The sequence below is a fragment of the Ovis aries genome, chromosome 2 (assembly GCF_016772045.2).
Source record: "Ovis aries strain OAR_USU_Benz2616 breed Rambouillet chromosome 2, ARS-UI_Ramb_v3.0, whole genome shotgun sequence".
Taxonomy (NCBI): Eukaryota; Metazoa; Chordata; class Mammalia; order Artiodactyla; family Bovidae; genus Ovis; species Ovis aries.
Window position 1 is genome coordinate 218,688,029 of NC_056055.1, and position 288,358 is coordinate 218,976,386.

Sequence of the window (288,358 nt, forward strand, 5' to 3'; positions counted from 1 at the left end):
TTGAAGCAATATTTTAACAAAAGGCATTTTTTTTTCAAGTTCAGAAAAAAAACAAAACCCACAGCATATTGGAGGTGGTGGAGAGGGAGTTGATCATATAAGATGCACACTTTCGGACTGGAGATTGAGTACCTGAGGATTTGCATCTAGAGAAGAAATAGGAGCTCAGAGTCACCGTTTAGTCGAGGGGGGAGGGGTGGGGTGAAGAAGGTGGGGGTAGGGACGAGGAGAAGGAGCGAAAACCCGGAGAGGCTCGGCTAGACCGACTCCTGGGGTAGCAGGATCGGCTGGGGCTCCGATTCCGAAGTGCAGGGACCCTCCCCGCCCTCCTCTCGGCCAGCACCCCGGCTCTAAGCCACTTGCTGGGCAGAGCGCTCGGGGCCAGCCTGTCCCGTGCCCCCCCACAACCACCCCCCCCGCCCCCGCCCGTGCGCCGTGTAGCTCTCTGGCACACGGAGCGCGCTCACCGATCTTGGCTTGCTCGCGGTAGCTCTTTTCGTTCAGGCAAACCCCGCGGCCGTGCAGCAGGGCGTGCAGCGGCTTCTCCTCGTCCTGCCGGGGGAGGCAACGCAGCCCCTGGGCGCAGCGCTCAGTGTAGACGCCGCACGACTGCCCCTCGGCCAGGGCGCAGGTCATGCAGCAGCCGCAGCCCGGCTCCTTGACCAGCTCGCAGCCCAGGGGGCTGGGGGGGCACATGGAGAGGGCTTTCTCGTCGCAGGGCTCGCAGTGCACGAAGGAGCCCAGACCCTGGGCCGGCCCCGCACAGGCGGCCAGAAGCAGGAGGAGCGCGGTGAGCACCATCTTTTCCGAGTCTCCCCCTTTACCTGGGGCGGGGCAGGAGCGCGAGAGTGCAGGGAGAGAGGGGCCAGGAGGGAGCGCGGAGCAATGTTCTTTTTTGAAAAAAATTTCTGGCAGGTAGAGCAGGTGCCCTCCCCCGGACAATTGCAAAATGTAGGGAGCGATGGAGGGCTGGAGTGCCTGCAAGCAAGTCTCAATTGCAAAGATTACAGACTTGCAACAGGTAGGGGGAAAGGGAGCAGCGCCAGGTGCATGCAGAGGAATCGGAGGCTGGAGAAACAAATCCCCTTCCCCACGAGTCTGACCTGGTCAGAATTGCGGCGGGGGAGCCAAAAATGGTTCACCCCCCAACAACCACCGGAAAAAAAGAGCTCGGAGGCTGTGAGAGAGGCAGTGGGGGGGGGGGCGGGAGAAAAATAGATTTCTTCTTCAAAATTTTTGTTTAAAATCTCAAAGTACACCCTGCTCCTTTCTAACCCTCAGCTGCCAGCGGCGCGCGGCTGCTGCGGAACAGGTAAGAGGCGGCGGCTGCAGCCGCGAAGGCGGAGGAAAAATGTGGAAATCAAGAAATTAAAAAAAAAAAAAAAGAAAAAACACACCAAACCCCCAACACCTCTTTTCTCCCACTCTGCTAGCACCTTTTCGAAATTCGCAGGTTCTGCGTGAAGCCCGAAGAAAGGTGCAAACGGAGGAGAGGGTAGTAAAGAAGAGGAGGGGAAAAGGAAAAAAAAGGAAAAAACCCACACCGCTTTGCAGCTCTTTCCTAGCTCTTTTTCCCCCGGCAGAAGTTTCCAAAGAGACTACGGGCTCCGGTTGAGCCGGCGCTTTTAAATAGACGGCCCCTGGCTGCCAGCCAGTTTGTAGCTGCAATTTGAGCTCCCCAACACCCAACCCAGGCAAGGATGCCAAGGAGTACAAACTCACACGGGATGGGGGTGGGGAGAGGCCTTCTAGACACACGGGGGCTCCCCTTCGCTGCCTGAACAGCTCCCTCCTCTCCCTAGAATGGAAGAAAGTGATGAGGGGACGGGGGAGGGGGGCTCGGGGAACAGGGCTGGAGCTGCCCAGAGAGGGAGAGGAGGTGGGGGTCGAGGGGGAGAATTCTTGCAGCGCGGTGGATACAATAAGGAGCAACTCATCTCCCGTCCCTCCCACCCCTTAGCTAGCCAAGGCGCAGGCTGGAGGGAGAAGAATTTTCTTATTAGCCAACTGGATATATAGAGTGCCCAAGAAATGCTACCTTAGCTTTGGGAAATGGCTGTCTGCTGGTGTCTGAGTGACCAAGTAAGGGTGTGTGTGTGTGTGTGTTGGAATGGGTGTTAGTGTAAGATGGCCAGCGATGGGTGGTGAGGGGAAATAGAAAAGAGACACTAAATTCCCCCCTAAAAATCTGGGGAAGGGGATTTAATCTAGTGTTTCTGTTGCTGGTGAAGTGACTGTCTTTGGTTGTAGGGGGAAGGGGCCGTTTTTCTTTAGCTACACTGTTGGCCCAGGGAAGCTCTGTGTGTGTGTGTGTGTGTGTTGTGTGTGCATACTGTGTGTACTTGCACCAAGGGACATTCATAGCAGCAGCATCATAGGCAGCACTGAGCTACAGAGACTGGCACTTGGGAGGAAATGCTGGTTCTGAAAATCGTGCCCGGAGGCCCCCTGTGTCCTGCCCTGCTGTGGGGTTGTCAGAGGCAAGGAAGGCAGAGTGGAGTGATCCTCCCCCTCCAGGTTCTTTGAAAGGAGTATTTCTATGGGGCCACAGCCCTGGAGGGCATAGGTAACAAACCAGAGGGACCCCAGGTTATGAGGGACCCACCTGGGAGCAGGCATAGCCCAGGAATTGGAGCTGCTGGCGTACCACAAGACCAGCAGATCCCGACGGGAAACACCGTGATCCCTTTTCAAACCTCAGAGGATCTCTGGGAATCCTAGGAACCCTTCTTTCCTTAGTGAAAGGAAAGAAAGTGAATGCCTTCAAAGAAGGAAGGTGGGGGTTTTAGTGTTTCCCTGCACTTGGCATGGGGGTGTGGCCTTCGGAGCCCCATCTGAGGGCTGAGCAGCTGTGGCTGTCCTGTTTGGGGGAACTTGGGTCAGCACTGTCAGCCCTTTTACATTTCTCGTTGCTCTGGAAGGGCTCTAACTTCCCTTTGGAGAAGGGGTTGCATTTCATGAAGTTTGCCACTAGACTGCACCCTCCTCTACGATAAGAATTGCTTCTGCTGGTAGAAAATAATTGTCTTCCCGGTTGGGTTCAGAAGCATCTCACTCTATGCTGTTAACACCCTCAGATCCTGATCTCTCTTCCTACTTACCTACTTGCTGAAAGGCACATTTTAAAATCAAGGCAAAAATTTTAAGTTTTCTTTTGTTTATATTGCCAGAGGGGCTTTAAGTGTTGGCTGGGAGAGGGAGGAGGAGCTGTGTGTAATGATTAAAAAAAAAAGCAAAAGCAAGCAAGGCTCGTTAGTATTGCTTCTCCTCTGTGTCTAGGGGCTCGGTAAGGTAGGAGGAAAAGTAATATTCCCAACTCTGGTTGGAATATTTGAGGAGTGAGGGAGATCACGTATTATTTTCCCCTTTGTGTCAGGTTCGGACAGGGTGTTGTGTGTGTCCCGGCCCCTGCTCCTATTTCTGCACCGACTCCGCGGCAAAGCCGGCTCTGGGCACACTGGTAGCATTTCAGATGAATGGGGAGATTGTGGTGCTGCTTCCAGAGAAACATGAGTTGCCTAGTTCCAGCCACCCTCTATTCTGAGAGAGACGGCCTCAGTGACACGTCTTTTTGTCTAGCCGACTTCCAGTGGCTGGAAAGTAAAATGTGTGAAGACAGGTAAAAGGGAGAGGGGATGATTCACAGAGAAGACGAAAAGGGTAGAGAGAAAGGAAGCCAGAGCTGGTCTGTGGGGCAGGGCGGCACGGGGCCAGGGAGAGTGAGAGGGGTACTGTCTCTCCATGGAGAAACAGGCTTATGTCTTGAGAGGTTGACAGTTTGCTGATGGGACAGAATCTGCCATCCAAGGGACCCTCAGGTAGGCAGGCTCCCTGGGAGGGCTTAAGAGAGAACTTTCTCGGTAGCCTGGGCTAGTCTATGGTAATTTGGCTCAAAGATGGGCTCCTGGCCGGATGGCTGTGCCCCTAAGAGCTGGTGATTAACATCTGACAGTGGACTGGAAGGTCTGTTCCAGGATATTGGATTATGGGAGATGCCTTGGAGCCTTTCTTGATTCCATTTTCCCCTCCCCTGAGTTCTGAAGCCTTAGACCTGTCACAAGCACCTTTAGAGGATTGCTTTTGGGGAAAAAAAAGTTTGCATCAATGAATTTAGTTTTGTGGTGGGGAGGAGGGGTGGCACATTTATGCCTGCCAGATTCAAATATTAAAAAGCTGGGGTCCCTTTCCTCCTTCTCTGTCAAGAGCTTCCCAATACTGCTTTCCAGGCAGTATTGATGCCTTTCAACTACATCTTTCTTGGAAAAGTAAGAAGTTAAATATCATTCACTTGTGTCCAGTTCCCCAGAGATCACCTTTTCCCATCCCTTTAAATGATTAACCAAATATCTTAAGAAATGCAACCCAGTAAAAGATTTGTGCTTCTGTATGGACAACTTTTTCAAGGGTACATAGCATTTGTGTTCTATAAAGTTTGAGTCCTTTCCTGTGGTCATTTTTTATGAGTTTCTAGGTGATTTTTGAGTCCAGGGTGATGTGTGATGACTTGGGGAAGCAAGGCTTTTAATGGGACATGAAACATCATGGATTCTTCTGATTGGAGAAGAAAAATGTTAGCTAAGGATTTTGTCTTTATTCACTCCTAGTCATTGCTCTCCCCTCTGTCCTCGACAGATTTGCCTAAACTGTGAGTTATTATTCCTTTTTAAAGGTCCTATGGGATTGACTGGTCCCTTTCCCAAAGGAAAATGCCTTTTCACAGTGGGCGTTTCAATGCTGCTGCTTCATCCTGGTCCAAATCTAAGGTACAGTGACCCTTAAGAAATAAAGTCTCCCCAGTCACCCAGGTCCTGTGCGTTCCCACTCCCCAAGATTAGGGAAATTCAGCAAGATTGAGATCTGTGCAGAAGAGCTACTTAAGGCAGCTTTGTTGTAGTGATGGGGCTGAAGGCTAGGTGGCAGAATGGATACATCATTTAAAACACGCCTCCTTAGGAGAAGGAAAAGAAGCTGACCCTGGTGGAAGTCTGACAATAGGAATGGGGGCAGGGGAAGCAACAGCACGGATGGACAGTCGTATCAAGGACCCTGGGGTGCACTGTCCACCACCCCAGCCTTGGCACCGCACTTTGCTGTGATAGCACCAGTCCACCTGGAGCGAGGAGATCTTCCAAGTTCCCCCGGCAGCTGTATTCACAATCACTTTCCCTCTGAGCCGAGGACGGGCCAGGTCAGAACTTGATTACTTGGGGTTCATCAAAGGATGCCCTAAAGCTTCTCTGGTGAATAATTAGAAAATAGTCTTCAGCCAAAGTGCAGAGAAATGTCCTTTTGTTTCACATTTTTAAATGTTAATTATGGTGTATTTCCAGGTTTCAAAAAGCAGGGGATAATACAGTAGAGTAGATATCCCCTAGTCACTACGCACATTTACCACCTTAAGATTTTGCCGCCATCTTGTTAAAGGTTATTTATTTATTGTTTTATTTTTAAAGAAATACAATGTTACAGAGAACAGCTCACCCCTGGCAGCAGCCCATGCCACTTTTCCCTCTGCAGAGATAGCCCTCCTCCTGAAATAGTTCCATATCCTTTCTGCACAGTGTTTTTCTAGGTTTTATGAAGTTCTTTAGAACGATTTTGAGGGCAAACCCACGGACTTCTTTTGAGCTCATTTTGTATCCGGGCTTGCTGTGGCGGCCATTGAGCTAGAGGCTAAACAGACTTCAGGCTGTCTTTTGAAGAAGTTGGAGCCAACTTCAGCTCAGAATGATTTATATTTCTATGCAAGCAATATATAAGTTAATCGTCTGAAGAATTTATGTTGGGAATTCCCTGGTGGTCCAGTGGTTAGGGCTCTGCGCTTCCACTGCAGGGGCCACAGGCCCTCGGGAAGCTGAGTGGGCAGCCCCCTCCCCCCGACCCAGATAATAATGCATATGGAACCAGAAAGATACGCAGAATAGAGAGGGTTTCACGTTTCTGGTTGGAGGGCTCTTGTCTTCTTGGCTCATGAGACCTGGTATGTCCTGACAACATGCAGGCCCAGGGCTGTGTGTGAGTTTTGGGAAAAGGAGATTAACCAGGAAGAGTGAGAGAGTTGGAACATAAAGAAGGTTGAGCACGGAAGAATTGATGCTTTCGAGCTGTGGTGCTGGAGAAGACTCTTAAGAGTTCCTTGGACAGCAAGAAAATCAAACCAGTCAATCCTAAAGGAAATCAAACCTGAATATTCATTGGAAGGACTGATGCTGAAGCTGAAGCTCCAATACTTTGGCCACCTGATGCAAAGAGCCAACTGATTGGGAAAGATTCTGATTCTGGGGAAGATTGAAGGCAGGAGGAGAAGGGGACAACAGAGGATGAGATGGTTGGATGGCAACATCGACTCAATGGACATTAGCTTGAGCAAGCTCTGGGAGATGGTGAAGTACAGGGTAGCCTGGTGTACTGTAGTCCATGGGGTCTCGGACAGGACTTAGTGACTGAACAGGAAACGTGATCCTTTGAGTCAGAAGACAGTGTAGATAGACCCGCATCTCAGAGGGATACAGATGGACTGATTAGGGAAGATGGAATGATATGGGATAGGAGGAAAGTGAAAGTGTTACCTGCTTGAAGCAGGTTTGATGTAATGCTTTTGCATCGTGAAAAGGTCAAATAAAGTAACAGTGTGTGATTGGAATAGGTTTCATCACAGTGCAAGAAGGAGAATCGGTAAGAGCTAGTTTACCACCAAGTAGCCCATAGGGCACATTTGTGTGAATTAGGAAAAGATGCCCTTCCCCAAGATGTTAGTACCTTACTTCTGTTTGTCAGAAAAGTGTTATAACATACCGATTTTGTTAGGGAAAATCGACTCTCCTTCCCTTTCCAGTAAAGTGTCATAATGAATGTATGTATCTACGCTGTCTGCTGTGTGATACATGCCTCTTAGGTGGGGCTCTTATTGTGCAGTGCATAGTCTGTGTAGCTGTATGTGATGGTCCTATTTGGAAGAGTTGAGCCTGGTTTCCAAACCATCAGGAAGCACTGCTCTTCTACTAGTGTGGGAGGGATGGGTCCAGTGACATGACTTGGCTTGATCCCTTCCTAGGGTTGAGGGATGGGCGAGAACCCCTTCAAGGCAGCTGATTCAGCTGGGCCACTCTACACCTTTGTGCCATTTCTCAGAGAAACCATGTGTCTCTGTGCCCCCATGGCTTTGCACAACTGTCCCTTCTGACAAGAATGCCTTTCCCTCTCTGTGCTGCCTGGTGAGATACTAATCATCATGAAAGACTCATATGAAACCATGTCTACGTTGGAAGGTTTCTCTGACTCCCGTGTGTGATTTTCCAAGAGCACCTAGCTGAGTAGCAGTGTTTATCCCATGTGGTACTCTGTGTCCTCATCAATAAAATTTGGGGAATAATATTGCCTACCCCTTAGGGTTGTTGTGAGCCTTGAATGAGGCCATCTACATGAACCAAGTGGAGCTAGTGGGAAAGAACTTGCCTTCCATTGCATGAGACAAAAGAGACTCTAGTTTGATCCGTGAGTTGGGAAGATCCCCTGGAGGAGGGCATGGAAACCTACTGCAGTATTCTTGCCTGGAGAATCCCATGGACAGGGGAGCCTGGTGGACTATAGTCCATAGGGTTGCAAAGAGTCGGACACGACTGTAGTGACTTAGCATGCATATGAACCTCATTAGCACTTAAGATTACCTGTTGTACCCTTATCTTCCCGTTAGACTAAATGTTTTGAAGGACCCAAGGTCTTACTCATCCTGATATCATATTTCCACTTCTTCTTTCCCTGCCTCTTGGCTGTGAGTTCCTAGTACAGTTCCTGGAGCAGAGAGCACTTCATAAATTATTTTTGAATGAAAAACATTTACCACCCCCTAATTATCCCAACATCTTCCTAAATGAGCTTTATCTCTTTATCATTCTGGCTGTTTTAAAATTCATGTTGATGTATTTCTACTTTGTAACTTTATATACTGATTTGGTCAACCTTTGTGTTTCAAATGTGAGTAATTTATGAACTCTTTAAAAATTATAATAAATTCCAATATACTCCTATTGTTGGACTTAAAATATGTTAATTGTAGTGTAACCTGAACATGTTGAAACATATTAAGGTATGGGCTCCATACTCTTATCTCATTGTAAACTCCAACAAATATGTAAATAAACTCAATCAAAACTATAAACCCAACAAAACCCAAAATGACAACATTAGTTTAGTGTGTTGGTTGATGTTTGGTTGATGTTTTGCTGGAAATAAATCACTGTTCATGTTGTGATTATGGTTTAACTGTTATGGTGCAGAGTTTTTGAGCTTGGCATACACATGTTTGATGTCCTGTCTGATAATTTAAGTCTCCCACTATTTTTTTTTTTTTTTAAGCCATAGTGGAGTCATGGCTTAGATAGTGGTTAAAGTCTGCTTGACATACAAAAACTGAGTATAAGCAAAATTTCCCAGGAAAACCCCTTAAATCATTTGAAAAACAAAACAATACTGCAAACCTTTACTTTTATAACAGTCTCAGCATACCCAGCCTTTGCTCAGCTCCTACGGGTTGTCTCAGGATCAAATCCATACCTACTCTTTGGCCCATTAGCACATGAGATCACAATGAAGTTAAATGACTTCTACACCTTTGAAAAATGAAAGATGTCTTCTATTGCTGGACACAAGGCTGAGGTAAGGAACTTGCACACAACTGGGTGGTGAATTGGAGAAAAAGCTCCAAGTAAATAACATGAATAGCCTGTACTGTTATGGCTGGGGTGTGTGTGTGTGTGTGTGTGTGTGTGTGTGTGTGTGTGCGTGTGTGTTTGGGGGGGATATTGGAGGTTGCACACAGAGAGGTCATGAAGCCAGGGTGGTTGGCCACTTGTTTGTTGGTGAGTGAGTGCCACATTCAGCATGCCCTCATGACTCACTAGGCCATCCTGCTTGTACAGACTTAGAACAGGTAGAGGCACCAATCTGACTACCAAATAGGAAGTAGGAGCATCTTAACCATAAACCAACAGAAGAGACAATGTGTGTTTGGAGCAAAGCTCCAAAGACTGAGTGGAGAGAGAGGTGGGGTTTATTGAATTAGAGTCGACTGAGTGTGGAGGGCAGCGTTCCCTGAGCCCCAAGCTTTGAATACTTCCGTCATTTTAAGTTAAAGCAGCTCAACCTTGGACAAATTACTTAACCTTCGTCTGGTTCAATTTATTCTATAAAATGGGTTATGGTCCTTGTCAGTGGTTGTTGTGAGGGTCACATGAGATAATTGTGTAACTTGTTTAGCACAGCACCCATTGCATTGTGGATTAATTTGCTAGGGCTGCTGTAACAAAGGACCACAAATTGAGAGGCTTAAACAACAGAAATTTTATGTCTCATGGTTTATGTCTCAGTCCAGAAGTCTGAGATCAAGGTGCTGGCAAGGCCACACTATCTTGGAAAGCTCTAGGGAAGGATCTGTTCCAGGCCTGTCTCTTAGCTTCTGGTAGCTCCTCGGTTTATGGCAGCATAACTCCAATCTTCACACGCTGTTTCCCTGAGTGTGTGTCTGTGTCCGAACTCCCCCTTTTATAAGGACACTGGCCATTGTGGATTGGTGGCCCGTCCCACTCCAGTGTGACCGCATCTTAACCAGTTACGTCTGCCAAGACCCTATTTCCAAATGAGGGCACGTTCTGGGAGTGAGGATTTCAATATATGAATTTCGCGGGGACACAATTCTGTCTACAACATGCAGTTAACACCCCTGTGATAGTTATTCACAATGCGTTCTTCAGTCCCGTTCCCATGGGGTAGTTTTATAGTTGGAATTTTCAGATCTTCTTTATTCTCATTGTCTTTCCTGGCCTATTTATGTCTAGAAAGTGCCCCGAGAGCAGGCGATTGGACAGCTGTGTTCACCATCGTGTTGTTAGATGCTTAGAACAGCGGTGGGCACACCGCAGACACTCTGAAGTTTTGTGGATAAGTGAACAAAGTCTGTTTCTTTCCTCTTTCTTCCTTCCCATTCCTGCCAACCCCCCCACCCCCACCCCCTTTGGATTGATTTCTCAGTTAGCCAGCCTCTTTCTCTAGTTATCTTTTCTTGACTGCCAAGTATTAAAGGGGAAAGAAATGAAATCAAACAAATTTTAATTTCCTCTGTTGATAGTTATTAAATCCTCCTCAATCACTTACTCTCTGCAGCCAGTTAGAAACCTGGCCAGATGGCAATGGGCAGTGGGGGTGTTGGTGGGGGAAGGGGGCTGTGTTAGAGCCAGCTGGAGCCTACTTGGAGCACTTCCTGGGACTTGATGTTGGCCAGGATGAGGACTTGGGAATGAAGGGCACCCAACTCTACCCTGGGAGTCTGGGAAGAAACCCACAAGGTCAATATTGGCTCTAGAAGTTGAGAGTCAAAATCTACATCAGGAGCCACAGGCTGGAAATGTGTGTGTTTGTGTGGGTTAGTCGCTCAGTTGTGTCCAGCTTTTTTCAACCCCACAGATTGTAGCTCGCCAGGCTCCTCAGTCTATGGAATTCTCCAAAGAAGACTCAAAAACCACATCAGGAGCCACAGGCTGGAAAGGTACAGGGTTTTTATTTAGTTTTCAGAAAGATGCATACCCACTTTGTCTGGTGCAATGACTGCTCCACAAACCACCAGTTCAGTTCCCGAAGATGTGACCACCTGTGTCTTATGGTGCCCTGGTCTGAAAACCAGGAATTCCATATAAATCTTGGACTTATGCAGGAACTGGCATGTCAGTTGTGATAGTTTGAGAAGACAATGCTCTGTATTTTAGAGACCCAGAGGTGAGTTGTCATGGTCTAAAAACAAGTGACTGAAAACTGAAAACACACTAATAATTTACTGATTGTCACCACCTATGTGTATATATAGCTATCCATCTACGTAGCTGTTTTCTCACAGCTGTAGAACAGATGTCACAAATGCTCATAGCCCCTGGCAAGTCACAGGATGCAGGCTGGTTGGGGGCTGGGGAGAAACTTGGGTTCGAGAGGTGCTGTTACAATTCACTTTCAGACTATCATTATCCTTTGAGATTATGAAAGCAGCATTGCCCCACCCTACTCTGACTTTCTTTTTTTTTTAAAATTTACTGGGTGGCAGGGTGGTTTGGGGGAGAATGGATACATGTATACATATGGCTGAGACCCTCAGCTGTCCACCTGAAACCACCACAACATTGTTAATCAGCTCTACCCTAATGCAAAATGTTTTTGTGTTAAAAAAAGATTTAATTGGGTATTTAATTTTATTGGGCTTCCCTGTTGGCTCAGAGGTTAAAGCATCTGTCTCCAACGTGGGAGACCTGGGTTTGATCCCTGGGTCGGGAAGATCCCCCGGAGAGGGAAATGGTAACCCACTCCAGTATTCTTGCCTGGAGAATCCCATGGACAGAGAAGCCTGATAGGCTACAGTCCATGGGGTCGCAAAGAGTCGGATACGACTGAACGATAAGGTGAGGTTTTTTTAAATTTTATTACAAAACACATCTTATTTTTATCGTGGAGACTGTCAAGTATACATAAAAGAATAGAGAGAATAGTATAATAAATCCCCATGAGTCCATTCTTCAGCTGGAAACAACCATTATTGCATAGCTCCACCACTGCACTTAGTTGCTCAGTTGTGTCCAGCTCTTTGCGACCCTGTATTATGCAGCCTGTACTGGAGTGGGCTGCCATTTCCTTCTCTAGGGGATCTTCATGATCCAGGGGATGAATGTGTCTCCTGCATTGCAGGTGGAATCTTTATCGCTGAGCCACTAAGGGAAGCCCATTCCTTGGCTGTCCTGACCCATATACACAGCTCTCTTCACTTCTTCCATTCCCTTTGACTGAACTTTTAAAACAAAATGAAAACATAATGCTTTAGCTTCAGGTACACGGTTATATTTATGGAGCTTATTTCTTCTTGCATGCTGAAAATCCACCCAAACATTTCTACATAATAAATAGGGAGATGCTTTCCTTCTGTGTTATGGAGGAGGAAATTGGTGATCAATAAAAGAATATTTGAGGAAAGTGGGTTAGTGGAGGATAAGTGACTTTGAGGTTTCCGAGTTTGGACATCTGAGAGGATGGAGTGGGAGACAGATGATCCAGACAGAGGAAACACTGAAAAAAGATGGAGAGAAGGTGGCAAATGGTACATCCGCTGAAGTTGCCCTGAGCATAGAGATGACAGCAGGGATGGTGGGAGAGATCTAAGGACTGTCCACAGAATCGTAGCAGTGTGAGCAGGAATGCCCAGACGGAGAGCACTATGCAGAGAAGAGCACCCCATTCTGAGCTTAGGAGGAGAATTCAAGTTATTGCCTGGAACCTGGTTATTGCTCAGTTTCCCAGAAAGGCAGCAAGGTGGAACTGGGAGGAAGAAGTGATGGAGGACCCTTGTTTGATTTGAACTTGGTGAAAGAAGTCAAGATCTGGTCATCATGTTAAGGTAGGAAGAGATTGGGGCATGTGGAGAGAAATGAACCTTTGAAACAGCTGGGATGGACTGGGCAGGAGAGAGGAGTCCCAGGAAACTCAGCTCAGAGGCAGAAGTGACTCCCTGACTCCACAGATGGCAAACCTCTGTACCCACATCAAAAATTATCTGTTCTAGGAGAGAGAGAAGGAGAAGAAAAGAAGGAGGAGAAGGATAACCTCTGCTGGTTTGACTTTCTAACTTCAAGGAACATTTAGAGCCCCTTTTAATAGTTCACCTCATTAGGGTATATCTATAATCTCAGATATGCAGATGACACTACCCTTGTGACAGAAAGTGAAGAGGAACTGAAGAGCTGCCTGATGAAAGCGAAAGAGGAGGGTGGAAAAGCTGGCTTAAAACTGAACATTCAAAAAACTAAGATCATGGCATCTGGTTCCATCACTTCATGGCAAGTAGATGGGGAAACAAAGGAAACAACGACAGACTTTATTTTCTTGGGCTCCAAAATCGCTGCAGATGGTGACTGCAGCCATGAAATTAAAAGACATTTACTCCTTGGGAGAAAAGCTATGATCAACCCAAACAGCATATTAAAAAGCAGAGACATCACTTTGCTGACAAAGGTCCATCTAATCAAAGCTATGGTTTTTCCAGTAGTCATATATGGATGTGAGAGTTGGACCATAAAGAAGGCTGGGTGCTGAGGAAGTGATGCTTTTGAATGTGGTGCTGGAGAAGACTTCTGAGAGTCCCTTGGACAGCAAGGAGATTAAACCAGTCAATCTTAAAGGAAATCAACCCTGAATATTCATTCTGCTGAAGCAGAAACTCCAATACCTGATGCAAAGAACTGACTTATTGGAAAAGAGCCTGATCCTGGGAAAGATTGAAGGCAGGAGGGGAAGGGGACAACAGAGGATAAGATGGGTGGATGGTACCACCGATTTGATGGAAATGAGTTTGAGTAAACTCTGGGAGTTGGTGATGGACAGGAAGGCCTGGCAAGCTGTAGTCCATGGGGTCGCAGAGTTGGACACAACTGAGTGACTGAACTGAACTGATTAGGGCAGGCCCACCCAGGATAATCTACCTTTTGATTCACTCAAAGTCAACTGCAAATTAATTGAATCTGCAAAGTCTCTTTACCTTTGCCATATAAGGTGACATAATTACAGGAGTTGACATTCTATTGCCATATTCTAGTGGTTAGAAGCAAGTTACATGTCCCACCAACACTCAAGGGGAGGGGATTAGAGAAGAGTATATGGGTCATTGGGGGTCATTTTGGAATACTGCCTACCCCAGTGTTTGACAGGTCAATGCCATTTTTGTCCTCAGATTCCCCAGCGGTATAATAATAGGACTTTGAGTCCTTGGGACAGTACTAAATCTCATGCATAGATCTAACTGTCAACAGAGAAAAGACTTAAGAGAGGAAGAAATATTAAGTTATTTTTAGGTTTCGCAAGTTCTGTGGTGTTTCAAAAAAGTCAGAGGAAGATACCAGCAAATGAAGTTAGCAGATGTTGAATGAGAGCACTTTACCCCAGGCACTGTCTTTCACTTTGTGTTACCAGAGACACGAAGATGAGCGTGTTTGAGTGCATAGGTCTTTACAGTTTTCTATAAGTTTGGACATATGTAGTTAGTACACAGTAGTCTAAAGGAAATACCTTAAGAGACATGGGCAGCCTGGGGGCCATAAGACCCACACTCGGGAGTATCCCGATAATACACATGCTTTAGTTGATGTCCTATGGCTTCTGGTCATTTGCGTGCATGCATGCTAAGTTGCTTCAGTTGTATCTGACTCTTTGCGACCCTGTGGAGCTTGCCCATCAGGCTCCTCTGTCCGTGGCATTCTCCAGGCAAGAATACTGGAATGTGTTGCTATGCCCTCCTCTAGGAGATCTTCCTGACCCAGGGATCAAACCGCATTTCTCACATCTCCTGCATGGGCAGCCAGGTTCTTTGCCACTAGTGCCACCTGGGAAGCCCTCTGGTCACTTAAGTACCTCCTTTTGTTTCTGATTGCCATGGAGATCATAACCAACTCCAAGGATGAACAGACTCTATTATTGCCAGGCTGTTCTTTGGCATTGGCTGACATCTGGTCAACCCCACAACACTAAAGCCACACAGGCTGGCAGTGCAAAAGAGAATGACAATAAAGCCCTGGTGAAAAATCAGGTTTTCCACTTCTAACTTCCAGGGGTCATTCAAAGTATCAAGGATATGAGAGGAAGGGAAGACATTCAAGAAAATTGACGAGAAGTGTTTGGTCTGGGAGGGGAATCTACTCCCTTCCTAGGAGGCTGGTCCAGCCCACTCCATCTCACCCCCAAGCCTTTGAAGTGTATTACCTGGACAGTGAGCTAAGCCATGTTTGGCAGGAGGGGCAGAGAGGCTGTGTGGTCTGGCAAAGAGCAGGGCAGGGGGCAGAGGGATGGACTTGGATCTGCGACTGACTCACACCACCTCTCATGCCAGGCATTTCACCGTTCAGTCCAGCTGGAAAATGAGGACCAAGTCGAGATCACACCGAGAAATCCAGATGCCTTTCACAAGAATAAACAAGGCAGCTTTCCCGCCTCTCTGGTCTCTGTCTCTCTGTGTGTATTTATGTCTATTTCTAGGTCTTTAGGGGCGTGTGTGTGTGTGTGTTTTAGCTGTGCTCCCTTCTCTCTGTTCCCTGCCCTCTTACTTTCTCTGTGGAGTAGCTCCAGGATTTGTTTTTGGTCTCTACTGCTGTCACTGTCTTTAGGTTATAATTGGGCGGAGCCCATGGTGCCCCCCATGGACAGAGGAGACCGATGGGCTACAGCCCATGGGGCTGCAAAGACTCAGACATGGCTGAGTGACTAATACTTTTTTCATGGTGCTCCTCACCCCTCCTGCCTCTCTTTAGCTTCCCTTCTAATTCAAGCGAGGTCTGAATTTCTGTCACATCTTCTGACTGGTGTGTCTCAGCAAACCTCTGCCCCTCATCTTGACAATGGAAATATTGGGGGTGGGGGAAGTAGAGAAAGCTCTTGACCTGGCAAAGGCCTTGCAGAGTCCTGGCTCTAGTACTTGGGAATTAAACTTTTCATATGAGCTATACTTACAGCCTTTTCTTAGTCCAAACCAGAACTGTTGTGGAGGGGAAAATTAGAATAAGTGTGCTAATAATCTTTTGGGATACCACAGATCTTTGGCACTTGGTGAGTTTGCACACTGCAACACCTCAAACTTTGAGCCCCTGACTGCCTTCCTAAGTGAGATCAGGAGTAAGGCAAATGGGTGAAGGGCCTGAAAATAGCCTGCTTCTCCCTGTATCCTCAGCCCTGGTAATTTTCGGATGAAAATCGAGAAAATTCACAATGGATCAAAGTTCATGTTCAAGGTAGAGTGTCTATGTGGGGCTAGGTGAGAGTACTTTTGTGGGGGACCTAGAGGTAGATCCCTTAGGGTTAGGGGTGCCAGATAGGGTTTAGAATGGTGAGTTCAATTGGAATTTCAAATAAACAATGAGTAGATTTAATATAAGTATATTCCATGCTCTTCTAGGGCTTCAAAATCAGTGCAGTTAGTGACTGGAGCCATGAAATTAAAAGATGATTGATCCTTGGAAGAAAAGCTAGACAAACCTAGACAGCATATTAAAAAGCAGATACATCACTTTGTCAACAAAGGTGCATAGAGTCAAAGCTATGGTTTTTCCAGTAGTCACGTAGAGATGTGGGAGTTAGATCATAAAGAAGGCTGAGTACCAAAGAATTGATGCTTTCAAATTGTAATGCTTTAGAAGACTCTCGAGAGTCCTTTGGACAGCAAGGAGATTAAGCCAGTCAATCCTAAAGGAGATCAACCCTGAATATTCATTGGAAGTACTAATGCTGAAGCTGAAGCTCTAATACTTTGGCCACCTGATGTGAAGAGCCAATTCATTGGAAAAGGCCCTGATAGTGGGAAAGATTAGGGCGGGAGAAGAAAGGGGCAACAGAGGATGGCATAATTGGATGGCATCACTGACACAATGGACATGAGTTTGAGCAAACTCAGGGAGATAGTGATGGGCAGGGAAGCCTGGTATGGTGCAGCTCATGGGATTGCAAATAGTTGGACATGACTTAATGGCTGAACAACAACAATGCAATATTTGAGACATATTTAAATTGTATCCGTTGTTTATCTGAAATTCAAATTTGACTGCTGTATTTTTATATTTATATATTTTTGTATATTTTGGACAACTCTGCCTGGGTTGTGCACAGTCCCTGGTAACTCTGAGTTTGTGTGAAGGTGAAATATGCATAGATTTGCATGTGGGAGACATGGGTACCAAAGAGTTTCTGTGTAAAAGTGTGTCTGTATCTTAGGAGGAATCAATATCTGGGTCTGAAATATTTTTTTGTGTGTATTTTGAATGATTCCAAAATTTATTAATTTTTCTTTCCAAACATTTCCCAAGAACTTGGAGATCCTTGGGGAATTTCAAGGGCCCTCCTAAAATTTGAGTGATTGATCTTTCTAAATTCAATAGCCCCATTAGGCCATTTGGAAGAATGAGCTAGCTAAAATTCTAAGAGTAGCATGTAGATCTTTCCCCCTTCTCTCTCTCTCTCTCTCTTTTTTTTTAAAATCATTATTGAGAATTGTTCTCATCACCCTCCTCCTTCGTCTCTTTGATGAGCCCCTGAGGAGATAAAATATGAAGACAGAAGCTATAGGAGCTTAGGCGTGGTAGAGGAAAAAGAAATAGACTCTTAGAGGTTCCTGTGCAAGAGAGGGGCTTGCAGCAGGGCTTTGTGGGCGCGGTGAGAACAGGCTCTGGGCTGGGACTCAGGGAAATCTGGCAGTGGATGAATCAGTCCCAGGCAGGTCTAAGAATGGAGGACTCCGCACAGCTGGCTCCGGGCGGTGCAAAGGGAGTGGCAAGTGAGGGCTTTTAGCCTCAGGCTAAATCCTGGAGGAGCATGGGAGGGACAGGCAGCTTTACAGGTTACAACAGAAATCCAAAGCATTGCCTTGAGCTCTTCGGTTGTCCTGGAATGGAGGTGTAAGCTCAACTGCCAGTCTGGGGTGTCTGGATCTTTCTGTTCAAGGTAGATTTGTTACTGCATGATGCTAGTTTTCAGAAGACTTGACCAGGATTAAGCAGTGTTAAGTGCAGGGCAGGGGTGGGAGGTGGGCTGGTCCTAGATTTTCACCTCTGGCAAGCTTACCCTGCTTGCGTGGGTAGGACGCACACTCTTGAACCAAGTGTTCCTGTGACATTCGGGTGAACATCTCTCCTTCTTGGTTACCTTCTCTGGGGATGCATTGGCCCCAGCTCTGATACCTGGGAGCACACGCCCTGTCTCAGCAAGCGGCCACCAGCCAGTAGGAGGGTGTTCAACCTCACTAGTGTCTCATTTTCCAAACCCAGACAATATGCCTGGCTGCAGATCCTATAAAACTTGGGTTTGATCAAGTTGGAAGCTCAACCTGTTTGTGCAAGTGGGAAGTCAGGGTTCCTGCTGGCTTCCCTGTTCCCTGGCCAATGCACGCTCCAGCCCGTTCTCTGCAGACACTGCCAAAGCATTTCCCTTCTCTGCTACATTTTGACTCCCATTTAGCTGAGGGACACAGACAAATTGATCTCTCCCCTTGGCCTCAGTTTCCTTATCTGTAAGGTGGGTGGCACTTTATCCATCCCTTAGCCTCAAAGAGATATCCTTGAAGTTTATGATGCTAAAGATTAGATATGGAGTTACAGTTTCTCTCTTTTAAAACTATTGTTAGATCTTTATTTTAAATACATTTTTTCTCTTTCCATTAAAAAAAATTGCAGTATAGTTGATGCACAACACTATATGTTACGAGTGTGCAATCTAGTGATTCACAATTTTAAAGGTTATAATCCATTTACAGTTATAAAGTATTGTTTGTGTTGTTGTGGAATATATCCTTGTAGTTTATTTTATACATAATGGTTTGCAACTCTTAATTCCCTACTCCTCTCTTGCTCCTTCTCCATCCCTCTCCCACTGGTAACCGTTAGTTTGTTCTCTATGTCTGTGAGCCTGCTCCTTTTCTGTTATGTTCATTAGTTTGCTGTGTTTCTAGATTCCATATATAAGTGGTATTTGTTTTTCTCTAATTTCAATAAGCATAATAGCCTCCAAGTCCATCCATGTTGTTGCAAAATTTCATTCTCTCTTGTGACCGAGCATATGAATATTCCACTATATCTATAAAATAAATATATATTTATATATGTAAATATATATAAAAAACATAACTTTTGGACTTCCCTGATGGTTCAGTGGTGAAGAATCCATCTGCTAAGGCAGGAGATGCAGGCGCAATCCCTGGGTCACAAAGATCCCCTGGAGAAGAGAATGGCAACCCACTCCAGTATTCTTGTCTGGAAAATCCCAAGGACAGAGGAGCCTGGAGGGCTACAGTCCTTGGGGTCACAAATGGGTCTGACATGACTTAGTGACTAAACAATAGCATAATATAATACTATTCAGCCATAAAAAATAAGATGGGATATATACAGATAAAAGATGTGATAATATATGATGTATATATAAAATGTGATATATATATATATATATATAATGGAATATGTCATATCTTCTTTATCTTTTTGTATGATACTAGATGCTTAGGTTGCTTCCATGGAGTTAGAATCTCTTTGTAAAGCTTTTTGAGGTTGGTTGCCCCTAATATTTCCTTTTTCTTTAAGGCAAATATTGTATCTATATATTATATTTACCTATATTGGAAGATATATTCCTGATTTATTATCTCCATATTCAAATTTCAAAGTAAGCCATGTCATCCTCGGTCGTCCCCTCTCCTCCTGCCCCCAATCCCTCCCAGCATCAGAGTCTTTTCCAATGAGTCAACTCTTCGCATGAGGTGGCCAAAGTACTGGAGCTTCAGCTTCAGCATCAGTCCTTCCAAAGAAATCCCAGGGTCAATCTCCTTCAGAATGGACTGGTTGGATCTCCTTGCAGTCCAAGGGACTCTCAAGAGTCTTCTCCAACACCACAGTTCAAAAGCAGCAATTCTGCGGCGCTCAGCCTTCTTCACAGTCCAACTCTCACATCCATACATGACCTCTGGAAAACCATAGCCTTGACTAGACGGATCTTAGTTGGCAAAGCAATGTCTCTGCTTTTGAATATACTATTTAGGTTGATCATAACTTTCTTTCCAAGGAGTAAGCGTCTTTTAATTTCATGGCTGCAGTCACCATCTGCAGTGATTTTGGAGCCCAAAAAGATAAAGTCTGACACTGCTTCTACTGTTTCCCCATCTATTTCCCATGAAGTGACGGGACCGGATGCCATGATCTTCGTTTTCTGAATGTTGAGCTTTAAGCCAACTTTTTCAGAATTTAAAGGCAGGGCCCAGACGGACCCTTAATTGGACCCAGGAGATCCCAGGATGCCAGGAACTACAAGCCCTTGATTACTGAGGTGGCCCAGCCAATAGGCCCAGATCCCGGAAAGGTACGGTCAGGTTGTTTATACAAGAATGGCCTAGGGACGGCCCCATACAACGACACTGGATTGGGGCCTACAGACTCCACATTGCTCAGGCCACAAATCAAAGCCCTCAACACTGTGGTCAAACAACACAAAGTGGATGCCCTTCTTGATGTTAGTCAATGTATGCATGATCCAAAAGGAGAAACTCTCTGTCTGCCCCTGGATGGGAAAACGTCTATGAAAGAAGTACTGCAGGATGGCTTTGTTGGCATCGAGAAGTCTGATGACTGGCTGATACGTGTGGTCACTGTTGTTCTGTCCAGCAGTGAGAGGCAGAAATCCAGTCTTTCCTCTCCAGAATTTCCAGCCACAGACCCTTCTTCTCCAAGTCTAAAAGTTATCCCTTGTATCTGAACCCATAGGCAGGACAGTAGCTCGCCTCCCAAGAAGTCTCCAGCCTGACCTCCACGTTTTCCTCTACTTCCTCCGAGTTATCGCTACAGCTCAGCGTCTTACAGTTTTCAGATATCTTCACCCATGGGGTTCACACTGGGCTTAGGTCCCATGGGTCTGTGCTCGTAGAAGCAGCCCAGGATGCAGGGCCTGGGGCCCTCAGCAGGGGGCAGGCCAGTGCGGGTGACGGGCCACAGCTTGGCATGGTTATAGGGCAGGATGCTCTGCCACAGGTCCTGGCCATCTCGCCAGCACACCTGGAGGCAGGGCCTGAGAAGCATGCTGGGGGCAAGTAGCTCAGCACCTCCCTGTATCTCAGCCAGTGCTCCTCTCCAGTAGGCTTTCACTTTGCCGCCTCCTTTTTCTTAAATTTGGAGATTCATGAAGATCTTGAAATGCAGTTCTTGGGAATGTCAAGAGTTAACTGTACAACAAAATATTGATAGTGTGTTATCTCTGGTGATTGGAGGAATGATCTTAAGTGTCTTCTTAGTAGCTTTTTCATGAATATGCATTACTTATACAAGGAGAAATTAACATTGCCTTTAAATGCTGTCTTGAGGGGAAGGTTAGGCTTTTTGCTAACCTTTTTCTGGAGGATGCTGATGGGTGAGCAGTGTGTAGAGGTGGGGATCCAATTCGAGTCTGTGCTAAGTGGGCCCAGCCAGCTCCTACCTACCTGCAACAGTGTTGCCAGGAATCAGATAATGGGGAAGGGAAATGGAGGAGGAGAGAGGAGAGTAAAAGAGAAAACCGCACTGTCACGAAAAGCTCAGAACTCCCCTTTCAACCTTTCCCTTGTAATTAGTTGGTACAGCTAGCGGGGAAGAGCTCTTGTTAAGTTAGGACTTGTCGGGCCCCAGTCCTCAGGATGTTTAAGACTTGCTCAAGTGTTTGGGGAAAGCTTAGTTTTCAGATAGCTCCTCCTCCTTCCCTGTCTTTTTATTTTAATTTCCTGCCTGGAGGGGGTTTGCAAAGAGTTGGAAACTCTAGTTCGCTGACCAAGGAGCCTTCTCTCCAGGGCTGGTCTGGGGATGCTGGGATGAATTTGGTTGAAGCAGGTTTCTCTCTGCAGTGATTTGTGAGCTGACTCTGCAAAGCTCTTGAGGGGAGCAGTGGAGGAGGAAGAGGGGTGGCCAGGGTCCCGGAGGGTCAAATGCATCTGCCTCTTATAAGGACTCTGTGATTGTATCATTAGGTCCACTCAGATAATCCAGGACAATGTCCCCATGTCAGTATTATTGGCTTCCATCTGTAAAATCCTTTTTGCCATAGTTGTGTCTGACTCTTTGCAACTCCGTGGACTGTATCCTGCCAGGCTCCTCCGTCTATGGAATTTTCCAGGCAAGAAAACTGGATTGGGTTGTTGTTTCCTCCTCCAGGGGATCTTCCCGATCTAGGGACTGAACCCGTGTCTGTTACATCTCCTGAGTTGACAGGCTTATTCTGTACCACTAGCACCACCTGAGGATGCTCCTTTTGTCGTATAAGGTAGCCTATTCACAGAATAGAGATTAAGACATGGACATCCTTGGGGGGCATTATTCAGTCTACCACAGATGTTTTGCTGAAAGTTTTGTTTTAGGTTTGCAGGATTTGTTTACAACCCCAAAACAATTTCAATTTTTTATAAAAGATTATTTAACTTAACTTCAATACACAGTTCTTGGAAGAAAAGAAAGAGAAACAGTAGAGAGGAGTAGCAGCATATATATCACCCAGCTGGGCTGAAACCTATGTCCAGACTTGAACAGTGCTGGGAAATCCCGAATGACAGTTATATGAAGTCCCAGTTGGGAAAGCGTCCCCGGCGGTGTGTCCGATCCATGGGTGAGACTTCAAATTGCAGTTTTGTGGGTTTGTCATCAGTTTGCATGCAAAATCCCAGCTCTGGCTTTTCTTTAACTTTTACAATGCTGTCTGTTTCACCTTGTGAGTCACAAGATTTTCCAGACCCCGGGGCGGGGGGGGGGCTGACCAGGTCCCCAGGGGATCCAGAAATTCCAAGACCCACTCCCTCTCTTATCTAAAGTGCCTCTTGATTTGCTGGTGACAATTGTACTTCCCGGCAGGCACGTTGTCCAGGCAGAGTCAGAAGTCAGTCAGAGGCTTGCTCGCCTGCTTTTGAATCCTGAGCAAGACTAATTTCATTTTAATTTCCCTAACAACAGGGATGGCTTTTGCTTCTAGAACAGTTGTTTCTACCTGCCTGTGTTGTAATCCCAGTAAACAAACTCTCATTTACCAAACACAGCCTCTGGGCTTGACCTGGACCAAAAGTTCTATGAGGAACACCTTGTAACTTCCTGTACTCTTTCTGATGCTGGAGCTATTATTTTTATCCTCATTCTGTGCTGTGCTTAGTTGCTCAGTCTTGTCCGACTCTTTGCGAATGCATGGACTGTAGCCTGCCAGGATCCTTTGTCCGTGAGAATTCTTCAGGCAAGAATACTGGAGTGCGTTGCCATGCCCTCCTCCAGGGGATCTTCCCAATCTGGGGGTCAAACACAGGTCTCCTGCATTGCAGGTGAATTCTTTACCATCTGAGTCACCAGGGAAGCCCCCTCATTCTACAGAGAAGAAATTAAAGCCTGAGATTGAAGTGACTTGCTGAGATCACACAGGGAGTAAGTCCAGGACCTGAGATTTGAACCCAGGTCTGTTTGGTCCCAAGACCGTTCTCTTCCGCATCTCACTCTTCTGACCATGGCGGCAATCCCCTTGAGAAAACTCCCATCGGTCCTCGCTCATTCCCTGATGTAGACCCCTCCCACGTCGTACCGGGCTTAGTCAGAGACCAGTACAATACCATGAAAGTGAAGGCGGGTGTCTTCTGCAGTTAGGGCATCAAACGCATTGTAACCATGCTGTCTCTTGGACACTCACTCTGGGGAGCTAGAGGCCATCCCACAAGCCTCTCAAGCAACTCTGTGAAGAGGTCCACACGGTGAGTGATTGAGGTTCCTTGCTGCAGCCCTAGCTGGCATCTTGAAACATCTAGAGCCTCGACCTTCCAGCTGGGACACTCTCAGGAAACTGTATGACAAGAAAGTTTTTTGTTTTGTGCTTTTTAGCCGCTACTTCTTGAAGTAATCTGTTACACAGCCATTTACGACTAATACAAGGCCCAGGTTCTGGAAATGTGGGCAAGTTTGCTCTGAGCGCTAGCTATGCAAAAGAAGTGCTAGTCAGACCTTGATCCTCTGAAGCCTGTGTTCTGTTCCAACCACTTAGCACCTAGCCCTGGAGTGAAGAACCCAACGGTTATAGAATGTTTCCCATTCTTGAGCCGCTTTCCCCAAAGAGCGGAAATACTGTTCATCTATTATCCTACTGCTTCGCAACCATCCGTGGCTCCATAATGCCCATAAATCATTCTCTCAAGCCCAAACTCCTTTGGCTGGCATTTCCCCTTCCCATCTCCCTCATGTCACAGCCCTTCTGGTCTCATTTTTCACTGATCCTCAGGCTGACCCTTCGGGCCTGGTTGGACAAAGGCGTTCACCGCTACACTCTCTTCTTGGTTGTTGATTTGTACTGCTCTTCCCCCATTAGTTGCAAAGGAATGCACAAATCCAAGCTGGAAATCTGTTAGGTACTAGGAGCCAATGAAGGATACTCTTTATGTGCAGCGTCTCTATCTGCCACTTTTACAGAGAAGGAAATGGAGGTGAAATGACCTGCCCAAAGTCCTAGGGCAAGTAGGTGATGGAGTCGATACTGACAGTCAAGCCTGCTCAGCTCTGTGGCTGTAAGCTCAGGGTTTTTCCACTACACAGTCTTGCACTGACTCACATTTCTATGGAATCTTACAATTTTAAAGCCCCTGCCTGTGATCATCTTTATTGAGCTTCACAGCAACCCAGGGTGATAGAGCCCCATTTCACAGATGATAAACTCCACGGGGAAGAGTATTTGTCCCCATGGGGACAAGTGTCAGAGCTGTGATTCCAAGTTAATACCTGCCTCCGGACCCACCGCTCTTTCCTCTGTCTTCTATTTGAACCTCTCCCTAAACTTACCAGAGAGTTCTGTGTATCACTGATACTCAGTGCATATTTGTTGGCTGATTGATTTTTTAATGTATTCTTTAGTAAATGGAATTACCATTATTACTATTATTCCCTGATAGCTCAGTTGGTAAAGAATCTGCCTGCAATGCGGGAGACCTGGGTTTGATCCCTGGGTTGGGAAGATCCCCTGGAGAAGGGAAAGGCTACCCACTCCACTATCCTTGCCTGGAGAATTCCATAGACTCTATAGTCCATGGGGTCCCAAGAGTTGGACACTACCCAGCGACTTTCACTTTCACTTTTACTGTAAATGGTACAGACAGAGTCTGATGGCTGGAGAATTATCTGTGATGACTGAGACTGACTTAAAAAAAAAGCAAACTTAAAAAGGTGTAGCAGAAAGCTATGAGGACAAGCTCTAGGAGGAGCGTTATGATTGAAAGGCTAAGAATAGTAACACAGTGTTGAACAAAAGAAATATGGGACTAACTCTGCTAGGGAATCTTTAAGAATGACCCATCCTTGCCTGGATTTACAAAAGTCCTGTTTGTTTTTAGGGGCAGGGGATGGACAAAATGAGGGTCCAGCATCCATGACTCTGGTATGGATGTCATTGTTATCTGAGTCATTGAGCTGGAGCAAAGAAGAGGAAGAACATGTCACGTTCTTTGCAGGGGATTCCCCAGTGCTCAGGAATTCAGCTGATGAAGTTCTAGAGAGAGATTCTTGGGGACAAGTAATACAGGATTGGGTTCCTTGGGCCTGTGAAGCTTCACAGGTTGTTCCAACCATGCATAGTCCTTACATATCATGAAACACTCCAGAGGGTGCTCAATGAGTATCTGCTGAATGATTGATTGAATGTCACATAAATGGATAAATGGATAGCTGTGGCTTTCTCCTGTTTCTCTAGGGTTCTCACAGTGTTTCACCCTGTCCTAGACACCCATTCCAGTTCCAACTGTTCTTTGTTGTTAGGGCTTCCTTCTACCTTAACCGCTTGCAAATCAAATCCAGTGGACTTTTGTCCTGCCTTCTGTGCGCATAGTCCAGGACTGGTCACCCCCAGCCTGTGATCATCTTCCCTGTTTTTTTTTTTTTTTTTTTTTTAAAGCACCTTTTCATTTGGATTCAGAACAGGCTTGGAGTAAGAGATGTGAAGAGACTCAGGTGTAGCCAGAAAGCAACCTTGAACACCAGGCTGTCTGGGGCTAAGTTTCCCTTTCTGAATCCACTCTGGGGGGTTTGAGTGAGGGGGCCATTCCCCAGATTCCACTGGCCTCCATCTGGGGGCCAGGAGACATGGCTGACACAGGATCTATCACACACGACTCTGCATGTATGATCTTGAACAAGTTCTTCCTGACCTGCCCCCTGGCTTCTTCACTGTGAATGAGGTGGTCAGATTCCTTCATTCTGCCGTCCACTCAACAGTTGTTTTCGGAGCATCTGTGATGTGCCAGGCTTTGGTGACATGTTGGTAAACACAATAGAGTTTCTGCAATCAGGGACAGTATGTACAAGGAGAGGCAGAGAAAAACCAATGCAAGCAATGAACAAGTGGGGAGAAGATGTTATGTCGGGTGAGTGTGGGGAAGGTAAGTACAGCAGGGCAAGTAGGGGGTGGGGGTCTGCTTTAGGTAAGGTGATCATGGCAGGCATTTCCCACGAGGTGACATTTGAGCAGAGACCTGAAGAAAGGAGGGAGCAGGCCAGGCATGTCTCTGAAAGAGTGGATCTTCAGAAAAGGGATGGCAAGTTCAGAGGGCTTTGAAAGGAACCTATTTAGTGTATTTAAGAAGCTGCAAGGGACTTCACTGATGGTCTAGTAGGCTTCCCTGGTGACTCAGATGGTAAAGAATCTGCCTGCAATGCAGGCGATCCGGGTTCAATCCCTGGGTTGAGAAGATCCCTTGGAGAAGGGAATGGCAACCCACTCCTCTATTCTTGCCTGGAGAATTCCATGGACAGAAGAGCCTGGCAGGCTACAGTCCATGGGGTCGCAAAGAGTTGGACACAACTGAGTGACCGACAATTTCAGTGATTAAGAATCTGCCTGCCAATGCAGGAGACACAGGTTTGATCCTGTTCTGGAAACTGAGACCCCACATGCTGCAGGGGCCCTAAGCCTGTGGGCCACAACTAGAGAGTAGCCCTCACTCACCACAACTAGAGGAGGTCTGTGCACAGTAATATAGACCCAGCACAGCCGTTAAACTGTCCGACTCTTTGCCCCCATGGACTGTGGCCCACCAGGCTCCTCTGTCCATGGGGTTCTCCAGAGGAGAATACTAGAGTGGGTTGCTATTCTCTTTTCCGGGGGATCTTCCTGACCCAGGGATAGAACCTGGGGTTCCTGCATTGCAGGGAGATTCTTTACCATCTGAGCCACTAGGGAAGCCTTAACTAAATACTTAAAAAAATAAAAACAAAACCAAAACAATAGCAGCAGTAAGGAAGCCAGGTAGGGACAAAGTGCAGAGAAGCCACCAGGGGACAGATCACGTGGTAAGGACCTTGGATCACCTCTTGAGTGACTGGGGCAGTCATGGGTCACTGAGAGCAAGGGGCTGGCAAGGTCTGACAAGTGTGTTAAAAGGGGAAATTGATCCCGAGTGATCCGACTTGGGCTGCTTCCAGTCCCAGGCTAAGGAGATCAGGCTTGGTATGGGAGGGGGCAGGGTAGACCCAAAGCGAGGTCCTGCCCAAGAGGCAGACTTTGTGAGCTATGCCAGGACAGACAGAGGGAACCTGCCTGCCCATGCCTCATCCTGTTCCTGCTCCAGGGCGGCAACCCAGACCTCGGTGAGCAGTAACACAGAGCTAACTGACAGATGAACCCACACCCCCAAACCATAGGCTGTGGTGGCCTCGGGGTTGGGGTGTGAGATACTAACTTAGGGGTTAGGTATTTGGGGTCTCGGCCACTCCCAAATGATATGTTCTTCCCTCTTTAGAAAAATCCTTCCTCTACCCTGCCCTCTTCTCTCTAGTTTCCCTTAGTGCCATCTTTATTCTTCCAGTCAATTCCCTTTTCTTCCTTATCTATATCCAGCCTCCAAGGACTGCATAGCATCTCCTAAAAGTCGAGGGCTTATTAAATAAAATCTAGTAAGATGAGCTCCCTGGCCTATCGAAAAGCTAAGACAATTGCCTTTGTTTTGGAAACTAGAAAGTTGTAGCATCTGATGTTAGGGATTGTGATTCTGGAGTCCTCTAAAACCTCCTAGTAGGGAAAGGGGAAGTCGCTCAGACGTGCCCAACTCTTAGTGACCCCATGGACTGCAGCCTACCAGGCTTGTTCGTCCATGGGATTTTCCAGGCAAGAGTACTGGAGTGGGGTGCCATTGCTTTCTCCGAAAACCTCCTAGCAGGTCCCAGGGAATTACATATTGTGATAAGACTGAGGATGTGGGTCCACCCAAGGCATTCTGGGAAGACAGAGAAGGGAGCTCTGATCCAGCAGAGTAGGGTGGGTCATCAGGGGAGTCTGCACAGAGAAGGGGCTGTTTGCAATAGGGTTTGAAAGGTGGGTCGGATTTTGCCAGAGAGAGAAAAGTTGTATGCGAGAGAATGTTAGGAAAGGCCAAGAGCAAGGAGACTGGTGTGTTTGGGGAGTGACCAGTCAGTTATCTAAATTAAACACCAAAAAGTCTTACCTTAGTGGAAAAATCAGATGTGCTGGTTGTTTGATCCCCTCCGGTAGTTTTTGTTTTGTTTTCAAGTAACTATCACTAAATAAACACAGATGATCTTCAGGTAATAAATGAGATTAAATATTTATATTATGTTCGGGTCAAAGGGAAAATATAATGAGGAGAGAAGGGAGGAGAAGGTTGGGGTCAGGGATAGGAGATTTCCTGTTTAGACAGAATGGTGTCTGGTCAGTTGGCAACATTTGATCCTGAAAGGAAAAAAAAAAAGAAGAAAGTTTGGGAAACCTGGTTGAAAGGTTCCAAAACACTCCACTCGATTGGAAAACCACTTCTCAAATCTCCCACTCCCTTTTCCTGGAAATGGTTCATTTTGTTAAGAGTATTAAGAGAAGAAGGGATTTAAAGAGGAGACATTCTGATTCAGAATAAGAATACCTAGTGTTCCTGCCACACCTTTCTCCCAAGGAGCTCAGGTTGCTGGAGAGAAATTATATCATTAATTCCTCACCTCATTCCCGCCTCCTTTTCCCCCAAATTATCCCCCTCACCCCAGTTTCCCTGGTAGCTCAGACAGTAAAGAATCAGCCTGCAATGCAGGAGACCTAGGTTCGATCGCTTGACCCCTGGTTCGGGATGATCCCCTGAAGGAAATGGCAACACACTCCAAAGCACTGGTAGAGCGAGGAAGTTCTTCTTGATACCTAACTCAAATCTCCTTAGCTGTAGTGGAACCTCATTTTTGGGGTGTTGTTTCCAATTGGCACAAAGAATGAATGTCTTGCCCCCATTGTGTCAAGAAGCTTCAGAAACTTCCCTTAACTGGCCAATTTTTAAAGGTAATTTGTTAGAGCCTTCATTTTGCAAATGAGAAAGCTAGACTTTCCCAAAGCTGACGGGAGGGAAATCCTTGCATCCCACCTGCTGATGGAGGTGGACCACTGACTCAAGGATTCTTTGGTGAGTACTGAGCTCAGAACCCTGTCCTGTGCACCAGAAGACAGCAGTCAGTTCTGATGGTTCCCTGTCCTGAAGGAGCATTCTGGAAAGGATGAAGCATGTATGTGTGTGTGCTGAGTCATTCAGTCATGCCCGACTCTTTGTGACCCCAGGGACTGTAGCCCCCCAGGCTCCTCTTTCCATGTGGATTCTCCAGGCAAGAATACTGGAGTGGGTTGCCAGTCCCTTCTCCAGGAGATCTTCCAGACCCAAGGATCAAACCTGCGTCTCCTGCAATGCAGGTGGATTCTTTCCCATCTAAGCCACCAGGGAAACATGTATCCACAAAAAGCTAAACATCAACTTAAGCGTTAAATGTCAATGCAAGATAACCATGGACGATATCATGAAGAAGAGTATTATTATAATACTTTAAATAATAATAGCTAATGTTTATTGAGCACTTGTCATGTGCCAGGCCTGTCCTGAGTGTTCTGGAAAAGGTCAGTTTTCATTCAAATCCCAAAGAAAGGCAATGCCAAAGAATGCTCAAACTACTGCACAATTGCACTCATCTCACACGTGAGTAAAGTCATGCTCAAAATTCTCCAAGCCAGGCTTCAGCAATACGTGAACTGTGAACTTCCAGATGTTCAAGCTGGTTTTAGAAAAGGCAGAGGAACCAGAGATCAAATTGCCAACATCTGCTGGATCATGGAAAAAGCAAGAGAGTTCCAGAAAAACATCTATTTCCACTTTATCGATTATGCCAAAGCCTTTGACTGTGTGGATCACAATAAACTGTGGAAAATTCTGAGAGAGATGGGAATATCAGACCACCTGACCTGCCTCTTGAGAAACCTATATGCAGGTCAGGAAGCAACCGTTAGAACTGGACATGTAACAACAGACTGGTTCCAAATAGGAAAAGGAGTACATCAAGGCTGTGTATTGTTACCCTGCTTATTTAACTTATATGCAGAGTACATCATGAGAAACGCTGGGCTGGAGGAAGCACAAGCTGGAATCAAGGTTGCCGGGAGAAATATCAATAACCTCAGATATGCAGATGACGCCACCCTTATGGCAGAAAGGGAAGAAGAACTAAAGAGCCTCTTGATGAGAGTGAAAGAGGAGAGTGAAAAAGTTGGCTTAAAGCTCAACATTCAGAACACTAAGATCATGGCATCCAGTCCCATCACTTCATGGCAGATAGATGGGGAAACAGTGGAAACAGTGTCAGACTTTATTTCTGGGGGCTCCAAAATGTCTGCAGATGGTGATTACAACCATGAAATTAAATGATGTTTGCTCTTGGAAGGAAAGTTATGACCAACCTAGACAGCATATTAAAAAGCAGAGGCATTACTTTGTCAACAAGGGTCCGACTAGTCAAGGCTATGGTTTTTCCAGTAGTCATGTATGGATGTGAGAGTTGGACTATAAAGAAAGCTGAGCACCAAAGAATTGATGCTTTTGAACTGTGGTGTTGGAGAAGATGGGACTTCCCTGGTGGCTCAGACGGTAAAGCGTCTGTCTACAATGCGGGAGACCCAGGTTTGAGCCCTGGGTTGGGAAGATCCCCTGGAGAAGGAAATGGCAATCCACTCCAGTACTATTGCCTGGAAAATCCTTGGACAGAGGAGCCTGGCAGGCTGCAGTCTATGGGGTCGCAAAGAGTCGGATATGACTGAGCAGAAGACTCTTGAGAGTCCCTTGGACTGCAAGGAGATCCAACCAGTCCATCCTAAGGGAGATCAATCCTGGGTTTTCATTGGAACGACTGATGTTGAAGCTGAAACTCCAATACTCTGGCCACCTGATGCGAAGAGCTGACTTATTTGAAAAGATCCTGATGTTAGGAAACATTGAGGGCAGGAGGAGAAGGGCACACCAGAGGATGAGATGGTTGGATGGCATCACTGACTCAGTGGATGTGGGTTTTGGTGAACTCCGGGAGTTGGTGATGGACAGGGAGGCCTGGAGTGCTGCAGTTCATGGGGTCACAGAGTCGGACTCAACTGACTGACGAACTGATACTGATCTTTACTACTCCCTTCTGAGGTAAGAACGGTTATCTTGTTTTAGAAAGGCGAAAACTGAGTCATAGAAATATTTAAAACCTCGCCTAAGATCACAAAGTTAGTAAATGGAAGAATCCATGATGTGACTCCAGATTACTTAATACCAGAGTATGAATGATTAGATTCCAATAGGGAGAAAAAGCAATTTAAAAATATTTATTTACTTATTTTTGACTGCGCTGGGTCTTTGTGGCTACGTGGGCTTCATTTCTAGCTGGGGTGCACAGGCTTGTTACTGCACTGGATCCTTCTGTTGCAGAGCACAATTTCTAGGGTGCTTGGGCTTCAGTAATTGTGACTCCTGGGCTCTAGAGCACAGGCTCAATAGTTGTGGCGCACAGGCTTAACTGCTTCACGGCATGTGGGATCTTCCTGGCTCAGGCATCAAACCCATGTCTCCCACATTGGCAGGTGGATTCCTTACCACTGAGCCAGCAGGGAGGCCCCTGAAGCAATTTTTATCATGATGGGACATTGATCAGATTCTGCTATTTGTACATGTCTGAGGGAGTGAATGTTTTGGAGAAGGTGCAAAGGGTTTTGAACATCAAACTCTGTGACTGGCAGGGCTACTGTGACTTCTCCAACTTTAGTAAGACCAAAAATTCAATTGTCGACATATTATAGAGATACCTGGATGGTTCCCAAGGCAGAGTAGGTAGAGAGAGTGGGGGTTGGGGGAAGGGGTCAGTCTGACCTCTTATGTGTCCCTTTCCCTGTGAACTTTGTCCTTACCTGGAGAATGTAGTGGTACTGGATTCAGACTCTTAGGTCCTGCCGAGCTCTAAATGCTAGTTCCGGTGCCCCTTATATAAACAGATAGTATTTGGTATATAAATGGTTCAGCCCAGCCCAGACCTGGGCACATGTTATGCCAGGTGTTCAAGAAATAGGTATCAATTCAATTGAGTATATTCAGGAGTATTGAGGAGGGTGCCCCTGGGGGCTGGAGTGAACAGGCAAGACATGTCATGGAGAAGGTGGGACTGGAGTGCAGAATATGTGGGGGAGGTAGCTGAGGGCACCCTTTCCTGCCCTAGAGATGTGGCTTTAAGAGTCTAACTTATTGCATTAGGCAATTGTCTTTAGTCATTATATCAGGTAGGATGTGCTCAGTTGTAAGTAACAGAGAATTTCCTTGCAGTCGGCTTAAACAAAAATGGGGATGTTTTAGCTTGCATAATCAACAAGTCCAGTTGAGTGGCGGACTTCAGGCATGACCCAGCCAGGGCGCCAGCTCTCTGTGAGTCTCTCAGTTCTGCCCTCTAAATGTTGGCTTTGTCTTCAGATTGCTTTTCTTATGTTTGCAAGATGGCAGCATACAGCAGCCATGGCTACTTACTCCTTTTTCTTGTCCACCCTCAACCAACAGACTAAAGTCCTGTGAGTGGTGGGATCCAGAGTGAAGGAAAATGTGGGCATCTTGTTCAAAACTTATTGAGAATTTCCCAAAGGAGAGGTGTCCTTTTCATTATAGGGGACTGGAAGGCAAAAGTAGGAAGTCAAGAAACACTGGGAGTAACAGGCACATTTGGCTTTGGAATGCGGAACGAAGCGGGGCAAAGGCTAATAGAGTTCTGACAAGAGAACACACTGGTCATGGCAAACACTTTCTTCCAACAACACAAGAGAAGACTCTACACATGGACATCACCAGATGGTCAACACTGAAATCAACTGGATTATATTCTTTGCAGCCAAAGATAAAGAAGCTCTATACAATCAGCAAAAACAATACCAGGAGCTGAACGTGGCTCAGATCATGAACTCCTTATTGCCAAATTCAGATTGAAATTGAAGAAAGTGGAGAAAACTACTAGACCATTCATTCATTCAGTCAGTTCAGTCGCTCAGTCGTGTCCGACTCTTTGTGACCTCATGAACCGCAGCACTCCAGGCCTCCCTGTCCATCACCAATTCCCGGAGTTCACCCAAACCCATGTCCATTGAGTCGGTGATGCCATCCAATCATCTCATCCTCTGGTGTCCCCTGCTCCTCCTGCCCTCAATCTTTCCCAGCATCAGGATCTTTTCAAATGAGTCAGCTCTCTGTATCAAGTGGCCAAAGTGTTGGAGTTTCAGCTTCAACATCAGTCCTTCCGATGAACACCTGAGACTGATCTCCTTTAGGATGGACTGGTTCGATCTCCTTGCAGTCCAAGGGACTCTCAAGAGTCTGTTCCAACACCATAGTTCAAAAGCATCAATTCTTCGGTGCTCAGTTTTCTTTATTGTCCAACTCTCATTCAGGTATAACCTAAATCAAATCCCTTATGACTGTACAGTGGAAGTGAGAAATAGGTTTAAGGGACTAGATCTGACAGACAGAGTGCCTGATGAACTATGGACGGAGGTTTGTGACATTGTACAGGAGATGGGGATCAAGACCATCCCCAAGGAAAAGAAATATGAAAAAGCAAAATGGCTGTCTGAGGAAGCCTTACAAATAGCTGTGAAAAGAAGGGAAATGAAAAGCAAAGGAGAAAAGGAAAGATATATCCATTTGAATGCAGAGTTCCAAAGAATAGCAAGGAGAGATAAGAAAGCCTTCCTCAGTGATCAGTGCAAAGAAATAGAGGAAAAGAATGGAATGGGAAAGACTACAGATCTCTTCAAGAAAATTAGAGATACCACAGGAACATTTCATGCAGCTCAATAAAGGACAAAAATGGTATGGACCTAACAGAAGCAGACGATATTAAGAAGAGGTGGCAAGAATACACAGAAGAACTGTACAAAAAAGGTCTTCACCACCCAGATAATCACGATGGTGTGATCACTCACCTAGAGCCAGACATCCTAGAATGCGAAGTCAAGTGGGCCTGAGGAAGCATCACTACGAACAAGCTAGTACAGGTGATGGAATTTCAGTTGAGCTATTTCAAATCCTAAGAGATGATGCTGTGAAAGTGCTGCACTCAATATGCCAGCAAATTTGGAAAACTCAGCAGTGGCCAGAGGACTGGAAAAGGTCAGTTTTCCTTCAAATCCCAAAGGAAGGCAATGCCAAAGAATGCTCAAACTACTGCACAATTGCACTCATCTCACACACGAGTAAAGTCGTGCTCAAATTCTGTAAGCTAGGCTTCAGCAATATGTGAACTGTGAACTTCCAGATGTTCAAGCTGGTTTTAGAAAAGGCAGAGGAATGAAAGATCAAATTGCCAACATCCACTGGATCATGGAAAAAGCAAGAGAGTTCCAGAAAAACATCTATTTCCACTTTATCGATTATGCCAAAACCTTTGACTGTGTGGATCACAATAAACTGTGGAAAATTCTGAGAGAGATGGAAATACCAGACCACCTGACCTGCCTCTTGAGAAACCTGTATGCAGGTCAGGAAGCAACCGTTAGAACTGGACATGTAACAACAGACTGGTTCCAAATAGGAAAAGGAGTACGTCAAGTCTGTATATTGTCACTCTGCTTATTTAACTTATATGCAGAGTACATCATGAGAAACGCTGGGCTGGAGGAAGCACAAGCTGGAATCAAGATTGCCAGGAGAAATATCAATAACCTTAGATATGCAGATGACACCACCGTTATGGCAGAAAGGGAAGAAGAACTAAAGAGCCTCTTGATGAAAGTGAAAGAGGAGAGTGAAAAAGTTGGCTTAAAGTTCAACATTCAGAACACTAAGATCATGGCATCCAGTCCCATCACTTCATGGGAAATAGATGGGGAAACAGTGGAAACAGTGTCAGACTTTATTTCTGGGGGCTCCAAAATGTCTGCAGATGGTGATTGCAGCCATGAAATTAAAAGACTCTTACTCCTTGGAAGGAAAGTTATGACCAACCTAGACAGCATATTAAAAAACAGAGACATTACTTTGTCAACCAAAGGTCTTAGTCAAGGCTATGGTTTTCCCAGTAGGCATGTATGGATGTGAGAGTTGGACTGTGAAGAAAGCTGAGCACCAAAGAATTGATGCTTTTGAACTGTGGTGTTGGAGAAGACTCTTGAGAGTCCCTTGGACTGCAAGGAGATCCAACCAGTCCATTCTAAAGGAGATCAGTCCTGGGTTTTCATTGAAAGGACAGATGTTGAAGCTGAAACTCCAATACTTTGGCCACCTGATGCAAAGAGCTGACTCATTTGAAAAGACCCTGATGCTGGGAAGGATTGAGAGTAGGTGGAGAAGGAGACGCCAGAGGATGAGATTGTTGGATGACATCACCGACTCAATGGACATGGGTTTTGGTGAACTCCGGGAATTGGTGATGGACAGGGAGGCCTGGAGTGCTGTGGTTCATGGGGTTGCAAAGAGTTGGACATGACTGAGTGACTGAACTGAACTCACAGAGGAAACACCAGAATATTAAACCAATTATGGAGTCCTAGTAAGTGAACAGCCCTGGGTGAGTGTATCGGTCATATGCCCATGAGGTTCATTATGGTCTTATGCTTATTTTTCTTGGGCTAACTTGAACTAATTATTGTGATTCCCAGAAGTGTACCATGAACTGATTGGCTTATTTGAATTATTGTTCTTTCTTGGACCAATTCTTTTTTTAAAAAAAAAAATTTAATTTTTGTTTTATATTGGAGTAGAGTTGATTTACAATATCGTGTTAATTTCAGGTGTACAGCACAGTGATTCGGTTATACATACACATATATCTGCTCTTTTCCAGATTCTTTTCCCGTATAGGTTATTATATAATATTGAGTGGAGTTCTCTGTGCTTACAGTAGGTCCTTGTTGATTTTCTATTTTATTTATAGTAGTGTATATATGTTAATCCCAAACTCCTAATTTATCACCTGCATCCCTCGGTTCCCCTTTGGCAACCATAAGTTTGTTTTCAAAGTCTATGAGCCTGTTTATGTTTTGTAAATAAATGCATTTATATAATTTTTTAAGATTACATATAAGATATATATATATATATCTACATATAAGAGATAGCGTATGATATTTGCTTTTCTGGTCTGATTTACTTCACTTAGTACAATAATCTCTAGGTCCATCCGTATTGCTACAAATGACATTATTTCACTCTTTTTTATGGGTGGGTAATATTCCATTGTTTATATATAGCACATCCTCTTTATCCATTCCCCTGTCAGTGGATATTTAGGTTGCTTCCACGTCTTGGCTATTGTAAATAGTGCTGCAATGAACAGTGGGGTGCAAGTATCTTTTTGAATTATTGTTTTCTCTGGATATATACCCAGGAGTGGGATTGCTGGATCATATGGTAGCTCTATTTTTAGTTTTTTAAAGATCTTCCCTACTGCGCTTCATAGTGGCTGTACCAATTTACGTTCTCACCAACAGCGTAGGAGGTTTTTCTTCAGACCCTCTCCAGCATGTTTTGTTTGTAGACTTTTTGATAATGGCCATTCTGAGTGGTGTGAAGTGATACTTCGCTGTAGTTTTGATTTGCATTTCTCCAATAGTTAATGATACTCAGCATTTTTTCATGTGCTTTTTGGTCACCTGTATGTCTTCTTTGGAGAAATGTCTATTTAGATCTTCTGCCCATTTTTGATTGGGTTGTTTGTCTCATTGATATTGAGCTGTATGAGCTCTCTGTATCCATATATTTTGGAGATTAATCACTGTCAGTCCCTTCATTTACAAATATTTCCCCTCATTCTGTAGGTTGTCTTTTTGTTTTGTTTATGGTTTCCTTTGCTGGACCCATTCCTATGATAAGTTGGATGGAATTATCTAATTAGCTGAGACCAATCAGGACTCAGCTTTGAAGTTCAGTTTGGGTCATGCTCTGCCCAAATTACACGTGCTGCAAAACAGAGATGGCAGAGTGATGCGTTGTTGGCTCTGTGCATGGCCTCATAGTGCAGGCATTAGACAGGACCTCCCAGCCAGACGAGCATCCGGAGTCGGCTCCCATTTCAAGAAGTAGCCTTGCTGTGTTCTCATTCCTCTTGTTCAGAGCAAATCATGCTTCCCTCTGGTGAGCAGAGGAGATCATAGATGTCAGGCAGTGTGGAATTAGGGAAAGAACTCTTGAATTTGTACTTCTAGGTATCTGTTCAAAGGAATGAAATCAGGATCTTGAAGAGTTATCTGCATGCCCATTCTCACTGCAGCATTGTTCACAATAGCCAAGCTATGGAGACAACCATGCAGTGTCTGTCAAGAGATGAATGGATCAAGAAAATGAATATATTTACAATGGCCCCCTGATGCGAAGCACTGGCTCATTAGAAAAGACCCTGATGCTGGGCAAGATTGAAGGCAGGAGAAGGGGGCAACAGAGGATGAGATGGTTGGATGGCATGATTCGATGGGCATGAGTTGGTGATGGACAGGGAAGCCTGGTGTGCTGCACTCCTTAGGGTCACAAAGAGTTGGACATGACTGAGTGACTGAACTGAACTGATTATTCAGCTTTAAAAAAGAAGGAACACCTGCCATTTGCAATAATGTGGACAAGCTACTTCTCTAGTTCTACATTTTTAGAGTTCACATATATGTGATACTATGCACTCTTTGTCTTTCTGTGTCTGGATTATCTCACTAAGTATAACGGACAGAGGAGCCTGGCAGGCTGCAAAGAGTTGGACACGACTGAGTGGCTAACCACACAGAGAAATAGAGAGCAAGATGGTGGTTTTCAGGGGCTGGGAGGTGGAGTGGGGAAAATGGGGTGATGTTGATTTAAGGGCATAAATTTCAGTCATAAGACGAGTAAATTTTGGGAAGCTAATGTAAAGCATAGTGACTATGAAAAAAAAGAGTTAGTCACTCAGTTGTGTCTGACTCTTTGCCACCCCATGAACTGTAGTCTGCCAGGCTCCTCTGTCCATTGGATTCTCCAGGCAAGAACACTGGAGTGGATTGCCATCCCCTTCTCCAGGGGATCTTCCTGACCCAGGGATCGAACTCAGGTCTCCTGCATTGCAGGCAGATTCTTTACCATGTGAGTCACCAGGGAAGCCCTCTAATATTGTACTGTATACTTATAATTTGCTAAAAGAATAATAGGTCTTAAGTGTTGTCACCACACACACTACACACATGCAAGGATGGTAACATGTGAAGGGATGGATATGTTTAATAGCTTAATTGTGGTAATCATTAGACATCTACTTCTATCAAAACACTATACTGTACACCTTAAATATATACCTTTTTTTTTTTTTTGTCAATCATACCTCAGTAAAGTTGGGGGAGAAAGATGATTCTGTGTGAGCTACTTGCAAGCAGATTTAAGATCAGTGCTGTTGCAGTAAATGAATGTAACCACCACACTGTAAAACTTATGAATAGTGTTTAAACATATGTGTATGAGAGAGATTTTTAATTCTAAAAAAAAACCACATTGAGGTTAACCTCTCTGCTTGATTCCTCACCAGGTACATTATCTTGAACATATAACCTTATTTCACTATTACTGTTTCCTAACTTTGGAGAAAAATAAGGCCAGCCTTACCCTTTTCACAGTCTGAGGTGACAATCAGATGAGATTGTCTAAGCGAAAATGCTTTTCAATCTGGTCAGGACAATAAGCATGAAAAAGATAGCTGCTATGTAAAGTCTGTGCGCTTTAACATCTTGAAGGCTTAACATGCAAATCTTTCCCAGATTTTAAATAGAAAATAGGGGAATGGGAAGGGGAAAGAAAGATCAGTTGGGCAGGGTAATTCAGGAAGGTCATGAAAAAAGGCTCTTGAGCTTTAAAAATGAGGAGAAAGGTGATGGGTATTAAAGCTAGAATACAGAATAGAATTTCTTGTCCAAAGCAGTAATTCCAAAGGCAAATCGTTCTAGTTTCTTACTGACATAAAATCACCTCTTGGTCTCCCCCTCTGGGCCCCCTACCAACTCCTCTCTGATCTCCTTCCCCTCTCCTTTACCTAACTCCCACTGCCCACAAATAATTCCTAAGCTTCTCCTACTATCTTTCCATCACTTTTCTGTTGCCTGACTCCATGTCCTCTAGGCAACTTGGAAAGGATCACCAGTCATAGGTCCTTAATAGTTGAGGGGAAAAAAGAATAGAATTATGTTCCAACAGGTTCCCAGGGCTCAGGCCTCTGGTTCATGCCTCTCTCCAACCTGAGATTCCAGCATCCATCATTCTTGACAGTTGCTTGCATGGGGAGGCCTCTTCCAAGTCTGTAAATCCCAGGTGCTGCTCCAACAGGGAGGGCAACTTGCCTGCAGCCTATCAACACATCTAGATGGCTATCTTGACGTAAACACCTGCAACATTGAAGGCGCATCTACGCGTAAATTAGATGTTACCCAGCCAGCCTAAAGGTGGTTATCATAACAGTTCATCGTGTCCCCTTCTGCCTCACCACCATACCAAAAATGCCACAGCCTGATTTTGTACTATGGCACATAAAATGATATACTAAAGGACAACGTCAACCTTTCCAGGCCCCCTTGGTTGTCCTGAAACTGACTCTTACAGATGTGGAAACAACTAAAGATGTTACCTTGCTCATTCTTCTATTTCTAGGCAAATCTATCCATTCAGATCGTCTCAGGAAGGGGTTTGTATAGGCCTTTCCCTAGAAATTATCATAGACAGAGTTGTTGTAGTGTCCTTGGGTCGCCTGTTCTAGCGCTTTTCAACCTGACATTTTGGTGAAACTTCATGATTATGAGAACACGTGTATCAGCTGCTCAAGATCCATTTTCTCTTTTTTTTCTGAAAACACCACCCTGATTTCACAGGGTGGAATTACCTGTGGGTGCAGTGTGTGTGCCTTCACTCAGTCGTATCTGACTCTTTGTGACCCATGGACTGTGACCAGCCAGGCTTCTCTGTCCACGGAATTTCCCAGGCAAAAATACTGGAATGGGTTGCCATTTCCTCCTCCAGGGGATCTTCCTGACCCAGGGATTGAACCTGTATCTCTTGCATCTCCTGCATGGACAGGTGGATTCTTTATCAACTGCGCCACCTAGGAAGTGGGTGCAGACTTGGTCTCAGTAAAGTCCTGCCCTGGTCTAACCAAGAGGTGGGTCCATGCCCCAGGCTAGTGGACTTTCTCTCCTGAGACTTAGTGGAGATTAGTGAGCCAGATGAGCCATGCTGGTAGAGCCCATTCCAGAGGGTCTCCTGGCACACTGGGCTTCTTCGCTGCCCCACACTTGCCCTGACCCACTCTGGACCCAGCCTCCTTGAACCTGGCCTCCAGTTTTTCCTCTGATCTTGGGAGCCACTTATATCAGCCCCCAAAGTAATCCCCAATCCCCAGGTGAGTTATCTTTGTGCGGTTCAGGTGCAGCTGGACGGGAGCTGGGTACCCTCTCCTTGAGCCTGATAGCTGTACCGTCCCCTCAGGTGGCTTGAGCCCCTGACCTTGCTCCGTGTTCTTGGAGCCTTGGGCAGCCATCCGGCTCTCAGGTGTGAATGCACACACTTCTCAGATTTTCAGCCTTTGCTCGTTGCCAAGGCCATTTCTACCTAGAGTTCGGGGTGACACCCACATAAACCCTGAGTCCCTTCTCTCCTGCCACCTGCCACTTTACCAGCAGGAGTCATCACAGGATGTTAGTGTTAGCCTTGGATCAGATTTTAGCGAGAGATTGTCTGACCTGGTTTTCTTATTTTCCAGATGAGGGAATGGAGGCCTAAGAAAGATCAGGGAGTTTGTCAAGATTAGTAGTGATTCGTCTTTTTCAGAAAACTGAAGAAATGAATCAGGAATCCTGGAGAACACTGGCAGGTGGGTTTGAGTTATTTTGATGAAAGGCTGTAACCCCAGCGGCCACGAGAGACAGCAGAATGGATTCTCAGGATATTAAGGCTTGGCTATCAACCAGGCTGTACGTACTATGATAATTCAGGACATCTGCCCAGCATGGGATGGACATTTTCTGAGATGCTTGTGTAATGTCTTTCCAAGTGTCTGTTAATAGAACAGGTTCTTTGGGAAACCAGGGAGGTGTGGTCAGATGGGGGTTGGAGGGTTGCCAGATGGTGAGACAGTGGGAGGGATTTACTTGTGGATGGGGGAGGGAGATGAGAAAATCCCTGAAGTCCCCACAAACCTCCAGATTCTACAAATCTCGCTAAGCTGGGACTCAGCCCAGGCCAGGAGTTGTTTTGTTATTTGCTTATTTGATTTTCAGCTGGGGCATGCTGCCTCTGCCCAGGCCATTAGGGCCATCAAAGGTCACCATGGCCATCCTTCCACCTCTTCACTCCTGCAAAGCTGACCAAAGTCCTGTCATGATGGGAAATACCCCAGGGAGGCAAATTCATTCTCTCTGGACCCCATGCTTTGGTGGTTTCACATGCTTTAGATTAGGAAGTTCCTCCTGGTGTTATCCCTGGGTGTGGATTTCATTCTTCCCTTCTTTGCTGGTCATTTGTGAAAATGAAACTCATATTAACTAATTCGTGAAACATTCACTGAGCCCTATGGTATAACACTGTGCTAAACTAAAGTGATTCGAGATGGACGAGTCAGAGCTCATACGTTCTTCAGCTCCGACTGCCCACATGCTGCCTGACCAGGATGCCAGGTTTCAGATTCAGGTCACTGGCCTACCCCCCGCCGCCCCCCCAATACAGGATTCAGTTACAGCCATGGCCCCTGCAGGGTTTGCTTACATTTGGGGATTACCGTTCCCCCAATTCCCTTTTTTTCTGGGAGCTGTTCTTTGGAGCACAGTTAGTCCAGGTGTTGGTGGGCAGTGAGATGCCTTCGGAGTCTGAGATATTTTCCCCTCGTTTCTCACAACTGCTGATGAGAGATCACACTCCTTCCATTTATGAATTTGCTGCTCATTGAAATGTAAATCTTTCTAAAGAGAGGATCCAGATATGCTCTGATCAGTTGCAACTGATGTCTATATAATTGGTGATGAAATAAGATGTTTTCTTATTTTCATATAATTAAAAAGTTACCCCTGATCACTAGAGAAAAACTGGAATATAGAGAAAATGCATAAATAAAGAAACAAAAGTCACCCATGTTCTTAAAACCCAGAGACAACTGTGGCTGAAGTTTTATTCTAGTTTCTAGCAGGCATATTGCTTAGCTTACTGAGAGGATAAAAGCAAAATCTCTCAGCAAGATGTTAGGCCAGTTACTAGCTTTGTGTTCTACAAATGACTAAAATTTTTTTTTGCTTCAGTTACCTCATCTGTAAAATGGGGACAATTGTGGTGGCCATGCTATAAAGCTGTGATGAAGATTTAGTGAGTTGATACATGTAAAGTACTTAGAGTACTGCCTGGTATAGAGACAGTGTTCAAAAAATGATAATTGTTAGTAGTAGTATTATTATGGCTGTTGGGCTTCCCAGGAGGTGCTAGTGGTAGAGAACCCACAGGGGTTTGATCCCTGGGTCAGGAAAATCCCCTGGAGGAGGGCACAGCAACCCACTCCATTATTCTTGCCTGGAGAAACCCATGGACAGAGGAGCCTGGTGGGCTATGGTCCATAGGGTCACAGAGAGTCGGACACGGCTGAAGCGACAGCGTGCATTATGGATGTTCTGGTTTTGTAACTCATGCATAGCTAAGCCTCCCTGGGTTGCCTTTATGGTTGCTGTTCTGTGCTCTCTGGAGGGGTTCTTGTGGTCCCCAGTCCTAGCCAATGCCAGCTCCTAAATCATTGCTGAGCGAAGTAGATTGTTCCAGAATATCTACGGAAATGATGGAGGTGTTTACATCACACTCTGCAGCAAACTCTGCCCCTTTCTGTAGACTTTAAACATCTGTGAGCTTTCTCCAAAGTTTAATCCTGGTGGAAATTGTCCCATTTTCTCATCTCTCTCTTTCCCAAGAAACTCATCTTCAGCCTCTCCAGCCACCTGGCACTTAATCCTCCCACCACCCCCTCAAAGTCTCACCAGCTTACAAAGCTAGCAGCTGCAGTCAATAGAACCGAAGAGCCAAATCCTGACCAAGCACACCCCCGGGGCCTCATTTCATCCAACCCTGTGTGGGTCAACTTACGCACATGGATACACTTAAAGCGAAGTGTCTAGGTGGACCCCCAAACAGGAGTCTTCCTTACACTGTTTGGTGTCTTGTTTTTTTGTTTTTTTTTTTTTTCTTTTCACTTGCTAATGTATTGTGAGCACTTCCTATTATATCATGGTACATCCATGGGGCAAAAGATTAGATGGTCATTAAAAATATTCTTAGAAGTTCTTTTATGCAGGTTGCTTGTTTCTTTTTCTTTTTCTTTTTCTTTTTTAAATAGGGAGGAGGCTGGAGGCTGCAGGCACTGGAGGTAAGAGGCTAGCCAATAAGGCTGCCAGCAAGTGAGGTTCTGTGCCCACCTTCACAGACTTCTTGCTTGCTTGCTCACTCTCTTAGTCACTTCAGTCATGTCTAACTCTTTGCGACCCTATGGACTGTAGCCCACCAGGCTCCTCTGTCCATGGGGATTCTCCAGGCAAGAATACTGGAGTGGGTTGCCATGCCCTCCTCCAGGGGATCTTCCTGACCCAAGGATTGAACCCACGTCTCTTTACGTCTCCTGCACTGGCAGGCAGGTTCTTTACCACTAGTGCCGCTGGGGAAGCCCTGTAATCTGGCTTAATCACACCTCTTCGTCATCAGTAATCCCTTCCTGAATGCACTCAAGACCGTGGATTGGAACATGTTTTGGTAGCTTTCTGGCAGCTTCTCTTCCTTATCCTCTGCCTGTCTTTCCTCTTCTACCCACCCTTAAAAATGGCAGTCCTCAGGATTCTCCCTGGGCTGTCTTTCATCTCCTGCCTGTGCGGTCCCCCAGGGCACCTTCCCTATTACAGAGCTTTCAGTCATCATTCACTTGCCTAGGATCTTTTCCCTCAGCCCCTCAAATCCCTGCATTGGGTCCTGACCTCTCTACTTGGCGTTCTCCCAGACCCCAGTCAATGTATTCAAAGTGGAATTCATCATTTCTGCCGCAAACTTGCCCCTGTCTGGCTCTCTGTTTCAGTCCACGCCACTCTGTTCGCCTGCTCCTCAAGCTAGAGACCATCTGTGTCTTCTCTTTCCGCTTTCCTCCCATGTCCAATCATTGTAGTCAATGTTTCATACATTTTTCTGTAATCAATCCAAACTACTACTCTGTACTCCAAATTGTGTTCATATTCTGTCTTTAATATTAAACGCTTAGAAAAAAAATGAAGCATGGTAGATGGCAGCGGTTTTTGTCTGTTGGTATGTTCTCAGTATCAGTGATGGAGTTGCTGTTGATTGCTACTGAAACCCAGACTCTTTCCTTTTTTCTAACAGAATTCAGTTTTGTTCAGATTTTCACTTCATCTCCTCCTTCAGAGGGCAATTCCAAATAGTCTAAGGCACCAATTCTCCAAGTCCCTGAGACCCTTCCAGGGGGTCTGGGAGGTCAAACCTATTTTTATTCTAAGCCATTATTTGCCTTTTCACTCTCATTCTTTTATGAGTATACACTAGACTTTTCCAGAGGCTGTCATGTGATACTGCAATAGATTGAATGCAGAAACAGATATGAGAACTCAGCTGTCTTCTATTAACTAGAAATTAAAAAGATTTGCAAAAATGTGGAACACTGCCACACTTCTCACTAAGCTTTAACAAGAAGTTTTTTTAAATAACAAATATGTTATGTTCACATGTAATGAGTTTATTATTGTTGTTTTAAAATAAGCTGACAAATGTTTTAAAAACTTTCCAGTGTTAATTTATAATACAATACACATCAATACCTTTAATCCACCGAAACACAAGCTCTCTGGTGACCAGTTTTAGAATATTAAAGGGGTCCCAAGTGGAAAAAAATTTGAGAACCACTGTTCTAACTTGATGACAGCTATTGGTTATGTAAGTGACCAAATTAGCCCAATCAGATTAGATCATGGAAAGATTTATATTCCATGTCTGGGGCAGAGATTTCTCTGCTTCCTCTTGTTGGGTGTGAAAATTTTTAGTCTCCATTGCCACTGGTAGGGTGTTGCAAGGCTGCTGATATGACCTTGTCTGAAGCCACGTTCTGCTCTTCCTGTGATATAAGAAACTAAATCTCCATACTGCTGGATCCAGTTTGAGATGGATTCTCCATTATTTGCCTCTGAAAGCCTGTTCACTGATACAGCACTTACCAATGATCCCAATCCTACATCCCGTTCTGGCGTGTGTGTGTGTGTGTGTGTGTGTGTGTGTATGTGTTTCAATTAACCAAATTCTGATACTACCTGGAGAGATTAATAGCATCACATCCCACAGGTTAAGGATTCAATTGCACGAAACTGTCCTCCTCGGAGCACTCCCCACCCCTACTTCAGATGCCAGTGTACCTGTGATTCTGAGTGATGGGCTATGGTTGAAGGTTCCAGCGGCTCCTCCCTCAGTTCCAGTAATTTGCTAGGGTGACTCTCAGAACTCAGAGAAACATTTTACTTACTAGATCACTGGTTTCTTACAGAAAAATACCAGGAGCAGCCAGGTGGAGAATGCGCACAGGGCAAGGTGTGCGGAAGTGACTTGGAGCTTCCATGTCCTTTCCTTGTGGTCCTCTCCCTGTAGCAACGCATGTTCTCCATCCTCGAAGCTCTCTGAACACTGTTCTTCTGAGTTTCTATGGCGGCTTCATTAAGTAGGCCTGATTGATTACATCACTGGCCATTGGTGAGTGATTCAACTTCCAGCCTCTCTCAATTCCCCTGAGGCCAAGGAGGTGGGACTAAAAGTTTCAACCTTCTAATCACACTTGGCTCTCTAGGCAACCTGCCCCCAAGCTTGAGTGCTGTCCAGAAATCACTGAAGACACCTTTATGGCTTTTATCTCTTGGGAAATGTCAAGGGTTTAGGGGGTCTGTGCCAGAAACATGGACAAAGACCAAATATATATTTATTACCAGAAATCACAATGTCATAGTTAGAAATTGGGGAGTTGGCACCCCCTCCTCCCTCTCCGCCATTGGTCTTAAACTTTGGAAGACATTTTACTGTCCTATATAATCTATAAAGAGTTTCCCAGGTGGTGCTAGTGGTAAAGAACCCATCTGTCAATGCAGGAGACGTAAGAGACACGGGTTCCTGGGTCGGGAAGATCCCTGGAGGAGGGCATGGCAACTCACTCCAATATTCTTGCCCGGAGAATCCCCATGGACAGAGGAGCCTGGTGGGAGATAGTCCACGGGGGTTACAAAGAGTCGGACATGACTGAAGCCACTTAGCATGCACATACAACCTGTAAACTGCCGTATTAGATAAACATAGAGGTTTCTCCAGATGTGAGCAACCACCCAGAAGGAAGAAGGTGCTGAGAAGGATGGGATAGCAGAGAATCGAAGCTGTACCATGTAGGAGGTTCACTGCAGGCAGATGTCCCAGTGCACAGGGAGAAACAGGTCAGAAGTAGGGATGCCAGAGAAATCGCAGACTTGGTGTGTGCTTTGAGAGCCAGGCTCCTCAAAGCTGCATCCCTCTCCCTTCCCCACTCCTAGTCCCTACACCTCCCTCCCCTAGCTCTCTTCTTTGTAAACCGCACTGGCAACATCTGTTTGGCTGAACTGACTAGAGGTGACAGCTGTGAAAGTTTACTCCATCGCTTGGCGAGGGGTGGACAACCTCACAGCCCTGGGACAGAGGAGCATTTTCTAGCCCTGACATCCACACCACAAACTGAGAACAAAGAGGGGTGGATGGGGCTAGAGTCACCTGTGGCAGCTTGGTGACTGTCCCCGGTACCTTTTCCTTCTATTGGCAGTTGTGCTAGTCTCTATGTTGTCACTTTGTTCAGGACTTTCAAAGGCTCTTGCAGATAAGTTTGGGTGCAATGGCTGGGGTGCAAACTTGGTAGAGACATCGCTTCCATACCTTTGGAAAGAGCATTCTTGCCTGCTTGAAATTAGCTTGGTGTCATGGGGCAATAACTGATACCTTTCTTTCTTTTTTTCTTCTGGTTTACAGCTTTTTTGAACTTTTTATTTTATATTGGACTATAGCCAGTTAGCAATGTTGTGACAGTCTCAGGTGGACAGCAAAAGGACTCAGCCATACATATAAATGTATCCATCCATTCTCCCCCAAACTCCCCTCCGATCTATAGTGCCACGTAACACTGAGCAGAGTTCCCTGTGCTATACAGTAGGACTTTGTTGGTTATACATATTTTAAATATGGCAGTGTGTGCATGTCCATCCCAAACTTCCTAACTGTCCCTTCTCCCCATTCTTCCCCTCTGACAGCTGGAAGTACCTGTGTTAGTCTCTCAATCATGCAACTCTTTGCCACCCCATGGACAGTAGCCCGCCAAGCTCCTCTGTCCATGGAATTCTCCAGACGAGAATGCTGGAGTGGGTAGCCATTCTCCTTCTCCAAGGGATCTTCCCAATCCAGGGATCAAACCCGGGTCTCTGCATTGCAGGCAGATTCTTAACTGTCTGAGCTACCAGGGAAGCCCATAAATTCATTCTCTAAGCCTGTAAGTCTGTTTCTGTTTTGTAAATAAAATTCATTTGTATCATGTTTTTTTAGATTCCTTTCTAAACAGGACACTTTTTAGCCACAGCAGAAATTTCCTGGCAGTGTGGGAGTGACTATCTGCAGATTTACAGGTATTTCTTGGGTTGGAAATCTCAAAGTGAAGTTGTAGAGAAGCTGAAAAACATTTGTTTGACTTACATCTTCTTTTTGGTGGGCAGCAGAGTGGGAAAGGAAGCCTAAAAAGAGCTTGGGGGCCTAAAAGGACAAACTGGACTTTTCTCAAATAAATTGCAAGTAGGATACTAAAAGTCTTTCTTGTTACAAAGAGATTAAAGCTGGATAGAAGCCCCTTGAACTTTTTTTTGGTTGCAAAATAAAAAACTGCTAGGAAGACACAAAGCACACTAGGGTTGGGATAAGCCCTGGGGAGACTTTATGTCCAAGTTAGGATAATCAAAAAGAGTTTAATTTACTCAATTCTGGAGTAAAACCAAGGCTGCATTCAGCAATATTTGAAGCCAGTTAAAGGTCAGCGAATGAGATGCCCAGTTGTGTTTAAATGTTTGCTTCTATTTATTCACGTCTTACTTTGTATTCTAAATCATATACTTTCTTTTTTAACTAAAAAAAAAAAGAAAAAGATAACCATCATGCCTAATTGTTTGATCGTAGCTTTTAATTTTTAAAAAGCACAAGGAATGAAAAAAGCATTTCCTAATCTTCACTATTTACGTTTTTACTCTCAGGGGTCCTCAAAGCCAAAGAGAGTGTCTGCTAGTGAATTAGAATAAAACCACAGGATAATTACTTTCTGGGCTACCAACGCAACATGAGTTGCTTTCCGTTGTGAGACTGCTGAAAAGTTGCCACAAAATTAAACCAATTAGGATAATAAGGGGAGAAGGAGAAGATTAAATTTATTTCCATCTGATTTAACTAATTAATTTCTCAAGGGAGAAAGATTCCCTGCCGTTGACCTTTAGGGTTTAACCCATGAACCCCTTTTGTTCTCAAGATGTACTTGGGATTTAATTCATACCCCAAAGCCTGGGCCCTTTCAGTTGACTCAAATGGCTCTGTTTTGTTTTGTTATTTTTCCTTTTTGGTTGTGCCCCACAGCATATAGGGACTTTATTCCCCAACCAGGGATTGAACCTGTGTCCTCTGCAGTGGGAGCACAGAGTCTTAACTACTGGACCACTAGGCAATTGCCCCTCTGATCTTTAGGAAGTAGGTTTGAGGGATGAAGAGTCAGTGAACAAATCGGTCAGTCAACAGATTTGTTTTGGAGCTCCTACTGTGTGCCGAGCATGTTTTACAGTCTGGATACTCAGCGTGAACAAGTCAGAACTCCTGACCTCCATAGTCTTACAGTCTAATGGGGGAAAACACATAATCAACACACAAATAAAGCAATAAAGTAACTGATGAGAGCTACAAAAAGATAGAATAGGGAAATATGATAGCAAGTCACTTCCAGAAGCTAGGACAGCAAGTGCAAAGGTCGTGGGTCGTGGGTACACTTGATGTGTTTGAGAGAAAGAAGTCCTGCATGACCGAGAGCTCAGGCGAGAAAGAATACAGTGTTATAGCCATCTCTTCCTTTGCTACTTCCTTGTGTAAATTTACTACTTCATTGTGCCCTGTGCAGCTAAAACCTTCCAAACTGTTCTCTGTCTGGAGCAGGGAAGCTTACTGTAAAGACAAACGCCCGGGAGGGATTTGTTGAATCTCATGCCAGCTCCTACTGTTGGTGCTGGCCAAAGGCTAGAGAAACTGGTGTCTTCAATCTTTGTTCCTTGGGGACAGCGGTCCCCAACCTTTTTGGCACCAAGGGCCGGTTTTGTGGAAGACAGTTTTTCCAGGGGTGTGGCGAGTGTGGGTTAGGGGATGGGTTAGGGTTAGGGTTAGGGTTAGGGTTAGGGTTAGGGTTCAGGCAGTAATGCGAGCAATGGGGAACGATGAAGCGGAGCAGCAGATGAAACTTCATTTGCTTGCCCGCTGCTCACCTCCTGTGTGCAGACCAGCATGGGTCCTTGGCTCGGGGTCTGGGGACCGCTTCCTTAGGGAATACAGTTTTCTCATTAGGTTTAGGCTTTGGTTCAACCATAATTACATTGTTAGGGATGGTCAGTTCTAAACAGGCTCTCCCATTTCTAGTCGCCAAAAGTGAAAACCATTCCAACTAGTACAGGTTGAAACGGATTTTTTAAGAAATAAAGAGATTAGGGCTTCCCTGGCGGTTCAGTGGTAAAGCATCCGGCTTCAATGCAGGAGACACAGAAGAGACAGGTTTGATCTCTGGGTAGGGAAGCTGCCTTGGAGGAGAAATGGCAACCCACTCCAGTATTCTTGCTTGGGCAGTCCCATGGACAGAGGAGCCTGGCAGGCTATAGTCCATGGGGTCTCAAAGAGTTGGACACAACTGAGAATGCACACGTGCAGGGCATGCATAGATACATCACGGACCAAGCAGAATGCTGAGGAAAAAGATTCTAGGCTGAGCTTTCAGGAATGACGCCTAAACCACACTGCAGAATTGCACCCCCATGGGACCTGCTGCCTCTTCTGTGGTCAGAAAGTTAGCATCGCCACAGCTGGCTGCTCTCACCCCGCCCCTGCCTTTGCTCCAGTCTGCTGCAGTTGAATATACATCCCACACGGATCCTCTCCTCCCTCATAATTTGATTTCAAATCAAAGTCTTAAACGAGTGTATATGGTTAATAGGTCCCAAGCTGCATCCCCAACCTTAGCTGCTTGGACATCTGAGAAATGTGATTTCTGGGGTTTTAGCCTCTACAGTGGAGGAAGGTCAGCTAGAAGCTGGCATGGTTACTAGGAAGGTAATCTACTGAAACTGCCACCCAGCTCAGCTTGGGTTGATGCCATCTGCATTCCAGAATTTGGGGCTCATTCCGGTGACTCCAGCAATTTTCTGTCCTGCACACAAGCTTGGGTCAGCTGTAAAACCACAAGCAATTTTCCTTTTCAGATCCTGTATTCAGGGCTGTGTGCCCCTAGGCAAGATATGATCCGGGGCTGGGCTAGTTTAGCCTGACATGGATTTGGAGGTGCTTGGGGGTAAAGCTCATCCAAAGAGTGACATTTAGACTTTGAGCCTGAAGAGTGGGTAAGTCATGGTTATTTTTGCCCATTTTTACAGCTGCAATATCAGCATAGAAGTTGACATGTAGTAGGCACCCAATTAATATTTATTGAGTAAATAAATGAAAGAAAATAGAGTGAGGAATGGTTAGGCATTAAATGCTAAGCAAATTCATTTGAGTCTCTGTGTGTTTAACAAATGCTAGTAATGCTTGATATGTGCCAGGCACTGTTCTAAGTGCTTCACAAATATTAACTTCTTTAATTCTCATAACTACTCTATGAGATATGCACTATTCTTAATCCCATTCTAAAGCTTAGATACAGAGAAGTTCTGTTACTTGCCCAAGGTTGTACAGATAAGAAGCGGTGGGGCCAGGGACTGGTTGCCCCAAATATCTTCTGTTGTTGTAAGACTTATCTGTTATTGATTTGGCCCCTATATATGGTTCTACATGCCTGCATGTGATAATATGGAAGTAAACACTTGCGATAAGTACATACAGACAAGGGTTTGTTGCTGTTAAACATTGAAATCCACCTGTCTTTATTCTCTCTTTTTTATTGCCTCCCAGGCCCTTTCATTCTCCTCTGGGCTGGGCCTACTCAGGTCTCCCTCCCTTTGTCCCTCCTCCATTCCTGTACTGAACTGCGTTTTGGTGTTATTTCAGCTCCCATTGAGTCAGGTGGGCCCTTGGGTCCCCTGCTGAGCTATATAGGAGGCTATTTCTGCTTGAATGAACCCCATCACGGTGGTAGGTCCTAGAGTGGAACCCACTGTCCCCTTGGTTCAGTCCAGAGTCAGAGACTTCTGGCCGACTTGACTACTGGGACATCCTTGAGCTCTGTGGCCTCTTCTGGAAACGCTGGGGAGGCCATAGCCCCAGTACACAGCATCCTGCCTCCGCACCGGCCATGGGGTCCATCTGCCAACCTCCTCCTTGCCTGGTTTATTTTAGGTTAATGGATGTCTTGGAAAGACCGAGCTGCAGTGTTGTCAAATCTCTCCTGGCCCAGGAGAGCAGGGTATTTGCAAATGCTTTGGAGAGCTGGCTCTTCTTACTGGGGCAGCGCGGATTGTTTGCAAAACACCCAGATACTCTGCTAGCATTCTTCCTGAGGGCATGGGGGTGTGGTGGAGAGCTTCTCTTCATCAGTACAAACAACCGGGTCAGGGGTATGGGCGTAGGGAGGAAGGGTGTGCTGTTCAGAATTTATCCCATCCATCCCCTGCTTCTGAGCAGCCGGCTCTTCCCAAGCTTAGATAGAGCTCTTGAGGCACCTTGTTTCCACGAAGACACCTGGCCATGGGGAAGTCCTCCTGATGTCTACCTATAGGCCCTCCTGCTTCAGGACTACCCTCTGTTTTCCATGGAAAGTCTAACCCCATGTGCTTCAGATATCCATGGAAAGCCACCCATTTTCACTGCTCCTGACAAAGATTTTCCCCCACTGTGTGTGGGGGGATCAAGGCTCCCTGTGCCCAAGTAGCAAGAGCATCTCTGTGGCTTTACTGCAGGCCTGGCGGGTTCTGAGCCCTTTAGCTCTCGACCTTCCACACTCTGAGTCACAGGACCCTGCTTCATCTTGTTGGAGCATATTTTTTCCCTTGAGTTTTTTTTTTTTTCCCTCCCTTTAGTGTTTACATGAACTGGCTGAACCCATCACGTGGTGAATCTGTGTTTATATTTGCAGAAGCGCTGCCTAGGGAAGTTCTGTTTGTATAGAGGTCACCCTATCCCTGGGGCTTGGCTGCAGCCCTGCACTGGGTTTCAGCAATAGTAACTGAGCTCACAGCAGGGACCACCCTCCTCCCTTTTCACTTCTCTCTTTACCCCAGATTCCAGGATCCTGGTCCTGGTGGCTCCATGTCTTCCAGTAGAGGAAGAGGAGGCAGATGCAGGGGAGAATGGGGCCACCTCCCTCCCTTCTTATTCTCAACTCGACCCAGAGTTTCCCCAGACTTGTCTGTCTCCTTCCTTAGAACTTAACTGTCCTCCATGATTTTAGAGGTAGACTTGAGCTGATGGAGTAGATGGTAGAGTCTAAAGACGGGTTGTTCTCTTGCCAACCTTCCTTCTACTGGGCTAGCGATGCAGTCAGCATTCGAGGATGGCTGAGACCATGGACTTTGGAGTCAGACAGAAGTTGGCTGGAATCGCGCCTTTGCCAGGTGCTAGTTGTGTGGCCTTGGACAATACCTCTAAAGCTATTTCATCATCTTAAATGACTATAATAGTCCTTCTTCCTGAAGATTGTCAGGAGGATTAATTTAGGGCATGCATACAAAATGTTTTTAATTATGATGATGATAACTATCATAGCAGTTAGAACTGGCAACTTTCCTTCATGCCCTTTTTTCTCCTCTATTACAGCAATATTTCCCAAGTTTTCTCATTATTACTCCGCTATGTGGCCTTTTTGGGCTTCTCAGGCGGCGCTGGTGGTAAAGAACCTACCTGCCAATGCAGGAGATGTAAGAAATGCATGTTCGATACCAGGGTTGGGAAGATGCCCTGGAGGAGGACATGGCAACCCTCTCCAGTGTTCTTGCCTGGAGAATCCCATAGACTGAAGAGCTTGACGGACTACAGTCCAAAGGGTTGCAAAGAGTCAGACATGACTGAAACAACTTAGCATGCATGGATGCAAGTAGTCTTTTTAAGCATCGGTTTTTTCATCACTACTTTTCCTTTGCTGTATACTCTGCGTATTTTTATATGCTTTAACCTTTTGAAGGCCCAAATCATTGTAATATCTAAGATATTTTTAATCCCCCTAAGAACTAATGTTCACAGTGATATATCCCCGGTTGAGAATGCATGTATTAGAGAGAGATTCTACTATCTGGGGAGTCATGTAGGTTATTATTAAAGTTTTTTCACTTGACGAAGAAACACATATGTCCCAGTGTAGCCGTTTTGTGGGCATGGCTGTCCATGGGAGAGAGCCCCTAAGAAACCAAATGCTTGTTGCACAGCTGTGGGTGCCCATTGACCATAAGGGTAGAGCTAGAGATCTTATCCATTGTGGTTTGTATAGGACCCTTTTTCCTCCTCTCCTGTACTTAATGTTTACCTTTAGGACAGCTCTGCCTAGTAGGAGAACCGGAGGATCCATATTCACCGCTTGCGGGACTGGACCCCATTTTTCTACAGTATTTGAGACTCAGTGATGACCAACCATTGATGTTGACCACATAGCCTCATCTATAGCTGTAGATGCGTGTGTGTGCTCAGTTGCTATAGCTGTGTCTGAGTCTTTGTGACACAGTGGACTGTAGTCCGCCAGGCGCTTCTGTCCATGGGGTTCTCCAGGCAAGAGTACTGGAGTGGGTTGCCATGCCCTCCTGTAGGGGATCTTCCTGACCCAGGGACTGAACCTGAGTCTTCTGCATTGCAGGCGGATTCTTAACCACTGAGCTACCAGGGAAGCCCCCATAGCTGTACATGAGACTGTAAACCATAGGAATGATTTAGCGAGCTGGCATCTCTTTGTATGCACAGGAGAGAAAGGTTCCTGAAGAGGAATAGCATTTAGGACACAGAGACTTGAAGAAGTGGTATTTAAAGGCCATGTGAATAACCTGCGTGCAGAGGGGCCCACGTAGGGGTGAGGCGAAGCTGCTTTTCTATTTGTGTGGACCAGGCCCTGGACAAGGAGGCACTACACTGTTACATGAATGGTGCTCCCTGTGCAATATATGGCAGACCTGCACAGAGGAGCTCTTTCTTGTGGAAGCCTAACTGTTAGATGCTGTCCCTTGGGAGCTGAAAGAGAGACTCCACGTTCATAGTTCACTCAAAAGTTGACCAGTCTAAATGACCATTTCCTTTTGAGTTTTCCCTAATTCTTCAACAAAGCCATGTGCATATAATTGCAGTGTGGAGTGCTATTGAGGTGGCCAAGAAAGAGGAGAGAGATATGTTGACCCATCTTGATTCGCCCTGGGTTCCAGTAGAAGACGGATAATGATGTTCTGGACGGGATGTGGTTCCAGATCCGTAGGGTGACCAGAGGTAAAGCTGGTGGCAGAATATCCTGAAAGGAAATATGCACAAAATAATGTTTGATCTTTCAAATACCTACCTAGGTCAAGCTCTCCTGAGAAGGGAGGCAGAGTTGGGGTAAGCCCTGAGTTATGGTCCTCTGCTGAGGGCTTGCTGTATGCTGGACAGGCTGGGAAGTGCTTAGATTTATATCCTTGGTCCAGAGCATGGGTGATGTTGATACCTAGTATTTAGCTTCTAGATTAAAAACGTTACCCACCCCCCATTCTAGCTTGGCAGTGTGAGTCTTGATCCCTTCTAGCTCTGACATCTTAGAGAATCTGCCTGAGAGAATATTCAGTCAATTCTGCTTTAAGTGGATGCCTTCGTTAACATCTTTCCTGAAAAACAAATGTTGCTTATGAGGAAGAGGAGCTTGATGTCTGAGAGGGACAAGGGCGGAGAAAAGGAAACTTGGGAGCACAGAAGACAAATGCTTACATCTTTGGCTCTGCCTGGAGCAGAAGCATTCTTAAGCTTTTCCTCCAACATCACCACCCTAAGCTTTTAACCTTCCTGGTTCCAACTGTTTGGATGTCATTGCTCTTTCTTTATTTCTTGGCCAGTTGTCCCTTTGCTGAGAATTACCCTAGAGACTTGATGTTCTGCTCTGCAGCACGCTTTCCCACCTGCTGCAGGGGAAATAATCCTTACTCTGAAGCAAGATGCATCTGGCATTGTTTACAGGAGAGGATGGAGGGCTTTCACGCTGGTGGTGTGAAGATAAACATGGAGTAACAAAGATAAACCGAGGGCTCGATTCAAAACACTGTGGCTGCAATCCTGGCTCCTCCTTGAACTTTGGAGAAACCATTTAGGCTGATTAAACCTGGATGCCTTCATCTCAGAAGGAGGAATTTTTGAGATGAGCTTTGAGGTTCTTTTTTCCAATTACTGGTATGTTATGACTTAGAAATTTTGTTGAAAGAATCACCAGCTCCTTCTCCCTGCACTGTTGAGCCTCCCCAGCCCCTTAGGGCTTGCAACGACATCTTTCCAAATGGGGCTGTTCGTGGCTCTGCAAGCTGGAGGATGATGTTGGCTTTTGTCTTCAGCTTTGCTGGGGCTGTTTATGAGACTATGCTATCCGCTTCACCCCTCATCTCCCACTCCCTGCTTCATCCTTAGTCAGGAGGGCACCTCCCCTGAGCAGCTGGATGAAGGGCTTGAGAACAGACACTGAAGCCAGAAGCCAACCTGGGAATAGGCCTTCCAAAGGAAGGAGGTGGCGGGGACCGCTTATTAATGGTATCAGTCAGTTTCCCAAATTGCCAATGAGAACTGCGTAGCCGTGAAATATTCTCCTTTCTCCTCTCATCCTAGGCCTTTAGGCAACTAATCTTGCAAGAAGAACCTCTTTTCTTCCAAACTGTGATCACTCCCATCTTTATTTTATTTTTATTTTCTAAATTTATTTTTTGGCTGCACCATGCCACTTGTGGGATCTTAGTTCTCCGACCAGGGATTGAACCCAGAACCATAGCAATGAAAGTACTGAGTCTTAACTGCTGGACCACCAGGGAACTGCCACCATCTTTATTCTTCCTTGAACTCTGTGGGTCATGGCAAAACTGTGCCAGGGCAACTGGTAGCTTGCGCCATGAGGACCCCATTGAGGAGCTGAGGTCCTTTGTACTTGGACCCAGCTGGTGACAGCTGACACCTCTCTGGAGACTGGAAAGTGGGGAGGGTCTGGCTGTTGGTGTTCCATCCCCGCTCTATGGATCAACCAGGGAGTTGAGTGGCAGGATGTTCAACTCTATGAGCTAAGGTTGGAAGCTTCTCTGTTCCTTTTCCCACATGGACCGTCACCTCTCCAACAGTTATTCCCCGACAAAGCAGTAACTACTTCTTAACCTAAGGAACACCTCTTTTTGTTAAATCAACACCCTTCTGCTTCAGACATCTCATCAAGCTCCTTTCCGGCATTTCTGTCTAAAGAATAAGAGGGTAGAAACTAAGGACTTGTGAAACAGGATACCCTCAGCCTGGCTAAAAGTTATGTTTGCCAAGAAGTCTTCAATTCCTGAGGAAAAGCTTAAAAATATTTTTAAGACTCCCTCTATGCCACCTCCTTGGAACATGCCCAGTCTGTAAAAAGAGGAGAAAGAGAGGGCATGGATGTTTAGGAGGTGGGAAGGTATGTTCTAGGAAATGAGAATGTATATGAATTTAATTTACAGTGGAAAATAAGAACTGAAGAAAGGGTCCATTAAAAACCTTCAAATACTGAATCCTCTTGGTAAGAGGAGCCACATTTTGTGCATCTCTTGGAACCCAGAAAGGAGTGACCACAATCCATCCTGGACAGAAAGATCCAGGGAACTTTAATCCACTTTAGAGTATAATCATCTTAATAGTCAGCGTGAGTTCCTTCACAGCTTCAGCGTTCATTGCTTTCCTCTTATTTTATTCAGACTGTAAAGCAATGGAGAAGACAGCGCCTTCCCTGTTTTGTTTGGAAGTAGCCTTTCAAGAGCTTAAACACACAAACCAAAGCTCTCCTTTGGTTTTCTGCCCCTTTTTAAAATCACCCTGAACCCCTTCAACAACCAGTCCTCAAATTGGGCTCCATTCCATAAGAAGCCAGGATGGGAAGAATATATCACATGGAAAACTGCTTGTGATAAAATGATAGGAACAAGAAGATATCACAGAACTGAGAAAGAATTGGTTGTGAATTTGTTGACTCTTGTTGTCCAGTTACTCAGTCATGTCCAACCTTTGTGACCCCATGGACTGTAGCCCGCCAGGCTCCTCTGTCCATGGGATTTCTCAGGCAAAAATACTGGAGTGGGTTGCCATCTCATCCTCCAGGGAATCTTCCTGACCCAGAGATCAACCTGGGTCTCGTGCATTCCAGGCAGATTCTTCACCATCTGAGCCACCAGTGAAGACTGAATTGGATGATAGTTATAAGTATTGTGGAAAAAAACTGAAAGAAATATACCTCAAGTACTACCCATGATGAAATTATGAAAAAATCTTCTCTCTGTTTTCCAAAGGTTTCAAAATGTATCTTTTGCAGAGTATGTATCAGTTGGAGGGGGCCTTGGGTTGTATCAGTCGTTCAGCCTGGCTGTCTTCTGGATTTAAGAAAACTGGGTGGAATTCAGGCATCTTTCCAAACAGAGGATCTATGGAAGGTTTTCTTCCGAGATTCGGTACTTAGGTCCCTCATCTCTGATTTTTCCTAGAGCAACCTGAACACACACACACACGCACACACACACTCGCTTCTACCGCAAGCTGTATGCACAGAAGGCATTGGAGTGTTTCTGGGAGAGGCATCTGTACAGACGCTGTTTCAGCCCAGCCAGCTGGCCCCCACCTTCTCTCCAGCCACTTGAGATGGTGAGAACTCAGCGGTTGCTGAGTCGGACGTGGGAGAATTGCAGAATCCACTGGTGAATTGCTCCTTTGTTCTCCTCCTAATCGTCTAATCCTGGGGAATAGGGGAAGGGGTTTTCCTGGGACTTGGGACTCAGCTCTCCAAATCTGTCTGTCTCTGACCCCACCCTGAGGCTTGGGATGGGGAAGGGCAAGTGGGAAGACACCAAGGAGAGGGTGGTGTCAAGGTTGTGAGACTTTGATCAATGCTCCCTCCAATTACCTTTCTCAAGGGTCTGGAGTTACACTGACCTCATGTCAGGACCCTTGCCTTTTCTGGGTCTGCACCTGAGCACTATCTCAGAAAGTTGTCTCTGACCCCCTTCCTGCCTCATGTGCTCTCCAACCCATAGCCGGGAGGTGGCCGAAATCCAGGGATCCAGAGCAGACCTTTCATCTGAATGTTAAGATCTGAAATTCTTACTTCCTGGCCAATCACTCTTCTAATAATCAATTTATCCCATGGTCTATACACATGATAAGTGCTCATTTTCTTGTACTTACCTGGTTAGAGCCCTGGGCAAGAAGGTCAGATTCATGGTCTAGTTTCTTGTAAAAACTGTTTAGCTTTGCTCAGGTCTGTGGCCTCAGTTGCGGCTCCGTGAAGCTTGGCAATGACTTTTGTTAATATGTGCGGCCAGCTGCAATGATAACAATAGCTAAATGTTTATTGAGTGCTTGACACTGTGTGGAGAGCGTTACATGTGTTAACTCATTCAGTTCTCATCTCAGCTCCACGAGTGGGTTCTGTTATCAGCTCCGTTTAGCGGATGAGGAAGCTGGGGCATAGAGGTAAGGAACTTGCCCAGGATCCCTCAGCTCAAAAGCAGCAGAACCTCCTGCTGAACATGAACCCTGTGTCTTCAGAGTCCACGCTTACCTCTGGGCTGTTAGGCTTGCTACCGCCCTGACAAGGGAGCGTGGATGACTCAGGGGGACCCACCCTGACACCCAGAAAGCAGTCATCCCCTACCGGCGAGGCTGACATGCGCGGGCACCACCTGGCAGAGGTCACATCTTTCATTTGTGCGTCCCCAGTTAACCACCGTGGTGTCAGACAACTCAGTGAGCAAGTTAGGTTGAATCAAATGAATGGATTGCCCAGCTATTTAATATCTGCCTGAGGGACTTCCCTGGTGGTCCAGTGGTTAAGTTAACCACCAATGCAGCTAAGCTAATGCAGGGAATATGGATTTGGTCCCTGGTCTGAGGAGATTCCACATCTTATGCACCACAAACCCACGTGCCACAGCTACTGAAACCTAGAACCCGAGCTCCACTGCGAAAGAAACCACTGCAGCGAGAAGCCTGTGCGCTGCAGTGAAGGGTAGCCCCCGCTCACTGTACCTAGAGAAAGCCGGTGTGCAGCAATGAGGACCCAGCACAGCCAAAAATAAATAAATAAATACAAAAAATTAAAAAAAGAAATCTGAGTCAGGGACGGTGCACTTTCCATTCCCATAGGGGCAGATGCATCTGATACACACTGCACAAAAGAAGCCTTTTTGGATGAAGCAGAACATGAGGTTTTGTTCTGTTTGCTCTTTTTCTTATTCTTCTCTAATATCTACCCCTTCCCTCTCACTTTCCACACACATACGCGTCATCCTCTCTTCTGATTGTTCTCTGGATGTTGTCCTGGTGCTTGTTCCCACCTGCTGCCTGCCTCTCCTTCCTCACTGACCCTGAGGAAGCAGGTTTTCCCCTGGCTGCCCTCTGGGACTATGAACAGATACCTCTGGAGCAGCAGCTTTGGGGGGTACTCTGAGACCCTGGGACCGAGGCTGGGGGCTCATCAGGCCCAGGTGCATTTTTTGCAAGTTTCTTGGCCTCTCTGAACCCAAAGAGGAAGCTGTTGCACTGTGAAATGAAGGGAAAGGGGTAGAAAAATATCCTGAATCTGGATTCTGAAAACTTCTCTTGAAACCCAAAATTAAGAGAGGCCACACTCTTGACGGCTGGGCTGAGCTAGAATGTGGAAGGTCTGGGCTGGTGGATGAACTTGGTGAGCAGCATGTGGACCTTGAAAGCTGGTCCCATGGCTTTAAAGATCGTTTCTTGTTGCATCTGGTTTTCTTTTTGCCCCATGCCAATCTGAGCCAAGGGGACCAAGGGTGCAGGCAAACCAACTCATTCCCAATTTCAATTACATGAAAGTAAACACATCGCCCTTTGAGGGACGCCTAACTCTGCCAACTTCAGTCTCCAGACCCTGGCAAGGACCATCTAATGTGTCTAATGGCTTTGGCATGGACCAGCAGGGCATTCTGGGTATGGACGTGCAAATAAATGGGGCAGAATGTGTGTGGGTAGGCAGAGGGATGGTATGCTTGCAGGTTTTGGGTGTCTTTCACTCCAGGGGCTGTCAATCTCTTCCCAATGCAGTGACTTAAGAGCAGGTGAGTGGTGGCAGATAGAGGAGGGTTCAGAGAAAGAAAATCGAGAAAAAGACTGGGCGATGGGAAGCCAGCTGCTGGGACACAGTGCCAGCTCGTGTTTCAGAGACTGCTAGAGAAAGAGCCAGGCCAGGTCTCCCATGAGGCCTCTGTGCTGGCCAGACTGCCTGTCCCGCCCACCACACGGACTTTCTCTCCCCGCCTGGCTGGTTCAGCCTCATCGGGAGCCATAACTCCTTCCCTCTTTGTAGCTACTCCTGTTGGTCCCTCTACACACAAGTAGCCCTGCTCTGAGAACATGAAGGCAGGTCTCCTATGTCTTCCTGTTCCCAGGAACGTGGCTCAGCAATCTCCAGCCTTCCCTTCATCTTTCAAGCAGCTGGTTCACCCAGAGTAGTCAGCACCCTGCCCTCCAGGTGCGTGGTCAAGGGATGAATGGACGTTGGGACTCCTCTAAGCATCCCTGGGGGCCCTCCCCCTCCCCCTGCTGACATAACACAGCTCCTACCACTCACTGTCTGCTTCAAATATCACATTAAGATCAGCCATCTATTGGGTCCCGTTTGGTCAAGATGAGGTGAACTGCTTCAGCAGTCTTACACTCAGATCTCAATGGCTTTGCCGAGGACACTGACTTCTTGCTCACATCTTCAGGGCAGGAGGGGTAGACTTGCCTGGAGTGGTCATGGGAGGACTCTGCTCTATGAAGTCACTCATCTATCCAGAGGCTCTTTTTATCTATAATTCTGAGTCCTCTGTGGACACTCGATTCTCGGTGGCAGGGATGGGGAGGGAAAGACCTTGGAGGAACCTGTGGGAAGTTTTATGGTCTGGGTCTGTGGGTGTTCGCCACCACTGCCCTCCCCACCCCCTCAGCATGTGTTAGGCACCTGGTCAACCTAACATTCGGGAAGCTGGGGATGTGTGGCCCTGGAGGTAAAGGCCAATGGTTCAGTGAACAGACAGACAGTCTTTGCTGGAAACGCCTTGTGTTTAAGAGCATAATCTTTGGCATTAGAAAGACTTAAGATGAATACTGAGAACCACCACTGAGTAGTGTGTGCTGAGAACTTTGAAGAAGTAATAGACCAGTGGAGTTAAGTGGAGAGGTAGGTGTCTCAATTGAGTTCATTCTGACACCAGAGCTGTGTGTTTTGGGGCTGGTTGCTTGCTCTCTCTGGGCCTCCAATTTTTCATCTGTAAAGTGAAGCCAAAAATACTCATCAGAAGGTTGTATGGATGAGAAGATGATGTGCTTGAACCCTTAGCACAAGGTCCAATCCATAAAGCCCTGATAAATGTGACCGTTACTATTTCTACTACCCAGCGTCATTATGGTTATTAAGAAAAATAAAGATAATAATCACTCGGTCATGTCTGACTCTTTGCAACCTCATGGACTATGGCCCACCAGGCTCCTCTGTCCGTGGGTTTCTCCAGGCAAGAATACTAGAGAGGGTAGCTATTCCCTTCTCCAGGGGATCTTCCTGACCCAGGGATCAAACCTGGGTCTCCTGCATTGAAGGTGGATTCTTTACCATCTGAGCCACCAGGGAAGCCCACCCACTGTCATTATGATAGTTATTTCCTGTTAAATCCAGTGATGGGGGCTGCGGGCAAAAAGTTAAGCTAAGTAGAAACTATACCCAGCCCTTGATGGTCTCAGTCTTTTAGGGGAGACAACTCATCTCCCCTAAATTTTAGTGTGTGACATTTCTTTGTGAAAGGATGACTGTGGCACAGAGAGGGGTGGACCTCATTTTAGGGTTCAAAGGAATGAAGACCTCTGAGATGCAGATTGAAGAGAGGAGACACTTTGAGAGATGGAGACATGGAAAGTGGACACTTGGGGCTGGGGATCAGGAGGTGGGTGAGACAGGAACCAAGGATTCAGGGTGGGAAGGGCTGAGCAGCCCATGGGAGATGATGGGCTGAGCAGCCCATGGGAGATGATGGGCTGAGCAGCCCATGGGAGATGATGGGCTGGAGCAGAGCCACCCACTGGAGAGGTACCAGGTCACAGTTCAGGATAAAGGGTAGGTTAGATGGAGCCGGATCAAGAAAACAAAACTTGACCTGAAATGAAACTTGACTTTGGCCTGTAGACAGCACCTGGGCTTCCTTGGCAAACTCTGGCCTTGTCTTGTGCTTGCCCCGAGACTAGCCTCAGCATGTTGTCACTTAAACCCACAAATCACGTTCCTAAAGTGGGAGAGATGCCCCCAAAAGGTATATTCCTTCCCATATGACAAAGCTTTATAACCTTTAACCATCTGTGCTCTCCATCTGGTGGCTAAGGCATTCTTTTCCTCTCTATTAATATAAATTCTCCCCTTTAGTTTCTATTTTCCCACCCCAAAGAGGGTCCAGGCCTCCTCCACTCACACAGGATTCCTGTCCTTCCCCTGGGGTCATCTTTCTCTTATGCAGAAGAAGCAAGGGCTCATTTGCTGTTTCCTTATGCATACCTCCACTTCCCCTCCTTTCTGTAAGACAAGGGTCTCCTTACCCTTCCCCTAGGGGATGGCCGAATGGGTTTTTTTCTACCCGTCAAACAGATTAATTGACCTCCAACTCCATGGGAGACACTGTGTGTAGTCATCGTCAGGGCTGTTTACAGGTATGGGGTAGAGTCACCCTTCCCTGCCCATTTGAATCTAGATGTGGCCAGTGACTGGCTTTGGCCAGTTGAGGGTGTGTAGAAGTGATAAGTCTCACTTTCTGTTAGAGGTTTGCAAAGCTACTGTGGATTGATGTTCACCACACTCCTTCCTCTTTGCCTTTTGTCATTGACACTGATGATGCTTGAGATGGTGCAACCTGGGTCATCTCAGACTGGCTCGTGGAGGGAGGAGAGGCAGGTCCTGCATCAGAGCTGCAATCCAGTTCAGTTCACTTGCTCAGTCGTGTCCGACTCTTTGCGACGGCATGGACTGCAGCACGCCAGGCTTCCCTGTCCATCACCAACTCCCAGAGCTCACTCAGATTCATGTCTGTGGAGTCGGTGATGCCATCCAACCTTCTCATCCTCTGTCATCCCCTTCTCCTCCTGCTTTTAATCTTTCACAGCATCAGGGTCTCTTCTAAGGAGTCAGTTTTTCTTATCAGGTGGCCAATGTATTGGAGCTTCAGCTTCTGCATCAGTCCTTCCAATATATATTCAGCACTGATTTCCTTTAGGATTGACTGGTTTGATCTCCTTGCAGTCCAAGGGACTCTCAAGTGTCTTCTCCAGCACCATAGTTCAAAAGCATCAATTTTTCAGCACTCAGCTTTCTTTATGGTCCAAATCTCACATACATACCTGATTACTGGATAAACCATAGTTTTGAATAGACGAATCTTTGTCAGCAAATTAATGTCTCTGCTTTTTAATATACTATCTAGGTTAATCATAGCTTTTCTTCCAAGAGGCAAGTGTCTTTTAATTTCATGGCTGCAGTCACCATCTGCAGTCGATTTTGGAGCCCAAGAAAATAAAGTCTCTCACTGTTTCCATTGTTTCCCCATCTATTTGCCCTGAAGTGATGGGACCAGATGCCATGATTTTTGTTTATTTAATGTTGAGTTTTAAGCCAGCTTTCTCACCCTCCTCTTTCACCTTCCTCTTTGCTTTCTGGTGTTGTCATCTGCATATCTGAGGTTATTGATATTTCTCCTGGCAATCTTGATTCCAGCTTGTACTTCATCCAGCTCGGCATTTCACATGATGTGGTTTGTATATAAGTTAAATAAACAGGGTGATAGTATACAGCCTTGATGTACTCCTTTCCCAATTTGGAACCAGTCCATTGTTCCATGTCCAGTTCTAAGCTTTCCTTCTTGACCTACATACAGATTTCTCAGGAGGCAGGTAGGGTGGTCTGGTATTCCCATCTCTTGCAGAATTTTCCACAGTTTGTGGTGATCCAAGCAGTCAAAGGCTTTGGTGTAGTCAATAAAGTAGAAGGTTTTCTGGAACTCTCTTGCTTTTTCTATGATCCTGTGGATGTTGGCAATTTGATCTCTGGTTCCTCTACCTTTCTAAATCCAGCTTGAACATCTGGGTTCACGTACTGCTGAAGCCTGGCTTGGAGAATTTTGAGCATTGCTTTACTAGCATGTGAGATGACTGCAATTGTGTGGTAGTTGGAGCATTCTTTGGCATTGCCTTTCTTTGGGATTTGAAGGAAAACTGACACTTTCCAGTCCTGAGACCACTGCTGAGTTTTCCAAATTTGCTGGCATATTGAGTGCGGCACTTTCACAGCATCATCTTTTAAGATTTGAAATAGCTCAACTGGAATTCCATCACCTCCACTAGCTTTGTTCGTAGTGACGCTTCCCAAGGCTCACTTGACTTCACATTCCAGGATGTCTGGCTCTAGATGAGTGATCACAGCATCGTGGTTATCTGAGTCATGAAGATCTTTTTTGTACAGTTCTTCTGTGTATTCTTGCCACCTCTTCTTAATATCTTCTGCTTCTGTTATGTCCCTACCATTTCTGTCCTTTATTGTGCCCATCTTTGCATGAAATGTTCCCTTGGTATCTCTAATTTTCTTGAAGAGATCTCTAGTCTTTCCTATTCCATTGTTTTCCTCTATTTCTTTGCACTGATCACTGAGGAAGGCTTTCTTATCTCTCCCTGCTATTGTTTAAAATTCTGCATTCAGATGGGTATGTCTTTCCTTTTCTGCTTTGCCTTTTGCTTTTCTTCTTTTCTCAGCTATTTGTAAGTCCTCAGAACAGCCATTTCGCCTTTTTTGTATTTCTTTTTCTTGGGGATCACTGCCTCCTGTACAATGTCACGAACCTCTGTCCATAGTTCTTCAGGCACTTTGTCTATCAGATCTAATCCCTTGAATCTATTTGTCACTTCCACTGTATAGTCATAAGGGATTTGATTTAGGTCTTACCTAAATGGTCTAGTGGTTTCCCCTACTTTCTTCAGTTTGAGTCTGAATTTGGCAATAAAGAGTTCATGATCTGAGCCACAGTGAGCTCCTGGTCTTGTTTTTGCTGACTGTATAGAGCTTCTCCATCTTTGGCTGCAAAGAATATAATCAATATTGTTTCAATATTGACCATCTGATGATGTCCATGTGTACAGTCTTCTCTTGTGTTGTTGGAAGAGGGTGTTTGCTATGACCAGTGGATTCTCTTGGCAAAACTCTATTAGCCTTTGCCCTGCTTCATTTTGTACTCCAAGGCCAAACTTGCCTGCTACTCCAGATATCTGTTGACTGCATAGTTTTGCATTCCAGTCCCCTATGATGGAAAGGACATATGTTTTGGTGTTAGTTCTAGAAGTTCTTGTAGGTCATCATCGAACCATTCAACTTCAGCTTCTTCGGCATTAGTGATTGAGGCATAGACTTGGATTACTGTGATAATGAATGGTTTGCCTTGGAAATGAACAGAGGTCATTCTGTTATTTTTGAGATTGCACCTAAGTACTGCATTTCAGACTCTATGTGTTTGTTGAGGGGAGTGTGGAGAGGATGAAATGAGGAACAGTGAAAAAAGGAAACAGAAAGAAACCAATGGACCAAGAGAAATGTCTTTTGGGGACAAGTGGTTACATGAGGATGGTACATGATGGGGCTGGTGGTGTGGGAGCATGATTAACTCAAACTTCAGTGCCGAGAGCTCCCCAAGAGTTAGTAAATTATATCCAGTTTGAATCATCCTCAGTGCTTGAATCATGCATTCATTCACTTAAACTAATTACCTATTATGAGTTGTAGGCACCACGCATTTGAAGATAATCAAGACATAGTTTCAGACCTCCAGTTACGCCAAAGCAAATTTGTGATTAAAACATGGTATGCTTACTCAGGACTACTGGTGTCCACAAGGGAGTGGGCGTAACAGTTAAACAGTGAAGTTCCCAAATCACTACAGGTCCTGAGGGATGAACACCAAATCCATTTGTAACCTAGTCTCCAAATAGGACCTTCTCTTTCCCTCCAAAAAGAATTTGAAATAATCCTCCAAGCCTGGCAGTAGAGAACACTGAGAGTCTGAGATCTTAATGCCTGGATTAGCCCAAGAGCTGCCACAGGCTCAAACTTTTGCACTGTTTTATTACTAGGGCAAGGTTTGATTTTTTTTTGTTGTTTGTTTAATTAAACAGACTGAGTAATTTGAGCTTTAGTAAGTGAGGCTGGGAGATGACGAGTAAGCCATGGGATGCACAGGTAAGGAGAGAGGAGCTGTGAGTGCAGCTTGGAGGACAGGCCAGGTCTGTTCTCTAAAAGTTGAGGCTTTTTATGCTTCAGTGGGAGGAAAAACTGGCAGATGATGAGACCCTCCCCCCCCCACCGAGACGTGTGTTTGCTTTGGGTAGATAAAGTTAATGGCTTAGTAAAATGTCAGGAGTTGGGGAGTTGGGGCTCTGCCTACTTCATCAAACCATCTGGGCCTCTTCAGACAGCTCTGAGTTAAAATGCTGCGGGTTCAGGTTATTGCTTCCAGGCTGTGAGAACCTGGTTTGACAATCAGACAAGATTCTGGCCTCCAGAGTCACAAAACCACACAAGATGCCCTTTCTTGGGGCTCTGTCTTTGCCCAGCTTTTTAATCTTCTGGGAGGGCTATGGTTGACACAGGAGCTAGTCAGCAGAGTCAGTGTTGGGTCCAAGGAGAGAGCAATGTTCTCTTCGGGTGCTGGAGACTCCATCTCCTCCTAGAGCAGGTCAGGGAAGGTCCCCAAAAAGGCAAGTCTAAAAAGAAAAAGTTGCATTTTCTGGACGATTACAGGTGTTTCAAGCAGAAAACTGTTTTTGAAAAGGCACAGAAGGATGAAACAGCCTGATGAAGTCAGGGAGCTGTGAGTGAAGTTAACTAAAGAATAGCGTGCTGTCTAAAGAGTTATGTTCTTACCACTGGTGTTGGTTTTAGGGTGAAACTGCCTTTCTCTCTGCCACTTCATCACTCCTTCCAACCCAAATTCTATTCCTGTTCAGCGTCTCTTTAGCAGGGCTTTCTTCCTTGGGCATTTGGTCTTTTGAACTACCTGAATATTGGTCACAATTGGTACCTTGGCAATTTTTTTTTTCTTCCTAAGTGGGACCTTAACTATTAATAAATGGCACATCTTACAATGAATGCACTTTAGGTTTGATGAATTATCATTTAGTTGGTTGATGTACTTATACTTACTTCTCCAAATTCATTGAAGACCACCTTCAGTCTTTTATATAGGTTTCTTTCAGTTTCCCTTGGTTTTTCTCCTTGTTCCCATCATAGTTATCATCTTACATGGATGTCAGTTAGATATTTGTTAGTAATCATGAAAGGAGCATGCCAAAGACTCGCTTTATCTTTGACAACCTTTTCCTCTGTAATGAACTATAGATTAGGATCAATATGTAACACCTTTCCAGAGGATAGCTTGAAGTAGTGAAAAATTAGAAGTGGACTAAACTGCCAACGTGGAGAAAGAAATGGCAACCCACTCCAGCATTCTTGCCTGGAGAATTCCATGGACAGAGGAGCCTTGTGGGTTACAGTCCATGGGGTTGCAAAGAGTTGGACACGATTGAATGACTAAGCATAGCACAAATTGTCAATGATAAAGGGTAGCTTTAATAAATCATGATACACTCGCAGGATAGCATGCCATCTCCAATTAAAAATCATGTTGGCAAAGATCTACATAATTGACAGGAGAAATATTCCAAAAAAGCAGAAGATACACCAAAAAAAGCAGAAGAGATATGGTATGATCCTGATTATGCTGAAATATTTATGTAGATAGATACACATATTCTGATTGTTTTCTTCTGTCCCTTTTCTTTATTTTACAGATTTCTACATGAACGTGTGCTGCTTTTATAATCAAAAAAATCTGTTAAAATTGTTACACATATTTGAGAGGTGGGAAATTCTTCACCGTGACTTTTTAGGGTCAGGCAGGACTTCTTTAATTTTGGTTGGAATTTTGCAGCCCTAAAAACAGAAACTAAGAGTTTTGCAGACTGTTTCCTGAAGACAGTGCCATTAGGTGTGGCAGAAGGAAGCCAATGCCATGCTGAGCTTCAAGAAGGATATTTAAACCAGAAGTCACTGCCCTGCCCTCCTCATCCAAACTTGATGCCAAAACATGCTACCTGCTGGGTCTCAAATAAAAATAACAGAGAAGTTCACAGCATAACCCAGCTTATGGAAGACATTCTGTCTGCTTTACAGAGGATTCTCCATGCTGAAAATGTGGAGACTGGAATTACATATGGTGCATATTTGGTGCATATGGTACATATGAAGCTTCCAGAGTTGGAAGGTGACAAAACATGGATATGATCTTCAACATCTTCCCTATGAGAAGAAGGGAACATCCTTAGAAGCATGAAATGGGTAATTTAAATTTTTTTTTTTTGTTAATGGCACCACACGGCATGTGGGATCTTAGTACCCCCACCAGGGATTGAGCCCATGCTCCTTGTATTGGAAGTGTGGAGTCTTAACTACAGTACTGCCGGGGAAGTCCTGCTGATTCATTTGTTAAATGAATGAATGAGGTGTTCTTGGTGTTTCAGAAGACCATTTTGTCAGTAGGATATTTTCTTTGCTCTCCCTATGGAAATCTCTGGGGTTCTGACAATTCATTTATTCTTTTTTTTTTTTTCATTTATTCTTTACATCTACCTGTATCGCCCAACTCTATGTGTAAAATGAGAAACAGGCTAGGGTGAGGGACGCCACATTCAGGTGAGAGAGGACTTACTTCGGGGGAGACCACTGATTACAGGCGTCTTCCTGCTTAGCCCAGCTTCTTAATCTTGGCTTCATGCCAAAGCCTAACTAGTTGGTAAAATAGTAGATCAAATATTTGTGTATTCGGGGTGGTTTGCATATTGGTTAAGTTGTATCCTGATGCCCTCACAGATTAAGCTTTCAAGGCCAGGTCCTTACAGAATTATAATTCTGATGGGGTAGAGAATGTTTCTGTTGCATGTGTTTGCCAGCTGGCTAGGGTGGACTGTGTGTGTAGGTTGAAAACAATTTTCCAGCTGATTCTTTTTTAAAAAATAATAACTTTATTTCTTTATTTACGGCTGGCCTGGGTCTTCGCTGCTGTGTGGGCTTTCTCAAGTTGCAGTGTGTGGGGTTCTCATTGCGATGGCTTCTCTTGTTGTGGAGCACAGATTCTAGAGCTTCCCGGCTTCAGTAGGCGTGGCACACAGGCTCAGTAGGAGGCTCCCAGATTCTAGAGCACGGGGTCAATATTTGTGGCTCATGGGCTTAGTAGCTCCGAGGGATGTGGGATCTTCCTGGACCAGGGATCGAACGCCCTGTCTCCTGCATTGGTAAGCAGATTATTTCCCACAGAGTCACCAGGAAAGCAAACCCCTCCCCTCAAGGTGATTCTGATTCACTTTTCACTTAAGAACTGCTCATTAGGTAATTGTCGCTTCACTTTTACATCTTCATGAAGGGGTTCTTTTGATGTTGTTTCTCTGGAGCTCCTTCATCTACAGTCTAGGCTGTTCTCTTTCTAGAGTGAAGAAAAGCCTAGCTCATTAATAAGTGGATGCAATTCCAAATGCCTGATTTTGCAGAGCAGTGTCTAGGTGTAAGAGGGGCAGCACCCATGTGTTTCTATTAATTAACTGCTAGATCTCAGTGAATGGACAAGTTCAAAATCCCAAAATTTCTTTGTCTTTTTCATGAGTCAGGCTGGGCTGAAGTTCGAGTTTGCCAAATGGAGACTTTTTGAGTCTTTGATACTATCTGGGGAGGGATAGGATAAGGCCCAGAGAGGCTGAGGGTGTGTGTCCCTTGGAATGGAACAGCAGGCAACAGGTCTGGTGTGGGAAGGGAGAAAGTTTGTGGATAAACAAGGAAATATCGGGGATCTGGAGCTGAGCATAAGAGAAGTCCTATGTTCTCTCTTCTTCCCCTCTCATAAGACAAGCTCTGCTCAGTAGCAGGCACTCTGTTCCTCCTTCAGTCAGTCAGTCAGTTCAGTCGCTCAGTCGTGTCCGACTCTTTGCGACCCCATGAATCGCAGCACGGCAGTCCTCCCTGTCCATCGCCAACTCCCGGAGTTTACTCAAACTCATGTCCATCGAGTTGGTGATGCCATCTAGCCATCTCATCCTCTGTTGTCCCCTTCTCCTCCTGCCCCCAATCCCTCCCAGCCATCAGAGTCTTTTCCAATGAGTCAAGTCTTCTCATGAGGTGGCCAAAGTACTGGAGTTTCAGCTTTAGCATCATTCCTTCCAAAGAATACTCAGGACTGATCTCCTTTAGAATGGACTGGTTGGATCTCCTTGCAGTCCAAGGGACTCTCAAGAGTCTTCTCCAACACCACAGTTTAAAAGCATCAATTCTTCGGTGCTCAGCTTTCCTCACAGTCCAACTCTCACATCCATACGTGACCACTGGAAAAATCATAGCCTTGACTAGACGGACCTTTGTTGGCAAAGTAACGTCTCTGCTTTTGAATATGCTTTCTAGGTTGGTCATAACTTTCTTTCCAAGGAGTAAGCGTCTTTTAATTTCATGGCTGCAATCACCATCTGCAGTGATTTTGGAGCCCCTCAAAATAAAGTCTGACACTGTTTCCACTGTTTCCCATCTATTTCCCATGAAGTGATGGGACCAGATGCCATGATCTTCGTTTTCTGAATGTTGAGCTTTAAGCCAACTTTTTCACTCTCCTCTTTCACTTTCATCAAGAGGCTTTTTAGTTCTTCTTCCCTTTCTGCCATAAGGGTGGTGTCATCTGCATATCTGAGGTTATTGATATTTCTCCTGGCAGTCTTGATTCCAGCGTGTGCTTCTTCCAGCCCAGTGTTTCTCATGATATACTCTGCATATAAGTTAAATAAGCTTAGGCAGGTTTATTCCTAGGTATTTTATTCTTTTCAATGTAAAGGTATATAACATTCTTGAAATAATAGAATTTTAGAAATGGAGAGCAGATTGGTGGTTGCCACCAGTTGAGGAGAGGGTAGAATGGGAAGAGGGGGTGTGGCTCTAGAAGGCCAACAGGGGACCCTTGAGGTGATGGCAACCTTTTGCATCTTGTCTGTATAAACAGCAGCATGCTAGCTGTGATATTGCACTACAGGTCTACAAGATGTCACCCTGGGGGACTTGAGTAAAACGGTACAAGGAATCTCTCTGTATTATTTCTTACAACTGCAGATGAGCCTCCAGTTTTCTCAAAACTGTAGATTCACATGAAGCTGTCACAAACTTTAATTAAAAAAACAAAAAGGCTTTTGACTTCCAGTGCCAGGAACAGGGCTTGGAGAGGTTGCCAGTCTTCCAAGGAGGCACAAGGGAGTTCTAGAAGGCTGCATGTGTGCCCTGAGGGCACTTAAGTGGGTTCAGGCCTTGTCTCTAACACAATTTATGCCACTTTAGAAACATTTCCTCAATTTTGAATATGGGCAACTAAACCATTTCCTGCAATGCCAAGACCCTAGTTTTCCACACAGCACCAAGTGTATGGGGCCACGGAGGGTTCCAGATGACAGGAGGTCTGGTTCCTTGGTGAAGGTCTGTCTGTCTGCCTTTGTTCTCTCTCACACCCTCCCTCTCATTCCCTCCTTCCACAGGCTTCATGAATCCCGCTGGGCCTGGTGCTTGGGTGCTGGGTCCTGGGGATACAAGGGTAAGCGGAGGGGTGGGGCTCTCTTTCTTGGGGACCTTGGCTCCCCCCTCCCTTTCTCTCCCCTCCCAGGTTGCCGGGGGCCCAGCCACGTGCAGGCTGTGGCGGGGGAGCCACGGGGGAGAGCGCTGGGTCAGCAGCACCAGGCGGCTCCTGGCTGGCTCCCCGGGTTGGCTTTGCTCAAGGCGAGAGCTGTCAACTCTGCCCTTTTGAAAATGAGCAACAAAGGGGAAAAGAAAGAAAAGAGAAAGGGAAGTGGGGGAGCCCAGGGTGGGAGTCGGGGGGGGGGGGGGGGGGGGGGCCAGGGCTGGGAGAACAGGTGGGGACTATTTAAACAGAAGGCCTGACTCAGCCGTTTTCTTTCACTGAGTTTCCAAAAGACTGTTTGTTTTAACTCCTCCAGGCGGGTGACAGGAGCAAGGCTGGGATGGGGGGTGGGGTGGGGCCCATGGCCTTCGATGGGGAGGAAGGAGCCTGGGCTTTGGGGGAGGGGGAGAGTGGGGGTGGGGTGGGGCAAAGCAGGCAACCTCTGGGCTCACAGCAGCCTATTCTTCTCCAGGGGCCGAGGTTAGGGGTTTCCCTTTGCTTGCTTTCTGGTTTCTGAGCTCCAGGGTTAACATTTTTGTCAAAGGGAAAACTAAGAGAACTTTGGGCCATACAGAGCCTGGGGAACAGGGCCGAGAAGCTTGGGGAAGAGCTATGAACACACCCTGCGCTGAATGAGAAGAGAAAATAAATGCCATATGTTAGAGATTCTAAAAATTGATCTCAAAGCCTGTGATGGAAAGAATGACAAGGGGTGAAGAAATCAGACTTCTCAGAATCTCCCCAGTTTAATTATTGTAAGACACCAGAAAGTCACTTCTCTCTTCCCAGAAGAAGGCCTACACTTTCTGAGTACTTAGTTCCATAATTACATTCACAAACAGGGTAGAGCCTGGGGCTTGTAATTAGTTCGTTCCTAACAAAGCACACTGCCTACAGGAAGGCCTCCAGGTCATCACCTTAAAAGGACTTTCATTTATATTTGGTCTCCTCAAACTCTCTTTCTCTCAATGAATATATGGAGTATAACCCCAGAGATGAGTGATGGGGTCTGTAGCTGAGAAGAAGCATGGTTTGTAAATTTAGGGAGGTGTTTTTTTTTTTTTTAATGTTTGTAAGCAACCATTTTGAAAGATGATTGCTTTCAGAACGTTCCGCCTAATTGGAGCACTGTTAATGTGGTGAAAAAATGAAGTATTTTTGGATTTCATCAATTTCTCCCTGGGGAGTCAGATTCAACCTGAATTCCAGCTTGAAATACATTCTGAGGAACACAAAGTTGTACTGAGTCCAACAAATAATTAGTGTTAAAAGAAAAGTGTGGAGAAAAAAAAAGTGTGAATAGGACGCTAGGTCGTGCATTTGTTAACTCACCCCCACCCCCACACAGCCTGCAAGACTGCAGCCTAGGTTGATCTTATCAGGTACTGTCCACATTCTCAGGCTCCACTCTGGTTGGGATTCCTGACCCCTCCTTTGTTTCCCCTTCTTCATCCATCCCCCAGTCCTCCCTGGGGCTGCCTGGAAGTAGCTCAGCAAGGCTTTGCCTGAGCTTGTCCACTCCCGCAGGTCAGGGACTCTTGTATTGCCCCTGCACAGAACCCAGCGCGGTGTCAGGCATACGTGCTTATTAATAAATGCCTGTTGACTTTGATGATGGTGAGTAAGGGAAGGAGGTGGGTCTTGGGCAGACCTGCAGTATTTCACCTGGTTGTTTCACTTGACATTGAATCACATTCAAAAGACAAAAGAAGGAAAAGAAAAGAAAAGAAAACTCCCCGAATTTCTACATTTGACCAAATTCCTAATCCATCCAAGGGAATGTTCTCAAATCCTGAAGATACAGGAAAGTTCATTCCTACTCAAATGCTTCTACCTTAGCAGGGAATCAGGTGAGGGGGTAGGGTCTGTGCCTTAAGAGTCTTCTGGAGACTGGACTGAAAAATTAAGAGGTTGGATTAAATGAGAAGTTCTCTTCTTTTTTCAATCACTGAGGATGCCATAATTTCCTTCATTGTCACCTGAGCTCCACATTATGGAATATTCATGGTTAGGAACTTTAAGTGAGTGTTCCATGTTCCAAGTACTTAAAATCAAAACCTTAAGTGCTAATTAATGCATAACTGATATTTACCGTATGGAGTCCACTTAGTTTTAGGAAAAACAACAACAACAACAACAAAAAACCCAACCCTGCAGTTATTCTAAGTATTGTTGTGCTTCCCAGGTAGCTCCGTAGTAAAGAATATGCCTGCCAGTACCGGAGATATGCATTCAATTCCTGGGTCAGGAAGATCCCTTGGAGAAGGAAATGGCAACCCGCTCCAGTATTTTTGCATGGGGAATCCCATGGACAGAGGAGCCTGGCCAGGTACAGTCCTTGGGGTTGCAAAGAGTTGGACATGACTTAGTGACTAAACAACAAAGAACAACAAGAACAAAATAGTTGTGCTGGGTCCGTACTAAGCTCTATATGCTTGATCTCTTTTATCTTCATCAAAACCCTTTTAGGCAGATATTATGTAACCTTTTCATCCGTTATACCCACTTTATTATTTATCCCTTTTATAAGAAAGGTTAGAGAAATTATGTAACTTGCCTAAAGTCATACAACCGATAGAACGTGGTGTAGCTGTGATTTGAACCCACATCTATTTTAATCTAAGACTCTAACTCTTCTCTACCATTAATACTCCCTACTTTCTTGTGGACTTCCCTGGTGACTCAGATGGTAGAGAATCCACCTGCAATGCAAGAGGCATGGGTTTGATCCCTGTGTAGGGAAGATCCCAGGGAGAAGGAGTGGCTGCCCACTCCAGTATTCTTGCCTGGAGAATTCCATGGACAGAGAAGCCTGGTGGGCTGCAGTCCATGAGCTTGCAAAGAGTCGAACATGACTGAGCAATTAACAGGCACGCGCGTGTGCGCACACACACACACACACACACTTTCCCCAACACAGAATATTACTATCATATCATTTCCCTTGTTCCTTTCCTTCAGGACTAGTTTCTATTCTGCCTTTTAACATCCAGAACACAGCCTGTGAACCCTCATCATAAGTCTAGATGGAACTACTTCAGTTCAGTTCAGTAGCTCGGTAGTGTCCGACTCTTTGCAACCCCATGGACGGTAACAAGCCTGGCTTCCCCGTTCATCACCAACTCCCAGAGCTTGCTCAGACTCATGTCCATGGAGTCAGTGATGCCATCCAACCATCTCATCCACTGTCGTCCCCTTCTCCTCCTGCCTTCAGAACTGCTAGATCAACCTGAAACACGGAGACAAGATTTCAGGAGTAGAATACAGTTAAATATTAAAGAGTTAAGTAAAACAGGTAAATTGACTTCATCAAAGTTATAAACTTTTGTGCTTCAAAGGATATCAATAAGAAAGTAAAGAGATAACCTATAGAATTGCAGGAAATATTTCCCAAATTATATATCTGAAAAGGGACTTATATTTAGAATGTATAAAGAAATCACAGCTTAACAATAAAAAGAAAATCTAATTAAAAATTGGGAAAGGATACGAATACGCAATTCTCATATGTGTGTATATATATATATATATGTATATATATATATATATATATATAGCTGTTGTTGTTTGGTTGCTCAGTCGTGTCCGACTCTTTGCGACCCCATGGACCATAGCACGCCAGGCTTCCCTGTCCTTCACCATCTCCCAGAGCTTGCTCAAACTCATGTCCATCAAGTCAGTGATGCCATCCAACCATCTCTTCTTCTGTCGTCCCCTTCTCCTTTTGCCTTCAATTTTCCCAGCATCAGGGTCTTTTCTAATGTCACCTCTTCGCATCAGGTAGCCAAAGTATTGGAGCTTCAGCTTCAGCATCAGTCCTTCCAATGAATATGCATGATTGACTTCCTTTAGGATTGACTGGTTTGATATCCTTGCAGTCCAAGGGACTCACAAGAGTCTTCTCCAACTCCAGAATTTGAAAACATCAATTCTTTGGCACTCAGCCTTCTCTGTGATCCAACTCTCACATCCATACATGACTACTGGAAAAACCATAGCTTGGAGTGAGTTGCCATGCCCTCCTCCAGGGATCTTCCTGACCCAGGGATCAAACCTGTGTCTCTTACGTTTCCTGCATTGGCAGGCAGTTTCTTTACCATTAGGACCACCTAGGAAGCCCCTATAGGTATGTATGTGTGTGTATATATATATATATTTATACTCATATGTATTTGAAAATATTTTCAACCTTGTTAGCCATCAGAGAAATGCAAATTAAAACCACAGTTAAATAGCTCTCCACCTTCATGACTATAATTAAAATGTCAGATAATAATAGTAACAAGTGTTAGTGTGGATGTGGGAAATGAGACCTATAATACATTGGTTTCCTCAGTGGCTCAGTGGGTAAAGAATCCGCCTGCAGTGCAGGAGACACTGGAGATGTGGGTTCGATCCCTGGGTTGGGAAGATCCCTTGGAGGAGGAAATGGCAACCCACTCCAGTATTCTTGCCTGGAAAATCCCATGGACCGAGGAGCCTAGTGGGCTACAGGCCAGGGGAACACAACTGAGCTCACGGCATACATTGCTGGCAGGTGTGTGAAGTAGTACAGTCTCCATGCAGAATAGCCTGGGGGTTCCTCAAAAAGTTAAACACAGAGTGAACATGCTGCTGCTACGTCGCTTCAGTCGTGTCCGACTCTGTGCGACCCCATAGACGGCAGCCCACCAGGCTCCCTCATCCCTGGGATTCTCCAGGCAAGAACACTGGAGTGGGGTGTCATTGCCTTCTCCAATGCATGAAGGTGAAAAGTGAAAGTGAAGTTGCTCAGTCGTGTCCGACTCAACGATCCCATGGACTGCAGCCCACCAGGCTCCCTCGTCCCTGGGATTCTCCAGGCAAGAGTACTGGAGTGGGGTGCCATTGCCTTCTGCATAGAGTTAACATAAGACCCAGCAATTCCACTCCTAGTATAGACTCAAGATAACTGAAAACATGTCACACAAAGGCTTGTACATGGATATTCATAGTAGCATTGTTCATAATAGCTAAAAAGTGAGGACAACTTAAATGTCTATCCTTTTATGAATGGATAAATCAAATGTGGTCTGTCCATGCCATGGAATATTATTTGGCAATAAAAAGGGCTGAAGTACTGATACATACTGCCGCATGGCTGAACTTGAAGACATGAGAAGTTAAATCAGTTAAACAGAAAAGACCCTGTACTGTAGGATTCCATTTATACGAAATGTCCAGAATAGGCAGCACTTTAGAGGCAGAAAGAAGTTTAAAAGTAAATTAGTGGCTGCCTAGGGCTGGAGGGTTGGGAAGGAATGGGGAAGGAGGAGGTAATTGCTCAAGGGTTTGGGGTGTCTTTTTGGGGTGATGAAAACGTTTCAAAATCGATGTGATGTTGGTTACATTTTGTGACTAATGAGTGACTCTGAATATACTAAAAACCACTGAACTGCACATTTTATTTTATTTTATTTTTAAAGACATGGACCTTTTTTTTTAAAGTCTGTGTTGAATTTGTTACAATATTGCTTTACTTCATGTTTTGATTTTCTGGCTAAGAGGATGTGGGATCTTAGCTCCCAGACCAGGGATTGAACTCTCACCCTCTGCATTGGAAGGCAAAGTCTTAACCACTGGACCACCAGGGAAGTCCCTGAATTGCACATGTTAAATAAATGATCATGTGGTATGTAAATTAAATTAAAAAAAAAAAAGGAGTTAAGTACTAAACTCTCTGCAGTGTTGGTGAGGGAAGAGCATTGAAACAATCAAGCATAGCTGCCCAGAGGAGGTGGGATTCCAGCTGAGTCAGGAAGAAAAGTAGGATTGACTGTGGAGAAGCAGCTTGAGGTCTTCCCAGACTTGGAGGGACAGAATCAGCAATGGCCTGGAGGCAGGGGTCGCCTTGGCGTGTGTAGGGGGTGATGAGATGGTTTACCTGGCTAGTGAAGAGCATGCCTTGAAGAACTTCCATAGGAGAATAGTGATCAGGTACTGTAGGACCAACCTAAAGTCCCAGAAATCCAAGGTAGGGCACTTAACTCTACAAGCAGGGAGACACTGAAGTTCCTTGAGTAATTTGGTGAAAGCAGTATTTTAGGGAACTTAAAAACTTCATTTGGCAGAGATGCACAGATGGAGTTAGAGTAGGGAGAGGTCAGTGCTCCTGCTCAGTTGCTAAGTCATGTCCAGCTCTTTGCAATCCCATGGACTGCAAGGTTCCTCTGTCCACGGGATTTCCCAGGCAAGAATACTGGGGTGGGTTGCCATTTCCTTCTCCAGGGGATCTTCCTGATCCAGGGATCGAACTTGCATCTCTTGCGTCTCCTGCATTGGCAGGTGGATTCTTTACCACTGCCATCCTCTGAATGTGCCAACCACGGAGCCTTCCAGTTCCTAATGTTCATGCTGCTTTGCACCTTGATTCCCCTTTGCAGACCTTCCTCTACCTGCAAAGCCATGTCTCTTCTCCACTTAGTAAACTTGTAGTTGGCCAGCTTGAATGGGCTCATGTTCCTCTGGCAGGGGGTGAGAGTCAGGATGGAGGGTCCCCAGAGCACAGAGAGCTCTACAGGGGATCAGAGATGGTATTCTGAGCAGTTCTGCCAAGATGGACAGCTCAGCAGTGGTCTGGAGAAGCCAAAGCCTTGCCTTACATCCAAGACAGAGGACAAGGCAAACACGGGGCTTGAGACATCGTGAGGAACCTGTGACTAGGGCTGCAGAGACTGGTGGGGAAAGTTCAGGATCAGGCATACTTATCTCAGCCCACAAATGGCTTTGCAGTGGATGTATCCTGGCAGCAGATGCTGTGAAGGAGCCAAGCTGGGCTGAAAAATGTTACTTCCCTGGACTCTTCTTTCAGGAGACAGCGTGGCTCCCTCTTCTCTGCACTTATATTTGTTACACTACACATTTAAATGTGTGGGGTGTTAGTGCTTGCTCATCTCCCTGCTTGTGTTGGACAGTAGACTCCTGGGAGCTGGTGATCTTGTGTTTTCTTCCACAGTGGTTCTGCAGGACCCGTCCCAGGAACCGTCCTGACACATGGTTTGTGCCTTAGTAAAGGATTCATTTGTCCTTTCAATCAATGCTGACCCCTCCAATTCTCCTTGAGGACTTCAGAAGGAGAATTCATGGCTTTGAGATGACTCTGGCTAATATGCTAAAGTTCTTAAAACTCACATGGTCAGTGTCCACTTATCTGATGTCGCCTAGTTTGTGACATGCAGATGATATCTCACCAGCTGTCTTCTGCCCTGGTTATCATGATCTTATTTCAGTTCACCTCCAACAGTGGACTCTCAGGTGGATCACAGATACTAACTCCTCCTTTTTTTCTGTAACTACATTTTCTACGACAGTAGAGGTGGGGGTGGTTCTGGGTCATCTACCCCTTTATCTGTTAGATGTTCCTATTTGGTCACTCGGGGTTCCCCTGGTGGCTCAGACGGTAAACAGTCTGCATGCAATGCAGAAGACCTGGGTTTCATACCTGGGTCAGGAAGATCCTCTGGAGAAGGAGATGGCAACCCACTCCAGTATCCTTGTCTGGAAAATCCCATGGATAGAGGAGCCTGGCAGGCTACAGTCCATGAGATTGCAAAAAGTCCAACAAAACTGAGTGACTTCATTTTCACTGTTGGTCACTGAGCAATGAGCAGCCATTGAAATGTCATTGAATTAAATAATATGAGTTCAAATGTATGAAACTGAAAGACAGCAAGCAAGAAAGAGTAGGCTGATTGCATGTAGTGAAGTGAGCTTGAGATGGGTGGGTTGATCTGCCATTACCTTTTAGCCTCGGTCCCCTAGCATCACCCAGCATGAGGGGCTCGCTAGGTGAAGGGTGGCTCTAGGTCTACACCACGGCCCCTAAACACTGCTTGGAGACTTCACTTGCTGCACAGGATCTCTTTCCGTGTGTGGGCTAAGTCCCTTTACTCATGTCTGACTCTTTGTGACCCCGTTTACTGTAGCCTGCCAGGCTCCTCTGTCCATGGATTTCTCCAGATAAGAATACTGGAGTTGGGTGGTCCTGCCCTCCTCCAGAGGCTCTTCCTGACCCAAGGACAGATCTTGTGTCTCCTATGTCTTCTGCATGGGCAGGCGGGTTCTTTACCACTAGTGCCATCTGGGAAGCCCTGATCTCTTTCTACCCTGGAATTAAAATGGAGTTTGCTCGACCTACTGAGAGCTAATGCGGTCTCTGTAGTGGACAGAATTGAAAGCTTGTGCTGACCTCATGATAGCGTTGCCTTAGATGCTGACTTTGTATCCAAATCCTCATGTGAGATGCTTCATGGAGCCACTTCTCATACCTTCAGCACCTGTTGCAATGATGATATGAACTAGGTTCATCCCCGAGGGAGTTCTCACAGATGTGTTCTATCCCTGTAACACCCCCAGGAGGGACTTCTTGTGTCTCTGCAGATGACCAGATGACCCTGTCCTTTCTCTTTGTAAGTGATCTGACATGGGAGAGTGAGGAGGGGGTTGATCTGATCCAGTAAATAATTTCTAACAGATCCAAATATCAGCTTTTGATTTCTCCTATTCTTTTTATTCATTAAGAGGTAAAGGATACCTGACTATTTCTGGCATTGAGAATGAGGTTTAGTCAGCCTCTCATGATATGATGGCTGGCACACCAAACCTAACCACAACGGTGGGTTTAAACAACTGCCTTAGGTTGTTCCTTGTTTATCACCCATCCATCTACCTGTCTACTTATTTTAAATAAAAAATGTCCTATACACCTTGGCAAACTTTTGCATATTATAGAAAGAGTGATAGTGACAAGCAAACTCTCTTTTCCTGCTCGTCCTATTTCCCTACTTTCTCTTCCCAATTTTTAAGGTATATTTCCACAAATATTTCTTGCAAAAAAACCTTGTGTTCATTGGGGAGGGATAAATTAGGAGGTTGAGATTAATGGATATATACTGCTGTACATAAAATAGATAACCAACAAGGACCTATTGCATAGCACAGGAACTATATTCAAAGTCTTGTAATAACATATAATGGAAAAGGATCTGGAAAAGAATATATATATATATATATATATGAGAATCACTTTGCTGTATGCCTGAAGCTACATGACAGTGTAATTAACTATACTTCAATTAAAAAAAAACATTTAAAAAGCATTATATTTAAATCCTTATATTTTATTTATTTTTTCTTTTCTTGCTTTATTGATTTCAATATTTACTACATTCTCAGATGAGAGGCTCCTTCTTCTGGGCTGGGAACTGCCTTTCATCCCTACTGCTGCGGCTGCTGCTAAGTCGCTTCAGTCGTGTCCGACTCTGTGCGACCCCAGAGACGGCAGCCCACCGGGCTCCCCCATCCCTGGGATTCTCCAGACAGGAACACTGGAGTGGGTTGCCATTTCCTTCTCCTATGCATGAAAGTGAAAAGTGGAAGTGACGTCTCTCAGTCGTGTCCGACTCTTAGCGACACCATGGACTGCAGCCCACCAGGCTCCTTTGCCCATGGGATTTTCCAGGCAAGGGCACTGGAGTGGGGTGCCATTGCCTTCTCCTCATCCCTACTAGGAGTGATCAAATTCAAACAGGATCTGGGATGATAAAACTGGGAGTTGTGAAGCAATACACACTCCTGCGTGGAACGCAAACATTTACATGTATTCTCACCTTCCAGGGGGTGCATCTATGGGGTCGCACAGAGTTGGACACGACTGAAGCGACTTGGCAGCAGCAGCAGCAGCATCAGGGATTACCTGATTGGAGAAAAATTGGGCCATAGCAAGTTCCCAAAGATTATTTCTCTGCTCTGGTTGACGTGTCTTTGGGAAATCTATGCAACATTCCCTCTAATTTCTCCCAGAGAGGTTTTGGAAACCTAAAGAATGTCTCATGAGTGCTGCACAAATCAGTCCCCTTGAGCATCTCCCCTGGAAGCTGCCTGTCCTGGCTCCCGGCCAGGGTGCCTCTGATTGTGCAAAGGCTGCAAGAGGCAGTTATGTCCCAGATGGCTGGCAAAGGGGCTGCCCCGCTGGTGCCTGCCTGCCCTGCAGTGAGAGGAGATAAGTGCCCTCCAAGAGCTCTGAACAAAGTGCTTGGAGAGGAGGCCCCGAGGTTGGGGAGAGCCTTTGGATCTAGGGCTTGGGGAGTACTCGCCAGGGGGTGCCTTTGATCTGGAGACCGTGTTAGTGGATGCGGGCAGATGCTATTCTGGGCAAGGAGGACATCACAGACGAGACACACAAATCTGTCATCTGGGACGATGTGAGCGGTGTTCTGTGCTGAGCCCTGAACTCAGCTGGAGCTGTCCCTAGTTTCCCAGTGATTCAGATCTTACTTGACTACACAGGCCCGGGTAAAGTTCTGCCTTCTCCCACTCCAGCCCACCTTGGACTTCAGCAGCATTTATTACCCAGAAGAAATGGACACGTATTTATTGACAGCCAGCTGTTTGTCTAGCAGCACTGCTTCCATTTGGTGCATATCTTCACTGGAGTTGGGTTGGGTGGGGTGAGACAGGACCCTCCTCTCCTCCTACGTCACCTCTGCCCCTCTGCTCATGGTAGATTGTGAAGGTTTTCTCACGATTCGGCACTCATTGAGTGGTTGGCAGCCATGACCAGAGCATGGCCTGGAGTTGGGTTTCCTAGAGCTCAGTTTAGATTAGGTGCTTATAGTTGATGAGATGGGCTTCCCTGGTGGATCAGATGGTAAAGAACCCACCTGCAATGCGGGAGACCTGGGTTAGATCCCTGGGTTGAGACGATCCCCTGGAGGAGGGCATGGCAACCCACTCCAGTGTTCTTGCTTGGAGAATCCCCATGGACAGAGAAACCTGGCAGGCTATAGTCCATGGGATCACAAAGAGATGGACACAACTGAGTGACCTAATCACACAACACAGCTGATGAGACAGAGCATGAAGGGAAGGAGAAGATGGGTGGCTGAGTCCATCAGCATCGGAATTGCCTCCATCGCAAGGTCCTGAGATGCAGTCTCCTCCTTAACATTTGTAAGTTACTGGTCAAGTTCTTTGACCACAGGTTGCCTTTCGGGGTTAAAAAAAAAAAAGCAAAGAAGAGAGAATATTTTCAGACAGTTCAGAGCCGTTGATTTCTCCAAAAAGGCAGGCAATGTGAAGGTGGGACTAGACGGAGACCCTGACACCCTGGGTCCCAGACTCAAGTTCTCATCCATATGTGCTGCTGCTAATCAGAGCCTGGGATTTCTTCATGCTGCTTGCATGGAATTTTCCGAAAAGATCTGGGTCTCTCCATACACCAGAGAGGAAAGCGGCTCCCAGGATCTTAGGCTGTGTGACTCGAAACTAGGTTAACAATAAAGGAAACCACAACACAGCCGCATAAAGAGGGGCCAGGCTGTGGAGGTGGGTGGGATCGCCTGCCTTGAGAAAAGATGCTCCGAGTTCCTTGAAATTTGAGAACAAGAGTCAGTCCTTATTTTTTGAAAAGAATTGGGATAGGAATGAAAAGGAGTCAGTCCCCGCAAAGTAGGAGTTGAGTCTGTGGAAGGATATTTAATGTAAATATCCCCCATAAGCTTTTGAAAATGATGAGAAGAGGTGTAGCACTCTGGAGAAGTAGGGGGAGATCTGGGTTGCTCTGGAAGGCCAGAGAAGCTGAGTGGGAGAGGGAGGAAAGCGGTGTCTAAAAATACTTGGTGGAGGAAGGGCCCATGAGGTCATCTCCCCAGGATACTCTGTCCACCCTGGCCAGACTCTGGCTCCCGCCCCTTGTCCAGTTCCGAGTACAGTCATCTGAACAGAGCTGGGGCTCAGTAATGAGTGTTGACTGACGGGCAGCCTGAGAGGGACACGAGGAACCTGGAGACGGTTCAGAGGTGATGAAATGGCTGGAAACTGGAGCTCAGTGGCAAGGTCAAGGGAATGGGACTGGCTCCAACTGGACAGGGACAGGGTGAGTGTGAGGACTGGAGAAAGAACCATTTCTAGCCATCGAGGGGTCAGGTCTTGGCTCTGCTCTGGCCAGTCCAGGATGGCATCAGAGTCAGATGTGACTTTGCTCTTGGAGGTGGACCGTGAGTTCCAAGTGCATTTGAAACCCCGAGGCAAGGCAGAGATGCGTTTTCAGGTTATCTTCACAATTACTCCCTTCTGTAAATGACAGTGGCCAAGACTCTCAGCCATTGCAACCAACAGATCCTAAAGCCCTCCCGGCCTTTGAGAATGACTCGTGAGTGGTGTGTTTCAGACAGCTGACATGGGGGTGGTGGAGAGAGTCTTGAACAGGTGGAGACCTTGTCTAGTGCCCATCAGTCACACTCTGCATGAGATCACCCACTTCTACACTGGACCCTGGAAGGACGAACTGCAGTGAGGCCAAAGTGGGTGGGTAAGGACTCTTCTTCTGGGGGAGGGGAACAAATTCACACTTATGGAATCCCTACTATTGCCAAGAACTTTATGAAATGGGCTTCCCATTTAATTTTTCAGTAATTGTATGAGGAAGAGAGGGGAGGGATTACTCTCCCATTTTATAGATTAGAAGATGAAGGCAGGAAGAGATCAAACAATATATCCAAACCTGCATAGTTAATGGAGCTTCTCTGATAGCTCAGCTGGTAAAGAATCTGCCTGTAAAGCAGAAGACCCAAGTTCGATTCCTGGGTCAGGAAGATTTGCTGGAGAAGGGATAAGCTATCCACTCCAGTATTCTTGGGCTTCCCTGGTGGCTCAGATGGTAAAGAATCTGCCTGCAATGTTGTACAGTTGGAGTTTGTATCAGGACAGATCTAATTCTAGAGCCCATCTGCAGCTGGTAAGGGGAATGTGGAGAATGCAGTCAGATTTCCATTTGGCAACGTGATCTTCACTGGTACCCAGGGAGCATCCTTAGGTCAAGCTCACTTCTGACTCTCAGGGTCCATGTTTAAATTAAGAGGCTAGTTGAAAGTTTCTTCAGCATCCCTCCCCATCTTTTAGGTCTGGATCTGCTCTAACTAGAGGGTCCAACTTGGAGACTCTCTGAAGCCCCTTCCAGGTTGAGACGGAAGCTGCCTGGGGAGGAGGAGGGTTGCAGTTTATGTCTGGAAGCTGCGAAAGAGATACAATTCCCAAGCTTGCATTTACAGTGGGTATCTTGTTGCCTCAGCCTGGAATCTGAACCAAACCATTTTCCATGCATGAATTAGCTAAACAATCCAGCCCACAAAGGGAGCAGCTCTGCTCTGTCAGTTAACAAGCTCTGAGGAGTGGGGGTAGGGGTGCACCGAGCTTGGAGGGGAGGGAGGAGACTGCTGGCGAGAAATTGACCTCCTCTTGTCTTGCTGCCCTGAGTCCAGCCTCTCTGCTTGGGAACCTGGGCAGGAGGCTGGTCTGATTTCCCTGTGGTCTGAACGGTGGGAATATTTTTTAGTGGCAGATTATACTTTCCCCGAGGTGGTTTGAATTACACCTGCCCCATTTCATTTAATTAGGGCTGGTGCTGCTGTCTATTGTGTCCAGTGGGCCTTCCTGCATGAATAAATAGCAACATGTTTGTTTTCTTTTGGGTGGGGTATTTTTTTTTTTTTTAATGATGGGGTTGGCAGAAAATGGGAGACCATAAGAAACTGCGATGAAATCATCAGGAAAGAAGATGTTAGAGGGCAAATTCTCATCCCATTAAGCCTGCAGGGGTGACTCCCCCTCTGCTTCTTCTTGAACCCACTTTCACACAATGTATTCAGAACCTCCTCTGTTTTCACTTCTATTCTCCAGCCAGGCTTTCTTTCTCTTTGCAATATACCTGGGAATCAGGCATTTCCTCCTTTAGTACTGATTTTCTTCCCTGCCCCTTCTCATTTTACTGTAGTTTTCCATCCAAACTCTCTTTCTCTCTCTCTTCCTCTCTCAATAGCTTCTGTCTACTATGAAATCATTAATAGGGAACTTGTTGAATAAGTCACGATATGGTCTTGCCATGGGATGTTATGAAGCCAGGAAAAAGAAAATAAAGAACTCTATATATGTTGACTTGGAACACTTGCCAAGAGACATTGCAAAGAAAAAATGCAAATATTTAACTCTCTTTGTATAATAAAGGGCTGCTTGTATGCACACATATATTTCTGGAAATATACAAAAGAACAGGCAGCAGGGGTTGCTTTTAGGAAAAGGGGATAGAGCCTGAATTTGAAGAGACATATACTCTTATATTGCGTATCTTTCTGAGCTATTTGATATATATATATTTTTATCATCTGCTTCCCTGCTGGCTCAGACAGTAAAGAATCTGCCTGCAATGCAAGAGACCCAGGTTCTACCATTGGTTGGGAAGATTTTCTGGAGAAGGGAATGGCAATCCACTCCAGTATTCTTGCCTGGAGAATTCCATGGACAGAGGAGCCTGGTGGGCTACAGTCCAGGGTTGCAAAGAGTCTGACATGACTGAGAGACTAACACTTTCAGCTTTCACTTTCTTTATCATCTGCATGTATTGGGCTTCCCAGGTATCTTAGTGGTAAAGAATCCACCTGCCGAAGCAGGAGACATGAGTTCAATCCCTGAGTTGGGAAGATCCCCTGGAGAAGGAAATGGCAACTTACTCCTGTCTTCTTGCCTTAGAAATCCCATGGACAAAGGAGCCTGATGAGCTGCAGTCCATGGGGTTGCAAAGAGTCAGACACAATTTAGTTCTAAACAACAACACAGTCAAAGGCTTTGAATGTGTGGATCACAATAAATTGTGGAAAATTCTGAAAGAGATGGGAATACCAGACTACCTGACCTGCCTCTTGAGAAACCTATATGCAGGTCAGGAAGCAACAGTTAGAACTGGACATGGAACAACAGACTGGTTCCAAATAGGAAAAGGAGTACGTCAAGGCTGTATATTGTCACCCTGTTTATTTAACTTATACGCAGAGTACATCATGAGAAACACTGGGCTGGAAGAAGCACAAGCTGGAAGGAATCAAGGTTGCAGGGGGAAATATCAATAACCTCAGATATGCAGATGACACCACCCTTATGGCAGAAAATGAAGAGGAACTAAAAAGCCTCTTGATGAAAGTGAAAGAGGAGAGTGAAAAAGTTGGCTTAAAGCTCAACATTCAGAAAATGAAGATCATGGCATCTGGTCCCATCACTTCATGGGAAATAGATGGGGAAACAGTGGAATCAGTGTCAGACTTTATTTGGGTGGGCTCCAAAATCACTGCAGATGGTGACTGCAGCCATGAAATTAAAAGACGCTTACTCCTTGGAAGGAAAGTTATGACCAACCTAGAAAGCATATTCAAAAGCAGAGATATTACTTTGCCAACAAAGGTCCGTCTAGTCAAGGCCATGGTTTTTCCAGTAGTCATGTATGGATGTGAGAGTTGGACTGTGAAGAAAGCTGAGCACCGAAGAACTGATGCTTTTGAACTGTGGTGTTGGAGAAGACTCTTGAGAGTCCCTTGGACTGCAAGGAGATCCAACCAGTCCATTCTAAAGGAGATCAGTCCTGAGTGTTCTTTGGAAGGACTGATGCTAAAGCTGAAACTCCAGTACTTTGGCCACCTCATGCGAAGAGTTGACTCATTTGAAAAGACCCTGATGCTGGGAGGGATTGGGGACAGGAGGAGAAGGGGACGACAGAGGATGAGATGGTTGGATGGCCTCACCGACTCGATGGATGTGAGTTTGAGTGAATTCCGGGAGTTGGTGATGGACAGGGAGGCCTGGCGTGCTGTGATTCATGGGATCACAAAGAGTCGGACACGACTGAGCTACTGAAGTGAACTGAACTGAAACAACAACTGCATGTATTACTTTTTCAATGAAGAATTGATTTATAAAAGGAAAACATGAAATACGAAAACATAATGTAAGACAATACATATTTTATTACCAACTGAAGTAGTGATTAAGATCTGGCTTAGAAGATCCAGGTTTGAATCCCAGTCACACCAAATATTAGGTGTATGACTATAGGTAATTTATTCAACTTTTCCAATTCTCAATTCCCTCATCTATAAAATGGGGATAATAAAGAAGGCTGAACCCAAGGAATTGATGCTTTCAAATTGTGGTGCTGGAGAAGAGTCTTGAGAGTCCCTTGGACAGCTAGGAGATCAAACCAGTCAGTCCTAAAGGGAATCAACTCTAACTATTCCCTGGAAGGACTGATGCTGAAGATGAAGCTCCAATACTTTAGCCACCTGATGTGAAGAGCCCACTTACTGGAAAAGACCCTTATACTGGAAAAGATTGAGGGCAGGAGGAGAAGGGGATGACAGAGGATGAGATGGTTGGATGGCATCACCGACTCAATGAACATGAATTTGAGCAAACTCTGGGAGATGGCAAAGGACAGGGAAGCCTGGCATGCTGCAGTTTATGGGGTCACAAAGAGCTGGCACAACTTAGTGACTAAAGATGAGGTTTTCAATCTTACAGTTTTCAGGGAAGGATATTTGTTAAATACATGAATAAATGGATTTATGTTTTAAATTCTTTATATAGTTTTCCATGTAAGTAAATGCACGGATCATTAAAAAAATCGTTAAGACCATGGATCTTGATTTTCTGTTTAGAAAATGATGGAGCTGGATAAAGAAAACTCTCAGTTCATAAGGGAGTAAGTGCCTTGTTTACCTGGCATGTTCCTAGAGGCTGTGGGGAGGAATTGTCAACAGCTGAACCTTGAGGGGTGAAGACAATTTTGTTGGGCTGCTTGGTGAGGCCATTCTAGTCAGGCAACAGTGAGGTCCAAGGGACCAAAGAAAGAACAGAGGATGTTGGTGAGGTGGTGAGTAAACCAATTTGTTAGGAGCCGAGGTTTCTTCCAGAGGGCAATAAATGGAGGCTAGGAGGTTGGAAGCAGCTTGTTGAGGGTCTTGAAGGCCAAACCTAGGGTTTCACAGTGTATCCTAGAGGCAATGGGAGGCACTGCAATTGGGATAAGGGAGTGGTTTAGCTGTCTATCACAGTAGAATTAATTATGTCCAAACACAGTGGATAAAACAACCATTTGTTATGTTCTCAGAGTCAGATGTGTCAAAGATTTGGACTGGTCGTAGCAGGAATCATCTGTCTTTGCTTCCTAATGACTGGGGCTTTACTAGACTGAAAATTGGTGGTGACTTGATGACTGGGGCTGGGATCATCTGATGGCTCGTTTACTAGTATGTCTGCAATTGATGCTGACTGTCGGCTGTGTCCCTGGTGATGTCTGTCTGCCAGGACATGTACTCATGGCTGCTCCTGGAGGCTGGGCTTTCTTTTAACATGGGTTCCAAGGATTACCATCCCAAGAGAGGCAGAAAGCTGTAATGCCTTTTCTAATGCAGCTTCAAAAGTTAGGCAGGGTCTCTCTACAGATTCTGTTCATCAAGACAGTGGCAAACTCTTGACAAATTACTAGGGAAGGGAAAGTAGGGTCTATATCTTGATGGAGGAGCAGTATATGGGACCAAATATATACTCATGTTGGGCTCATTTTTGCAAAATACAATCTGCTCTAAAGAGTGACATGGGAAAAGCCATTCATTCAGAACAAATATTTGTAGAGTGTCTGTTATGTCTTAGGTATCATACTAGAGACTAGGGATAGAATGACAAGTAAAAATTGACATCATTCCAACCTCCTAGAACTGACAGTCTTGTGGTGCAGACAGACATTAATCAAACCATCATACCAAAAATTTAAAATTTTGACAATGTAATCCTGGAGGGAAACAGGGGGTTATGAGCTCGTATAGCAGAGTGTGGATTTTATACAGTCAGAGAGGGCAAGAAATTTTCCCTTAAGGAAGCGATGTTAGGGCTCACAAGTGAAGGATTATAGAAGAAGAGCAAGCGGAGTCGTAAGGAAGTGGGTTCTCTGTGTGAAGGTCCCATGACAGATGGGAGAAGGTGTATGTGATGACTATTCGTATAGCCCTGATGAGAGAGGACAGTGGCAAAGAGAATAAATAGCCGTCTGTTCTGTTGAGAGAGAAGTTTTATTTAACTTTTTAAAATCTTATTTATTTATGTGTTTCTTTATTCTTATTTTTGGTTGCCCTGGGTCTTCGGGGCTGTGGGCGGGCTTTCTCCAGTTGCGGTGAGTGGGCACTACCCTTGAGTTGTGGCCCATGGGCCTCTCTTCTCAGTGGCTTCTCTTGTTGTGGAGCGTGGCTCTTGAGTACGGGTGTCAGAAGTTGCGGTGCAAGGATTGAGTTGTTCCATGGCAAGTGGAATCTTCCCAGAGCAGGGACGGAACCCACGTCCCCTGTATTGGCAGGCAGATTCTTAACCACTGGACCACCAGGGAAGTCCAAGAGAGAAATTTTTAAAGAAAGAATCAGCCAGCTGTACATGGGGAACTTAGGAGAAGTGAAGGGTCAAATGTTTCTATATAGTTTCAGGTCAGGATGAGAGCAAGGATGATGCTAACACGAATGAGCATTAAGAAGTCAGAACAGGGAATAATTTCAGTTCAGTTCAGTTCAGTTCAGTCACTCAGTCGTGTCCGACTCTTTGCGACCCCGTGAATCACAGCACGCCAGGCCTCCCTGTCCATCACCAACTCCCGGAGTTCACTCAGATTTACGTCCATTGAGTCAGTGATGCCATCCAGCTATCTGATCCTCTGTTGTCCCCTTCTCCTCCTGTCCCCAATCCCTCCCAGCATCAGGGTCTTTTCAAATGAGTCAACTTTCACATAAGGTGGCCAAAGTACTGGAGTTTCAGCTTTAGCATCAGTCCTTCCAAAGAACACTCAGGACTGATCTCCTTTAGAATGGACTGGTTGGATCTCCTTGCAGTCCAAGGGACTCTCAAGAGTCTTCTCCAACACCACAGTTCAAAAGCATCTGTTCTTCGGTGCTCAGCTTTCTTCACAGTCCAACTCTCACATCCATACATGACTACTGGAAAAACCAAAGCCTTGACTAGATGGACCTTAGTTGGAAAAGTAATGTCTCTGCTTTTGAATATGTTGTCTAGGTTGGTCATAACTTTTCCTTCCAAGGAGTAAGCGTCTTTTAATTTCATGGCTGCAATCACCATCTGCAGTGATTTTGGAGCCCCCCAAAATAAAGTCTGACACTGTTTCCACTGTTTCTCCATCTATTTCCCATGAAGTGATGGGACCAGATGCCATGATCTTCGTTTTCTGGATGTTGAGCTTTAAGCCAACTTTTCCACTCTTCTCTTTCACTTTGATCAAGAGGTTTTTTTAGTTCCTCTTCATTTTCTGCCATAAGGATGGTGTCATCTGCATATCTGAGGAATAATTTAGAGGGTAAGAAATTGTATTCAGGTTGAGAGGTGTTGAATCTGAGGCAGTAGTAATATGAAATAACAGAGATATGGGTAGGTAGTTGATTTGTCTGAACAGGTAAGGAATGGAGCTATAGATTTTGAAGCTATTGATAAAAAACTGAGAGATGAAACCATAAGCATGGGTTAAATTTTCAAAGAAAGAGGAGGAAGGAAGCCAAAGAAGTAGACAATGAGAATGGTCTGAGACAGAACAGGGGTAGGGAGTCATCTGGAAAGTCAAAAGGGAAAAACATCTCAGGAGGAAGGGGTGGTCCGTGATGCCACATACAGCAGCCAGAGCAAGAAGATCCAGCACTGGACAAAAGCCCACAGGGTAAAGAATCCTCCTGCCCTATGGGCTTCCCAATTCCTAGGTTGGGAAGATCCCTAGGAGAAGGGAATGCGAATACCCACTCCAGTATTCTTACCTGGGGAATTCTATGGACAGAGGAGCCTGGTGGTCCACAGTCCATGGGATTGAAAAGAGTCAGACACGACGAAAGGACTAACACTTTCACTTTTTGTACCAAGCTAAATGGTTTGGTGTAGAGTTTTCCCAGGGACTGGAGACAGAAGGAAGTAGCAGGGTGAGTAAGAGTAGAGAGGGTGGTGAGGAACAGAAGGCAGATGATGGGAGTGGCTTGAAAACTTCGTCAGTAAAAGGAGGGACCACGCTTTGGGGAGAAAGCACAGACAGTCAGGTCAAGGAGGCTGGATAAGTTTGAGGAGACCTACTTTCATGAGAGAACAAGAGGAAGGAGCTGGAAAATGCTGGAGAAGGAGCTAGAATGTGGTGGAAGGCAATGCCTTTGGGACTTTAGCTATCACTCTTTGTCTAAGGATTCTCTACTTATATTTTAGGATGGCAGCCCCACAGGGTCATGGTTAGAGAAGACCTTGCCAGCTAGAGAGGCATAAACCTAGTAGAGATTAATTAGTGTTTTATTTTATTTTTAAGACCATGGAATCTCAGCTTATTATTTTCTGCTCTGGTCTGAATAAATAGAGGGACTGTACCCACCCACTCCAAACTCTTCCTTCCTGTCCACTCCCAGTGTTTCCTTTTTATTTTTAATTTTATTGAAGTATAGTTGATTTACAATGTTATATTATTTTCAGGTGAATGAATGTTTTAAATCCATTCCTGCCAAGTAACTAATGTCAAATTATAGCTGGAAACCTCTCATCCATATAAAGTTTTGCCTTAAGTTTCCCTAATAATTAAAAAAAATTTAATGTTAAAAATCCCTCCAAAGATGTCTCCTATACTCTCATCATGGCATTTACAATACTATTTCGAAATGTTTTACCTCAAATGTTTACATACTCCCCTCTTCTAACTGGCACCCATCTCTCCAGGCCAGGGGTTGTGTCTTATTTGTTTTAGACTCACTCATGATATTCACAAGATAATTGCAGATTTATTAAACAAAATTATTCTTAGTGAATAATCTTCATTCAGTTCTTTTAGTCAGTCTCCATGACTTTGCATAGTCTCATTGAGAGATGAGATCAACATCTATATTTGAGGCTCTTAAGCCTGCGAAAGAAAAGTGAAGTCACTCAGCCATGTCCGACTCTTTGTGACCCTGTGGACTGTAGCCCGCCAGGTTCCTCTATCCATGGGATTCTCCAGGCAAGAATACTGGAGTGGGTTGCCGTTTCCTTCTCCAGGGGATCTTCCCAACCCAGGGATCGAACCTGGGTCTCCTGCATTGTAGGCAGATGCTTTATCCTCTGAGCCACCAGGGAATCCTGTGAAGCAAAGGCCTGCGAGGCAAAGGCCAAATGACCCTCTTGCCACGATAGCTTCCCCAGTTACCCCTAATCCTGCCTGGCCCGCTGCTGGGCACTGTGGCATACAAAGAACAATACATGCGTTGTTTCCTCAGCTTGGAACACACTGTTCGTGGACATCTCTTTCACATCATCCTTCACCTCTTTATTCAAAACACTTTGGAGTGGCCTTCCTGCCACCCCCAAGTTCCTTCTCAGCTTTATTTTTCTCCATCACACTTATTATTACTCAATATTTTACACACAATGCTCATTTGCTTTATTGTCTGTTCTCTTCTAGAATGTGAGCCCCATGAAGGCATGAATGAAGGCATGCGGCTTATAGTTGGTATAACAAAAAAAAGACCACAAATTCGGTGGCTTACACAGAAAAACTGTGTTATCCCCCAGAACTAGAGGCTAGAATTTTGAAATCAAGGTATTTGCAGGTTGGGTTTCTTCTGTGAGCTGTGACAGAGAATCTGTTCAAGCCTCTCTCCTAGCTTCTGGTAGCCTCAGGAGTTGCTTGGCTTGTAGATGGCATCCTTCCTGCTTTGACATTGCCTTTTCTTTGTATGTGTCTGTGTCCAAATTTCCCCTTTTTATAAGGACACCAGTCATACTGGGTTAGGATTAGGGCCCATCTTAATGACCTCATTTTAACTTGGTCATCAACAAAGACCCTTCTCCAAATAAGGTCACATTCATAGGTACTGGAAGTTGGGACTTTAACATCTTTGGGGGGGGTGTGTGTTACAATTCAACCCATAATAAATATTTATTGAATAATTAAATGAGGTCACTTCTTTTATTTAGGAAGAAGATGGACCATGTGAAGGTAGAACTGATGCTGGCATTCCTTGGTGGATATGTGACAAGCATCTGTTGAAGACCTGGTAGGGCAGGAGGGTGATGAGGAGGGAGGCTGGGATTACTGAGCCATGAAAAGCAGGGTCTATCTGCAGCCAGATTAAGGCAAGGGTGCCCTTCACGCTCAGCAAAGCAGAGACCAGGCAAGGCTCCGAGAGGCCATCAAGGCAGTGCAGAGTGCTCTGCAAGGAGATGTGAAGCCGGAGGGGATGGCTCGTTCTGAAAGCGTCCAAGAATCGCACCAAGCTTGGCAGTGGAGAGCTTGACTTTCTCGTGATCTAGAAGGATGAGCAACTTGGTTTAGTGTCTTCCCTGGGTCACAGGTGAGCCTGGAAACTAGGAGCTGAGTGCTCTGTGTGTTGTCTTATGTCATGTGATGGTAGAATTCTGGGCCATGTGATCTGCCTGCGTCTGTGCTTTGGTATGTTACTTTCTTTTCCTTTAACTTCCTTCTCTCTTGGTGAAAGTTACTTTTGTCCTTTCTAACTTTTCCTTGGCTGATCTAAGGGGAAAGGGAATTGCTGGCAGTGAGACCAGTTGGGGAGGTTGAAAGCTCCATGTGGCTGGGGAGCAGCCAGCCCAGTTTGAGAGGACAAGGAGATGGGAGCAGATAGACTCGGGAGGGGCTAGACCCAATGAGTTGACCGCTGAGCCTTTCCCATTTGAGGTTTTAATTCACAAGATATAGAACCAGAAAAAAATGTAAAAGGCTCGTCTGTGGCCTCCTGTTGATGTAATATCACTGGATGGAGAAGGCAGTTACACACATAGTCACCGTGGCACAGACTCAGCATCCAGGACATAAGAACCTTAATTCAGTTCAAGGAGCAACTGTCAATCATCAGCCAGCAAAGCCTAGACCTGGGATTCAGAGATAAGCTAACAACCTCGAAGAGGAGACATGCATGTAAGTGAAAGTTCAGCACCACAGGGAGAGTGTCACATGAGGTACAGAGGTTGCCTCTATTTATTTCTTAGGGCCAAGAACCAGAAACTGGGTGGAACAATAGGGAAGTATTGTCTCACCACCTGGAGGCCAGAGGTCTGAAAGCAAGGTACTGGCAGGCTCATGCCCTCTCTGATGGCTCTAGAAGAGAATCAGTCCTTGTCTCGTCTAGATTTTGGTGTTTGCCAGCAATCTTGGTGTCCCTTGACTTACAGATGGATCAGTTCAGTTCAGTTCAGTTCAGTCGCTCAGTCATGTCCAACTCTTTGCGACCCCATGAACCGCAGCACACCAGGCCTCCCTGTCCATCACCAACTCCTGGAGTCCACCCAAACCCATGTTCATCGAGTCGGTGATGCCATCCAACCATCTCATCCTCTGTTGTCCCCTTCTCCTCCTGCCCTCAATCCTTCCCAGCATCAGGGTCTTTTCAAATGAGTCAGCTCTTTGCATCAGGTGGCCAAAGTATTCGAGTTTCAGCTTCAACATCAGGCCCTCCAATGAACACCTAAAACTGATCTCCTTTAGGATGGACTTCTTGGCTCTCCTTGCAGTCCAAGGGACTCTCAAGAGTCTTCTCCAACACCACAGTTCAAAAGCATCAATTCTTCAGTGCTCAGCTTTATTCACAGTCCAACTCTCACATCCATGCATGACCACTGGAAAAACCATAGCTTTGACTAGATGGACCTTTGTTGACAATGTAGTGTCTCTGCTTTTGAATATGCTATCTAGGTTGGTCATAACTTTCCTTCCAAGGAGCAAGCGTCTTTTAATTTCATGGCTGCAATCACCATCTTCAGACATTTTGGAGCCCAGAAAAATAAAGTCTGACACTATTTCCACTGTTTCCCCGTCTATTTCCCATGAAGTGATGGGACCGGATGCCATGAGCTTAGTGTTCTGAATGTTGATCTTTAAGCCAACTTTTTCACTCTCCTCTTTCACTTTAATCAAGAGGCTCTTTAGCTCTTCGCTTTCTGCTGTATGGGTGGTGTCATCTGCATATCTGAGGTTACTGATATTTCTGCTGGCAATCTTGATTCCAGCTTGTGCTTCTTCCAGCCCAGCATTTCTCATGATGTATTCTGCATATAAGTTAAATAAGCGGGGTGACAATATACAGCCTTGACGTACTCCTTTCCCTATTTGGAACCAGTCTTTGTTCCACATCCAGTTCTAACTGTTGCTTCCTGACTTGCGTATAGGTTTCTCAAGAGGCAGGTCTGGTGGTCTGGTATTCTATCTCTTTCAGAATTTTCTATAGTTTATTGTGATCCACACGGTCAAAGGCTTTGGCACAGTCAATAAAGCAGAAATAGATGTTTTTCTGGAACTCTCTTGCTTTTTCCATGATCCAGAGGATGTTGGCAATTTGATCTCTGGTTCCTCTGCCTTTTCTAAAACCAGCTTGAACATCTGGAAGTTCATGGTTCCCGTATTGCTGAAGCCTGGCTTGGAGAATTTTGAGCATGACTTTACTAGCATGTGCGATGAGTGCAACTGTATGGTAGGTTGAGCATTTTTTGGTATTACCTTTCTTTGGGATTGGAATGAATAACTCACTCCAAAAGCATGGCTGCCTTCTCCCTTGACCTCACAGCATCTTCCCTCCATACATGTCTGTCTCTGTGTCCTGATTTCCCCTTCTGATAGAGAACACCAGTCATTCTGGATCGGGGCCCACCCTAACGACCTCGTTTTGACTTGATTACCTCTGTGAAGGTCGTATTTTCAAATAAGGTCCCATTCTGAGTACTGGGGCTTAGGACAAAACTTGTTTTTTTTCAGAGTAGGGATACAACTCAATCCATTGTTGTTTAGTCACTAAGTCGTGTCCGACACTTTTGTGACCTCATAGACTGTAGCCTGCCAGGCTCCTCTGTCCGTGGGATTCTCCAGGCAAGAATATAGCAGTGGGTTGCCAGTTCCTTCTCCAGAGGATCTTACTGACCCAGGGATCGAATCCACGTCTCTCACACCGCAGGCAGATTCTTTCCTGTCTAAGCCATCAGAGAAGCCTCCATGACATCAGCATGATAATGCCTAATTCAGTGTTGAACTGGCTGTTGGATGAGATCAATATACATTCTGTTAACATTAGAGTGCTTATGTGCCTTCCTGCGTGCTCAGTCACTTCAGTCATGTCCGACTCTTTATGATCCTATGGACTGTAGCCTGCCAGGCTCCTCTGTCCATGGGATTCTCCAGGCAAGAACACAGGAGTGGGTTGTTATGCCCTCCTTCAGGGGATCTTCCCATTCCAAGGATCAAACCCGCGTCTCCTGTGTTTTCTGCATCACAGGTGAATTCTTTACCACTGAGCCCCTGGTGAAGCCCCTAGAGTGCTGTGTATAGACAAGTTATTTGGACTCTTGGTAGAGCTAAATGAGATCATCTCCTCTTTAATTCTTTTTCTTTTGAGCAGGATCCTCTAAAAAAGGGGTCTATAGACCATGGCCCATAGGCCAAAACTATCCTGTCTCCTGTGTTTGTATAGCCCATAGGCTGAGAAAGACTTTTATATCTTTAAACGATTGTGGGGGGAGGGAATCAAAAGAATAATATTTCCTGGCATGTGAAAATGATATGAAATTCAAATTTCCATGTCAATAAATGAAGTCATATCAGGGTATGACCACACCTGTTGGTTGATGTCTGTGGCTGCTTTTGCGTTACTAGAGCAGAGGTGAGCTGCCGCGACAATGTACAGCCTGCAAAGCCCAGCATATTTACAGTTTAGTCTTTACAGAAAAAGTTTGCTGCCCCTGCTCTAGAATAATCAAACGAGCAAATAGAAACTCTGAGCCAAGACCCAGCCTTTGAACGTTCACACTGGCTGTGTGCACAGCCCTTAAATCTTTGGGTCTTTGCATCGTCACTCTAAATCTGACTCCTTGGAGTCTGAGAGGAGCAGCCTGAGCAGCTCATGGCTGGAGCTGACTTGACAAAGCTCCCAGGGGGAGCCCCGGGGAAGGGTGGTCCCCAGATCTGCCCCGCAGGAGAGTAGCAGAGCCACACAAATCTGATCCTGCCTGCTGCACCTCAGTCATTGAAGTTGCCTCATGTGAGCTGTTGGTGGACTTCGCCTACTGAGAGATCTCCTTTTAGACATAATCACCTTTTTATATACATGTAGCTCTCGAAATGCCTCTCCCACCCCAGAGCTTTGCCTGGTGATCGAAAGGAGCTAATCCAACAAATGGCATGATCATCTCCGATGGCCTCAGTTTATCACCTGGACAAGCACAGAAGGTTCCACTCTGAGCTTCTCTTTGTTGTAGCAACAGCTGCTCAGGAAGGGGATGAGGGTGGCTGAGGGGGAGGATGGGTTTAAAGGCCGGAATGGGGCGAGAGGAGGGAGGCTGTGGAATGCTCTTTGGGGGAGAGCTTTAGAAATAGGATCAGCTTCGCTAGTTTGGAATGGTCTGGGACACAGTCCTCGCAGGACTCAGGGGTGGCAGATGACACTAGAACCCTTCGAAGTTCTGAAGAATAGTCCATGACAGATTTAAGTGTTTTCTGTCCTAAATTGAGAGTTTTCTTTTTAATTTTTTTTTAATTTTTACTTTATTTTGCTTTACAATACTGTATTGATTTTGCCATACATTGACATGAATCAGCCACGGGTGTACATGAGTTCCCAATCCTGAACCCCCCTCCCACCTCCCACCCCATATCATCTCTCTGGATCATCCCAGTGCACCAGCCCCAAGCATCCTGTATCCTGTATCGAACATAGACTGGCGATTCATTTCTTACCTGATATTACACATGTTTCAATGCCATTCTCCCAAATCATCCCACCCTCTCCCTCTCCCACAGAGTCCAAAAGTCTGTTCTATACATCTGTGTCTCTTGCTGTCTCGCGTACAGGGTTATTGTTACCATCTTTCTAAATTCCATATATATGTGTCAGTATATTGTATTGGTATTTTTCTTTCTGGCTTACTTCACTCTGTATAATAGTCTCCAGTTTCATCCACCTCATTAGAACTGATTCAAGTGTATTCTTTTTAATGGCTGAGTAATACTCCATTGTGTGTATGTACCACAGCTTTCTTATCCATTCATCTGCTGATGGACATCTAGGTTGCTTCCATGTCCTGGCTAATATAAACAATGCTGCGATGAACATTGGGGTACATGTGTCTCTTTCAATTCTGGTTTCCTTGGTGTGTATGCCCAGCAATGGGATTGCTGGGTCATAAGGCAGTTCTATTTGCAATTTTGTAAGGAATCTCTACACTGTTCTCCAAAGTGGCTGTACTAGTTTGCATTCCCACCAACAGTGTAAGAGGGTTCCCTTTTCTCCACACCCTCTCCAGCATTTATTGCTTGTAGACTTTTGGATCGCTGCCATTCTGTCTGGTGTGAAATGGTACCTCATTGTGGTTTTGATTTGCATTTCTCTGATAATGAGTGATGTTGAGCATCTTTTCATGTGTTTGTTAGCCATCCGTATGTCTTCTTTGGAGAAATGTCTGTTTAGTTCTTTGGCCCATTTTTTGACTGATTGGGTCGTTTATTTTTCTGGACTTGAGCTGCATAAGTTGCTTGTATATTTTTGAGATTAGTTGTTTGTCAGTTGCTTCATTTGCTATTATTTTCTCCCATTCAGAAGGCTGTCTTTTCACCTTGTTTATAGTTTCCTTTGTTATGCAGAAGCTTTTAATTTTAATTAGATCCCATTTGTTTATTTTTGCTTTTATTTCCAGTATTCTGGGAGGTGGATCATAGAGGATCCTGCTGTGATTTATGTCGGAGAGTGTTTTGCCTATGTTCTCCTCTAGGAGTTTTATAGTTTCTGGTCTTACGTTTAGATCTTTAATCCATTTTGAGTTTATTTTTGTGTACGGTGTTAGAAAGTGATCTAGTTTCATTCTTTTACAAGTGGTTGACAGTTTTCTCAGCACCACTTGTTAAAGAGATTGTCTTTAATCCATTGTATATTCTTGCCTCCTTTGTTGAAGATAAGGTGTCCATATGTGTGTGGATTTATCTCTGGGCTTTCTATTTTGTTCCATTGTTCTATATGCCTGTCTTTGTGCCAGTACCATACTGTCTTGATGACTGCGGCTTTGTAGTAGAGCCTGAAGTCAGGCAGGTTGATTCCTCCAGTTCCATTCTTCTTTCTCAAGATCGCTTTGGCTATTCGAGGTTTTTTGTATTTCCACACAAATTGTGAAATTATTTGTTCTAGCTCTGTGAAAAATAGCTCTGGTAGCTTGATAGGGATTGCAAAATTGAGAGTTCTTAAAGAATTTTCTTAAAAAGTAGTAAGGGAAAAAAAGATTCTAAGGGAAAATATTTTTCTTTATATATATATATTTTTCTTTTTCCTTTTTTAAAATTTTACTTTATTTTGCTTTACAATACTGTATTGATTTTGCCATACATCAACATGAATCCACCACAGGTGTGCATGAGTTCCCAATCCTGAACCCCCTCCCACCTCCCTCCCCATACCATCTCTCTGGGTCATCCCAGTGCACCAGCCCCAAGCATCCTGTATGCTGCATCGAACCTAGACTGGCAATTCATTTCTTACGTGGTATTATACATGTTTCAATGCCATTCTCCCAAATCATCCCACCCTTTCCCTCTCCCACAGAGTCCAAAAGTCTGTTCTATACATCTGTGTCTCTTGCTGTCTCACATACAGGGTTATTGTTACCATCTTTCTAAATTCCATATATATGTGTTAGTATACTGTATTGGTGTTTTTCTTTCTGGCTTACTTTGCTCTGTATAATCGGCTCCAGCTTCATCCACCTCATTAGAACTGATTCAAATGTATTCTTTTTAATGGCTGAGTAATACTCCATTGTGTGTATGTACCACAGCTTTCTTATCCATTCATCTGCTGATGGACACCTAGATTGCTTCCATGTTCCGTATATAACTAATCTCTATGGCACAAGCCAGTTGAGAGACCACACTGTCTACCTAGTCCTATCTGACAAGGGGGTTCCAGAGGGTTCTGGGAGGATTCCAGAATGGTTACAGGTTTGTTTATAGCTGAGTCCCTTTGCTGTCTACCTGAAACTATCACAACATTGTTAATCAGCTATGCTTGCATGCATGCTAAGTCACTTCAGTCATGTCTGACTCTTTGTGACCCCCCTGGACTGTAGCCAACCAGGATCCTCTGTCCAGGCAAGAATACTGGAGTGGGTTGCCCTGCCCTCCTTCAGGAGATCTTCCAGGTGCAGGGATCAAATTCACATCTCTTATGTCTCCTGCTTTGGCAGGGAAGTTCTTTATCACTAGATCCATCTGGGAAGCTTGTTAATCAGCTATACTCCAATATGAAATAAAAAGTTAAAAAAAAAAAAAAAAGGAGCCTAGGAAGTTTCCATATGTCTCAAATGCTGATTTTTTTTGAGATATTATGTTTAAACATTAGTGTAAAATTTGATATTGGGGTGTCTGGAGCTAAAGTTCAGAGAAAGCGGTCTGATGTAGGGCAGCTGTCGGTAAAGTTTTTTTGGAAAGATCTAGGTGGTAAACAGTAGAGGTTTGCAGGTCATGTGGTCTCTGCTGCAGCTATTCAACCCCACTGTTGTATAAAAGCAGGCACAAATCATATGTAAATAAATGATTCTGACTGTGTGTTAATAAAACTTTATTTACAAAAGCAAATGGCCAGCCAGATTTGGCCATGGGCTATAGTTTGCTGATCCCTGGTAGAGAGTTTTATTCTCTTCTATATTAGCTTTCTTTGTTCTTCCCTAGCAGATGCTAGGGACTATTTATTGGAGTCCTACGTCAAGGCTGTATATTATCACCCTCCTTATTTAACTTATATGCAGAGTATATCATACAAAATGCTGGGCTGGAGGAAGCACAAGCTAGAATCAAGATTGCCAGGAAAAATATCAATAACCTCAGATATGCAGATGACATCACCCTTATGGCAGAAAGCAAAGAGGAACTAAAGAGCCTCTTGATGAAAGTGAAAGATGAGAGTGAAAAAGTTGGCTTAAAACTCAACATTCAAAAAATGAAGATCATGGCATCCAGTCCCATCACTTCATTGCAAATAGATGGGGAAACAGTGAAAATAGTGACCGACTATTTTCTTGGGCTCCAAAATTACTGCAGATGGTGATTTCAGCCATGAAATTAAAAGATGCTTGCTCCTTGGAAGAAAAGCTATGACCAACCTAGACAGCATATTAAAAGCAGAGACATTACTTTGCTGACAAAGGTCCATCTAGTCAAAGCTATGGTTTTTCCAGTAGTCATGTATGGATGTTAGAGCTGGACCATTAAGAAGACTGAGCACTGAAGAACTGATGCTTTTGAAATGTTGAAGAAGACTCTTGAGAGTCCCTTGGACTACAAGGAGATCCAACCAGTCCATCCGAAAGGAAATCAGTCATAAATATTCATTGGAGGAACTGATGCTGAAGTTGAAGCTCCAATACTTTGGCCACCTAATGGGAAGAACTAACTCACTGAAAAGACCTTGATGCTGCGAAAGATTGAGGGCAGAAAGAGAAGGGGATGACAGGATGAGATGGTTGGATGGCATCACCGACTTAATGGACATGAGTTTGAGCAAGTTCTGGGAGTTGATGATGGACAGGGAGGCCTGGCATGCTACAGTTCATGGGGTTGCAAAGAGTTGGACATTACTGAGCGACTGAACTGAACTGAACAGATGCTAGAGCACAGAGAGTGTGTCAGTATATGGCAGGAGTAGCTCTGCCATATGGGAGAGCTGAAATTTGAGTAGGCAGAATCCAGGAGAAAAAGGGTGAGATGCTCAGAGTCTGGGTGAGATAGTGGTCGACAGTGAAACGAAGAATAGCAGCAGAAGGGGAGGAGCTAGGTTCACTTAGTGGCGAAACTTCTGAATATAGATGCTGAAGTCAGGGTAGCCTATAGAGGGAAGACATCCGGTTCCTTGAGCTGTTCCTTGAGCTGTTCCTTGAGCTGAACAACCTCACTCTTCCAGGCTCCACGTGACCCACTTCTATTATGGTTTCTGCTCTTTTTGGCTACCCTTGCAGTCTCCTAGGATTTCTGTCTCTTTTGTCCCATCCATATTATTGGTAACTTCCAAATCTCTGCTCTCTCAAAAGCTCTTTGTAATAACCCTGCCTCATGATAGCCGTCCCAGGCTTATGACATTCGGAGTGAATTAGTCCTCCTCTATGCTTCCCTGGTCTGGGTATAAATTCCATAATAGTGCAAATTATGGTTTTGCCTTCCTCATTTCTCGACTGTGAAATTTTCGTGTGTAGGTTCTATTTTACATTCTCAGTGGTTAGTTGGGGAAAAATGCCTATCAAAGGGAGAAATACATAGGTGCGTAAGGAGTTAACTTAAAGCTACTCAATCTAGTGCCATCTTGCATGGCTCTCCAGTTATTTTGTTTACAAAGTCTTCTTTCTCAGGAGGTTATACTGGTTTTGAAGGAGGGGACAAGGTTGAAGTATACCACCTACAATTGTACTGGGCTGGCCATGAAGTTCATTCAGGTTTTTCCTTAAGACGTTACATAAAAACCCAAATGAACTTTTTGGCCAACCCAGTGTTATATTGTGAGTAGTATATTGTAAGTAGTATAGTCACAAATGGCAGAATTTCTATAGTCAGCCCAGGCTACAAGGGGGATTTGTTGGTTCCTGTAAACATAACAAGGGGAGGCCAAGTGCAGCTGGCCTCAGAGACAACTGGGAATGGGGAAAAGGGGAGGGACAGTCCCTTATCTTGGTTTTTGCTCATGTGTCAGGTTTCACGCCTACTATCTTTACCCCAAGCAGGAACTGCCTTTTTTGTTTCCAGAAGTCTAGTCCAGAAAGTCTTAGGAAAGTATTGGCCTACCTTGGTTATCCATCCAACCTGTGATCAGAGAGGCAGATTTTCATCACTGGTAGCTCCTGGTAAAATACCAGTGGCATGGGGTGGGAGGAAGACACCCTGATGAAAGGAGGGTGCCTTTCTTAGAAGCAGGGAGAAAGTGTGCCAGGCAGACAGAATGAGAGACACCACGTCAGTGTCTGCCCTTGCTCAGTGCTTGGTCCTGAATTGGGTGGAAACTCAAGTGACCAATATCAGCCATTTTCTTCCCAAAGTGTCACTGCTCATCTCTTGTCCAATTGATCTCTGGGCTGTGACTGCCAAAACTTTCTCAGAGTAAATGCAGTCCTTCCCTTCCCATGAATAGATTAAGAACCCACCTTTTCCATAGACGTGATAGGGTAGAAATGCTGCCATTGACTCTGCTCTTCTTTGTCAGTCCTTGAGTGTTGAATAAATGAGTCCCAACCATTCATCCTCCCTTCAACACACATTTGTCCAGCACTATTTTTTTAAAAAATAAAATGTCTACTTAGAAAAATAATTTTATTTATTTTGGGGTTGGCTGAGTCTTCTTTGCTGTGCAGGCTTTTTTCTAGTTGCGGTGAGTGGGGGCTACTCTCTAGTTGCGTGCAGGTCTCTCATTGTGGTGGATTCTCTTGTTGCGGAGCACAGGCTCTAGGGTGAGGGGGCTTCAGTAGTTGTGGTTTGGGGGATCTAGAGCACAGGCTCAATAGTTGCGGCACATGGGCTTAATTGCCCTGTGCCCATGTGGGATCTTCCTGGACCAGGGATTAAACCTGTATCTCCTGCATTGAGGATTCTTTACCACTGAGCCACCAGGGAAGTCCTGTCCAGCACTGTTTCTTAAGAGTAGTTTAAGGTTTGCAGCAAAATCAAGCAGGAAGTACAGAGTTGCCACTGAGCTTTTCATGAGCTATAGCGTGATCACCTTCTGTTGATGTCATCTCGTTTGTTCTGCTCAACAACTCTGTGAAGTAGGGATGCATTCTCATCTCACTTTTCAGATAAGAAAAAGGTCTACAAGGGTAAAGAGGCTTGACGAAGACCTCATGGTTTTGAGGGGTCAGTTTGGGATGTTACTTTCATTTTCATTGAAAACATTCAAAGCAGAAGATTCCAAGGCAGGAAGGGGTGACTCTTCAATGGTAGAATTCTCTACACCTATATTTGATGCAGAGAGAAGTAGCATAGGTCTTGAAATGTTTTCAAAACCCTGAATTCAGCAAACAGACCAGATTTTTTGCCCAAATCCATTCAAGTCATCAATCTTGAGTCCCACTGCGTCTCTTGGAAATGAATCTGACAATTTGGTTAAATGATGGGGATCTGCTGCATGGCCCCTTCTGCAATGCAGATGTGGACACCCTGACCCCTCCATGCCCATTTCACTGGCATCGAACCGCAACGTCTCTGGAGGGAAAGGTGCCAGGGACAAGGAGGAGGTGGCTGGCAGGGCTCCCCAGATGCCCCCAGTTGATTTCTTCCAGGACTAGTTCTCATGCCCAAAGGAGTCTTGTGGTTCAGCTCATGAGGTCTGCAGGGCTACACTTCCAGTTTCTTTTTTCTTTGGCTTCAGTGTCTCTGAGCCCTGATCTCTTGGGATTAGGGTGTATATGGCTGGGAAGTGAAGACTGGGGCAAGGGAGGGGGCAGTCGAGTGGAGTGGGTGGCTGGTAATATTTTCCAGTTCTTTCTAAAGAGTCTGCCTTCCCTTAATGGACACGGAAGTGAGCCAGCCAACAGACTGCTCCAACTGCAAGATTGGTTACTGGTTACATCATCTGGGCAGCCAGACTTGGGAGGTGGGGAGAAACTGAGCAGGGATTAACCCAGCCCCAAGTGAACTGATAGACAAAGGCTGTGGTGATCAGGTAACCTTTTTCCCAAGCACTGGCCTCGGGGAGGTGGAAGGTAGCCAGATAGTCGTAATAGTGCCCACGCGGGTGCTGGGTGGCTGCCTGCCCTTTACCAACATTTTAGCTCTATTTTATTCCACTCTATGCTGCTCCATCCTGAAAGTTCTGGTTGAGAATTGAATGTCCCAGGAATATACCAGTGTGTGCATGCCAAGTCACTACAGTCGTGTCTGCCTCTGTGCAATCCCGTGGTGTAGCCCACCAGGCTTCTTTGTCCGTGGGATTCTCCAGGCAAGAATACTGGAGCAGTTTGCCATTTCCTTCTCCAGGAGATATAATATACCAGTGAACAGATGATATTGAAACATCTAAGATGTGCAGCCTCGAGGCACCCCCTTTTCCGGTTAGGCACAGGGGTACACATCAGTTAGCTGGTGCTGTGTGCTAAGGCATGCCCAACATGAGTGGTTTCTGATACCATTCCTTAGTGCTGCTTCTGAGTCTAATGAGCTGCTGGGCAGCTCTGCTGAATTGGATTGGGCTCTGTGGTGGGTGGCTCAGCTGGCTGATCAGTGATGGCCTGGACAACTACAGCCTTTCTCTATACGCCTTCTCATCCTCTCCCAGGCTAACTTGGGCTCGATCACATGCAGGGGAAGGCTTCCAAGGGGGCAGAAGGCAAAGCCTCTGGAGGTCCAGGCTTGGGACACATTTGAAGTTGCTTCTGGCCACATTCTACTGACCAAAGCAAGTTACAAGGCCAGCCTGGATTGAAGGAGTAGGGGAAAGGGCTCCACCTTTGGGGGAAGGGACAGAGACATTTTTGTCCTCTACTCTAGACCCATGAACCCTTATGGACAGAAGACTGATAATGCTGTGTTATAGCTCTTATCACAAACAGCTAGGCAGGACAGAGGAGGAGGAGGAGTACATTCTGATAGCGGTGGGTAGGGTGGGAAGGAGTTTGGGGAAGAGTTCACAGAGAAGGAAGCCTTGAAGGGCAAATAGCATTTCAACAAGAGCAGAAACACACACCCGTTTTGCTTCCTTTTCTGTTCTGTACCTCTTGCCAAAATCCGGTCCTGGACTCACCAGCTACCACCACTGGTCTGATTGCAGGGATTCTCAGCAACCCAGGGAGGGAGGAGCATCATCTCTGCCCTTTACATCTGGAGACAAGAAGGGCTCCAGCAAGCCCTTCCTGTAATTATAAAAAGGGAGATTCCTTCACTCGTGTTTTTGCCAAACTGTGGCATTTCTCGCCTATCTCTCGTCTCTTCTTGAGCTCTGCCCCTATTTCTCTATCTTTCTCCCACTGTGATTTCTGATGGGATTGGTCACTGGAAGTTAGCAAGGAAAAAGGTAAATAAAAATTGCTTTCATTCTGTTGTCAGTGGAAAACAAATTTCTCTCTCTTGTTTTGTGGTGGAATCATGCAGCATGTCAAGAGCTTCACCCAGAGCAGGGGACAGAGTATATGCGTGCACTCAGTCACTCAGTTTGACTCTTTGTGGCCCTTTGGAGTCTAGCCTGCCAGGTTCTTCTGTCCATGAAAATTTTCAGGCAAGAATACTAGAGTGGATTGCCATTTCCTGTTTCAGGAAATCTTCCCAACCCAGGGATGGAACCTGTGCCTCCTGCATTGCAGGTGGCTTCTTTATTACTGAGCCGTGGGGGGCAGGTGTTGGAGGGAGAGTGGAGGGGGGCAGGGCAGAGTAGGTGGGTTGATAAATGGAGTGGGGGTGGCAGGAGCAGCATCAGTTGCTGTAACTGTTACACCTGATGAGTCTTTGGAACAGAAGCATTGTCTGAACAGACCTCTACTGCCTTAGCAGAATTGCTGGCATGCTTGACAAGTATGATCATTAAGAACAAACAACTTTCTGTTTCAGCAAATGCTTGGGTAGCTCCTTTCTCCTGAGAACAAACAAACAAACAAACAAACAAATCCCAGAAGGAATCTGTCTGGGGTTGGTCATCCTCTGGTGAAGTCCACCCTTGGAAAAATCCTCAGGCCTCACTTACTGCTGCAGGACCATTACCCTTCCCCCCGGCCCCCACCATGCTCCCCCTCCCCCATCCCAAGTCACCCTAGCGCCAGGTAGAAAAGGCAGGGATTCTGAGGGCACAGGCTCATTTCTTAGGTTCCCCAATTGCCATGGCCAAGAATACTTCTGCAAAGAGAAGGATGATGCCCTCTAATCCCGATGTGTCCTTTCTCTGCCTCTGCTTTGCCTTTGAAGTTTCCAGGGCCTTGCGTTTTCTTGGGTCCTGATAATGGAGGCGGTTGGAGCCTTTGGCGGGCCTCCTGTTCAGTTTGCTTCCAGCCTGGAAGGTGTGGCTGAGAGTAGGATGTGAGGGGGCGCCAAGGCAGCCCTGGCTACCTCCGCTCACACGTGGATGTCAGATCTCCTTCTCTGTTATTTGTGACACCAACTGTGTCTAAAGCGGAAAGGTTTGGTTATAAGGAGCAGAAATGTAGCTCCAATGAGCTTAGACAAATGAAACATTTATTCCATAATTGAGCCGGACACTGAGGTGCACACAGAAATAAAGGAAGAGATACAGAAATTGAAACCAAGTAGAGCCCTGTGGGCATGGGTATGGAAACCATCCTGTCATGGAAGCCTTTCTGTCTCTTGAAACCAGTGTTGCTTGTTTGCAGGGAATAGACTCAGCCTCCTTGACCTTCCCTGAGTTTCAAAGGGACGCAAGAGACAAGGGTGGAACAGCCAAGAAACAATAGCACGGCCTTGGGGCAGGGTCCTGATTACACCTCAAGGACTACACATAACAATATCTTTGAGCTCTTTATAGAACTAAGTTCAGTTTAGTTCAGTTCAGTTGCTCAGTCGTGTCCGACTCTTTGCGACCCCATGAATCGCAGCTCACCAGGCCTCCCTGCCCTTCACCAACTCCCAGAGTTCACCCAGACTCACGTCCATCAAGTCAGTGATGCCATCCAGCCATCTCATCCTCTGTCGTCCTCCTCTCCTCCTGTCCCCAATCCCTCCCAGCATCAGAGTCTTTTCCAATGAATCAACTCTTTGCATGAGGTGGCCAAAGTACTGGAGTTTCAGCTTTAGCATCATTCCTTCCAAAGAAATCCCAGGGCTGATCTCCGTCAGAATGGACTGGTTGTATCTCCTTGCAGTCCAAGGGACTCTCAAGAGTCTTCTCCAACACCACAGTTCAAAAGCATCAATTCTTCGGCGCTCTGCCTTCTTCACAGTCCAACTCTCACATCCATACGTGACCACAGGAAAAACCAGAGCCTTGACTAGACAGACCTTAGTCAGCAAAGTAATGTCTCTGCTTTTGAATGTACTATCTAGGTTGGTCATAATTTTTCTTCCAAGGAGTAAGCGTCTTTTAATTGCATGGCTGCAATCACCATCTGCAGTGATTTTGGAGCCCCCCAAAATAAAGTCTGACACTGATTCCACTGTTTCCCCATCTATTTCCCATGAAGTGATGGGACCAGATGCCATGATCTTCGTTTTCTGAATGTTGAGCTTTAGGCCAACTTTTTCACTCTCCACTTTCACTTTCATCAAGAGGCTTTTTAGTTCCTCTTCACTTTCTGCCATAAGGGTGGTGTCATCTGCATATCTGAGGTGATTGATATTTCTCCTGGCAATCTTGATTCCAGCTTGTGTTTCTTCCAGCCCAGTGTTTCTCATGATGTACTCTGCATATAAGTTAAATAAGCAGGGTGACAATATACAGCCTTGACGTACTGCTTTTCCTATTTGGAACCAGTCTGTTGTTCCATGTCCAGCTCTAACTGGTGCTTCCTGACCTGCATACAGATTTCTCAAGAGGCAGATCAGGTGGTCTGGTATTCCCATCTCTTGAAGAATTTTCCAGAGTTTATAGTGATCCACACAGTCAAAGGCTTTGGCATAGTCAATAAAGCAGAACTAGATGTTTTTCTGGAACTCTCTTGCTTTTTCCATGATCCAGCGGATGTTGGCAATTAGATCTCTGGTTCTTCTGCCTTTTCTAAAACCAGCTGGAACATCAGGAAGTTCATGGTTCATGTATTGCTAAAGCCTGGCTTGGAGAATTTTGAGCATGACTTTACCAGCATGTGCGATGAGTGCAATTGTGCGGTAGTTTGAGCATTCTTTGGCATTGCCTGTCTTTGGGATTGGAATGAAAACTGACCTTTTCCAGTCCTGTGGCCACTGCTGAGTTTTCCAAATTTGCTGGCATATTGAGTGCAGCACTTTCACAGCATCATCTTTCAGGATTTGAAACAGCTCAACTGGAATTCCATCACCTCCACTAGCTTTGTTTGCAGCGATGCTTTCCAAGGCCCACTTAACTTCACATTCCAAGATGTTTGGCTCTAGATTAGTGATCACACCATCATGATTATCTGGGTCATGAAGATCTTTTTTAAAGCTCCCAACTAATGGAAGATGTCAGCATACTTCATTCCAGAGAGACCACCTGAGGCCCAGGTGGCACTAGTGGTGAAGAACTCGCCTACTAATACAAGGGACTTAAGAGATGCAGGTTCTGTGCTTGGGTTGAGAAGATCCCTGGAGCAAGGCATGGCAACCCACTCCAGTATTCTTGACTGGAGAATCCATGGACAGAGGAACCTGGCAGGCTACAGTCTGCAGGGTCACACAGAGTTGGACACTGAAGTGATTTATCTCTGCACACACAGATTAAAGGAACTAAAGAAGCTCACTGAGGGATTAATTGAGACCAGATTAAAGGAGTGTAGGCCCTGCACATACTCTGATGTTTTCAACAACCCACCCTTGAACCATTGCTGTAAAACTCCTCTCCAAATCCTTCCAGCTTGGGACACACAGTTTCCAAGGCTGGAGTCTGCTGTGTTCCCCTTTGCCTGGCAAAGGAATAAAGCTCTTCCTTTCCACTTCCCCCAAAACTCTGTCTCTAAGATTTGATTCGTGCACAGAGGTGGAGTTTTGGGCATCAAAATCAGGACCCCTCTTCATCATTGTTTGCTCATCTCCACTTCTTTGTGCTTTTCTTCAACAGCTTAGCTAGTTGTGACCTCTTCCGAGAGGCTTTCCTCTGGTAGGTATGTGATCACTAGCAGTCCCTACTTAGCAGCTTCGCAGAAAGTGGGTACTGTAGTTCAGTCCTAGGGAAGGGTTATGAGTTTTCCTACTTGGGTTATAAACCAGTGTTGTCTGAACATGGGTGCTAGGCTTTGGGCCCTTGGACTTGTCCCCCTCCCTCTATATAGGACTTTAGGTTCCGGCACCAGAAGAAGGAAGATGAAAAGGTTTGCTAAACAGATCACAGCCAATAAGTGCTCCCACAGGTACAAAACTTTAGGAGATATATACTCCTTTTCCATAGTCAGCAGAACCCATTAATGTCTTCGCTGTTTACTCTTCTTTTGAGAAACAAATTAGTATAACCTAATTACTGTTGTTCTGTCCCCAATGGCAGTGGTTGGTTTAGAAGCAGTGTGGGATGTAATTCTGGCCAAAGTGTTATAAAGAGACACTAACTGAAAGACTTCAGAGAAAAGTTCTCATCCTAAAGAAGGGTGATCTCTTTTACAGGCCACCCGCTGGTCTTCAGAGGATGCCTGGAGCTGCTGGATCAGGTTGCAGCTGTGAGGACCAAGTCAAGACTGAGGCTGAGATGCTGAGTAAAACAGAGCAGGGTACAGCTAGGTCCTAAAGGACCTGATCCAGCCAGCGTGTCAACTGACCTTGGACCACCCTCTCCAAGGATATTTTGCTTATGAGAGGACATTTTCTTTGTTGTTTAAGCCAGTGGTTTTCAAACTATGGTCTCCAGACTAGGAGTTTCAGCCTCCCTTGGGAACTTGTCAAAAATATAAATTCTTGAGTCTCACCCAGACCCACTGAATTCTGGGGATGTGGCCCAGGCCTGTGGGTTTTAAGGGGCCCTCAAGGTAGTTCTGGAGAGAACTACAGCTAGAACCCAGAGAGGATAGTTGTCATGGGGTGAGTGGTGGCCCCCAAAAGATAAATCCACACCCTAATCCCTGGAATCTGTAGATGTTACTTTATTTGGGAAAAGAGACTTTACAAATCTATTTAAAGATTTTGAGATGATAATCCTGGATTATCCATGTGGGCCCTAAATCCAATGATGTGTCCTTATAAAGGAAGAGCCGAGGGAGTTCAAGACAGACAGCAAAGGAGAAGACAGGGGAAAGGGGGAGGCCACGTGACCACGGAGGCGGAGATGAGTGATGGGGCCGCACGGGTCCTGACGGCGCTGGAGCCTGAGAGGCAGAGCACAGATGCCCCTCGGAGGATCCCCAGGGAGCGTGGCCCTGCCGACACTTTGGTTCCAGACTTCTGACCTCCAGCACTGTGAGAGGGCAAGTTTCTGCTGCTTTAAGCCACCAAGTTTGTAGTGATTTGTTATAGCAGCCCCAGGGAATGAATACAGTCCTCTCCTCTACGGGGAGGACTGCATTGCTTCTTCTGCAGAAAAGCTGGGTCAACCCGAGAAAGTGTGGCAAGGAGGGAGCGGAGGGGCTGGTTTCTCACTTTCTTCATTCTCTTTGACCTCCAGATAGTGCCTCCCTCTGGCCCACTCCAGAGGAAAAGCACAACGGAGACCCTTTGATATGGTCCATTGGGGTCAGCCTCCAGAGACTCAGAGCAGGGTGGAGCAGGAGGGAGAGAGGCTCTGGAAGGGCAGCTGGAAGCCACCCAGAACACACACAACTGCGGGCAAAACACAACTGAAAGGTAACCTTTGAACAGACCTGGAAGGATAAGGTCCAAACACGTATATGAGCTGAATGTGGCAAGAGTTCGTGCTTTGTGAAGTGAGAGAACGACAACATTCTGGCAAAAGTGGCCAGAAGAAGTGGAAATTCTAGTGATGTCTAAGTAATGGGACAAAGACGGCTGGAGGCCCTGGGGTGAAGAAGTGACTCCTTGCATCTGTCCATGCTTGAAGATAGCTAGAGATGATAGCGAGATAAGAGGATGAAAGATGTGCAAACGGCAGGTGCTTAAGAGGGGTAGGGAAACAGAATGAGGAGAGGGAGGGACTAGGGGAATCACTATGTCACCTAACGGAGGACTGTGACATTTTTGTACATTTCTGACATTGTGGTTCAATCAACAATAGGGTCACTATTGCCCCTTTCAGCCCCCTAGTCATTTCTTCTACCGACAGATGAGGACAACCTCATAAGATTTAGGCTCAAAGCCCCAGGAGTTCTGCTTACAGAAAGGTGGCAGAGGGTCTGTCATTTAGATGAGGGGGGCCCAGGGCTCAGAGGACAGACATGCATGTCCTGGGCTCATCTTCTTAGCCGAAAGTTGCCAGGCAGGGTCTGGGGATAGGGTAGGGTCCATCACAGCCACCATTCTCTGTGGCCCCAGGCCGAATCTTTTGCCTTTTCTGTGCCTCAGAACCACGGGAAGAATGAGGTTCTCTCTATCTTGAAGAGACTTTGAAAAGAACAAATAATGGTAAATAAACCAAGGGAAATAAATAAATAACAACCAGTGATTTACCAAACTACACAAAATTATCTAATTACAGAACTGGAAAGAAAAATAAAAGGCTAGGGAGGGGAGGGTGAAAGCATCTTGGGGTGAGGGGGGCGGGGTGATGGCTACAGAGGGATTAAAGGAATTCAGATTTATTAGCAGGAGAGACAACCTGGCTCCCTCTCCTAATTCTTAACAAAGCTTGCCTCGCTCCTGCAGATGCTCCGAGAGGGAACATCTGTCTACAGGCTCCTGGATTTTGACGTGTGAGCCTTTGGTCTAAGGAGTTGTTTTCAAGCCTGCGAACTGCGTGGCACACTCTGGTCTGGAACATTTCCTTATGCACCAAGTAAGGCATAAGCTACAACCACCACCACAACAAAGAGCCCAGTTGCTTAAGGAAATATACAGCTGTCAGTCACTTGCCAAAATGCCCTTCTCTGAGTCGGGGGGTGGGTGTCCCACACCTGCCGAGTCCTATAGCCTGCAGAATAATTCTTGCATGGTGCAAGAATGGTGTTTCATTGTGAGCAGAGACTGTCTCTAACATGTAGGGAGAACCAGAGGGTTCATAGTAGTTTGTGTTTGGAGTGTGTGTGTGCTTGCACGTGTGCGTGTATGCCACTGAATGTATCTGTGTCCCTGCATGTGATGCTGGGCCAGCAGAGATGGACACATTTCCACGCACGAGATGAGGCCCTGGCCTAGCAGCGAGGGATGTACGCGTGGGCGTTGAGTGTGAGCCGACACGGAGTCCAGCCCCAGGGCCTCTGGGGGCCTGTCGCCTGCAGGGCTCATTATAGAGGAGACCAGGTGCTTGGAGTGTCCCCAGAGCAATACAGAGTGCAGTCATGAGTTTGAAAAATATTCCTGCGAGAGATATAAATAAAGACTCCAAGCCCAAAGCCAGGGTTTGAGAAAGCCATCCTTAAACACAGGATAATTTATAGCTGCTGCCGTCCTGTCCCGAGGATGACTCAGCTCTCCTAGCCTGAGCAGGCCCAGCCTGCTCCAGTAACCTTTGGGTTTGGCTGAAAGGAAGGCGCTAAAAAGAGAAAGCGCTCCAAGGAAGCCAGTGAGCTAACCACCCAGCTACCGGCTGCCCTTGCTGGGTCCTCTCTCCGCCACCTCCTCCTCTTTCTGGGCAAACTCCAGCCTGGACAGGGCTGATCAGACCCTGGAAGCTGAGGAACAGGCCCCTTGGCTATTCCTGGCTGGCCAGCCCTCGGGAAGTCTCTGAGATGGATACTGGTCTACCTCTGGGATCCGGTGGGTTCTGGTATCCACACAATGGGCCAGTCTTCCCCAGGAGGCACGATCTCAACGCAGACACAAGTAGAACTGGAGAGCTATTCTCAGTCATGGAGACTTTTGAACCGTACCAAAAGAATAGAAATGAGAGTACTTTCCTCTTTAATTAAAAAATAACTTACTCTAGTCAAGTGCCAAAAGTGGGCCGTGAAGAGGGGCAGATAAGCTTCAGCGTTGTGGTAAGTGTGTGGGGGGAGCAGTCAGACTTGAACAGGGTTAGTTTCTATTTCTCTCCGTAGCCCCCCACCCACACCCCGGCCACTGCCTGCCCCCCTTCCTACATTATATTTTTAGCAGACTCTTTGGCCAACCAAGGTGAAAGAGACAAACGCAAGTACAGAGAGTGCTTATCAAAACCCGTGGATGTTTCTTTTTCTCTTTCTTCTTTTTCCCTTAAAAACCTTCCAGGAGCAGGGAAAGGACTGGAAGTACTTGAAGGTCTTTTTAGCTCCAGGCCTCACCCCAGCTTGGATCTCAAGAATGTTTCAATGCCAAGGCCGTGTGCCTGACTGGCCAAGTGTAGAGAAGAAAAAGCGTCATTCAGAGCTATTTTAAAAATAGTTTCGCTCTTTGATTAAATGGCTAAACAGCCCTGGATCAAGTTTTCTCTGCTCTAGCAGACGAATTTGTGTAACTGGCCTAATTTTAACCTAGATCCTTGCATATCAGGAATGTAATCATCGCTAAAGAGATGAACAGTTTCTGAAATCTGTAACTAAGTGTCTTCTTTCAACATATGTTTAGTAAGCCATTGTGTGTGTGCATGTGTATGTTCGGATGTGTGTCTGCAAGCGGGGTTGTGAAAGATCTAAGTGAGGAGGAGTTGGCGTGTGATGCGTGGTGAAGTCCAGCAGCTTGTGTAGGGGGCAAGGGCTCTGACCTCTGGGCAGGACATTATCTTCGGTGCCTCTCTCTGCTGTGTGCAGGACTTATTGCTAAGCTATTGTCCAGGAGGGGTGACACTAGGGTGGGACACCTCAGCCTGGATTATTTATTGCTGTACATAGTGTTTATTTGTGGCACATAAGTGTTTTTTTTAAAAATTGTGTATATGATCCATAAGGGAAGATCCCTTGGAGGAGGGGATGGCAGCCCACTTCAATATTCATGCCTGAAGAATCCATGGATATAGGAGGCTGGCGGACTACAGTCTATAAGGTCACATGACTGAAGCAACTTAGCAGTAGCATGATCAATAAATACTGTTAAAGAGAAGGAAATTTCTTCTTCCGTGAAGGAAGTTTCAAGTCAGTCAACTTAAAACACATGCACATACCTCCTCCCAGATCTACACAAGCTGCCTTCATAAATGATAGAAAGCAGAGGACCACGGTAGCTGCATACCTAAAACTACACAGTTTTGGCCTGCCGGGTTGTGTTGGAAAAACAAGAAGCCTGCTTCAGATTTTGCAGCTCAGTCTTTTGAAGTCCACCCTCTGTCCTCTGCCTCCTCTTTTTTCTAATCTCTCCCTCTGGGAGTATTTTCTTTTTTTTTTTTCATCTTCCCCCAGTTTCTAAAGGCCCCCTGCTCTTTTAGTCACCCGTTTTTTTACATGATCAAAATAAGAAAGGCTGCCGTGATTGGTAAGCGTGGATTGATTAGCACATACAGATTGATTGGCACGTATAGATTGATTAGATACTTCTAGATTGATCAGACGGACTTCCTTGGTGGTTCAGATGGCAAAGAATCTGCCTGCTGTGTGGGAGACCTGGGTTTGATCCCTGCGTCAGGAAGATCCCCTGGAGAAGGAGTGGCTACCCACTTCAGTATCCTTGCCTGGAGAATCCCATAGACAGAGGAGCTGGTGGACTATAGCCCACCAGGTTGCAAAGAGACACGATTGAGTGACTAGCACTTCCCTTCAGTTTGATCAGACCCCTGCACTTTATGGGAAGAAACAATGTTGGGGAGAAGTGAAGATTCTCAAGATCCCACAGCCATGGACGAGCAGCACCCTAGCCCTCTGAGACTGATGGGGAGTGAATCTACAATAATTGGTAAGTAAGAGCTGGAGAGAAATTCCACGAGCCTGCCAGATAGAAACCTGGAGGTGGGACTGGGGCTGAGTCAGGCCTCTGCCCTTTGCTAGCGGGCCGCCCTGCTTGGATTAACACTCGGGTGTATTTGGTTAGGCTGTCAGTGGCTTGTTTCTTCTGCTCTCTTTGGAGTAATCCACACACCTGGCAGGGCTCCCCCGATGTCATCTGTTCTCCGAGCAACTCAGCTGCCAGGCAGAAGAGCCCAGCCCAGCAGTCTTGGTTCTGAAGGTTATGGGAAGGCCCTTGGTAAGAAAACCAGCCTTGAGTTTCTGGATTCTCTTCCAGAGACAGTGAGGCCCCTTGGATTGGGTTTGCACTTAAGCTTGAATGCCCCCTCTGCGCACACACTCTGACCATCTGCAGTTCTTGGGGAAACACTGCAAAGATACAGGACCCATCTTGGGTGCAGCAGGGGACCACAGAGCCAGAAAGATACAAACTTCTGATCCCCCAGGATGAAGGTCTGAAGGAAGAAGCGTATCTGTTGCTCAAAGGAGAGGGGCTGTGTGTGTCTGCACAAGGCAATGGATGGGATGGCCTTTGTCCAAAAACAACAAAGTTGTGATCTGACAGACTTGTGAGATGGGCTGCTCACGTGCATCACAGCCCACGCTGAGGTCACTTGAACCTGCACACATGACTATCTTGGGAAAGGAGGAACTTCAGCTTCTGGAGAGAATTCAGAGGGGTGCAGGGGGAGAGGAGAAGGTGGAGAACTGAGAGGGAGGCGGTCCACCTTGAGTATCCCCCCTCTGCTGCCCTTCCCTCACCCCTCTCCCCTAAGGCAGAAGCCCAGGGCAGAGGTCAGACTAAAGCCAGCTGATTCTGTGGCTGTTTATACCCTGTAACCAGAGCCTGTGCCTGCTAGGCTGCCCAACAGCTGCGGAGATAAGGGGACGGGCCGTTGCTTCCAAAGGCTGGGTGACCTGTGCTGGCATCTACCTTGGGGGCAGCTTATCCTGATCATATACCTCGCCAGGGGGTGGGAGTGGGGAGAGGTGGGGCTGGCTGCCAGCTCCTGCCCGGGGTGACCTTCTCGAATCCAGGGTGAATCTTCGAGCTCCATATGGGACTTCCTCCTAGACTCTGTCCAAAGCCCCTGTCTCCTCACAGGGTTGCTTTTTACCCAGTCAAGAGGTGAGGAAGGAGTTCTGCCTGTTTCTTGGGTTTGTTTTCCTCTCTCTTTATCTTTGTCATCACAGAAACAGAAAAGAACACGTGGTAAAGCTCTGGGTCAGGTGAAATTTCTAGATTCTGCTGCCAGATGCATTTCAGGCCAGGGCATTTCTTGCCTTGCACCCATCCCAGGGCTCCCCTCTGAGGCCTTGTCTTCCCTCCCATCTCCATCCTCTCAGCCCTCCAGGCAAGGGGAGGGACCTCTCTGCCCATTCGGGACTCCCCGAAATAAGGCGGAGGTAGTGAACCCTCCCTGCTGGAAGTCTCCAAACCAGGCTCATCCTACTGGTCCTTCAGTGAGCGGTCCTTCTGTTCCATGTCCCCAACCTATGGGGGCAGGCTCCCTCCACCTCCACCTTCCAGTCTGCCCTTTCCCTCTCCCATTCTTTCCCCTCCGTCTGCTTCCTCTGACCATCTCCAGCCCTTTGGTCCTGGGCACCCCTCTGGAGCAGGTGGACACCGTGTTCTGTTTCCCAGTGTTCACACCTCTCCAGTATGAGATTTGAAGATGGCTCACATGTTCTTTCCTTTGGTTTCTTGTTCCCCTGCCACTTGGGCTCATCTTAGAGCCCAACACTGGCATGGCGCATGACCTGGGACACTCAGCACTGCCTGCCAAGTGGCTTTTTTTTTTTTTTTTTTTACTGTCCCTGCCTGTCCCCTACCTGCTGGTGACCTGGGCAGGGGTGGAGGTGGAGCTCATGGAGTTGGCTGAGTTTGTTCAACAGCTGCCTCAGAATGGAAAAGGTGAGGGCAAGGCTCTAACGTATGGGAAAAACAATGAAAACCAAGGAGTTCCGACTAAGAGAATCCTGAGTTCAAGTCCACACACGACCAGTGACCAGCTGTGGAACCTCGGTGTCCTCATCATTTAAAATGGGGAAGATGACACCTCACACTTCAGGGTCAGAGGAGATAATGAAAAGGAAGATGCTTGGGAAATTGTTTTTCTTTAGTGTGTCTGACAGTAGGTCTCAGCAATCTTTGCTGCCTGCATGAATACAAGGCAGGAAAAGAGAAGGGTGAGGAAGGAGGGAAGGAGAGAAGGGGAGAGGAAAGAAAGAGAATGAAGTTTGCAGGGACCCCCTGCTTTTTCAAGCATCAGAATCTGAAGCAAACTGAACTTAGAGACTGCTGAGCTTGCAGGTTCTGGCTCCAAGATTTTCTGTGTCTTAACTTTGTAATTGGATACTCACTGACAAAGCTTTTTTTTTTTTTCTTTTTCCTTCCCCTGATCAGAGTCTAAGTGAGCTGAGAGTGCATTAATCTAACAGCCAGAACAGAGGGGTTGATTAATAACTGTTGGTGTGTGTCTAGAGGACTCCTCCAAAGAGAGGGTTTCCTAAAGCAGCCAGGCTCACCTCTCCCTGATCCCCGCCGCATTCTGCCCCCCCATTCTGCTCCCCCTCATTCTGTTCCCCCCATTCTGCTCCCCCCTCATTCTGCTCCCCACCGCATTCTGCTCCCCCTCATTCTGCTCCCCCCCATTCTGCTCCACCCTCATTCTGCTCCCCACTGCATTCTGCTCCCCCTCATTCTGCTCCCCCCATTCTGCTCCACCCTCATTCTGCTCCCCGCCGCATTCTGCACCCCCCCATTCTGCTCCCCACCTCATTCTGCCCCCCCCGCATTCTGCTCCCCACCGCATTCTGCTCCCCGCTGCATTCTGCTCCCCACCTCATTCTGCTCCCCCCCTCATTCTGCGCCCCCCATTCTGCTCCCTGCCGCATTCTGCTCCCCACTTTCACTGCCCCCCTCACGTCCTAGGCTTCTCCTGCTCCCTCTGGAGTCTGAAACGTGTCTTATGCCACATCCCCCTTGGGCCTGGAACATTTCTGATGCCAATCACTTCCAGGACTCTGCCACTTTCCAACCGACCTGGGTAGATCACTGAACCCCTCTGGGTTTCAGTTTCCTTATCTGTAAAGAGAAAAATTAGATATAGCCTTTGTTAGGAAAGCTAAATGGGATCATGTATGGGAAAGACCTAGCCTAAGGCCAGGCTTCAGGCTGTAGCACAGGTGATGGCCTCTCCTGCTTGGGTTCATCAGAGTAGCTTCCCCCTTCCTCTCTCTGGAGGAACTGTCCCCTTCCCTTCCATTCCTTCCTCTGCTCCTCCCTCTCCCCCGGCAAAGACTGGCATTAGCCAATTTCCTCCCTGTCATCAAAAGTAAGCCCATCACCTTCTACCCTACTTTGTGTATCTTTGTGTTACTGGATGTGGGAGAAGTTATAGATTTTAGAACTTTGCACAGTCTGGCAAGCTTACAACTTCACATCTTCTCTGGTGGGATAATAGCTAGAAGCTCTGTTGGGAGTTAGCCTCCTGCTTAAATTCTTTTATTTTAAAGTAAAACCACATTTATGAGACTTCCCTGGCAGTCCAGGGGTTAAGACTCTGTGCTTCCAAAGCAGGGGGCGTGGGTTCAGTCTCTGGTTGGGGAACTAAAGATTATACATGCCATATGGTTAAAGAAAAAAAGAAAGAAAAACCACATTTATTTACTAACCACAGGGTTGATCCTAATTAAAGGAATACTTTGAAATAGTTGCATGTGAAATGTTTGTGATAAAAATAATTGAATGCAGTGATGAAAAGGAAAAAAAGCATATGGAGATATAGACAGAACTTGCTTATCATCTCAAAGCTAATTGTCATCAAACATGATGATGACATTTTTATTCTGCTTTTTCATAGATCTGAACACAGGTGACATGTTTCCTCATACATTGCACCCACTAATTTTCCATCTCTCGCTTTTCTTGTCATTATGCTTTCCTTTCTCCTTCAGTTCCTGGCGTTCATTTGTAAAGTTACAGATCTGAGTTTTTTTGCCATCAGCTGCAGTTTCTTCAACTCTCTCTCCCAGGTTCCAAGAAAACAGTGTTGTTTTCAAAGTGCTCTCAGCCTTTACTGGAGGCCTTTGTCATCAGAAGAGATGACACAATCTAGGTTTTGGCCATTCCCCTGCTTTTGACAGAGGCGTTACTACTTTTACTGCCTTCGTGTATTTATCAAAGTCCATGCCCTTTACCAGGCACCAGAGGCTGGTTCTTACACCCTCTTTTCATGAAGTGTGAGCATTTCTAACATATTTTAGCCAATCTACATATTGTTTTTCTAATTTCGAAGAAAGAACCCATTTCCATTACTCTTCATGCTGATAAACAAGGCACCAGTAAAAAAAACCCGGTTTTGACTAGAAAATTAACAGTGTTGTTGTTGTTTAGTTGCTCAGTAATGTCCAGCTCTCTGTGACCCCATGGACTGCAGCACTCCAGACTCCCCTGTCCTTCACTGTCTCCCGGAGTTTGGTCAAACTCACGTTCATTGAGTCGGTGATGCCATCCAACCATCTCATCCTCTGTCATCCCCTTCTCCTCCCGCCTTCAGTCTTTCCCAGCATCAGGGTTTTTTTTTCCCAATGAGTCAGCTCTTTGTGCTAATTGGCCAAAGTACTGGAGCTTCAGCTTCAGCATCAGTCCTTCCAATGAATATTCAGGGTTGGTTTCCTTTAGGATTGACTGGTTTGATCTCCTTATGGTCTAAGGGACTCTCAAGAGTCTTCTCCAACACCACAGTTCAAAAGCATCAGTTCTTCGCTGCTTAGGATTCTTTATGGTCCAGCTCATATGACTACTCGAAAAACCACAGCTTTGAGCTTCTATACTTCAAGCTTCCGTACTCAAAGGACTTGGGGTGGCTGACCCTGGAGATGGGACTTACCTTCCTGAGGCCCTGGGAGATTGGTTGGAAGCCACCCTCTGCTGGACTTCACATCCTTCCTGGGTTCCTCCCTTCTTGCTCTGCTTCCACATTTTCTTATCAGCCCTTTGGGGGAGCACTTTCATAATAAAGTGTGTAAGATCCCTCCTCTCAGGTCCGCTTCTGGGGAACTGAATCTAAGACAGCTGGCTGCGCATTTCTGCATGTTGGCAGTTCTTGGAGCTGAAAGAAAACTGGAATTACTAGGGGAGCTTGTGAAAAATGCAGATTTCAAGGTCAGGTCCCAGAGAATGTAGTTGACTGAGGGGGGCCCTCAAATCGGCAATTTGGTGAGCTCTCTGGGGGGGGGGTTCCTGCATCGTGGCCCTGAAGCCTCGTTTTGAGAGCCCCGGCTGTGGCCCCGGGACAGCGCTCGTTACACCCGTAACATGTTGGTTGCTAGCTTGGGCTTCTTCAGCCCCACCCTACCTTGACATCTGCTGATCCCACAACTCCAAGTGGCTTGGCTTCAACCAGGAACAAATTGCTGCTGCCTACGGTCCAACTGGCACTCCCCTGGTGTCAGGCTGATCCTTCAGACAGGGTCACTTACACACGGCCCTGATTCAGCCAGGGCGCTTTTCAGAGACCTCCATGTTTGAATGCTTGGGAATCACGAGACTTCTCCTTGGCTCCCATTCCTCTGTTCTTTCCAGCATCTGCCCAAGTTGCCCAGTTTTCATGTTCTGGTTACCGAGGCCCCCTTCTCCCCTGCTGCACACATTCTTCATCTCAGATCTCGGCAGCATGGGGCGTGGGACAGAGCCCTGAAACTGCCACTTCTGGCAGTAAGTGTGGTAGTTACACACACGAGCATGATTGTTGCACTTCTTGGGTTGAATCAAGGCTCCCTCATTTACTAGCTGTGTGGCTCTGGGCAGGCTATTGATATTTAAACTCTGTGTACCTTGGTTTTTTGTTTTGTTTTGTTTTTTTAAACTGGAAATCCTGAGAATAACTACTTCTGAGAGTTGATCTGTTGCTGATCAGGAAAATGTCCAATACATAAAGCGTGCTCAATAGATATTTGCTAAACTTATTGTACAAGCAGAACAAACTTCTCTGACTGCCAGCCAGACAAGCCACCTGGAGATGAAGGGATGTTATTTGCAGCCTCCATGCACGGGGGTACATCCCTCAGGAGCCCTGGTTCCTTTCAGCCCTGTACATTCTCTGCTGTATAGGATATGAGTAGTAGAAATAAGTTGCTGAGTCTTTTGTAGCTCTGCATGGTTATGCTTTGACTGCTGACAGACATATGGAAATTTTGACTCTAGGGATAGCAGAAGGGACAGGAAAACAACAGGATTTGTACTGGAAAGCAGCCTGGTCCGACGCACACTCACACATACATTCTCATTCACTCATTCAAACACAGACTCACGTACACTGCCTTCCATACATTCTCTCACTCACACACGATTTCAAGCAGACTCACACAGGCTTGGTCACCCACTCTCACACATTTGTCTCAGAAATACTTTCTCCATTCCCCACAGTCTCATGAGTGATCCCTGTGGAGTCATAATTAAAAAGACCTTTGAATATTATATATTAGCACATATACATGGAATTTAGAAAAATGGTATTGATGAACATACTTACAGGGCCAGAATGGAGATGCAGACGAAGAGAATGGACCGTGGACACAGCAGGGGAAAGGGAGGGTGGGACGAATTAGAATAGTCTGTGTGCATACAGCACCGTGTGTAAAATAGATAACTAGTGGGAAACTGCTGCAGAGCACAAGGGGCTCAGCTCAGTACTCTGTGGGGACTTAGAGGGCTGGGATGGGGGCGTGGGAGGGAGGCTCAGAAGGGAGGGGATATGTGTATACATATGGCTGATTCACGTTGTTGTACAGCAGAGACTAATACAACATGGTAAAGCAACTATACTCCCATTAAAAAAAAAGTAAACCATTCAGAGAGGGGAAAAAATAAATAAAAAGAATTTTATTGGAAGTCGGCGGGGGTGGGGGGGTGGTGGCAGGATCTGAGCAGAAGGTTTTATGGGGTCTACTGTGTGCCGGCTGCGCTTGGGAGGTGACCGGCCAACCAGGCTGGATTCCTGAGTCTTCTGGAAAAAGTCTTCAGGCAAAAACAATTTCATTACAGAGCCAAATAATCAAGCCCTGTACCTGAGATTCAAGCAATCTGTGGTTGAAGAGTCTGAGACATCTTCCTGGGAGGCACCATCACCAAAGGTAGAAAGAAAAACAACCCAGGTGTGCCAAGTGTGATGCTACACACTTTTAATGAAGTAGGTCATTCAATCTTCTAACAACTGGTAGGCAATGCTATGGTCCCATTTTACAGATGAGGAAAATGAGCCATGGTGGGATTTGGTAACTTTCCTGAGGTCCCTCAGCTTGTATGTGTGCAAGCTGGGTGGGAACCCAATGGCAGCTTGCCTCCAGGATCACACGGAGGGGCTGATGTCTGAGCTGAACTTGGAAGCCCTTGTGCAAGTGTAGGGTGGGTGCTGGGGATGAGGGAGGCAGCGAAAAGGCACACAGGTGGAGAAGTGGATGGTGTGTCCCAGAGAAGGGAAGGCTGCCAAGGTAAGTGAGAGTCAGATCTGGGAGGAACCTGAATATTTGTTTAAGGAGATTGGCTTGCGTTTGGCCCTTCCGGGCAATGGTGGAGGGCAGAGGCCAGAGGAGAACAATTTGCATTTTAGGAGGATAGTTCTGACAACGTGGATGGAAAGGACCACAGGTTAGAGAAGGAAACCCTGGTTAGGATGCTGTTACAGTGATATGGTCCACCCGAGAAGACATGGGGGCCCACTAAGTCCAGAGGCAGAATTCAGGCCACTGCAGGGGTTGGATGGGCAGGACTTTCTGACTGATGGCAGGAGGTGATCTTGGAGGAGAAGGAAGGAAGAAGAAGAGTTTGATGGGAGGTTTCTAGCCAGGAAGCTGGAAGGATGGTGGGGTGGTCACTGAAAAAACAACAAAGGAGTAGAGGAAATCAGCTGCTCGGTGAAAGATGAAGAAATTGGTGGTGGTGAGGACATTGTAGAGTAATACAGGACTAGAGGTATAATGTTGTACATGTGAAACAATAATGTAATGCTACCTAGGTGAGAAATTTTAAAGTATATACTAATTAATTAAAAAAGTTAGTAACCTAAAAAAAGAAAGATGCTTTTGAATTGTGGTATTGGAGAAGACTCTTGAGAGTCCCTTGGGCAGCAAGGAGATCAAGCCAGCTAATTCTTAAGAAAATCAAGCTTGAATATTCAGTGGAAGGACTGTTGCTGAAATTCCAAGACTTTGGCCACCTGATGTGAAAAGCCGACTCATTAGAAAAGATCCTGATGCCTGGAAAGATTGAGGGCAGGCGGAGAAAGGGGCAACAGAGGATGAGATGGTTGGATGGCATCACTGACTCAATGGACATGAATCTGAGCAAGGTCTGGGAGATGGTAAAGGTCAGGAAAGCCTGGCATGCTGCAGTCCATGGGGTCACAAAGAGTCCCACGTAACTTTATGACTCAGTTCAGTTCAGTCACTCAGTCGTGTCCAACTCTTTGTGAACCCATGGACTGCAGCACGCTAGGCTTCCCTGTCCATCACCAACTCCCAGAGCCTACTCAAACTCATGTCCATCACATCCGTGATGCCATCCAACCATCTCATCCTCTGTCGTCCCCTTCTCCTCCCGCCTTCAATCTTTCCCAGCATCAGGGTCTTTTTAATTGAGTCGGTTCTTTGTATCAGGTGGCCAAAGTATTGGAGTTTCAGCTTCAGTTCGTCCAATGAATATTCAGAACTGATTTCCTTTAGGATTGACTGGTTGGATCTCCTTGCAGTCCAAGGGACTCTCAAGAGTCTTCTCCAACACCACAGTTCAAAAGCTATCAATTCTTCGGCACTCAGCTTTCTTTATAGTCCAACTCTCACATCCATACATGACTACTGGAAAAATCATAGCTTTGACTAGACGAACCTTTGTCTCTGCTTTTTAATATGCTGTCTAGGTTGCTCACAGCTTTTCTTCCAAGGAGCAAGCGTCTTTTAATTCCATGGCTGCACTCACCATCTGTAGTGATTTTGGAGCCCAAGAAAATAAAGTCTGTCACTGTTTCCATTATTTCCCCATCTATTTGCCACGAAATGATTAGACCGGATGCCATGATCTTAGTTTTCTAAATGTTGAGTTTTAAGCCAACTTTTTCACTCTCTTCTTTCACTTTCATCAAGAGGCTCTTTAGCAACTGAACAACAACAAAAAAGAAAAGACTTTCTTCCCAAGAATGAATGGAAAAAGAGCTAATGGAGTAAGAGGTCTCAAATGTATTGTGATTTCAACTTTCTTTCTTAAAGAAAAATGTGTATCTTTAAAATTCTTCCCCAAATCAAAATCTTGGAAAGCACTTGGTTTATAGTATCTTATATAATTGTAATAAAATAATTGTATGAGAAAAAAAGAAGACTAAGAACTTAGACAAGGTATACTACTTAACGTATATATGTTTCTCTTATTTAGCTGATTTGCATAGCCTATTAAAAAAAAAATAGAGCACAAGAGGGGACTTCCCGGGTGGTCCAGTGGTTAGGACTTCACCTTCCACTGCAAGAGGTACGGGTTTGATCTCTAGTCAGGGAGCCAAGAGCCCACATGCCTGTGGCCAAAAAACCAAGACATAAAACAGAAGCACTATGGTAACAAATTCGATAAAGACCTAAAAAAAATTAAAGCATCCTAATGTGACATTTGTAGGAAAGAAAACAAAAGAACATGGGAGAAGACATGGGTGGGGGAGGTGGTGTAGAGATGTACTCGTTTGGAAGGGATCCTGAAGCAGGCACAGGGGACACTGAGCTGCAGGAGGCTCTGCTGGCCCCAGGGCCTGTGGGGAGGCACGTGGGGGCAGTGCCCTAGGAGAATGCCCAAGTGGGAGGAGGGAAGAGCCAGAGGCGCTGGTCGTTAGAGAGGTCAGGCAGAGAGTATTCCACCGGGAGAGAAAGGTCAGTGTATGTGTTCTGAGACTGCACTTATCATTCCCTCCAGCGCTTCCCCTTGGGGCCGGCTTTCTTCAACTGACCTCTTCCCCGTGGCCACTGACCCGGCCTGAGCCCCGCCTTCCACCTCCAGCTTCCCTCCACAGCTTTGCTGGCTTGGAGGGAACCAGCAGCCTATGGGGAAACCTTTCCCTGAAAAATGTATAGCTAAGACTGAGCCAGCACTGGGAACCGGTGAGCTGAGGGAGCGTGGTGGTAGTGAGATCTGTGGTGCTGATATTGGCCAAGATCTCTACTCTTCCCAGCTTTGGGGCACAAAGATGAATGAGACCCATTCTTTGCCCTCAAGGCCTTCAGAGATCAGCACATGTTGGTCTCAGGGTGGAGATGTTGTAATGGAGTCATCAATAGAGGACCTGGAGAAAGAGGATTGACTGATTCTTTCCGGGAGCATGGCGGACACTGCCCCCAAGGAGGAATTTTTTGCGTTGGGCCTGGGAGTGAGCAGGGTTTTCTAGGCAGACAAGAGCAGCCCAAAGTTACGTGACTGTTAAATATCAGAACCAGGATTTGAATGCAGATTTCCTCTATAGTGAGATGTTCATGGTTATTGCCCTGGGCAGCATGAGGCTCTGACGTGTGGTTAAGAATAAATGTTCACCACGGTAGTTTTTGAAAACTGGTTTTTGGAAAGCATGGGATCCAGGGTAGGGAGGGCATTCTCAACAAGAAAACCACAGGAAGCAAGTCACGGTGGAAGTAACAGCCAGGAAGAACACGTGATTTGGTGGAGAGTATAAAGGAGCAGATGGTTGGGTGTGACTGGAGAAGAACCTGGACAGGAAGGTTGGGACCAAACTATGAAGGACGCCATGGCTGATGTGTTTTGAGTATCCTCTGGCAGACTTGAGGAATAGCATTTTCTGTGATGGATCAATGTTCTGTATCTGTCCTGTCCAATATGGTAGCTACTGGAGAAGGAAATGGCAACCCACTCCAGTGTTCTTGCCTGGTGGGCTGCCGTCTCTGGGGTCGCACACAGTTGGACACGACTGAAGAGACTTAGCAGCAGCAGTCACATGTGGCCACTGAGCACATGCAATGTGGCTTGTGAGGATAAGGAATTGCATTTTTACTTTATCTTATTTATGTTTCAGCTTAAAGAACCACATGTGGCTAGTGGCTACTGCATGAAACAAGGGAGGTCATTTGCTCCTCACAATAAGTTGGGCAGAGATCACTCGTCCATTTTTAGGCAAGCTAAGGTTCTAGACCCTGATGCTGGGAAAGATTCAAGGTAGGAGGAGAAGGGGACAACAGAGGATGAGATGGTTGCATGGCATTAGCGACTCAATGGACATGGGTTTGAGTGAACTCTAGAAGTTGGTGATGGACAGGGAATGAAATGAATGCAGATTTCCTCTATAGTGAGATGTTCATGGTATTGCCCTGGGCAGCATGAGGCTCTTCTGTGTGGTTAAGAATAAATGCTCACCACAGTAGTTTCTGAAAACTGGCCCCTGTGGATTATGTAGGGGAGCTGTGTTTGTTATAACACCCAAGCTCCTGCCACAATGGAGTAACACAAATATCAAGGAGACAATACAATCAGAGGGAAGGATGGGGCTGTGGGATGAAGCTATTGTTGAGTTAATGGAAGAAGTATCGAATTCTTCTTTTGATTCTCTCAAATGATGAAATGCAGTTGTGAATCTTAGACCAGTTGCCTTCCACCTGTGGAATGGAGCATGTTTATTGATGGAATAGGGAGTCTTGCCAAGATATTCCATGGCCCTTTCCATCCCACTTTTGGAAACTCAGACTCAACAGGAGCCATGCTCTGAAATTCTTACAGCCCAGACATCTGCTGATGGGGTTGATCCTGTATGAGGTGAGTGTATAGCTGCAGCCTCTTGACCAGAGGTCCTGGGTGTGAGATAGATTCAAGGTTCCAACTCCTATACAATTCAGCTTCATTCTCACTGGGGATGAGGAACAAAGTCCTGGGACTCAAGTGGAACTGTCACTGTGGTTGGATTAAGAACCTGGGCAGAAGGGCAGCAGGCTTCTGAAAGCATAGGGTTGATGAGGCCTCACTAAAGAACAATGCGAAAGTTCTGGAAATTTTGAAGCTACAAGAAAAAAGATATAGATAGCATTATTTTTTCTATTTATGATTTTAAAATATTTTTTATCAAAGACTTTTTATTGGAGTATAATTGCTTTACAATGTGTTTGTTTCTGCTGTCCAAAAAAGTGAATCAACTATATTTAGACATGTATCCCTTCCCTCTTGAGCTTCCTTCCTACCCCCGCCCCCGCATCCCATCCTTCTAGGACATCACAAAAGCATTGTTTTTTAAGGGTTTAAATTCCTGAACTCAAAATAAGAAACATCTAACTCTAGCGCTTTTAAGATGATCACATTTGGTACTTTGGAGAGGTCTGCTTGAAAACAACAAAAGGATTTGCAGGAAAAAATATTGGCTTTTGTCATTCTTATCTTCATTATTAATGAAAATTCGTATTTCTGTTCTTTCATTCCCTGTAGGTCTTGGCATTCTTGAAGATATTCACAGCCACGGAGGGACATGGTGGGGAGCCCAGCACCAGCCTGGATTTGCTCAACCTGAAGTCTTATCAGTACAAGCACAGGATTCCTTTTCTGGGCTTTGAGTCCCCAAAGAATTAGAAATTTTGTGTCTCATTTCATCTTACCTGGCTGCGTTTTCCCCGTTACCTCTCTGGCCTTGTACAGAGCAGGTCATCACTCATAATTCAGCTACTTCTATATCAGAAGTTTGGAGAAATGGGAAATTTAAAGGTCTTCAAGGCAGATAGGTAAATTCCTTAAAGGAGACTGGAGAGGTAGGGCTGGGGCTTAGCATGGTCTGCCTTCTATTCCCAACTGTGCATTGCACACAAAGTTGCCGTAAAAAATGTGGGACACTCAGTCAAATTTGAATTTCAGATCAATAGCAAGTAATTTATTTAGCATAAGCATGTCCCAAATATTGAATTCATTGTTGATTTGAAAATTCAAATTTAAGTGAGCATATTCTATTTTTGTTAAATCTGGCAAACCCTAATTGTACATCCTCTTGGCCTATCATTTAGCCTCTGGCAGTCTTCCGCTAAGCTGCAAGCTTGCTTCTTGCTGGCACTTTTCTGTTGTTACTATACAGAACTGCTGGTCACTGTCAAAGTGCACCCTGGGAAGAGGGAGGAAGTTAACTCCCATGGGACAACCCATGACCAGTGGGATGGGAGCTGATGTAAAATATTCTCTCTTTCCATCCCTCCAGCGCATGGAATTGTGAATGCGTTCTATCTGGCTCTTCAGAGGATACCAGTGAGACTGAGCCTCAGTTTCCTAGAGTGGTGACTAGCTCAACAACGCACCCTTGTGTTAGACTCCCTCCCTCCCTTCCTCCCACTGCCCCACTCCTATTTCTTGGGATCACTTCAAAAACTAAGCTTCCTGAAGACAAATATTATATATTAATGCATATATGTGGAATCTAGAAAAATGGTACAGATGAACCTATTCGCAAAGCAGAAATAGAGACAGAGACGTAGCGAACAAATGTATGGACCCCAAGGCAAGGTGGGGGAAGAGGGCGTGAATTAGGAGATAGGGATTTGACACAGGGAAGATCCCCTGGAGAAGGAAATGGCAACCCACTCCGGTATTCTTGCTTGGAGAATTCCATGGATTGAGGAGCCTGGTAGGCTACAGTCCACGGGGTCGCAAAGAGTCGGACACAACTGAGCGACTTCACTTCACTTCACTTCTACACTACTATGCGATAGATAACTAATGATAACCTCCTGTATAGTACAGGGAACTCTACTCAATGCTCTGTGGTGACAAAGAGGGGACATATGCATACGTTTAGCTGATTCACTTTGCTGTACAGCAGAAACTAGCACAACATTTTAAAGCAGCTATACTCCCATAGAAACAAACAAAAAAGAATTTAGCAACATTAGCTGATTCAGAAATGAAGCAAAAGAAAACAAAAAACTATGTCTCTTGCACTCAAGCCCTGGGCTCAGGCTCCCCTCTCAGATGGGGAAGCTCAGTTTAAGAAAGGTTTACTGGTGCTTATTCTGGAAGGAGAAACTCGATCTCAGAGCTGTATAGCATTTTAGCAAATTTGGACTGGAAGAATCCTGAGAGATCGATCTAGCACACCCACTCATTTTAGAGATTTGGAAACAGGCCAGGGACTTACCCAAGATCATTCCCCATCCTCACCAGCCCAGGGATAATCTGGAATTTCTGTCCTTCGTGAAGTGAATGAATCTACATAAAAGCACAGTGCTTAGCACATAGCAGATGTGTGGAAAATGTGAAAATGGAATGCTATGGGGAGGCAAGTGGCTAAAGGTCTGCTGTAAGAGGGGACAAAATGTTTCCATATGTCTCAGTGGCAAGCCTCTGTTTATAGGATCCTTCCACCTGTTGCTGCTCCTCTGGGCTCTGATTTGCACAGATGAGGTGAAGGGAATTCTATATCGTTAAAGACATCCCAAGCAAGGCAGCCCGTAGGAAGAGGGACTCACTGACAAATCTTAGTGGAAACCTTAGCTCCTGCATTTCTGCACCAGAGGCTGAGAATTTGGGCAACCAGTGCTCTCTAGGAATCGGTGAGAGCCTTTATGAATCAACCCAACTTTAATATTTGAGCTCAATTCCACTAATTTTTGCCAGGGACTGCCTAGGTCTGTAGTTGTTGTTGTTCAGTTGCCCAGTCATATCTGACTCTTTTCTACCCCATGGACTGCAGCATGCCAGGCTTCCTGTCCATCACCAACTCCTGGAGCTTGCTCAAACTCATGTCCATTGAGTCGGTGTTGCCATGCAACCATCTCATTCTCTGTTGTTCCCTTTCCTGCCCTCAATCTTTCTCAGCATCAGGATCTTTTCCATTGAGTCGTCTCTTTGCATCAGGTGGCCAAAGTATTGAAGCTTCAGCTTCAGCATCAGTCCTTCCAATAAATATTCAGGGTTGATTTCCTTTAGGATTGACTGGTTTGATCTCTTTATACTCCAAGGGACTCTCAAGAGTATTCTCCAACACCACAGTTTGAAAGCATCAGTTCTTCAGCACTCAGCCTTCTTTATGGTCCAATTCTCATATCCATACATGACTACTGGAAAAACCATAGCTTTGAATATACAGACCTTTGTCGGCAAAGTAATGTATCTGCTTTTTAATACACTGTCTAGGTTTGTCACAGCTTTTGTTCCAAGGAGCAAGCATCTTTTAATTTTAATGACAGAAAGCCTAAGTCTGAAGAGTAACTAATATGACCCATCTCTGCTCCAGGGTACCCATGGTCCAATTGACCATAAAAGCAGGCCTCCTGAGAAAGGAAAAAAAAAAAAAAAGTCACTCAGTCGTGTCTGACTCTTTAAAACTCCATGGACTCTAGCCCGCCAGTCTCCTGTGTCAATAGAGTTCTCCAGGCAAGAATACTGGAATGGGTAGCCATTTCCTTCTCCAGGGGATCTTCCTGACCCAGGGATTGAACCTGGGTTTCCTGCATTGTAAATAGGTTCCTTACCATCTGAGCCACCAGGGAAGCCCCTGAGAAAGGAGGTCTGAACCAAATTTATCAAACCAAACTCTTGAGATGGATACCCCGTAACCTGTAATAAGTACCTGCCCCAGGGAGAAATGAAGAAATAAATGACAATATGTATTATATATATTTAAAGTTCTCCTCTGGCATGAAGGAAATGCTCCCTGAACCACTTGGAATCCTGGAATTAGAGCAAACGGGCTCTGTCAGAAAAGAAGAGGGAAAGGAATGCTGGTTGGTAGGTGGACTAGTCGGGGTTTGCAGGGGGAGGCAGAAAAAAGCTGGTACCAGAAGAGATGGTTAAAAAGAGTTTAGCAAAGGGAGTGCACAGTGTGGACAGTGTTGAGGGAGAGCAAGCAGTGGTGTGAGGCACACGGTGCCTGGCACTGTGGGAGCCTGCTCCCGCCCCTGCGTGTAATGATGTCATGTAGCTACAAGGGATAGCTGCCTGGCAGGTGCAATGGTTTCTGTGAGAAGAATTCAGTCGCTATCAATTTCCAGACCTGCAAGGAGAGAGTAGGGGTGTGGGGTGGGTAAATAGCCCAACCTTGCTTTCCTTCCACCTTCCACTTCCTATAGATAACTCCCATTGGTAGGAACCAACCAGAGGCCAGAGGCCAAGGAGGCTTGATTGGTCCAGTCTGTAAAGGTCAGCCTCCCTGGGCACCGAGCAGAGTAGAGAATGCAACTGGAGAGGCAAATAGAGACCACCCAGTGGAAAACAAATGTCCATCCCAGTAACTTTATTTAAAACTTACAACTATAGTAACACATACAACCGGCACGGACAAGTTTGGGAACACACCTGACTGTCAATAAGCAAGCAATCAGTGAGAACAGAAGTGCATTAGGGCATGAGAGCTTGGCCTTGTGGCTGTGAGCAGTCAGTATACTGTGGGTTTGTCTAGTTTACATCTCAGTGGGAAGAGAGGGTATTGGTTGAGTCTATGAGTTTGTTGGGCTTCCCCAGTGGCTCAGACTGTCAAGCGTCTACCTGAAATGCAGGAGACCCAGGTTTGAGCCCTGGGTCACAAAGATATCCGGGAGAAGGAAATGGCAATCCATTCCAATATTCTTGCCAGGGGAAGATCCCCTGGAGAAAGAAAAGGCAATTCCCTCCAGTATTTTAGCCTGGGAAATTCCACGGACAGAGGAGACTGGCAGGCTATAGTCCACGGGGTTGCAAAGAGTCAGATACGACTGAGCAACTAACACACATAAGAGTCTATTAGAGGAGATAGGTTAAGAGAAATTTCCTATTTTACCACCCTTCTTCCTTGGAATAGACAAAAAGCAGAGGGAATTCTGTTAAGTTCAATTTAATATTGTTTATTAAGTATTTCCACTGTACCTACTGGCACCCCCCTCCAGTACTCTTGCTTGGAAAATCCCATGGATGGAGGAGCCTGGAAGGCTGCAGTCCATAGGGTCGCTAAGAGTCGGGTATGACTGAGTGTCTTTCACTTTTCACTTTCATGCATTGGAGAAGGAAATGGCAACCCACTCCAGTGTTCTTGCCTGGAGAATCCCAGGGATGGGGGAGCCTGGTGGGCTGCCATCTATGGGGTCGCACGGAGTCAGACACGACTGAAGCAACTTAGCAGAAGTAGCAGCAGCAGCACTGTACCTACTATTGAGAGATAGATACTTTAGGGACAAAGAGAGGAAGGATAAGATATGGATTCAAGCGTCCTGGAATTTACGTTCTAGGTGGGGAGATAAATTCCATAGACGGAACAGAATAATAAACAGGAAAGCGGATTGAAATGCTAAAATGTGGGATCCAGATGAATCACAAGGAATTTGACTAAGGCACACCACATCCAAGTCTGTGGTTTCGGCATGGTCCTTAAGGGCTTCCCACCTGGGTGGGACGAGTTAAAGCCCTTATGCATGAATTTGGAGAGCAGGGTGTGTCTAATCAAAATTGGGCAATGGGACTAAAGAGAATGTCTCACACTTGGACGTTCAGATTCTTCTCTTTTGGGTGGACGCCTCTTGGATCTCCTTGTCTTAACCATGTCTGTCGAAGGCTCGTGTTGGGTTTCTCAAGGCCCAGATGAATGAGGGGTCATGCGCTAGAACAGGCATTTGGAAAACCTTTGCTCTTTGAAGACACTGCATGTGTGCAGGATGGGGGGAGGAAAGCCATTTGCAAGACTCATGAGTGGTGCTCACTCCAGGGGTGGTGGGCTTGGATAAGGGGCCCTGCATCCTCACCGGCTCTATTTTCTAAAGGGAAGGTGAAGTATGTATCTTCTCTCACAAGATAAAGCAGGATTTCACAAAGTGTATTTTATGAAACGTAAAGGCCCAGGAAATGATAAAAATAATTTTCATGGAAGAAGAGGGTTCCTTTGCTGAATAAGTTTAGGAAACACTAGATCAAATGAAGTTACATAGGGTTTCCTCTGCAAGATCTCTCAAAATCTTGAATGTGAAGCTGTGTGTTATGAAATTCCTACAAGGGGCCAGTAATGGCATATAGGGATTGCCAAACTTTTTTGATCAAAGCACTCCTGTTTTAGGAACACTCAAGAATATCTCTTAGAACACTAGCATTCTAAGGAACAGTTTCAGAAATGCTTAATATGTGGGGAATTTGCCTGTTAAATAGGGACCCCACAACAGACAGAACTATGTTTAACACCACGAGATTTCTGCTAATATTATACATAGCATTTCCCAATACCCGTGGGAAGTTGGGGGATTCCACCAGCTTTCCTGAGACTCCCCATTTTCTCCATTGGGTTGAAGAGTGGGCAACATCTAGGGAGGGCTTTAGGTGATGGAGCAGTTAGCAAAGAGAGCTCCTGCTGATGGACAGAACCAAAGAAGCCTGAGATAGGGAATTTGGGGATCTCTTCACAAAGGGCTAAAAGAACAGAAGGAGGAGAAATGGGAGGGGGCTTCCAAAATGGTGGGACCTGGGGGATCCTGAGCTGATGCTCTGCTTCCTTAAAGAGGCTTTCACTTCTTAATCCCAAGACAGCAGTGCACACTTTATAGATTATCCACACCCTTTCTCCCCAGGGAACAGGAAGAGGCTGAACAGGCAAGAATCCGTTGCATCTAGAATCTATATTTTGACCAGAATTTTTAGTTCACGGAATTGTCTGGCAACTATAGGTCCATGAGGAAGGAAACTCCCCAGCATACTTGAGATGCTGAAGCATTTTTCTCAGAGACTCAGTGCAATCACCGTGGGAAATGGATAAGAACAACTGGCTTTGGCTTAAAAACAGGAAGATTCAGAGGTTACAGAAACCCCCAAGCCTGAGTCTCTGGATTAAATACATTGATACGGCACTGATAAAATTGCCCCCTTTCCTAGGTCAGAAATGGCTGAATATTGGTTATTTTATATGGATCAGCCGATAGCTGGCAAATATTTATGGGAGAGCCAGAGGGAGAAGAGAGTGTGTGGTTTGTGTGTGTGTGTCTATGTGTATGTCACGGGAACGTTGCTGCGAAGATAGTCTTATATGTAAGAGAAATAGTTTCTCTGCTGATAAAAAGGTGGAAGAGAAAAGCTCTCAGGCTTATTTCCAGTGGGTGAACAACAAGATTAAGGTGAAGTCGCTCAGTCGTGTCCGACTCTTTGAGACCCCGTGGACTGTAACCTACTAGGCTTCTCCGTCATGGGATTCTCCAGGCAAGAATACTGGAGTGGATTGCCATTTCCTTCTCCAGAGGATCTTCCCCACTCAGGGATTGAACCCGGGTCTCCTGCATTGGAGGCAGACGCTTTAACCTCTGAGCCACAAGGGAAGCCCAAACAACAAGATTAGGAGCTCATAACAGGTCTAGACTCAAGGAGATAAAGGTGGAGGTTGTAGGTATTAGCTCTTAGGATTAGGTGCAGAAAGACACTGGGAATAACTTTGGTCTTTGGGAGCAAGGCATGGAGACCTGGGTCTGACAAGTCACAAACTGTTAGTGACTTATATATGAGAAAGAGAGAAAACAAAAGAGTCATTCTTGTTAGGAGAAATTGAACCCAGCTTTTTGGGTGGTGGCTTATTCCTTACTTTTGGCCTATCCCATCATTTGTCTTCCCAGTACATCTGAAAATCAGAGTGGTGGGATGGAGGGGAGAGGCATAGAGATATATATAGTTAATATAGGGAAATGTGGTCCGTTTCATCCCTAAATCTCAGCTAGTCCTCCTGGTAGATGAACACACCTGTTACAGTGATGAAAGTGAAAGTGTTAGTTGCTAAGGCATGTCCGACTCTTCGCAACCCCATGGACTGTAGCCTGCCAGACTCCTCTCTCCATGGAATTCTTCAGGCAAGAATACTGGAGTGGGTAAGCCATTCCCTTCTCCAGGGATCTTCCCAACTCAGGAATCGAACCTGGGTCTCCTGCATTGCAAGCAGATTGTTTACTGTCTGAGCCTGTATTCTAATTTCTGTAATACTTTACAATTTACAAAACAGCCCACAAATATGATTTCATTTATTTTGATTTTCAAACAACCTTTGAAAAAAGGTATTGCAGTTCCCATTTTCCAGGTAGGAGATTTTGGCTCAGAGAGCAAATCCCCCAAGAATGGTAATTGACAGAATCATACTCCAGCCTGTATCTTTGGACTCCAGATGGAATATTGGTTTGGTCTGATCTCATGGAGGGTGACCAAGGCTATCATGTAACCAAGAAGTCCTAAGACAGAAGCAATTGTTCAGTTACCAGGCATATAATAGGTGGTGTGAGTGAAGCTGGTTGGTTACAGGGCTTTGTTAGTGAGTGATGGGGTCTATGACTTAGGATTGGTGAGCCCACATCCTGGTAGAGGGGGCATTCACTACTCAGCTCCAGGTGGTATTGCCAGGAATATGTATCAGCATGATTTTTTTGAGAGAAGTTGGAAATTCAATGAAACAAGTGTTTATTGAGTGCCTATTATGCTCCAGGCACCAGGGATAAAGCAGTGAATAAAATGAATTTCAAAAATCTCTAAGATTTGTACATGAATTGGTCCAATTTTTTACATGTTGGGGACTAATAGAAAATTTAGAAAACATTATTCAGGCCAAAGCAAACACATTTGTGGGCTACATTTGGCCTCTTGGTTGCCAGTTTGTGACTTCAGTTCAAAAACTTTGATGAACCAAGTGTTCTCCAAAGAGCGGGCTGTGCAGAAAGGCCCACTGTGGCCAGGGAGGAAATAGTTAGCACTTTTATTCATGCTGGTCTTTTTATCTTGTCCTTTAACCGTTCCCATTTTTGTGAAAACTGTATCATTCACATAAGTAATTTGTGTATAGCACATGTGTGTCCTTATAAATATTTCAATAGATTTTATTTCTTTTTAAAAAAGAAATAATTTAATGTATTTATTTGGCTGTGCTGGGTCTCCATTGCTGCTTGGGCCTTTCTCTAGCTGGGAGAGCGGGAGCTACTCTCTAGCTGTGGTTCACAGGCCTCTCATTTCAGAGGCTTCTCTTGTTCTTCTCTCTCTAGGTCCAGGCTCTAGAGAGTTCAAGCTTCAGCAGCTGCAGCTCATGGGCTCATTTGTTGTGGTTCCTGGGCTCTAGCGCACAGGCTCAGTGGCTGCGGTGCCCTGGCTTAGAGGCTCCATGGCATGTGGGATCTTCCCGGACCGGGGATTGAACCCATGTCTCCTACCCTGGAGGGTGGATTCTTTACCATTGTCACCAGGGAAGCCCCAGTAGATATAATTTTTATTTAAACAGCAACAGATATTATTTAAATATCTATTGAAATATTACATAGGTACTCAACTATACCTAAATATGTATCTATTAAACATTTCAATATATAATATAATGTAGTGGATAGTGTTAGTCCCTTAGTTGTGTCTGACTCTTTGCGATCCCATGGACTACAGCCTGCCAGGCTCCTCTAGCCATGGAATTCTCCAGGCAAAAATACTGGGGTGGGTATCCATTCCATTCTCGGGGGGATCTTCCCAACCTGGGGACTGAACCTGAGTCTCCTGCATTGCAGGCAGATTCTTTACCATCTGAGTCACCAGGGAAACCCAATATATATTATATATATTAATATTTCACTAGATATATTATAGGCATGTGATTAAAGTGCTTTATTGATAGGGATGTGGATCAAGAAAGGTTCAAGACCCCTGGGGACAGTCTTGGCAAAGCATATTTGTTTACTCTCTGCCTGAAATAGTGCTAGCACTGTGGACTACATTTTAGTGTCCAGAAGGCTTCAGGGAATGTGGGAGTGGGTAGAATATTTATAGCAAGATTGATTGCAAACCATCACAAACCAACACAAACCATCAGCACAACCATCTCTCAACAAAAGCCCATCCTTCTCTTCCTGCCTGAGTGGCTGTCCTGTGCGTGAAGAATGCAGGCCCTGCTGGGTGGTGGAGGAAACAACCAGATGATGTGGCTAGTTCAGGGTGGACCAGCATTTCAACCTCTGCCACCACGGTTATGGGGCTCTTACGGTCATGATTGGTTTTACTTCTTAGAAAATGAGACATGCTGTGAGACTATCGCTGTGCTGGAAAAATGAGAATGGAGGGGCTGTAGGATGTGTGTCTGTTCCTCAGTCATGTCTGACTCTGCAACCCCATGGACTGTAGCCCACCAGGCTCCTCTGCCTGTGGGATTTCCCAGGCAAGAACTCTGAAGTGGATTGCCATTTCCTTCTCCAGGGGATCTTCCCAACCCGGGGATTGAACCTGGGTCTCCCGCATTGCAGGCAGACACTTTGCCGTCTCAGCCACCAGGGAAGCCCATATGGTACTCACCCTTTAATGTCAGGAAGGTTATTATAGGAAGGCAGATGATGAGACACTTGTCAGCTTCTTTGAGGACATAGTACGAATGGGTGAACGTGAACTACTGACAGGGAGAGTTGGGTTACAACTGCAGAAGACATTTCTGTCTTTCTTTTTTTTTTTAAAACCATGCTGAAACATTGAATTAAAGTTAATTTACAAGTGTTAGTTTCAGGTGTACAGCAAAATGGTTGAGTTTTACACACATACACACACACACACACATGCACACATGCTAAGGTGTTTCAGTTGTATGACTCTTTATGACCCCATGGACTGTAGCCCACCAGGCTCATCTGCCTGTGGGATTTCCCAGGCAAGAACTCTGAAGTGGGTTGCCATGCCCTTCTCCAGGGGATCTTCCTGACCCAGGGACTGAACTCCCAAGTCTTATGTCTCCTGCACTGGCAGGAGGTTCTTTACAACTAGTGCCACCTGGGAGGCCTCCCACCCCCGTTTTATTTTATATATATATATATATATATATAAAGCATATATATATTCTCTTACAGATTGTTTTCCATTATTGCAGGATACTGAATATAGTTTCCTGTGCTAAACAGTAGATTCTTGTTGGTTACTTATTTTATATATAGTATTGTGTTTATATTAATTTCTAATTCCTAATTTATCCTTCTTCACCCGATCCCGGTAGCCTGTTTGGTAACCACAAGTTTGTTTTACAGGAGACATTTCTGACAGTGAGCTTTGTCTAAGTCCTGTTCTAAAGCCTGTCTTGGATACTGTACTCACCGTTGGTCTGTAGAATGGCAATGTTTTGTACAGAAAAGAGCACTGGAGGAGAATCCAGAAAATGAGTCTAGTCTTGCAAAGACCTTTGGGTGGTGTCCTTGACCTTAGACAATGCCAGATCTCTCTTTCTCTGAACCTTTCTTGGATAAAGAAGGACATAGTCTATGGTCTTTGAGCTTCTTTCTTCTACTTTGACTTTTAGCTAAGAGTTTGAGTGTTGCAAAGTGGTCACTAGGTGCTGCAGAGTGTTTTCTTGGGCCAGAAGAGGTTGTCTCTAACCCAGGCCAGTATAAGCTACTGTAGCAAACAGACCACAAAATGTATAATGGTTCTTACAGGGTAGAAGCTTACTTGTTATTTACAAAAGGTGTCAATGTATTTTCTTGATTGGTAGTCTCTTTTTCTCCAAGTATTGATAGAAGGATCTAGGATCTTTCCATCTTGAGGGTCTACCATCTTTAATACATGGCTCCAAGGTGGCCAGACTCATGCATATCGAGCTGATGTGGGACAAAGCATGGACAGTTGAGCTAGCATATTTTTACAGGCCAGACTGTGAAGGGTGTGCATTAATTTTGCTCAAATTCTGTTGACTAGAAATCAATCACAAAGAAATGCTTAGCAACAGGGAGACTGGGAAGTGTAGTTTAGCTGTGTGCCTGGACAAAGAGGAGAAGGGTTTGGACAATGAAGACCCATCTAGTCCACAGAGAGGAGAGCTAAAAAGACAAAGGATTGTATGGAGTGGGAAAAAAGATGGCAGTGATGTTAATTATCTTTCTGTTTATAAAGAGCTTGGAAGAGTCATCAACCGAGGAAGAGTCAGGATATGGGTTTAAAAGATCTCCTGGGCCACAGGGAAGAGCCCTGAGCTGAGACTTAAGACACCCAAGGTTTTAGTTTTTATTGTGTCTTCACCTAGTTAAGGGACTGAATGTAAATGACTTGACTATGTGCTTCAGTTTCCCCATCCGTAAATGCAACCAAAAACTTACCCTAGTTACTTGACACGGTTTTCTGAAAAGTCAGGTATAACAACATCACGCACAGTTTGAAAAAATAATACAAGAGTGATTAGAACAGAAAATGAACTTAAACTGGAGGTAGAGAAAATTCAGTTAGATAAGAAATTTAGACAAAAGAAGAAAACTTCCCCCATAGAAGAACAAGAGAAGTTTTTAGGGAGTGTGTAAACTGTAAGAAATCAGTGTGAAACAATTTTGTGAGCAGTGGAGTCGTGAGTAGTGGAAAAAGAACTCAAACTTGGAGGGTGTTTCCTGGAGGGTAGGGAGGACATGGGTGTGGATCCTGGTAAGCAAATTGCTGTGTGATCTTGAGTGAGTGAGTTGCTTCCCTTCTCTGGGCCTCCATATTCATCTTGTAAAACAAAGGGGCTGGGTTGTATGTTTTGCTAAAGTCTCATTCCCGAATGGCATTCTTCTGACTACGTTCAGTCTTGTCGAAGTGTGGGGATTTGAAGGGCTTTAAGTACCTTTGCTGATCACCACAGTGCTGAAAGTTGGGCTCCAAATACACCAAAGTTCCAGGTGAGCCCTTCAACTTGGGAGTCCAATAAACACCTTGAACCTCCCACTCCATTGTCAAAACATCATGGTATCTTCTTTCCCCAAACCTTTCCTCCTGCAGCCTTCTACATCTCAGGAAGAAGGCCACTATTCTGAGGGTCTCCCTTCATCAACCTCACTTCCAAGCGTTGCCTGTAGCCCACTGACGAGCAAGCCCAGTTGCTCTATCATCACAATACACCCCACATCTCACCCCTCCCTGCCAACCTCTTAGCTTGAGCCACCATCACTTCTGCTCTGGATGTGCCAACTGTTCTCTCAGATCCCACCCTTGCCCTCTTACCATCTGGTTTTCACATTACAGTCAGGTTGAGCTCTTTATCCTTTCCACCATTAAAAATCTTCCAACAACTTCTTGGAATGAAACTTCTTGCCGTGGCCTGGGGGGATTTCTGACTCATTTCTAACCCGCTCCTGCCCTCCTGTCCTCTTCCCAACTCTTCTATAGCCATTCTGGCTGCTCTCCTGCATACTGGGCTCATTTCTGTTGCAGCCCTCTGGTGCTCTCCAGCCCTTCTGCCTCAGGCACTCTCTTTCCATATCTTCTCTGGCTCTGTCCCTTGCTCCACTCAGGTCTTGGCTCACATGTCTGTTCTTTGAGGGGCCGAGTACCCACCTTCATTCTTTTTTAGCTTCTAATTCTTTGATCTCTCAGCCTTTTAGTTTTTCCCTAAAGCACTTTACACTCCCTGGAATTATATTCTTACTTGTTTACTTGTGTGCTTTCTGTCTCTCTCCACTAGAATGTTAACTCCATAAATGCAGGGACTTTTTTTGTTTTTTTTATATAACTGTGTTTCCCATATAGTAAGTATTCAATGAATGTTGAATGTAATTAATAAATCAGTGGAGAGAAACTGATCATAGGATCCCTGCAGAGACTGCAGCTGCCAGTGGCCAACATGCTTCAACAAAGGGAAGAGAGCTGGGGACTTGAGTTTGATGGTCAGGGATGAACCTGGCCAACCTCCCCCAGCCCAGGGTGGTGGCACTTGAACAGGGTGTGAGTCTCTGACCCTGGTGGCCAGGTGTCTTTGCCCTGTGACCCTGATCAGATCCTGGTGCTCAGAGTTCTGTACTGCTCCTGGTTTCTCTTTTTAAGAGGTGCTTGGCGGACCTCTCAGTGGGTATATTTGGCTTCTTTTTCAAACTACTTGCTCTTGCTGTTGAGAAATGACTAAGCAGATTCTCCATCTCCCAGTGGCCAGCTGCCAGACTGCAAGAGTTGACACTATCAGCCCAGACAGGTTTGGGAGGACAAGTCCTCCTTCCAAAAGAGCCCTCTTCCTTTGTTCTGTATTCAGAAAAAGCACACATCAGACGCCCCCACCACTGCCTTCTTTGAAATGGGCTTACTCACCTCTTGATGGGGCTCTAGGCTGATCCCCATGTGAGAGGGGAAGGCAGAGATGACTCTGATGTGTACTCCCAGGGCTCAATGTTTGAGTCATACTGGACGTTGCAAAGGATATTTGAATGGTGCATAACGAAAATGATACCAGCCGTTCCCTTCTCCAATTCTCTGCTTACTGAGCGCTTTTCTGTATTAGGCATAATGCTAACCTCTTCAGGTACATCAGCTCATTTGATTGTCACAATGATCTTTGCAGGTAAGTAAAGTGTTAGTTGCTCAGTTGTGTCCGACTCTTTTCAACTTCAGGGACTGTGGCCCACTAGGTTCCTCTGTCATGAAATTCTCTAGGCAAGGATACTGCAGTGGGTTGTTGAGGTGAGTGCTGCAAATTTATAGATCAGGAGCTGGAGGTAAAGAAAGGTGAAGGGATTTGCCCGTGGCCGCGTGACTCGTAGCGGAGGGACTGCGTTTAAGCACAGGTCTCTCTCTGTTTCCAAGAACGCGGGCTTGCTTCTCAGGCTGCACTCCCTCCACTACTGCACAGATTGTTCCTCAGCTGAAAGCAGTGGAAACACAAGGCAAAACCCAAGTAATTTTTTCCAAACTTCTCACCACCCTCCCCTTACTTCACACCAGAAAGACCCCTGCCAAGTTCAGTGAGAGGTTAATAGGTTTAATGTGGAAAATTGGTTGAGAAGGGAATTAAGTTTGGGAACTACTGGCTGAAAGTAAAGTTAGAACTTTGAAGAATCACTAATGTGTTGAAATTGATTGCAAATCTTCAAGAGAGACACGTATCATGTTGCCGTTCCTAAAGTTAATTGACCAAGGAGTAGTTTTTTTCTCCCTGGAGCATCTTAGGGTTCTAGAGTTCTAGGAATACTCTGGAAATTGCTGAGCTCTACTAATACACTCAGTGACCTATAAAGGTGCTTGGGCATTCTTCTTTCCATTGCCACATTTCTAATCTGAAATCCATCCTTCTATTCACAGAATACCCACCATGTTCCAGGCACCATACAAAGTGTCTTCTCCTACATCATCATATCCAATCTCACCACTACTCCATTTTACAGAGAAAAAAGCTGAGAATCTGCAGGATCACAGAGCCAGGCAGTGAGAGGACAGACATTAAAACCCCAGTTTCCCTACCCAGACTTACTAACTCTCTCTCTATACTCCTGGGTCTCTTCCTTCAGTTGCTTATTAAAATTCTGGGCATTGGTTAAAATCCCAACTCAAGCTCAAAAGTAGCTCATATGTCCCTTCCTTCTTATCTGTCCTTCGAGTAGCGAGCTCTCCCTTTCCTAAACTCCCTTCAAACTCACCATCTCTACCTGAATCTGGCACCCCCTTCATCAGATTGATGGTTTAGGGGTGAGAAAGTGTGAGTGTGTATGTGTGTGCCTAGGACCTCAAATGGAATTTAAGTCAAGCACTTGGCATATATCGTCTCCTTAAACTGGCACATAACCCTTATGAAGGATATACTGTTAGGCTCAGTTTGTAGATGAGAAGACTGATGTGCAGTGGTTCACTCACTTGCTCAAAGTCACAAAGCAAGTTAGTGATGAAGCCTGGTCCCAGGACTCACTCCTTCCACCATTCCATGCTGCCTTTACCTAGTTCAACTCCTTGTTTCATAGCTAGGGAAACTGAGACCCAGAGACGGAAAGTGACCAAATCACATAGCTTGTGAGTAGCAATGTCAGGACCGCTTGTAAAGCCTCAGTGCCAGGAATTCTTTCTCCCCAGAACGCTGTCTCCCCAGGTTTAATTCTGATCCCAGCCATTGCTGACTGTCAGCTCCTATTACCTCCATGCTTGGAAATTGTACCTTGTAGCTTGCAGAGACAGCAGGAGACTGGTAGCCTGCTCCCTGGGGAATAGCCAAGGGAGGTCAGCCTACTAGCCTGCAGACCGAACACCTAAAATAAACCAGGCAGCAAGCTCAAAAGAAACCGCACAGCCTTCCAGCAGCCCAGGGCCAGATGCAGCGTCAAATTCCCAGGTTTTTTGGGCATAGCGCCGAGCACAACACTTAGTGGCTGCAGCTTCCTCCTTTTATTTTAAAGAAAATGAGTTTCTGTCACTTGAGATTTAGAATTTGAGGCTGGCAGAAGCTGAGGGAACTAAGATCCAGGAGACCCTGGAACATGATGATGGGGAGAAGGAAAGGAATATTCTTCACATGGCTGGTTTCCAAACTTGAATGCTTATCGGAATCACTGAGAGAGCTTCAAAAAAATGATCCAAGTTTCATCCCAGATCTACAGATATCAGACTCTCTGGGGACAGGGCATGGGACTCTGTATTTGGACATGTTTCCCTAGGTGAGTGGTCCGGGTTTGTGAACCACCATTCCAAATATGGGCTTCCTTGGTGGCTCAGATGGTAAAGAGTCTACCTGCAATGCAGGAGAGCCGGGTTTGATCCCTGAATCTACCTGCAATGCAGGAGATCCCCTGGAGAAGGCAAGCTACTGAAATATTCTTGCCTGGGAAATTCCACGGTCAGAGGAGCCTGGCAGGCTACAGTCCATGGAGTTGCAAAGACATGACTGAGCAACTAACACTTTCCAAATAAGCTCCTTCCATTTGCTGGTCCACTTGATTTGCATCTCTCATTTTCAGCTCTCATTTGAGGCATGATTTTTTTCACAATAGAATTTCAATTCTAAATCATCCATGTCTATACCATGGCAGGTCCGTAAGACAACATTTTGTAGGGTTTCTGTCCTTTTTGTAGATATAGATTTCAAGTTTTCCCTTTCAATTGAAGGTTAGGAAGCTTCTGTTCTCCAAGAGGTTTAGGTCACTGGAGGAATCAGTTCTGGGGAGTTTGATTGCCTAAGATGTCTACCACCAATTCCCTTGGTATCCCAGGCAATTTATAAAAGTTATAAGTTGCTAAGGTAGCTGTAGATGCCAGGATATATGCCATTGTATTCAAATTTTCTGAAACACCCTTGTCAGCATCTGGAAATACCTATTGAAAGAGGTGAGTGTCTTTTCTTTTTTAAGAAGAGATTGGAAAGTTACTTTCCTTTGGCTTGGAGTTTAAGTTGGGTTTAGAGATGACTGTTGCTTCCTCCTCCTGTCCAGTGTGAAGAAAGAGGGCTCAGATGGAATGGAGGACCTTCCTAGCTCATCAGAAGATTAGAGGGGAAACACAGACTATGGCTTCTGCTTCTACACGCCGAAGAATGAGCAGCCCTATCTAGGAGAAAAAACCACATTAGCCACGGCAGGACCTTGGGTAGGTGCTGGCATCAAGCTGATCTGAACTCCTGGCTGAAATTCTAAATGCATGTTCTCACCTGTGGAGGACTTGCCCATTGCAGGGATCCTGGAGAAGTAGTTACTAGCACCTTAGTGCAAAGAGACTTGGCTTTCATTCTGCACCTGCCCCTGCAGGATAGGGTGACAGAAGGAAAGGGGGAGAAGATTCGTATCAGCTGAACACCTACTGTAGTGTCAGGTGGGGAAATAAATATTGTAAGACAGGGTTTATACATGCAAGGAGTTGATTGTCTAGAGGAAGCAGGTAGCCAGAAATGGCAAGGAATTATGCTTTTGTTCCCTGACAAGATTGTTGTGATTGACTGTGTCAGCCATGGGTGTGTGTTTGGGGGAGGGGCAGGAAGGGACGGATGCCAACCCCTGGATCTAGTAAACCGTACCTCTATCTCTGCCTCTCAGGGGACCAGTGTGTGCATGGTGGCTGGCTCAGGGAAGACCTCCAAAGCCAGCATGTCTGTGCTGCTCTAAGATGGATGAGGCATCCAGGGAGGCGAGGTGGGGAGAGCAAGTCCAGGCAGAGGGCATGAGTGTTTCAGGGTAAGGCAATGGGCCCTCATGTGAGCTCAAATGAGTTTCCTTTTTTGTATTTTTCATCAGAGAGCTGGTGACAGTGCTCCGCCTTAGCAACACAGAAAGTGGACCGAATTTTTCTTGGGGTCCCCTGTTTTGAACCCTTTGGCCCCTTTAGAAATTCCTTCCTTAAGACCCCATATCTTTGAACAGACAAAAACTATACCGAGAGAGAGAGAGAGGAAGAAAGAGAGAGAGAAACAGGAGACTGAGCAACTGTTAATCCAAAACCATGAATGCTGGTGGATTTAGACAACATGGACCCAACTGGGAAGATTCTTTAGGTCAGGGGTTGGCAAACTTTTCCTATAAAAGGCCACATAGTAAATGTTTTCAGCTTTGTGGGTCAGGCAGTCTCTGTTGCAACTTTGTAGCAAATTTGCTGTTTTGCAAAAGCAGCCACAGATAAAACCAGTAAGTGCATGGGAGTGACTGTGCTCCAATAAAACTTTATTGGTGGATGCTGAAATTTGAATTTTATGAAAATTTTACGAGTAAAGAAGCGCAGTGCATTCTTCAGCAATGCAGGAGTTAGGGGCGATGAGCCTCGGCACTGTTGAAGATCTGTGTAAAACTCACAGTCAGCTCTCTGTATCCCTGCTTCCTCCATGTTCACGGCTCCTTTGTGTATGGATTTCTCTGTATCCATAGCTCCACATTTGCAGATTCAACCGACCACAGATTGCATAGTATTGCAGTGTTTACTACTGAAAAAAATCTGCATAAATTGACCTGTATAGCTCAAACCCATATTGTTTGAGTCAACTGTATGATTTTCTTTGCATTTTTTTTAACCACTAAAAACTGCAATGAACATGCTCAGCTCACGGGCTATACAAACAGAATTTGGCTCATGGGTGGTGGTCAGCTAATTCATCACTTCTATCACAATCTTAAGATGAGATGTGCTGTGTCTGGGTGAGGCCACTCTGCCTGGAGAATCTCTCTGTATAGCCTGGCAACTCATCCATTTATTCCATCAAATGCTTACTGAAGACTAAGCGTGAGTCAGGGGCTCTTCTGGGTCTCAGGGTCTCAGGAGTGGACTAAGTGCTTGTCCTTAGGTAGTTTACATTCCCTGGTCAGAGCAGGAAGATTTTGGGCCTGGAGGCAAAGATTTGGGTCTTGGTCCCTCCTTGCTTCCTTGGCCCTGGATCTCTTTCAGTCACAGTCTTCAGGGTGCCTGGCATTTGCAGTGCTGGGCCGAGGAGCCCGAGCCCTAGTCCTCTAGTAATCAGCCGCAGGGGAGCCTCGTGGCATATTTGGAGCGAATGGCCTGGGATAGTTTTAGTGTTCTGCATTTCCAACTGAAAAGCCCAGCCAAAAAATAAAAATGGATAAAATAGCATAAAACCCAAGACCTTTTGGGCTCAGTGTACTCTGGCAAAGCATTTCAGTGGGATTCTGGGATGGTTTTCAAGAGCCGTGGCTTCTCTTGGACTTTCCCATGGCCTTTTCCAAGACAACCACTGGTCTGCAGATGTTCCCTCAGGGCCGGGTCACGGCGAAGGCCTGTAGCAACTGCAGCCACCACTGTTGCCAGGGCTGAGAGGCCGGTGCTGGCAGGGGCTCTGGCAATGGCTCACGTCCTCCAGCACCCACCCATTCCTCGGCAGGTGATTGGGAAATTCTGTGAATTCCTCCTCTGAGACCAGGAAGTCCCCTCCATGAAGTAGGGGAAGTGATACAGATAGGACAGGGACTTACAGTGAGTAGGAAATTGCTCCCAGCCCGCGGGCCACACAATTTATAGCACATCTCCACATCCAGCCACTTGCTGCATCCTGTGGTCTGGGAGCAGGGAACTGAAATGGAAGAGAAGATAAGGGATGTGGTATGATCCCTACTTCCAAGGTCTGTATAATCTAGATAGGTGGGAACTTATATAACACAGGGAAATCAAAGCAGCAATGCCTTTTTTTTTTTTTTTTTCCTTTTGTCTGGTGTGTGGGCTGGGTTGTCTGGAATAGCTGGAGGTTGACTATCAATGGTGTCTCTTTATATGGCTTCTCCATATGGCTAGCTTGGGCTTCCTCATAGCATGGAGGACTCCAGATGTTTGGACTTCTTACATGGAGGCTGGCTTTCTCCAGAGTGAGCGGGAAGGAGGAAACTCTTCAACTTGTTAAAGACTAGATAGAGCTGGATCTGGTCCAATGTGACCTCTGCAGCATCCTGTTGGTTAAAGCAGTCAGGGGCCAGCCTGCATTCTAAGATGTGGAGGGTTAGAAATCACCTCTCAAAAGGAGAATGGCTAGCACATTCAAGAGGGAAGGGATTGATGGTGACCTTCTTGGAGATAAGCTAAGTCTTCGAGATATGCAAAGCTTGGGGTGTTAGTGGACCAGGAAGACACTAGTATTGCTAGCGTGTAGTGAGAGTGACCCAAGATGAAGCAGGAGTGATGAGCCCAGCAGGGTGCTTGTAGCTAAGCTATGGGAGGACGTTTAGATTTCTTCCAAAGTGTCACAAAACCCTTAGATGTTCTGCTTTCCAAGGGCTGATAATCATAGGACTCTCCATTTCCTCCCTCCAATCCCTCCTCACTTTCTGCTGGTAGGTTATCCTAAGCCCCAGTACTGGTCACAAGCTCCCTGTAGCAAACTTTCAGGGAGTCCTCCTCACCTCCTGAACTAAGCATCGACTTTCCAACCTAGCTTCCTGGGTCCTCTGCCAAGTTGTGCACTTACGTACTCTTCTCGCATTTTTGCCCAACCTTTCCTATTGGACCTCTTGTCTCCCTGAGAGATGCCTTTTGTCTCCCTGCTTTCCGTCTTGTCACACCTGTCCTTGAAATGGGCTGGGGCCTGAAGTTTGATAGTGATCAACCAGGTGGGTCATGATGGTAGGTAAACATGGAAGAGAAAGAAGAGGGCCAGAGAAAGATAAGCCCTTCAGTTATCTATTGCCATATAACAAACTACACCCAAACCTAATGATTTAAAACGAGAATGGATTGTCAACTTCTTGAGCTCTGTGTATTGGCTGGGCTTTGCTAGGTGTTTGCTCCTAATGCCCTTCCATGATCCCATCTGCCAAAATCCTACCATTCTTTTAAAATGACCCTTCAACACCACTTCTTCAAACTGAGTGTGATTCCTTACTTCTGGAAACCTCCTAGTTCTTGCTAACTGAAAGGTACTGCTGCATCTCTATTTGCCTAAGCTGGCTCCCCTTGTGGCTCAGTGGTAAAAAGTCTGCCTGCAGTGCTGGAGCAACAGGAGACTAGGATTCCATCCCAGGGGAAGATCCTCTGGAGGAGGGCATGGCAACCCACTCTGGTATTCTTGCCTGGAGAATCCCAGTGAAGAGAGGAGCCTGGTAGGCTACAGTCCATGGGGCTGTGAGAGTCAGACACGACTGAAGCAACTTAGCACACACACCCCCTCTCAGGCCCATTTCCACTGACTCTAGGTCTTCAAGGACAGAAACCTGACTCTCTTGCTTCTTCTGCCCTACAACCCCATGCCTGGGGCACAACGATTATTCAGTTGATGCCTGTTGAACTCAACAGTGCTTTCTCTGGGACACCAGCCTAAAATTCTCTTCCCTTCCCATGGCAGATTCAGCTTTCTGCTCCCAGAAATCCTAGGTCCGTGGCCTCAAGCTTCCTGGCAGGCCTTTCCTGCAGGACTATGGCGCCGCTGTTCCCAGTCGTCCAGGCCTGCACAGCCCAGAGCCAGCTCCCGAGGAGATGGTGAGCTTCTGATTCTGCAGGGCCCCTGGCTCCTCTCTTCCAGCTGCCTTGCACTTGTTTTCCTTGGCAGAAGGACTCCCTCAGTCACCGCTTCATCTTCCATTTATAGGCATATATGCATCTTTGTTATTCTTTTCACAAAATGACAGTGTTCTCAGTTTAGAAAAGGAGAGGAAGAGTTGAAGCCCGTGCAAAGCAAAGAGAAGCATTTGCGATAAAGCCTCCAGGGCTTCCTGCAGTATTTCTGTTCGTTTTGGAGAAAGGAAAACCCCCTTCCTGCTTCTCCTGCTCTCTCATCTCCATCTCAACCTGCACCATTAGCTCCTCAAGCTTCGTTGATGGGTAAAAGGAAGGCCAAGGCATAAGGAGTAAATGGGGCAAAGACTCTTATTAACTAAACAAGAAAGTGGGCACGACTCACTGGCTGGAGTCCATGCTTACAGAGTCTCTGAGTTCTTCTCACACCAAAGTATTCTCTGGTCAGGAGTCAAGCTCTGTGGGTTCTGGGTTTGCCCATTAGTCAAGCTACACCTGTATGCAAAAAGGAAAAACAACAACAATGGCAAACATTTATGTAGTGCTTCTTCTAGGCCAGCTACTATAATATTTTAAGCAGGTTTTTGAATAGGAACTCCCATAAACCTCTCTATCACCCTGTGAAGTAATACTACTTTACAGATGCAGGAACAGAGGTTAAGTCATTTAACCTAAGATTATACACCAGTGGTCCATAGCACAGAAGATCTGAGTCCAAGAAGGCTGGCTCCAGACCATGTCTTTATTCACTCACTCTACTGCTTTAATTGCTCATCAAATTAAGATGTTTAAATTACCTAACAGGATCACTTAGCCGTTTTTACATACCCAAGTACACTGGAAACAACAGTGTGTCTGAAGGTTGTAGGTAGGAGCCTAGACAGGTATGAACCTGTTCCCAGCACAGGTAATTCAATTTGGATGAAATTCTGACTTTCCCACAGATTTATGATTCTTGGTCTAGTGTTTTGTGCCTTTTTGGATGGGTAGATTAGCAAAGGGATTTTCTAATGTATCCAAGAGCAACCTACTTCTCTTGACTGAAACTCCTGGCCTGGGAGCTCACTAATAGCCAATTAACTCATTTCTTCTTCCCTTCATTTATTCATCAGACTTTGGTCCTATGTCTTGTGTGTGTAAGACATCATATGAGCTCAAGAAGGATGAGTGGAAAAAAAGGAAAACTAAATGAAATGGACTTTGTCTCTGCCTTCTAGCTGTGAGTTTGTGGGCACATGTATACACCTACAAGTAAGCCTGAGAACTCAGCTGTATCTCTCTACACACTCTTTTGGGTCATTGAGTACTCTGCTGTTGTTCAGTTGCTAAGTCATATCCAACTCTTTGTGACCCCCGCAGACTGCAGTGAGCTAGACTTCTCTGTCCTTCACTATCTCCTGGAGTTTTCTCAAACTCATGTCCATTGAGCTGATGGTATGTTGATGATGAGAAGAGAGATATCCATCCAATCATCTCATCCAATTGGATGATGAGATGTCCATCCAGTCATCTCATCCTCTATCACCTCCTTTTCCTGCTGCCTTCAATCTTTCCCAGCATCAGGGTCTTTTCCAATGAGTTGGCTCTCTTCATCAGGTGGCCAAAGTATTGGAGCTTCAGCTTCAGCATCAGTCCTTCCAATGAATATTCAGGGTTGATCTCCTTTAGAACTGATAGGTCTGAATAAAGACTCTATGAGGGATTAAATGTGGTTTATCTCACTAGTTTCTTGAAGTCTAAAATTCTTTGATAAACATGTTTTTATAAGGAAGCCCACTGGGGCATAGATGCTTTTACAGGCCAATGGATCTCCAAGTAGTCCAAACTGGATAGCAGAGTGATGGTAGATTCCTGGCCAGGCTGTTGCAGTTGAGTGAGAATGCAGGCTATGTTAGTTCCCTAGGAATGCCATACAAATTACCAAAAATTGGGTGGTTGAAGACAGCAGAAATTTATTCTACAGTGCTGGAGGTCAGTAGTCTGAAATCAAGAGGTCAGCAGTACTATCTCCCCTGCGGGCTCTGAAGGAGAGTCTGTTCTATGGCTCTCTCCTAGCTGCTGGTGTCTGCCGGTGACCCTTGGTATTTATTGGCTTCTAGAAACTTCACTTCAGTCTCTGCTTTTTTCATCTTCACGTGACCTTCTTCTTTTTGTGCTCAATTATAAGTACATCATCATTGGATTTAGAGTGTACAATAAATCTAATATGACTTCATTCTGAGAACCTTAATTATATCTACAAAGACCCTATCTGGCCAAACCCAGCTAGAGTCAGTTAACAAGGGTGCCTGTGCATAGAGTTCTAGGGATGGGGTGAGAGGTCGGGGGGAGGGCGAGATTTAAGAGGGAGGGAACAAACATATTCCTACTGCTGATTCATGTTGATGTATGGGAGAAAATACCACAAGATTGTAAAGCAGTTATCCTCCAATTAAAATAAAAAAAACTTCCTGGGCCAAGAAGAGCAGAGATGAGTTTGCAGTAAAGACTAATCAGCACAAATCTTGATGTGGATTAAGACACCCAGTTAGTGCATCTGTTATACACAAAGAGTCTTGGAATCTTGGAAGTGCACTAGCGCTCAGAGATGATCTATTCTAACTTTTCGTTTTACAGATGAGCAGTTGGGTTTCAAACAGGTTAGGGTCAAAGACTTTAACAAATATCCTATCAAAGAAGATATGCAGCCAGCAAATCAACATATAAAAAGATGCTCCAAACTACATGTTATCAGGGAAATGCCAGTCAGAACAATCGGTGAGATAAAACTCCATACCTATTATCACAGAAGGCCCCAAATCTAAAACATAGACAATACCAAACACTGGTGAGGTATAGAGCAACAGGAACTCTCATTCCTTGATGGTAGGAATGAAAAGTGATACAGCCACTTTGGAAGAGAGTTGGGCAGTTTCTTACAAAACTAAATATACCGTATGATCCAGCAATTGTGCTCTTAGGTGTGGTATTTACCCTAAAAAAAGGAAAGCTTATATCCACACAAAATGTGGAAATTTATAGCAGCTTTATTCAAGTGTAAAACTTGAAAGTAATCCAGATGTCCTTCAGTTGGTGAGTAGATAAATAAACTGTGGTACATTCAGACAGTGGACTACTACTCAGTGCTAAAAAGAAATGAGTTATCAAGCCATGACAAGGCTAGAAGGATCTTAAATGCATATCACTAAGTGAAAGAAGTCAATCTGAAAAGGGTACACACTTGATTCCAATTATATGATATTCTGGAAAAGACAAAATTATGGAGACAATAAGAAGATTAGAGGTTGCCAGAGGCTGAGAAGTGGATGAATAGACTGAACACAGAGGCCCTTACAGGCAGTGAAAATACTCTTAGGATGTTATAATGATGGATACATGTTATTACATACTTGTCCAAACTCACAGAATGTACAAGACCAAGAGTGAACCGTAATGTAAACTGTGGACTTTGGGTGATTATCAGGTGCCAATGAAAGTTCATCAATCATAACAAGTGTACTGGCAGGGAATGTTGATAATGAAGATGCTTATGGGAGTAGAGATTACATAGGAAATCTCTGTACCATATTCTTAATTTTTTGGTAAACCTAAAGCTGCTATAAAAGCAAGGCCTTAAAAACAATGAAGGAAACCAACGAACCAACCCTAGGGCTCCGAACTTGAAGAACCACTTAGTATCTACACCAGGTATGAACTTCTTGTTTTCCTGGCTTCCATTTTCCCTTTTCCCCAAAAGCCTCCAATTTTATTTGAAAATTCAAGTGATTCAGGGGAAGCTACCTTTGCTGTTGGTTCCGTGGGAGCTTAGTTAAATAAGGTATCCCATCCCCTGCCAATAATGATCTCTTGTAGAGTGGCAAGTGACTCAAGTTCATCAAGTCTGTTGTGAATACTGGGACATAAAGCGCCTGCATCCTTTATAGATGCCGAGGACAAAGTTCATGGTTTTGGGGGCTGCTGGAAGCCATCTTAATAGGAGGAGAGTCAATGTTAAGGTGAAATTAAGTTAGGACAGAGAGATAGAAAGAGAACACGTTCTAAGTGAAGTTAGTGTACTTTCATTTTTTTTAATTAAATGAGCCAATAAATTCCTTTTAAGAGTCAAGCTATTTGAGTCAGATTATTATTATTTTTTTTTACACAAAATCAAAAGAGACAGCAGGTAGGTACATTGCCTTTTCTGGCATGGACTCTTCTGAACATGAATGAATCACTTAACCTCCTTGATTACTTTAATGGATGCAGATGGAGTAAAAAAGAAGTAAAATACATTTGAAAAAAGTGAATTCTTTTCTGTATTTCATTTTTCTCTTCTAGGCAACACAAATGTCACCACCATATTTGCCAGGGCCTGTTGGTTATTATATTGGATTGTGTGGGCAAGTGTTGCCAAAGACCAGAGCAGGAGGCAGCAGAGGAAGAGATTCTGTACTTCAACGGCACCAGCAGCTCTTCTTTTCATGCTTGCTGGCTTTAAGGAGGCAACTCTCAGTCCCTCATGCTTTCTCTTGGAGATGCAGAGCCCTCTAGGTTCTGGGGGGAGGTTTGAACAAGAGGGTGTGAGGAGAAAGCTGTAGGGTGTGGGTAGGAGGAAGGACTTTAGTATCAGAGACATGTTAGGAGAGACAGAAATCTCTGAGACTTCTTTCTATTTGGGGGGAAGATAAACTGAGGCTTAGAGGCAGATCCTGTCCCACATCATCCAGACAATCCAGCAGCATTACCGAGACTTGAGCTCCAGAGTCTGAGGTTCCCAACCAGGCTTTTCCCTCCAGATGATCGCTTTGCCTCCTCCCAAGTCCTGAGAATTGCCTTCCCTGGAACCAAACCAGATGTTCTGGAGAAAGCACCGTGTCAGTGTTCTAGGCAGATGGGTTGGGTCCTCTGAGATGCTATTTCCTGCATGCACTGTGCCAGGCTGATTCGGAGCCCAGGGGTTCTCTAAAGTCAGGTGACAGATTTCTAGGGTCTCCTGGAGCTCCTTTCAGGAAGCATGGAAGCATATGTGATGGGCGGCTCATAGAAGTTGAAGAGGGAACTGAGGGCTGAGGTATGGCTGCCAGCTGGAGTCAGTTAAGGGTCTAAAAAAATGATAGCCATCAATGGTGTGTAGTGGCATTGTCCCCTCTGGCCTTCAGCTCCTGGAATTCCAGTAAGGGTCTTGGATAGCTATAGTGACTGGACCTCTTTGCCCCAGGAATATCTTTTCTCTTTCACTGCAGGATTGAAAAAGAGCAGGGAAGGCAGAGCCCTAAGGAAGATCTGGGGACCTGGAAAAAGATGGGGCACGACCGGGTGTAGAGTGATGGAGTTGGGGCATCGGGAAAGGTTTGCACCAGGAATAGTCATAGACTCATACGGTTGGAGAGGTGGAAAGCATTTACAGAGCTCTTCTTTCCCACACACCTCATTTTATGGATGAGGAGCCGATTGTTTCTCAGAGAGGATAGAGTATTTGCCTGTGGTTTTACCGTGCATGTGTGCTGAACCATGCAGTCCTGTCTGACTCTTTGTGACCCTTTGGACTGTAGCCCACCAGGTTCCTCTGTCCATGGGATTTTTCAGGCAAGAATACTGAAGTTTACTGTAAGCTACTGGTAGAGCTGAGACTAGGACCCAGACCTATTTATTTCCAGACTGAATGTATAGTTATCTATTGTTATATAAGCAATTACCCCAAAACTTACTGGCTTAGAGTCATTAATAAATATTATTTCATAGTTTCTATGGGTCAGGAAAATGAATGTCTGAACTGAGTCCTCTGGTTCAGAGTTTCTCATGATGCTTCAATCAAGGTATTAGTGAGGGTTGCATTCTCATCTCAGGTCTCAGTTGGAATGATCTGCTTCCAAACTCACTGAATAAGTTCACTTGTTAGGATGCTGTTTTTCATAAGCTGTTGGACTAAGAACTTCAGTTCTCCATTAACTATTGGCCAGAGGCCTCCCTAAATTCCTTGTCATATATCATTCTCCATATAGTAGCTCACAACAAAGCTGCTGTATTCTCTCATCAGTGTCAATAAGTAAGAGAGCAAGAGAGGGTGAGCAACACCCTGGCCAAAGTCTTTTTCTAATCTAATCTTGGAGATGTCAGATCATCATTTTTGCTGCACCCAGTCATTGAAGTGAGTTACTGTGTATGGCCCACACTCCTGAATATCAAGGGGCAGAAATCCTTAAGACACATCTTAGAAGTTATCTATACCATATTGAATACTTTTCACTATTATTTACTATTTCCTTCAGCAATCTGGCAGAAATCTCTGTGAAGGGAGAAACTTAGAAGACAAGGGTTCTGTTCCATAGCTATTCTCTCTGCTTTTGAGTTGGATAAAATACCTCTCTCCTCTAGGAAGGGGGAAGAGCTGGAGGCAGAAAAAGGACACTTTAAACACCAGAAAGAAGGTATCATGGTAATAGCTACTAAATTCTTACTTCTTTACTTCTAATACAAAATTTTCTTTCTTTAATTGTTTGGTGGATATAATATGATAGAAAAAACAAGAGATTTAATTTAAATCTGAAAACCTGAGACAGATTGTGACTTATAACCCCAGACAAGTCACATTCCCTCATGGATCTTCAATCTACTCACCTAATCAGCAGGATAATAGTACCAACTGTATAGAATTAATCAATATAAATGTAATACCCTTCAAAGTCAACAAGATGCTTTTTTATAGTTACTTAGCAAATAAAAAAATGGGCTTACTAGAAAGTAGGGAAGGTTTGGAAGGGAAAGTGGGAAAAGTTTGTGGATCTCTTGTGGTGTAACCTAAACTATGAAAGAATGTGTATAGATAGCCAATGTGATAAGTCCAGAAACAGAAGTAAGTGTAGATCTATGGGGGGGAAGAGCAGCCAATGAGGGTGTATTAGCTTGCTAAGGCTGACATAACAAAACGCCACAGACTGTGTAGCTTGAACAATAAAAATTTATTTTCTCATAGTTCTAGAGGCTAAAAGTCCAAAATGAAGGTGTCAACCAGTCTGGTTTCTTTTGAGGCATCTGGTTTGCAGATGGCTACCCTCTTACCGGCACTTCACTTACTTGCCCTTCTGTGCGTTTACATCTTAAGTGATCAAATTTCCTCTTCTCATAAGGATACTAGTCAGTCTGGATTGAGGTCCACCCTAAAGGCCTCATTTTAACTTAATTATGTCTTTAAAGATCTCATCTCCAAATACAATCACATTCTAAAATAGTGGGGGTTAGTGCTTCAACATATGAACCTGGGGTGGGGCACAATTCAACCCATAATAGAAGGAATGCCTAAAAATATTGAGACAATGAATTTATGAGAACTAGGAAGAGATCAGCAGGGTAGCCAGATACAAAATAAATATATGAAAATCTAGAGCTTTATTAAATATCTATAATGGCCTATTGAAAAAGTACAGTGGAAAAAGACACCACTCAAGATATTTATTTATCTTCAGTCCAAGAGTGCTTTTGTGCAAGGCAGAAAGGAAGGGTGTCTCATGACCCAGGGCTTCATCTGGTCACCTGGGCATGGAAAGAGCACAGCTTACAGCCAGCTTACAACCTCATGAAAGATCTTATAAAAATATTCCAAGCCTCTTGTCTGTAGATTTCCAACCACAGGAGCTCAACCCCAGAGCATGCTGCTGCTGGGTGAGAAATAAAAGCTGTTCCTCTGGTCTTCATTCCTTTGTCAACTAAGCCACATGTTCTCAAAAATCTCCTAGCCCACTCATCTCTGCTCCAACCCAGGGATATGTTAACACAGGAAATATTACCCACCTCCTGCAAAAAAAAACCTCTTTTCTCCTGGCAACCACATCTTGAGATCCGAAGCCAGTCCTAATTTTCCATTTATATCATTAAAATCCTTATTTAGGTGATTTCCTTAGAACAAAGAAACTCTCTATACTAAAGGACTGTTGATGTTTCCATTTCGTGCCAGGTAGAAATTGCTTGCAGCTTGAAGGAATTTTTTTTAAAGAAAGTTAATTACAGAAATAATACGTAATAAAATTCAAACAATATAGATAAATCAAGAGTCTTCTTTGTTCACCAATTAACTTCATTCTTCTTCCCAAGGATGATCACTGTCAACAGCTTGCTGCAAATATTTTAAAAACATACAAATTGTGTGTGTCTGTGTGAGTACATATGTGTATTTTATACATACATATATATTAGTGTTCACATACATACAGCCCTTAATTTTTACACAGAAAAAATTTCTATCCTTTAACATTTAAAAGGCATCTTATATACATTCTCTCGCTACTTGCTTTTTTCTTCACCTAATAATATGCCTAGAAGATTGCTCCATATCAGTATATATATGTATGTGTAGATTTATACACATATACTTAAGTATCTACCTTTAATTGCTATAGAATATATCATGGTATAGACATGATTCACTTTATCTGGCTAGTCCCCTAGGGTGTGATGTAAGAGGAGAGACTCAGACTTCACAGCAAGCCCACTTTTAAAGTTAAGTCACTGTAACAAGACTGTGAGTCTTGTTAATTTTAAATGCTGCTGTGACTATAATGGAAATACTCTTGTGTAGAGATGTAAAGATTTCTCTAGAATAGATGCCTAACATTAACATTTCTGGGTCCAAGAATTTGTCCATTTGCATTTTTAATAAATCAGCTCTTAAATTTTTTGTTTGTTTCCATTTCTACACTCTGGGGTTCAAAAATCTTCAGGCCTGAATTTCTTCATGGGCAGTTCAGACACAGCCCCTTGTTCCCTTTCACAGTGGATGGGTGCCTACATGAATTCTAGATTGCATTGTTAATTTATTTTTAAAAAACTTTTAAGTTTGTATTGGAGTATAGCTGATTAACAACACTATGATAATAAAGGAACTCACTATACATATACATGTATCCATTCTTCCCCAAATTCCCCTCTCACCCAGGCTGCCACATAACATTGAGCAGAGTTCCTTGTGGTATACAGTAGGTCCTTGTTGGTTATTCATTTTAAATATGGTGTGTAGATGTCAATTTTGAACTCCTTAGCTGGCATCATTTAGTTTGTCACAATTTTCTTCTTCAGACTAGACCATAGAAGCAAGATCTAGGTGCTCACTCATACTATCAGTCTAAAGTCTTCCTTAGAGATGCACTGGCCTCATGATACTGCCCTCTGTTTTCTGATTAGAGCTCAAAGTTCAGTTCAGTTCAGTTCAGTTGCTCAGTCATTGAGCTCAAAGAGTTGCTCAGCCCAACTCTTTGCAACCCCATGATTACAGCACCCCAGGCCTCTCTGTCCATCACCAGTTTCTGAAATTTACCCAAACTCATGTCCGTTGAGTCGATGACGCTATCCAACCATCTCATCCTCTGTCATCCCCTTTTCCTCCCACCTTCTATCTTTCCCAGAATCAGGGTCTTTTCAAATAAATCAGTTCTTCACATCAGGTGATCAAAGGATTGGAGTTTCATCTTCAGCATCAGTCCTTCTAATGAATATTCAGGACTCATCTCCTTTAAGATGGACAGGTTGGATCTCCTTGCAGTCCAAGGGACTCTCAAGAGTCTTCTCAAAAGCATCAATTCTTTGGCGCTCAGCTTTCTTTATAATCCAACTCTCACTTCCATACATGTCTACTGGAAAAACCATAGCCTTGATGGAAACTTTTTGGCAAAGTAATGTCTCTGCTTTTTAATATGCTGTCTAGGTTGGTCATAGCTTTTCTTCCAAGGAGCAAGCGTCTTTTAATTTCATGGCTGCAATCACCATCTGCAGTGATTTTGGAGCCCCTCAAAATAAAGTCTGCCACTGTTTCCCCAGCTATTTGCCACAGAATGATGAGACCAGATGCCATGATCTTTGTTTTCTGAATGTTGAGCTGTAAGCCAACTTTTTCACTCTCCTCTTTCACTTTCATCAAGAGGCTCTTTAGTTCTTCGTTGCTTTCTGCCATAAGGGTGGTGTCATCTGCATATCTGAGGTTATTGACATTTTCCCCTGCAGTCTTGATTCCAGCTTGTGCTTCATCCAGCCCAGTGTTTCTCATGATGTACTATGCATATAAATTAAATAAGCAGGGTGACAATATACAACCTCGACATATTCCTTTGCTGATTTGGAGCCAGTCTGTTGTTCCATGTCCAGTTCTAATTGTTGCTTCTTGACTTGCATACAAATTTCTCAAGAGGCAGGTCAGGTGGTCTGGTATTCCTATCTCTTTCAGAATTTTCCACAGTTTGTTGTCAAAGGCTTTGGCATAGTCAATAAAGCAGAAATAGATGTTTTTCTGGAACTCTTGCTCTTTCGATGGTCCAATGCATGTTGGCAATTTGATGTCTGGTTCCTCTGCCTTTTCTAAATCCAGCTCGAGCGACTGGAAGTTCACAGTTCACATGCTGTTGAAGCCTAGCTTGGAGAATTTTGAGCATTACTTTATTAGAATGTGAGATGAGTGCAATTGTGCAGTAGTTTGAGCATTTTTTGGCATTGCCTTTCTTAGGGATTGGAATGAAAACTGAACATTTTCCAGTCCTGTGGCCACTGATGAGTTTTCCAAATTTGCTGGCATATTGAGTGCAGCACTTTCACAGCATCATCTTTCAGGATTTGAAATAGCTCCACTGGAATTCCATCACCTCCACTAGCTTTGTTTGTAGTGATGCTTTCTAAGGCCCACTTGACTTCGCATTCTAGGGTGTCTGGCTCTAGATGAGTGATCACACCATCGTGATTATCTTGATCATGAAGATCTTTTTTGTACAGTTCTTCTGTGTATTCTTGCCACCTCTTCTTAATATCTTCTGCTTCTGTTAGGTCCATACCATTTCTGTCCTTTATTGAGCCCATCTTTGCATGCAATGTTCCCTTGGTATCTCTAATTATCTTGAAGAGATCTCTGGTCTTTCCCATTCTATTATTTCCCTCTATTTCTTTGCACTGATCACTGAGGAAGGCTTTCTTATCTCTTCTCGCTATTCTTTGGAACTCTGCATTCAAATGGATATATCTTTCCTTTTCTCTGCTTTTCACGTCTCTTCTTTTCATAGCTATTTGTAAGGCCTCCTCAGACAGCCATTTGCTTTTTTGCATTTCTTTTGCTTGGGTGTGGTCTTGATCCCTGTCTCTGGTGCAATGTCATGAACCTCTGTCCATAGTTCATCAGGAACTGTCTATCAAATCTAATCCCAAGTCTAAGTAGACTTGGGTATGGCATAAGCTCTCTTTGAGGAGATTGCCATTAACCCCACCACTGAGCTGCCAGAACTTATGCAGGACTGGGGAATAGAGTCTTGGAGGACACAGGACCCAGGAGAAAGGAGCAGTGACCCCACAAGAGACTGACCCAGACTTGCCTGGGAGTGTCCAGGAGTCTCCACTGGAGGTGTGGGTCTGTGGTGGCCTGCTGCAGGGTTGGGGGCACTGAGTGTAGCAGTACGTGCGTGGGATCTTTTGAAGGAGGTCACCATTACCTTCATTACCTCCACCATAGTTTGGCCCCAGGTAAATAGCAGGGAGGGAACACAGCTCCACCTAGCAATAGAAAGTTGGATTAAAGATTTACCGATCATGGCCCCAACCCATCAGAACAAGACTCAGTTTTCCCCTCAATCAGTCTCTCCCATCAGGAAGCTGCCATAAGCTTCTTATCCTTCTTCATCAGAGGGAAGACAGAATGAAAACCACAATCACAGAAAACTAACCAATCTGATCACATGGACTACAGCCTTGTCTAATTCAATGAAACTATGAGCCATGCCATGTAGGGCCACCTAAAATGGATGGGTCACGGTGGAGAGTTCTGACAAAATGTGGTCCACTGGAGAAGGGAATGGCAAACCACTTCAGTATTCTTACCTTGAGAACCCCATGAACAGTATGAAAAGGCAAAAGATAGGACACTGAAAGAGGAACTCCCCAGGCAGGTAGGTGCCCAATATGCTACTGGAGATCAGTGGAGAAATAACTCCAGAAAGAATGAAGAGACGGAGCCAAAGCAAAAACAATACCCAGCTGTGGATGTGACTGGTGATAGAAGCAAGGTCCGATGCTGTAAACAGCAATATTGCATAGGAACCTGGAATGTCAGGTCCATGAATCAAGGCAAATTGGAAGTGGTCAAACAAGAGATGGCAAGAGTGAACGTTGACATTCTAGGAATCAGTGAACTAACATGGACCGGAATGGGTGAATTTAACTCAGATGACCATTATATCTACTACTGTGGGCAAGAATCCCTTAGAAGAAATGGAGTAGCCATCATAGTCAACAAAATGCAGTACTTGGATGCAACCTCAAAAATGACAGAATGATCTCTCTTTGTTTCCAAGGCAAACCGCTCAACATCACAGTAATCCAAGTCTATGCCCCGGCCGGGAATGCTGAAGAAGATGGAGTTGACCGGTTCTATGAAGACCTACAAGACCTTCTAGAATTAACACCCCCAAAAGATGACCTTTTCATTATAGGGGACTGGAATGCAAAAGTAGGAAGTCAAGAAACACCTGGAGTAAGAGGCAAATTTGGCCTTGGAGTACAGAATGAAGCAGGGCAAAGGCTAATAGAGTTCTGCCAAGAGAACGCACTGGTCATAGCAAACACTCTCTTCCAACAACACAAGAGAAGACTGTACACATGGACATCACCACATGGTCAACACTGAAATCAGATTGATTCTATTCTTCGCAGCCAAAGATGGAGAAGCTCTATACAGTCACCAAAAACAAGACCAGGAGCTGACTGTGGCTCAGATCATGAGCTCCTTATTGCAAAATTCAGACTTAAATTGAAGAAAGTAGGGAACCACTGGACCATTCAGGTATGACCTAAATCAAAGTTCAGTACACTGTCTATATTTTGAAGTTGATTTATAGGCACATAGCTTGGTACAACTGAAACAAATCAGAGTGAATGTAAGCTTTATATTTCATTTCTAGCTCTGCCACCTCTGTAAGACCTGAGCCTCAAGGATGCCAAGTTCTTCCCAGCGGTGATGTAGGTGTGAATCATCCCAAACGCAGGTCCAAGCGTTTCTCCTGCCTGCCACTTGGCCACTGAAGGCTGGCAGCTGTAGTTGACTTGTTCAGTTCCCCTAGCAAAATCTTCTACATTAAGGTCTTCCCCTGACCTATATTCTGGAGCAAGTACCTAAAGTTTTCTTCCTGCTTGGGTTAGTGTTATTCCGAGGTTTGAAAGACATTGCTTCCCTGACTCCATCCTTTTCTGAGAATCTCCTCATTTTGCTCTATAGCATCACCTCACCAGAAGCAATCGCTTTTCTGGTATGATCAGTTTTCTCAAATATGAATCAACAGCTTCAAGGTGTCTGCATTTATAATAAGAGCTGCTCTAGCCTCCATGAAAAGTTTAGCATATAATTGAGAAAGAATGTATAACTAATAAATGTATGTATTTAATGGACATGAATTTGAGGAAACTCGGGGAGATAGCAAAGGTCAGGGAAGCCTGGTGTGCTGTGGTCCATGAGGTCACAAAGAGTAGGGCACAACTAAGTGAATGAACAACAACAAAAAGCTATTCATTGAAAAGCACAGACATCACTTTGCTGACAAAGGTCCAGATAGTCAAAGCTACGGTTTTTCCAGTAGTCGCATATGGTTGTGAGAGGTGGACTGTAAAACAGGCTGAGCACTGAAGAATTGATGCTTTTGAACTATGGTGCTAGATAAGACTCTTGAGAGTCCCTCGGACTGCAAAGAGGTCAAATCATTCAGTCCTAAAGGAGATCAACCCTGAATATTCATTGGAAGAATTGATGCTGAAGCTGAAGCTCCAATACTTTGGCCACCTGATGTGAAAAATTGACTCATTGGAAAAGACCCTGATGCTGGGAAAGATTGAGGACAAGAGAAAAAGGGGGCGACAGTGGATGAGATGATTGGATGGCACCAGTGACTCAATGGACATGAGTTTGAGCAAATTCAGGGAGGTAGGGAAAGACAGGGAAGCCTAGCATGCTACAGTTCATGGGGTCACAGTCAGACATGACTTAGTGATTGAACTACTGGAAAAATAACTGGTAAAAAATTACCAAATATTAATTATGTAATTCAGATAGATGCTGAGGATACTATGGTTGGTGAGAAAGAAACAAGCAAACCAAAACCAGGATCTCCAACCTCGTGAAGCTTGCAATCAGAGAATCATACAAGAATTGAATCACAAGGGAATTCCCTGGTAGTCTAGTAGTTAGGACTCTGCACTTCCACTGGGTTCAATCCCTGGTTGGGGAACTAAGATCCCATAAGCTGCATAGTGTAGCAAAAAAACCAAATAAACAAAAACAAAACAAAACAAAACAGAATCACAAATTTGAACAGTGATGTTAAAGGGCACACACGTGTGTTGAGAGCATGAAAGTGGATCTGACCAATCCAGTGGTGGGAAGTAGTGGTAAGGCCAGCTGTCCTAACAGCGTCCCTTCCTCACAGTTCTTTTTCTGAGTTTGGTTGGAGCCAGGAAGTCTAGAGTTTTCAAACTCTGGTTCATTGCCATTTTCCACTCCATCATGTGAACTTGACCCTCATTTTCTCATCTAAATGTAAGAGGCTGGTCTAGAAGAACTCTGAAGTTCCCTCTAACTGCCATGTCCTTAAAGGTCCTCTTTCTTACAGAGACATGTGTGGTCACTTGCCATGAGCATTAGCTCCATCCAACTCCATCCATTCAATACAGACGTGTTGAGCAACTATTATGTGCCAGGCACTGTACCAGGGCTGGAAACACAGCAGAATACAAACATTATACTGTCTGCCCTTGTGGGAGTGGCCAGACCTGGCATACCAGTTTGGGTTAATATAGTCCTCCTCTTGTTTCTTTGGCCAAATGGATACATTTAGAATTTATATATTGTGAACTAAACAAAATGGGGAACTCCTGATGTTTCCTGAAAGGCCCAGGGCATCAGTTTACATTTTTCCAATATGTACCATGCCCTTAAGTCTTGTAAACTGAAGGGCACAAATGGTACTAGGACTACTCATTCAATAAAAGGATGTCCATAGAGCAACAGCCTTGTACTCCCAAGACATTTGTAGAACTTTGGTTGCTGTCTTGAATGGATGTAGGAAATCAGACAGTTTTGGGTACAGAGTAGACATTCAAAAACCTCCCACTAATGTAGTGTGAAGAATATTGTCCCAGTCTGAGAGGTCCTGTAGTGAGCAACATGGTGAGACAGACTTGATGATGGGTCTGTCTTTGGGGAAATTGCATTCTGTTAGGACCATCAGGCCATATCCCAGTAATTACAATATTATTGTATTCAGGGAGGACTTTTTAAAATTTTAAATAATAAAATAAATTTTAATTTATTAAATTAATCTTTTAAATTTAAATAAATAAATTAATTTATTTTTAATTGAGGATAATTGCTTCACAATACTGTGTTTTTTCTGCCAAACATTAACATGAATCAGCCATAGGTATACCTATTCCCTTCCCTCTTAAACCTCCCTCCCAACTCCCTCCCCATCCCACCCCTCTGGGTTTTTACAGAGCCCCTGTTTGAGTTTCCTGAGTCATACAGCAAATTCCTACTGGCTATCTATTTTACTTAGGGTAGTGTAAATATTTCCATGGTGCTCTCTCCATACCTCCCACTCTCTCCTTCCCCCCTCAGTGTCCACCACCTGTCCTCTATGCCCGTGTCTCCATTGCTGCCTGCAAATAGGTTCATCAGTACTGTCTTTCTAGATTCCATATATATGCGTCAATATATGATATTTGTTTTTTTCTTTCTTACTTCACTCTGTATAACAGGTTCTAGGATCATCCACTTCATTAGAACTAACTGAAATGTGTTCCTTTATATGGCTGAGTAATATTTCATTGTATATATGTACCACAGCTTCTTTATCCATTCATCTGTCAATGGACAGATAGATTGCATCTATAGATTGCTTCCAATCTAGATTGCTTTCATGTCCTAGCTATTGTAAACAGCGCTGCAAAGAACACTGGCGTACATGTGTCTTTTTCAATTTTGGTTTCCTCGGGGTATATGCCCAACAGTGGGATTGCTGGCTCGTATGGTGTTAGGGAGGACTTCTTGATGGGCAAACACACTGAGCTGGAAACTCAGAGCTAATATAGCTCATTCACTTCTGGTTGGATGATTAGGAAAAGATTCTTGGGACCATGTGTTAAAATATAAGAGGAATATTAGAAAATATTATAGAAACAGAAGAGGTCTCTTTCCAGAGGGGAGTTTCCTCCAGGTCTCTGACCTCATTATCTTGCAGTTGAAACCATGAAAAGTCAAGTTAACTCAGAAGGAGGAGGAGCTCCGTCATCTCTGGGAATCTTGGGGTCTCTCCCACTTATTTTCTATCTGTTCTGCAGGGATGAGGGCAGTCTGTGCCATGGGCAGCAAAATGAAGAAGAAGGCCCCAGGGTGGTCCTGTGAGGGTCCTTTGACATTTTGAGAGTCTTTTAGTTGGAGAAACTGAGGCATGGAAGATGATACTTCATTAAGCCCAAATAGCTTTAAAAATGAATTTTTAATTAAACATTAAGCTAACAGAAATAAGAAAGAAACATCTTTCATTTTCCAAGTCTCCACTCTTTGTCCACACCTGTCCCCCCTCCCAGGGCGCCTCCACCGGCCCTTGCAACACACCAGGCTGGGCACCAGGCCAGTCTTTCTTAGATGAAATCCAGGCTGCCAGGTCACCCCGCCCACCACTGTCCCCCCAGCTGGAGGCCCCACCCTGGCCTCTCCTGGGAGATACAAAGGGCTTCTGTGACTCAGGCTGAAGTTCACAATCCTCCTCTTTCTTTCTAACAACGCAGACTGAGGCCATGGGGCGCATCTCGTGGCAGTAACATTGCCTCGCTCACTCTGTCACGAACTGCACGGAACTTTTCACTCCTCGGTCCCTGGGGCCACCCCTCTAGATCTCCATACTTATTCACTCCAGAAGGCAATGGCATCCCACTCCAATACTCCTGCCTGGAAAATCCCATGGACAGAGGAGCCTGGAAAGCTGCAGTCCATGGGGTCACTGAGGGTCGGACACGACTGAGCGACTTCACTTTCACTTTTCACTTTCATGCATTGGAGAAGGAAATGGCAACCCACTCCAGTGTTCTTGCCTGGAGAATCCCAGGGACGGGGGGAGCCTGATGGGCTTCTGTCTAAGGGGTCGCACAGAGTTGGACACGACTGAAGTGACTTAGCAGCAGCATAGACATTTTTGCAGGAATTTCAGGGATCCCTGTTTCCAGCTGAAGATGAGGGAAATGGGGTCAGAGCTGGTTTGGAGGGGAACTAGTATTTATAAAATACTTATGAAACACCTGCACTGGGTGCGGTGTGAGCTCTTTTGCATCTGGATCTCACACCGATCCTCACGGAGGTCTTTGAAGGAGGTGTTCTTACTCTAGTTTTATATGGGTGACAGAGGCTCAGAGAAGTCAGGAAACTTGTTCAGGATCATGCTATTGTTTAGTAGTTGTTTCAAGATTTGAGTCTAAAACTGGCTGATGCCAAAAGCCTTTGGTTTTTCTGTTATAATTCTTTGCTTAGGGTTTGAATTAACTGGCCCTGCTTTTACTGGATCAAAAGAGTTGAGAAATGTTGCCTCTTGCTCTTTCCTGTCTCCCATTCCCAAGCACTCTAGTGTGCTCATAAAAAAATCTCCCTTCACCTTGGACACTGGTGTGGTCTGGTTTTGGAGACACTGGGGCATTGTGGGGGCATCAGAGGACAGAGTTCTAGTCCAGCCTCTGTCACTAGCTGGGCCACTTTTTCCAGTCTCTAGACCTTAATTCCTCTACCTATAAAAGGCCACAGCTTAGTGGTTAAGCATACAGACACAGAGCAGACGTCTGGTTTGAATTTCAGCTCTGCTGCTCATCAGCCGCGTGACTTTGAACAAATAGCTTGATTTTTCTGTGTTTCACTTTCTCACACCTGAAACAAAGGTCATAATAGTATCGACTGTATGGGATTGGGCTGAGAGTGAAAGAAGCTCTTAAAGAGTATCCAGGATAAGCATTTTACAAGTACTGCTATGACTATTATTGTTCTCAGATGTACAAATTTCCAAAACAACACAGAATTTAAAGCTGAGTGTTACCACCTTGAATTCTTCTTCTCTCCTTTTTGACTTGTGTGTGTGTGTGTGTGTGTGTGTGTGTGTGTGTGAGATAGAGAACTGGAAAAGCTGAAGATAGATGGTGGGCTTTATTCATCTCTCTGCAGTGCTGGCCTAGCACAGGGCCTGGCTTAGTAGGTACGGCTCTAAAGGAACAGAGCAGGAAGTATACAGAATGACGAGTTCCTGAGCTGTGAAAATCCAGTGGAGCCTTGGCCAGCTCTGTCCAATAGAAGTACAACGCAAATCACATTTGTGGTTTTCAATTTTCCAGTAACCACACTTAAGCAAATAAGAAACGTGCAGAATCAATTTTAGTTGTTTTTTACAATCTAATATGTCTAAGGTACTATTTCAACAACCAATGTGAAAAAGTATTAGTGAGATGTCTTATATTCCTTTTTTATTTAAAATAATTTTGTTTATTTATTTTTGGCTGTGCTGAGTCTTCACTGCTGCTCTGGCTTTCCTCTAGTTGCAGCAAGCAGGGGCTAGTTGCAGTGCACAGGCTTCTCATCGAGGTGGCTTCTGTGTTGTGGGCACTCAGGCTTCAGTAGCTGGGGTACGTGGACTCATTATTTGTGGTTCCCGGGCCCTAGAGCACAGACTCAGTAGCTGAGGTGCGTGGGCTTAGTTGCTGTGCGGCATGTGGGATCTTCCCGGATCAGGGATTGAACCCATGTCTCCTGCACTGGCAGGTGGATTCTTTATCACTGAGCCACCAGGGAAGCCCCTTGCATTCTTCTTTTGTTCATACTAAGTCTTTGAATCCAAATATGTATGTTACAGTGAGAACACATCTCTATTCGAATTAGCCATGTCTCGAGTGCTCAGTAGCTTCATGTGGCCAGTAGCTCCTATAGTGAACAGCCTAGACCCAAACTCTGGAGAGCTTCTCTCTGATAAACCAGCCAGAACATATTTCGCTTCCTGGATGTCTGGAGTGGAAGGAGGGTAAGGGGAAAGTCATTCTTCCTAGGTGCCAGGCAGGGGACGAGAGTCCTCCTGAGGCCAGGGCCTCCTCTTTGCATCCCAAATCAGCATCATTGTACTCTTTCGTGGAGATCACAGTCTCCCTCTGGACCTTTCCCTAGAATCTATGCCTCCCAGGCATGTTTATTTCTCCTAAGTCATGAGTATAAAATCTGTACACCAGAGAACGGGCCTGGCCATCCCCTCTGTGGCAGCCCTGCATATGGCTCTGTGACTCTGTCCTTGCCCTCCCTTTTGCTGTTAATTCTTTCAATGTGATGAAAATATTCTATGTGGGGAAAAAATGGGGTGATGAATGATGCCAATTTATGGTTCTGGCAGTGAAAGTAAAATGTATGTGACAGGTTCAAAGCAAATTCTTCATACTAAGATGGCAATTTTACAGGAAAAACTGCATTACATAAGGGTATTCACACATTTCAGGATGCAAGAGAGTGGCTGTTGTGTGTGCAGGATGCTGAGTTTTCACCCTGTGAGTGAGCTTCCTGGAACTGCCAGCATCACAGGGAAGTTGTTTCCTGCTTTCTATCGTGGACACTGCTGGGCCTGGCTGCTTGGCATACCTCTTTCTTTCTTTGGTAACAGTCCCTCAGTTTTCCTTCTAGGATCAATCCTGCCCCACTGTAACACAAGCTTGACCATCATTTTCTCTCTCCTGGCATGCTGACTTTTTAGGGCAGTGATGTGAGAATGGAAAACAATTGGAGCCATTTCAGTGCAGAACAGGCGCCTGTGAGTTGTGCCTCCTTCCAGTATGGCTCTCATCTTGGGGTCTGCTTGTCCAGTTTTTCCTTTTATTCTCTGAGCAATTTCACAGCCTTCCAATAGATTCCATTTCCCTCTCTTTTAAGTTGGCTGGTATCTGTTTCTGTTGTTGGTTGCCAAATGTACACCTTGAGCCACAGGTGGGCTATAATCTGGCCCAATATTTGCAGCCAAGGGGAGTAAACAGAAAAGGAAAAGGAAAGAGGAGAGATTGTGTGGTCAGACCAGAGATTTTGTTTCAAGCCTCCAGGGATGGCAGTGGTGGGATCACGGTTCACGGAGCATTTTCTCACCTCTTACTTCTTTCTTTTCATATCCTGGGCAAGTACAGTCCCCATGTTCTGAAGTGGTGCAGACTAGCCACAGTTCACAGGGGGCAGAGAAAGCCTTCTATTAACATCCTATGGTGCTGCTGCCTTCTGTTCCTAAAAGAGAAGTCAGAGAGATGGGCACTGTTGGGCTACATTTCCTTAATCTAGTCCTTTAGAATCTGAGGACTTTTTCTTTTCTCTCTTTTTTAAAAGATTGTAAGTTATCTTCACACAACCCAATCAAAAAGTGGGCAGAAGACCTAAGCAAACATATCTCAAAGGAGACATACAGATGGCTCATAAACACTTGAAAAGGTGCTCAATTTTTCTCATTAATAGAGAAATGCAAATTGAAACTACAATGGGGTCATCTCATACCAGTCAGAATGGTCATCATCAAAAAAATCTACAAACAATAAATGCTGGAGAGGGTGTGGAGAGAAGGGAACCCTCTAGAATTGTTGGTAGGAATGTAAATTGATATGGCCACAATGGAAGGCAATATGGAGATTCCTTTTTTTTGTTTGTTTTTTGTTTTTGTTGCTTACTAGGTGTTTTATTTTGACTTTCATGATTAAAAACAAGATATGGTATTTTTATACGGTATAAATACAGTGGTCTTTTATATTTCTCTCTCTTAAAGATTTTAATCAATTTGCTTAGCTTTTAGGGAAATCATTTAGAAAGGGAATATTTTTTCATCATGATTTGTGCAAACATATTAAAAATATTATCTCACATATATTTATAGGAAATATTTCAACCAACTAATGTAGGAATAAAACTTCCATATGACCCAACAATCCCACTATTCGGCATATACCCTGAGAAAAACATAATTGAAAGAGACATGTCTACCCCAATGTTCATTTCAGCACTATTTATAATAGCTAGGACATGGAAGCAGCCTAGATGCCCACTGACAGATAAATGGATAAAGAAGTTGTGGTGCATGTATACAAAGGAATATTACTCAGTCATAAAAAGGGACATATCTGAGTCAGTTCTAATGAGCTGGATGAACCTAGAGCCTATTATACAGAGTGAAGTAAGTCAAAAAGAGAAATAAAATATTGTGTATTAATGCATGTATATGGAATCTAGAAAGATGGCACTGATGAACCTATTTGCAGGGCAGAAACAGAAACACAGACAGAGAACAGACTTATGGACGTGGATGGGTGGGGGGAGGAAGGAGAGGGTGAGACTAATGAAGAGAGAAGCATGGAAGCATACATTACCAAATGTAAAATAGATAGCCAGTAGAAATTTGCTGTATGATTCAGGTAGCTTGGCACTCCATGACAACCTAGAAGGGTGGGATGGGCTGGGAGATGGCGGGGAGGTTCAAGAAGGAGGGGACATACACATACCTATGGCTGATTCACGCTGATGTATGACAGAAACCAACAAATATTGTAAAACAATTATCCTTCAATTAAAAATAAATAATTAAAAAGAAAAAAGAATTGCAAGACATCTTAGAGAGAACTCCAGAGAGGGACAATGAATTACTGTGGAAGCTTGGGCAGAGGTGACCTGGATCTGCTCTTTGAGCTATTTAATGGAAGGTTCTAGATCTCTTCATTACTCTCAGTGTGGTCCCTGGACCATCAGTGTTAGAGCCACCTTGGAGCGCCTTAGAAATGCAGAATTTCAGGCCCACCCTGGACCTACTGAATTGGAATCTGCATTTCATCAGATTGACTCCAGGTGTCTCTGTGCATGTCAAAGTTTCAGAAACATTTCATATCCCTCATGTGATATTGTTCTTCCATGTTTCTGAAGGAAACAGGGAGTTGATAAGTCAAGGTCCAGTTTCTAGTCCTGCTGAGATGCTCTCCCTCCTTCAGAGCTCCTATGGTTTCTCTTGTGGCTCAGCTTGTAAAGAATCCACCTGCAATGCAGGAGACCCTGGTTTGATTCGGGGTCAGGAAGATCTGCTGGAGAAGGGATAGGCTACCCACTCTAGTATTCTTGGGTTTCCCTTGTATCTCAGCTGGTAGAGAATTTGCTTGCAATGTGGGAGACCTGCGTTCGATCCCTGGGTTGGGAAGATCCCCTGGAGAAGGGAAAGGCTACCCACTCCAGTATTCTGGCCTGGAGAATTCCATGGATATACAGTCCATGGAGTCACAAAGAGTCAGCCACAAGACTAAGTGACTTTCACTTTCACTTTTGGGAATTCAGTTCAGTTCAGTCGCTCAGTCGTGTCCGACTCTTTGCGACGCCATGAATCGCAGCATGCCAGGCCTCCCTGTCCATCACCATCTCCCGGAGTTCACTCAGACTCACATCCATCGAGTTCATGATACCATCCAGCCATCTCATCCTGGGTCGTCCCCTTCTCCTCCTGCCCCCAATACCTCCCAGCATCAGAGTCTTTTCCAATGAGTCAACTCTTCACATGAGGTGGCCAAAGTACTGGAGTTTCAGCTTTAGCATCATTCCTTCCAAAGAAATCCCAGGGCTGATCTCCGTCAGAATGGACTGGTTGGATCTCCTTGCAGTCCAAGGGACTCTCAAGAGTCTTCTCCAACACCACAGTTCAAAAGCATCAATTCTTCGGTGCTCTGCCTTCTTCACAGTCCAACTCTCACATCCATACGTGACCACAGGAAAAACCAGAGCCTTGACTAGACGGACCTTAGTCGGCAAAGTAATGTCTCTGCTTTTGAATGTACTATCTAGGTTGGTCATAACTTTTCTTCCAAGGAGTAAGCGTCTTTTAATTTCATGGCTGCAGTCACCATCTGCAGTGATTTTGGAGCCCCCCAAAATAAAGTCTGATACTGTTTCTACTGTTTCCCCATCTATTTCCCATGAAGTGATGGGACCAGATGCCATGATCTTCGTTTTCTGAATGTTGAGCTTTAAGCCAACGTATTTGCTCTCCTCTTTCACTTTTTTGGGAATGGTCCCTGCAAATTGTGAAATTCAAGCTCTTTATATCTCTTTTCGATAAAAACCACTGCATGTTAGACCTAAGACTTTATAACTGGTTAATTACAGAGATACTTGCTTGGTGTTAATGGAAAAAATAAACAGGATCCTAATCAGTGAGTTTATTAATCCATCCTCAGTCCCTTTCATTGACATCCATGCTCAGATTTTATTTTTCACAACATATTGTATTAGGAGATGGATTCATTGATTTGTTTCCCAAGAAACAAGGGCTAATGTATCCTGATGGGATCCTTCTGCCTCTCACTTGGGGATGACTTGGCTCCTGCTCCCAGGAGTTCACAGTCTCACTGGAGAGATAAGGTCATCCTCAATGCCTTTATTTTATGGGAGAGTTAAAAAAGCCACAGGGAGATACAGCACTTCCTGATCTCAAGGCCTGACCTGTGCAAAGGGATGGGAAAGGTTGGAGGCTCTAGGTCATGATGGGAACCCAGAGCTCTCTGGAGAGTGAGGGGTACCTGGGAATTCACAGTTGTGCCATCTGGAGACTAAGGCAGGAAGCAGGGTCATGAGTTGGGCCAGATGACAAAATGATGTTTAAAAGGCCAGTCGAAAGGGAGAGAGGTGTGGGTGGCCAACTCAATTCAAGGTCTATAGCTTACAGTATTTTATATTCTGACAAGCCCACTCTATGGTTAATATTATGTCTGATGTTTTATAAATGAGGAAGATGGAAAATCTACCTAAGATCACCTGGCTGGTAGAATTATTGCCCATCTGCTTTAGCCTACCTGCTAGCTGCCCAAGAGGCCTGGGCTGGCTTTGTCCCTAAGGTCAGGCTTGGTTCCAGCAATGGTAAAGCTGGGCCTGAGGAAGAGATGAGATGGCTCCAGCAGCAGGAGCAGAAGGGTGCAAAGGCTTGAAACAGATGGATCAAGATCACAATGTGGGAGGAGTTAGTGCTGACGGAACCCAGACTTGTCAGGGTTCAGTCCTGAACCTTCATTTGGGGCTGTGCTTTGTGGAGAGAATTGTCACTTGACCACTTCTGGGACCCTGAGCTGAGGGCAGGCATGACTGCTGGGCTTAAGTCAGGGAGAAGCCGCATGCTGGGACTGATGGATGGCTGGAGAGGGAGGGCAGCTTGGGGGCTCGGAAGTGAAGAGAAGTTCTCCTGAAGCTCAGCAACCAGCTTCCTCACACGTCAGCCTGTGAGGTGGACAGGCCTGGTGACCAGGACCTGGTGCTCCTAGAGGTTTGGTTCTTTCCCTGGAAGGGCCCGGTGCCTGAAGGCTCAGATTGTAGAACCAGGCTGTGCTGTCCTCTGGTCTCAAAAGACAGACCTCTGGATGACCCTGACAGCTGAGCCCCAGGCCTTGTTGTCTGACTTGCACCGGCTACCCCTGGGGCGCACAGGGTCCCCTTCCAGCTGCAGCTGCTGGGCCTTCATTTCCTCACATGGCCCTGAGCAGTTCTCCAGAACTTCCTGTTTGCCTGCGGTGCACAGACCCAGCCGGCCCCAGCCGGGGTGATCTGGCCAGGCCCGAGGTGAGAGGTGGGAGTCAGCCCTGTTCTCCCCTAGCTGCTCTGGGCTCTCTCCACCCACACATACATCCTCAGGGACCACTCCCACAAGACCCTGACACAAGTGGAGCCGAGGCCCTGAATCCAAGTTAGCTTACCAGAAGGTCAAGGTGACCCACAGGGCTTGTGGTCAAAATCTTTAATTAAAAAAAATTTTTTTTTTATTTTTGACTTTCCAAAAAGGCCAAGTTAAGTGATGACCTAAGGACATGGCGTTCCAGAGAAAACTGGAGAGAGGAACAAATTCCCGTTGGTGAGGGAGATGGAGAAAAAGCACACAGAGGGTGAGGTCTTGGAGTGTCACAAGCCCCCTGTTCCCTTCCCCTCTGGGCGCCTGCCTAGTGGGGGCTGGGTTGGCAGGAACTGTCAACAGGGAGCCAGAATGAACGTTCCTGGAGGGCAGCGACTAAGTCAACACCAGAGCTGGAAAATGTCCAGCCTGTGGGCCTGGAAAATGTTCTTACTGCAAAACAGAGTTTTCCGGGTGACTGCCAATCCTTCCACACCTGTCTAAGAGGGCAAAGAGAAGTCACCAGGCAAGGGTTTAGCCGCCGTGACCAGCTTTGAGCTGTTTGAGTTCTGCCTGCCTGTCCTAATCACCTGTTAACGTTGTCTTAGAACATTTTGTGTGGGAATAATACTGTCCTGCCAATGATTTGAGCACATGCTTTAAAAAAAAATTTTTTTTTTTCAATCTATTTTTTGGCTAGGCTGGTCTTCGTTGTTGCTTGCAGGCTTTCTCTAGTTGTGGCAAGTGGGGACTACTCTCTACCTGGGGGGCATGGACTTTGCGCTGAGGTGGCTTCTCTTGCTGCGGACTCTAGAGCTGTACTCATGAACTCATGAGTTGTGAACTCACGGACTTTAGAGAACTTGAGTTTCAGGCGTCAGTAGTTGCAGCTCATGGGCTCAGTAGTTGAGGTACGTGGGTCTTGCCCTGCGGCATGTGGAATCTTCCCAGACCGAGGGTCAAACCTCGGCACATAGATTCTTAGCCACTGAACCACCAGGGAAATCCTGAACACACGCTTTTTGAGTCAAGGGCACAAGACACCTGAGCAACTTGGTTTGAGTGTCTCTCGACTGGTCACTTCTGAAGGGCCTTTATGACAAGAAATGAGAGAAGACAGATGGGATGTTAAGGCGACAGGCTATTAGAAGTCTAATGAAGAGATTTTTGCATCCCAGGCTGTGCCAGCTATCGCTGTTGGTCTTCAGCATCCTCTGCCCCTTGATGGCCTGCATCACATAGGGTCCTTAACCTGCTGCCTTTTGGTTGAGAAAGAGAAACATTAGGGTACTACTGAGATGAGCAGTGGCTGTGTCCCTCCCCAGTACTGTCTTTACCCAGAAGTCTATCTGCCACTCCCTTGATCAAATACACAGCTTTGAATCTCACAGTGCTCCTGCAACACTGTTCCATCCCTTTGCCTCTGCAGAGCCATCATTGCCAGGCTCTAGGGGTCTTTTCTGTGAATCCTCTTGATCTGAGTTCTTTCCAGGATCTGCTTTCCTGAAGGGATCCTGATGGACCTGGGAATAATATTTCCATATTATAATCCTGTAAAAGAAATAATAATTTTCTTGAGGGAAGCACATTTCACACTGCTGTGTTGTTCTATTGACTCTTCCCTAGGTTGTCTTTGCATCAGAAAGATGGCAGAGAAAAGGCAAAGCAGGGAGCACGGAGCGAGGGCTGAGCTGTGTGTGAAAGCATTTGAAGGCTCCCAGGACACAGTCTGAGCAGGGAGTGGCAGGGGCAAAAGGTGGGGAGAAGAAGACGGGAAGGCATGCAGGTTATCAAAAAGCCAGCGGAAGAGACAAAGACGTGTGGTCCAGACCGTGTTGCATGAGGTCCACAAACAACCGCCTGACTTCAGGGTCTGCCTCGGCACAGAGGAATTCCTGGCCTGAGGTCACCCTTTCCTGAGCAGCCTGCTGGGCAGGCGGGGATATAAAGGCTTCGCTATTTCGGCCCCATGTGGGAATTCTAACTGGCTGCACTCCCTGATGGCTGATGAATGAGAAGAATTTATTGCCAGAGCAGCAAAAGCTTGACATTAAAATAACTGGATTTGTGTGTTTGCAAGGAGCTTTTGGCTTTCTTTACATGGAGGCAGAGGAGCTCCCAAAGGACCCAAGAGAATGTGAGAACTGCTCGTTTCTGATTAGGGATTTCAGTTGAGCTTTGTGGGGTCACGCTGTGGACAAACATCTATTTGGGAATCATCTGAGTCCGAGTCTGGTTCGAAAAACAGGGACAAAAGAATATTTAAGAGGTAACATCCATACGTGACCACAGGAAAAATCATAGCCTTGACTAGACGGACCTTAGTCAGCAAAGTAATGCCTCTGCTTTTGAATATACTATCTAGATTGGTCATAACTTTTCTTCCAAGGAGTAACCATCTTTTAATTTCATGGCTGCAGTCATCATCTGCAGTGATTTTGGAGCCCCCCAAAATAAAGTCTGACACTGTTTTCACTGTTTCCCCATCTATTTCCCATGAAGTGATGGGCTGTGAAGAAGGCTGAGCACCGAAGAATTGATGCTTTTGAACTGTGGTGTTGGAGAAGACTCTTGAGAGTCCCTTGGACTGCAAGGAGATCCAACCAGTCCATTCTGACGGAGATCAGCCCTGGGATTTCTTTGGAAGGAATGATGCTAAGGCTGAAACTCCAGTACTTTGGCCACCTCATGCGAAGAGTTGACTCATTGGAAAAGACTCTGATGCTGGGAGGGATTGGGGACAGGAGGAGAGGAGGATGACAGAGGATGAGATGGCTAGATGGCATCATGGACTCGATGGACTTGAGTCTGAGTGAACTCCGGGAGATGGTGATGGACAGGGAGGCCTGGCGAGCTGCGATTCATGGGATCGCAAAGAGTCGGACACGACTAAGAGACTGAACTGAGCTGAACTGAAAATTGTAGAAGAGGAGGGTTGTGAAGGGAGTATTTTTTCTATCCCCTCTTTATAAAAATGGAAACTGAAAACATTTGGAGGGAAACACAAGTTTAATGAGTTTTGAAGAGTCTGGGTGCCTGATGCTGACTTAGCTCAAGAGCAGTGTGAGCATTCTCTAGGGCTAGGAGGAAAGCCAGGGCAACCTGGAGAATCTTTACTCTCATCCTGACCTGTGTTTTCCTCATCCTTTCTTGCTACACTGCTAGAATCTGACCCACAGGTGCAGCACTTATTCCCATCCCCACGTCCCAGTACCTACACCTCCTTGTGACTCTAAAGTCAATGGCCTCATTGAAAATGTGTGGAGTTCCGCAGAGAAAGAGGCTCAATTTTCTCTCCTTTGTCCCCTGGCCTGGGCCCTCATTTCACAGCGCCCCGCCTCTCACCCCGATCCACATAGGAAACTTCATGAATGACCTCATGCTCCTCTCATTCCTTCCGGCTTATATCCTCTGCTGGTTGCTTCCCCAGAATCCAAGTGGGTGGCTTGGTTCTGTGGGTGGCTTGGTTTAATGAGTCTCAGTTCCTCTCTGTGCTACCCTGGTACTGCCTCTGAGGCAACAGGAAGCACTCATTAAGAAAAATATTACCGCCTGCTGAGTGGTGGATGCTGAGAGGAGGTGTCAGATCCATGGCCAGGGACAAACCCAAAGTCAAGGTAAAGTGATGGTGACAGCAAAGGACAGTTCTTCCTTTCGAGTAAGGTCTACCAGACTGTTTCATTTATGACATCAGAGTCACACCATCTGTCTTGAATTTAATCTTCCTTGCCATACTGCCTCCGATCTTGTCCATTTGAAACCCAACCTAGCCCATCTCAGACCCACGTTGTCCTCTGCCTAGAAGGTGTCCCCATCTTTAAATACCTGCTGATCATGCCCACACAATCAGATTAGAAGCACTGAGGGAGATATGGTTTGCATTTAACTGGCACTCTGATGCGGAGAAAGACAGTACATTGAGACCACGAATCACCTATATAGTGATGGTGCATGGTCAGAGTGCACACAGATGAGAGAGTTGTTAAATACAAATCACACTGATATCATACAAATCACATTTAATGGTTTATTTAATAGTTTCATAGGTTTCATACCTGCTAATTCTTCCCCCTAAGCCTGCCCAGCTCAGGAATCCATTTTCCAACCAACAGATCAAACGACACTGAAATTCAGCTTTCAAAATTTTTATTGAGATGTTGGGGAGAAACAGCCAACATATACATGCCTCATTTGGTCATGATTGGCATTTTATCCACATGATAAGTTCTTCTCTGGCTTTGGTCTAACTTCAGGTCTCCTTGGCAGTCCCCCTTCTGTTCGGTTGCTGCCTGGTGTCCTTCAAAGTCCACCAGGGCAGAGCCCGCTGGTGGAGTCACAAGTGGGAGCGGAAATTGCGATTGGCTGTAGGGGAGGGACAAGTATGCAACAGGAACACCAGTTAGAATATTCACTGAAGATGCGTGAACCCCCTTCATCCTCTTCCTGCCCAGATGGGAACCTGGTTGAGAATGAAATGCTCAGGCTGAGGTTTCAGGGTCCTGTGAGAGCTAACTTCAAGAAGAAAGGCCCTCAGGACAACGAGTCCCCCCGTTTGACTGCTCTCCCGCTAATCCCTCACTCACCATCATCACAGCGTTTTCTACTCTTCAGACTGCTCTTCCGATACTTTCTTTTGCTGCAGCCTCTCTTGACTCCCTTGTGAGGAGTTCTGTTCTTGCCCCTCCTCGTGCCCTGACTCTTTAACTTGCGGCTGGTCGACATTGTACTTTCTGCCAAAATGCGGGGCTTTGCAGGACCCAGGGGCCAGAGTCTGGCTATTTAAGGCCTTAGCCATTATGACTGTGAAGAGGGAGGGGCTTAGCAGATGGGCAGGGCTCCATTGTGATGTCATAGGCTTTGTTACACTTGGGTAATATATGTGAAATTAGGTGATCCCTCTAATGCAGCTCAAGGCTACCCTCAATGTTGTAGTCTTTTTTTTTTTTTTTTTTAATGATAAGTGAGGATTTCCAGATAGGTGCTACTGAGTACCTAAATTCCAACCCTATGTTGGGCACCTGGAGAGTACAAGAGGCATTAAAAGAGCTGTCTCCTGCCTGTAGGAAATTTAATAGTTGGTGTGTATATGCATCATATTTAAGTCTCTCTTATGGCATGGGAAAATGACAATGTTTGTCTATAAGGACTTGACTCTAGGAAATCCAATTCAATATAACTAAAACATAAATATTCTTTCTCTTTCATCTAAATCAGATTTTCTCAACCTGAGCACTGCTGACAATGTTGGCTAAATATGTGGGACTATCATTGCTAAAAAAACAAAATTTCACTGGGTAAATTTGAAGATCTAATTAGCTTTATTAAATGATTCATGAATCAGGCAGCATCTCACCTGGTGGACAGAGAGATACTCCAAGGGCTTCACCACATGGAAGGCTTTTATAGTAGGGAGAGGTGGACAAGGAAAGGAAGTCATCAGTAAGGAAATAATGAGGGTTCATTGGAGGAAAGTAAAAGTTCAGGTGACAGAGGCTTCTCATTGGCTAAGCTGAGGCCCTTTTCATTGGCTGGGCTTGTTGCTGGGCGATGGGAGTTTTCCATCCTCCTGCTAGGGTAGTAGAGTAGTTGCACTTCCTGATGGAGTTAGTACCTGATGTCTTCCTGTTGGGGTCAGTAACAAATATCTTCCTTTTGAGGGTATTTGACCATAAGTGATAGGGTGTGAGAGCTCCCTCTATGGGTCCTTTCAACTCCAATCTTAGTTGAGGTTTTCTTTTACTAATTTTCACATTGTCTTGTGTGCTGTATAACCTTTGGCAGCATTCCCAGCTTGTACCAACTAGATGCCAGTAGAGCCCCTATAGCTGTGACAACCAAAAGTATTTCCAAACATTGCCTGGGGGAGAAGGCCAAAAATCACTGCTGTTTGAGAACCGTTGACTTAATCATTAAACAAAATTCAACACACAAATATGTGCATGGAGAAACAAACATAGAGAATAGACTTATGGACATGGAGAGAGGGGAGGAGAGGATGAGATGTATGGAAAGAGTAACATGGAAACTTACATCACCATATGTAAAATAGATAGCCAATGGGAATTTGCTGTATGGCTCAGGAAACTCAAACAGGGGCTCTGTATCAACCTAGAGGGGGTGGGATGGGGAGGGAGATGGGAGGGAAGTTTGAAAGGGAGGGGATATATGTATACCTATGGCTGATTCATGTTGAGGTTTGACAAAACAAAATTCTGTAAAGCAATTATCCTTCCATTAAAAAATAAATTAATTAAAAAAGAAGAAACATTCAGTGCACAAATATTTATGGATCACATGGTATGTACCATGCACTTAGGTGCTATGAAAATAGCAGTAGGTAAAAACAGACCTAGACTCCATGTTCACAGAACTTTCAGCCTAGTGGGAGAGAAAGCTATTCATCAGACATCTACACTAATCAGTGAATAATTGCTTCTCAACATGGTGTAAACTGAGGTTGGAGAGAGGAGCAGATACCAGACAAGCTCAAGTACTTTGGGAAGCCATGGAAAAATGTTTAAGAGGATGATGTGATAAGATTAGATTGGGGGATGGATTGATGGGGAAGTGAATAAAAGGAAGGGCTATTACCAATAGTGGGAATTCAGGACAGAAATATTTGAAAATGAAAAGTTATTTTAAGCCTGGCCCGGTGAGTGTTGATTAGGATGTAATGTAGCTTGTAGACAAAGACTTGGTGATGGATTGGATTTGGTTGGTGAGAGCAGAGGGTGGCAAAGGTGTGGATTTTTTTCTTCTATGTGATGCAGCTAATTAGATGTTAGAGTTACACACTGGGATAAAGGCCAAGCAAGAGGGCAGTGATCATGATTTTGGTCTAAGACATTTTGGGTTTGAGGTGTCTTTGAGAGTTCCACATAGAGATACTGAATGATTGTTGGGTATATGGGTCTGGAGCTCAGAATAAAATCTGAGCAGCAGATATCCACTATCCCCAAATTCCCTGATAATGGACTCATCATTCAACCTTTTCTTTTTTCTCTTTATACTTTATATTAAGTCCTTTTGAAAAAAACTCTCAATAGAGCTTGATAACCATGCATTCTGTCCCTCCTTCTCTCTCCCTTGCTATCAGCTTCATTTAAGGACTAAGCACTTTGCATGCAGGAGGTTTTTAGCAAATGCTGGTTGAATGAAAGATAAAATGAAGTTCAAGGACCACTCTTTGTATTTCTAATGTCTGTAGATAAGATGGCAAATAGTGTTTTAAAACACAGCTTCCTTGAACAGCCATTATAAGTGACATCTTCCGCTTTTGCTGTTTCTAGACAGTTCTCAGCCTAGATAGCATATTCAAAAGCAGAGACATTACTTTGCCGACTAAGGTCTGTCTAGTCAAGGCTATGGTTTTTCCTGTGGTCATGTATGGATGTGAGAGTTGGACTGTGAAGAAGGCTGAGCACTGAAGAATAGATGCTTTTGAACTATGGTGTTGGAGAAGACTCTTGAGAGTCTCTTGGACTGCAAGGAGATACAACCAGTCCGTTCTGAAAGAGATCAGCCCTGGGATTTCTTTGGAGGGAATGATGCTGAAGCTGAAACTCCAGTACTTTGGCCACCTCATGCGAAGAGCTGACTCATTGGAAAAGACTCTGATGCTGGGAGGGATTGGGGGCAGTAGGAGAAGGGGAAGACCGAGGATGAGATGGCTGGATGGCATCACCGACTTGATGGACATGAGTTTGGGTAAACTCCAGGAGTTGGTGATGGACAGGGAGGCCTGGCGTGCTGCGATTCATGGGGTCACAAAGAGTCAGACACGACTGAGCAACTGAACTTAACTGATCCAGTATGGGAAACAAGGGGGTGTTTTGGCTCTGAGAATGGTATGCAGTCTGCCTGAAGATTTGTCAGAATTTGCCCCCCCCCCCGTTTTTCTTCAGGCTCCTCTCTCATCCTTTCTGACTGCATCCCCAAACTCTTTTCCCATGAGAAATTTCTGTTTTCAGGAATAGAGAAATTGGGCAGCTAAAAGATGGGAAGCATATTAGAAGAGCAGTGATCCTAGGGGTTCAACTGGAGCCACCTTCCCCTGCCCCCGCTTTGGGAAACAAAGAGGCTCGTTTAAGGGCAGGACCTGAGCAGTTCAAGAGATAAGGCTAAACTCAGGTTGCTGATTTTCAAGCCAGTGACTACCCACCGCTCCATACTACCTTCTCTACTTGCCTTAGAAATAGATTTGATCTTGACTTTCTGCTCCCTTGGCCTTTTCCCTCACACCTGTGCTGCTATAATAGAACCACATTGAAGGAATCTAATTCTGAAGGTAGGGGGAGAACTGGGGAAGAGCAGTGAGTTCTTCTTAGAGGCAAGGTGTGAATTTGGAATTCCTCTGGACAAAATAAAAATTCTTGTTTGGAGAGAACACCGTTAGTTTTTGTTGTCGTTGTTATTTTTGGACTTATGAAAAATTATTTGACAATTTTTTATTTCTTTTGCCACCACCAACCCTATGGTCAGGTGGTTCAGTACTATACAAAGAAAATCCAAACTTTATGCTTCAGAAGGCTCCAGATAATGTTTTCACATTAATTACTTCCTTACCTGCACTGACTTTAATCCCTGGCTATAAAAGTGTGAAGAAGTTGCCCCTTCCCAGAATATACTGGGAATAGAGTGCCCTGCACCCATAAGACAAAAATAAAGCTGCACCCTAGAGTTTAGAACGGATGTGATATGGTGTGAAAATGTCATGCATGTTAAATCATTTGGCCTCATATGGTCCTTAGGAGCGAATGAATTTTAATCCACTTAACAACTGGAGAAAGGAATTTTGAGTTGCAAGGGTTTCTACAGAACAGTTGCATAATAAATAGGTCTGGGGATGAAGGGTAGCTTGGCCAAAGTTACAAATTATAGGCAAAGTTGGATCTCAAGCCCAGATCCCCTAATCCCCAGTCCAGGCTTCTTGCCACTGTTCCATGAGACACACTGTAGAGAGGTTTCGGGCCTCTTTTTCCTGTGTTTTTTCTCTATTTGAATTCTCCCTGTATATTCTGGGGGCCATGTGCCAGAGACTCTTGCCCTCTTGCAATCATTCTACCTGCCAATCCTGTCATTGAGTTTGAGGACATTTGGCCCTGTGAAAGGGGGGAAAAGCTGTCACCAAAATGGGACCAGAAAGACAGGCTCAAGTTGCCACACTGAGGGTCAATGCCTTCATAACTGACGACTTCAAAGCATTATGACCAACATGCTGCTGAAGGGTAAACTGACCAGAGGAAGCACTCAATATTTCTGGATTATTTTTGAACACAAATGCCTATTATAACTCTACTGATCAAGGTTGGGCCAAGAGAGACCCTCGCTATCCAGCCATCTCTTGGACTTGATTTGCTAAAACTCTACTTCTTTTTCTCAGAAGTGATCAATTGAGGGTGAAGAAAATGAGACAGGTTGGATGCCTAAGTTCATTTTGCCTCTTAAGGCTCTTAAAAAATGGAACTGACAAAGAAGTATTTCTTGGCAGTATTATTGCCTATTTGCTTTACTCCCTGTTACCTTGGGCAGAATTCTCATATTTGGAGAGCTAGATTTTGTTATATTTATACCAGAGAAAAGGAAAAAAGTAGCTCCCTTGCTATTCCCTAGAATGCTAAAATTCTTAGGTCCAAAGCAGAAAGTCTTAGCAACACTTTGCCTTCCACACACCCTATGCTAGGACAGCAGGGAAGACTTGCCGAGTGAAATCTTTAAAACAAAGCCTTTTTTTTTTTTTTTCAGCAAGGACCAAAGAAAGAGCCAGACTTGTCAAGTTGCAGTGATCGTATTTTATTGGTCAGTAAATTCCAAATGCTGAACATCCTTATTGCTGTTCTGGGAGGAAATGTGGAAGGTATACTGCTGAGATGCCCTAGAGTTCTGCTGAGGACAGTGTCTCCACACAGAAGTATTTGTTTCCTCAGTAGACCACTGCTCTCCAGTAGTGATGATGGTAATTTCTTCATGCTGCAAGAAAGCAAAAACAAAACCAAAGTTATAAAGGTCCCTGGTTAGGGTGTGAGAGTCTCAGGATTTCTTCAGGTGTGCACACAAGGCCAATTTTCCATATTTTCCTTTATGATTTTGTTACCTCTTTAGCTATGGTTGGCCTGGCTTACTTTTGGGTCAGTCAAGTGTTCCCAGAACCAGCTATATATGGGGCCCAGTATAAAGTGAGTATGTTGAACTTTTGTTAAAAAAGTAACATCAAGGTGGTGACAGCAGAGCATAAACCAAACCTGAGATCCACTGGGCAAAAGATTGTTTGTGACTGCACAGGTCCTGTTCTCTTGAAGCCCACAGTGTCCTTCCTGATTTAAGGTACTTCTTATGGTAAAATCCCAGATAACACATTGAACTATCCCTATCTCATTTATCTTTATAGTCCAGGAGAGCTGGTCGAATATTTCATTCATGAGGGGCTTGATGAATACTTACAAATGGCCTGCTTCTCACTGAGGCCATGACAGGTGTCCCAGAATGAATGGAGTCTCTTGGGCAATGGCTCCATCATCACCTCCTGGGTCTATTTATGCAAACTATTACCCTAAAGAAAGGGTACCTAAACTATTTAGTCTTCATAAAGCGAGGACCACAGCCTTGTCTAACTCAATGAAACCAAGCCATGCCCGTGCGGCAACCCAAGATGGACGGGTCATGGTGGAGAGGTCTGACAGAATGTGGTCTACTGGAGAAGGGAATGGCAAACCACTTCAGTATTCTTGCCTTGAGAACCCCATGAACAGTATGAAAAGGCAAAATAATAGGCCGGGAGTTGGTGATGGACAGGGAGGCCTGGTGTGCTGCAATTCATGGGGTCGCAAAGAGTCGGACACAACTGAGCGACTGAACTGAACTGAACTGAAAGCGAGGTTCATCATGTCTCTCTGCTGCTGAGAATGTGTGGGAAACTTTCTGTCTACAAGGTCTGGTTCCTTTTTAAGTTTTCATATCAGCCCTCCCAATCCCAACTTCATTCTTTAACTGTGTCTTTCATTCTTTCCTTCAGGCAACCTCTGCTTGGTCTGGTCAAACTGGGTTATTTCAAAAGTATAAAAAGTATAGATGTTTACAGGAAATTGAATGTCTTACTTGCACTGTTATTTTTTAGCATTTTAATCTATTAAATTCCTAGGGAACTTTAAAAACTTAAAATAAATCTCCTCTAATTATATGATTACTTCTTCAGTAAACTCCCATTATTTATCTCTTGAATACGTTTTGTATCATTTACCAGATTATGTCTAGAATTTTTTACTTCTATGCTTTTCTTCTCAGACATTGAACTTCTTGAGGCTGGAGTTGTATCTCTGTGAGTTTCTGGAGAATGGGGCAGGGATAGTAGATGAAAAAGATGAGTTGGACCAAGGCCTTGAATTCCACATTTTTGGGAATTTTGAATTCCACATTTTGGGCTGGAGGGAGAGATGATATAGGTGCTGAGAGAAGCTTTTGGGAGTGTAGGATATGCTCACTATTTTGATTTGTGGTGATATGTTAAAACTTACCAAATTGAACATTTGAAATATGTACAGCTTTGTTGTATGTCAATTATAATTTAATAGATTCGTTACAGATTCCGTATCATTGAGGTCCTCACTTAAGAGTTGTTTCTAGAAATGAGAAGATGGAACTAACGGATGGAAGAATGCACACCTGAATGTGTCAGCGGATGGGGGCTTTGATGATGCTAGACTTGTGTCTACAAGGCAGGGAGAATTTTCGTTGGTTAGTATCATTCAGGGCGGTTCATATGGGCTATACTGATGCACAACCAGCTGTTCTAGCAGTCCTAATAGGTGCTTTCTTGACTTTATCCAAATGTCTCCGTATTCCCCCAAATCCAACCAAGCTCTCTCATTAAGTCTCAGCCATTGTGACCATCATCTATCACAGGTCCTTTTACCAAGAGGGCCCATGTCATGGCCACATGTCTCCATATATAAAAGGGAGTGGTGAGTGGGCTGCTTGGGACAAATAGAGATGGAGTGAGGGAGGGGGAGCTGACCGAGGCTGCTGTTTCAACAAGAAACCCACTGCTGGCCAGAGTTGGGAAATGTAAGAGGATGGTGAAATCCCATAGACATAAGTGTTCAAGATGCCATCGAAAGGACTTACCACAGAGACAGAAAGCAATGAAGTTATGTCAGGAAAAACCCAAGAAGCCAAGGTACTGAGGACATTTTCTGATTCAGAAAGGGAACTCTCAGATCATGAGAATTATCATCCTAGCTTGACAGGTGTTCCAAAAATGTCAAGCCCTTATCAAAGCAGAGCTCTCCATTCATCTCCCCCCAACTCTTCAGCCCTTCCCTAGCATTCTTCACTCCTCCCTGTCTCCCTCCAACCTTGATTCCTCAGCAGCCCTGCAAAGGACCAGACTTTATGTGCTCATTGCTCTTCTTTAGGCTATAGGGGAGGTGAAGTCACTCAGTCGTGTCCGACTCTTTGCGACCCCATGGACTGTAGCCTACCAGGCTTTTCCATCCATGGGATTTTCCAGGCAAGAGTACTGGAGTGGGTTGCCATTTCCTTCTCCAGGGGATCTTCCCGACCCAGGGATCGAACCCAGGTCTCCCACATTGTAGGCAGACGCTTTACCGTCTGAGCCACCAGGGACGTCCTCCCCCTAATCTTGCGCAGTATCTCCAGGCCTACTGTTGAAGCTAGGCTTCTCCAACTGTTAGAAACCTTAACGTCTGGTGGAATCTCTGGCAAACTGACTGGGGAGGTCCTTATATGAAAAATGAATGGTATAACTGAGTATGCTGCTGCTGCTGCTAAGTCACTTCAGCCGTGTCCGACTCTGTGCGACCCCATAGACGGCAGCCCACCAGGCTCCCCTGTCCCTGGGATTCTCCAGGCAAGGACACTGGAGTGGGATGTCATTTCCTTCTCCAATGCATGAAGGTGAAAAGAGAAAGGGAAGTCGCTCAGTCGTGTCTGACTCTTAGCGACCTCATGGACTGCAGCCCACCAGGCTCCTCCGTCCTTGGGATTTTCCAGGCAAGAGTACTGGAGTGGGGTGCCATTGCCTTCTCCTATAACTGAGTATACCTGAGTATAATTTTTAAATTTTTTCATTCTTGTCTCTTAGTCAGCTACATATGCCATTGTCCTGATTGAAGAAGATGATTGAACCAGTGTCTTTCAATGTCATGTTTTCTTTCAAGGTCGGCAGAAAGAAAAACCTCTTTTACTTCAAGCCCAAGACCACCACCATCATCACTGACTCCTCTTCTCTGCCCCAGGGTCTCTAAATAAACTTTCTCTCCTTTCACTGACAAACAGTGTTCTGTTTAGTTGGAGAGTGACCTGTGGCAATCTGGAAAACTGCCCCCACCTTTTGTTAGTGTTATAGAGCAAGTGGAATGTGATGAATAGAGGCATAATCAAGTGAGTCAGGAGGAAAGATGTAGTTTTCTCCTTTGTTCCGGTTTAAGAGATTTGCTAATGAAATGTGTGTTTGGGTTGTGGTTTGGGATAGGTTGTAAGGGTTTCTGGCTATGAAAAGAGCCTACTTGTTTTTTGATGGACCTTCTAAACTGGCTGGGCTGGAGGGTACAATAACCAGAAAGCTTGTAACCAGATCAACATTAGCTCATACTTCTAGTTTCACTTGTTGGTAATTAGTTATGAAGATACCCATTTTTCTAGAAACAGACCCATATCACGTAAACATGAAACACATTGTAAACGCAGGAAAGGGCAAAAACATGACACGGTCTTAGAGTGGCATATGTGTATTTGGAACTTTTGAAAGGTATACTTATTTTTATTTTTATTTGCGTGATTTCTTCGCAATGTTGCGCTAGTTTCTGCTGTACAATGAAGTGAATCAGCTTCATGTATACAAACTCTCCCCCTCCCTATCCCTCCCCTCTGGATCATTCCAGAGTACCAAGCTGAAACTCCAGTACTTAAAGTCCAGTACTTTGGCCACCTCATGCGAAGAGTTGACTCATTGGAAAAGACTCTGATGCTGGGAGGGATTAGGGGCAGGAAGAGAAGGGGACAACCGAGGATGAGATGGCTGGATGGCATCACGGACTCGATGGACGTGAGTCTGAGTGAACTCCGGGAGATGGTGATGGACAGGGAGGCCTGGCGTGCTGCGATTCATGGAGTCGCAAAGAGTCGGACACGACTGAGCGACTGAACTGAACTGAACTGAGGATGTATTTTAGTCTTTGCAGCTGAAAGGAGCCTTTACTAGTGAATGGCCACGGCCACATTCTAGTGCGACTTTATAAAAATGTTTAGAGCTTGTGTGAACCTTGATTTTGCTGATCTCAATTATACTATTGAAGTAACCAGTCTTAATGTTACAGTTGAAACAGTGGTAATAGAGTGTCCTTTCGCTCCATTAGATACCATCAGGGGGAGATTTTCTGGCTCTTCCAGGACCTACCTTCTTTGGGTCATAAGCTTCAACCATAGTCTTTCTTTTCCAAAGCAGTTCACCAGTTCTTATGGTACCTGGTTCCTTCTATTCATGGGCCTGTGCCTCTTTTTGGATATCTTTATGCACAGGGCCATCTTTCCACTTGTCTTGGTGGTAGTCTTAGAGTTATTGTAAAGGGTCATTTTGGAAGAGGTAAGCATAGGGAAGTGGGTACAGAACCAACTAGTCCTGACTAGATATTAAGTCAGTGAAAGGAGGAAGGAAGCTAAGTGGCTCTTCATAGGGTCAGGGCCTTGTGTGACACAATATGGTCATAAGTCCAGCATTATCCTTTATGTCCTACTGGCAGATGTGAAACTGGTTCCAAATTCAAGTTCATGGGCTTAAGAATTTGAGTGCAGACCTATTTGTCCTTTTACGATTCATTCTCTAAGAGTCTTCTTCCATTCTTCCTATGTATTATGTCTTGGGGGTGACTTAATTTTATTTATTTGTATTTGTTTATTTTTAAAGTTAATTTTATTGGAGTATAGTTGCTTCCCTGGTGGCTCAGATGGTAAAGAATCTGCCTGAAATGCAGGAGACCCAGGTTTGATCCCTGGGTCAGAAAGATACCCTGGAGAAGAGAATGGCAACTCCAGTATTCTTGTCTGGGAAACTCCATGGACAGAGGAGCCTGCCGGGCTGCAGTTCACAGCGTTGTAAAGAGCTGGACACACTGAGTGACTACACTTTCACTTTCATAGCTGCTTTACACCGTTGTGTTAGTTTTTGCTGTATGAAGTGAATTCGCTCAGTCGTGTCCGACTCTTTGCGACCCCATAGACTGTAGCCCACCAGGCTCCTCCCTCCATGGGATTCTCCAGGCAAGAGTACTGGAGTGGGTTGCCATTTCCTTCTCCAGTTTTGCTGTATAGCAAAGCCAATCAGTTGTATGTATACCTATAGCCTCTCTGTTTTAGCTTCCCTTCCCATTTAAGTCAGGGGGTGACTTGATTTTACTCACCCTCTGATCGAGCAGGAGTTAGAAACCTGGGTGCAGGTTTTATGCTGGGAAGCGGATCTGAGAAAACAGGAGGGAGAAGATAGAGTGTGGGACAGAGGAGGAAGAGGAAAGAGTGAGCTGCTGTTCCTTTAATTAACTGTCAAGTGGTTTTCCATTTTTCAATTTATTTACAGCTTTGTAAACAATTAGATTATATATGAATTTAATAATGAAAACTTGCAAACTGTTAAAAAAAAAGAGTGAGCTAGTGAGGTGATCACTGTTTCACAGGCAATAGGGGTTCAATCCCCCTGGAGCCCTTCTGAGGAGCAGTGTGAAATGCCCTCAGAATTGTCCCTCCTGGTCCTGTGAGGCTGGAACATTCGTCCGTTGACCTCCATCCCCTACTAGTAGAAGGTCCTGGGAATGTTAACTGCCCCCTTACCAGGCTGCCTAGCATCTTTGGTTGTGGAAATACTTCCTGTTATTTCATTCTCTGCTTTTGAGGGTCTCAGACAAAAATGAGATAGAAAGTGCTTCATTTTAACATTTAACCTTTCTGATTGTGTGTATGTACATTTGTGTGTGTGTGTGTATATAAATGTGTGTGTGTGTGTGTGTGTGTGTTAGTTGCTCAGTCATGTCCAACTCTTTTCGACTCCATGGACTGGAGCCCACCAGGTTCCTCTGTCCATGGGATTCTCCAGGCAAGAATACTGGAGTAGGTTGCCATGGCTTCTTCCTCCAGGCGATCTTCCCAACCCAGAGATCGAACCCGCATCTCCTGCATTGCAGGCAGATTCTCTACTCACTGAGCCACCTGGGAAACCCATGTCTATACACGTTTGCATTTTGTTGTTGTTCAGTTGCCAAGTCATGTCCGACCTTTGCAGCCCATGGACTGCAGCATGCCAGGCTTCCCTGTCCCTCACTAGCTACTGCAGTTTGCCCAAGTTCATGTCCACTGAATCAGCGATACCATCTAACCATCTCATCCTCTTGTTGCCTCCTTCTCCTACATGTCTGCACAATGTTCTGTTATTTGGATTTGCCTAGTCTATTTAACTAACATTCTATATTTAGGGCATTTATAATTTCATTTTATCTGTTAATAGAAATGCATGCAAAATCTACTTTTTCTCCAATATTTGTTAGTACTTCTTATGTTTCCTTAGGCTGCCTCCACAGAAGTGAAATTACAGCATCAAGAAGGATGGCATCCTTAAGAATTAATAATTTTTTCCAACTTGTTTTCTAGAGAGGTTTGATTGACCTATAGTCCCATCAGCAGTGTGAAAGAGCATTTAGCATGAACTTTGACAATGACCTGGAGCAGGTGACTAAGAGAGGCTGTAAAATCTTATTACTTAGAGAACCTTTAGCATGGTGGAGGCTTCTGTTTACTTAGGATAAGTTAAGGGCAATTCTACTTGAATAGAAGAGCGATGGATGGCATTTATCCTGGATTCCCTGTCTCCCTTATTCTGAAAATGCTTCTTTACACAGGCACACCTTGGAGATATTGTAGGTTCAGCTCCAGACCACTGCAATAAAGCAAATACCACAATAAAGCAAGTCATATGAATTTTTGGTTGCCAGTGCATATAAAAGTTAAGCTTACACTGTATTGTAGTCTACTAAGTGTCCCATAGCTTTATGTCTAAAAATGTACATCCTTCAATTAAACAAAACTTTATTGCTAAAAAATGCTAACTATCTTCTGAGCCATCAGTGAGTCATAGTGGTAATATCAAAGATCACTCACTGATCACAGATCACTGTAACAAATGCAATAATAATGAAAAAAGTTTGCAACATTGCAGGAATTATTAAAATGCAGAGACAGGAAGTGAAGAAAGCTATTGGGAAAATGGTGCCAATAGACTTGTTCGATGTAGGATTGCCACAAACCTTCAATTTCTTAAAAAATGCAATCTCTGCAGAGTGCAATAAAGTGAAATGCAATAAAATGAGGTGTATGACTAGTTGAGAAAAGCACATATGTACCCATGTGCACGTGTGTGCACACACAAATACACAGAACAGATTCTTAGAAAAGCAATATCTAACAGTTTTCAAAGGTTCTGAATTTATTGTCACTTGTTTACTTTTATTTTTTGTTTATCTATGTAGTTAATGAATTACCAGGTGTCCTGTGTTAGAATTTCTGTGACTATGTGTGAAAGGGTAAACCAGCTGTTAGGATTCTTGACATTTCACTTATCACCAAATGCTTTAAAGAAAGTCTGACCAAAAAAAAGCTTGAGTTATGAATCAGCAGAATTGGAAAGCATTTAATGTTCCTTCATCTTTTCTGTTTCCCAAGAATAAAACTTGTAATCAAAAAAGGGATAAAAAAAATGGAGCTCAATATAAAGAAGGAAAATTGAAGATCAAGTTCATAAAAGTTTCAGTTCAGCCATGGGATTAATGAGCACAAATCATATATTTTTTAAATGAGAACTTCAGTTCAGTTCAGTTGCTCAGTCATGTCTGACTCTTTGCGACCCCATGAATCGCAGCACACCAGGCCTCCCTGTCTATCACCAACTCCTGGAGTTTACCCAAACTCTTGTCCATTGAGTCAGTGATGCCATCCAGCCATCTCATCCTCTGTTGATCCCTTCTCCTCCTGCCCCCAATCCCTCCCAGCATCAGGGTCTTTTCCAATGAGTCAACTCTTCGCATGAGGTGGCTAAAGTACTAGAGTTTCAGCTTCAGCATCAGTCCTTCCAATGAACACCCAGGACTGATCTTAGGTGAAGGTAAACTGCAGCCACATCAACATTTTCCAGTGCTGCTCTGTCTTTCTTTTTGACCTCCTTGCCTCGCTTATATTTTAGGCTCAGATCACCTTCATATCTGTCACCAACAAAAAATGGGCCTGGGTATCATTAGAAACAAGAAGAATAGAACTTAAGAATTCTTAAGCCCCAGATGAATATCCCCAAGAGATCTTAAAAAGATAATTTGCTATTTTCATGGAAGAATTAGGCAAACTTCTGATTCACCATCCTTGTTGGGTTCCATTAGTGTCTAAGAGAGGCCATTCTTCTAGATGACCAGGGAGAGCTCTTTTGCTGCCTGGCCCCAGCATCAGAACTGTTTCAAATCAAGTGTGGATGCAGACATACATATCCAAACCATCAGGACATCAGTTACTTAGGATACACTAGTCACAGGTTGCAGCATGTCTGAAATTGGGACAATCCTGGGGTTTCCAGAAATATGGTGGTCAGTGCCCTTGGGGGAAGTGTACTTTCTAGGGGACCTGGGTTCGGTTCCTGGGTTGGGAAGATCCCCTGGAGAGAAAGGAATGGTAAACCACTTCAGTATTCTTGCCTGGAGAATTCCATGGACAGAGCCTGATGGGCTACAGTCCATTGGTTGCAAAGAGTCGGACACGACTGAGTGACTAACACTTTCACCATCAAATCTGTATTCTGGTACCTCCACAAACTTCCCATTAACCATAGCCTCTCTCTGTATTTTGTTTCATGATGAAATCTACAGAAAAAATAAACGAGAAATGAAGCCTCTTCCAAAGTAATAAAAACAGTGCATCTTGGGGAGAAGAGATGCAGACAAAAACATCTCCGCTTTGGTATAGCTTACATTGCATGTCTCTGAATTCTTGGATTGCTTTATTCATTAGTATTTTCCACAGTTCTAGGCTTGCTTCGGAAACAGAAGATGCTCAAAAAGTTCTTATTGGCTGAAAGAAGCAATCCAGTTCCAGGGCTCATCCTGACACTTTCTGATCGCTTGATCCTTCTGGGATGGTGACCTCATCTAATGGGCGCTCGTGGGTGGGTGGGTGGAAAAGTGAGGTTGTACTTACTAATCCCTGGATCCCTCTCTATGTGGGATGTTCTATAGTTTCCATATTCTGGGACCTGGTTAGTTAAACATCTTAAGTAGAGATCTTCTTTACTGTCTCAGGATAAATTAACCTAGATATGAAACAGAAACAGTCTTGCTCCTGAGCACACTTGGGCATGTTGAATCCAAACAAAAGATCTCTTTCCCTGTTTTGGCTCTTTCCTCTGTTCATGTCAAGTTGCCCCTGGAACTCATATATACTGCAGGTAATGCGATTCTAAAGTTTCTGTAGGTGAGTGAATTTAATCCCTCTCTGCGAGGCAGCCCCTAGTTTGGCTCGGCCAGGGCTCCTTCCTGTTTACTCTGTTCCTCTATGCACTTCCTGCCCCTTTTGGCATCGCTTAGCGATGCTTTTTCACGTTGGCAGTTCCTTCCAGTCGCTGCTGGTATTCCAGTTGTAATTTTTTCCAACACCTAGAGAACCAGGCCCATCATTTCTCTTCAGAAATACCCTCATCAGTTGGCTGGCACCCCTTCTCAGGGTGTGGGTCCCAACTCCATGGGTCCCCTCTTCCAGCAAATTAGCAGCCTCTTTCACTGAGCAGAATTCCCACCCTGTGGGTTCTTCCTTCAAGCTTTTAAGTTTTTTTTCTTTAAATTTTTAATTGGAGGATAATTGCTTTACAGTGTTGTGTTGGTTGCTATTGTATAACAACATGAATCAGCTCTATGTATACATATGTCTGCTTCCACTGGAAACTTCCTGCCCTTCCCCCTCCATCCCACCCCTCTAGGTTCATCACAGAACACTGATCTGAGCTCCCTGTGCTCTACAGCAGCTTCCCACTAGCTCTCTATTTTACACGTGGTAGGCTACCCACTCCAGTACTCTTGCCTGGAAACTCCCATGTACAGAGGAGCCTGGTGGGCTGCAGGCCATGGGGTCGCTAAGAGTCAGACATGACTGAGCGACTTCCCTTTCACTTTTCACTTTCATGCATTGGAGAAGGAAATGGCAACCCACTCCAATGTTCTTGCCTGGAGAATCCCAGGGACGGGGGAGCCTGGTGGGCTGCCGACTATGGAGTCGCACAGAGTTGGACATGACTGAGTGACTTAGCAGCAGCAGCAGCAGCGGCAGTGAATGTATGTCAGTGATACTCTTTCATTTAGCGCCACCCTCTTCTTCTCCCTCTATGTCCATAAGTCCATTCTCTTATGTCTGCATCTCTATTCCTGACTTGCAAACAGGCTCATCAGTATCATTTTTGTAGATTCCATATATATGCATTAATATATGATATTTGTTTTTCTCTTTCTGACTTACTTCACTAGATGATAGATTCTTGGTTCATGCACATCATTACAACTGACCCAAACTTGTTTATTTTTTATGACTAATATTCCACTGTATTAATAGATATGTACCACAACTTCTTTATCCATTCATCTATTGATGGACATCTAGATTGCTTTCATGTACTGGCTGTTGCAAATAATGCTTGCAATGAACACTGGGGTACACGTGTCTTTTTAAATTATGGTTTTCTCAGGGTATATATCCAGTAGTGGGGTTGCTCAGTCATGTGGTAGTTTCATTCCTAGTTTCCTAAGGAATCTCTGTGCTGTTCTCCATAAGCTTTTAAGTTTAAATAATTCTAATTCCCACTTTTGTTCCCCCAGACTAAGACTGTTAGATGCTTCTTGTAACTGCTTCCTCCTCTTAATATGTATTCCCTTTGGCATTTCTGTCCTTAGTATTGAGTTAATAATTCTTTATATTAAATTCTCTGTTTTAAAATAGCTGATGTGGTTTCTGTCCCCTGAGGCTAGATCCTTGCTCCAGATTAGAGGAGCTAGAGGTCACCCTGTGAGTGACCCCAGGCAGGTCAGGCTCTCTGCTTGAGTGCACACGATGGCTCCAGGGGGCTAAAGCTAGGCCTCCGTGGGAGAGTCACCTGTAGGGGACCCTGGGAAAGAAAAAGCACATCAGAGCTAGAGGAGCATACACAGAACCAGTACTGTGGATCTGAGAGGACCCGCAGGCATCCTAGTAGTTTCTGCAGTGTGCACATGGGAAAAAGTCAGCTTATAATACACAGAGGCTCAGGGGCCAGATGGATGATTTAGGCAATGGGTGCTCTGGGAGCTCAGGGGAGGGGAACATCAGTCAAGACAAGGAGAATCAGAATGTTTCTTGGAGAGACAGACATACAAAGGTGGACAGGGCTTTCAGGCTGGAAACCTGGTGACAAGAATGGTCAAGGATAGTCTAGGGGCACAGACTCTACTTTAGAGAGAGCTTATATATGAGTCCAAGGAGCTTTCTTGAGGCTTTACTTCTGTGTGTTGGCATCATTTTCCAATGTCATCCTCCAAGTCAGGTACCTATGACTCAGCCAATGTGTACCCCACCTAGCAGGTCCCAGAAACAAGTTGGGGTTGAAACAAAGATTTGCTTGTTTGAGAAAAAGACTGCTTCTTCCCTGGTCTAGCTTTAGATCATTCTGGGATGGCATCTTGTCTGCGGGCACCTCCTGGAAAAGACCTTCAACTTGGTTTAGGGAAATCTGCATGTGACGATAGAACGGTGGATGGTAGGAGGAATTTCAATGTGTGATCTGCAGCAGTGTTGTGTCCAACTCTTTGCAACTGCAACGACTGTAGCCCTCCTGGCTCCTCTGTCCATGGGATTCTCCAGGCAAGAATACTGGAGTGGGTTACCATTCCCTTCTCCAGGGCATCTTCCCAACCCAGGGATCAAGCCCAGGTTTCCTGCACTGCAGGCTGATTCCTTACTATCTGAGCTACCAGGGAATCCCTTGATCTGCAGCACAGGCTCCTTCAAATTTCCGCTCCACGTTGTCTTGACTTCCTTAGCCAGACAACTAAGCACTTGGACACACCTGGTCTGAACTGTTATTTCATATCTCTTCCAAACCCAGTTGGGGATAGTATACACAATCTTCATACATAACAGATTTTCCAGGATGGCCTCAAGCGCAAATATGTTTGATGAGGGAAGTGATCTTGAACCACACTGTCAAAAGGCACGGGTCCTTCTCTCAGGAAGCCTGTGGTTTAGCTCATGAAGCTGCCTTGTCTGATAACTTGGTGCTTTTGCTGCCAACACATGTGGCTACCATAGAGGCACCGTCACAGGGGTGATCTTTCCTCTGTTTTTGGTGAAGGAAAAAGGGATGGGAAAAGGCAAATGAGTTGTGCATGGTGGTGTGTGGGGGCAGCTTGGGAAAATGGGGGTTGTTCAGCTCTCCAAGGGTGGTCATTGGGAGGGTGGGCATGCTTCCTTGGGGGAATGGAGGCTTGGAGAAGCAGCCTTCATTCTGTCACCATCATCATCTCCAGCTCCTCCTGATTTCATGTCTTACGGGAGAGATAGCAGGAGGGAGGCTGCAGAACCACTTGGGCAAAGCAAAGCCCCACAGGTGCTCCCAACTCCCAGCCCTGCTGGGCATGGATGGGGCTCAGGATTAGGATCCAGATTTGACCTTGATTGGGTGGCCATGGAACGTGGAAGCATAAAGAGGGTGGGGACATGGGGAGGTAAGAAAAGTTCCAAAGAAGAAAAAGAACATAAAGAGGGAGACAGAAAAAGATGAGCCAAGGAACAAATACGGGATGGCACAGGGGAGACGCCAAGGGCGGGAGACCCAGAGGAAAGTGAGAAGGGAAGGTGGGAGGTGGCCAGGACCTGCTCTCTGTCTCCTGGGGGCAAAGGAGGCTGAGGTTGGCACAGCAGGGACTCTTCCCAGGGTGGTCAGGGAAGGAGGCTTGGTGAGGGAAAGGAAGGGAGCTTCACCCCAGGCTGCCTCTGGAGCCTGGAATCCCTCCAGGCTGGGGAGAGAGGTGCTCTGAACCCCTTCCCACCTTTGGATCCGCCACCTGCCAGCCCTGCGTGCCTGCAGGCAGACCTGTCTCTCCTTCCCACACGCCTACTTGCAAGCCAGCTGTCTCCCTTTCTTTCCCCTCCCCTCTAGCTCCCCCTCTTCTAATTCTCAGAACTCATTCCCACTGAGTTCCAGGAAATGGCTGGTGCAACTTTGTAACCAAACGCCCTGAATCCCTTTGTGTATGGTTTACGCTCTTTTACCCCTTTGTGGTGTCCTTCACACTGGGTCTGGTTACAGAGGGACTGATCAAGCCAGGCTGGCTGGGGACTCTCCAGGGATCATGGAGCCTCCCGGAGCTCTTTCTGCCTGGTGCCTGAGGGCCAGCCATCCTGAGGGAGGTGAACTGTGAAGGATCCTGCCCGCAGCACCAGAGCTCATACCTATCTCCCCCGTGTGACGGTGATGATGATGGCAATGATGATGGCAATGACGATGGTGATGATGGTGATTACGGTCTGCTCTTCTTCCGGGACCTGCTCCCCACACCTGGCTCCTTTCCTCCTTTCTCTCCATCCTGAGTCCCGACAGAGCTGGCATCTCCAGGCTGACCCTTTCTGGGGGGTTGCAATGCTCTGGAATAGACAGAGGTCATATTTTCACCTTCCTCGGAGAAATCTTTGGTGTCTAACTTGGCTGATGGCTGCAGTTCCCTTTTCTGTATCTTCATTGTCTAGATCTTGTGTGAATGATTTGAAGAAGACAGGATGTTTCTTAGGCCTTGAACTCATTCATTACCCTTCATGGAACATTGGAGGGGTTCTTCCTCCCTCCCTCTACCCCAGCACCTCCCATGTGGGCACATACAGTCAGATGGGAGTCAAGTGACAACCCCACAGGCCACCTTGCTGTGGTGGAAAGTGTAAGTTCAAGTCCAGGAGGCCTGGGCACTCTTCTGAACTCCACTAGGAATCAGCTGCGCAGTGCTGGGTAAGACCCTTCTCCAGGGATCACAGCTTTGTGCACCTGCAGCTCTGGGAGAGTGTGCCTGGGGTTGGCTTCACAACTTACTGGTGACAGTCTGGTGAGAGAGAGCACACGTGTCTGGCAGGGTTCCTGCCGAACAGGAGGGATTAGCACCAAGCAACTTATGCTTGGAGTTGCACAGACCCGCATCCAGCCCAGGCAGGGGTCTGTCATCATCCTGCCCATCTCTCCCCAGGGGGTGCTGAGGTTCAGAATTACCACTCACACTCTCTGAGTTCCTTTCCAGATTTCATGGAAGAGAAACGAAGGGAGCAGCATCAGAGAGAGAGGAGAATATGGATTGATGGAGAGGAGTAAGGAGTCCTTTGCTCCGTGGCAGTCACTTGAAAGCATGAACAGGGATGGGGTATGGGGTGTCCCAGGCTTCCCAGGCGGCACAGAGGTAAAGAACCTGCCTGCCAGTGCAGGAGATGCAGGATACACGGGCTTGATCCCTGGGTCAGGAAGATCCCCTGGAATAGAAAATGGCAACCCACTCCAGTATTCTTGCTTGGAAAAGTCCAGGGACAGAGGAGCCTGGCGGGCTACAGTCCATGGGGTTGCAAAGAGTCTGACACGACTGAGGAGCTAAGCATGCATGCACACATGTGGAGCATCTGGCTACAAGGCCACTGCTCTGCAGGGACAGCTGTGGATTCGTGCAAGGCCTTGGTGTGAGAGCCAGAAATCTTACTGGTGAATCAGAGGGCAGGAGTTAGGTTGCCAGGTGTCCTTTCTGGGTTTCAGGTTGAGGTTGGTCCTGGGGTAGCAGGTAGCTTCTGATATAGCTTAGGTGATTAACAGCATCTGAGGCAACATCAGCATCACTATGGGTAGACAAGGCTCTATTCTAACAGGGCACCAAGCAGGGGAGAGGTCCCAGGTGAAAGGTAGCAAGCTGATTTTTAGAAATGGATAGAATTGACCATCTTTATCATCAGGACAAACATTATGCTCAGATCCTAAGTCCTGGGAAGACAGCAAAGAGAAGGGCATAGAGAGGTGGAAAGTGGGAGGAGAGCTGACAAGGAGTAAAATTTTCAGACAGGTACTTTGGGGTTTGGAGTGAGTGCATGAAAGCTGTGGGAGCTGGTTGTTCAAGAGGAAGTCCTGGTCTATTGAATACGATTCCAGTTCAATGGAGAGAACAGAGTGACCCCAGCAAATATGCAGGGGAAGCTGGGTATGCCCTGTTTCAGGGACCTGGGGAGCTTTCGGGACATGTGGAGGGGCTTGCTTAAACACTACTTTGTCCATCCATCCTCCCCTTGCGGAAGGGGAGGCCCAGGGAGGTCCCACATCTCATCAGCAACACCTTTGTGCCGAGGCGGCCTTCGACTCCAGGGACAGGGATGGTGGTCTCTCCCCTGTCAGGGGCTTTCCTGGGTGTACCCTCTCTGATGATCTTTGCTTCCTAGGAGCAGAGAGGATCTGAAGGATGCCTAAAGGTAGGGGCTGGGGTGGGGCTGGGCCCATAGCAGCGGTTTTCTGAGAGTGGTCCTCAGACCAGCATCAACATCACCTGGAAACTTGGTGTGCATGTGTGCTAAGCTAAGCTTAGTTGTCTCCATCTCTTCATGACACTATGGACCATAGCCCATCAGGCCCCTCCATCCATGGTTTTTCCAGGTGAGAATACTGGAGTGGGTTGCCATGCCCTTCTCCAGGGGATCCTCCCAACCCAGGGATCGAACCCAGGTCTCCTGCATTGCAGGCAGATTCTTTACCATCTGAGCCACCAGGGAAGCCTGGTGGAAACTTGGTAGACATGCAAATTCTCACTGCCTCTCTGGCCTACTGAGTCAGAATCTCTGGAGAATGGGGCTCTAGGTGGCTGATATGCCTGAGGGATGGAGAGTGGCTGGCTTAAAGCATTCTGGTGGGGCGCTAAGGGAGGCCCGGTGCCCCACACTGACCGGAAACCACTTGAGACCCCCAGCCATGCCAAAAGGAAGCTCTTGAGAGAACTCTCTCTGATCCTCTTTGCCCTCCCCGGCATCCACAGTGCTCCTCAGGTCTGCTCTCCCCAGGCATATCCCACAGTCACCCCTCTGGGCCCGCAGCCTTATCTGCAGGTCCCAGATAAAGACTGAGTTGACCTAATCAGTCCGGCTCGACTGGCTGGCTCCAGGGAGGTCTGCCTGTGGTGCCACCGCCAGAAATGAAGCGGCTCATGTGCCCGACCCCCTCCCTCCAGTCCACGGGCCCCCCTGGCCACCACCATCTCTCCTCCAGGAAACGCCAGGCCTTGGCAGGTGGACCCTCCCTCCTTCCCAATCAGCCACAGCAACTTTATTCCTAAGAAAGATAAGGGGCGACTCTCTTCGGCTTCTGTGAAAAGCACAGTGGCAAAAGCTTCAGTGTCAAGGGCGGGCTGTCGGATGGCTGGCTGTTGGGGGAGAGAAAGAGGAATGGAACGGAAAAGATCTCAGCCTGCCACACAAGAGAACAATACATCATTGTATGTTTCAACAGTGCTGCAAGACAACTGACACTTTGAATGACTAAATTCTCTGTCTTCACTTCCAATATAGTCTGGATTTGGACTATATTGGAAGCTACATCTTTGCTCATTATTATGCCTACTGAAGTCAATTAATAGGGTAGGGTCTCCCCACATTGCGAAAAACTGGAATCCGGCTCAGAGACATCTGTTGACTTTCTCCCGGCATGAGTAAGCCCTTGGCTGGAGCAGGGTCCCCGAGCCCCACTCTTGGTATCATGGGCAGGCACCAGGGTTAATGCCCATAAAGCTCCATCTGTAAGGGAGGTTGGCCGACAGGCCAGATGCATGTCTCCCAGATGTTCTTTCCAGGCTCAGCCTGTGTGGCATGACGGCTTTACTAAGGGATTTTTAATCCTGAGGAAAATGGTTGTCATTCAGGGTTGGCTCAAAAATGGGCAAAGTCTGCTGTGAGTCAAACCAAGAAGTAAAGCCAAAAAAAAAAAAAAAAAAAAAAAGCAAAGAAGGGTTTCCATGAGACCCTGGACAGCAGTTTGGGGGTGAGGTGGTGTTGTGGCCAGGAGCAAGGGAGGGCAGGGTCTCTCAGGTTCATGTAGAGGCCAACAGAGTGCTTGTCCCAGTGGCGGGCATGCGGGTGGGGGTCTTTCCTCTGCTGCTGGCCGAAATTTCCTCTCTCTGGGTCGGTGTTCCCTTCCCTCTGCCTTCTTGCTCCAGACCTGGCAGACAGATAGACCCTGGAATACCTGGGGAAGGACTATCTGGCTGACTGTCAAATTCATGGTGAAGGCAGAGGATGGATGGTGGAAGATGAGTTTAGGAGGGGGCTGTCTGGATGTCTGGAGAGACCAGAGGCAAAGCCTGGAGCCTATGAGTTTGGGTAGGCTCTGGGAGTTGATGATGGACAGGGAAGCCTGGCATGCTGCCGTCCATGAGGTCACAAAAAGTCGGACACGACTGAACCACTGAACTTAACTGGAACCCTGGGTGTGTTGGAAATATATTTTTCTTTCTGGGTCAGCTGAGTCTTGTGCTGTCTCAATACAGCACAGCAGGGTCTTCTGCGGTTGAGGCAGGGAGATGCTTGAAGCCCCACCCCCTCAGCTCCTCCTCCTTATGCTGATCGCTTCTCTCTCATTTCTAAGCCACCTTGGAGGATCCTGAGGGTGCCATTAAACCCAGTTAAGGCACCACTGCATGCTTGTGTGTGCTAAGTTGCTTCAGTCCTGTCTGACTCTTTGTAACTCTATGGACCATAGCCCACCAGGCTCCTTTGTCCATGGGATTCTCCAGGCAAGAATACTGGAGTGGGTTGCCATGTTCTCCTCCAGGGGATCTTCCCCACCCAGGGATCGAACCCATGTCTCTTAAGTCTTCTGCAGTGGCAGGTGGGTTCTTTACCACTAGCGCCACCTGGGAAGCCCCAGGAACCACTGGAGAAGCCTAAGTCATTTGGCAAATCATTGAGCAAACTGGGTGCTTCTAAGACTCAGCATGAGCTCTCAAGTGGCTCCAATTGCTTCCTCAGGAGTCCAGCCAAGTACGAGTGGTTGGGAGGCCTTTCGATTTGCCAACCTAGGCCTGTTGCACCACAGCACAGGGGTAGGCCCTGCTACTAGAAAGACAGAAGTAGGGGCATCTACCTAGGGCAGGTGCCACCAGTGGCTGGGGGCTCCATTTCCCTTGGAGGCCAGGGTTGTGTGGGGAGTGGTAAGGCCAGTGTAGAGAAGCAGGCGCTAAGACAGAAAGAGTGGCTACTTCTCCGGATCAGCCTTTCCTCCCCTCTGTTTCCCTGCTTGGTTCTCCACAACCCAGATGGTGAACATCAGACCCAGGGCTCTTCACACAAGGATCCACTTTCCCCCTTTTCCATCCATGATGCAAGTTGGCAGACACTTTATCCCTTAAGTCCCTCACAGCACCCAAGAGCCAGGGGCCTGAGAACCCCTTCAGGAAGGACACTCTTCCTCGCAGAATCTCACCTGTCAGTCTTCTAGGGTTCAAATTCTGTGTCAGGTTCTTCCTCCCATTGAAGTCAAGTCTGTTTACTCACAGCATCCTCCACCACTGGGGGCTCTTCTGTGCTGTGTAGTGGGTCTCTCCCCTGATGGAATTCAGTCTCTGCAAGAGCAGGGACTTTGTTCAGCTGAGAACAGTGCTTAGCATACATGGAATAATTAGTGATGGTCGAATGGGAGGATCACAGTGGTCTGGGTGTCAGGGAAGGCAGCTGTCTGTACTGTGCCTTTTGCTGTGCCTCCTGCCGGGAACACCCTCCCTGTCCTTTGCTCGCCCCATTCCATGCTGATCACTTCTCTCTCATTTCTGACTCACCCTGGCGATAGAATCTTCCGGGCTACCCACCACCTGCCACCATCCGTCTTTGGCCACAGTCCCTTAGGACACCTGTTCTGCTTTATCAGACCCTGCTTACTTGGCTTTCCTCTCTGGGTAAATTAAGGAGAGCAGGTTCAAATCAGGGAGCAGCCTGAAGACTGAACCGTGATGATGTAGGCCAGTCTGGGATGGCTACTGAAGACAGAGTTGGTCATAGGCTCTGTGCATGGGGACCCACTGTCCAGGGTGAGGTCAGGTCCTACTGTGTCCTAGAGCCACTTGTTAAACTTTCAGGGATTTTCCTGGTGTTTTAACACAACCTTTTGCTATACCATGGTTGAACTGCAGCCATAGGCTTACCACAGATACAAGAGTTTGGCAAAAATCTGTTGTTGTTCAGCTGCTAAGTTATGTCTGACTCTTTGCAACCCCATGGACTGCAGCATACCAGGCTTCCCTGTCCTTCACTGTCTTCCAGAGTTTGCTCAAACTCACTTCTATTGAGTCGGTGATGCCATCCAACCATCTCATCCTTTGTTGTCCCCCTTCTCCAATTCTGCCCTCCATCTTTCCCCAACATCAGGGTCTTTTCCAATGAGTCAGCTCTTTGTATCAGTTGGGCAAAGTATTGAAGCTTCAGCTTCAGCATCAGCCCTTCCAATGAATATTCAGGGTTGATTTCCTTTAGGATTGACTGGCAACAATCTAGGGATACATTCTTTGAGAATCATTTGGGTAGATGGAATTTACAATAAAGAGTATTGTGTATTTAACTAATTATTTGTAAATTGTGTGCTTTGTATCAGCAAAATTTATTTTATTCATGTTTTCTAGAGAGCCTATTATTAAACCTTTGCCAGCACCCCATATTGGGACTGTTCCGTGTTCAAGTGTTTCATTAGAGGAGGATCCGGTGCTGTGAAATCAGGGGAAGAGAAGTTTGCTTGGGCCTGTGGGGTTGGAAAACTCTATAATGAACTTAGGGAACTGGTACTAAGAAGCCCCCAGTTCTGCTCACAGTCACAGGCCTTGTGCATGTGTGCTAACTCACTTCAGTTGTGTCCCACTCTTTGCAACTCTATGGACTGTAGCCCACCAGGCTCCTCTGTCCATGGGATTCTCCAGGCAAGAGTACTAGAGTGGGCTGCCGTGCCTTTCTCCAGGGGTGTCTTCCTGACCCAGGGGTCGAAATTACATTTCTTATGTCTTTTGCATTGGCAGGTGGATTATTTACCACTAACTACCTGGGAAAACCTCACCAGTGGAGAAATGAGATCTAGACGCCCATTTCCCAGTACTTGATCCTCTAGCATGCCGGCCCCTTGTGAGCTCTCCCAGCTCTTTCCTGGTTCTCAGGGGCTGCACAGATGTCCTCAGCCTCCCCTGGCCTTTCCCAGGCTGAGGACAGGGGGAAGGTGGGGAAGGGGCCTCCCTTGGAGGCATTTTGAGGCACATCTGCCATGCTGTGCTCCTGGCCGTCCAGACATCCTTCAGTCACGCTCTGACAGATGCATCCAAATAAATCAGTCCACAGCAGGAAAGGGCTCGGAGAGTTCCAAGTCTAGTGAAACCAGATCTGTTCTGGAGGGACAGAGAGGAGCCACGTCTGAGGGCGCCAGGAAGGCCAGGCCCCAGGCCAGACCTGGGTGCTGGTGCTCAGATGGGAGCCGGAGAGGCCCCTCCCCAGTAGGGGTCTTTCTGAGCCTTCTCCTGGCCCCAAGGGGCCACTTGTCCTCTCCCACCTCAACTGGACTTCTGATCTGTGAATTGGATGGGCCCTGTGTGTGAGAGCACGCAGCTGGCCAGCCCGTGCTCGCCCAGGTTCTCAGACCTGTGGGTGTGGGTTGGTCCCTGGGTCCCGGAGGATGCATGCCCGGCCTGGGATGCTCACCAGTCAGGTTCACCTAACCCTAATCCCAACCTCTTGACTGGTCAGAGGGATTGGAAGCCTGCTGTTTTCCAGTCACCAGAGTTGGGTGAGAAGACCTGCGGTGTTCAAGGATGTACCTGTAGGTGCTGTGTGTTCCAAGCAGACATAACAGGCAAGCACTGGTCTATTTCATGGTGCAAAGAGTCACAAATTTTCCCTCCCCAGGAACTTCCTTCTGGGCCATCACGTCCTTTTTTTCTCCCCCAGGTCATGCACATAAGGGCTTCCGTAACCTCCTTTAGTGATGGGTCCAGCACCTCCAGGGTATGTGTGCACACCTGGAGGGCAGTGAATGAGCCTCTTTCTGTGGTCTGTCTTTCAAAACTCTTTAGCCCTGACACATTCCTTCTGATCTTAAGCTAAAGACAGTTGTGCCTAGGGTAGCTTGCCCCGGTTCACGGGAGCTTGACTTCTCAGATTCAGAGGAAAACGAAGCCTTATTTTTCCTCCACTTGGAAACTCACTTGTGCCGGTGGGGCAGTGACAGCAGAGGAGCGGTGTGTCATTTGGGCTCATGGGCATCTCAGAAGGGGCAGTTGAGTCCTGGATCCAGAAGACAGGGTCCAGGGTCGTGGAGTCCAAAGTGATGGCTAGAGCAGTCCCAGACAGTTGGCTTGGGAACACTTGTTCCAGGGCAGCACCAGCTCGCTGTCTGTCTTCTTATTGACGTATGGAATCTAGGCCGCTACTTTCTAGCCAGGAGCCACAGGAAGCAGACCTGTCTTGTTTCTCACACCCTAGCCAGCCTGCAGGGAACTGATGGCCTCCAGAGAGAGGCCAGGAGCCAGCAGGTGAAGGGTGCCCCCGACGGAGGCTTACCTCACCCGCCTGGCATCAAGGCTGACTCAGAGGACAGGGTCTCGTATCACTGCCCGCTCCCGTGCTCCCCTTGGCAGTTACCTCTCCGTAGTCAGAGCAGGCCAGCTCTTCTGCGCTTCCATAACAGGGCCTGACTGCGCCTGGCGTGCCCACGCTGACAAAGTCCAAAAATAAATTCAATCGACCAATAAAGATTTGAAATGCGACTAGGGGGGAGATGAAAAATGGGCAAGTCTGATGGCCGTAGGTTCTGCAAGGCCAGCAAGGGATAAGAACCATGCAAAGACCCCAGGAGGCCCCTTCTTCCCTTACCCAGTGTCTCTCACACCAGCGGTCCCCAACCTTTTTTGGCACCAGGAACCAGGGAGATAATTTTTCCGCAGACCCGGGAGGGGGATAGTTTCAGGATGATCCAAGCACATTACGTTTATTGTGCACTTTATCCTAGTGGCTCAGATGATAAAGAATCTGCCTGCAATGCGGGAGACCTGGGTTTGATCCCTAGATCAGGAAGAACCTCTGGAGAAGGGGATGGCTTCCCACTCTAGTATTCTGCCTGGAGAATCCCATGGACAGAGGGGCCTAGTGGGCTATAGTCCACGGGGACACAAAGAGTCGGACGTGACTGAGCAACAAACACTTATTTCTATTATGATTATATTGTGATATATCATGACATAATCATACAACTTACCATAATGCAGAATAAGACAATCAGGCATTACAGTCTCATAAGGAGCATGCTGCCTAGATTCTCTGCATGCACAGTTCGTAGTAGCTCATAGGGTTTGAGCTCCTATGAGAATCTAATGCTGCTGATCTGACAGGAGGCAGAGCTCAGGCAGTAACGTGAATGAGGGAAGTGGCTATCAATACAGATGAAGGTTTGCTCATTAGCCCACCGCTCACCTCCTGTTGTGTAGCCCAGTTCCTAACAGGCCACGGCTGGCACCAGTCTGTGGCCCAGGGATTGGGTGCCCCTGCCCTGCACAGCAGCTTCCTTCCATCACTTCCTATTATTGTCATGGTTTAGTCGCTAAGTTGTGTCCGACTCTTTGCGACCCCATGGACTATAGCCTGCCAGGCTCCTCTGTCCATGGGATTTTCCAGGCAAGAATACTGCAGTGGGTTGCCATTTTCTCCTCCAAGGGATCTTCCCGAGCCAGGGATTGAACCTGTGCCTCCTGCTTGGCGGGCAAATTCTTTACCACTGAGCCACCTGGGAAGTTCCTATCACTTCTTGTAAATAACAATAAATCCACAGCCAGGTGGGCACATACTCCTATGTGGTTTTCTGATAAGGGCCTACTGAAAGCTGTGCTGAGAGTCATCAGAGAGTGTGGGAGGGGTTTGTCATCTCCATTTTATATACTGAGAAGCTAAGACAGAGGTTCAGTGACAGGCCCAGCTTGTAAAAGACAGGGCTGATCTAGGAGAGAATATTCTGATTCCTAACTGGTAGCTCCTTCCTCTGCAGCAGATTTTCTCCCCACCACTCCTCTGTCTGGTGTCCCGTGCTTTATCAAGCACCTGCAGCTTTAGGTTAATGCCTCTTAGACCTAACAAGGACTTCCCAGGTAGTGCTAGTGGTAAAGCACCTGCCTGCCAATGCAGGTTAGGCGTAGGAGACGCAGGTTCGATCCCTGGGTTAGAAAGATCTCCTGGAGGAGGGCATGGCAACCCACTCCAGTATTCTTTCCTGGAGAATCCCATGGACAGAGGAGCCTGGTAGGCTACAGTCCACAGGGTCACAGAGCTGGACACGACTGATGTGACTTAGCATGCACATACAGACCTGATAAACCAAAATATGATGAAACATCATCAGATATAGGCCATGTGGATGGCCAGAAAGGAGATATTTTTGAGTGGGTTACATGGTGGCTTTTAATGTAGAATTGCCAGATTTAGCAAATAAAACTATGGATACCCAGTTCAATGTGAACTTCAGATAAACAATGACAATTTTAGTCTAAATATGTCCTAAATAATTGCTCAAGACTCATCTTATACTAAAAATCTGATATTTAGATTGAACTAGGTATTCTATATTTTATCTGGCAAGCCTATTTTAATGGTTCCTAAAACCGTGGGAACATCATTTTCATTATTGCCAGACAAGCTCTACATTAGAATATAATGATTTGTTAGTCAAGGAGGATGTCTTAGGAAAAGGTTAAGTTTCTGGGTGGATTTTAAATTAGTTTTGTGGAATTAACTAGGTGATAGGCAGGGATGGGTTGAACTAAAAATCCTAGAATCTGTTCAATTTATACAACCTGCATGTTTCCAGCCATTGGTTTTCATAGCCCCATAGCTCTTGGATGCTGTGTATGTTATTGTTTCATTTTTTGTGTGTTTTTCACTCTTATTTCACCTTTGTGTTTCAGTTTGTTTAATTTCCATTGACCTGTCTTCAAGTTCACTAATTCTTTCCTTTACTGTTTTGAGACTATGGATGAGTCAGCTATGGGTTTCAGCAGCAAGAATCAACTCTCCAGAAATGGACAAGGTTGTAGCTGTGAACATAAGAAAGAACTTTCTGTGATGGAGAACGTGGAGTCCTGGAAGGGAAGGTTGAAGGAATCTGATCTCCAGCACAGCTCATGTGGCATCCTGTGGGGAGGGTGTGAGGCTCCAGCCTTGTCAAGTCTCTCCTAACACAGCATTGCGTCTGCTGTGGTTTAAAGGTGCAGGGAGAGGTTTTCCTGATGTTTTTCCTAAGGTGCCAAGGCTAATTCCACATGGAAACTGGGCAAAGACTTGAGCCCAGTAAAGGGTAAGTGGGAAATGAAAAACATCAGGGAGAGAGTCAAGGTGAGAAGATTTCCACCCTTAAGGAAAGCCCAGCTAAATTTGCAGGCTTGAGGTCTCTAAGCCCATAGCCTTGTAGTGGATATTGTACCGGGTCAGGGAACCTTGCAAGGTGAGAACATGCTGGACAGTTCCTGGAGATAACTATACACATTCTAAAGATCATAAACACCTGGTTTGGGACCATAGTAGATATGCTTTGCCCACATTTATGAGTGCCTATGATTATTGGGGTAACACCCTGTGGTGGTAACTCTGGGAACTATAATGTTAAATAGGGCTCAGTCCCAGCTTTATGGAGCGTTTACTTAAGAAATGCCTGGAATGCTTCCCTTAGATCTTAGGTTTTTAAAATTTTTTTTCTGTTTGACTTTCAGCTTAAATATCAATGACTTCAACATACCTTTCCTACAAGTCTAATCTAATGTTCCCCTTCCCTCATTTCACATTCCTGTAATCAACAAGATCTAATATTTTCTTGTCTATTTATTGCCTTATTTACTCATTGGCTATCTTTCCCTTCTAGAATATAAGCTCAGCAAGGATCTGTAACAGGATTCGTCCTCCCATTCCCTGTTGTGTTTCCCTGTCTGACAAATAATAGGTATTCAATACAGTTTATTTAAGGAATGAAGAAAAGGAAAATTCTTTGGTCATAGTTTTTGCTGCTATATGGTGAATTAGTATTGGACCTAAAGAGGATTCCAGAACTCCTTTTAACATTCAGCTGTGTTTTTGTCCAGTTTCTTGTTTAACAGCCTAATAAGCATTATGTAAAAACAGAAGGCAGAATAGCCTCAAATTGTGAGATTTTAGAAGACTGTGTCTGTGTAACTCTTTTCTTACAGTGATGAACTAATGGACAGAAGGAGTTAATGGATGTTTTGTTGACTGATTGATTAATTAAAGTTTATGCTCGGGGAGGCTCTGACACTATGTGGCATTCCTTTGTGAGCTGCTATTTCTCTCCTCCAGTTGTTCTGAAGATCCATTCTGTGTGGTAGATGAGTGCTTAGGTCCTAGAAACCTTGACGAACAAAGAACATGGATTCACACAACCTATATACAAAGGAATATATTTATCTGATTGAAAAACTACAACTTCATATTTAAATAAGGCAATTTATAGCAGTGCCTTGTGACGCCTATCTGCTACAGGAAATGACTATGATTTTAGACACCCAAACACATAATAAAATCCAGCAATGGGTTGTCAGTTCTGTTAAGTCTGTCTCTGAGTGCCTGGCTGAGCTGCCTGAGGAAGCAGAGTCCTTTGCAGCTTTAAGGTCAAAGGTCCTGTGTCAACAGGTGCTAAGGTCACAACAGAATTTGACCTCAGATCTTGCTAAGCTAAACAGACCTGACTTTCTGCTCAAAAGTAACAGGACAAAGGAGTGTGGTGGGGGAAGCAGGAGACAGGAGGCAGAGAGTGATAGAGACACAAAGAGAGGCAGAGAGAAGGAGAGACAGGGACAGAGATGGGTGGGCAGACAGACATAGAGGTAATTGGTTAATTCATTCAGATATTTTTTTTTCGATCACATTTATTAACCCCTTACAAGGGTTAGACATGCTACTAAACTTTGCTAGTCTTGGCAAGATGAAACAGATAAGGCCTCTGACCCCGCAGGATGGTGCTGAAAAGGGAAAGGACACGGGTGTTGGAGTTGGTTTGGAGGAAGGCAACTGCCTTGGATTGCGATATATTGGTCTTGAGAGGCCAGCAGGACACTGAATTGGAAGATTCCAGTTATCATTTTGCCTCTGTATGCATGCATGCTGTCGCTTCAGTTGTGCCCAACTCTTTGCAACCCCAAGGACTATAGACTGCCAGGCTCCTTTGTCCATGGGATTCTCCAGGCAAGAATACTGGAGTGGGTTGCCCCCCTTCTCCAGGGGATCTTCCCAACCTAGGGATTGAACCCGGGTCTCTTAGGTCTCCTGCACTACAGGTGGGTTCTTTACCACTAGCACCATCTAGGAAGCCCAGTTTTGCCTCTAGACCCACAATTCAACTGCCTAGACCCACAAATCCTAGCTGGGATATCCATAATTGCTTGTTGGACATTTTGAATTCAACACACCCAAAGCTGAATTTCACCCCCCACACATACTTCTCCTACATGTTCCCTGCCCTTTGAACAGCACTGCCACCAGCCCAAGCTGAAGCCCAGGAGGCCCTCTGATTAATCCACCTCTCTCATTCTCCGTTTCCCACTTCCCTGATCTGAACTCCTGTCAATTTCATCTCCAAAATATCTCTTGAATCCTCCTCTTTCCTCTCTCTGATTTAAGTCCCAGTTTGGACTTCCGCCATGTCCTGTCTGGCCTCCTACAACCGTCTTTCCTCTCACTGGTCTACCTAACCCCCTGTGGCCCCTTCTCTCAATCTCCCTCCATCAAACAGCAGCTAGAGTGACATTTCAAAACGCCAGTCCATTTCACCAGTGCCCTGGGTAACATGTCTCGGTGGCAAACCCTCTTGCTCCCAGGAAGATGACAAATGCCTGAGACAGCTTCAAAGTGTTAACCATCAGGGCTCTTGGTATCCTTAGTCTATAGAAACTAATCACAGGCCAGACAAGAAATCCAGGCAATGCTTTATTGTGGCCCCTGCTGCAGCAGTGGTGAGCAAGAACAAACAATATGTTCCCTTGCTCCTCCCTGAGTTGGGGCAAGTTGGTTCCTTATACGAGGTGAGGGCAGGGGGCTGTCAGAGGATGGACCAGAGGGGTGACTCTGGTGGTTTGCTCACCCCTTTGGTTGTGTTGTGTGCAGGGGGCATGTGCAATACTCTGCTATTCCTCCTGACCCCCTGCTTTTGCTCCCAGCTCTTCAGAAGTGGCAGTTGGGCTTTGGGCTTTTTGTATTTTGTTGTCCATAATTTGCCCCAACCATGTATGCATGACATCTTTAGTCCTTTTTAGTTTCTTTGTATTTTGTTGCTCAAGGGAGACCTTTGTTCAGGGGCAGTCACTGCAGAAAAGTGTCTCAGGCCTCAGGTCCCAGCCTGTCTCACAAGGAACACCATATCTGACCCTCGAGACTTGTTCCCTGTCTTCATTTGCTCTGTTTCAACCACTTGGACTTTCTTCAGCCCTGTGCTTGCCTTTCTTCTTCTGCAGAGCTTCTGCATGTGCTGCAGGCAGAATAATGACTCCCCAAAGATGCTCGTCTATTAATTTCCAGAATCTGTGAATGTGTCATACTCCATGGCAGAAAGAGGCAGTAAAGTTCTAGATGGAATTAAGATAGTTAATGAGCTGAACTCAACACAGGGAGATCATCATGGATTATCTGCATGGGCCCAATATAATCTTAAGAGTCCTCAAAGGTGGAAGAGCGGGCTGGAAGAAAGTTGGAGTGACTTGGTAGGAGAAGGACTCAACCCATCCTAGCAGACTTTGAAGACTGAAGGAAGCCACACGCTGGAGAATCTAGGGAGCTTCCAGAAGCTAGATGAGTCAAGGAGCCTTCAGAAAGAATTGCAGCCCTGCTGACACTTTGATTTGTGCTCAGTGGGATTTGTATCTCTCTTCTAAATTGCAGAAGTATATGATAATAAAAGTATGTTGTTTTAAGCTACTGTGTTTGTAGTGATCTGTTACAGAAGCCATAGAAAACTAATATGCATGCTGTCCCTTTGCCTGGAATGCACTTCTTCCACTTTGTTCTCTATTTAACTCTTCAGATTTTAGCCAAGTGCCATTTCCTCAAGATCCCCTGTCTAGGTGACAGCCGCTTTTATAAGAGGTACTCTAAGCTTTGTCTTCCTCTCCTTTTTAATCATTTGTTATAATTGCAGGTGGGTGTGTTTATATGAGACGTAGCACATTATGCTGGTTAAAAGCCCAGCTGGACATAGGGATTGACATGTACATGCTGCTATATTTAAAATAGATAACCAACAAGGACCTACTGTACAGTACAGGAAACTCTGCTCAATATTCTGTAATAAGCTAAATAACAAAATAATTTGAAAAAGAATAGAAAAAAATAAAACCCCAAAGAGTAAATACCACAGGAGTCCCTTGCAAGATCTTCATGTATTTACTTCTTTCTGTTTACAGATTTCTACATCAAACTCCTAATGTTCTAAAACTTTCATGTTCAAGCCATTTTATGTTATCAGTCTCATGAAACAAATTTAAAGCAGCCCTAAAAAGGAGACGTTAAATAAATGAAGAATATTACAGCTAGAGTCTGGCTACTTATCTTGTCATCACTGAATTTTTGAGACACCAGTTACTGGTCAAAAAAATAAGTAACATGATTCAGGGATTAAAAAAAAGCACATATGGACCCTTGAGCTTAATGTCCTAAATTTGAATCCTGCTTCCATCTTTTATTTGTGTGACCTTGTACCGGTCATTTAACCTTTCTATGCATGCCTCCATTATCTTGCTGATAAAGCAGAAATGATAATTGTATCTGTCTCATAGCACTGTTGTGAGAGCTAAGTAAGTTCATAAAGTGCCTAGAGCAGTGTCTGTGCTACAGTAAGATATTGTGGGTACATACTCTCTATGTTGACCTTTCCCTGCAAAATGGTATCTTCTTTCGGGACAGGGATGGAGGCTATTCCTGCTTGCCATTTTTTTGGACACCTGCAAGGATTTTGGCATATTAAAATAGGTGCTCATATAATATATGTGTATATACACATATATATATGTGTGTGTGTGTGTGTGTGTGTGTGTGTGTGTGTGTGTGTGCATAATGAGTGAATACATGAAAGAAAGAATTGGTGCAGAATTTGAGTTTGGGAGAGGATGGGTCTGAAAATACATATCAGAAACGACTGTTTTCCTGAACTGGTGACACTAAAGGCAGCATTTCTCAAGACTGGCACAAACTGACATCTTTATTTGGACAATTCTTTGGCGTGAGACCTTCTCTGTGCATGGTAGTATGTTTAGCAGCATTCCTAGGCTCAATCCAAAATGGACATGGTGGAGAGTTCTGACGAAACATGGTCCGCTGGAGAAGGGAATGGCAAACCACTTCAGCATTCTTGCCTTGAGGACTGCATGAACTGTATGAAAAGGCAAGAAGGTATGACACTGAGAGACGAACTCCCCAGGACAGCACGTGCCCAATATGCTACTGAAGAAGAGCAGAGATAAAGCTCCAGAAGGAATGAAAAGGCTGAGCCAAAGCAGAAACAATGCCAGTTTTAGATGTGTCTGGTGGTGAAAGTAAAGTCTGGTGCTATAGACAACAATATTGCAAAGGAACCTGGAATGTTAGGTCCATGAATCAAGGCAAGTTGGAAGTGGTCAAACAGGAGATGCCAAGAGTGAATATCAACATGTTAGGAATCAGTGAACTAAAATGGACAGAAATGGGAGAATTTAATTCAGGGTCTAGGGTTCAAGTCCCTGTTCGGGCGCCACATGCTGGGGTCCAGCCCCGGTGGATCCAGGGTAATTTGAAGGGGAGACGGAATCGGCGTCCTAGGAAAAAGCTATTTAATTAGAAGTATAAAGAGAGATTAGAAAGGAATAGTGTAGTAGGAAATATTAGTGGAGAAATAGATGCTGAATAACTTGGTTTACGTGGAATATCAATAAAACTCCAAGACAAGGAGTTTGCCGAGTATCCACGCTCCAGATGGGAATTCAGCCAGAAGGGGAAAGAAAGAACGACAAGGGGGAATCAGTCTTTCCAGAAACTGATCCCATTTCTTTATTTTTCAAGTTTGCTTATATACTTTTTGTTATACATAGGGATGAATACAGAGTCATGCGGGGTCAGCAGACCTGACCCTTGTCAAAATCAGGTGCTTCATATAAAACTATACAAAGGTCTTATGGGTTTTACATCATCTTCTGGCCATGAGGCCTGCTGAAATTTTATGGCCCTTTCTGATAATGGTCAGTCAACCAGAAAACTTATTTTTTCCAGGGGTGATTTTTTCTTAAACCAAGCGCCACCCTCCAAATAAAGTTGCATCCCTATTGGGTGAGGGTGTAGTGGGTTACAATCAAGAAAGGAATTTACTTAGCCTAAGGTTTAACATGATTAATCTTAAAGGTTAATACTTATTTTCCTATATGCTAGTTATATTCATTATAAGGGCAGGGAATATGGAGATTTAGCAGCAAATATTGGCTCAACAAATGAAAAGCCCTTCACCAATATAATTTCTAATCAACCCACTATACTATACTAATAATTTTCTAACTTCTCAAACGAGTCTGTACTTAGAAAGTTTTAAAGCATCTCGTGCCTCTCATGGTTGGGAGGCTGCAAACAATCACATGTGGCCAGACGAACCTGCTCAGGCAGGCTAGAGAACCTTCAGAGGAGTTTGTAAGTTGAAACACTCTTGTCATGCCCAGGAATTTTTATTAACTGGAGCTGCAAGTTAACTCCTTCTCTGAAAGAGGTGGTGGGGGAACAGCCCCCCATAAAGTCAGAGGTATAGGTGAGAGCATAAAACAGACTCTGGTTTTGGGGGTAGATGCTTGGGAACAGGGGGTTTCCTGAGGCTTGATCCCGCCTTTGTGTATGCTGAAGCCTCCTTCCTCATGACCTTTGCCATGGGTGGAGTTCCTCACGCTGGCTCCCAGCATACTACAGTGGGCAAGAATCTCCGAGAAGAAATGGAATAGCCCACATAGTCAACTCAAGAGCAACAGAATGATCTTGGTTCATTTACAAGGCAAATCAATCACTATCACAGTAATCCGAGTCTATGCCCCTACCAGTAATGCTGAAGAAGCTGAAGTTGAACGGTTCTATGAAGATCTCCAAGACCTTCTAGAACTAAAACAAACAAACAAAAAAAGATGTCCTTTTCATCCTAGGGGACTGAAATGCAAAAGTAGGAACTCAAGAGATAACTGGAGTAACAGGCAAGTTTGGCCACATGGACATCACCAGATAGTCAATACTGAAATCAAACTGATTGTATTTTTTGCAGCCAAAGATGGAGAAGCTTCATACAGCCAGCAAAAACAAGACTGAGAGCGGACTGTGGCTCAGATCATGAACTTATTGCCAAATTCAGACTTAAATTGAAGAAAGTAGGGAAAATCACTAGGCTATTCAGGTATGACCTAAATCAAATCCCTTATGATTATACAGTGGAAGTGACAAATAGGTTCAAGGGATTAGATCTGATAGACAGAATGCCTGAATAACTATGCATAGAGGTTCATAACACTGTACAGGAGGCAAAGATCAAAACCATTCCCAAGAAAAAGAAAGGCAAAATGGTTGTCTGAGAAGGCCTTATAAATAACTGAGAAAAAGAAGAGAAGCTAAAGGCAAAGGAGAAAAGGAAAGATACACCCATCTGAATGCAGAGTTCCAAAGAATAGCAAGGAGAGATGGGAAAGCCTTTCTAAGTGAACAATGCAAAGAAATAGAGGAAAACAATAGAATGGGAAAGACTAGAGGGCTTCCCTCGTAACTCAGTCGGTAAAGAATCTGCCTGCAATGCTGGAGGCCCAGGTTCAATTCCTAGGTCGGGAAGATACTCTGGAGTAGGAAAAGATACTCCAGTATTCTTGGCTGGAGAATCCTACGGAGAGAGGAGCCCAGCAGGCTACAGTCCATGGGGTCACAAGAGTCGGACACAACACAGTGGCTAAACCACCACCACCAGATATCTCTTCAAGAAAATTAGAGACACCAAGGGAACACTTCTTGCAAAGATGGGCACAATAAACTATAGAAACAGTATGGACCTAACAGAAGCAGAAGATATTAAGAAAAGATGGCAAGAAATATATACACAGAAGTATACAAAAAAAAATCTTAATGACCTAAAAAACCACGATGGTGTGATCACTTACCTAGGGCCAGACATCGTGGAGTGCAAAGTCAAGTGGGCCTTAGCAAGCATCACTACAAACAAAACTAGTGGAGGTGATGGAATGCCGGCTGAGCTATTTCAAATCCTAAAAGATGATGCTGTGAAAGTGCTGCACTCAATATGCCAGAAAATTTGGAAAACTCAGCAGTGGCCACAGGACTGGAAAAGGTCAGTTTTCATTCCAATCCTAAGAAAAGTAATGCCAAAGAATGTTCAAACTACCTCACAACTGCACTCATTTCACATGCTAGCAAAGTAATGCTCAAAATCCTCCAAACAAGGCTTCAATAGTACGTGAACATAGAATTTCCAGATATAGAAGCTGGATTTAGAAACGGCAGATGAACCAGAGATCAAATTACCAACATCCTTTGTATCGCAGGGAAAGCAAGAGAATTCCAGAAAAAGCATCTACTACAGCTTCATTGACTATGCTAAAACCTTTGACTGTGTGGATCACAACAAACTGTGGAAAATTCTGAAAGAGATGGAAATATCAGACTACTTTATCTGCCTCCTGAGAAATCTGTGTACAGGTCAAGAAACAACAGTTAGAACTGGACATAGAACAACAGACTGGTTCCAAATTGGGAAAGCAGTATGTCAAGAATGTATAGTGTCACCCTGCTTATTTAACTTACATGCAGAGTACATCATGCAAAACGCCAGGCTGGATGCAGCACAAGCTGAAATCAAGTTTGCCAGGAGAAATATCAATAACCTCAGATATGCAGATGACACCACACTTGTGGCAAAAAGCAAAGAGGAATTAAATAGCTTTTTGTTGGAGATGAAAGGGGTTTACAACTCATCGTTCAGAAAACTAAAATCATGGCATCCGGTCCCACCACTTCATAGCAAATAGATGGGGAAAAAATGGAAACAGTAAAAATTACTGCAGACAGTAACTGCAGCCATGAAATTAAAGTGAAAGTGAAAGTCGCTCAGTTATCTCCGAGTCTTTGCGATTCCATGGAATTTAGTACAGTCCATGGAATTCTCCAGGCCAGAATACTGGAGTGGGCAGCCTTTCCCTTCTCCAATTAAAAGATGCTTGCTATTTGGAGGAAAAACTGTGACAAATCTAGACAGCATATGCAAAAGCAAGACATTACTTTGCTGACAAAGGTAGTCAAAAAGGTAGTTTGATTACTTTGTAGTCAAAGCTACGGTTTTTCCAGCAGTCATGTATGGATGTGAGTTCAGTTCAGTTCAATCGCTCAGTCATGTCTGACTGTTTGCAGCCCCATGGACTGCGACACACCAGGCCTCCCTGTCCATCACCAACTCCTGGAGTTTACTCAAACTCATGTCCATTGAGTCAGTGATGTGATCCAACCATCTCATCCTCTGTCATCCCCTTCTCCTCCCGCCTTCAATCTTTCCCAGCATCAAGGTCTTTTCAAATGAGTCAGCCCTTCACATCAGGTGGCCAAAGTATTGGAGTTTCAGCTTTAGCATCAGTCCTACCAATGAACACCCAGGACTGATCTCCTTTAGGATGGACTGGTTGGATCTCCTCGCAGTCCAGGGGACTCTGAAGAGTCTTCTCCAACACCACAGTTCAAAACCATCAATTCTTTGGTGCTTAGGTTTCTTTAAAGTCCAACTCTCACATCCATACAAGACTACTGGAAAAACCATAGCCTTGACTAGACAGACCTTTGTTGGCAAAGTAATGTCTCTGCTTTTTAATATGCTGTCTAGGTTGGTCATAACTTTCCTTCCAAGGAGTAAGAGTCTTTTAATTTCATGGTTTCAGTCACCATCTGCAGTGATTTTGGAGCTCCCCAAAATAAAGTCAGCCACTGTTGCCACTGTTTCCCGATCTATTTGCCTTGAAGTGATGGGACCAGACGCCATGATCTTTGTTTTCTGAATGTTGAGTTTTAAGCCAACTTTTTCACTCTCCTCTTTCGTTTTCATCAAGAGGATCTTTAGTTCTTCTTTGCTTTCTGCCATAAGGGTGGTGTCATCTGCATATCTGAGGGTATTGATATTTCTCCTAGCAATCTTGATTCCAGCTTGTGCTTCATCTAGCCCAGCGTTTCTCATGATGTACTCTGCATGTAAGTTAGATAAACAGGGTGATAATATACAGCTTTGACATACTCCTTTTCCTATTTGGAACCAGTCTGTTCCATGTCCAGTTCTAACTGTTGCTTCCTGACCTGCATACAGATTTCTCAAGAGGCAAGTCAGGTGGTCTGGTATTCCCATCTCTTTCAGAATTTTCCACAGTTTATTGTGATCCACACAGTCAAAGTCTTTGGCATAGTCAATAAAGAGAATTTTTCTGGAATTCTCATACTTTTTCTATGATCCAGTGGATGTTGGCAATTTGATCTCTGGTTCCTCTGCCTTTTCTAAAACCAGTTTGAACATCTGGAAGTTCACGGTTCACGTATTGCTGAAGCCTGGCTTGGAGGATTTTAAGCATTACTTTACTAGCATGTGAGACAGAGTGCAATTGTGTGGTAGTCTGAACATTCTTTGACATTGCCTTTCTTTGGGATTGGAATGAAAACTGACATTTTCCAGTCCTGTGGCCACTGCTGAGTTTTCCAAATTAGCTGGCATATTGAGTGCAGCACTTTCACAGTCTTTTAGGATTTGAAATAACCCAACCTGAGTTCCATCACCTCCACTAGCTTTGTTTGTAGTGATGCTTGCTAGGGCCCACTTGACTTTGCACTCCAGGATGTCTGGCTCTAGGTGAGTGATCACGACATCTTAATTATCTGGGTTGTGAACATCTTTTTTGTACAGTTCTTCTGTGTATTGTTGCCACTTTTTCTTAATATCTTCTGCTTCTGTTAGGTCCTTTACTGAGCCCAGTTTTGCATGAAATGTTCCCTTGTTATCTCTACTTTTCTTGAAGAGATCTCTAGTCTTTCCCATTCTATTGTTTTAGTTGGACCATAAAGAAGGCTGAGCACTGAAGAATTGATGCTTTTGAACTGTGGTGTTGGAGAGGACTCTTGAGAGTCCATTCGATAGCATGGAGATCAAACTAGTTATTCCTAAAGGAAATCAGTCCTGAATATTCATTGGAATGACTGATGTTGAAGCTGAAGGTCCAATACTTTGGCCACCTGATGAGAAGTGCTGACTCATTTGAAAAGACCCTGATACTGGCAAAGATTGAAGGCAGGAGGAAAAGGGGATGACAGAGGATGAGATGGTTGGATGGCATCACCGACTCAATAGGCATGAGTTTGAGCAGGAGATGGTGAAGGACAGGGAAGGCTGATCTTCTGCAGTCCATGAGGTTGCAAAGAGTTGGACGTGACTGAGTGACTGAACAACAACAAAGTCTTGATCCACTAGATTCTAGTAGTACCACCCTCCACACCACTTGGAATGACCAAAAATACATCCAGACATTCCCACATGTGTGCTGGGGGACAGGATCATCCCTGCTTGAGAACCCTTCCTCTAAGGGTGTAACCACCACTCAAGCAGCAAATATGAGTTGGGAGTCTGTGAGTACAGTGCTGGTCTGTGCCTGACAGGACTACCAGAATATCTACCACACAAACCCCAGTGGCTTATCTGAACCAGCTCGGCTTCTTGAGGTCTCGGAATATAAGAGAGAAATTTGGTGTGAGAAGGATGGTGGGACTGCCCTTCTTAAGGCAACAACAATCATTTACTGAAAACAGGAAGGGTTTATCTCAAAGCAGACTGTGTTTGAACTTTTCAGAGACAGATTTCCATGCTAATCTAAATGCCAGAAAGATGTGAATAAATTAGATAACATTTTGGATAAACAGCTGAACATTACCTTTGGCTTCCTTCATTATCAGCTTCAAAATGAAAGGAACCCCTCCTCCCCTTTTTTCCCCATAAAGCAGCACTCTTTAAATTCTGTTTATTCTCAGAAAAGGGTTACTTGGGTAAATCCTAGCAGATAAACATACGAATTTCCTGTATTGAGGGCAGAAATAGATAATTGGAGGAGGTGATGAGAATCTCCTCTCCAGAGAGTTTCATAAAAGGGTTAGAGTTGAGAGAGGTGGAGAGAAACAGGTGGAATAAATTGCAAGCATCCTTCTGTCTGGGGGTTCTCTTTGCTGGGCAGTGAAGTTCAGCGGGACAGGGCAATGGCCTTCCCTTAGGGACGGAGGATCCACATTCCTCTCCATACCACTCCTTAGGCTTGACCTGCAGGCCTTCAGTCAGTAGAGAAGAAAACTGGAAACTTAGCGCTTCAGTGAGAAGCAAGGTAATTCTGACCTCTCCTCTAAAAGGGGTCCAGAGAATGAATCAAAGGCAAGGTCAGGGGGCCCCAAAGAACATCAGGAAAAACAAGTTTCTCCACTTTCTCAGGCAGCTGAAAGGATGGGGAAGATAAGCTGAAGTTGCCCAGGCAGCTTGGAAGGAAAGGAGCCCACAAATAGGACAGAACCTATTTTTAAAGCGGAGGTGGAGCCAAGTTAGCACAGCAGGTCCTGTACTCCCATGAGAGGCCTGGTGACAGGTCACTACCCTCGGGGACCAGTGTCCCAGACTGCATTCATGACTTTCCTGAGGAATCCAGTGGAAGTCAGCAACACAGGACTGATCTCATGCCCAGTTATAGATGATCTGTGTTTTACATGTCCTTTCATGTGACAATGCCAGTTGTTAATGCAGTTTCTTTCTCCTTTCAAGTCAGTGCATTGTAGGTGAGGAGAGCTTATATGCAAGTCATAGACTGGTTCCAGGAATGAAAAAGAAAAAGCTGGATCCAGAGGGAGCGGGTCCTGGTAGGAAGGCGAATGGAATCTCGAAATGTAAGACTGAGGAGACAAAGGTGATTAAAAAGGCCATGGGATGTTTCGGGAAGGGAAATTATGGCCAGGCTGATCATGTACGTAAAACAGAACTTAGAGATCACGGAATCCAACAGGCTCATTTTACAGATGAGGAGAGGAAGCCAAGAAGGGATTTAATTTGCTCAAGGCCAAATATCTGAGTCAATACAGAGATAGATGTCATAGGGGCCAACTGCTTATTGTAGCCATCACCTGCCACACTCTCCAGGCTCACTGATATTCCACCCACTTAATCTAATGAACTGTGCAAGATACTTAGGGAGTAAGTAATAACTAGTAGTTTTTGCTTTTTCTGTGGATAGTAATTTATTGGTAGAAGTTGCCAAGAAATTATAGGATGTTTTGCAATCAATAATTCATACATCATTTTTCCCATGTAGCTAGTTTTCTTCTCAAAAAGCAGTTTGTTTAAAAATATATAAAGACATTTATCTTTACAACATATTATAATATTAAGATTTTGTACTTAGATAGGCTTGACTTAGGGAAAGGGGGCTTAGATAAATTTTTTTGTTCAGAATTTTGAATGTGTGGAGCAGAAACTCTGACACTCTTCTCTCTAGTTCTCCCTGCATTTAAATTCTTTCTTTCTTAGAGTGTCAACCAGAGTGATAATGATTATTTCCACTGTACTTGCCCTTGTTCAGACCTCACATGGGTTATAGCATAGTCACTATACCATTGACCTCTGGGCACCATATTTTAAGAGAGATGCGTTTAGACATTTCAAATGTTGATTGAAAGAAGAGATGAAGGGGAGGAGATTGAATTGTTGTCAGGGATGTGGGAGGAGACCCAGAGTATGTAGATCACCCCCCTTCTCCTAAAAGCCTATTTATTTTGATTGATTGATTGGTTGATTGATTTAGTGACACCAAAGTTAGAGGCTGCCAAAAAGTAAGTTGGAAGTGTTGGGCATTGTCTTTGGATTTTTCAAGTTGGGAGGACATGTGGATTTAGAACTTTCAGTAGAAAGGAGATGAAAGGATTGGGGAGAACAGAAACCAGGGTAGAGCCTATAGAGGGACATATAAGAAGAGTGGAAGCAGTTGAAGTAAATGCTATGATCCTTTCCAAATTGGTAAGTTTATTCTCTGTTCTCACAATAATTTATTTGTCCTTTTACTTATTTACTTGTAAAAGTACTCTTCAAATACTCTTCAGCATTTGCTTTGGTCAGGAAGATGTCACAGCATCATGGCCTGTATCCCTTTCTTTCCCTCCATATAGGTTGATCTTGAACCAACTTGCTTAGTATGGATTCAGGTTATCATGAGATCATCTAGTTTTGTTCTCTGAAATACTCTTCGAAGAATTGAGTTCAGTTCAGTCACTCAGTCATGTCCAACTCTTGGCGACCCCATGGACTACAGCACGCCGGACCTCCCTGTCCATCACCAACTCCTGGAATTTACTCAAACTCATGTCCATTGAGTCAGTGATGCCATCCAACCATCTCATCCTCTGTCATCCCCTTCTCCTCCTGCCTTCAATCTTTCCCATCATCGAGGTCTTTTCCAATGAGTCAGTTATTTGCATCAGGTGGCCAAAGTATCGGAGTTTCAGCTTCAGCATCAGTCCTTCCAATGAATATTCAGGACTGATCTCCTTTAGGATGGATTGGTTGGATCTCCTTGCAGTCCAAGGGTTAAGGATGTTGATATGACCTGATCTTCTACTACATCTGCATTGTATAGATCCCATCACAAGATTTCCTTAATAGCCATAAAAATGGAAAGTGTAAAATGATAGACTGCTCTGGAGATCCATATTTCAAAATAGTCATCATCATATAATCATAAGTTTTAACATGATCTGAGCAAATTTTAATGTGAAAGAAAGAAAGATAGTGCTAAGTCATGTCGGACTCTTGCAAGCCCTTGAACTGTAGCCTGCCAGGTTCCTCTGTCCATGGAATTCTCCAGGCAAGAATAATGGAGTAGGTTGCCATTCCCCTCTCCAGGGGAACTTCCCCACCCAGGAACTGAACCCAGGCCTCTCTCACTGCAGGCAGATGCTTTACCGACTAAGCCAGGTGGGAAGCTTCTAATGTGAGACCTTGATCATTTATCTCCATAAGTTTCTTTAATTTCTGGATAACTTTTTCTGATTCATGACCCCAGAGCCAAAATGATTTCTTACTAAAATTAGCCCCTTTATCCTTTCTCCATTTCTAATTCTCTTCTCCTTTCTTCTGTCCTTGTTTTCCTTTCTTATTCCTTTCTCCTTTCTTTTCTTTCTTTCACTCTTTTAATCTTACCATTTAGATCCATTATTGCTTCTTTTTGTCCCAATAGATCTTTAAAAAAATACGTACTCTAGTATATATGCATACATTGTCATTGCAGGGAGGGGAGTAACCCCTCAATAATGCAGGTTTTTGGTTCCTTTCCTATGTGCAACCCAAACACAGTTATTGGGGTTTAGAATATGTTCTTTATACCCTTGCTGCCCACAGTGAAGCCTGGGGAATGCCTGTACTGGTACCGTTAGGGTTTTTTCTTAAATATAAAATATCAGCCCCATTCTAGATTCACTAATCCAGAGTCTGTATTGTAATCAAGTCCCCAGGTGATTTCCAGTCACATTAAGATTTCAGAAGTGCTTCTACTGTAGATTAGTAGCATTCAAACATTTTGGATTGCTCAGTTCCATCTGTAAAAAAGATTGAGTATATATATATCTTTAGTTCAGTCGCTTAGTCATGTCCGACTCTTTGTGACCCCATGGACTTCAGCATGCTAGCTTCCCTGTCCATCACCGACTCCTGAAGCTTGCTCAAACTCATGTCCATCGAGTCAGTGATCCCATCCAACCATCTCATCCTCTGTTGTCCCCTTCTCCTCCTGCCTTCAACCTTTCCCCAAATCAGTCTTTTCCAATGAGTCAAAGGAGATCAGCCCTGGGATTTCTTTGGCAGGACTGATGCTAAAGCTGAAACTCCAGCACTTTGGCCACCTCATGCAGAAAGTTGACTCATTGGAAAAGACTCTGATGCTGAGAGGGATTGGGGGCAGGAGGAGAAGGGGACGACAGAGGATGAGATGGCTGGATGACATCACTGACTTGATGGACGTGAGTCTGAGTGAACTCTGGGAGACGGTGATGGAGAGGGAGGCCTGGCGTGCTGCGATTCATGGGGTCGCAAAGAGTCGGACACGACTGAGTGACTGAACTGAACTGAACTGAGCTGAACTTATTGCACTTCACAGATAGTACCTTTTTTTTTTTTTTTTTGTAACAAATTGAAGGTTTGTTGCAACCCTGGGTTGAGCAAGTCTTTTAGCACATTTTCCCAGCAGCATTTGCTCAGTTCATGTTGCTGTGTCACATTTTGGTAATTCTTGAAATATTTCAAACTTTTTCAGTTTTATAATATTTGTTCCAGTAATCTATGATGTTACTATTGCAAAAAGATACAACCCCTTGAAGGCTCAGATGATGGTTAGCATTTTTAGCAATGAAGTGTTTTTAAATTAAGGTATAGAGGCTTCCCTGGTGGCTCAGTGGCAAAGAATCCGCCTGCCAATGCAGGAGTCACTGATTCTCAGACCCTGGTCTGAGAAAATCCCACATACTGTGGAGCAACTGAGCCCTGTACCACAGCTATTGAGCCTGTGCTCTGGAGCCCGCAGCCTGCAACTACTGAGCCTTTGAGCCACAACTACTGAAGTCCACACGCTCTAGAGCCCATGCTCCACAAGAGAGTAGCTCCTACCCTCTGCAACTAGAGAAAAACCCACACAGCAACAAAGACCTGGCACAGCCAAAGATAAATAAATAAAATCATTTAAAAAATTAAGATATGTACTTTTTTGATCTAATGCTATTATATACTTAATAGACTACAATATAGTGTCATTATAACTGAAACTCCAATACTTTGGCCACCTGATGTGAAGAACTGACTCACTGGAAAAGACTGATTCTGGGAAAGATTGAAGACACTAGGAGATATTTATATATTTGAATTATATGCATGTTTTTCACTAGTATTAAACATCAGTAAGTCTTCCTATAAGCAATGCATATTTGAGTCTTGTTTTTTAATCCAACTTTGACAGCTTCTGTCTTTTACATGGTATATTTAGACTAGTTACATTCACAGTGATTATTGATATAGTTAATATCTACTTATTTATAACTCTTTTCCTTTTATCCTTTTCTGTTTTTTTACTTTTTCTGCCTTTTTTGATTTTAATTGCGCTTTTTGTATGACTCAACTTTTCTATCTTCTCTTAGTGTCATTTTAAAAACTTTTTTTTTTTTAGTGACTGCCCTAGAATTTGTGATATATATTTGCAGCTAATAAATTTCAAAAGACATTATTCCACATCATGGGTAGGGCAAGGACTTACTTGATAATGACAGAATATTTCCAATTCTTCCTTCCATCCCTTAAAACATTGCTGCCATTTATTTCAATTATCCATAAGCTATAATTACTGAATGTATTATTGGTATGACTATTTTGAACATGTTGCTATTTGTTGGATCAATTAAGATCTAAAAATAAAATATTTTATTTTGTCTTCATTTATTTCTTCTCTAATACTTCTTCCTTCCTTTCAGATATATGTGAGTTTCTGACCTATACAGTTCTCCTTCTTGCTGAAGAATTTTTTACATTCCTTGTGAAGCAGGTCTTGGTAACAAATTCCCTCCATTTTTGTTTGTCTAAGAAAGCCTAGTCTTTATTTATCCTTTCTTTTGAAGTATAATTTTGCTGGACACAGAATTTGAGATTGGTGATTTTTTTCTTTCAACATTTTATTCCACTACATTCTCTTTGTGCTTGAACTGTTTGTTCAGAGAAGTCCAAGTAATTTTTACTCATATTCCTCTGTAGGTAAGGTGTTTTATTTTGTGTGTTTTCTTCTCTGGTTTCTTTCAAGATTTCCTTTGTGTCTTTGATTTTCCAGTTTGAATGTGATATTCTTTTATGTATATATATGTGTATATATATGTATATATATGTGTGTGTATATATATATATTTATCCTGCTTGATGGCTCCGGCTGTAGGCTTCTGTTTCTAAGCACTGGCACCTCTGCGATTCTCTGTATCCACTTGTCTCTCCAGATTGAGGCAGTGATTTACTCTGTGACTTCAATTCTCTGATAGGTTTAAGAAAATTGGTTGATTTTTGGTTTGTTCTGATTTTTCTTATTGTGACGATGGTAGTGACATTCAGGTCTTTACATGTCAGATCAGAAACTAGAAGTCAAAGTCTTCTTTGTCTATATTTTTAAATTAAAAAATACATTTTTATTGATGTTTAAAGGTTTTCTTCTCACATTTACGTATATTGTCATCTACAGCACACCTTGTAGATCACTGTTAATGACCAGGTATTTTTTTCTAGTTTCATGCTGTTGTGGCCAGAAAAGATGTTTAAAATAATTCTTATTCTCTTAAATTTGTTAAGGCTTGTTTTGTGTCATAGTAGGTGATCTATTCTAGAGAATATTCCATGTGAACTTGAAAAGAATGTGTATTCTGGTTTTTTGGACATAATATCCTGAAAGTACAATTAAGTCTAACAGTTCTACTGTTTCAGTTGGGATCTCTGTTACCTTGTTGATTTTCTGTCTGGAAGATCTGTCCATTGATGTCAGTGGGGTGGTAAATTCTCTTACTGTTATTTTGTTTGCTTCAATTTCTCCCTTTATGTCTAGTAGTAATTGTTTTATGTATTTAGGTGCCCCTACACTACATGCATATATGTTAATGAGGGTAATATCTTCTTCTTGTATTGATCCTTTTATCATTGTATACTATACTAAATCACTTCAGTCATGTCCGACTCTGTGTGACCCCATAGATGGCAGCCCACTAGGCTCCCCTGTCCCTGGGATTCTCCAGGCAAGAACACTGGAGTGGGTTGCCATTTCCTTCTCCGATGCATGAAAGTGAAAAGTGAAAGGGAAGTTGCTCAGTTATGTCTGACTCTTCGAGACCCCATGGACTGCAGCCTACCAGGCTCCTCTGTCCATGGGATTTTCCAGGCAAGAGTACTGGAGTGGGGATGCCATTGCCTTCTCCATTATCATTGGATAGTATCCTTCTTTACTGCTTTTGTTTTAAAGTCTATTTTACCTGATATGAGTATTGCTATCCCTGCTTTCTTGTCATTTCTGTTTGCATTAAATATATGTTTCCATCCTCTCACTTTCAATCTATGTGTGTCCTTAGCCCTAAAGTATGCTTCTTATACGCAGCATAATGTAGACTTTTTTTTTAATCCAATCTGACACTCTGTGTCTTTTGATTGCTGCATTTAGTCCATTGACATTTATGATAATTATTGATATATATGTATTTGTTGCCATTTTAAACCTTGTTATCTGGTTGATTTTGCTTTTCTGCTCTGTTCCTTTCTTTTTGTTTTTCCTTTTGTGGTTTGATGGGTTTCTTTTATTATACTGTGTATAATACTGTCTTGTATCATACTGTGTTCTCTTCTTTTTGGTGTTTGTGAATCTATTGTATGTTTTTAATTTGTGGTTACCCTGTTTTTCAAATATGTTAATCCATTACTGTATCTATTTGCTTTAGACTGGTAGTCATATAAGCTCAAACACATTTGAAAAAAACAACAAAAAACAAACTACATTGTCTTACTCTCCTACCCCTCATTTTGTGATTTTGATATCCTCTTTTACATCTTCATATTTGTCCATTTTTTGTTCGTTGTATTATAATCACTTTCACAAAATTTTTAAAATTTAAAAAACATCTGTGCAATGGCTTATTTAAGTGATTTATTTTGCAGTTGTTATTTTTTCTCTCCTGCAGATTCTTATTTCTTTTCTGTTTAGCGAATACCTTTCAATATTTCTCTTAAGATAAGGTTGGTATTTCTCTATTCTTTTAGTTTTTGCTTGTCTGAGAAATTCTTTATCCCTCCTTCTATTCTAAGCAATAATCTTGCTGGGTATCTTATGCTGTAGCCTTTTTCCTTTCCTTTTTCCTTCCTGAATATATATTGCTACTTTCTTCTGATCAGGCATTTTTAACTTGACATCACACTAGAGAATTCTGAGAAGTTGAAAGGAAAGGGGGAAAAAAGAACAGTAGTAAATCCTTCTTGTTACAGTTATAAAATTATAACATAAGATAGAGGTGCATTACAAGTTATTAAGAAAAGGATATATTTATTTAAAACTAATGCTGGAACAGTTGGCAAGCTGGAAAAAATAGCTTCTCACCAGAAAACACATACCAAATTAATTTTTAATGAATTAAAGATTCAAATGTCAAAATAAATAATAAATAAAAAGCTTAAAGAAAAGAAACAAACAAAAACCCCTCACCCCACCCCCCCCACCCCCCAAACAAGGATAAAAACAAATGCCCAGGTCCTATTCAAGACCAATTAAATCAAGATCTCTGGGAGAGAATTTTTTTGTTTCTAAATCTTCCTAGATGATTCTAGCATGTAGCCAAGGTCTAGTTCTTATCTGTTTTTGCAAATCTAGAATTTAGAATATACACCAGAGGCAATTTTCTGCTTCTAGTCGTCTAGCATGGGGCTATCTATGACACCACAGGAAAATACTAAGACAGAGCAGAACAAGCTGTTCTCTTTCTGTGCTAGGCTTGCATTCTTTGTGACTGTGTCTCCTATAACCACAACTCAAGGGAGGTAGTGTGGTAAGCAGAATTCTAAGATAGCCCTACGATCCTTGTCCCACGATGTTCATGCCCTGTATAATCTTCTTTCCTAGAGAATGGGTGAACTTGTGAGTTGTTCCTACCCAAGAGAGTATAGCAAACTTAATTAAGATCCTATTCAATTGATTTTGAGTTAATCCAAAGGAAGATTATTCCGAGTGGGAATGACTTAATCAGGCAAGATCCCTTAAAACAGGGACTGGACACTACCTAAAGTGAGAGGAGCTCATTGCTGCTTTGATGGAGTTCCCTAGTCAACCCTGTGGATGAGAGCACTCCTTGGTCAATATCTTGCATGCAGCTTAGTGAGACCCCGAACAGAGGACCCAGCTAAGCTATGTCCAGGATCCTGACCCATGGAAACTGGGAGATAATGAGCATTGCTTTAAGCTCCTCAGTTTGTGATATTTGGTTACACAGGGACAGGAAACTAATATAAGTAGTATGGCTTAATGGAGAACAAATTTTGTAGTCAGATACATTTGGGCTCAATTTGTAACTCTGCTACTAGAGGTGTCACTTCTGATGCATTCTGTAGGATTACTGGAGCTTCAGCTTTCTCATGGGTAGAACAGAAAAAAAAAATAATTTCCTGCCTTGCACACGCAAGAAGCGGATTGTGAGAAATTCAGATATATGAATGCATGCATGGTTGGTCACTTCAGTCATGTCCGACTGTGTGACCCTAGGATTACAGCCCACTAGGCTCCTCTGTCCATGGGATTCTGAAGTGGGTTGCATGCCCCCTCCAAGGGATCTTCCCAACCCAGGGATAGAACTCATGTCTCTTACGCCTTTTGCAGGTGGGTTCTTTACCACTAGTGCCACCTGGGCAGCCCAGATAAATGCATAAAGTCTTGCTAATCGAGATGTTCAATGTAGGAAGTTCTGGATAGCTGGAAGTTGTTACTCTTATGGTCAGCATAGTTATTAGTGTCAAATGGGTGAGACCAGTGGTATTTCTGAATATGCCTTTGACCTGGAAATTTTCACTTTGTTTGTCTTGTTTCCAAAGAGATGGTTCAGCTCTTCTTTACCCCCTTAAGAGTGGGATGGTCTCATGTAAAGAAAGCTCTCCTGAGAAGGAGTTTTGGTAACCTTTCACCAGCCAGTATTCTAGTTTTCAGCAGGCCTTACTGGGGTGGAGATAGCAGGGAGGTTTTTAGATGACCAATGTGGATCTCTTTTGTTTACAGTGGAAAGTCATTCATTCACATTTGTTTTATAGTATAAACAGAAAGTTGTTATCACTTTTCAGATTACAACCTGACAGAGGTTTGGAGTTTTAGCCGTTAGAATAATATCTATCTAGCAATTTGTAGCACACAAGCTGCTTTCCATAAACATAATTTCATTTTATCCTCACCACAGTGCTGTGAAGTAGGCATTATTTTCTTAACTTTGCAAGTAAAGGAATGAAAGTTCAGAGAGTGTAAATAACTTACCCAAAGTCCCAAAACTAAGGAGGGGCAGAAAGGAAAATTATTCTCAGGTCTGCATCTCCAGTGTGCTCTGTTTTCCACTGCATCAGACGGCTTGGCTTTCTAAGTTTATGAACTAATTTCCTTTTTCTCCCTGAGATAACTAGCCCATTTGGGTCTATGCCTCTGAGGGGCTTAACACCAGCATTACTCCTATGTCTTTCAAACTAAAGAGGTAGTTAAAACTATTACCAGTCCATTAAACTGGCCACCTGGTCAGCATGTTGCTTGGACCACATCTCATTTCAGATCGTGGAAACAGATGCGCCATCAGCATGAAGATTTTGGTTTTTTTTTTCATTATCCAGATTTGTTAATACTCTCTATCTTTCTTAGTTGTGGGTGTGTACATGTGTGTCTGAATGAGTGTGTAAATGTGCATCTGTTACCTTTAAGAGGAAGGCAAGTTTTCTGAAACACACAAGAAACAGAGTAAGGAAATTTGCTAATTTACTATTAAGGAATTTAAAGACTTGAATAAAAATAAGTAGAGTATGGGGCTCTGAGGTTAAAAGACAATCCACAAAGGACTAAGTAGTGACTAAATATACTCACTGAGATAAAACATGGCACCCTTCTGTAGTGCTCTGTCTTTGCTAAAGACATTTTTACACATCTTCACGGTACTGTATATCCACTTAATTTCCATTTTGCTCCCTTGTTTGCTATAACTTTTTCAGGATTTTTCTCCCCTGCTGTTTTCATGACAGGCTTGACAATCATTTTGCTTTGCTGCTGACAATGAGCGTGCTAAAAGGCACTTTCTCTGCATCTGCTCTCCACACAAATGGCCAATGTGATCTTACCACTGGGGACGTTAATGCAGTTCTCCGGAAACACAGTGGGCCAGGGAGGACTGGTGAGGTGGAACATTTGAGTGCTTCAGTTAACTTGTACTGAACTTGCTTAGAAGAAGTAAGTGGGCTTTCTCAAGTCTCTTCAACACAAGGGATTTCAGAGCCTTGGCTGTGTCTGCACTCTGCTCATCAGTTCCCTTCCTCCTAACACTCTCTTTAGGAGAAGATTTAGAACTTTGTTCCCAATAGGCATAAAGTTTCCTTTAAGCAAGAATGCCTTTTAGAGGTCCAATGTACAATGTCATACCTATAATAAATAACACTGTATTGTACACTTAATGTTTTAAGAGGGTGGATCTTAAGTTCTGTTACTAAAATAAAATTTGCCCTTGGCCTCTTTTCTCATTTCTATGATTTCAATGCAAAATACTCAACTTTGCTGTAACAATTTCACATCAAAACTAAACACTTTTCTTTCTGATTATCCTTGATGAGGAAATCACAGTGCATGACCACTGGAACTCAAGACCTCATGCGTGAGAAAAACATGGATCACAAAAAGATCCATGTACCGTATATTCAAATATTGCATTAAAGGGAACTGGATGTTTACACATAATTAGGTTGTTTGGTCAGTTACACAGAACATTCAGAATTTGGTAAAATGTTATAATTTCTTTATGATTCAGACATTTCTAACAGATTTCTATATCTCTATAACCAGTTTAAGTAAAACTATTGTTGAAATGCACCTCACTACAATATTTAGTTATTATTTATAATTATATAATATTGAGATTTGTAAAGATTCTAAATAAAGGTGTGCTACTTTGAATAGAGACTAAATGAATAAGTTCATGGTTGACTTTATTTTGATGTTTATGTATCTTATTGATGAGAAGTAGGAGAGAACAGAGTGCAAAGCAAAGTACTGGGCTGGATGACTCAGGCTCCCCCAGCTGAACCACATGGGTCAGGTCCTTGGAGCATCTCTGGCATCAGGTTACTCACTTGTAGAAGGAGAGGGTCAGACACCACGATAACTTGAGTCCATCAGACTCCAAGACTTCCCCGGTGGTTCAAACAGTAAAGAATCTGTCTGCAATGCAGAAGACCCAGGTTCGATCCCCTGGGTTGGAAAGATCCCCAGAGAAGGAAATGGCAACCCATTCCTGTATTCTTGCCTGGAGAATCCCAAGGACAAAGAAGCTTGGCAGGATCCAGTCTGCCACTGCTGCTGCTGCTGCTAAGTCACTTCAGTCGTGTCCGACTCTGTGCGACCGCATAGACAGCAGCTCCCCCATCCCTGGGATTCTCCAGGCAAGAACATTGGAGTGGGTTGCCATTTCCTTCTCGAAGGGTCCAGTCTATGGGGTCGCAAAGAGTCGGACACGACTGAGCAAGTAACACAGCTACGAGTTTGGATTTGGGGGAAGAATCCCTTTGTGGTCCAGTTGTTAAAAGAATCTGCCTGCAGTGCAGGAGACCTGGGTTTGATTCCTGGGTTTGGAAGATTCCCTGGAGGAGGGCATGGCAACCCACTCAAGTATTCTTGCCTGGAGAACCCCATGGACAGAGGAGCCTGACGGGCTACAGTCCATGGGGTCGCAAAAAGTCGGATACAACTGAGCGACTTTCACATTCATTTTGGACTGAGCTTAATGGTGGGTTCTCTACCCTCTGGTCCTTCTTGCTTTTCTCTCACTTGCCACCTCTGAGAGGCAGTATCATGAAACACCAGGATCTGGACTGGCTAAAGAGGAGGCTGAATTTATATTTAGAGTCCTTTTCCTCTTCCTGCACTGCCAGATTGTTTTCACGCTGCAGGTCCTGGGCTCCTTTCTCTGTCCAGCTCTTGAGCTAGGCCTGCTCTCCGGCACCTATTCACACACACCCCCTTCTCACGTGAGCACCATTTTGGCCCAGGGCCCCTGAAGCAGCTGCTGCCCAGGCGAGCTCTGCTCATGCCCTAAGCTGACACATGACAACTTCTATTAGGCTGAGGTCCTCCATGGGAAGCCAGTGGGCCCTACCAGCCAGTCTCCCTTCTGTTTCTCCATCTGCTGGCTCCCAGGGAGGTGGTGGCAGGGCTTAGGTTAAGAGTGCATCTGAAGCGAGGACACGGCTGAGAGCTGGAGTGCTTACATTCTCCCTCTTTGTCACCTGCTGCCTGGCAGGGGCAGAACCTGTCCCTTAGGAGGAGATGGGGTGACTCAGGCTAGCCCAGTCCCTGCTGAGGGTGTCCAGTCTGCCTCCTACCACTCCTGCCAGGAGTCTCATGCAGAAATCAGATTTTTGGGCTGGGTTAAACATGACCAGGTGTTTCACAGAAGGCAGTGCCAGAGGATTCTTGGCGTATCCTTTGCACTTGTTTGAATGTTGTGGCTTTTAATATTTGTTAGGATTCTGAAGTGTGCGTGTGTGTGTGTGGCAGTTCTTTTCCCAGGGTCTCCGAGTATATTCCTAGACGCCAGCTAGGAAGAGCTACAACACGTGTAGGGTGGGACTGGAGCAGGCAGGGTAAGGATGGGGCCTGGGGGTCCTGAGAGGGGCCAGGCCATGTGTTCTGCTGGTTAGTGCATTGGGCTGGCAAGGGGGGAGGCTGCTGTGCTGGGACCCCCTTTCTCAGCCAGAGGTCCCACTGATTCCTAGACGCTACAGCTTGAAGGGAGGGGTCTCAGACATGATGTGACTCAACTTTTTCATTTTATGAAGATGGAAAGGAGCCCCAGAGAGAGGCAGTGGCCTATGAAAGGCACATCTAGTTGGTAGTAGGAGCCGAACCACCAAAAATCTAGTCTGTGTGTCCGCGGCTCTTACCTATTTGTTACAATCTTGGTGTTCAGGAATAAACCTTCTTTTAAAATAGACAGAACTGTTTTGAAACGCTTTGCTGGGCTGACTCCAGTCCTGGTTAACCTAATTCAGGCATGTGTCCACCAGGTCTCTCTCTACCTGCACCCAGAAACTCATCAGAGCCTCTGTGAAGCTTTGAGCTGGTGCTTTCAGTGAATTCAACTCACTGATCCAATGAATGAGCCATCCCAGGCCTTCTGCAACCCTGCTCTGTGCTTACATGATGCTTCCACCAAGAAAGACCCAAAAATCTCTTATGGCATTTTGTCCCCATTTTTTCCTGGTTTGTCCTTATCCTCATCCCTCTCTAAAGTCTACCAGTTTAGATAATAAATCATATGATCTCTTTGCTTAGAATCTTCTATCTTTGCAGAATGCTTCCTCTTCAAACACAAATATTCTCAGGTCAAAGAGCTGCCACTGAAAACGCCAACTCAGAGCTTCACAGGGCTCTGATGCGTGTGGAGCTGCATGTAGAGGGAGACCTGGTGGACACATGGTTGAAGTAGTTTAACCAGGACTGACGTCAGCCCAGAAAAGAGTTTCAAAACAGTTTTTTTTTTTTTTTCAAAGACAGTTTATTTATTTATTTATTTTGACTGTATTGGGACTTTGTTGCTGTGCTGGGCTTTCTCTAGTTGCCCTGTGCAGGCTTCTCATTGCAGTGGCTTCTTTTGTTGCAGAGCATGGGCTCTAGGGTCCAGGGTCAGTAGTTATGGCATGTGGGCTTAGTTGTTTCATGGCATGTGAGATATTCCTGGAGTAGGGATCCAACCCATGACCCTGGCACTGGCAGGCAGATCCTTAACTTCTGGACCACCAGGGAAGCCCTCAAAAGTGATTCTTCATAATTAATATTCCTCATGTGAAAAATGAAAAACGGTACTGTGTGATCTCTGAGGCTCCTGACAGCTCAGCACTCTGCATGTATAAGTTAATTTCAGAAGCATCCTACTCCTCCGCATTTGCCCTCTTTACTGGCTTCTGCACGTTTGTGACTAAGACCACATCCGACGGCACCTTAGAGACTGGAGAGTCCAGATGTCCCACTTGAGAGATAGTAGCTTCACAGCCAAGAGTACAGATGCCTGTCCTTCCACTTCCTTCTGGTTCTCAAGCCAGAGTCTCTAAGCACTGGGTTTAAGGAGGACCTGAGGACAGGTGGAGGTGCTGGACTCCCATTTCCAAGCAGGAAACGCCTGAGATTTTACCTCTCTTGTCAATCTGCATGGCAAGAAAAATGGGGGACTTCCCAAAAACAAGGGCATGGGCTGTGGGAGGGAACTGCTGACTTCCCTGCAGGAAGTTGTTTCCTAGTGATGCTACTCCAGAAACTGGGGTGGTGAAGGGATCTTCATCTCTTAGGTCCTTAGACTGATTTGACGCCTAATCTTGGGAAAGCTATGAAAAACCTAGACAGCGATTAAAAAATCAGAGACACCACTTTGCTGACAAAAGTCCATATAGTCAAAGCTATGGTTTTTCCAGTAGTCTTGTACAGGTGTGAAAGTTGGACTATAAAGGAGGCCGAGGTTTTGAAGAACCGATGCTTTTGAACTGTGGTGTTGGAGAAGACTCTTGAGAGTCCCTTGGACAGCTAGGAAATCAAACCAGTCAATCTTAAAGGAAATCAACCCTGAATACTCATTGGAAGGACTGATGCTAGACCTGAAGCTCCAACACTTTGGCCACCTGATGCAAAGAGTTTACTCACTGGAAAAGACCTTGATGCTGGCCAAGATTGAAGGCAAAAGGAAAAGAGGTGGCAGAGCCCACAGTGTTGCAGAGAGTTGGGCATGACTTAGCAACTGAACAGCAATAACAACAATAACTTGGGAGAACACAGACTCCTTGGGGGAGCTTGTTCTTAAAGATATATGTTTGTGCTCAATCATATATAACTCTTTGGGACCCCATGGACTGTAGCCCACCAAATTCCTCTGTGCATGGAATTTTCCAGGGAAGAATACTGGAGTGGGTTACCAGTTCCTCCTCCAAGGGATCTTCCTGACCCAGGGACGTGGAACCTGCATCACCTGCATTGCAGGCAGATTCTTTGCCAAGGAGCCATCAGGGAAGCTCAGTTCTTAAAGATATCTGATGCATAAGCCACAACTTTGTTATTCCAAACAGGTATGAGTTGCTTCCAGCTGTACTGAGAGCCATGGAATATCTTATGAACCTCACTGAGAGGCAGTTGAGAGGGTCAGCCTGCCTGGCTCTAAATCCTAACCCAAATCCAAACCCTAGTTCAATCAGTCTAGCTGTGTCACTTTAGCAATTTCTTAATCTCCTGGAGCCTCAGTTTGCTCATTTGTGAAAGGGTAGGGGAAATAAACAGAGAAGGCAATGGCACCCCATTCCAGTACTCTTGCCTGGAAAATCCCATGGATGGAAGAGCCTGGTAGGCTGCAGTCCATGGGGTTGCTGTGAGTCAGACATGACTGAGGGACTTCCCTTTCACTTTTCACTTTCATGGATTGGAGAAGGAAATGGCAGCCCACTCCAGTGGGCTCCTCTGTCCCTGGTGGGCTGCTGTCTATGGGGTTGCACAGGGTCGGACATGACTGAAGCGACTTAGCAGGAGCAGCGGCAGCAGGGGAAATAAAAAACAGCTATCTTCCTAGGGCTATTTTGAGGATTAAGGGAGAGAATCCTTGTCACAAGCAGAATATGGTGCCTACAGGGGACAGGGATTTTGTAATCGTAGTGAACACACTGGAATCCTGGTATTTAAAGTTCTTTGATCCGCAGAAAGGGGCCCATGGCTTAACAGATGAGGCATAAACCCGTCCGCTGTCCCTGCAGGCAGGGTTGGGGTGTTGAGTCAGCGTGGCAGGAGGAAAGAGATTTCTGCAGTCAGTCCTGGAACTGCTCCTCTCATCAATGAGTCATTCTAGTGGGCTTTCAGTGGTCCTGGGTTAGAAAGGAGAGTAAGTGCCTGAGCCTCAAACAAACTTGGCATTGGTGGGTAGTTCTCAGGCTCCTCTTTCAAAGCCAAGGGAGAAAGATTGGAGAAGGCTGTGAGAGACTATCAAATTTTTGCTATTCAGATGTGTTATGGCAATGAGTAAAATATGTGGGTCATTTATGAACTTTGCTCCCTCCTCACAGAGCTGGTCCTCTCTAGCCGGACTGTGCACAGTTCAGAAAGAATGTGACAAAAGGGAAGGTATCTTCTCTTCCCACACTTAGGAGCCTCCTAAGTCAAGAGGAAGACAGAGAGAAGTGGAAGGTGAGGCTACTGTTCTACCTGTCCCAGCTTTAAGTGGCCTAACTGCATTTTCCTCCAGCCCTTGGTGTGGGAGAGGAGGCTGGGGATCAGAACTAATGCCTTCAACTGGGACGAGGGGGCGAGGTCCTGAGTCCCAACTACCTCTGGGGTCTCAATCTTCTCACCTTTTGTGTTTCCCTGACACATACATTGTCTAATAAAGTCTGGTTCCTTAAACAGAAACTTTAGTCCACACAGGGCATCAGAAAGATAATTGCCCACAAACTGGACTAAAGGAAGTCATCTCTGGAGGCTCTTGCACATTAAACCTTAAAGGATCCTGATAATGCCTTCTTTTAAAGAAAGGATTCACTTCAGCCTTAACTAACCTAAGACACCATGTATATGCACGTGTGCTAAGCTGCTTCAGTCACGTCTGACTCTGAAAACCTATGGACTGTAGCCCAGCAGGCTCCTCTGTCCATGGGGATTCTCCAGGCAAGAGTACTGGAGTAGGTTGCCATGCCCTCCTCCAGGGGATCTTCTTGACCCAGGAATCGAACTTGAGCTTTCTGCATCACCTGCGTTGAACATGCATTCTTTACCTGCTGAGCCCCTGGGGAAGCCCAGAAACTGGTATGAGAGAGAAAAAATGATGCAGGGCTAGATCCTGTCTGTATTAGGGGTGGCTAGACCTAGATGCTTAGTCAGCAATGAAATTCTCTGGATCTGATCTATGGACATTAACATTCACTCGCACACAAATGCCTTCAGTTTCCCCACTCTCTCCAAGTTTGTGAAGTCATCCAGCATCTTAACTGCTGTTCTCATTCGGTACCTCAATTGTTTGCTCAGTAACCAAAATAATCAATGTAGCACATTCTCTGCCTTGCTGAATGAAGGAGAAAGCTTGGGGCCTAGGTTCACCAGCTGGGAGAGCAATAGTTAGTCCTTGGGCTTTGTGTTCACCCTGAATGACAAAGCACCAGCAACTGTGGGCTGCCCCTGAGGCATCTGACCTTTTCATCCCTGGGTGTCTGCAGTCTTAAGAAAAGAATGACATAATGACCCTCTGTTCTTCGTGGACTCTGGGCTAAACTGGGCTAATGGGCAAATTGTAAAAGTCCTGGGGGTGAACAAGGGTCCTCTGAAGGTCAACTTGTCCATTCTCCTGCCTCCAGGAAGGGCAGCTAATTATCAACTTAGCAGATCAGTGATGCAATAAAAAGGAGGTGAGCCTTTTTTTTAGGATGTACAGAAAGATTTTAGTTTCCTTGGTTAAAAATCTGGTACTTCACCCTCCCAAAGGTTAGCTTTTCCTGCTTCTAGTTTTATACAATGGTTCTCTCTTTCAGTACATGTCTTCTTATTTTGTCTGAGGTTCAGTTGATTTTGGAGAATAAAGCTTTAGTATTCATTAAATAATTGCTTTTAGCCTCTGTGACATATATTCCTTTCTATTTATTTTCTTTTCGAAGATTTTAATTCAGAACAGAATTTACCTTACTGAAGTCTGGGCAAAGCACAGAGGTTGGGGAATGTGAAAGTGAAAGTCACTCAGTCACGTTTGATTCTTTGCAACCCCATGGATTCTCCAGCCCAGAACACTAGAGTGGGTAGCTGTTTCCTTCTCTAAGGGATCTTCTCAACCCAGGGACTGAACCCAGGTCTCCCTCATTGCAGGTGGATTCTTTGCCAGCTGAGCCACTAGGGAAGCCAGGTGATGGCAAATATAGAAGTGAGGAATTGCAGGAGCTTAAAACCAAGGGTTCTCTGGTTTTAAGCATCATGCAGTCTGGATGACTGAATAAGCTCTGAGAAGGTGAGTCATCTAGAGAAGATTACCCAGGTCAGAGCACATCAGAGTCCAATATCTGGACTTTTGCCTTCCTGTCTCATGGTCTTTCCATAGATTTGCATTTCATAGGCCTGAGTCACTATACAGGATATGACAGCTTGCTTTTCTGGAGAGAAAAGAGGAAAAAAAAAAAAATCCCATCCCCTTCCTACAAAATAAAAGAGAGTGAAAAAGCTCTTTGGGCTCATTAAACAGGCAGTTATAAGGCTTCTTGGACTTCAAATAGCTTTTAACAAATAACATTTTGATGAGTTAAGTGTAAATGAATCAGAAACATGTGGATAAAATTTCCTTGAAAATACACAAGGGTTTCAGAACCAGTGAACATCACCCTCACCCTCAGCCCAGCCCACCCTCTTCAGCTCTAGGCTTGAGTGTTGGGAGCTCACCTCCCCTCTGTGGGCCCACTGATGGGATTGCTCACCCTTTGGCCACCCAGCATGCTCCCAGCTTCTCCCCTGCCATTCTTCCTCATCTCCTGTGGTTTAGTGGCCAAGTGGCTGGGGTGGGCTGAGGGAGGAAAGGTCAACTGGTGAGAAAGATGAATAAGAAAAGGAAGGGAGGTGTGGAGAGCAGGGATCCCAAGTGCTGAGCAGACAGACCATGCGCTGTGTGTAGGGAAGGATGGTGTTTGTGGCTACAGGCTGGCTTCAGATTTGGGGCTCTTTGGAAAGTTGTTCAACATGTTTCCTTTTTCCCCTTAAGCAACACAGAATTCTCTTAACCCATGCTCATTGTTTTGTGTTTTCCAGGTTGCCAGGGTTTTCTGGAGCTTGCTCCTCTGTGTTTGTAGGGTCTGGGACTGGCAGAGCTGAATTCCCAAAGAGGAAGCTCTTAAGAACAGAAGTCATGCCTTGGGATTGACTCAGCTTCTCAGGGCACCTTTTGCTTGCCTTATACAAAAGCACTCTGCTTCCCTGGGCCAGGTAACAGTGGCTCAGAGGAGGTGAACAGACCCCTCTGTGTACCCGGCAGTTCTGGAGCTGAGTAACGCCTGCGTTACCGGGGTGGCCCCGTTCCCGCTCACCTCTTGCTCTCCGTATCTTTGATGATTGGCGGTTGCACTGGCACAGTCAATGGCGGTGAAAGTAACAGACTGCATTCAGAGGGGATGAATAGTTCCCATAGTTTATTCTTTATGCCCCAGACTATCTTAGTTTATGTTTCTCCCCCAGGCAAACCTTGAATCAGGATTTGGGTGCAGGAGTTGATTTACTAGGTGATTCCAGGAAGCATGTAAGGAAGAGGAAAAGTGGCAGCAGGAAAGGAGGAAAGTAAGTGTGTTAACGAGCAGGACAACTGGGCTCAGTACTGATGGGGATCGTCTCAGAGGTGCCAACTTCATGAGGAAGGCAGTGTGTTTATCTAACAACTGTTTATTGACCTCACTAGTTGCCCCTGGGGCATTAACTACCCAGGACTTTCAACCTGCTCCGCATGTGGGCAGATCATGTTCCTGAAGCTAGAAAGTGAAAGTGAAAATGTTAGTTGCTCTTTGCAACCCTATGGACCACCAGGATCCTCTTTCCATGGAATTCTCCAGGCAAGAATACTGGAGTGGGTTGCCATTCCCTTCTCCATGGGGTCTTCCTGATCCAGGGATCAAACCCCAGACTCTGGCATTGCAAACAGATTCTTTACCATCTGAGCCAGTAGGAGAAAGCCCCAGAGCAGAGGTAGTGGTGGCTGAGGTGGGAAGCTGTTGGAGTACAGGTGGTCTCCGCAGATCCTGCAGATATAGGAGGCGAGAGGTGAGCAACATAAGGCAGGTGCCTGCAGTGCATTTGTTTGTGGCTACCACAGAGCTGCAGGTATAAATAAAATGGGTGCAGCATTGTCTGCAAGGCTATTGCTTTGTGGGTCTACCCAAGGGTAGCCCCAAGGATCTTCTGCAAAGCAGATCAGGCGCTGTGCTGTCCCACCTGTCCTGGCTTGCAGCATGTCCTGTTGGGCACAGTCAACCAAAACCTTGGTTTGGGGTCTTTGTATTTTCCCTCCCAACCTTCTGGGAAACACTGGTCAATCTCAGAGCCAACCTGTTGCTCTGGGAGGTCTGAGGGGGATAAAGAGAGGAAGGTGGATAAGTGTAGTAAATCTGTGACCCTCTTTCCTCTGATGGGGTAAGTAGCATTATGCTCAGGGCTGTAATGAGGCATTCTTCATGTTCAGAGGATATAGGAAAGGAAAGAGAGGTGACAGCTGGAGTGGAAACTGGGACATTGAAAGTTTATATACTTTAAAAATTTTTAATTGAAGTATAGTTGCTATACAATATTATATAAGTTACAGGTGTACAATACAATGATTCACAATTTTTAGGTTACACTGCTCTTATAGTTATTACAAAATATTGGCTATATTCCCCCCATGTTGTACAACATATTCCTTTTAAAAGATTTTTTTTAATATGAACCATTTTTAAAGTCTTCATTGAACTTCTTACAATATTGCTGTTATTTTGTGTTTTGGTTTTTTGGCTGCAAAGTATATGGGATGTGAGTGTTGGTCCATAATGAAGGTTGAGTGGTGCTGAAGAATTGATGCTTTTGAGCTGTGGTGTTGGAGAAGACTCTTGAGAGTCCCTTGGATAGCAAGGAGATCAAACTGGTCAATCCTAAAAGAAATCAACCCTGAATATTCATTGGAAGGGTTAATGCTGAAGCTGAAGCTCCAATACTTTGGCCTCCTAATGGGAAAAATTGACTCCTTAGAAAAGACCCTGATGCTGGGAAAGATTGAAGGCAGGTGAAGAAGGGGACGACAGAGGACTAGTTGGTTGGATGGCATCACGGACTCAATGGACGTGAGTTTAAGCAAACTCCAGAAGATAGTGGAGGACAGAGGAGCTTGCCATGCTACAGTCCTTGGGATCAAAGTGTTGGACATGACTTAGCGATTGAACAGCAAAAACATGGGATCTTAGCTCCCCAGCCAGGGCTGGAACCCTGGGAAAGGTGAAGTCTTAACCATGAGACTACCAGGGAATTCCCTGTACAATATAGCTTATTTTATATACAATAGTTTGTATGTCTTAATACTCTACCCTTATCTTGTCCCTTCCGCCTCCCTCTCCCCATGGTTAACCACAAGTTTGTTCTCTATTTCTGTGAGTCTGCTGCTTTTTTTGTTATATTCACTAATTTGTTGCATTTTTTAGATTCCACATATAAATCATATCATCCAGTATTTGTCTTTCTCTGTCTGACTTATTTAACTTGTCATAATGCCCTCCAAGTCCATTCATGTTGCTGCAAGTAGCAACATTTTATTCTTTTTTATGGCTGAATAGTATTCCACTGTGTGTGTGTGTGTGTGTGTGTGTGTTTGTGTGTGTGTGTGTGTGTGTGTGTATCCATTATCTCTTCATCTGTTAATGGACACTTAGGGTGCATCCATATCCTGGTAAACAATGCTTCTGTGAACATAGGGGTTTATATGTCTTTTTGAATTAGTGTTTCTGTTTTTTATATATGCCCAGGAGTGGAATTGCTAGGTCATATGATAGTTCTGTTTTTAGATTTTGAGAAAACTCCATACTGTAAAAGATTACATCTTCGAGGATTTGAAAGATTATATCTGTTGAGATTTGATGTCTTCAAAGAGAACTTCTTGTCCTAGAAGTATAATGGTTCTCCATCATGCAACATTGAAGTTGTCCTTTAAGGCTGCCACATTACCCATTCTACCCATTCTTTATTCCTTCAAGATTGCATCACGGTCCTTAGCACCCCCACCCTTTGGCTGAGCTGGTTGGGCAGATTGGCAGTGGGTCTCAAGGAGGAATTCGGTCAGGTGAGGGTGAGGAGCAGGCTTGTGGCTCTTGGACTTTGGGTCAGAATAGAAAAGAACCTGGAAGGAGATAATCAGGAGTGGGAGGTAGAGAGAAGAGTCATCTCCTCTCTCTCCTTCCCAGATGATTCATGCCTCCATCACTTCCCATCTCTGATCCCTGGGCTCAGAGCCATCACAGAGCTTTTCCTGCTCAGCTTGCTGGAAACAGATGCGAACTGACAGATGTCTCCTTCAGGAACTGCGACCTCTCCACACCCTTCCCAGGGCGGCCACTCCCTTCCAGGCTCGTGGAGAGGACACCTCTTCACTGAGCTTTCCTGAAGCAAGTCCATCAAGCCTGAGTACCCCTGGCCACTCCAGAGCCAGGCTTCTTTCCCCTCTAACCTCCCACCCTCCATCATCCATCTGAGAGGGCTGCCTCTCCTGTTCCCTGGAAAGCCTCCTCCCTTCCTGAGATCCTCAGTCTCCTTGGCTCCCAGCGTCTCAGCTATGCCTGTCCAGTCACCTCTTGCTGGGTGCTTCTCAACTTCCTGGACGTCCTTCCTCTCGTTGTGATGACTTGGTCAAAGGGGTGATGCATCCTCTTAGGAGGCTTCTTCAAACAATCCAGCACCCACACCCTCTGCCTGCCACTCCCACACCCTCCCAATCTCAGACCCTTTCCTTGGCGTGGCCTGCCTTTCTGAAGGTGGTGGCCTCCTATGTCTGAAAGTGCACTGTAAATAGCAAAATCTCCGGAAATAAGAGGAACTACGCAATTGGTTTTTACAGAAAAGGAAACGACCTTCCGAGAAGCTCACCTGCTCTCTGAAGGACACAGGATGAGGCTCTGTCTGGTCATGGTACTGACACCTTATCCAGCGGCTGGATAAAGTGCAGACTCTTGGGACCACTTAATAAGCTGTGGTCTGTGGGTCTGAGGAATCTAGATTTAAAACACATGTCCCAACCCAGGGAGTTCCAATGCAGGAGGTCCTGTTTAAAAAACGCCCTCTGAGGTTGTTGGACTTCTGACCCAATGTCTGGCTGTCACCCGCCCATACCTAGAGCATCCTTCTGCTAGATCCCCGCAAAGGACATTTAACTCCTTGCTTTTACATTTCTAAGTCCATTTTCTGTTTTCCAAAGGATTTGTTGGAGGCTCAGGCCTGTGGGAGGACAGCACAGAAGTAATAAGTAGTTGGCTCCTCAGTATCCTTCAAAGCTGTTTGGAGGATGAAGTCAGAATCCTCACTCACGTGGGGATGGAGCAGGGTGGAGGGCATGTCCTACTCCCCACAAGGCTGAGGAAGCCCTCTCTGGGCACAGAGGACGAGGAGCATCATGAACACCCTCTCCTAGGCCAGCCAGAGGGGTCTAGGGACACTGCCAGCTGCCCCATCGCCCCAGGCTGTTCCCCTAGCTCCTGCCTTCCCAAGTCCATAATCTACTCCCCTGAACACACACATGTGGCCCTTCACACGTGTTAGGGGTCAACATTTTTTGGTCGTCTGCAGGTTCTTCCTGTAAAGACCCAATGGAGACTCCCTCAGGAAGTGGAGGGGCCTGGAAAATTTCCTGCTTTTGAGAGAGGTTGGTCCCTGGAAGCAGCTGAACGACAGTGTCTGAGGTGATGTTGGCAACATGGTAGGAGGTATCATTCCGTTTTCAGACAGAAGGTGAGTTGGGCCCAGGCAGGAGGGGCGCAGGCCCAGCATGGGGCCCAGAGGGACCACAGCCATTGAAAGAACCAGGCATGGGGAGGACAGGACACTCCAGTGGACCGTGACAAGGGAGACAGGGAAGCCGGGCCCTGAAGGGTCTGACTGTATGATCTCCCACACTTTCTCTCTCTTCCATGGACCTCTGCTTAAACAGAGGGTGTGGGGGCCCACATCACAAGCATCAGCTGCCCTCAAACAGCATATCTTTAAAGCAGGCTGATTGGCTAACTCAGGGGTCCTCACAGTGTCTTCTGTGAACAGGGGCTCCGGCTGCTGCAGCACGCCCTAGTGAAGCTGGTCAGACAAGTGGAGTCTGGACCACAGTCACTTGCTCTCCTTTCAGGCCTGCCAGGGATTCCTTGGGGGAATTTTTTTTTTTTTTTTTTCTGAGATGAAGAGAACCTTTGACCAATTTAGTGGTTTTTGATGAATAACTACCCTGTGGCTTTCCCCCTTGCTGCTGTGGGTCAGTCAGCCTGGCCCTGGGCAGCCACTAGTGTCCAAGGGCCCAAGGCACAGAGGCTTTGGGGTGGGCCAGGCTTATAAGCATGAGAAGATAGGTTTCTATTTAGTGTGTTTCCAGGAAGACTAGAAAATGCTCACACCCCCCCCCAGTCACACATAGTATCTGAGATTCTGAGTTTTCCTCTGCTAAACACAATAATATGACTCATAATTTCTTAGGAGATGAGTTGATGAACATATTTATTTATTGAGTCCTGACGGGTTTTTGTCTTTGTGTTCTTAAAGGAAAACATTTGTCCTGTAAGTCACTCCAACCAATGCCTTAGCTGGGCTTCAGCTCCCTTCTCAGGTCCTTCTAGGCAGCTGATTATGAGGTTCTAGGGAAAACTGGAGACATACAGTGGGCCGAGATTTGGGGCAGAACAATCATCAGAGGAAGCATCACAGTCTTTTGTGAAAGTGTTTCCCCATAGGGATGACCTGGAGACACACTGCCCAGGTGCCCTTTCTGGGAAGGACTTCTTGCCCAGCTGCAGGTGAATCATGAGTGGATGGTTTCCAGCTATCAGCTTCCTCAGGGTCAGCCCCAGCTCCAGGGAACCACTTCATTCAAGGTCAAGCCCTTGTTAGGCAGCTTACCACGAGTGACCATGCAAGATGGTGGCACACAGGCCTGGCCAGCTCTGCTGAGCTGCAGTGATCATTCAGAGCCAGCCAGCAGCTTGGCCAAGGCCTTATCATGTGTAGCTCAGCATCCTCCTCTGCTCAGTCCTATGGCTACTCCTCTCTTTTTGTGACTATTGATCCCTAATAAACAGGGCTTCCCTGGTGGCTCAGAGGTTAAAGTGTCTGCCTCCAATGCGGGAAACCCGGGTTTGATCCCTGGGTCAGGAAGATCCCTTGGAGAAGGAAATGGTAACCCACTCCAGTACTCTTGCCTGGAGAATCCCATGGATGGAGAAGCCTGGTAGGCTATAGTCCACAGGGTCGCAGAGTCAGACATGACTGAGAGAGCGACTTCACATTCACTTTCACTTCATAGAGAACCCAGTGTGACATCCTATTTCCTGGTTCTCCTCGAGAATAGTTCAGAGTCATGCTTCAGGCCCAGTCCCAGCTTCTGGGCAGGTGAATGCCCTGAAGGTCAATAAAGTAGGTGTATAGCCCTCCCTGCAATATCCTGACAAATCAAATCAATACCTCTCAGTGTGTGCTGATTGGTGTCAGACACAGCCATCTGTTTATGGGAATATAGTCACCCAGAAGAAATGCATCAAGTCTATCTCTGTCTCAGGGCCTTTGCGCATTCTGTCCTCTCTGCCACAAATTCTGGAGTTTGTGCCCGAATGTTACCTTCTCAGAGAGATCCTCCCTGAGCTGCCAATTCAAAGGGCCACTATCTGACTCTCAGTCATCCATCATGCACTGTGTTGTTATTTTCTGTTACAATGAAAAGCAAAGATAACTAGAATGTCTTCTATTTTGGGTAACTTTGGATACTCATTTTTCAGTGCCTGTCGACTCCCCCCTACAGCATAACCCCTATGAAAGCTGAGACCTTTGTATCTTGTTTGCCTCTTTATCTTTGGGACCTTGCAGAGAGTCTTAACCAAGTATTCAATAGATAATGAATGAACAGATGGAATGGACACTTATTTTATTGAGTAAAAATAACAGAATAGTTGGAATTTAATAATAATGTTTCCAATATATTCATCTTTGCTTGTCCCTTCTAGTTAAGTGATGTTAGTTTTCACCTGGAGAAGATGTGTGTGCGTGCGTAGTCACTCAGTTGTGTCTGACTCTTTGCGACCCACCCATGGACTGGTGCCATGCCAGGCTCCTTGGTCCATGAGATTCTCCAGGCAAGAGTACTGGAGTGAGTTGCCATTTCCTCCTCTAGGAGATCTTCCCAACCCAGGGATAGAACCTGGGTCTCCTGCATTTCAGGCAGATTCTTTACCAACTGAGCTACCAGGGATGCCCAGAGAAGGGGTAGACAAACTTTTTCTGCAAAAAGCCAGTTGGTAAATATGTTTGCCTTTGCAGACCATAAGGTCTCTATTGCAGATACTTAACTGTGCTATTGGAATGCAATAGCGGCCATAGACAATATGCAAACAGATGGGGATGGCTATGTTACGCTTATTGTTTTCTACTTTATTTGAAAAAACAGGTGGCTGGCCAGATTTGGCTAACTGGCCATTGTCTGCTGGCCCTGACTTAGAGTAGTAATATAAAATTTCCTGTAAAATAAAATTTGTTGAAGCTAGAAAGGAAGTCTATTGAAATAAAAAAATATTAACGAAATAGCTTTACAGAAACCATATGCAAATTCCTGAAGTTGGAGAGAGCTCAGTTCTAATTTTTCTTGCATCATCTGTGACCACAGCTGTGGGGGTGAGAGAGGCTGGAAGGGAGAACCCATTTAATTTAGTGTGGCCAAACATTGTGGGAGGCTCACACTTAGATATTCCCAAGAGCCTGGCAGGGCCAGAGTTTTGCCTTTCCTCCTCCTGCTGTTATTTTTCTATATAATTTCCTCCCCAACTCTGGTCCCAGAACGAGGGGCTGTCATAAAATACTCTTGCTTTTATGGAATCTGTCTTCCCACAGGGTTTAAATACCCCCAGGGCCAGATTTGCTCAGGGCTCACTAATGCATGTTATAAATATATTGTTGTTCAGTGGCTGTGTCCGGCTTTTTGCGACCCCATGAGCTGTAGCATGCCAGGCTCCTCTGTCCTCCATTATCTCCTGGAGTTTGCTCAAATTCATGTTCACTGAGTCAGTGATGCTATCTAACAGTTTCTCATCCACCACTCCCTTATAAATATACCCTGAGCTTAAACATAAACATGGCAGGGCATTGTATAGGTAGATGTCGCAGCGAGAGACAATTTCAGCCTAAAATCCTTAACCTATGGGAACAGGAGAGGCTCACATCTACTGAGCACTTATCATCAGGTTTATTCTAAGACTCCACATGTATTAACTGATGGTAAAGACCACCACCACACCCAGATACAGGAGACGCAAGAGATGAGGGTTCAATCCCTCGGCTGGGATAACCTCCTGGAAAAGGAAATGGCAACCCACTTCAGTATTCTTGCCTGGGAAATCCCATGGATAGAGGAGCCTGGTGAGCTGCAGTCTATGGGGTCACAAAAGAGTTAGACACGGCTTAGTGACTGAACAACAGCATCTAATAATAATAATACTATCACCCCCATTTTAAAGATGAGAAAACTGAAGCACAGCAGCCTAAGTAAATCGCCCAAGGTTATTCAATTACAAAGAGGCAGAGTCCTAACCCCAGGTGGCTAGCGCTGGAGTCCACAACGCTAACAACATACAGCGACAACATTGCTATGTCTCTCTGGGACAGCATTGCGGGGTTTCCAAGTAGTACACAGACATTTTCACTGTTCCTTTTTCTTAGCTTTAAAAAAATTAGTTATTATTATTATTTTATTGCGATGAAATCCGTATAACATAGAGTGAACCATTTTTAAGTGCAAAATTCAGCAGTATTTAGAGCATTCACAATGTGTAACCACCACTTCTCTCTAGCTGTGATACTGTTTGATCACTTCAGGAATATCCTATACCCATTAAGCAGTCACTCCTGATTCCAGCCTCCCCCTATCCGCTGGCAACCACTTACTTGTTTCCTGTCTCTATGGACTTGCTTATTCTGGATACTTCATATGAAAGGAATCATACAATGTGACATTTTGTCTTTGGCTGCTTCTTCAACTTAATGTTATGAGTGTTTATCTCTGTTGTAGCATGCATGGATATATCATTCTTTTTATGGCTAAAAAATATTTTATTGGAAATATATATTACTACTACTACTACTACTAAGTCGCTTCAGTCGTGTCCGACTCTATGCGACCCCATAGACGGTAGCCCACCAGGCTCCCCCGTCCCTGGGATTCTCCAGGCAAGAACACTGGAGTGGGTTGCCATTTCCTTCTCCAATGCATGAAAGTGGAAAGTGAAAGTGAAGTCGCTCAGTCATGTCTGACTCTTAGCGACCCCATGGACTGCAGCCCACCAGGCTCCTCCATCCATGGGATTTTCCAGGCAAGAGTACTGGAGTGGGGTGCCATTGCCTTCTCTGGAAATATATATATACCATAACTTATTTATCAACTCATCTATTGATAACATTTGGGGTTGTTGCCACTTTTTTATTTTAAAATCAGTGTGAATAGTCCCGCTATAAATGTTCATGAACAAGTATTTTTTGAATACCTATTTTCGATTCTTTTGGATATATACCTATGAGTAGAATTGTTGGTCATATATGAATCTACGTTCAGACTATTTTCAACAGTGGCTGCACCATTTTGGATTTCCCTAGTAGTGCATGGAAGTTTCTGTTCTCCACGTTCTCTCTGACACTTGCTATTTTTGTTATTTTCTTTCTCCCCCTCCCCCCGATTATTATAGCCATCCTAGTGGGTTTGAAGTGATATCTCATTGCAGTTTTGATTTTCACTTCTTAATGACCAGTGATGCTGAACATCTCTCTGTGTGCTTATCGGTCATGTCTTTGGAGAAATGACTATTCCATTCTTCTGCCCCCTTTTAAAATTGGGTTGTTTTCTTTTTTGCAGTTTAGTTGTAACTGTTCCTTATATATTGTGGTATATGACCCTTTCCAGATAAAACACTTGCAAATATTTTCTCTCGTTCCATAAGCTGTCAAAATAAAAATTACTTTCTTGGCAATGTCCTAAGATGCGCAAAAGTTTTAAATTTTATGAAGTCCAAATCACCTAATTTTTTCTGCTATTTCTCATGCTTTTGGTGTTAAACTAAAGAATCCATCACCAAATCCAAGGTCATGAATATATAACTCTCTGGTTTCTTCTCATGGTTTAATTTTAGACTTTTATGTAGGTTGTTGATCTATCCCCATAGTTTTATTTATTTTTATTTTTATCTTCATAGTTTTAAAGAAGACTAGATACCAGCCACCTTAAAGAAGGGTAGGGAGACTTCAACAGAGGCAAGCTCCTTCCAGTGAAAGCAATGCAGATGCTGAAAATTGTTATGGAGTGCACATGCCCAAATGAGCTTTGCTAGCACACACCAGGCTTCTCTGGGACATCTTAACGTAGATGGGGCAGGCTGTGGGCACTGCTGCCTCCAGACCTCTCTCTGGGCAGAGGCGGGGATAAGGGCATCTTGCTCTGCATCCTCAGATGTACCGTTTCTACCCAAAAGGCCACGTAGCTGGCTAGGCAGAGTGAAAGTCAGAATTCAAGGGCTCCATTTCTCCACCTCTCAGGACAACACAACAGCAGAAACCTGCTGTGGTTTAGTCAATAAGTCCCATCCAACTCTTGCGACCCCATGGATTATAGCCCACCAGGTTCCTCTGTCCATGGGATTTTCCAGGCAAGAAAACTGGAGTAGGTTGCCATTTCTTTCTCCAGTGGATCTTCCGGACCTAGGAAATGAACCTGGGTCTCCTGCATTGCAGGCGGATTCTTTACTGACTGAGCTACGAGGTGTATCCAGGCTTTCTATGGTCCAAGATGAGTCTCTGCATGAAAGATAGACTCCCAGTTCTTCATTTATTCCTTCACTGATTTTTGTATTCATTCTTTTATTCATCAGGTACTTGTTGAGCACCTACTGTGTGTCTGGCATGGGCTAAGGGGATTCATTGGTCATCATGAAAATGTGATGCGTGCCTGGATGGGGATCATAGCTTAGTGGGAAGTCAGAGAATAAAACAAACAAACAAAGATCACTTCAGAATAGGATAAGTGCTGTGGCAAGAATAAGCAGGTTGAGGAGGTTCTAATTCAGAAGTGAATAGTGATAAATTTTATCTTCTTGGGTTCCAGAATCACTGTGGATGGTGACAGCAGCCACGAAATTAAAAGGCACTTGTTCCTTGGCAGAAAAGTTATGACAAACCTAGGCATCGTATTAAAAAGCAGAGACATTACTTTGCTGACAAAGGTCCATATAGTCAAAGCTATGGTTTTTCCAGTATTCATGTATGGATGTGAGAGTTAGACCATGAAGAAGGCTGACACTGAAGAATTAATACTTTTGAAATGTGGTGTTGGAGAAGACTCTTGAGAGTCCCTTGGACTGCAAGGAGATCAAACCAGTCAATCCTTAAGGAAATCAGTCCTGAATATTCATTGGAAGGACTGATGCGGAAGCTGAAGCTCCAGTATTTTGGCCACCTCATGCGTAGAGCTGATTCACTGGAAAAGACCATGATGCTGGGAAAGATAGAAGGCAGGAGGAGAAGGGGATGGCAGAGGATGAGATGGCTGGATGGCATCCCTGACTGAATACATTTGAGCAAGCTCCGGGAGATGAAGGACAGGGAAGCCTGGCGTGCTGCAGTCCCTGGGGTTGCAAAGAGTCAGACACAACTTAGCAAATGAACAACAGCAACCACAACACCAACAAGATTCAACTCAAGTCCTACCCACTCCAGGAAGTTCTCTGATTCCTTCTCATCTCCAGTAATCTTCTCTCCTCATTTTCCCTAAGAGTTATGGTCTGTCTGCACCACTCAGTACTTGGTCACGTTAATTACACTTTGCCTTTGCTTGTCTCTCCTTTTTCTGTGCATGGAAGCTTTGTCACTCCCATCTGGTTATGAGCTCATTGGAGCATAAGTAGACGCCCTGTCAGCTCAGCAGTGTAATGTAGAGCAATGAGGGTCATTCAAATACATATTTCCCCTCTTCCTCCCAACTGCAAGTTCCTTTATCTTGATTTCCCAAGATAAGCCCAGGGTCTCTGTCTGGTGGCAGGTCAATAAACTATTGCTGGCCTTTTTATGTTTTCCCTCCCTCTCTGTCTCTGACTGGGTGACTTTGCTCCATCCTCAGATTCTAGAAGGTTAAGGCCAGAAGGATTCTGAAACCTCATCTTGTCAAATCCATCTTTGGACAGCCAGGTCTCAGAGAGTGCTGGTGTGTTATTCAAGGGCACGCAGCTCACAGGGACCCAGCAGGGAGTGTAGGACTTTTCTGTGCAGTCACCTCCACCCATTTGTTCCTTCCTCTTTGGACAGATGTAGACCCTTCCTGTGAGTGCAGGTGGGAAGTAGCCTTGCCTGGAAGAGCTGACTGGATTCTGTCTGAGACCAGCAGTCCATCAACCCAACTGGCTTGCGACTTCCTCTGTGGAATGGCTCCCAGAAGCCCCCTGAGAACCTCCAGGAACCAGCTGCCTGTCGACCACTTGTTAAACTGGTTTCCAGATGTCTCCATCTCAAATAGAGGAAGCAGGAGGTGAGTTGGGGGCTGGGAGCGTGTCTGTTAAATGAAGTCTGTCGGGTCTGTGATAAATAACATTGTGCACCAGTGGAGCGGGTGGTCTCTGGAGATGGGCTGATGCAGAGGATGTCCCTGCTGAGGGCTTACATGGGGATGAGAGAAGCCGACTGGCAGCCCAGAATATTTGCGGGCAGGGACAAGAGAGAGGAGACTGACGGACAGGCAGAGAATAAGTGGGGGTAGGGGGAGACCTTGCAATTGTGAGTGAATCAGAGAGAGACAGGAGAGAGATAAAAGAAGCAGAAAAAGAGAGACAGTGACTGGGGGCCAAAATTTGCCATGTATTGACCTGCCAGGGAGTGTGTCCTTCAGACCAGTCTATAACCCACTCTTTCCTCTGTGCCAAGTCCTGTGTGTTTTGCAGATATCAGCTTTTCTACCCTTTCCAACAGTCTCAGGAGGTAGCTTCTGTGGTTATGTCCATTTCACAGACAAGGAAAATGAGGCTGAGACTGTAGGGAACTTGCTTAGGCTTACACAGTGGTAGAGAAGTCTGGCTCCTACATTGCACCCTTAACGTCTCCACTCTACCTGGTGGTAACATCTGGGGGAATAACATTTCCAAGTTTGCCACCTTCCACTGATGAGCATAGAAACTAGCTGGTTGGTGCTACCTAAACCCAACCTCAACCTTACGGGGTAATTCTGAGTCTGCCTGAATATGGGCACAGGTAAAGAGCAAGAAATATAAACATCCTGTCTTCCAAGTACTAATTTTGAAACATGTTGCTGATAGCCAGTTAAGTGGACTTATTTTCCTTCAACTTCAAGGACCGTCCAGCCTAGAAGCCTCTCGTCAGCTTCAGGTACTGTGAGCGAATGTTCATATACATGGGAGAAACTTGAATTTCTTGGGGCTGCATCACCAACTATCATGAAATTGGTGGCTTAAAAAGACAACAGAAATTTATTTCTTCATGGTTCTGGAGTCAAAAGTCTGAAATCAAAATGTTGGAAAAATGATGCTCCCTCTGAAATCTCCAGGGAAGGATCCTTCCTTGTTTCCTCCTCGTTTGGGTGGCTCCCAGCAATCCTTGGTGCTCCTGGACTTGTGGTTACATCTTTCCAGTCTCTTTCTTCATCATCTGGGCTTCTTCCTTGTGTCTCCTGTGTCTCTGTATCCAGATCTCCCCCACCCCTTTTCTCTTTAGACAGACAACAGTCATGGATTTAGGGCTCACCTAGTCCAGAATGACTTCAGCTTAACTTGATTGCATTTGCAAAGACCATACTTACAAATAAAGTCACATTCATAAATACTAGGGGTTAGGACTTATACCTGTCTTTTGGGGGAACACAACCCAATCCACTACAATGAGGATAAGTGAAATATATAAGCAATAAAAGGAGGAGACTAAATCACAGTGCTAAGGATAAGCGTGTGACACATTGATACTTAGACATTATCTTTAAAAAATGGAATTTTACACCAAGGTTTGTACCTCTTGCCTAATCTTCTATTCCTTCTCCACACCCTCCCCATTTGTTGCTACCTGCTTTGTCCACCTCCTAGACACATTGTCCCTATGTTTTTAGAATACCACTGGGGTTCGGAGTTAGGATGCTTCTACAATCGTTAGAAATTTTTAAAGGTACACTATATTGGGGGCATATATTCTGTTTTACTCAGAAAGTCAGAACTGACTCCTGTCCTTTAACCTAAGTTCATTTCCCAGATAAGAGCTACCTGCTTACTGCTTGTGTAAAACGTAATGACCTTAAAATAAAGTGTGAGACCCCCATGGAAATATCATCAGGGCCATGTATAATAGCATGCTCTGTGCATCTGATCCTCCTTGAACATTGGACTCAGGATACCCTGCCCTCCAAGGACTCTTCTTAAATATGAGATAATCTTCCAGTGCGGATCTTTCCTTGTGGCTCAGCTGGTAAAGAATCTGCCTATAATGTGGGAGACCTGGGTTTGATCCCTGGGTTGGAAAGATACCCTGGAGAAAGGAAAGGCTACCCACTCCAGTATTCTGGCCTGGAGAATTCCAAGGATTGTATAGTCCATGGAGTTGCAAAGAGTCGGACATGACCGAGGGACTTTTACTTTCACTTCCGATGCTAGTTAGGACTCTTGGTGGCAAGGGGCGTAAATACATCATCAATAACCTTTTTCCCAGAAGTGATCTGCTGGCTCATGTTATTGGGTATTACAAGGAGTAGACTAGCTTCAGATACAGCTGAACCCAAGAGTTCACTGATAGCATCTAAATTCTCTCCCTCTCAGCAAAATGCCCCCATGGACTCCAGAGATAGAGATTACCTAGCACAGTTCAGGAAGTGACTCTGTTAACCCAGTCTGGATTTCACATATATCACTGGTACATTGCCATGGCCAGAGAGAAGGGATTCTCTGATTGTCCAGGATGAAGTCACCAGCCACAGTTGAATAAATAAGTATAATAATAAGTTGTTGTTTAGTTGCTCAGTTGTCCAACTCTTTGCGACTCCATGGACTGCAGCAAGCCAATCTTCCCTGTCCTTCACCATCCCCCAGAGCTTGCTCAAACTCACGTCCATTGAGTCAGGGATGCCATCCAACCATCTCATCCTCAGTCATCTCCTTCTCCTCCTGCCTTCTATGTTTCCCAGCATCAGGGTCTTTTCCAATGAGTTAGCTCTTCACCTCAGGTGGCCAAAGTATTAGAGCTTTAGCTTCAGTATCAGTCCTTTCAGTGACTATTCAGGGTTGATTTCCTTTAGGATGGACTGGTTGGATCTCCTTGCAGTCCAAGAGACTCTTGAGAGTCTCTTCCAACACCACAGTTCAAAAGTATCAATTCTTCAGTGCTTAGCCTTCTTTATGGTCCAACTCTTACATCCATACATGACTACTGGAAAAACCAAAGCTTTAACTATATGGACTTTTGTTGGCAAAGTAATGTCTTTAACTTTTTAATATGTTGTTGAGATTTGTCATAGCTTTTCTTCCAAGGAGCAAGCATCTTTTTATAATAATAAATAATGAATAAAAATAATAAGTAAGGAAGCTCTAGCTACTGTAACAACAAACCCTGAAACTCTCAGAAGCTTGACATAATAAAAGTTGACGATTTTGTCATATAAAGTCCAATCAGGAGAACATTCTCTAGTACACAGGCTGAGGAAGATTTTACCATCTTCAACTTGTGACTTCCAAGGTCACCAAGAGCATCAGCAATCAACCAACAGACAGAGGAAGAGAAAGTGGATCAGTGCAGGAGGTGCTTTTGAGGGCCATGCTCACATTTCATTGGCCAGAACTCAGGTCACAAAAAATCAAACATGACTGAGTGACTAACACTTTTACACTTTGGGCCACATGCATGGACTAGAATATTGTCTGGGACATGCAGCCTGGCTATGAGCTCCTCAGGAAAGGAAATAGGTTTGTTGAATGTCTAGGTGTGTTTATTTCTGCTACAAATTGTAATGCTGGCGGCATTATCAGAATTTGAGGCAAGAGTGGCTTCTCCTCCCAAAAGGGGAATCCTAGCAGATTTTTAAAAATATCCTCTCTACTAAGTCATGTCTGTTTCAGACATGTCTTTGCTTTTCATGCTATACTTGCATCTGGTACAGACACTATTGTCTTTTGCTGAAGACAAACTATCCTGTGTTTAGTGGTTATGAGAATCTTGTTATATTTTTCTTATATTTCATGGGTCAGGAATTTGGGCAGGGCTCAGTTGGGTGATCTTTTTCTTCCATGTGGTGGCAGCTAGGGTCACTTAGTGGTTTTCAGCTGGCAGATGGACTGGGCTGTATGTGGGGAGGTCCAGGATACCTCTGCTGCCATGTCTGGTGCCTTGCTGGGGGTGGCTGGAAGGCAGAGCTCAACTGGCACCTTTTTCTCTCCATGAAGTCCCAGGCCTCACCGTGTGGTCTGTGTAGCAGAGTCAGGCTTCTTTCACGGTGGCTCAAGACTCTGAGAGAGAGTGTTCCAAGAAACCCAAGGAAAAGCTCTGAGGCATCTGAAGAGCTAACCTCCGAAGGCCTTGGGTATCCCTTCTGCCACATTCTGTTGTCAGGCAGGTCACTGGGCCAGTCCAGAGTCAAGAAGAGGGGAATGAGAACTTCCTTCTCAATGGAGGCCAGCTTCAACTGGCCACAGATGTTTTCCAATCACATGGCTTTTCACATGGGGCCTTGGAATTGGGGAGCCTCTCTTTTTCTATGAGAGGCTGTAAATATGAGTCTTTATTGCTAGCTGTCCTGACCATTGAGCTTCTTGTGTTGTAGTTCCTTCCTGGAGCTTGGCATGCAGAGGAAGGAATCTACACCCTGGAGAGTAGTAGTTCCAGGCTTCCACATGCAGGAGAAAACAAGAGGACTCCTCATGGGTGGGGTATGGTAATAGGAAGAGTGAGACTGATTCTTGGAAGAGTTAACTATAGAAAAATATAGTTATCTATAGCTATAGAAGCAGGGCAAAGACTAATAGAGTTTTGCCAAGAAAACGCACTGGTCATAGCAAACACCCTCTTCCAACAACACAAGAGAAGACTCTACACATGGACATCACCAGATGGTCAACACCAAAATCAGAGCGAATATATTCTTTGCAGCCAAAGATGGGCAAGCTCTATACAGTCAACAAAAACAAGACCAGGAGCTGACTGTGGCTCAGATCATGAACCCCTTATTACCAAATTCAGACTGAAATTGAAGAAAGTAGGGAAAACCGCTAGACCATTCAGGTATGACCTAGATCAATCCCTTATGATTATACAGTGGAAGTGAGAAATAGATTGAAGGGCCTAGATCTGATCGATAGAGTGCCTGATGAACTATGGAATGAGGTTCGTGACATTGTACAGGAGACAGGGATCAAGACCATCCCCATGGAAAAGAAATGCAAAAAAGCAAAATGGCTGTCTGGGGAGGCCTTACAAATAGCTGTGAAAAGGAGAGAGGCAAAAGCAAAGGAGAAAAGGAAAGATATAAGCATCTGAATACAGAGTTCCAAAGAGTAGTAAGAAGATATAAGAAAGCCTTCTTCAGCGATCAATGGAAACAAATCGAGGCAAACAACAGAATGGGAAAGACTAGAGATCTCTTCAAGAAAATTAGAGATACCAAGGGAACATTTCATGCAAAGATGGGCTCGATAAAGGACAGGAATGGTATGGACCTAACAGAAGCAGAGGATATTAAAAAGAGGTGGCAAGAATACATGGAAGAACTATACAAAAAAGATCTTCATGACCCAGATAATCATGATGATGTGATCACTCATCTAGAACCAGACATCCTGGAATGTGAAGTCAAGTGGGCCTTAGAAAGCATCACTACCAACAAAGCTAGTGGAGGTGATGGAATTCCAGTTGAGCTATTTCAAATCCTGAAAGATGATACTGTGAAAGTGCTACACTCAATATGCCAGAAAATATGGAAAACTCAACAGTGGCCACAGGACTGGAAAAGGTCAGTTTTCATTCCAATCCCAAAGAAAGACAATGCCAAAGAATGTTCAAACTACCGCACAATTGCACTTATCTCACATGCTAGTAAAGTAATGCTCAAAATTCTCCAAGCCAGGCTTCAGCAGTACATGAATCGTGAACTCCCTGATGTTCAAGCTGGTTTTAGAAAAGGCAGAGGAACCAGAGATCAAATTGCCAACATCCGCTGGATCATGGAAAAAGCAAGAGAGTTCCAGAAAAACATCTATTTCTGCTTTATTGACTATGCCAAAGCCTTTGGCTCTGTGGATCACAATCAACTGTGGAAAATTCTGAAAGAGATGGGAATATCAGACCACCTGACCTGCCTCTTGAGAAATCTGTATGCAGTCAGGAAGCAACAGTTAGAACTGGACATGGAACAACAGACTGGTTCCAAATAGGAAAAGGAGTATGTCAAGGCTGTATATTGTTACCCTGCTTATTTAACTTATATGCAGAGTACATCATGAGAAACACTGGGCTGGAAGAAGCACAAGCTGGAATCAAGATTGCCGGGAGAAATATCAATAACCTCAGATATGCAGATGACACCACCCTTATGGCAGAAAGTGAAGAGGAGCTAAAAAGCCTCTTGATGAAAGTGAAAGAGGAGAGTGAAAAAGTTGGCTTAAAGCTCAACATTCAGAAAACGAAGATCATGGCATCCGGTCCCATCACTTCACGGGAAATAGATGGGGAAACAGTGGAAACAGTGTCAGACTTCATTTTTGGGGACTCCAAAATCACCGCAGATGGTGATTGCAGCCATGAAATTAAAAGACGTTTACTCCTTGGAAGAAAAGTTATGACCAACCTAGATAGCATATTCAAAAGCAGAGACATTACTTTGCCGACTAAGGTCCATCTAGTCAAGGCTATGGTTTTTCCTGTGGTCATGTATGGATGTGAGAGTTGGACTGTGAAGAAGGCTGAGTGCCGAAGAATTGATGCTTTTGAACTGTGGTGTTGGAGAAGACTTTTGAGAGTTCCTTGGACTGCAAGGAGATCCAGCCAGTCCATTCTGAAGGAGATCAGCCCTGGGATTTCTTTGGAAGGACTGATGCTAAAGCTGAAGCTCCAGTACTTTGGCCACCTCATGCAAGGAGTTGACTCATTGGAAAAGACTCTGATGCTGGGAGGGATTGGGGGCAGGAGGAGAAGGGGACGACCGAGGATGAGATGGCTGGATGGCATCACGGACTCGATGGACATGAGTCTGAGTGAACTCTGGGAGATGGTGATGAATAGGGAGGCCTGGCGTGCTGCAATTCATGGGGTCACAAAGAGTTGGACACGACTGAGCGACTGAACTGAACTGAACTGAACTGAAAGATACAGCTATAGATATAGCTAAAGGGTTAACTATAGATCACTCTATAATATATGTACTGTAATTATGCTGTTTCTATAAAAAGGAAACTGAGACACCAGGATGTTAAATAACTTGCCTGGGCTCTTACTACTGGAAAGTGAGGAGCCCTTAATCAGTCCCAGGCAGTCTGGTTCCAGAGGTCATAGGACCCTGAAAGTGAAGTGAAGTCACTCAGTTGTGTCCAACTCTTTGTGACCCTGTGGACTGTAGCCTACCAGGCTCCTCAGTCCATGGGATTCTCCAGGCAAGAATACTGGAGTGGGCTGCCGTTTCCTTCTCCAGGGGATCTTCCCGACCCAGGGATCGAACCAAGGTCTCCCACATTGCATGCAGATGCTTTAACCTCTGAGCCACCAGGGAAGCCCAGTGAGATCCTAAAACCAGTCACTGCCTTTGAAACACCATGAGCCTCGTGCTTTCCTGCCACGTGCAGGGGATTCCCATGTCTATCATGAGCACTACCAAACTGACTTATCTTCTGTAGGAAACCAGATACACCCTTTGTGAGTTTGTAGAAAACTCTGCTGACAATTCTTACTAACATCTTTTAGTTAGTGTGACTTGTTATCTCCCACGGTGCCCTAGGGCTCATATGCAAATTAAGCCAAATAAGTCTGGGTTGCTCTATAACTACATTATTGCAAACCTGGATTGTTGATGTCAAGTCAAATGAATAGCTCTACTGAGGAGCTAGTGTCTGCGTGAGGCAATGCGAATCATCTTCATGTGAAAATCTGACGTCTGAGTTTTCTTCTGAGTCAGCAGGGACTAGAAAACCATGTAAAATCCAGGCTTTCCCAAGGAGAAAACTGCTGTGGGATTCCCATCAAGGCCTCCTGTCTCTCCTAATTCCACATCCTGACCCTTTGCTCCTTGCTGCGTGCACTTTGCATCTGCTCTCCTAAACTAATTTTCTTCTGAGAAGAAACAGAAAGTCCCCAGGGAGAAAGGAGCTGGACTCCTGCGGGCATTTTCTAGGATCAGATGGCTGCGGATGCTTGGCAGAGGTGAGCACTATGGTCTGGGCGTCACGTAGGATCTGTTTGTGACCCTCCAGCAGTCTCTCTTCTCCTACAGGGATGGCAGATGGCCTGTGTTTTTAATAATTAAAAAAAATGTCAGAGGGAAATCAGGCTCAGCAGGAGAAATTTGGAACCATCCAGGCAGCACAATTGAGCTGTGAATTTGTTTGGAAATCGTACATGGTGTCTTCCCATTAAGCATGCCCATAGCCACTCCCCTTCTAGGAAACCGTGAGGGCCCCACGTAATAACTTTCACCAGCAGGGCTCAGCTGGGGGTGGTGGGTGGGTGGGAGGCACTGGCAGTCCCAGGCCACCTTGCACTCACAGGACTGCACCTCTCAGGTATCACGGCTACAATTTGTGAGACTTTCATCCTCCCTCCTCCATCTCCCGCTTCACCGTGGCCCTGGGAAGCAGACATCTCAAATGGTTATGCAAATCAGCCCTGCAAGACTGGCTTTGGATCATTTCATGAAAAAGAGGAAATATCCAGCTCTAACAGGAGGGCTAAAAGCCTATCAGATGTGATGTCGGAGGTCCTACACTCTGTTGGATTGTACGGCAAGGTGTGGAACACACTGTTCACTTCACTGGCTCTCCATTTAGTGGAAACTTCTCTGGTGGCTCAGATAGTCAAGAGTCTGCCTGCAACGTGGGAGACCCAGGTTTGATCCCTGGTCAGGAAGATCCCCTGGAGAAGGGAGTGGCTACCCACTCCAGTATTCTTGCCTAGAGAATTCTATGGACAGAGGCTACAGTCCCTGGGGTCCCAAAGAATCACACATGACTGAGGGACGAAGACTTCCTCTTTTCACTTTCAGAGCAGCAAAGGAGGAAAGGTCAGGCTAGGAGTCCAGAGCCACCAGCTCCAATCTTGGTCTAAGATCTCCAGCCAGGTGGTATCCACCCGGTCATCTTCCTTTTCAGAGTTTCTGTTACTTTATTTGTAAAACAGCAGAGTTGAATTTTATGGCTGAAGAGGCTTTAGAAGTAATAATTCCTGTATGTGACCCGAGTACCTAGAGAAGGACAGAAAAGATCTCAGAGGGAAAGGTGGCTATAGACCAGAGAAGCTGGGACATTTGACTTAGAAAAGAAAGATGACATATGAATAAACTTGGGCAGCATAGAATGGGTTGAGGAGACACAGATATGGGGTCCCAAGGACAACCTTTCATCTTGGATGTACCACTAAAGAACGGGGGCCCCAGAGAGCATTGACTGCACTCCCTGACCCCCATCAGCAACTCCTTTCCCTTGCCTGATGCTGAGTCAGGGTCTTCTAGAAGCAGCCCTGATCTGTGAGTTGCTGGCTGAGCAGAGGTGTGGTCCATACCTGATTAGAGGCTGCAACATCTCAGCATCTCTGATCCTGGCAGGAAGGGCTGGGAATGGGGATTCCAGGGCCTGAGGAGTGAAAGAAAGCAACCCCTCTCTGCCCCTCCCTTCTATCTCTCCTGCTCAGCACTAGATCCTACTGACCAGATGCCACCAGGGGCGAGTCAGCCCAGCAGATGGTGTGAGGAGGGAGAGACCCATCAGCAAGTGGCACGGACATGGCAGTGACTTGTGCGTTTTGGGGGCTCTGTTCCAAGACTCTTGCCCTCTCCCTTGCCCACCCCCCCATGTTTTCATTATTCATGCAGCTTCTGGACTCTTCTTCCTTTCCTCTTCCCAATGCCCTACTCCTCTTTTCTCCCCATCTCACCACTCCCTTTTCCTTATGTTCTCTCAGCGCCTGCAGTGCTCGGCCAAAAAAAGAGGGAGGGGCCAAAGTTAGAGGTAAGAGCTTCACGTGCCCACAGTGTTATTAGGAGGACTACCTGAGGGATCACGCTCTTGGGGTCACATTTTCCTGGCCTGAGAGTCCTGGGTTGAAGGTGAAGTCCTGAGGTGAAGACGGCAGTGGAACGCCACCGGCAGGAGGGTTGAGAGCAGTACTGTTAGTTCAGAGCAGTGAGGACAAGGCCAGGGAGGCCTCAGATTGGTGGTCTGCCTGAGAAGGCCGAGGTGAAAACTCCGGTGCTCCAGGGCTTCATTCCAGATCACAGAAAGTCCCTTGCCCACATACTCCATCTCGCCTACCATTTGGAAGGAGATGCTTATGTCCATGGAGAAGGCAATGGCACCCCACTCCAGTACTCTTGCCTGGAAAATCCCATGGATGGAGGAGCCTGATAGGCTGCAGTCCATGGGGTCGCGAAGAGTCGGATATGACTAAGTGACTTCACTTTCACTTTTCACTTTCCTGCATTGGAGAAGGAAATGGCAACCCACTCCAGTGTTCTTGCCTGAAGAATCCCAGGGATGGAGGAGCCTGGTGGGCTGCCGTTTATGGGGTCGCACAGAGTCGGACATGACTGAAGCGACTTGGCAGCAGCAGCAGCTTGTGTCCACACCGCCCCTATGCTCTCCTCTTCCTGAAAACCCTGGGCCCTGGCTGGGGAGAGGTCTGAGCCTGAGGCCTTGGGTGTTTCTCCATCTTCCTCTTCAGAGCCCTGGACCTTTGGGAGACTGGCCAAATGCCAGTGCTAAGGGTAGTCTCAGATCCTTTCACTGTCACTTCAGCCTCTCCTGACTTTGCCTATTCCCCTCCCTCCTAGAATCCATTCCCCCTGGGAGCAGGCTGCAGCCAGAACCATTCTGGGCTTTTCTCCCAGGAATTTACACTGTTCCCAGTCCAGACCAAGAGGACCAGAGATGTTCCTGAGAAGAGGGAGGAGAGCAGAGATTGCTTGAGGGAGCTTCAAGCTCAGCTGTTTCTATTTCCCCGACTCCTCTAGATTCCCAGGCTCTATTCTCAGTTCTAACACTGCACTGTCTATAGAATGTTCTGTCACAGTGGAAATACTCTGGGTCTGTGCTACTCAGTACGGTAGCCACTAGCCACATGTAGACTATGGAGCCCTGGAAATGCGGCTAGTGGGAATGAGGAACTGAATTTTGTTTTAATTTTTATTGGGGGTATACTTGCTTTACAATATTGTGTTAGTTTCTGCTATACAACAAAGTGAATCAGCTTTATATATACATGTATTCTCTCTCTCCTGGACCTCTCTCTTACCCTCAACCTGCTCATATCCTATCCATCTAGGTCACTACAGAATTTTAAATTTTATTTAATTTCAAGAAATTTCCATTTTAATCACCATGAAAAATGACAGTCACTCAGTTGTGTCCAGCTCTTTGTGACCCCATGGACTGTAGCCTGCCAGGCTCCTCTGTCCATGGGATTCTCCAGGCAAGAATACTGGAGCAGGCTGCCATTTCCTCCTCCAGGATATCTTCCCCACCCAGGGATCAAACCCGGGTCTCCTGCATTGCAGGCAGATTCTTTGCCGTTTGAGTCGCCAGTGAAGCCCTTACATCACCATTTGTGACTACGTTGAGCGGGTGGCATTAGAAATGAGTCTTGAGGAGAGAGTGAGACATGGACAATCAGAAGTGAGGGGAGAGCAGAGGGAGCAGAGACAAGATAAGATCACAGGCACAAGCAGGAGGAAGAGCCCATTTGAGGAAGAGACACTTTGTATTAAGGAAACTTTTCTGAAACCTTTTCTAGAAACCCACTTAAACAATGTTCCAGCAAGGGTAGGGGGTGGCTGGAAACTCCCCAGATAACAAAAGGCTAGGATGGGGGTATCTGACACTAGTTTTGCTTCTGCCAAGTATCCTCTGCCTTCTGCCTTCTGGGCTCTAGTACTTCCAGCTCCCTCCGATCCAATAGCCTGAGGGTTAGTCCCTGGGAACTGATCAAACATTAGACATTTTCTGCATAGCCTGTGTGACTTTAGACACAGCACAGAGCATCCAGCCTTCCCCGTCTCTAGGTGAGTCCAAGCTGCCATCTAAAATCCCACAAGCAGCATTCTTAGCCCTGACACCCCTATCCCGGGTTCCCCTTCCCCAGCTGTATGATTCCCTTGGAACTGTCTCCACCCTCTTTTTTCTGGCAGCTGCTGATGCTGCCTGCCACTATAGGAATCAAACTGTGATTTCAGTTAGACCCTGAAAATTTGAGCCTGTGCTGTGCCCTCACAGAATGAGAGATCCTTGACATCTCCATACATGCCAAGTGCTGTGTCCAGCCCTGAGGGGGCACCTCAAGCTGGATAAATAAGGTCTTTCTTCAAGAAGTCTTGACCCAGGATAGAGCAGCTATGGTGCCAACCTGAGAGGCCTAGATGTACAGTTGGTGACCCATGTGGGCCTGAGGAAAGATACAGGGGACAGTGGAGGTTAGCCCAATTGGAGTCCTTTTTATCTACTTAGTTCCACCTTGTTATGACCACACAAAAATGTGGGCAGAAATGTCCAATGGTCCTTTTTGCAAAGAGAAGCTGAAATCTGAATTTTAACTGGAAAATTCCCACTTTGTTTTTATTTTTTTAAAGAAGGCATGATGAACAAATTTCATCTAAGGGTGTAAAACATTTCCACTTCTTTCTATGCATCGGCAGATCCCTGAGGTTTGCTGAGTGGTTAAAGAGAAGAAAGAATCAGAAGAGCTGGCCCCTGGAAGGGGTGCATGCTGGCTGTGGGACTGTTTCCTATTTTCAGTGTTGGCTCAGGGCTTGTTTGCTCCTGAGTAATTAACCTGAAGCTTGTGATGGGGTGAGTTCCTTCTGCTCACTCTCTCTTCTGCATCCAGAACCAGTAAAAGATACTAGTAAACTGTCCCATGGATAATGAAGCCAGAAATTTCTGTTGTTGTTGAGTCACTAAGTCATCTCTGACTCTTTGTGACTCCATGGACTGCAGCACACCAGGCTTTGCTGTCCTGCACCATTTCCCAGAATTTGTTCAAATTCATGTCCATTGAGTCAGTGAGGCCATCTAGCCATCTCATCTCGAAGATTCTAGGCCAAGGAAAAGTTGGGAACAGGGCTTAAGACTCCCCACCAAGCCTCCATCTCACAAATATAAAAACACACCAGCATTTACTTCGTGTGAAATGCCCATCTTTATACCAGTGGTTGTGTATTCAGTGCCCCTAGGGGATTGTAGGTACATATATGCATTGTGCTATGTTCTTGGTAACAGTATTAATCAGTGTTCTCCAGAGAAATAGAACCAATAGAATGTGTGTGTGTGTGTGTGTGTGTGTGTGTGTGTGTGTGTGTGTGTTTATATACAGCTGAGCCTTGAACAACATGGGGATCAGGGGCACCAACCCTCCATACAGTAAAAAATCCACATAGAGCCTATAGTTGGTGCCCCATATCCATAGTTTCTCCACATCTATAATTCTGCTTTCCTGGATTCAACTGTGGATCATGTACAGTAGAACATAGTTAAAAAAAAACCTATATCTGCATGTAAGTGTACCTGTACAGATCAAACTTGTGTTGTGCAAGGGTCAACTTTAAATATACACCCACACACAAACACACATAAAGAGAGAGAAAGAGAGACAGAGATTGAGAGAGAGAGATTTTAAAGCTGAAAAGTCTGAAATCTGCAAGGAAAGCCAGCAGGCTGGAGACCCAGGAAAGAGTCTGAAGGCAGCCTGGAGGCAGAATTCCTTCCACTTTTAGAGATTTCAGTCCTTTTTCTGAAGACCCTCACCTGATTAGACAAGGCCTATCCCACATATGGAGGGTAACCTATTTCACTTGAAGTGTGCTGATTCACAAGTTAATGATATCACATCTCCATAGCAGCATCTTGACTGGTGTCTGACCAAATAACTGAGCACCATATCTAGCCAAGCTGACACATAAAATTAATCACCAAAGCAGAGCGACCATCTGAACACTGTCAATGAGTTTCTAAACAACACAGGGAACAACCTGATTCCAGAGAAAAACAGTTGGACAGCTGTGGCCAATGGTCTTGAAGACAATCATCCTGATAAAGGTCTTTTCAGTGTTGTTTCATTTTCTTATCATTTGAATTATCAAGTAATCACAAGTTGATCTAATAATTAGCCAAAAAACCAATGTAGGAAATAAGTTCCATTTTTTGTGACAGTTCTGATTCCATTGCTGGTGGTTGATGTGCTAAGTTATAAGAAGCCCCGGGCTGACCTCAGCTCATTTGGAGAGTGTAGTGCTTAATTACCCGTGTCTGCAGTGGGAACAGGTAGGGGGGAGTGGTGGTGTCCATGCTTGCTTTCTATTTTCCTATTTGTCATCCACGATAAAAATCAAGTTTTCATTAGAGAACAGGGAAGAGATCAGAGAGGAGAACTCGTCTGTGTGAACTCACACAGCAAGCACATGTCAGGTTGAGGATGAGAAAGTAGAAATTAGGTTTCCTAATTCATGGCACAGAGTCTCTTTATCAACTAAGAAATATCTAGTTACATCTCTCAAATGACTAGTAGTATAAGTAATTTTCCTGCTTCCACTACGGCTTTTTTTTATTAGAAAACAATACTGTCATCGCTAAAGGAAGCCCATGAATCATTAGAGCTACAAAACTGTATAGTTATAGAGCCGTATAGAACTGATAGTTATACAGCTATAGAGCTGTATAGAACTGTGTAGTTACACAGCTATAGAACTCTATAGTTCGGTCCAAATTTGGACCTCCAAATTTTTATCCTATTGTACTAAGCCACAACAAAATTTTATGATCTACAGCTATGAGGTCCAATCTGTGGCCACTAATTTTATGTGGCTACAGAGAACTTGAAATGTAGCTAGTATAACTAAGGAACTGAATTTAAAATGTAATTTAAATTAAAAAAAATTAATTTAAATAGCCACATGTGACTGTTAGTATATCTCTATCCTCTGTTAGCATAGAGATGGAACATTTCAGTCATTTCAGAGAGTTCTACTGAACAACACTAACCTAAACACATGTCCAACTTACTTTCTTTCTTTGATTTTTCTGTTCCTACCAGCCTAACTTTTCAAAGGTTGGACATAAATAAGACTCTTTTGGTAGCTCCAATTTCCAATGTCTTTGGACCATCTCCTGTTTCATTTCTTTACTCATTTTAAGCCTCCTCTTTGTTTAAATCCAAACCAAGGCTAGGCTTGAGGTGGGACCTGAAGAGATATATCACAGGTAGCCCTTTATGTTTGTGTCAGGGGTTGGAAAAGCGGGGTTACTGATGTTGATGGGGAGGGAGCTCTTGGAAAGACTGGCAAAGTTAATGTATGTTGGGCAGTCAATCTGAATTTTTTGTATCTTCCTGGTTTTAAAACTCCAAATCTTAAAAAAATTTTTATTTATTTATTTTAAATGAAGGCTAATTACAATATTGTGGTGGATTTTGCCATACAACGACATGTATCAGCCATGGGTGCACATGTCTCCCCATCCTGAGCCCCACCTTCCTCCCACCCCATCCCTCTGGATTGTCCCAGAGCACCAGCTTTGAGTGCACTGCTTCATGCATCAAATTTGCACTGGTCATCTGTTTTCCATATGGTAACATACATGTTTCAGTGTTATTCTCTCAAATCATCCCACCCTCGCCTTCTCCCACAGAGTCCAAAAATCTGGTTTTTACATCTGTGTTTCTTTTGCTATCTCGCATATAGGGTCGTCATTACTGTCTCTGTAAATTCCATATATGTGCATTAATACACTGCATTGATGTTTCTCATTCTGACTTAGTTCACTCTATGTAATAGGCTCCAGTTTTATCCACCTCATTAGAGTTGACTCAAATGCATTCTGTTTTATATCTGAGTAATATTCCATTGTGTATATGTACCACAACTTCCTTATTCATGAACGCTGGGGTACATGTGTCTCTTTCAATTCTGATTTCCTCAGTGTGTGCCCAGCAGTGGGATTGTTGGGTTGTATGGTGGTTCTATTTCCATTTTTTAAAGGAATCTCCACACTGTTCTCCATAGTGGCTGTAGTAGTTTGCATTCCCACCAATAGTATAATAGTGTTCCCTTTTCTCCACACCTTCTCCAGCATTTATTGTTTGTAGAGTTTTTGATGGTGGCCATTCTGACCAGCGTGAGATGGTACCTTATTGTGGTTTTGATTTGCATTTCTCTGAAAATAAGTAATGTTGAGCATCTTTTCATGTGTTTGTTAGTCATCTGTACGTCCTCTTTGGAAAAATGTCTGTTGAGTTCTTTGGCCTACTTTTTGATTGGGTCATTTATTTTTCTGGTATTGAGCTGCATGAGCTGTTTGAATATTTTGGAGATTAATTCTTTGTCAGTTGTTTCGTTTGCTGCTATTTTCTCCCATTGTGAAGGCTGCCTTTTCACCTTGCCTGTAGTTTCCTTCATTGTGCAAAAGCTTTTAAGTTTAATTAGGTCCCATTTGTTTATTTTTGTTTTTATTTCCATTACTCTGGGAGGTGTGTCATAGAGGATCTTGCTGTGATTCATGTCAGTGTTGTGCCTATGTTTTCCTCTAAGAGTTTTATAGTTCCTGGTCTTACATTTAGACCTTTAATCTATTTTGAATTTATTTTTGTGTATGGTGTTAGAAAGTGTTCTAGTTCCATTCTTTTACAGGTGATTGACCAGTTTTCCCAGTACCACTTGTTAAAGAGATTGTTTTTTCTCTGTTGTATATTTTTGCCTCCTTTGTCAAAGACAAGGTGTCCATAGGTGCATGAATTTATCTCTGGGCTTTCTATTTTATTCCATTAATCTATATTTCTGTCCAAGTCTTAACTCCTGTTTCATCTCTAAACTTTCAAATTTAGATTTCTTGATTCCTATTTTCTCTTCTGAAGTCAGTTCAAACTTCAACAATCTTCTCTTATTATTTGTCCACTATTATTCAGAATTCAGCTTTGATATGAGGAAAGGTCTTCTGAGCCGCCTCCTCTGAACTCTTGTTTCCCTTTTCTTACTTTTCTTTGTGAACTTGGCCACCGTGGTAACACTGCCTGTCAGCACAATATTATAAGAATGCAGGCTTTCCACTCCAGGTCCACTACTCATACCTGGATGATACAGAGCGTGCTACTTAAACTTTATGTATTCTATTTCCTGTTGTAGAATGAGGGTGATGCTAATAATAGGACTTACTTCCTAGGTTTTTGGGAGGATTAAATGCAGAGTGCTGAGAAGAAGTCAGCCTGGCATCAGGAGGTCTTATGTGAACATTTGATAGAATTGCTACTGTAGGTGTCTATTTATGTTTCTCTCCCCCAGTAAAGCGCAAACTTTTGAAGGAAAGGTGCAGCATAATGCCCGGCAGGTGGTAGAATGCCCATAAATATTTGCTTAGTACACAGGTGAGTGAATTGCTGGGATTGGGATTCCTACTTCATTCAGATATTTCTGAGTGAACTTTCAGATCAGCTCTAAGTTCTACTCCTGGCTTCTGCCACTCACTGCCTCCTGTATCTCTGGCCTATTTTGTTTCTGTTTTTTTTTTTTTTTTTTCTCATTTTCTGAGAAAAATGAGAAAAGTTAGCCCCTCTGCTAACAAGGCCCTTTAGGAGTCATTGAATCCAGTCTCCTATTTTCAGCAAGTTCTAACACCCATCCAGCTTCTGCTTCATCTTGGAAGCTGGGCCGAGGGAAAACATCCAACACAAAGACTTTAAAAATTCCCCAAACAGGAATTCTCTCTCCCTTTAGGAAAGTCCCGGGGCTACAGACATGAGGACATTGGTCTGTCTTCCATGACGCATTCCCTGGGCACTGGGGCAAGGAAGTGGGTGGGTTAGAAGAAATGTTGTCACTGGCCCCCTCCTCAAGAGATTTTGGTGGGGGGGGGGGTGGGCTCTCCTTCCTGCCATCTTGCCCATGATTTTGAACCTGAAAACAGCCTTGGCTTCTTGACTCTATCGTGTGGCCCAACTCTTCTTCCTCCCATCTCCTGGCACAGAGGTGGTTTTGTCCCGACTTTGGACCTTTCTGAAATATCAAACTCCATTGCATCATGGTGCACCAACCAACAGCTTGTCCAAGCCAGGAACTTGGAGACCATGGCAGCTGCTTAAATTCTCCAGAGGTTCCTGTTCCACAGACACACTCATAACCGTCTAATGTCAACATGGCCTTTAAGAGCAGTGCGAAGGAGGGATCTCATCAACTCCCAGCCCTTTGACCATCCCCTGGTTTGCCTGTGTAGCGCCATGGAACATGACTCTAATGAATCGCAACTTCCCTTCAGATTCCTTCCATAAGTCCCTCCCTAGCTGCTTCCTTTTCCCCAGCTGTCTACTGCCCCCATTTTCCTTTTGGAAGCCAGGGATCAGACAGCAGGGTGGTTTTAGACAATAAGCAGCCAGAGGGAAGTCATGCCTGATACGTGGCAAGATAGAAAGTCAGGTGTGGACTTACCTGGCTCTGGATGCTGCTCCATTGGCCAGAATGGAGGTCATCTGGTTCACGTTGACTTCGCTAATGGTCCCGTTCATTTCTAAGAATTAAAGCCAGAAGTGTTGGCTATTAGATCTTGCTTGAGACAAAGTCCAGCTCTTCTTCATTTCCTTCCTTCCTTCCGTCCACTATTACTTATTGCCTGGCTCTCAAGTGTTAAAGAACAAAGTCAAATTTTTAAATAATCTCAATTGTTTCTTAGAATTTACACTGGAATAGGAGAAACATACTCATAAGCAGATCTCTATAAATGAATACAAAAAAATACAGTCACAGAAATTGTCCCAGAGTGCTGTGGGAATTCAGAAAGGGACCTAAGCCAGACTGTGGCAGAGATGATTTGGTTAACGGAAAGGTGGTTCCTAAACCCTCATCTGCAGAGTCATGCCACTCCATGCTATGGTTATAAGAGAAAGGTGGACAATGTAGTATGAGTGGATGAATTCAGATCTGGGGGAAAATGCTGTCTTTATTCTGAGATACTGCACCTTTTTGATGTCTTATATAAAATGATGGTGACATTAGGTTGTCATGACAGAAATGGGAGTGGTTGTTTTTGTGTGTATGTCTTTATTTGATGAAATAAAAGGGGACGATCACATATCAATCCTTCAAAATTTTTGGAAATATCACTGATCCATGAAACTTCTGGAGTTCAGGGACCTGTGGCTTAAAGAATGAGTAGGAGGTAGATTGTCAAGGGTTGAAACATTTCTGGCTGAGGGCACCGGAACTGGGTTACTGGTGTGATGTTCTGGCTGAATACACATGCTGTTCTATGCACAGGGAATGCACAGTGTGGCTGTTCTTATGCTAAGATGTCACAGGACCAGCATGTAGGATGTGTTTTATATTATTTCCCGAGTAGAAATGATAGAATTTTCGCTAAGCCTTTCATATTTTTATACTTATTCCTCCCAATGACAAAATGAATGCATTTGTGAGATGGTTTACCCTGGTGGCTCAGACGGTAAAGCATCTGCCTGCAGTGTAGGAGATCCGGGTTCGATCCCTGGGTTGGGAAGATCTCCTGGAGAAGGAAATGGCAACCCACTCCAGTATTCTTGCCTGGAAAATCCCATGGATGGAGGAGCCTAGTAGGCTATAGTCCATAGGGTCGCAAAGAATCGGACACGACTGGGCGACTTCACTTTACTGGAGTAGGGGTTCAGTTTGTGGTCATGGGAGGGAAAATGAAAATGGCTTCAATTAGTGATCAAATTTATGACCTTGGTTTGTTAGCTACCTTCACCAACACATGGACCTAACCAGTTACCTACAGGTTCATTGTTCATGGCGGAAGGTAAGAGTGGGCATGGAAGAGTAGACAGAAAACCAAGTTGTAAGACTGAGACCCACTGTTTCCTGGCTGTGTGTCTTTGACTGTGTTGCTTCTCATTTTTTTTTTCTTTCTTTTGCCCTCAATTTCCTCATCTACCAAAAAAAAAAAAAAAAAAATACAAAGGGGTCCAGAATGCTTTTAGACCTGTGGTTCTCAAACATTAACATATATCAGGGCCACTGGGAGGGCTTGTTAAAGTTCAAATGACTGAGTCCTCCCCACAGAGTCACTGAGGTAGTAAATCTGGATGGAACCTAAGATTTTGCATTTCTAAACCTTTCTATTGATGCTGATGCTGCTGGTCCAAGCACTACCCTTTGAGAACTCGGTCAGAAACTCTCAAATTCTCCACCCCTAAAAATCCCATTAGTCATCCTTGCCTTTAAAATGTTTATAATCTGATCAACATTTTTCCTGTGAGAGTGGAGATGGATGATTTCATTTTTTCAGTTTCTAATCAAATATTTATTTGGCACCTTCTGTGTACATATGACTACAAGTGGAGAAAAGAAGGCTACTACTATTCCTTTCAACACTTTCCTGAGAACCTCGGCATTGTGTAAGAGCTTTGATTCCTATAAGGCACTTTGTACAGACAAGTCTACCATTTGTGGTCCCAGGGACAGGGAGAGTCTGGAAAATTGAGATCAACAAATGGTGGTGAGTGTCCTCCCTCCAAGCACTTTTTCAGGGATGACTGGTAGAAAATGATGATGCAGAGAGAAGCTTGTTTATATATACACATCAGAATGGAAGAAGCAGTGTCAAAAAGGATTGCCTGCAGATTAGTATGCCCAGTCTGGGTCACAGTCACCTCCTCCATATCCCCAGAACAAAGCTTTTGTTGAAAAATATCATCCATCAGCGTCATGGTGGCTGCCACACCAGAGGACAAAGACAGATGTGGCTCCTGCTACCTGAAATATAGCCCCTGATGCTGACAGCATTGGACATCAGTGGTCATGTAAGGACAGAGCTTAACTGGCACAGGGTAGAACAGGAAAGACTTATGTTCACTTAATTTCATTTTTAACTTTTTTTAGTGAAGTATAGTTGATTGACCATATACACATATTCTTTTTCACGTTATTTTCTATTATGGCTAATATAGTTCTCTGTGCTATATAGTAGGTCCTTGTTGTTTATCTATTGTATGTATAGTCAAAGCTATGGTGTTTCCAGTATTCATGCCCAAATGTGAAAGTTGAACCTTAAAGAAGGCTGAACACCAAAGAATTGGTACTTTCAAATTGTGGTGCTGGAGAAGACTCTTGAGAGTCCCTTGGACAGTAAGGAGATCAAACCAGTCAATACTAATGAAAATCAACCTTGAATATTCACTGGAAGGACTGATGCTGAAGCTGAAGCTCCAATACTTTGGCCATCTGATGCTAAGAGCTGACTCATTGGAAAAGACCTTAATGCTGGGGAAGATTGAAGGCAGGAGGAGAAGGGGATGACAGAGGATGAGATGGTTGGATGGCATCACCGACTCAATAGGCATGAGTTTGAGCAAGCTCCGGGAGATAGTGAAGGACAGGAAAGCTGGGCGTGTTGCAGCCCACGAGGTCTCAGAGTCAGACACAACTTAGTGATTGAGCAACAATAACAGAGTAATGTATATCTGTTAACCCCAAATTCTAAGTTTATACCCCTCACCAAAGGCAGTTTTGACTTTGGGAAAAGTGAGGGAAAGTGGGACTGTGAAGGGTAAATAAGACGTAGCTAGAAATAAACATGCATATTCACCTAACCATTCGTGTTGGCCACCTCTTATCTCCAGCTCACATCCTCTCAGTCTGTATTTCTCCTCTGGCCATTGCTTCAGCACAGTGTGTGCAGGTATGGCCTGGCCATGCTTCACCCCAGCTACATCGCTTCTCTCCTGCTTTCTGCCCTAGGCTTTCTGCTGCAGTGTGGGCGGAAAATCTGAAGTGCTAAGGGGTGAATACTATGGGGCAAACACGAGCAGCGGGGGACCAGGGCTGGGGGATAAATACTTCTCTCTTGCAGTTTCAGACAATTATGAGACATAGCTGTTCAGAGGATCTTCAGCAGAACTGAGTTCCAATTGCCCGCAGAAGCATAAACAGCTCAGATAACATGCTTGATTTAGTTGTTGCTCTTTTCTTATTTTATTCTCCCAGGTCCACCTCTTCTGAACGCTTGGAGTCATTCCGCAAGCTAAACCACTGCATGCAAGCCCTTGTCACAGACCTTACTTTTTGGAAGAACCAAAGCTAAATGATGAACACATTTCAGATGTATGTCAGCATTGTTTTTTGTGTGTGTGGCTGCGATGAGTTTCCGTTGCTTTCTCTAGTTATGGTGAGTGGAGTCTACTCTTCATTTCAGTATACGGGCTTCTGACTGGGGTGGCTTATCTTGTTGCAGAGCGCAGGCTCTAGGGAACGTGGGCTTCAGTAGTTCCAGCACATGAGCTCAGTAGTAGTGGTGCACAGGCTTAGTTGCTCTGTGGCATGTGGGATCTTCCTGGACCAGGGATGGAACTCATGTCCCCTGCATTGGCAGACAGATTCTTATCCACTGCACCACCAAGGAAGCCCCTGTTGGCATTTTAAGCTTCTGGTTTTTTTGGTACCATTGATGTGCCAGGTTCTTTATCTTTTTAAAAAATAAAGATTAATGTTAATTTTCTTTAAATCAATACATATATAAGGTATTTAAGCACAAATAGCACATGATAAAATGAAACACTAATTCCCTATTTGGGATTTCCCAGGTGGCTCAGTGGTAAAGAATCTGCCTGCCAATGCAGGAGACGCAGGAGACACGGGTACAATCTCTGGGTCTGGAAAGTCCCCTGGAGGCGGAAATGGCAACCCACTCCAGTATTCTTGACTGGAGAATCCAATCCCATGGACAGAGGAGCCTGGTGGGCTACCGTCCATAGCATCACGAAGAGTCAGACACGATTGAAGCAACTTAGGATGCATGCAGGCTTACTGGATGACAGTTTGGTTCTTTTATACTCCTTACCCCACCTATTCTACCCCCTCACTTATGATTATTTTTTATTGATTATGACTACCGTTTACATTATTTTGACTGTATAAATGTCATTCGTTGGTGATTCAACTACTATGGCTCCTTGTTTATCTTTTTGTTTCCTAGAGTATATACTATTTCTCCTTTAAAAAATATCTCTTAAGACTTTTATATAGGTATTGTTACTACTTTTCTCTATTGTCCAGGTGACCAAATGCACCAAATCACCTTCAATTGCATTTTTAATCCTAGAGTCCTAGGTCCAGTTCTATTCAACAGAGCCTGCTGCAGAGTTGTCACTCGGAACTTTCTCCCCACTTCTTCCTTTGACTGTTTCTCTTCACCACTTTTCTACTATGTTTCCCCATTTCCTGGATTAAATGTTCTCCACTTTGTTAGTTTACTTCCCAATTTTTTGACCATCTCTTCAGTAAAGTCTTAAAAATGGATGAGTGAATGGAAGTCAAAAATTTTAAGACTTTGCCTAAAAATGTCTAGCTAGATATATGATTCAAGATTGGATATAACCTTTACTCAGAAATCTGAAGGTTTGCTCCTTTGTCTTCTAAGGTCACATGTTGTTGTTGAGAATTATGAGGCCAGTCTTATTCTTATTCTCAGCCTTGATGTATGACCTTTAAGTTCATAGAAAGTGAAGCATCCTTTTTCTATTATAATATTCTGCAGTTTCACATTATGGACTTTGAAATGGGTATTTTTGTGTTCATTGTACTGAGTACTTGATGGGCCCTTTCACTCAGAAAACTCATTTCCACCAAATTTGGAAAATTTCTTTGCATTACTTTTCGGATGAATCTGTCCTCTCCTTTTCCTGTGGTTTTATTTATAATGAATCCTTCAGCTAATGATGATGAACCTTCTAGATTGATCATCTAATGAATTTACCCCTTTTCTACTTGTCCTTTTCTTTCACTCTTGTTTATTTTTGTGTAGTTTCTAGGGGATTTCCTTGTCTTTTAAAAATTTTCAACCTTTCTACCAAATTTTATGTTTAGTTATTTATTATGCCTTTAATTTCCAATAACTTTTTCTTCTTGGATTTTTAGTAATAAAAAATATTTTCATTGTTTTATGAATGTAATGGAAAAAAAATTTCTTTTCTGGAAATACTATTTTTGTTTGTTTTCTATTGTACCTTTCTTGTGTTTTGTGTCTTCTGAGTTTCATTCTGTATTGTTTGATATGATTTCTGCCTTTTATCTTATAGGCTTGCTTTAAATGTCTTGTGATTCTTGGCTTTCTATTTTTATTTAAGGAAGAGGCTGCAACTGGAATATTACAATTTGACTAGATTGCCCAGTGAACAGAAAACCCGAAGAATCTTTAGGCAAATTCTTAGAATTTGTCAAATAATTTAATAAGGTTGCTGAATATAATATCAACACACAAAGTCAATTATATTTTTATGTAATAGTAAAAAATACTTAAAGATACAGTTAAAACTGATATACAACTTACACTGGGAATAAACATATAAATTACCTAAGAATAAATCTCACACAAAAAATTAAGTCATTATGGAGAGAATAATCAAACATTTTTGAAAGCTGTTGAAACCAAAATAAATAAAATGATATACATGTTCATTGATAAGGAGATTCAACGTTGTGACAATGCCAGTACTCTCCAAAATGATTGATTTACTTAGCATAATTCAAAAAACAATTCGAAAGTGTTTTTAGTGGAACTCAATAAGCTGGTTCTGAAATTTACATGAAGCATTTGATTTAGGTCATACCTGAATGGCCTAGTGGTTTTCCTTACTTTCTTCAATTTGAACCTGAGTTTTGCAATAAGGAGTTGATGATCTGAGTCACAGTCAGCTCCCGATCTTGTTTTTGCTGATTGTATAGAGCTTCTCTGTCTTCAGCTGCAAAGTATATAATCAATCTGATTTTGGTATTGACCATCTGGTGATGTCCATGTATAAAATCATCTCTTGTGTTGTTGGAAGATGGTGTTTACTGTGTGTTCTCTTGGCAAAACTCTCTTAGTCTTTGCCCTGCTTCATTTTGTACTCCAAGGCAAAACTTGCCTGTTACTCCAGGTATCTCTTGACTTCCTACTTTTGCATTTCAGTCCCCTATGATGAAAAGGACATCTTTTTCTGGTGTTAGTTCTAGAAGATCTTGTAGGTCTTCATAGAACTCTTCAACTTTGGCTTCTCCAGCATTAGTGGTGGGGCATAGATTTGGATTACTGTGACGACTGAATGATTTGCTTTGGAAACAACAGAGATCATTCTGTCGTTTTTGAGATTGCACTGCAGTACTGCATTTCGGACTCTTGAGTTGACTATTAGGTCTATTCCATTTCTTCTAAGGGGTTCTTGCCCACAGTAATAGATATAATGGTCCTCTGAATCAAATTCTCCCATTCCTGTCCATGTTAGTTCACTTAATCCTAAATTGTCGATGTTCACGCTTGCCATCTCCTGTTTGACCGCTTCCAATTTATCTTGATTCATGGACCTAGCATTCCAGGTTCCTATACAATGTTGTTCTTTACAACACTGGACTTTACTTACGCCACGAGACACATCCACAACTGGGCATTGTTTCCACTTTGGCTCAGCCTCTTCATTCTTTTTGGAGCTATTTCTCCACTCTTCCCCAGTAGCAAATTGGACACCTACCAAGCCGGGAAACTTTCAGTGTCATATCTTTTGCCTTTTCATACTGTTTATGGGATTGTCAAGGCAACAACACTGAAGTGATTTACCGTTCCCTTCTCCTGTGAACTGTTTTGTCAGGCCCTAACAAGCAGGGACATGCCCTTCAGTCGCTCAATATAGCTGGATGACATGCACGGTGCCCTGGTTGTCCCACTCTAGGTCCTCCTTGAGAGTGTAAACTTTCACCGACCGTTGGGTGTCAATCAGCATGCTGCATGGGGGCCAAGGCAAAGGCCTTCCTGGAGTCTCCAGGAAGGGGGTCCTAGGAAGGCTGGAGCCGACGCTGGAGGACGCCCAGAAGAGGAGGGCCTCCAGGTCTCTCTGCTGCCTCTGGCCACCCTGGGGCCGATCCGCCATACATCTGGTGGAATGTAAATTGGTCTAATTCACTATGGGAATTATTTTACATAATCTAGTGAAGTTGAGCATGAGCAAAATGTACGCCCCAGCAAGTCCGCCTCTAGGGCGTGTATACGCCAAAGAATCCATGACACAGACACGAAAGGTGTCTGGTAGGAAATCGCCCAGAACATCAGTGCTCATAACCACACAAGCAACCAGAAACCCACTCAAAAGAGAAGCGGTACATGAATTATGAGGTTTTTCTAAAATGTAATCCTGTACATCAGTGAAAAGAATAGTTTTTATACACATTTCAATGTGGATGAACCTCAAAAGTACAAAGTTGGGCAAACAAAGCAGACCGTAGCATAAGTGCAGTATGACACCGTTTATGTAAAGTTCAAAGGCAGGCAAAACTAAACAATATACTGTTTAGAGATGTATACATGTGTGGTAAAACTACAAAGAAAAACAAAGAAAATGATGAAAACAAAACTCAGCATAGTGGTTACTTTGAGATGAAGAAGTATACCATAGGGCAGAAACACATACAGGGTTCAAAGTTATTGGTGAGGTTCTATTTCCTAAGGCAAATGGTATATGCAGGTGTTTTCAGTACGAATATTTTAACTCTTTATGGACGTGATATGTGCTCTTTTTATATACATTATTATACTTGACAAAGTAAAAAAAAACTGGTTGGAATTTGTGTTTTGAGGCAGCCTTTTAAAAAATTTTATTTATTTTTAATCAAAGAATAATTGCTTTACAGTTTTGTGTTGGTTTCTGCCATACCTCACATGAATCAGTCATAGGTATTCATATATTTCCTTCCTCTTAAAACTCTCACCCACCTCTCTCTCCATTCCACCACTCTATAGGTTGTTACGGAACCCAGGTTTGTTTGAGTTCCCTGAGTCATACAGCAAATTCCCATTGGCTATCTGTTTTATACATGGTAATGTATGTTTCCATGCTACTTTCTCCATACAACCCACCCTGTCCTTCCTCCCCAACACCCCACCATGTCCATAAGTCTGTTCTCTATGTCTGTGTCTCCACTGCAAGGCAACTTTTTTTTTTTTTTTAAAAAGCTTTTTATTCTGTATTGGGATATAGCTGATTAAGCATGCTGTGATAGATTCAGGTGAACACCGAAGACAGTCATATTTATACATGTATCCATTCTCCCCCAAACTTCCCTCCCATCCAGGCTTGAGGCAGCATTTTTTGATTGTTAGCTTTACTTCACTGGGTCCTGGAATCTGGGGTGATCGGGAGTTTTCACTGGTGGAAACTCAAATGCCAACACCTGCAGTGTCCATTCAGTTTTCCAGGGAATTCTCCAACCTCTTGCCTGGGAGGTGGCTAGCTGGCTTCCAGGGCTTCAGAACACGACGGGGAAACAGGCTGGTGTTGGTGGCAGCTGGCGGCATGTGCGGAGTTTTACTCTATTTCTGCAGCTCTGTGTCTTCCTCTTTGGACAGGTATACTTGTTTTGCTGTGTGGAGTGGAAAGGGGAACTTGGGGTTTGCTTGCTTCTTAGGGACGTTGCTGCCTTTTCAGCTCCATGTTTCACTCACTCTTCCTTCCATAGTACCTGGTACTCTCATTCCAGAGCCTTTTTGGTTTCCTGGGTGGGGGAGGGGCACATGGATTTGCCTTTCATCATTTTTCCCATCCCCCACACCACGTGCCCTTTGCAGGGTTATTGGGTTGGCCAAAAAGTTCATTTGGGTTTTCCTATGTATGGAAGTGAGAGTTGGACTGTGAAGAAGGCTGAGTGCTGAAGAATTAATGCTTTCAAACTGTGGTGCTGGAGAAGACTCTTGAGAGTCCCTTGGACTGCAAGGAGATCCAGCCAGTCCATTCTGAAGGAGATCAACTCTGGGATTTCTTTGGAAGGAATGATGCTAAAGCTGAAACTCCAGTACTTTGGCCACCTCATGCGAAGAGTTGACTCATTGGTAAAGACTTTGATGCTGGGAGGGATTGAGGGCAGGAGGAGAAGGGGACGACAGAGGATGAGATGGCTGGACGGCATCACTGACTCAATGGACGTGAATCTGAGTGAACTCTGGGAGATGGTGATGGACAGGGAGGCCTGGCGTGCTATGATTCATGGGGTCGCAAAGAGTCGGACATGACTGAGCGACTGAACTGAACTGATGGCGTCTTACAGAGAAACTCAAACAACCCATCTGGCCAGTCCAGTAGTTTTTCTTCCTCCATTTGTTTTCTGTCTACGAACATTTTTTGATGCTTTCATCTTCTATGATTGTTTCTTCCATTCCTTTTCTCCTTTATTCTCATTTTGGTGAGGTCTGGAAGATCAACACGTGCATTCGTCCTGCTGTATTTAACTGGAATTACTGCTACCAACAACTCTCTCCATGTTGGATTAGTTCAGTTCAGTCTGACTGACTCTTTGTAACCCCATGGACTGCAGCACACAGGCTTCCCTATCCATCACCAACTCCCGGAGCCTACTCAACCTCATGTCCATTGCATCGGTGACTGGTCTTTCCCAGTGAGTCAGTTCTTTGCATCAGGTGGCTAAAGTATTGGAGTTTCAGCTTCAACATCAGTCCTTCCAATGAATATTCAGGACTGACTTCCTTTAGGATGGACTGGTTGGATCTTCTTGCAGTCCAAAGGACTCTCAAGAGTCTTCTCAAATACCACAGTTCAAAAACATCAATTCTTTGGCACTCAGCTTTCTTTATAGTTCAACTCTCACATCTGTACATGACTACTGCAAAAACCATAGCTTTGACTAAACAGACCTTTGTTGGTAAAGTAATGAATGTCTCTGCTTTTTAACATGCTGTGTAGGTTGGTCATAACTTTCCTTCCAAGGAGTAAGCGTCTTTTAATTTCATGGCTGCAGTCACCATCTACAGTGATTTTTGGAGCCCCCTAAAATAAAGTCTCCCACTGTTTCCACTGTTTCTCCATCTATTTGCATGAAGTGATCGGACTGGATGCCATGATCTTAGTTTTCTGAACGCTGAGTTTTAAGTCAACTTTTTCACTCTCTTCTTTCACCTTTAGCAAGAGGCTCTTTAGTTCCTCTTCACTTTCTGCCATAAGAGTGGTGTCATCTCCATATCTGAGGTTATTGATATTTCTCCTGGCAATCTTGATTCCAGCTTGTGCTTCATCCAGCCCGGCATTTCTCATGATGTACTCTGCATGTAAGTTAATTATGCAGGTTGACAATACACAGCTTTGACGTACTCCTTTCCCAATTTGGAACCAGTCTTTTGTTCCATGTTCTAACTGTTGCTTCCATGTTCTAACTGTTCCAGTTCTAACTGTTGCTTCTTGACTTGCATACATGATTCTCCCCATTTCACAGCTACAGAAACTGAGAACATAGAGGGAGACTCCACTTGCTGAGCCAAGACTCCATCGCAGGTGTGAAGGACTTCTCCTCTACGCCCTCTCTCCTGGAGCAGCAAGGCTCCAGGGTCCCGTAACCCTTCTGGCCGGAGCCGTGTCCTCTGGTCTTACCCAGAGTCCTTCTGCTGCAGGGTCCCTCCACTGTTCTCCCCTGGGTGCAATGAACAACCCGTAGCGGATGCTTGAGTCCTCAAAGCTGTGCTCTCGGCCAGGTGTGAGAGCAGAGAGCAGGCGGAGTGACCTCGGTGGTTGATGTTAATGGCTTCACGCAGGCAGGGAGTGCTTCCTTTGGAAGCAACAGCTGTTCATCGGGGCCATCAGCCTGGTTCATACTGAGAAGCACTTGGAAATGAAATTGTATCCGGCTGTGGAGGGGGAGAGAAAGCTATGGGAAAGTAACTTTGTCTCCTTTTTCTTTCTTCCTTTTTTTTTTTTTTTGACAACCACAAGTTTCCTTCGCTCCCTTGGAACCAAATTTCTGTTTTGACTAAATGGAAAGTCTCCAAGGAATGAGAGCTGATGGGGGGATTTCTCTCAGAGGCATCCACTGTTGCCTTCCATCAATTTCTCCTCTCCCTGCCACACCCACCCCACCTCTCTCCTTCCTGTCTGCCCTCTCTGACCCCATCCCAGATATTTCCACTAGCTGCCAACTGAAAAGGTGCTCACATCTTATTCTAGGCATTGCTTGTGGGTCATGGGCAGTCTGGGCCCCTGAGGGGTCAGGGGGATTGACCTATGGCTCAGGTGCTATGATGGAGAGGCTGGAGGGATACAGCCCAGCCTGAGCACTTTGCCTGCTCTGCCTGCCAGGTCAGGAGCAAAGTCCTTGGATGGTCCCAAGCAGAGCTTCACACAGTCCCTCACAGCTTTGAGACCCCCATTGTTTCTCAGACTGGCATAGGGCAGGATGCTTGTGTGTCTGCATTTAAGGTATACAAAACTTGTGGCCAGGAGAAAGAAGATGCAAAGCAGTTGTCAAAGGAAACTACAAATAAGACCAGAATTTACTTTTCCTCTAAAATGAAACCACTTGCTTTGTACCCAGTGCTCAGCAACCCCAGGGCCACACACTGGGCTGCCACCACCTCATTCTTAATCACCAGCGGTCAGCAGTGTTCCTTCACCCTTTCTGTCATTGTGGTTTCAAGCTTCCATGCACCAATCCCACCAAAACAAAGTCAGAAATAGCCTTCCACCTGCGAAATTCTGATATTTTGCCTTTAGAGTACCTCTTTTAGTTGTATAATAGGAATTGTAGCAGACATGCAGAAACAGACTCTATACTCCTTCAGGGCAAAGACTTTGTTTATTTTTAACTTTTAATAGAGAGCCTAGGGTTAAGAGAATACAGCATGTTGGCATAAAAAGAAATAATTGAAGTGTTATCATTATATTTGTTGAGAGATTACATGTGTCAGGAGGTTTACAGAATATTTTGTATGCATCTTCTCCATCATTTTCTTCAATAGTCCTATGGAGAGGTACTATTATTTCTCTTAGAATCTGAAGCCCAGAGAAGTAACATGCCCAGGACATATAACTAATAAGTTATATATATGTATGTATATATATATATATATGCTGTGCTGTGCTTAGTCACTCAGTCATGTCCAACTGTTTGTGACCCCATGGACTGCAGCCTGCCAGGCTCCTCTGTCCATGAGGATTCTCCAGGCAAGAACACTGGAGTGGGTTGCCATGCCTTCCTCCAGGGGATCTTCTCAATCCAGGGATGGAATCCAGGTCTCCTGCACTGCAGACAGGTTCTTTACAGTCTGAGCCACCAGGGAAGCTCCATATATATATACACACATATTTGTGTATAATGACTCTGAATGTACATACACACATAGATGCAGATTGAACATATATATATGTGTGTGTGTGTATATGTGTGTGTATATGTGTGTGTGTGTGACTCCGTGGGGTGGCTGAATTCCTTGTCCACTAAAAATTTAGCAAATATTTTTGGAGCCTCTGTGTATTAGGTCACGGCATATCAGACACTGTACCAATGACTAGAAATCCAATATTTGACTCCATACAGTCCTTGTCCTCAAGAAGCTTACAGATTAGAGGGATAGGTTCTTGCAAACACAGCTACCTTAGTACAAGGCAGTCTGTGTGGAACCAAAGTTAGTGGAGTGTGGGGGAGGTTAATGGACTCTCAGCTTGGGAATTTGGGGACAATAATTTAGAGTCCTTGGGAGGAAAAAGGAAATTCCAGCCAGAGGGAAATACTTGAGTGAGCTGGGATGTACAAAAGGACTTGATGGCATTTGTGTCTTTGACCTGCACAGACTTGTTATCTCTTCAGTGGTCATGGAGTAAACATACAATGTTTATTAGCTTTGTGGGATTGGTATGTTGCAGGACCTTGACACCACGCCCATACTGAATAAAGGGAAGCATGAAAAAAATGAATGTTACTGCAATACTTGGATGTGGTATACAAACCTGTAAGAACAGCGTCACTCTCAGTGACCACATTTGCCTTCATTAGCTTATATTTATCAATTGTTTGTATGGTTATTTAGTGGCTCATTCATGTCTGACTCTTTGCTACCCTATAGACAGACTGTATCCTGCCATTCTTCTCTGTCCATGTGATTTTCTGGGCAAGAATACTGGAGTGGGTCGCCATTTCCTTCTCCAGGGGACCTTCCCAACCCAGGGTTTGAACCTGCATCTCCTGTATTGGCAAGCAAGTTTTTCATCACTGAGCCACCAGGGAAGCCCCTCCCATTCATCAATTGCTCAGACAAAAATTACTGAGAGTTGCTGGTGAAGAGAGATGCTTGAGCCAACAGAGAGAACCAAAGAGGCCATGTTTCTGTGAGTGGGTTTGGAGAGCCTTTCCAGTGACCCTTGCAAGGCTCCATCTCTCTGTTCAGGGCTTATGGCAGTCATGTGACTTTCTTGGGTGTGGCGGGCAATAAGCAAGACTTTGGGTTGGACCATTACATCAAAGGGACTTCCCTGGTGGCTCAGACGGTAAAGCATCTGTCTACACATCCGGGAGACCCGGGTTTGAGCCCTGGTTTGGGAAGATCCCCTGGAGAAGGAAATGGCAACCCACTCCAGTACTATTGCCTGGAAAATCCCATGGGAAGAGGATCCTGGCAGGCTGCAGTCTATGGGGTGGCAAAGAGTCGGACACGACTGAGCGACTTCACTTACTTCATTAGATCAAAGACAGAGTGGTTTTGTAGAAGGGCATTGAGGGGAGGAGAGAAGACTGAGTGGAAGTAGAAGGGACTGTAGGAAAATTCTAGCCACAAGGAAGACAATTTAATGGTGAAGAGGAGGAGTCACCTTCTGTGGTACCTGAGGCCAGGGCTGCTCCAGGAGTGTCCCTGTCTTAGAGACTTAGGCTTGGAGTCCTAGTGTTTTTCAGGGTGAAGCGGATACTAGGGGTTTGAAAGAAGGAAAGTGAATAAAAGGAACCTAGACTTGAAATGGCCAGGGGAGTTGAGGATCATTTGCTCCGGACTAAAGATAAAAGCAGAAGGAATCAAGGAAATGTTAATAGATTTCTTGAATGGCCAGGTACAAACACCAAAAGGATTAGAATGTGGGAGGTGGGGGTGGGGATTGGGATACAGAGTGATTTCCGAAAAGACTCATCTTTTATGCTGGAACCTTCTGTGTGACATGGGCATAGTTTGCATCCCTGTAAATCCCTCTGTGGGCTTCCCAGGTGGCTGAGCAGGTAAAGAATCCGCCTGCAGTGCAGGAGACACAGGAGACACAGCTTCAATCCCTAGGCTGGAAAGGTCCCTGGGGAAGGGAATGGCAATGCATTCCAGTATTCTTCCCTGGGAAATCCTGTGGACAGAGGATGGGCTACAGTCCATGGGATTGCAGAGCTGGACACAACTCAGTGACTAACACACACACATACACACACATACACACGCATGATGACTGTGGGACTTGAGTGGAGCCAGGAAGAGATGTGGGCTATGTACCTGTGGTACAACCTGTCCAGATGGCTTCTTTAAGCATCTCTGTACTTGACACCAATCCAATGTCACACTCCATCACATGTCTTCTTTCCTTCCCAAGCAAGAGGGGACAGGGTGGTTTCTTTTGGGAAACATTTCTTGTTGTTGACACAAATCCTTGGGCATGTGACTAACGTGCTATGACTGGGCACTAACTTTCCATATGAGCCTCTAAGAGTGTCACCAAATTGGATGAGACCATAGGTCTACTGTCTCTGATATTCTGAGCTCAACACCTGTGGACTTTAGTAAATTCTAAGAAACTATACTTCAACCTATACTTCGTGGGGGTAATTCTTTCTTGTTGTTTTCTAGATGCCTTTGGCTGTATATTGTCACTGTACTTATTTAACTATGCAAAGTACATAATGAGAAATGCTGGACAGGATGAAGCAAAGCTGGAATCAAAATTGCTGGGAGAAATATCAATAACCTCAGATATGCAGAAGACATCACCCTTATAGCAGAAAGTGAAGAGGAACTAAAAAGCCTCTTGATGAAAGGGAAAGAGGAGAGTGAAAAAGTTGGCTTAAAGCTCAACATTCAGAAAAAGAAGATCATGGCATCTGGTCCTATCACTTCATGGCAAATAGATGGGGAAACAATGACTGACTTTATCTTTTTGGGCTCCAAAATCACTGCAGATGGTGACTGCAGCCATGAAATTAAAAGATGCTTGCTCCTTGGGAGAAAAGTTTGACCAACCTAGATAGCTTATTAAAAAGCAGAGACATTACTTTGTCAACAAAGGTCCATCTAGTCAAGGCTATGGTTTTTCCAGCAGCCATGTATGGATGTGATAGTTGGACTATGAAGAAAGCTGAGAGCCAAAGAACTGATGCTTTTGAAGTGTGGTGTTGGAGAAGACTCTTGAGAGTCCCTTGGACTGCAAGGAGATCCAAGCAGTGCGTCCTAAAGGAGATCAGTCTTGAATATTCACTGGAAGAACTGATACTGAAGCTGAAACGCCAATACTTTGGCCACCTCATGTGAAGAGTTGACTCATTTGAAAAGACCTTGATGCTGGGAAAGATTGAAGGTAGGAGAAGAAGGGGATGACAGAAGATGAGATAGTTGGATGGCATCACCGACTCAATGGACATGAGCTTGAGTAAACTCTGGGATTTGATCATAGACAGGGAGGCCTGGTGTGCTGCAGTCCACGGGGTGGCAAAGAGTCTGACATGACTGAGCAACTGAACTGAACTGAACTTGGTACACACACCCTGTTATGCTGGTAAAATGTTTAAAATATTATGAAGTGTTAATGCACATCATTTTGTATTTCCTTTCTGTTTCTTCTAATTCTTTTATTTTGAGGTCCTCCTGTTTATAAAATTCAATAACATTACAATTTTCTATCCTCCCCCCCCTTTTTTAAAAACCACTGCATTAATTTCCTATTGCTTCTGTGACAAATTATCACAATTTAATGGCTTAGAACAAGACTGATTTTATCTCTCATGGTTCTGGAGGTCAGGAGTCTTAAAATTAAGGTGTCAGCAGGCCCGTGTGCCTTCTGGAAGCTCCAAAGAAAAGTGTTTCCTAGTTTTTCCTAGCTTTCGATGGCTTTGGCTCATGGCACCATCCTCCATCTTCAAGAGCAACAGCATAGCATCTTCCAGTTCTCCGTCTACTTTTGTCATCATACCCCTTTCTGACTGATCATCCTGCTCCCTCTTAGAAGGATCCTTGAGGTTATCTTGGACCTACCTGAATAATCTGGGATAATCTCTCAATATGAAATCTCTAATTTAACCATATCCATAAAGTCTCCTTTCCGTGTAAGGTAACATATTCACAGGTTTTGATGTGGACAACTTTGAAAGTGACAAAGTGAGAGTGTTAGTCGCTCAGACCTGTCTGACTCTTTGCCACTCCATGGACTGTAACCCACCAGATTCCTCTGTCCAAAGGATTCTCCAGGCAACAATACTGGAGTGGGTTGCCATGCTCTCCTCCAGGAGATCTTCCCAAGCTAGGGATTGAACCCAGGTCTCCCACATTGCAGACTCTTTACTGTCTAAGCCACCAGGGAATCCTTAAGGACACATTTACGGGGTTCTTATTCAGCACGCTGCTGTTGTGGACTTCACTGTGTTGTGACTACTGGTGAATAATTATATACAACAATTGCTCTTCTGTAGTGTTCACCATTTAGTGTTGAGGAACATGTGCTGGTGGATCCGAATCCACCTTCCTCTGGAGTCTCTGTTACTTGATAAAAAGCATATTTTCCCACTGCTCCCCCAGAGTGCTGGCCCACAGCAGACAATAAGTACTTATTGAAAAAAATAAAAGAAAAAAAATGAGTCTATGATTAATAGAAATTTTGACACTTTTTTGTGGTATAAAGGATTATTATTACTTCTGCTTAAGAAGAAATGGTCCTAGAGGGATTCATTTTTACCTCTAAGAACCATTAGAAAAAGAATTCAACCATCCAACCAAAAAGTCATTATAGTAAATGCCAAAGGCCATCAAACCTTAATTATTGCATGCCCGGCACTATAGGCTTCCCTGGTGGCTCAGTGGTGAGGAACTCTCCTGCCAATACAGGAGATGCAGGTTCAGTCCCTGGGTTGGGAAGATCCCCTG

At 44.9% G+C, this 288,358-nt stretch overlaps 2 protein-coding genes, 2 long non-coding RNA genes and 1 other non-coding gene across 6 annotated transcripts in view; 1 reads left to right on the forward strand and 4 right to left on the reverse strand.

The window, feature by feature from the left end:
* Nucleotides 1-1,600, reverse strand: part of IGFBP5 (insulin like growth factor binding protein 5) — a 22,904-nt gene extending 21,304 nt beyond the window's left edge. Inside the window, exon 1 of one of the 2 annotated variants that reach the window (XM_012110889.4) lies at nucleotides 468-1,600. In XM_012110889.4, the coding sequence (XP_011966279.1) occupies nucleotides 468-801 (334 nt within the window). In that variant the 5' untranslated portion in view covers nucleotides 802-1,600. 2 annotated transcript variants of the gene reach the window in all.
* Nucleotides 1,601-40,578: 38,978 nt separating this feature from the next.
* Nucleotides 40,579-136,819, forward strand: LOC114113222 (uncharacterized). Its single transcript, XR_006058842.2, has 4 exons — nucleotides 40,579-40,691; nucleotides 68,117-68,663; nucleotides 111,071-116,308; nucleotides 128,816-136,819. It is a non-coding gene; the product is annotated as an uncharacterized LOC114113222 (long non-coding RNA).
* TRNAC-ACA (transfer RNA cysteine (anticodon ACA)) lies at nucleotides 92,908-92,979 on the reverse strand. Its single transcript has one exon. It is a non-coding gene; the product is annotated as a tRNA-Cys (tRNA).
* Nucleotides 136,820-178,804: 41,985 nt separating the features above from the next.
* TNP1 (transition protein 1) lies at nucleotides 178,805-179,335 on the reverse strand. The gene is made up of 2 exons (XM_004004917.6): nucleotides 179,172-179,335; nucleotides 178,805-178,950 (listed from the first exon to the last, which is right to left on the reverse strand). Exons 1-2 carry the CDS (start codon nucleotides 179,308-179,310, stop codon nucleotides 178,922-178,924), a joined length of 168 nt encoding a protein of 55 aa, XP_004004966.1. The 5' UTR covers nucleotides 179,311-179,335; the 3' UTR covers nucleotides 178,805-178,921.
* A 5,035-nt stretch (nucleotides 179,336-184,370) lies between these two features.
* LOC105610629 (uncharacterized) lies at nucleotides 184,371-203,423 on the reverse strand. Its single transcript, XR_001033283.4, has 3 exons — nucleotides 203,120-203,423; nucleotides 198,094-198,285; nucleotides 184,371-184,557 (listed from the first exon to the last, which is right to left on the reverse strand). It is a non-coding gene; the product is annotated as an uncharacterized LOC105610629 (long non-coding RNA).
* Between the last annotated feature and the right edge of the window lie 84,935 nt (nucleotides 203,424-288,358).

What these genes read in the sequence shown, in the direction of transcription:
- TNP1 (XM_004004917.6), bottom strand. Translation starts at nt 179,310, where the DNA reads ATGTCGACCAGCCGCAAGTTAAAGAGTCAGGGCACGAGGAGGGGCAAG. An exon ending in TAGAAAACGCTGTGATGATG is followed by an intron (nt 178,951 to 179,171) that starts GTGAGTGAGGGA and finishes CCTCCCCTACAG; the next exon opens with CCAATCGCAATTTCCGCTCC.